Source organism: Pteronotus mesoamericanus, unplaced genomic scaffold, assembly GCF_021234165.1.
Source record: "Pteronotus mesoamericanus isolate MK-2021 breed Mesoamerican mustached bat unplaced genomic scaffold, CSHL_Meso_final contig_50, whole genome shotgun sequence".
NCBI classification, from domain to species: domain Eukaryota; kingdom Metazoa; phylum Chordata; class Mammalia; order Chiroptera; family Mormoopidae; genus Pteronotus; species Pteronotus mesoamericanus.
Genome location: NW_026555186.1, coordinates 27,327,575 through 27,567,631, shown reverse-complemented (window position 1 = coordinate 27,567,631; position 240,057 = coordinate 27,327,575). Strand labels below are relative to the sequence as shown.

Here is a 240,057-nt window from a genome sequence, read left to right as displayed (position 1 = left end):
GGATAGAGAGTTTCTGGGTTGGTAAACAAGAATGCTTCCGTGGGCTGGTGTAACTGGGCAGCATGGGATGTGGCCACTTGCTGCCTCTGTGTATGTACAGAATGTGAAGATTTATGTGGAAGGAAATGGGTTTTTATTAGCAGTGTTCCCAGTTTGGTGGGGGCTGGAAGCATTTCTCTTCTGAGCCGACCATTCCTACAAAACATAAAACACCAGCCACTCCCAGGAAGATTAAAGTCCAATTCCATGTCCAGAAGTTCCTCATTATTGCTTAGCTGAGGCCCAAGGCTGGCATGCAAATGAGCCTCCCTCTCTACAGCTCCAGTGCCTCTCTCTCTCTCTCTCTCTCTCTCTCTCTCCCTTTCTCGCGGGAGTCGCCATTGCCTCACAGCAGCAATCTCTCGCTCAGGGTCTGGGTCACACTGTCAGCTCACTCCAGATGGTCATGCAGGGGAAGCTCCATCCACAAGGAACTTCCCAGCTTGTGCCTCCATGTGCTGTGCTCAGTCTCCGTGTGCTGGTCTCAGGGCTAGAGAGTGGAAGCAGTCCAGGACCCGTGTGCTGTGTGCTGCACTGGGTCGTAGCGTCCCAAGGGCTGGAGCCTGGTGAGGCACGCATCCCCGAGTGGGACCCTGCCTCTGGGAGCTGGCTTCCAACTGTGTGGGGCCTAAGCCCCAAGCAGGCCCGCGGTCCGCTGCTCCCACCCATGTGAGGCAAAGCAAGAGCCCAAGAAATCAAAAGGCCAAGCATCCCAAAAGTCAAGAGATACAGCTTCTGCCCACGTTCCGTTTAATAGTCTCCTCCCTGAATCCCATGTGGAAGCCAGTGGAAGTGTCCAGCTTTTCGACCAATGAGGACCGGTGTTGGCCATGATTGCCTTTGCCCCTCTACCTGCCCCTTTGTTCTGTAAGGGGACAAAGTCTCTGGTCACGCATGCTCTGTACAAGTTCTCTTCTGCCAAGTCAAGAGCTGTCCAGCTGCCTCAGGCAATTTCCTTTCTCTGACGACCCCTCCCTACCCAGGGAGGGCAAGCTGCTTTTAACTTTCACCTCCTTCTGTCCTTCTCTCGGCGCTTTGGCCCAACCACTGGGTTATGCTGGGAGGGTGGCATGCCCCAAACGTCAAGGGGACAGAGCTCAGGACCCTTCTGGACCTTGCTTTATGTTTCTCTTCATCTGTTATTCATTTGTATGCTTCGGTATCCTTTGGAATAACTGGTAATCCATTAGGTAAACTGTTTTCCTAAATTCTGTGAGCTGCTATTGAAGTCAGTGATCCTGTGCAGAGGGTTACGGGAACCTCTGATATTTAGCCAGTTGGTCAGAAGCACAGGCAACAGCCTGGATTTGTGATTGGCCTCTGAAGGCGGGGGCAGTTTTGTGGGACTGAGCCCTTACTCAGTGGGATCTCATGTTAATTCCAGGGTGTTTAGAATAAACTCAAAGAGTCTGGAGGCTTTGCTAGCAGTAAGTGACAAAGATTTATCAAGGATCTAAAATTGTTCGCCAACTGGAAAATCAGCTAGGCAAAAACCCAGAAGTGCTCTTAAGAAAAAAGAAAAATGAAGGGTTCTAATAGTGAAAGTCATATTCTGGAGAAAAATCAGTCCTGAATTCTTAGCGCTTGGATCGGTCAAGGACAGGTGTCAGGCAGATGTTAGGGAGTCCAGACAGCGAGTGCCGGGCGGCTGGAGGGCAGGCCCCAGGAGGCCTGGTGTCCTGGGTCCTCTCACACAGAGCCCTTGGTCAAGGGCGATTTTGGTTTTGCTCCTTTAAAATTAATGGGATTATCTAGAACACATATTGGTGATACTTGCATCTTAGAAATGTAAACATTTATGATCCTGGAATAAAGTGTTAGTCTTTCAGAAGTTATTTTAATGAGGCTCCACTTTATATCCCCATGACCTTTGAGTCTGTGGAAAGGGACTGTGTGTGCTCGCATCAGAATCACTCACTCGGAGTGATCTGCAAGACGCATCGACATAAAAGCATAAATAGATAATAAATAAATAGATAACACCCCCTCTTCCCACCCCTTACACAAAACCTTTCAGAGAAGTGAGTTTTCTTAGATGGCATTGGACCCTGAAGGAAAACTGTATCCAGTGATGCAGAAAAGTCACTTTACAGTAACTCTTTATTGTTAACAAAGTTTAGTGAATAATATTTAAGTATCAAGGGTAATACGTGAGTCACCATAATCTTAATTCTTTATATTTATGGAAGCTCTGGTGGGAATTTTGTACCAGAGAACTACACAAAAGTACATCTCCCAAGGAGAGAATTTATAGCATGGTCTAGCAGAAAAGGCAGACACAGAGGGTACAGTCTGTGGAATTCTGTTAACCGAGTGTGCTAAACATGCTTCTTATTCTGGGCTGATTTGTTTGCAAAGAAATACAGGTCATCTTTGTTCTGAACAAATTCTGTAATTGCCGTCTCTGCCTTGGGAGCCATCATCGTCCTGGAACTGGGCTCCCTACCAGGCCACAAGAAGTGAACTTACAGGCAGGGCAAGAAGCTGCCAGAGCCTGGCTCTCTCTACTCCCAACTCAGCCATCGCCAGGATTTTAGTCCACTTATAAAGATGCTGATGCTGTAAAGACCTGCCCCCAATACTCCATGGGCACTAGGCACAGATGGCGGCTGAAGGGGCCCTGCTGGCTCAGGGCAGCTTTTCAAGAATAGAGTCCAAAGCTGGTGGTTCAAAGGCCCCCAATGGCCCTTATGATAAAAGCCAAGTCCTTAGTGCGGCCAGGCCTCCTCTAGCCACTGGTCAACTTTCCTCCCAGGATGCGCCACACCCCCTTCCTGTCACTGGGTCTCCCACGCTGTTCTTCCCACTGGTATACTTTCCCGTCTCCTCATTCTTTATATTACCTCTTTTGTTACCGACTCATGGAAGCCTTCTCTGACCTCCCCAACCTAGGCCATTTCCTCCTTACACATTGTCGCAATGTCTTGCTTCTCTGCCTTGTAGCTCATCACCCCTGCAATTGTACACATGTGTGTAACTATCCTTTCTGTGTTGGTATCCCCCACAAACTGTAGGCTCCCTAAGAGCAGTAATTGTTGGTTAAAGTCAGGGCCCTGTCAGGTTTCGATCACCTCTGTGTCCCCAGGGCCTGGTTAAGGGTGTGCACATTATGAGCGCTCCATTACAAATATTTGCGGAATGGATGAATGAAAGAGAATGGCAAGTGGGGTGAAGGTTGTGACCTTAGGGGACTGGGGAAGGGCATGGACATTATGAGTTCCAACCTCTTGTGATACTGTCTTTGCCCACTGAGGCTGCTGTAACAAAATACCATCGTCTGGGTGGCTTATGAGCAGCAGTATCGCTCACAGTTCTAGGGGCTGGACATCTGAGAACAGGGTGCCCAATGGTCAGCTTCTTGGTGAGAGCCCTCTTTGGGTTGCAGGCTGCCAATTTCTCATTGTATTCTCACGTAGGGGAAGGGGCTGGGCTGCTCTGAGATTATTTAATAAGGGCACCTTTGTCTTTACGACTTAATTATCTCCCAAATGCTCAGCCTCCTAGCACAGTCATCTTGGGAGTTAGGATTGCAACAGATACACTTTGGTGGGAGCATAAACATTCACACCAGAGCATATACTAACTACGCACTGGTGAAAAGAGAGGACTGCTGTGCACTGCAGGTTAGAAGCCCAACTCCCAGGTCAGATGCTCCCAGTTTCAAATGTAGTTTTGTCCTTTGCAAGCTATGCCATGTTGGATAAGTTACTTCAACTCTGTTTCCTCAGTCTTCTCATATCTAAAATGAGGTCGATGCTGGCACCTAACCACACATTCTATAAAAGATGAGATAATGCAAGAACATGTTTGACACAGTAAGTACTCAATAAATACTAGTTTGTGTCATTACTATAGTAAAGACCTCAAATCCTCAAAGTCCTCCTCCTCCTTGATCACTATAAATTGTGTAAATACACAGAACTTAACTCAGCAGCCAGATGATATTTAGAATGGTTTGAAAGCTTATCATCAATAATTCTATGGGAGTTGGTGAGGAGTACCAATTAAGAAAGAAAAGTACATTTAACAAGTAGAACTAAAGGACATTGGAACTTGGGCTAAAAGGCAAAGAAGACGTGTTCACAACATCTCCAAGATAAAAGTTGAGGAGAGAAAAATGGTGGCTCTAGAACCCAGAAGCCATTGCAAGATGACTGCTACACAATCCTTTCTACCGACCTTTTCTCTGAGGCTCTTAGCCTGTGAGAAAGATGGGAACCAGGCCGCCTTCCTGCATCTTATTTGTGACGTCTTGCTCCCCACTCAGGAGCCCTCCCAGAGGGACAGTCAGTGCAGATCACATCCAGTGCTGAGTTGTCTGAGCACTGCCTGATTCTGCTTAATCTCCATGTGAGCCTGTTTTTCAGCCCAAGGTTCCCTGCTGTGACGTCATAGCCCTTTAGGGGTTCTCATCCACTCGTGGTTGAAAAGCCATGTTTGACCCGAGTTCCCTGGACTGGGTTCCATCCTCAGATCTGAATGATTTGGTTGCTTGTTTTTATTTATTAATTTATTTTTTAATTTTTTAAAATATATATTTTATTGATTATGCTATTACAGTTGTCCCATTTTGCCCCTCCCCTTTATTCCCCTCCACCCGGCACCGCCCCCCCACCCCGCAGCATTCCCCCAACCCCCCTGAGTTCATGTCTATGGGTTGTACATATAAGTTATTTGGCTTCTCCATTTCCTATGCTATTCTTAACCTCCTCCTGCCTACCTTATACCTACTATTTATGCTGCTTATTCCCTGTACCTTTCCCCCTATTCTTCCTCCTACCCCCACCGATTTCCATTTTTATGATTCTGTTCCTGTTCTCATTGTTTGCTTAGTTGGTTTTTGTTTTTAGGTTCAGTTGTTTATAGTTGTGAGTTTCTTATCATTTTACTGTTCATAGTTTTTTATCTTCTTTTTCTTAGATAAGTCCCTTTAACATTTCATATAATGAGGGCTTGGTGATGATGAACTCCTTTAACTTTACCTTATCTGGGAGGCACTTTATCTGCCCTTCCATTCTAAATGATAGCTTTGCTGGATAGAGTCATCTTGGATGCAGGTCCTTGCCTTTCATGACCTTGAATACTTCTTTCCAGCCCCTTCTGGCCTGCAAGGTTCATTTGAGAAATCAGCTGACAGTCTTATGGGAACTCCTTTGTAGGTGACTGCTCCTTTTCTCTTGCTGCTTTTAAGATTTTCTCCTTATCTTTAATCTTGCATAATGTAATTATGATGTGCCTTGGTGTGTGCTTCCCTGGGTCCAACTTCTTTGGGACTCTCTGAGCTTTCTGGATCTCCCAAAAGTCTATTTCCCTTGCCAGATTGGGAGAAGTTCTCCTTCATTATTTTTTCAAATAAGTTTTCAATTTCTTGCTCTTCCTCTTCTCCTTCTGGTACCCTGTGATTCAGATGTTGGGACTTTTAAAGTTGTCCCAGAGGTTTCTAAACCTCTCCTCATTTTTTTGAATTCTTGTTTCTTCATTCTGTTCTGGTTGAATGTTTATCTCTTCCTTCTGCTCCAAGTCATTGATTTGAGTCCTGGTTTCCTTCCCTTCACTGTTGGTTCCCAGTATATTTTTCTTTATTTCACTTTTCATAGCCTTCACTTCTTCCTCCATTTTGCGACCATACTCAGCCAATTCAGTGAGCATCCAGGTTACCAGTATTTTGACCTGTGCACCAGATAAGTTGCCTATCAGTTCATCACTTAGTTCTTTTTTTGGAGCTTTGATCTTTTCTTTCATTTGGGCCATATTTCTTTGTCTCAGCTCACCTGTTATGTTGGAAGGGGCGGAGCCTTGGGTATTTGCCAGGGTGCGGCCACCCAGGTTGCTGCCTTATGACTCTGTGTGTGGGGGAGGGGTCCAAGAGGGAATAATGTTGCTTCCTCGGCTCTCTGCAGGCTTTCAGTCACTTCTCCCACTACCCACAAACAAATTAGGTCCTTCTGGTACTGATTCCTGGGTGAGTGGGTTTGTGTACATTGTAGGACTCTGTGGGCTTCTCCAAAAGACTCTCTTGCGAGGCTGGGAATTTCTCTTGCCACTGCAACCCCCACAGGTTTTTACCTCCAGAGGTTTTGAGGCTTCCTTTTCCTGCACTGGAACCCTGGTTTTCATGGTTTGTTTCACTCCCCAGCTGTTCCTCCGGTTTATCCTCGTGTAACTGTGGGACCACCTGGTCCTCCAATCACATTGTCTCACGTCCTCTCTTTCCCAGCTGCCCATCTCTGCCCTTCCTGCAAATCTGGATGAATATTTCTACTTTAGCTCCTTGGTTGTCGGACTTACATACAGTGCACCTCTCTGGCAGTCTGGTTATTTTTTGTTTTTAAATTTGCTGTTGTCCTTCTTTTGGCTGTGTGAGGAGGGAAAGTATATCTACCTATGCCTCCATCTTGGCCAGAAGTCTGGTTGCTGGTTTTTAAATTCTCAGTTAGTGAAAGGAGCTATATTGAATACAGCCAATGACAGAAGTCATTCATTCTGGTGAAGAGGCAGTAGTATTCCAACTATTTTATTTGTGCAAATATTAGCAGGATTAGGATTATATCAAAGACTCTACAAAGAAAAAAATAATACAAGGGGTCCAAAATGCTGACGTGCCCCCACATAGGTCTCCTGTTTAGTTTATGCAAAAATGCAAATGTTTCAACAAAGGAGAATATTTAATAATAACAACCTATATTTATCAAGCAGTTTCCATGTGTCGGGCACTGGCTAAGAGCTCTCCATGAAGGATCGCATATAATCTTTACAACAGACCCATGATTATCATGGTCTTACAGACAAAGAGGCACAAAGGGCTTGAATCTGTGTTCTAAAGGTCACACGTGGTCAGCAGAGGAGCCAGGGTGGGAAACCAGGCAGCTTCTATGGTATTTATTCATCCTCCAAAGCTTTATGCCAAGTGCTGTGGAGAAAATAAAACTTAATCAGATATAAGTTATGCCTTCAAACAGCCAACCATCAAGTATAGATGTTAAGACCTAAATGGAAATATTAATAACAAGCACTTACATGGGAATTTTTATGTCAAGCACTTTATGCATATTAACTCAATCCTCAGCACACACTTTGTGATGGATACCATTATCATCCCTACTTTATAAATAATGAAACTGATGTGCCTAAGCCCATGTGGCTTGGAGTGAAGTCCATATTTGAACCCAAGATCCAAAAGGGATAACGATGCCGAGCAGATGAAAGGAAGGACAAAGCGAGGGGTGTTCCAGTGCAGATGTGCTCACTTAGCACTTTGCAGTCTTTTGGGTGTGTTTGTCCAGCCAATGGCAAATTCACCCAGCACCTTTTTCATCCTCCCTACAATACTTCATTTTAAATTCATGCATTCAAGGAATGTTGACTGGCCATCTGCAATGTGTCAGAACCGAATGATAAGCCAAGGTATTCATGAGGACCTCTGAGAAGACAAAGGAGAGGCTTTGAAACCAGACCAGGGAGGTCAACATGGCTTGGCACGAGAGTCTCAAAGATGGGTGGGCAACTGCCAAGCAGACAAAAGGAAAGGGGGTAAAAGTGAAGGAGCAGAGCATCCAAAGAATAGCATGGGGCTGAGTTATGATCAGAGTGTTGAAGTTGTGACATGGAGAAGAAAAGCAAGTAGTAAGAAGGTGGGGAGGTGTGCACAAGTTAGATTATAAGGAGCTTACATGACAAAGAGTTTTGAGTTTCCCTAACAGGCCACAGAAAGGCACTGGAAAAGTCTAGCCAGGACAGTGAACCGGTCTGATTTGTACTTTAAGACACTAGTAGCCACAGAATGAAGAATGAATTGGAGGTGGGACCCTGGGTAAGGAGGCCATTGCAGGTTGATGTTGTGAGCAAGGAACACTCAAGAGAGTGAAAGGAGTCTAGGGTAGCCCTTATCTAATGTTTTGCTGAAATCAGTTAATTCTGTGTCTGGCATTTCTATGATGGCCTCAAACCAGAGAATTTGTTATTATTTTTGCAAAATATTCACCACGCCTGATTAAAATCATCATAACTTCCCAAGTTTTATAAGAACATACTTCCTTTTGATGATATAGGAGTCATCGAACTCAACTGGGGGCAGAGTGGGGGTGGGAGTGGGTGCTCTGCTACTGTAAGAGAGTAGAAGGCCCAGAACCCTGGGGTCAAGGGCCGTGGCTCCCTCCTGTCTGCAGACTTGACACGTAAACAGCAGGGCACCTTCTCTTGACTAATAGAGACCTTGTACTTCCTTATCCTCTGCCAAAGTGAATTCTTCCAATTATTTTCTCCTATTTAATTTTGTCTTTAAATGTTATACTTCTAAAACCCACACATCAATCTTAGCATCACTAAAACTGTCATAAGTAGACATTATGTGTGTCATAACTTGATGCAATCAGAAATCCATGGCACCACCCATGGTGATTCTGGTCTGAGTCACTCTGATCTAACCAGCAGTTTACAGGAAGGATGGGGACTACAGGTAACCAGAGGAAGCATTCAAACAAGTCTAGAGTGTGGGACATTTTACAGGACGGATTGTCAGCCTCTTCAATGAATTGCAGACGTGAAAGAGACAGGATAATTGTTGTGGAATAAAAGAATAATAACCCAATGCAATGTCTGAATCTTGATTCAAGGAAACTGTAAAAGACATCTTTCCTAGTTGGGGAAATCGGAATATGGACTGAGTATTAGATATTGAGAAATTATTAGTTTTGTTAGATGTGATAATGGTGTGGTGTTTCTGTTTTGTTTTTTTTTTAACATCTTATGGATTATATTGGGATATTTCTGGTAAAATAGCATGACCTCTCAGATAAATGGAATGAAAGTATTCAATCAAAATGAAAAAAGATCGGTGAAGCATTGATAACTGTTGATTAATGAGTACCTAGAGCAAATTATACTATTGCTGTATATGTTTGGTATTTTCCATAATAAAAAGGTTTTGTGTTTGTGTTTAGTGAGTTCTGCTTTAAAATTTCCACTATAAAATTAACATAAGCACTTGAAGGAAAACAAAAAAAATATGTAAAAGAATGAATTACATTCCCACCACTCTTTATTTTATCGTTTATTCTATTACAGTTATGCCAGGTTTTTCCCTCTAGACCCCCCTCCGCCCAGCTGACCCGTCCCGCCCGCAGCCCACCCCCGCCCCGTCCGCTGCCCATGTCCATGAGTCATCCATACGCGTCCTTTGACTAGTCCCACCACTCTTAACACTGTCAGTACTTAGTGTATTCCCTTGAATTTTTTTCCTTGCACTTTTTTCCTTGCACACACTTGATTTTTACATTGTTAGGAATCATTTATATTTCTAACTTTATTTTTACTTTTCACATAATACGTGTATCATATCATCTGTCATGTTGTTGCCTGGACTTCATAACAAGTGGTGTGCTGGCTCTTGAGAGCTGACTATCACACGTCCTCCTAACTCTGCGTTCCTGAAAACCATGGAAATCAGCAAACATTACAAATACCGGGTTTATCCCTGTAGATTGGATTGCTAAACATTTACCAGCATATCACTGTTTATAACCACCATTTTTAATGGTCATTTAATAGCCCTCTGTGTGGATACTTGATAGTAAACAGTTAGATGACACTTATGAGTATTACATGCCAGGGACTAAGTACTTCACCCATCTTAGCTCATTCAATCCTAGCAATGGCTCCTGTGAGGTAGGTGCTGTTATCATCCACAGTTTATGGATGAAAAAACTGAGGCAGAAAGCAGTGCGGTAGAGTGCCTAAGGTCCCACCGGTAGTAAGCGGTAGCAAACCTGCGAGCTGGGATCTGAACTCAGGTAGCCTCACTGCGGCAGCTTAGCCTCCACGGCACTCCGCTCCAGCCAACAACGGGGCAGCCGCCTTCAGAGGCCAGCGCTACTGCTCCGTGGATCAGTCAGCGAGTGGGCAAACCGTGAGGCCAGCAGCTGTCATCTCCTTCCCACAGTCTGATGCATGCCGCGGGGCACCCAGCCCCCACCCTCAGTTTAGAGGACTCTTGGAACACTGCTTTGCGCCCGGACTAAGCAAATGCTCCAGCCTGCTTGCTTGCTGTTTAGCAGGCACTGCCTTCCTGGGTCACTTTCAGAGTTGAGAGGATGATGGCAGACCCCACGTTGCAAGGACAATAATGACCTCAGGGACCACGTGAGCTCTTCTATTGTATAAGGGGCAAGGACTCCATGGGTGACCCCTTTTTCCTGCCCCGGGGGTTTGCGGTGTTATTACACCCCTGCAGGGCAGTCCGGAGCATTAGGCAGAATTCTATTTTTGGTGTAGCTGCTGAGTTGCTGGCAGGGCAAGCCATCTGACCTTGGCGATGATCCTTTTGCAGAAGAGAGGCATCATAGAACATGAGCATTTTTTGAGCACTCAGAAGCTCTTGCAGGCAACATGCTGTGTGTGCAATTTGACTGCCAGCACTGCTCTCTCAGGACCCAGCAAGCACCTTCATAGCCCGTCATTAGGGCTGCAAGCCCCAGGGTTCCTGGGTCTGTGTTCTCCTATCAGTGTGATAAGTGGGAGATGGAGCAATGAGGTGGTTCCTTACATGTCCAGGAAGCCTGTCAGCATGACTTGGGAGAAGAGGCTCACATGAAGCCAAGCATAGATCGTTTCATCAAGAAGTGGGAAAGAAGAAATATAGTCTTAGAAGGTATGGGGGTTTGATTATAATACAACTAAAATCATCGCTGAAACAGAAAAAAAATGTTCTCTACATGAAAAGTCTTGCAACACCGTAAGGTCTTGCAACTGATATTTATTAAATGAATATCTTTGTTACTCTAAGACCAAGAGAGGGTTCTTACAGTCACCTAGATTCTGTCTGGTTTAGGATTTTTCCCTGATCTTTCAAATGCTCTAACCCATTATGTACCAAGTAGGATCCAACCAGAATCAGAACACAGCAGCCTCTGGCCGTTTTCTGACAGTGCTTCTGAGGGAGAGTTTAGACCATGTAAATGAATGAGAGAGAGAAAGGGAGGAAGGGAACAAAAGACAATCTGTAAAGGATTTGAAAGAAGCGTTTACATTTAGGATTCCCTTACCTCTTTATACTCCGTGCCTTTGATGTAATCTGCAACTCCAGATTACTCCCAGACGTGAGGGCACAGCAGAGGGCTGAGACCTGTGTGCCTGCACAGGCAGGGGTGGAGGAGAAACAGAGCGTTTAGGGAGTGAGAGGCAGCCCTCTTAGCCTCCCTGTGACAAGCATCTGCCAACAGAAGGAAGATGTCTGTGGACGGGAGCCACACAAATAAGGTCTAGATTGCCATGCTTTGTTCTTCAGATGTTTGAAATCATGTGTGATCTCTCCAGTCAGATGCACCTTCTATTCTTTCCTATCCCCTGTAGGGCTAATAGCACATGGGAGCACTTAAAAATTTTTTTATGAAAATATAGTCGACATACAATATTAGTTTGAGATGTACAACATAATGATTGTACACTTACATATGCCGTACGATGCGATCACCATGATTTGTCTAGCCAGCATACGTGACCATACAAAGTTACTATGATTCCATTGACTATATTCTCCGTGCTGCGTATTACAGCACCATGACTTACTTATTCTGTAACTGGATGTTTTCACCTCTCGATCCCTTCAGCGGTTCACCGCCTCCGCAACCCTGTCCCCTCTGGCAACCGTCAGGTTTTTCTCTGTTTCTGTTCTGTTTGTTCATTTGTTTTGCCTTTTTAGATTCCTACACAGAAGCGAAATCATGCAGTATTTGTCTCTGCATGACTTATTTCACTCAGCATGATGCCCTCTAGGTCCATCCATGTTGTTGCAAATGGCAAGATTTCATTATTTTTTTATTGCTGAAATATGGTCTCATATTGTCTTGTTGAGGCTCATTCCCGCCCCCTCCCCCGTTCTCTTACATAAAGAAGAAAAATTACGAAGACAATAACTTTGTATTTCCCCCTTTTTAATGTGTAACTTAAAATAAAAACCCTACTGGAGCTCCCCTATAATGCAGTGATGAATTTCACAGTGTGCGTGTGAACTCTGCTGTTTGTTCGTCTCACCTGGACCCAGGCACCCAGTCCTCTCAACATGCCTGCCAAGTGCCGCTCAAGGCAGGACGGCTGACCCACGGCAGAGTCCTGGGTCATCAATTAGTAGCAATTAGCAGGGCTAACATTTGACTACAACTAAGAGCCCAAGGTCTCCAGGACTCAATGACTCATACTGTGGCCTCTGCCCTGTGTTTGTCTTTGATGACAGTACTTCTACCACTCATCCAGCCAGCACGTTGTGCTGTCCCCCTGTGCATTTTAATAGCACACTGGGTTGTGTTCCAAACCAGTGACAGTTTTTTCCCTCCCCAGCATTGTTGACCTTGCTGTGATTTCATTGAACTGAGGACCACTGGCTCCAGGCATGGCCCATTCAATCTCTTATATCTAAGGGAGTTTTTAGTGAAGGCTGCAAGGCGTAGGCACACCAGCCAGAGGAAGCATGATCTTTCAGCTGCTGCAGGAGCAGGGAGTGAAGCATCAGAAGCATCCAGGAGTGTGGCTCTTTTATGTGAGGAGCCTCTAAAGTATTAACGGTGCACCAGCAGGTCAACAGGTCAATCCATCTCCATTAGCTGGGCTCTATCATTATGACATTGGAGCATAACATTCTGATTGGGTCCAGTGATTTTCTCCTCTTACGCCCCTTTGCACTGGGGAGGATTATCATCTGAAGGCGGAATCCTTTCTCCACTTGCTCTTCGTTCTGTAAGATTTCAGTCTATTACTGTGACATTTAAACATTTTTTACCTCAGCTCAGAGTAGGAAGTGCACTAGTTATGGCAATTCAGTGTGTGCAGATGTGAATGCATACATGAGCCCGAAGTTTCAGAACTGTGTTGTGACACCTCCAGTTTCATCCTACTTCTCCTCCTCCTCCTTTTTCATACTGATCAAGACCACTTAATTACTTTTGTGGCTTGGAAGTGGATCACCACTCACATCTTGGAAAGCACTATTTGGGTGCACACTTGGACAATTCACCCCACTTGTTCTCTGTGAGGTTTTACTATTTCTTCTGCAAATTTTTTACCTTTGTCAATTACTTGAAAATAACCCAGTCAATTATTCATATATACCTTTAACAAATCCTTGGACAATTCTCAAAACTTCTCAGTATTTTATTTCATTGTTGCCACCTCATTTCTTTTCTCTGCCCAAAAGCCATGACGATATAAGAAATGCTCTGAAAAGATATACACCAAAATGCTAACAGGTAAATCCCTGGATGGTGACATTGCAAGTAATTCTTTTTTATTTTTTTATTTATTGTTGTTCAGCCTCAGTTGTCCTGCCTTTTGCCCCATCACTCACACCTACCCTGCCCCTCCCCCCGCTCACAGTCAATCCCCTCCCCCCGTTGTCCAAGGAACATATTCGTGTTCCTTTGCTTGCCTCTTCCCCTTCTTTCCCCTGTTACTCCCCTCCCCCATCCCCTCTGGTCACTGTCCGTTTGTTCTTTATTTCCAAGTCTCTGGTTCTATTGTGCTCATTTGTTTGTTTTGTTGATTAGGTTCCAGTCTGTATTTTCTAATACCTACATATTATTTGTATAAAATAATGCAAGTATTTAAGATGATCATTGCTATCTTTAAGAAATAAGCTGTTAGAGCTTTTAAAAATCCCAGTATATTCTCAGTCTTGTTAATTTTTTATTTATTTTTATTAATTCAAAAAGAAGTTTGCAAATAGAACCCAGTTAAAAGCCTTTGAATAATATCACTCTTTGTAGTATTTGTTTTCTTTCCCATCTTTTTCTTTTACTATTTTGTCCTTCAACTCTCTTAAAATATTTATGTAAATATATTTGTATCGGTTTGCTAGTGTCAGTGAAGAATGAATTCTTCAGCAGGCTGACAAATGGTCAGAAACTATTGCTCATATGTTTTATATTTAGGTAACATCATTTCTGTCTTCTGTGGGGATTCATAATTCAGTAAAGTTGTACAGCCTCAAAAGTAGCATATTGTGTTTGCATTTATTCTTTATCTGATCTAGACTACAGTAATTTGCTGATTATTAGTTATTAACAGTGATATTTTTAAATTGGGTGCAAGCTGTGTGGACTTTGTATTCCACTCCTTACTCTTTTCAATTTTAGATAACAGTTATTATATGTATATTTCTTTACGGCTTCATAAAGTGACATTCACTCAGGGCCTCAGTTAAAGCTGTGAACTACAACCTCTGGGGTATTTAGATCAAAGTAAATTGCCAGTCCACTAATATACCTGTTTTATGCCATTTCTGACCCTGCCTTGGAGACCTCCTCGGGAAGCCAAGAATATGGACCTAGGAAAGAAAAGAATAAGGCAATGCAAGTAATACCTTTCAGAGCTGGTGTGCCAGGTCTTTCCTCCCTTATTCCCTTTTCATGTTGACCCTCTGAATCCTCTGCAGCTCTCTATACTCAAGTCCTGGTTGCCAAGGCAGTCCATTGAGCCTACAGAGTCAGCCAGACAAAATCACCTTATACCCCATCTTTGCCAACATCGGAACTTATCCACTGAAATATTCATTAAACTAAATTTGGTTTATTAACCTAAATTTGGTAATGGGAATAAAATGTGAATGAAGATCTCCCCATGCAGAATTTTAAAATAGGTGGAATTCTCTACCTTTTTTATTGGAACCTCTCCCTCTTTAGCACAGCCTTTCTCTGTGGCTAGGCACACAGCACCACAACGCTGCTCCCGATGCCTCATCTTAGTGTATTTCTCTCTCCTCTAGTTCTCAAGCTTTTAGTTCTACCTCCCTCTTTCCAGTATGTTTATCTGTCCAATTTCCAGTATTCAGTTCATGTGAAGCAGATCTTCGGGGCTGCGTGGACCACACAGTCATCAGCTCTAAGGGTAACGTGGTAACAGTAGAAGTCCACCATGCTTGGGTCTTACATGGCTGCCCGCCCTGTGTACAAGTCCTAAATGCCCTATGATCCTGCTCACAATTAAACTGACTTTAGAGGAGGCCTGGAAATCCAAGCTGGCTTGTAATAGGCAAGCACACTTGCCCAAAAGGGTCAAGAGAAAGATTATAGTGATTTAGCAAATTCTGAAGGGTTACTTTCTGTCCATTTCCTGAATCTTCCAAATCATTCCATATTTTGAGTCTCTCCATGCACGTGCTAGATCCCTTCTCTCTTACTTTAGACATCAGACCAGAAATTCTCCCTTTTCTATTCTGTATCATCAATTTTTCCTTCTCTACTGAATACTTTTCATTAACAAACAGGCTGTCATATCTCTTATATTTTAAAACCCTCTCTTACTCTCACTTCTCCCTCCAAACATTGCCTTCATTTTCTCCTCCTGACGGTCTCTGATTTCTCTAAAACTCACTTCAATCAGGTTTCATATCCACCACCTCATGGAATCTACTTTTCTCAAAGTCACCAATGACCTGCACATTTCTAAATCCAACAGTTATTCCTCACTTTTCACTTTACATGTCCCATCGCTAGCATTTAACACAGGTCATCACTTGAAATACTTGCCTCTTTTAGCTGGTTTTCTTCCTGTGCTACTTCTCAAACTCCTTATTGATCTCTCCCTCTCCCTAGTCTCTGAATGTGGGAGGGCCCAGGGCTGCAGCCTTAGCCCTCTGTTGCCATCCTTGCTCACTCCCTACTTGATCTCAACTGGTCTCATTGCTTAAATACCAGAGGTCTGCAAAAGACTCCTGAATTTATGTCTCCTGCCCAGAGCTCTGCTCTGAACTGCAGATCTTTGCATCTGTTGCCTACATATCTCAAATATGACACAGCTGAATGAATCCCTGTTGTCCCTGCTGAACCAGCTGCTCCAGTGGAACTCTCTTTCTTGGCTAGTGGCAACGCCAATATTTCCAAGAGCTCAGGCCAACAACCTTGGAGTTAGTCTGATGTTTTCCTTCTCTCCCACCCCAAATTGGATCTACCAGCAAATCCCATCAATTCTACGTTCAAAATATATGTCCTTAATTTGATTCCCTCCACTGTCACAGCTTAAGGCACCATTTCTTGCCTAAATTATTGCAATCATTTTTTAAAATTTTGTTTGTTTCTGCTCTTGTTCCTGTACAGTCACTCGGTCACACAGCAGCTGGAGACCCTGTGAAAGCCTAGGTCATATGATGTCACTCCTCCACTCAGAACCTCCCAATGGCTCCCATCGCACTTGGAATAAGGGCCAAAGTGCTGACCGTGACCTATATGACCATACTTAGCATGACTTCCCATGACTGTTACCTCTCTGATCTCATGTCCTACTCTACTCCCCTCTCTTCTTCTCCACCTCCTCTCCATTCCAGCTATACTCACCACCTTCCTGTTCCTTGAACTCATAAGTTATTCTCTTACTTCAGGGCCTTTGCACATGCTGCTCCCTCTGCCTAGCCTTCTCCCACAAATAGTTACATGGCTCACTCCTCACTTCCTTAAGGGCTTTACTCAAAAGTCACCTTTTTGGTGAGCTCTCCCTGGCCTTCCTACCTAAAATGTTATATAATTCACCTCCGCTGACCCTGCTATATGACATTTGTTACCCCCCTTTACTTATTTTTTCTTTTTCCTCTTTGGCACGATTCATTCTAATTTACTTCTTTGTTATGCTCATTGCCTGTCTTTCACACTGGAATGTAATATCCATGAAGGCAGGAATTTCTGTTTATTTTAATCTCTGCTGTCACAAGTATCTTGGACACCACCTGAGGGCACTCAATAAATATCTCTTAAATGAATAAATGAATCTTGCACAAAAGGGAAATGCAAGTGTAAAAACATCATATAGAAAATGTTTTGAAAACTAAACTAAGACAATAATGATGAAGAAAAACATAATGCGTTCCCCCCTCAGGTTTTTGCAACATAATGGAGTGATCTTTAAAGAGAGTGGTGCAATTTAAAGTACAGTGGAAACTGTTTTAAAATAAATAATAGCATTGGAGCTTCTATATCTTCATTGCCTTCGTTACTAAAATACATATAACATGCTTAAATTAATATAATTGAGCACATTCATTTATTGTTTTTCAAACCCCTGTTCTGCGCCCAGTACTGATTAGCACCTGTTTTGTCTCCTCTATTAGAAGCCCAAGGCAGCAAATCTCCATCAGTCTGGTTAGAGAGGTGGTGGGACATTATGGGAAAACTGCTTACTAGATGTATGATCTTAGCCAAATTACTTAAGGCCTCTGTGCATTAGTTTTCTATGAAACAGGCATATGAAAGATGGCAGAATATGCCAACCGGAAGAGGCTTCTTTGGCATAAAGATTATTTTAACACCTGAAAAACAGCAGGTGCAAGAAGGGCATTCTAATCTCCCCTTTTCTTCCTGAAGACAGGAGATAAACCTCCGTGTGAAAATACCCTCCCTGTACCAGAAGGAAAGTAGCATTCTTATCGTCAAGGACAAGAAGTTGAGACCAAGAGAATTCTATACAAACAGGCCTTGTTAAAATAATTGTTCTCTTTTATTAGCCTCTCCACATAGTTACTCATTCACAGTTGTCCACTTGTGCATCCTAATATAAAAGCATGTAGGTTTCTCCGTTCCTTTGGGTCTTCATTTCCTTATGGGGTCTCCTGAGTCACTTGAAACTCTAGGAGGATAGAGGTCAAGTTTTGCTCTCTACTTGGAAGAGCAGTGCCTCCCTCAGAGGCTGCACCTTAGGGTGTATGCTGCTCAGAGCCTCCTTCTAGAAAGGGCTTGCCTCTTTATGAAGAGTGCAGAGAGATGACTTCGGGCTCCAGTGCCTTTGGGACCTGCCTCATCATTTGAGAAGGGGCCACGCTTTTCCTGTGTAGAGCCCAGACAGGGACCAAACACAGCAGAGCACTAGAGGCTGACCCTGCCTCTCCAACACAGAAGTCTCCCAAGCCCTCCCCACCCCCAGCCCTTACTGGGCTGGCCTAGAGTTTATCAGCTCTGCACTGTGGACTGAGCCTCTGTCCGTGCCAGCTCATTCTTTTTTTTTCCAAATAGTTCACAGACGTTACTCCCCAATAAAGCAGCACCTGCTTATCAGAAGACACAAACACAGTTATTCTGTAGATTAAAGAGCAGCTGGCAGAATGCCTACCCAGAGTTCAATTTTCATTAAAGGTTATTTTGCAATCTTTCTACTGATGAAATAATAGGAATGTAAATAATCCCAAACAGGAAACAATCTGGAAAACTACTGAGATTTAGGTCTAGGGTCTTGGTTGCACACACTAACATTGGGTTAGTTAGCTTTCTCAAAGTAAACCAGCATGTTGGAGAGGCTCAGAGGATATGTTGAAATGAACACAGATATTTCTAGTCCTGTCAGTAAAATGGAAATGCCGAAATCTAATATCTTCTTCTGCTAATTTGATTGATTACTTTGATGTTAAATTCTGAAATTCTGACAAGCATTGGCAAATCATTTTCAATGCTTGAAGCAGAACTTTGGGGCTTGGCAGTAATGTGGCCGCTGCATAAACACCAATTAGGAGAAATTAAATGCATCCTTTAATCAATGAATGGAAACACCCCCACTAGTGTTCATGGAGGAGATAGCCCTGAGCGCAGAGATGTAACCTGGCACCTGGCACCATAGCCACAGAGGATTTACTGGGACCTGGCCTCCCAAGTGTTTGCAAAGCACTGTCCTCAGGGAGGGGTCTTGGGTTTAACCAGCTAGAACTTGTTTGCTCTTTCAGAGTTCCACAAAGGATGGGAGGAGTGCGTAAAAATCAACTGCATTTGTTTTGTGGTGTAAATTTCTACCGGGATATGTCTGCTTTGGGTTCCCACCAGCTTCAGTAGGAAGGTTAATTAAATCATTATCCTGCATACTGGCATTTAGACAGTGGATGCCTTTAATCAACAGGGCAGCTTCAAAAGTGCTCAGTGAAAGTAGAGTTAAGACGCTCTTCGCCCCACTCTAACGGTGCCCCAGCCCAAGGTCATTCACCTTCTTCACCAACAGACTGGTACTGGATCAGCTTCAGAAGGACTTGCATTCACCACGCTGTTCCCTTTGGAGTCTGATCAGGGGATGTTGACCTTTTGTACCTTGGTTCCTGTAGAGTTGAAAGAGTTCCCTCAGCAATAGGGGACTCAGAATCTCTGGGCCAGTTTCCCAGCGGTGACAGGGCATGCCTTTATTTTCAGGAGCACAAGCAGGAAATGGACATGCGACATCTATTAGTTACATTTGCTTGTATTTATTATATTTCAGAATAAGTAGGAGGATATGCAGGGTCTCTGGTGGTTTCCCTGAGATGGTTTCGATCTATTAAGGTTTCTTGTCTTATCTGCCCCGATCAGTGTGGCTCAGCTGGTTGGGCGTTGTCCTGTGACGCGAAGGTTGCCGGGTCGCATTCCAGGTCAGGGTATGTTCCTGGGTTGCAGCCCCTTCCTTCGTTGGGACATGTGTGAGAGGCAAAGGATCACTGTTTCTCTCACACATTGGTTTCTCTCTTTTCTTTCTCCCTTTCTTCCTCTTTCTCTAAGAATAAATAAATACATTTTTAAAAAAGGATTTCTTGTCTTATCAATATGAAAGAGAATTGCTACAAAGTAGGCACAGGGATGTAAACTACAGCAGAGGGAATACAGTCAATAATATTGAAATTACTATGTGTGGTGTCAGGTGGGTGCTGAAATGCCAGGGGGATACTATGTAAAGTATATGATTTTCTAATCACTATGCTGTGTACCTGAAACTAATGCAAAGTAACACTGGAAGTAAACTATAATTAAAAATAAAAAATATGAAACAGGGTTGTGTTAAGCTCATTTTTCCAAGAGAATGTTATGAGAAGAGGCAATAATAAAGTGACACACTAGACGTAACATGATGCCTCTTCTTGTGTGAGAAAAGTGTAAATGGCTGGGTCACATTTATACTTTTTGTTGGCACAGAGTTTCTGAGCAGTGTGTTTTTTTTAAAAAAAATAGTTTATTGTTTATGCTATTACAGTTGTCCCAATTTTTCCCCCTTTTCCCCTTCACGCAGCCCGCCCACTCCCACAGGCATCGCCACACCGTTGTCCATGTCCATGGGTTCTGACCAGGACTTTTAATGGCCAACTGCATAAGGATTAAGCAGAGGAAGGTAGAGAGTATCAAATTGTGTTAGTTCCCTATTGCTACTATAACTAACTACCGAAAACTTAGTGCCTTGATGCAATACAAATACATTATCTTACAGTTTGGGAAGTCAAAAGTCTGAACTGAATCTCCCTGGGCTAAAATTAAGGTGTCAGCAGAGCTTCCTTGTTCCTGGGGGCTCTGAAGGAACATCTGTTTCCTTGTCATTTCTACCTTCTAAAGGCTTCTTACATTCCTTGGCTCATGGTCCCCAGCAAGCAATCCTATCTCTCCAGCCTCTGCTTCTGTTGTCAAATATTCTCTGACTCTCCTGCCTCCCTCTTTCCCTTGTAAGGACCCTCGTGATTGCATTGGGCCACCAGATAATCCAGGATAATCTCCTGCACAGCAATAGCCTTAATTTAATCACATCAGAAAAGTCCCTTTGCCGTGGGAAGTAACATATTCATAGGTCCCAGAAAGAACATGGACACCTTTGGGGAAACATTGTTCTGCCTACCATCCTATTAAGGGAATTGCTGCTTTTCCCTCTCAGTATTAGAGTTGTTTCAAATTCCTTTTGCCATGTAGATACGGTTCCTTAAAGACCCAGAATCCCATTTTCCATGATCAAATTCAATTTCGATTATGCAGGCAATGCCCATTTTTAAGAACCATAAAGACAATGGCACCTCCTGGTTGAACAGATGGCTTCTCAGCCCAACTCTGAGACAGGTACAATAACAGTTTCATAGCTCGGGGTGGTGGGGCGGTGGGGCGGTGAGGGGTGTTAGGTAAGCTTTCGGTAGAATTATCAGCCTGAGTGTCTCCTGAGTTTCTAGGTTATCTGTGAACCACCCTAGGGAGAAGCCTGTCAGCCTTAAAAAAAACCACACAAGAATCTTCTTTTCCTTAACTGCCCTCCCTACCCTGAAAAGCTGAAATGGGGCAGGTCCTCAAAGAAATGTAACTAAATAGAAGGCGCATGTTCTTTGGAGTCAGACAGATGGGGCTGCAGTCTCTGTTCTCTATGACTTGAAACACATTTCTTAATCTCTCTGAACCTTATTATTCTCATCTGTAAAATAAAAAGAGTATCTATGTCATTGGGTGGATGTAGAGATCAGAAACAATGTGTGTAAAGCTTATGGTACAATGGTTGGCTCATGGTAGGTTGCTTCAAAAATAGTAAGTGCTGTTACCACGACTATCAATACTTCTACAGGAAGTAAAGGTTGAGGTCAAGTCTGCCAGAACATTTTAATTGGTTGGTATTTCTCACATTGTTACAACCACTAGACATTTGACTAAACCAGGTGAGAAACCTTGAGTGCAAGAATAAAGAAAAATAACTCTTCCTCACTCCCTGTATACTCCCTACAGAGAAACCCTCTGGAAGAAATCCTAGGCTCTAAGGAAAGGAACACAGAAACTGGAGCACAGTAATGCCCTAAGCCTTGAAGGTGTTAAAATTTCACCAGCAGAGAAGCGATTTAGTGCCTTGGTGGCTGAATTATTCTAATTTACTCTCTTACAGCAAATTTGGAGGCTTGAAGAGGCCCTCTCTTCCCATCCATTGCTCAGAACTCGGTAATGTGGAAGTCATGTAGATGGAGCTCAAAATGTCACTGGAAATGCTGATGGGAGATCATGACTTTAGATCTACTGCCAAGTGGCCCTACCATCAATTCACTCCAATGAGATGGGTTTACCCACCCAGTCACTGGCCTAGCTGGACAAGTCAAGAACTCCCCAGAGGGCTGGCCCTTTGCTCTTGGCCAAAAACAGATTAGAATGCAGCATCTTGGGAACATTCTTGTTCCAAAATAAAATAACCCCAAAGAAACTGACTGACCCATGTTTAGTTCCTTCCCCAAAACTTACCAACTGGAAACTCCTTGTTCTCCCATGGGCAAGAATGAGTGGGAAATAGGCCAAAAGAATTGCTCTAGCAGGAATTCCTTTCTCTGCATCAACCCTCATTGGGGTGAGGAAGCAAGGACTCCCGCCAACAACCAGCACTAACTTGCCAGGATTATTATGTGTGAGCCGCTTTGGAAGGGGATCCCACCCCCAGTCTAGCCTTGAAATGCTGGAGCCTGTGTGTATGACAGGGTTTGTCAGTTCAATCAGATCACCACTTGAGCAGCCAATCAATGAAACAAATACATACCCCATTGAAAATGGAGGTAGAAGATACAGTTGATATTTTAGGCAGCAAAAATGAGGTGTCTACTAAAAAGAAAACTTGCTTCTTGACCCCAGAACTCAGACCTACAGTCAAGGATGCATTCTCAATTAGAAAACTATGATTTGTTCCCACTATATCCTAACAGCTAGAGTTTAGTTTTCTCCAGTCTTTAATTTTCTCTTTCCTATTCTTTTTTTGTGTCTGTGTACAAGAATATTGCATTTGTTTTCAATTTTTTTGTACTAGGTGGACAGTGATATATTTTGATCTGCATCAAATGGAGATGGGGTGAGAGAAAGCTGTTTTTGTTAAAATACCCCTTCTCTATTAATGGCATGTGAATTCAACTTCTACCTTTTTTCCCCCTTCATTCAAATTTCTGCCCAAATGTCTTCATCTCAGAGAGGCCTTTCCTGACCAGCCCACCTCAAACAGGAAAATCCCTGTGCACTATCTCCTTTGCTTGCTTTTTTCTTCCTTTTCACTCCTCCCCTACTCCCCAACTTCTTTGGAAGCAATAGGCTTATTTTCTGTACCTATGAGGGTGTTTCTGTTTTGTTTATTCATTTGTTTTGTTTTTATAGATTCCACATATAAGTGCAAACATACAGTATTTGTCTTTCTCTGATCTATTTCACTTAAATGCCCTCTAGGTCCATCCATTGTTGTAGTAAATGACAAGATTTTGTTCTCTTTTATGGCTTGGTAATATTTCTATATATATATTCATATATATATATGGTCTTCTTTATCCATTCATATATCAATGGGCACCTAGATTGCTTCTATATGTTAGTTGTTTTTGTTTTTGTTTGGTTTATTTTTCGATATATACCAGAAATGAAAATGGCAAGTTGTATGGCAGTTCAATTTTTATTTTTTGGGGGAATCTTCATACTGTTTTCCATAGTGGCTACACCAATTTATAATCCTACCAACAGTGCACAAGAGTTCCCTTTTCTCCACATCTTCGCCAACACTTGTTTGTTGATTTCTGGATGATAGACGTTCTCACAGATGTAAAGTGGTATCTCAATGTGGTTTTGATTTGCATTTCCCTAATTATTAGTGATATTGGGTATCTTTTTACACCTCTTGGCCATCTGAATGTCCTCTTTGAAGAAGTGTCTAGTCAAGTCCTCGGCCCATTTTTTAATTGGATTGCTTGTTTTTTGGTGTTGAGTTTTAAAATTGCCTTATATTTTCTTGGTAATAACCTCTTATAAGATATATCATTTGAGAATATCTTCTCTCAGTAGGTTGTCTTTTTATTTTGTCAATGGTTTCCTTTCCTGTGCAAAGACTTTTAATTTGATATAGCCTCATTTATTTAATTTTCTGTTTTTTCTCTTGTCCAAGGAGATATATCCAAAAAGATATTGCTAAAACCAATGTCAAAAAGCTTATTGCCTATGTTTTCTCCTAGGAATTTTATTGTTTGAGGTCCTACATTTAAGTCTTTAATCCATTTTGAGTTTACTCTTGTGTATGGTGTAAGAAGGTAGTCTAGTTTCTTTTTTTTTAAATTTTTTGCATTATCTATCCAATTTTCCCAATGTCACTTACTGAAGAGACTATCTTTACCGTATTGTATATTCTTGCCTCCTATGTCATATATTAATAGATCACATCAGCAAGGATTTATTTCTTATCTCTCTGTTCTAGTCCATTGATCTATTTATGTTTTTACATCAGTCCCATATTGTTTTGATTATTTTAGCTTTGTAGTCTAGTTTGAAATCAGGGAGCATGATACCTCCCACTTCGTTCTTTCTCAAGATTGCTTTGCTTTGGTTAGCCCTGACTGGGTAGCTTAATTAGAGAGTTGTTCTGATACCCCAAGGTTGCAGGTTTGATCTTTGGTCACGGCACATACAAGAAGCAACCAAATGAATGCATAAATAAGCGGAACAACAAATTGATGTCTCTCTCTCACTCTCTTCTCCACCGCCTCCCCACCCCCTATTTCTGTCTCTTTCTAAAATCAAGAAATTTAAAAAAAAGATTGCTTTGGCTCTTTGGGTCTTTTATGGTTCCATATAATTTTTTTTTTAATCTTCACCTGAGGGAAGGTATGCTCATTGATTTTAGAGAGAGGGGAAGGGAGGGAGAGAGAGAGGGAGATATGAGAGAACATCAATCATTTTCCTCTCATACACATTCTCACCAGGGACTGAACCGGCAACCTAGGCATGTGTCCTGACTGTAAATCTAACTTGCCACCTTTTGACTTATGGGATGACATTCCAACCAACTGAACCACACCAGCCAGGGCTGGTTCCATATAAACTTTAGAATTATTTCTAGTTTTGAGAAGAATGCCATTGGTATTTTAATAAGGATTCTATTAAATCTGTATATTGCTTGCATAGTAAGGATATTTTAACTATATTAATCCTTCCAATCCATTAGTGGTGCATTTCCTTTCATTTATTTGCATCTGCTTCAGTTTCTTTCTTCAGTGTCTTATAATTTTCAGAGTACATGTTTTCACCTCTTTGGTTAAATTTAAATTTATTTCTATGTATTTTACACTTTTGATGAAATTGTAAATGGGATTATTAGTTTCTCCTTCCTTTTTTTTTTTTTAATCAGTGTTATAGAATGCAACAGATGTCTGTATATTGATTTTGTATCCTGTAGCTTTACTAAATTTATTTATTAGTTCTAGTAGTTTTTGGTGCAGTTTTTAGGGTTTTCTACACATAACTTCATGTCACCTGCAAATAATGAGTTTTACTCTGGCTCTCTGATTTGGATGCCTGTTATTTCTTTTTCTTGTCAGATCGCTATGGCTAAGACTTCCAATACTATGTTGAATAGAAGTGGTGATAGTAGACATTCTTGTCTTGTTCCTGATTTTAGAAAAAAATCTTTCAGTTTTTCATCATTGAGTATGATATTAGTTGTCAGTTTGTCATATGTAGTGTTTATTATGTTGAGGTATGTGCCTCCTATACCCACTTTTTTTGGAGAGTTTTAATCATAAAATGGATGTTCGATCTGGTCAAATGCTTCTCTGAATCTATTGAAATTAGGATATAATTTTTGTCCTTCATTTTGTTGATGCGATGTATCATGTTCATTAATTTACAGATGTAATTACTAAAATAGCCCCTTTCTCCATTAATGACATGCTAATTCACCTTTATTTTTAAATTATTTACATTTTCACTAAATAAAGTGTGGGATTTAGGATCAGTTCTGACTCCTGAAGGACTACTGTGCTGTAAGTCCCAAAGACAAAAACTCGGAGAGTAAAAATAATAATAATAAGTATGCTATTTCTTCTGATTTGAGTTTATGCATGTCAGTTTCTTGGGTAATGAACCCATCATCCTCAAGACACTGAAAGCCAACATTCACATACTGTTCAATGTCTAGACCTGAAAGTAAACAAAAAAGCAAACAATAACAAAAAACTCAGCATGGAGAAAATACCTTCACTCTGGAGGCCTCCTAACATGGATATACAGAAAAGAAAGACAACAACAATAATAGAAGAAGATGGGTGAGGAAATAGCTCCTAACTATATGACATATGCCAGACAAATTTTCCTGGCATCATTTTTGGAAAAAAATCTGATTATGAAAACCAGCCAGAAAGCACCATTGTTATTTAGCAGGAATGTCGTTGGTTAGCTCAGACGGGAGGAAGGTGTACTAAATCTTTGATATCTAGAGACAGGGTTTATATATCACCAACAATGTTTTCAAGCAAAGAAAACATCAAATAATGGCTTAAAATGCACTTTCTCATCTTCCACAATTTTATTCCAAGGAAAGAAGACAATTACTATGGAACTGTGGGGAGAAATAAACTTTCCTCTATCATTCTTGGTTCTTCAGCTGGTCTAATAATCAGATCAACAGGAGAGAGTCAGAGCCCCCACATATATATATATATGAGATTCAGAGACAGAATTTAAAATGAGGTATATATGGCATTCTGAGCTAAGGATGAGGTAAGGTGTCTAGGGGCTTCAAAGAGGGGGGAAAGGTCACTTACAAATGATAAAAAGAATAGATGTTCAGTAATTAGATGTTTGCTCTGTCCTATAGATATATTATAAAAAGTTGTTCCTGAAAGACTTCCAGCCAAGCGTGGGTAGACATCCTTTGCCTCCTTGCACAGCACAAGAAGGTTCATAACTAACCCCCAAACAAAAAACAACCAGAACTTCCAGAAAATTGAACTGTATGAAAGTCCAACAGCCAAGGATTTAAAGGAGAAATATTCATCCAGATGAGTAGGAGGGGCAGCGATGGGGAGCTGGGGCAGAGAGGATGCAGTGTGGCAGCAGCGAGGTGGTGGCGGCGAGACAGCAGCAGCAGCAGCAGGTGAAATGGGCAGTCCCATATTCACGTGTGGTAGATAAAAGCTGGGAGTAACACCTGGTGAGCGAGTGATCCCAGCCCCAGGCCAGACTGCACAGCCCAGGGTTCCAGCACCAGGAAAATAAAGCCTCATAACTTCTGGTTGTAAGAAACAGTGGGGGTTGGGGCAGCAAAAGAAACAGTCAGTCTCTCAGGAGAGTCCATTTAAAGGACCTACATGATGCTAGAAAGTACACAAACCCACCCACTCTGGGACTCAGCACCTGGACAGAGCTAGAAGGGCGCCAGTCGCATATGGGAAGTGGAGGAAGAGGGGGAAGTGGCTGGAAATGGGCAAGAGCCCAGCAAGTGGCCTTATTCCCTCTCTGACCCCTCCTCCACATACAGTGCTGGAAAGCAGTGAAGAGGGTTGCCTGACCTTGGCAAACACCGAAGGCCCCACCTCTTACAACGTAACAGGTAGGCCAAGATAAGGAGTCAAAGCAGCTCTACTTAACACACAGAAGCAAACACAAGGACACTGCCAAGTTAAGGAGACAACGAAATATGGCCCAAATGAAAGAACAGATCAAAACTCCAGAAAAAGACCTAAGCAATACAAAGATACCCAGGCTATCGGATGCAGAGTTCAAAACACTGGTGGTAAGGATGTTCGGAGAACTCGCTGAGTACAGCAAACACATAAGAGAAGAAATGAAGGCTACATTAAGTGAAATAAAGAAAAATCTGCAGGGAACCAACAGTGACGGGAAGGAAGCTGGGGTTCAAATCAATGACTTGGAACAGAAGGAAGAATTAAACAGTTAACCAGACAAAATGAAGAAACAAGAATTGAAAAAAAACAAGGAGAAATTAAGACTGGGACATCTCCAAATGTGTCAACATATGAATCATAGGGATGTCAGAAGGAGACGAAGAAGAGTAAGAAATTGAAAACTTATTTAAAAAATAATGAAAGAAAACTTAAAATGGAGGGCAGATAAAGTGCTTTCCAGATAAGGTAAAGCTAAAGTTCATTATCACCAAGACATTACTAAATGAAATGTTAAAGGGACTTATTTAAGAAAAAAATTTCAAAACTATGAACAGTAAAATGACAACAAACTCACAGCTATCAACAACTGAATCTAAAAAAAACAAATACAAAAACAAACTAAGCAAACAACTAGAACAGGAACAGAATCATAGAAATGGAGATCACATGGGGATAATGAGTGGAGGGGGGAAGGGGGAGAATGGGGGAAAGATAACAGAGAATAAGAAGAATAATTCGTAGGTACAAAATAGACAGAGGGGAGTTAAGAACAGTATAGGAAATGAAGAAGCCAAATAACTTATATGCACCACCCATGGACATAAACTAAGGTGGGGGGAATGTTGGAGGTAATAGGGATACCAGGTGCGGGGGGCAAAGGAAACAAAAAATTGGGACAACTATAACAATATAATCAATGAAATATACTTTTAAAAAAGTTGTTTCTCGTAATAACTCTTATTAAGAGCAATCCCCCGAATTCAAATTTTTAAAGGGAGAGGAGAAAGTTTCTTACAAGCCAGTAGGGTCTTAATTGCCTTCAAGTCAAAATAATTCACACGCTAATGTGGCATATCTTGGGGAGGCCTGTTCCTATCCCCTTTAGAACTAATAACAATAATCAGTCTTGGATGTTGTAGTCTACTTTTATGAAACCCAGAAAAATTTTGTTTCTTTAAATGAAGCACAATCTAACAGCACCTATTGTAGATTTCATCTGGTTCCTTATGAATTTGTACACACAGTAGAGCAACTCAGTTATAAAGATTCAGGAAGATACGATTACATTTTGTTTATAGAGCCCTCAGGACTCACCGGTGGGAATGACAAGCAGAGCAGTCATTTCCGTGAGTTAGCGTTTCCCACGTGCAGATCCACATCAGTGAATGGGAATTCAAAGTGTGTGCCTTTTCTCGTAAAGTCTTAGAAGTGTAAACTGGATGATTTCTTATATTTCTTTTGCGTCAAGTCAGAACTCGTGCTTATCAATAATTTGGTGAATTTCTCCCTTCACAAAAGAGAAAAACAAAATCCTTGATGCTTTTCTTAGTGGTCCCTGGTTCACACAAAGAAGATATTTTTCATATTCAGTCCTGGAGTTTGCAAGCTGCCTAAAGCAGCTCTGATCGCAGGTGGGGCTTCGTTAAAACAAGATGCAACCATTCAACTCTCTTGGAGCTCAGCAGTCCAAGGAGACGACAGGCCTCCCTGAACTCCAGGACCCCTCTGTTAGCCATGAGAGTGGGCTCCTCTCAGTTGGGCCTCACTCAGTTGTTACTGTGTTAGCAGAGGAAGGAAGAGTGTTGAAGGTGGAGGGTGCCCTCTAAGATGGGAACCTCCTCCTGGCCCGACCTGGGTGGTGCACAAGCACACCCTTCCTGTCAAGTCCCCTTCAGAGAGGGGACTCCTATGTTCTTTTGGCCCCTTCAGGTAGTGCAGGATTCTGGCCTCCGAGGGGCCCTGCCTTTTACAGACTCCGTGCCACTTCTTCAAGGGGAGTAGAGGGAACTTTTCCTTCCTGTCAACAAAACCAATGCCCAAATTTGTAGAAAGCTTTATGAAAATTTATGAGAAAATCCTCCTGCGAGTGGCAGTCTTGCAGCTTATTTTATATACTTAGGATCAAAGGAGAAGGCTAAGGAATATTGCATGAACTCTATTGGTGGTAGATTAGGGAGACAGGAGAATGAGAAGTGGAGAAGTGTCTAGGATTGGATGAAACAGTAAATGGAGAAACGCATACTTCTTTTGTATTGGTGGGTATAGGGTAGTTAACATTTGGCATTTACAGCACGTAGAGATTGTATGTATGCTGTCAATGAGGGTTCTGTGGTCCTGGGCTCTGGAGGCCATGGCTGTGCCCTTTGAGGGGTAGGAAAAGTAAATTACCCTGACATTCAAAGGTATGTTATCCTAGATGTATAAGAACGCTAGATAGGGTTCACTTAAGGTAAAGATTGACCTTTGTTAAGGAACTTACAGGCCTGGGGTGTGACTACCTGCCATGACCAACCCAGTTAGGAATTTATGACCAGAACATCCTGTATGGTCACTTTCGGTCACTTGCTAGGCCTGCCTTGTTGCCCCAGGAGCTTGTCGGGTCTTCCTCTGTTGCCCTTTTTGTTCACACCCCGCCCCCCCAACCATTTCTTTGTCTCTGTCTCTCTCTACTTATCTCCCCCTCTAAACTCACACACAATGTGATGTTATAATAAGAAATATATATATATTTTGTTCTTCAATCTCTTCAAGCTCAGTTACAGAGCTTCTAAAAGCCTTGTAAGTTCCTGAGTGGCAAGAGTGAGAGGGGCATATTTTGTTGTTCATAATAAGCCCTCTTCACCATACCTGAGTTTATGCTAATGATGTGAGTCTTGGAGGACGGGAGCTGGTTGCCAGAGGAATCCAACCCTTTGATTAAAATGCTGGAACTTGTAGCCATATTCCATAGCCTCCAGGGAGGGAAGAGGGTCTGGGGATTGAATTAATCACCAATGGCCAATGATTTAATCAATCATGACTACTTGGTAGAACCTTCATAGAAAACTGGGTTTTCTTTTTTCTTTTTCTTTTCTATTTTATTTACTTATTTATTTTTTAAATCATGTTTATTCTATTATAGTTGTCTCAATTTTCTCCCCTTTGCCCTCCTCCACCCATCCCCTCCCCCACAGTCAATTCCCACACCGTGGTCCATGTCCATTCATACATGTTCTTTGTCTAGTCACTTCCCCTTCTTTCTACCATTGTCTTCCTTCCCCATCCCCTCCGGTCACTTTCAGTCTGCTCCATGTTTCCATGCCTGTGATTTATTTTGTCTGTTAGTTTATTTTGTTGAATAGATTCCACTTATAGGTGAGATCATATGGTGTTTGTCTTTCACCGACTGGCTTATTTCACTTAGCATAATATTCTCCAGTTCCATCTATGCTATTGCAAAAGGTAGGAGTTCCTGACTAGGTTCCAAGAGCATCTGCCTCGTACAAATGGGTAATGAAAAATATTCTCCTTGCATGCATTTATATGTCCTTCATTTCAAAGAACAATACTGTTTATATTATATGTTTATTAGGGTTTGGGTTTTTTTTTTTTTGCATTTCCTTTTCCCTACATTCCCTGGTGTTCCTCTTTAGATTATGTATTTTTATGTTGAAAGTCAAATTCTTATATTAAATATCAACTTAAAATTCTATGTCCCTAATTAAGATAGTCAAAATCAGAATAATTTTTCTCTATTACTCTTTTCCCCCAGCCATATATTATATCCCCAAGCAGAGAATTCTAAATTCTGAAAGGGGAAAATCTTTGACCATTTTGTTTAGTGACAAAGTCTGAGTACCTGCAACAGGGCTTGACACGTAGTTGACATCCAGTAACCATGCATTCTGTCAGCAAATGATGTACTGCAAAAGGAAGGAAGTTGTTTCCTTAAGTATATCATGTTAAGGAAGTTACATTCCATTACTCCAGTTGTTAATTCATTTTAATCTGGGGTTATAGGCCCACATATTTTCTTTCAACAGCTAAATCTATTTCAAGAATTGGTTTGGTGTTTGCATTCATTTGGAGGTCATTTTTGCAAAACTTTAACTTTGAAAACCAATTATAATACAGTTATTCACAGTCCCAGAGTTGTGGGAATGTAAGTGAGTGAGCAAGCTGCGGGAGCGCCTAGAGGACACCAGACCCCTCTACAGAAAGGGGGGCCGGCTCTGCAGCCCTCGCTCACGATTCGGGCTCAGAGTCTCCAGGTCTTCCGTTTTGTTGTTGCTGTTGTTGTTTTCAAGAGAAGATGAAAATCTGAGATTTTATGTGAGCTCAACTATTTTTCATTTGGGCCAAAACCAAATATGTGTATAGCCTGTAATGGACTCAAGCACCCAGTTTTGTGGGTTAAAAAAAATAATGGTGAATCACTACATTAAATCAGGCTTTTACTGTGAATAATAGGAATCAGCAAACTACAGCTCGAGGGACCCAGCCTGCCACCCTTCTGGGTGAGGTTTTGCAGGAACACAGTCATACCCATTTCTTCACATACTGTTTGTGCTGCAATGGAGCCAAAAATATTTATTATCTGACACTTTGTAAAAAAAAATAATAATAATCACCAAACCATGATAATATTTTGCTTTTAAAAAATCTAAATTTGTCATTAGATTATGTTCTTGGAGGGTTTTTACCAGATTTGAATGTCAAATTACTTTAAGCAATTTTTTTCTAGAATACATATTAGGTCACTTAATATAATTGTTTTGTATTAGAAGTTTAATTCAATTGAGTCTGATAGAAAATGATTATTGGGAATATTTAGTGAAATATCTCTTCCATATTTATTAGGGCTCCTATAGAACATAGGTAAATGTATTAAGAAATAAGCTCAGCAAACTGTAATAAGTAAGTTTACAAATATCTTAAATATAGTAAAGCAGAAAAGGTAAATCCAAAGGTATTACAAATCATCTCACAGAGCTAACCTTAAAAATGAGAAATTACTTTTAACTTGCACCATCTAGAGGTGGAAAAAATAATTCCCAATGTACTCTACAAATCTCTTTATCTCCTGAGGTTGCTAAAGGTCTGAGACATGTGTATAATCCTTTTAACGTGCTGCGAATTCTGCTTCCTAACATTTTGTTGAGAATTTTTGTATCAACGTTCCTAAGATTGGTCTGCTTGATTTAAGAGTCATTGAGAGGTATATTAAAATCCCCCATCATGATGTTTGTCAGTTAACCCTTGTAGTTTTCTTTGCTTGTAGTATCTTTTTCTGGCTTTGTATGCAGGTAAGGCTGGCCTCATAGATCGAGTGTTCCCTGTCTTTAATTTTTTTGGAAAAATTTGAGAAGAATTGATACTCTATAAATTTTTGGTAGAATTCACCAGTAAAGCCATCAGTCATGTGGCTGCCTCTGCTGAACCTGAGAGCACATGGGATAGGCCAAGCTGTGTACAAAGACCAGCTTCCGCCAGCTCTGGGGTCGGGTCAGGAGAGGTCAGCAAAAGGCCCAAGGCACCCTGAGATCGGACTATACCTGCCAGCTGCCTATGAGACTCAGTCACTGGAAGGGCCTCAGGTGGTGCATGAGTTGCATGAGACGATTTTCAGGTAGGGGCAAGTGGTGTTCGTCAGACTGATACAGATTGAAACTCGGTGCCAGTGCTGGGTCTGAGGCCACTCAGCCATTATTTCAGGGTACACCAAAGCCAGCCGCCACCCCTCTGGGATCTGCAGACCTTTGTGTAGGTCAGGGTCTCAGGGAGTGGTCAGGATGAGGCCAGAAGAGTTCATCAGGCCAAAAAGACCAATATTTGGCCGTGTGGTGTAGGGGTCCTCACAGGAACCCTCCAGCCCACAACCCAGTCTCCTCCTGTGTGATGCTGGCACTGTTCCAGCCTGCCCAGGCCTTCCTGAGAGCTCCTCAGTAAGCTCAGCACCATGGGCCTGGGCTGGAGGCTGATAAAGGCCCCTCCTACGCAGCCATCCTGGCAAAGCAAGTGCTCCACCAGCTGGCAGGGAGGGATCAGTGTTCTTCCCCAGGTTGATACCACCTCTTATTCTTTAATACACGCTTTTATCGCTGCAAATTTCACCCTTAGCACTGCTTACCCTGTGTCCTACAAGTTTGGGTATGTTGCGTGGTTTTTTGTTTTTTGTTTTTCTCTTTTTTCTAATTTCCCATGTGATTTCTTCTTTGATTTTTTTTATTTGTTTAACTTCCACAATTTTGTGAATTTTCTGTTTTCCTATTTTTATTAATTTCTAACCTCATCCTGTTGTGGTCAGAGAAGATACTTTGTATGATGTCTATCTTTTAAAATCTATTCAGGCTTAATTTGTGGCCTAATATATGGTCTATGTTGGAAACTGTCCCATGTGCAGTTGCGAAGAATCTGTTTGGGGGTAGAGGGCTCTGTGTATGTATGTTTACTTTTAAATTAAAAATAAATAAAGGTTGTTGTTGTTTAAGACATGTTTATTCATTTGAAACTTAATTTTATTGTAGGTTGAGACTTGCTTCATGGTCTAGAATAGGAGTTGGCAAACTGCAGTCCCTTGGTCCAAATATGTCTTGCTGCTTGTTTTTATAAATAGTTTTACCAGTTTATAGCCAGTCACTTATTTACATATTAACTATTCCCCAATTCATGGACATTGAGTTCATACTTATATGACCTTGCTTAATCATGTTCTTCAGATCTTCTATGCATTAATTAATTTTTTGGGTCTGCTTGATTTAAGAGTAATTGAGAGGTATATTAAAATCCTTCACTGTGATGTTTGTCAATTAATCCTTGTACTGCTGTCAATTTTAGCATTATATATATTTTAAATCATGTTACAACGTGTATACAAACCTAGAATCATTACATTGGGCTCCCCAGCACCCCGACCCACTGCCACAGCCTGGGCCCTCATCTGAGCCCTCTTGGACCATGGCCAGCAACTAGCAGTTCCATTTATGTCAAGCCTGGTGGCCTCTAGCAGAACCTAGTAGGAGAGATCTTCAAGGCTTTTGAGCAGAAGAGATTCTGCTTTGTGAATTTCCTTGAAGTATCTTAGAAATATTTAAAACAGCATTACACAGACCTCCTAAACTGCACACACTCAGAACCAGCCGTGACGGTTGTTGGGGAAGGGCTGAAGGTGGTACAGAAATGATGCAGACTTTTGTATTTAAGTTGGCAGGGACATTATTTATGACAGTGATTCTTTAAAAATGGTTATGAAACATTTTCATGGGGGACTTTTTTCCTCCGTAAGTATGAGTTTCCTAACTGTCCTTTTTGTGAGCCAGGTGTTGCTCTAGCTTGCCCTTTCACAAAGAACCCGGCTTCTGCTTCCCTGGTTTATACCCTCAGGGTACGAGGCTTTGTGTCCAGTCATCTACTCAAGAGACAGCAGCTGTTAAAACATGAGCTAAAGGACAAAGGTGGAGGGCTCATATTTCCTGATTCCAATACTTGCTACAATGTTACAGTAATCAAAACAGTATGGTACCGGCATGGAGACAGGCATGTAGAATCAGTGGACTAGAATTGAGAGTACAGCAATAAACCCTTACGGCAGTTGATTTTTGGCAGGGGTGCCAAGACCATTCAACAAGGAAAGGGCAGTCTTTTCAACAAATGGTGCTGGAAAACTGGATATTCACATGCAAAAGAATGAAGTTGGACCCTTATACCATATACAAAAATTAAAAGGAATCTAAGACATAAATGTAACACATTAAACTACAGAAATATTAGAATAAAATAGGAAAATCTTCAAGATATTGGATTTGGCAATGATTTCTTGGCTATGACACCAAAAGCATAGACAACAACAACGAAAATAGACAATTTGGACTTCATCAAAATGAAAAATTTTTGTGCATGAAAAGACACCATTCAGAGAGTAAAAAGGGATACCCTACAGAATGGGAGAGAATATATGCAAATATATTTTATAAGAGATTAATATTTAAAACTCCTATAACTCAGTAAAAAAAACAACAAAAAATTCAAAATGGGAAAAGGACTTGAATTTCTCTGAAGAAAATATACAAATGCTTAATAAGATACTTAACAACATTAATCATTGGGGAAATGCAAATCAAAAGCACAATGAGACATCTCTTCACACTCACTAGGATGGCTATTTTTCTTAAAGATTTTATTTATTTATTTTCAGAGAGAAGGGAAGAGAGGGAGAAAGAGAGGGAGAGAAATATCAATGTGTGGTTGCCCCTCACGTGCCCCCTCCTGGGGACCTGGCCCACAACCCAGGCATGTGTCCTGACTGAGCATCGAACCAGCCATCCTTTGGTTCTCAGGCTCATACTCAATCCACTGAGCCACACCAACCAGGATTATTTTTAATCTTGATCTTAGCCAAAAGGCTGAGAAGCAATGACTATTACTTTTTAAAAAGCAAAATCAAACATAACAACTGTTGACAAATGTGGAAAAATTGAAATCCCATGTACTGCTGGTTAGAATGCAAAATGGTATAGTAACTCAAAAGTTTGGCAGTTCCTCAAAACTTAAACATAGGATTTTCATATGACTCAGCAATTCTACTCTCAGGTTTGAAAACAGGGACTCAAACAGCTACTTGTATGTCAATGTTTATAGCAGCATGATTCACAATAACCAAATTATAGAAACAACTGAAGTGTGCATCAATCAACAAATGAATGGATAAACAAAATGTGCTACATGCATTCAATGGAATATAACTTACCCATAAAAAAAAATTGACGTTCTGATCCATGTCACAACATGGATGAAACTTGCTTCATCATGGATGAATACGTGGGTAAAATATGCTGTGAAGATAAACATTATAATACATGAAAAAAGCCAGACACAAAAGGACAAAGATTGTATGATCCAGTTATATGACGTATCTAGAAGGGACAAACTCATAGAGACAGGGGCTGTGGGGAGAGAGGAATGAAATTCTGTTGCTTAATGGTTATAATTTATATTTTGGGTTCTACAGTTTAGGAAAGAGTGGTGATACTTAGGCAACATTGTAAGTGTACTTAAAGCCATAAGTTGTACATTTAAAAATGTTAAAATGATAAATTTTGTGTTGTGTATGTTTTACCTCAATTAAAAAACAAAACAAAACTGGAGTTCTGTGGTACAGGGATGGGCAGATGACTTCTGGACAGCCACCATCTTCAGCACTCACTTATTTACCAGGATTCCTACCCTAGTTTCACTTCCCTCACTATTTATTGGTCAACCATGCATTAGCATTTGTTTTGCATTTTATATAGCATTCATATATGTTCTCTCATATTGCCAGAAGTGTCAACTTTTCCAACTTCTCAAAGTGTACTGAAGTCCCATTATGTTTTCAAAAATCATACATACACATATACATCCTGTATGGTTATATGTATTCAAATATATATATAAATACAGGGTGGGGCAAAAGTAGGTTTACATTTGTGAGTACTTGAAACAGTTTATTCTTTTATCGATTATTGTATTATTTTCACAGAAACCACTGTAAACCTACTTTTGCTCATACACACGCACACACATGCAGGGTCCAGCAGAAGAAACACCACTGTGTGTGGTTGGTAGGGTATGTGAATGTCTCGCATGAGGTGGGAAGCAATTTGAACATTTTACTTAAAATGTCATATGGTGTGCTTGAGTGCGATACTGTTATGTTACAGAATTACATGCTTATGATTTTGTAATAAAGGATTTGGTATAGACTACCAGCTCATAAAAAAGGGGGTGTTATTTGTGCTGGATCCTGCATAATGTCTACTAGATATACTGTTTGATTTGTAAGGGAAAATCACATGTTGCCAGAGAGCATGTGTATCGTATGCTTCCACTTGAGTTTTAGTAAAGAGGGACAGGCATATGTTTGTGTTCACTATTTTTATACAAGTAACATGCTTCTGGAATAATACATCAGTAACTGCTAACGATTTCCTCTGGAGAGAGAGAATACGGGCCTGGGGTTCTAAGGTAGGAAGACAATACTTTTGTGTTGCTTGAATATTTTAGTGTGTGTGTGGTTTTAAATTTTAAAACTCTACCTCCATTTTTTGAGGGACTGCTACTTCTAGTTTCCACTGAAAATGCAGTAAATAATATATATGTTGTTACAAGTTGCAAGCATACTGCTTTAGGTTTATACAACCTCCTCCTTTAAGGAACTTTAACTGCTGATCTCTAACTTTCAAGCTCCAAGAAGGTGAGCCTAAACAAGGTGCCAGAGAGTTTCTCAGAGTCACTGCAGGTATGGGCAGAGGTACCTTGCTCTCCAGGTCTTCATCTGCTCAGTCTTTCTAACAGCTCTTTCTAAGATATAATCTTAGATTCTTGTTAGAGAAGAAATGGCTGACTCATCGAACATCTCATATTCTCTTTGGTGGAACTAGATATTTCCTCTGCAAGGATATATCTGAACTGATAGCAACAAATACATTTTCAGCTTAAAATGATGACTTTTTTCCAAAATAAAAATGGATATTCATTTGAGTGAGTTTATATTGTAAGTACCAGCATAGAAATATCTCCAAAATATACGATGGAAGAGCTAGTTTTCCATATATATATATATGGCTTTGGGTTAAAAATGTAAAGCCCAAACTAACGTTTTATAATAAGTATATATCTATATTCTTTGTTTAATATTTTAAATTAATGTCCATTGTCTAAATTTTTAGTAAATACAGAAAAAGTTTAGGAAAGAAAAATGAAAATGAATTATAGTACTTCTCCACAGAAATAATTCCTGTTACTGTATTGGTAGATTTCCCTCCATCCTCTCTCTCTCTCTTGTTTTTTCTTTTCTTTCTTTTTTCTTTTTTCTTTCATCTGTCATACTGTTGTGTGTATATAAATAAGTACAAGTATACAGATATGTATTACATTGCTTTACTCTCAGCATTATATTATAAGCATTCTTCCATGCCAATAAATATTACTTGAAAACACAATGTTAAATGTTAAGTAATATATCTTTATATGGAAATAGCATCATTTACTTAGCTATCTTCCTGTTTTTGCACATTTCCTTTTTTCTGATCTATAACTTTATGAAAATCCTAATGTGAAAAATTTATATTTATCTCTAACTATTTCTGTTGGGTTTTTTAGAAGTAGAATTACTGAGTCAGAAAAATGTGGACATTTTAAAGCAATTGTAAGGTGTAATTTATCTCTGAAAAGTGGTTGTACTAATTGTTGTGTCAATTTGCACTATCACCAAGCTTGTAGGAATACCTATTGTTCTCATCCTGAAGTTGGGGATAAGCCTCTTTAAAATTCTGGACTGAACAGCCCTGACTGGTGTGGCAAACTGAGAGTTTGCTGGTTTGATTCCTGGTCAGGGCACATGCCTGGGTTGCAGGTCAGGTCCCCAGCTGTGGGTGTGTGAGAGACAACGGATCCATGTTTCTTTCACATATCAATGTTTCTCTTCCTCTCTTTCTCCCTCCCTTTCCCCCTCTCTAAAAATAAATAAAATCTTTTAAAAAATTATTTACTAAACATACACATCTTTTAAATGTCTTTATTGTCTTTTAATATGAAAACTGTCTCTAGCAATTAAAATTACTAAAAAAATTAAGATTAGATGTTTACTGGCCATCTGTATTTCTACATTTTTAATATTTAACATTTGCACTCATTCCCCAAATAACATGTATATGGGTGTTCTCTAGGTGCTGAGGAATCAAGTACACAGAGTTACCACAAGAGGTCCCTAGCACACAAGTGATATCAAAATCTGAAGCCTATTGGGTCAAAGTCCCAACAAATCCGATCTTCATTAATTCCGATTTAAGGGCTTCCAAACAATGGTGCTGGCCTCATAAGAACAGGCCTTCTGACACTGACAGAAAACAGTGAAAAAAGCAAGAGACAGTACTCAGTAATTCAGAAAACTAGGCATTGAATAGCTGACCTTCTCTGCAATTCACCCTCAAACTTCCTTCACTTTTCTGACAAAATCTCTCATAACTTGATTTGTCTTGTTAGATATATTCACTCTCAATTTCAAAAAAATGTATAATCACCTTATATCTGAGATGCCCTCTTGTCATTCATTAGATTGTTCAACACATATTTATTATTCTTTTAATATTTAACCAGAAGAACTATGGGCTTTAAAAAAAAACTCAACAAATTAATATTAGCTGCTATGTGCCACTGTCCTAGTTACTGGGAATATAATGATAAGCAAATCCAGACGCCATTCCTGGCCTTGCAGAGCTCACACCTGCGACATCCATCCTAGCACCTCTAAGCAGGCTTCCAGGAAATTCACACAACAGATGCTTTTGCCTTAATTAACAGGAGATGTCGCATACAGTCCACACAGGATGTATCTGCCGCTCTATGGTCCAGCACTTGTCTCCGTGACCCACGATTACACCCTGGTCTGTTCTGAGGATCAAGCCATCTAGCTAGATATGATGTGTGACATTTTAATTGCTTTAAAAAAAAATACTTCACAGTATAATACACATACAACATAAAGAGTTCATATTACACAGAAATACAAGTAACAAAAATGAAAAACATCCATAATCATAATCTTCACAGATAGCTAGTTTTAAACTCCTTTACAGATATATCATTATATACCTACATATTATACAAGTTCTTATTGACTACTCACTGTGTAGAAAGCACATTCCAAGGGCCGTGTCTTAGTTGGCGTAGGTGGCTGGGGGACTTATACGACAAAAAATTGTCTCCTCACGTTTGGAGACTGGAAGTCCAGTCAATTTGGCATCTGGTGAAGGCTCTCTTCCTGGCCTGCATGTGGCCATCCTCTCACTATGTCCTCACATGGACTTTTCTTGGTTAGGGTGTCTGTTCTTATAATGACACTAATCCTATCTGGTCAGGGACCCACCTGTTTGACTTTGTTTAACCTTAGTTGTATTCCTACTCCAAATACAGTCACATTAGGAATTTGGGTTACATGAACTTCAGGGAGTAAGGAAGGACACAAATCTAAATCAAGCACTCCTCTTAAGTTGGAATTACAAAGCTAACTTATTAGGTGCTCTCATATGCCAAATTTCTTAACATTACAAATACTTTAAACACCAAACATATACATGTTGTTCCTTGCAAGTAGCCAGGCCCTAAGGTGAGCCCCCATATTACTCCCATGTTTATGTTCTGATATAAAAGACATGAGAGAATCTCCATGTGGGCTTGATGAAATAAGCAGCCATGTTGGAGAAGCCCGCTGTGGACTGAATGTTTGTATCCCCCACCCCAAATTCTTAAGTTGAAATCCTAACCCTTTTATGAGGCATTAGGAGGTGGGGCATTTGGAGGTAATTAGGTCATAAGAGTGGAGACCTCATGAATGGAATCAGTGCCCATGCAAAAGGGACCCCCGAGAGCTTTCATGCTCTTTTTCTGGCAGGTGAGGCTACGACTGACCCCAAAGAAGCAGTTTGGATCCTGGAAGAGGACCCTCTCACCAAACCCCAACCACACCAGCCCCCTGAGATCGACTTCGAGCCTCCCAAACTAGGAGAAAGAAATTTCTTTGTTTATAAGCCACCCAGTCTGTGGTAGTTAGTCATAGCAACCCAAATGGACTAAGACAAAGCCCACATAGCAGGGAACTGTGGATGCCTCTAGAACATGAGGGGTCCTCCAACTAACAGCCAGCAAAAAGCAGGGTCCTCAGGCATAGAGCAGCAAGAAAATGACTTCTGGTAAAAACTCACCTGAGCCTGGAAGTAGATTTTTTCTTAGTCAAGCCTCCAGTTGAAAATGCAGCCGCTGGCACCATGATGAAAGCCTTTGAAAGCCAGAGCAGAAGAACCTCCTGGACTCCTGATCCTCAGGAACTACGAGATAATAAATGTGTGTTGTTTTAAGCCACTATGTTTGTGGTAATTTGTTATACAGCATTAGAGAACTAACATGTTATCATCTTAACACAAGATATTAATATTATGGATCAGATTTACTTTTTTAAAAAAGGACTTAATTTTAATTTTTCTAGGGTCTAAAGATATCCATAAAACACTAACCATTGTAGCAACTGGGGTTCTTGTTTCATCTCAGTCAATTAAAGGTATTTATCAACCATAAAGATTTTTTTTAACTGGAATTTAGGATTTGATTTATTTCATAAGTCACTATGAGATGTTATGAGCTCTTTTAATACATTTCTATACCTTAATGGAGATGATCTTGGGCTAACTTTCCCAATATTCTTCTGTTTGATTTGAATCTGTGGCCCCACTTTACCACATGCAAGTTACAGCCTGTGTATTTGTTCCTTGCTTAGATGTTGTGTTTCTCTGTCTTAAGACATTGTATGGGGGGGGGGGGGTGCAAAAAAACCCAGAATTTATTTATAAAAAGTAGTGTATTTATTTTTACGTGTGTAAACTTCAGTACCTTCAAAGTACTGTCCATTTGATGCAATACACTTATTGAGACATTTTTTCCACTGCTCAAAACAGTTTTTGAACTCGTCAATTTTGATGCCTTTAGTGCTTGAGCTGTTTTTTTTGTTTCCCCTCTCCCATATTAGCAAAATGTTTCCCTCTGAGAATGTTTTTCATCTGAGGAAAAAAAAAGTCACTTAGTGTGAGATTGGGTGAATAAGGAGGGTAGGACGGGGCGGGAGGGGGGTCATGCTGTTTTTGGTCAAAAACTGCTGAACACTCAGGTCAGTGTGGGCGGTTACGCTTATAAATCACCCATCACGAAATGGGCGAATACACTGAGTCTTAAACAAAATTCACTGAAGCTGAACGCAGCCTCTCACAACAACGCCATCTGGTACACTGATACAGGTGGGTTCCTAGAACACTCACCTAGTGGGGGAAATCTGTATTACAAGGGGCCCACCCTCCAGAAGATAATTCTTGTTTTGGGGGGGTCCCTCTCATATCTTTCTATACAGCTCAAAATTTGTTTTAATGACTTTGTATAGGATTCTTCCCATGCATATATCATTCTTCTTAACCCTCTTGGAACTTCATCATTTAGTATCTTTCCATTTTTTCTTGTTCTTCAGGTAGCCACTCATATAAAGATGTAAATGACATTTGGCTACATACTGCACAACAGAAACAACAAACATTTGATAAGAAGTCCCCATGATGAAAAGATAGACCAAAACAAACAGGAAAAAAAGGAACCTGATGGAAGCAAACAAGAACAGAAGAAAACAAAACCAATGAATCAGTAATAAACTCGGAAAAACAATAGACGATTTTGCCCTAACACAATGAGAGAGCACTATGAAAAAGTAAATGGAGACACACAAGAACACTTGGAAATTATAAAATATGAAAGCTGGAATTAAACATGTTAATGGAAGAGTTGGAAAGTCAAATCAAGGTTATCTTCCAGCAAGTGGAACAAAAAAGTCAAAAACATAGAAAACAGAAGAGAAGGGGGCTAGTTACACGGCCACAGAGCGGTGATTTTCAACCGGTGTGCCCCAAGAATTTTTAAAACATGCCACACCTGACTATTTAGTCTGGGGCACTGATCTCTTTTCCCTTAGATTGTTGGACAGAAAGAAATGACAACAGCCAATACAATAATAGCCATCTAATGTGAATAAATCAAAGTTATACTTATTTTTTTTGGTCATATTGACAAAAAATATATTTTTTTGCTGTGCCATAGAATTTTAGTAATTAGTTTATGTGTGCCATGAGATGAAAAAGGCTGAAAATTGCTGGCAGAGAGCATCAAAACAGAAGCTCTGGAATCATTTTTTACAAAGACAATGGAAGATAGAACTAATTCCCCAAGGAGAAATGCAAGAAATTTTCTCAGAACAGAAGGACACAGAACCTCCAGATTGAAAGAGCCCTCTAAGGGTCTAGCATCATGCATAGCAAAATATCCACTAGAAGCTATATCCCTGACATTTCAGAACATCAGGAATAAAAAGGTAATCTGAAAAGCTTCCAGGAAGTTAAAATATATAGTATAATATTTTATAGTAATATGAGTTATATATACTGCAATGAGAATCAGAGTGCCATAGGACTTGTCAACACCACCAGAGAGCAGGAGATAATGGAGTAATGCCTCAAAAATTACCCAGCCAAACCCTGAATCAAGTGGGGTGGGTGGGTAGGTTAAGACACTCTCCTTTCTCAGGGCTACTAGAAGCTGTGCTTCAGCAAATACAGAGAGCAAGCCAAGGGAAAGACTATCACACACACGATGCAATACATACATGATGAATTACAGAATTGTCCCCTTGAAACTTATATAATCTTATTAACCAATGTCACCCCAATAAATTTAATTTTAAAAATATACCATATGAACTCAAAAGCAATAACTGGATCCAGGAAAAGAAAATTCAACAGAAGAGAAATAGTTTGATAGTGAAGGGAATTCTCAGGATGACAGTTGTGCAACCTGCCCGGACAGCAGTAGGTGGCGCAGTCCTGTGGGAGGGAGGGCTCCAAGAAAAAAAAAAAGGAATCATTTAATATGCTAGAGCATTTTTGGGAAGAAAAAATACTGAGAGTATTTGACAGAGTGAATGAATCACTTGGGAAGACACTGAAGAGAGGTATATAAAAAACAAAATTTTAAAAATGATTAATTCCAGGAAAAATTTGTACATGATGAAATATATAATTAATAGAATCTTCACTAAACATTTACATATCAATAATAGCATAATGGCTCTTGAATTACCTGGGGTTTGGTTTTTCTTTTTATCCAGGAGAAGAAGGAAAGCAGGAGGTGGTAATAACAGACTAAATCATCATCTACCTAATAGGAAGTTAATAGTTTCAAACTGATAAATCAAGAAATAGTCATGTAAATAATGACTTCAAGATGTGAAGACAAATGAGAAGTTAAAAAAAAAAATCTGAGTTGGTTCAAAGTGGGTTCCTCCAGGGAATAGAGGACAGATGTTTTCATTAGGACCTTTCAATACTGTTTAAGCACCTACTATGTGCCAGGCATATACTTCCTTCTCCTCAAGACCCACTCGCCAGAGTCAGCCATTTCCCAAAGAGCCATATGGTGATCATTTCCATTGCCTCCCCAGGACCCCGCTCGTCCATTACTGTTTCTTTCATTTACATTGTCAGTCAATCTCTCCCTCTCCATTGGCTCCTTTCCCTTTGCTTGTAACCGTGTCCAAGAACTTCCAGCTTGGCAAACTGACTGGCCAACTTTGGCTTTGTTCCCTGGATTCTGATCTCATTTCTTGGCACAGGATATCATTGGAATGATATCCACTGCTAATGAGCCCTCATTGGGCCCAGCTCCAGGACCTCCCACATATGGGTACTTGTCAGGTACTCTGTTCCCTGCAGCTTGGAGCACATAAAGCCAGCCCTACCTGCAGCGATGGGCATTAGAGGTCAGAAGTACAATAATTGTAGAAATTACCAGAAACAAGAAAGAGAAAGAAGAGTCAGAGGTGACACCGAAAGATGTCAGGACCATTACTGACATTGGGAACTCAAGAGCAGAACATTTGGGAGGGATGGTGAAAAAAGATGATAAATCTGGCTTTAAACAAATGCAGTTTGAAGATTATAGAATTGGGAAGGAATCAGGGTAAAATGAATAGATTAATAATGATACAGAAAGAGTGAACTATAATGGGAGAAGTTTTGGAGTTAACATATACTAGGTTCATATTCTGGCTCTACCAGCTACTAACTGAATGGCCATTGGGAAGTAACTTAACTTCTCTGGGGTGCAGATGAGTTTTCTCATTTGCAAAATGGAGATGCACCTTGATTAGAAAAGAGGCATGACAAATTTGAACTGTTACCAGGCAAAGGTCACTTGAATCAGACAGAACAATCTGGCTATAGTGTGAAGACTAGATTAGTGATGTCAAGACTGCAGTTCAGTATCCCGGCTGCAATTCCGCAGAAGATCAAGGCTGATGGGCTCAAGGGGCACCTGAGGAAGTGGGCAACTAGGGGTAGAAAAATATGGGACAGTTTAGGGAATACTTGGGAGCTAGAACTAGTGGGATGCTGTGATTTATTAGTTTGGGGGACAGTGGATGGGCAGATGTCAATGCTCCACATGTGTGCTTCTGGGTCCCTTTATCATTTTCATGTTGTGTTTTCACTTCTGTCAGCCACCACCTGCAAGGAGAACCAGAAGTACCTGGGATTCACATCGCCTTGGGGAGAGGCCTAGCAAATGACTCTTGGTGCAGGAGTAGGACTACTCCAGCCTCCTTGTCCTGGTCCAGACTGCTCTGAGGTATGACTGTCTCCAGAAGCCTCATGGAGTGGAGCCTAAATTGCCCTGCATGCGACTTTTTTTGATATCAAATACTTGCTTTGCTTCTTTCTCTTCCCTCTCTCTTCCACCTCCCCTTACTGTTTTTTTCCTCGTAACACTTCCTAAATAATCAGTGTCACGTGAATCCTCATTTCAGAGTCTGCTTCTGGGGAGTCTGTCCTATGACCGTGTGGTAGTTATTAATGCCACTTATTACTTTTTCTACTCTCTGTCTTCTGAGCACATGATAAGGTTGTGCTTCCTGGCCTCCGGTTGTTGGTTGGTGGGGCCAAGTTATCAGCTCTAGCGAAGGTGATGTGCATCAAATCACCACGATGATACCCTTTGGAGCTCTTCACCCTCTGTTGTGGTGACCAAAAATGTTCCAGATAGTGGCTGCTCTAAAAGCCTGGGACTTTGAGTCAGTGTGAAAAAGTGGAGCAGAACCCCAGCTGTGACTCAGTGGTCAGAGCGAACAATAATCTTCTCTTACTTAAGCCACTGTGAGTTTGGGGGTTGTTAGCTATGTTGCAATATAACCTGGCATATCCTGACAGATATAGAGGGTGAGAAAAAGAGAACAGAGGACGACTAAGATTTCTGACTGGGGCTATTGGATGGATGGGGTTAACGTTCTTTGGGGTTGGGGATAGCAAGGAGGAAGAGCTGGGATTTGTCTGTTTTCTTAGGTGGGGAGTTCAGTGCAGTTTGAGACATTTTGAGTTTGAGATTCCTGTGGGAATTTAAATTGAGATATTGAGAAGACAGTTAATCCTGAGTCTCTGGAGAGTGATTGGGGCTGGAGACAGACATCAGAGACGTAAGGAGTAAATTAGGAAAATAGGAATCTATCAGGGCCATGGGAAAAATAGAATGCATATGCGCTAATGATGATCATTAACATGATTGAAACTTAAATCAGGCATTGAGCTTCCTGGCAGGGAAACAAGGGACATGTGTTCAATTATATGGCTCTCACTATTGGAAAGAAAGAAGTATATCATTTCTTTAAGAAACTAAAGTTCTGAATGTCCACCTTCCACTTCAACTAGAATAGTTTCTGAATAATATTGTCTCAGTAAACATCTCATGACAAAAAAAAATGGAGAACTATAGATGATCTTCCCTGAGTATTTCTTCTTTGGACTAGATTTCTGACACAAACTGAATGACAGAAAATGTCTTATATATTTTCTGAGGAACACCAAATGGAAGGGAGTCCTGGGGGTATCTAGGCAAAGCCAGCTTTTCTCCAGGAAGAAGCTTTGGAACTTTTCCAGCATTTAGTTTAGCTCTCTAAATTGCCCTGTGAAGTTCAGTTTTGTGGCAAGTAGCCCATCTTGATCTCCAGAGAGTGGACAGAGAGTCTCTGTATTGGCCAGAGTCTTCACTAAACTGTGACTGCTACTGCTTTTGTAGCCATGAAACTTTCCCAACAAGTACTAGACTGTCTTCACTAGAGCAGAAGGGAATAATTGATCCCAGAGGGGCCTGAAAATAATTTAAATCACTGTGAATGACATTGCAAGATGAATACAATAGTTTGCTAATGTAATGCGTAAGGTTTTATTTCACAGAACAGCAGAGCAGCTCAGTTTACTGAACAGACATTGGCTTTTGCAACACATTCACGTATTTGTTGGGACCTAGTACATTTCATGAAAGCAAAAGAATAATAATCCTGAATATATGTTAAAAAAAAACCCTACAGAATTTGAAAAATAAGTAACCATAGGAAAGAAAATGGGAAAAAAATTGATAAAAATTTAAAATTAAAATACCTATAGGAACCACCAATATATGGTCAATAAAATGCCATGATTAGAAGTCGTGTTTTATAGAGTAATTAAGTGAACTTACACACATTTTTGGTATCCATGATAATGTCCAGAAAAGCAACCACCATCTTTGAAAACACACAAGCAATGATTTAAGTGTTCTCCTTATTCTTCCAATTATACTGGGTTCCAGAGTGCTAATGGCAAACTTTTCAATTGTAAAGATGCTCACAGAATGAGCAAAGCACAGCACAAGTATAAAAAGCCAGTGTTGGGCACCAAAAGCTCATACCAGTAAGAAAGGATTTAAAAATTTAGACATTAAAACTAAAAATTTCTATTCATTTAAAGACACTATAAAAATAATTAAAACTTCTTTTCATCAAAGTAATAATAAATACTTAGATTGTGCTACCTATATGCCAACACAGTTGTAAATATTTTACATATATTAACTCATTTAATGATACTATCTTCATTTTCTAGATAAAGAAATTGAACACAGAGAGGTTTTATTTTTTGTGTGAAAATACAAGATATGAACCAGGAGAATATATCCAACACACACACACACACACACACACACACTTAAAAACAATAAATAGGATAAAAATAACTCAATAGAAAAATGGGCAAAGGATATGAACAGGAGACCCAAGTGTTCAATAAATGTAAAAAGATGTGCAGTCTCAATAGTAATCAGAGAAGTACGTAGAACAATAATGAGACAGCATGTCCATTGCATTCAACTGGGGAGCATTTAAAATTGACAACACCAAGTGTAGGTGAGAATGTAGAACTGGAACATTATCACACTGGTAGTGGCAGCGTATGTGGCCACAGCCCTCTGGAAAACAGTTTGACCTTGTGTAGTAAAACTGAAGGGGCTCAGCCATGTGATTCAATAATTCCATTCCTAAACATCTACCCTAGAAAATATAAACTGATGAACACAGGAGACATGGATGAGAGTGACCATTGAGCAGTGTTCACAATGGCCAGCTATTGGAAACCATCTGAATGTCTACCACTGGAAGATAAATTGTAATTGATTCATATGCTGGACTGATATTCATCAATGAAAATCAATGCTGTGTACCTGTCAGCATGTATCTCTGGACACCTCCCCTCCCCCCTCCCTACTGCTTCCTGGGTTTACCAGACCATTCTCTTTGCATGATATTATTGTGGACAGGGCAAATATAATTAGTTGTGTTTGTATTAAATTATCGTTATTTCCATATTCTCTCCCTGAAATTACCCAACACCACTTTCTCCCCCCCCCTTTTTTTTTTAATCGGAGAGTTTCCAAATTCTCCAGTCATCCATTTATACACAATTGCTTGTTTTTCTCCTTCACAAGGTTAATCACATCCATGGTGTCCATGGTTTGCTTGTTTTATACTGTGGCAGCCTATTCCAAATCACTGCATATAGGCAAACAACTTTTTATGTGCTGAGTTTTGAAAGATGATTAAAGTTTGCCTAGCTGACCATGGCAGTTAGGAGGATTCCAGCTTGGAGAATGAAAATATTGTATGTGAGAGCACAGAGCTGTGAAACAGCTGGGCTTGGCCGAGGCACTGTGAGCAGTTTATAAAGCCTTCAGTGTGACTGCAGCAGCGGGAAGGCCAAATTCTGACGTGGGGGTGTCAGTCTGGGACGAGAAGGGCTTTGTCTCTCGGGAGTGGGGTAGGAGGACGCACTGCTTCCCCTAAGGTCTTTTTGTTATTACCATACAAGCCGTGCCAATATATTAGTCTTGAAAATAATTGCTGAAAGGCCCCGGTTTTGAAGCATGTGTTCGGGAGTAGCACACTTCCTTTCCCTCGCCCACTGCAGATCCTTCTGAAAAGCGGCCCGAGTGACTGAAGAGACTGGGGATGGGGGTAGGCAGTGGCCTGACCCCATGGGACTTGGGACAACATGCCAAGCGTTTGTACTTAACCCAGGATGTGATGGGCAGTCAGCAAAAGAGCACTTAATTTTTGAATTAAAAAAATCCCCTCACATTTGAGAGTAAAACACATGCCCACATGCATGTAAACATATATGTACATGTGTAGATAAATAGAAACTATTTAAAGACATTAGATTCTCTATAAGCATATCAAATATATATGTAAATATATACAAACAATTGCTTGGTTTACTATACTCACATATATGGTGCATATAAACACACACATATGCATATACACACACGTACTATATACAAAGAGAAGGAAAGAGAGACAGAGATGGAGAAACTGAATGGATATCTACCCCAGCTATTAACAATGGGGGTCTGCATTGGAGGTGGGGGGGTCTTACTGTGGGGATCTGGGTTGGAGGTTGGGGGTCTTTCACTTCCTGTTTTATACTTTCCAGTACTGTTTGAATTTGATGCAAAAGTGTACATTGATTTTGCAATATAAAAATCTCCAAAGATCTCATAAAATTTTAGTGAATATTATGCAGATACAGGTTAATAAATATTAAAATCTTAATGAAATGCCTAATGTCCTATGAAAATAAGAGAGCTGTGGCAAAAGTGTGGGACAGGAGGTGGGCGGCCAGAGGCCTGGGCTGCAGGAGGGTGGGGGTGGGTACAGGCTGCAAATCAGACAGGGGGTCACTGGAGCCATCCAGGAGAAAATGAATTACATGCATGTTGGCTGCTAAGGCTTTGCTCATTCTCTTTCCAAACCTGAATCTGACCCCACGCAAATTTCTCCACCTACTGGAATTCTGCTCATCCTCCAAGGTTTAGCTCAAATCCTGGATTCTCTCTAAAAGCCTCCCTATTCCCAGTCTTGCCAGTAACCTTCTCAGTGTTCCCGTGGCATTTTGTTCCTCAAGCATGGCATTTCATTCTGCCTTGTGCTATGACTAGTTATTTATGTCTCCCAACTGGGCTGTAACATCTTTAAGGATAAGAGCCATTTCTCTAGCTATTAAAAATAATCGTGCTATTCTAGCACAAAGCTTTGCATGTCACAGATCCTCAAGAAATGCTCTTTGAGTGAAAATCATTCAAAAGAACCATATATTGAGATACAAATCATTTAAAGATATATTTTCCTTTTTTCTCTGTTGGTGTTACTTATCATACATCTACAACTTTTTTCTAACTTCATTACAGTTACATTAAAAGAAACTGATCATAATAGCTGCACACCAAAAAATAAAAGGTATTGTTATAAACAGTGTAACTTAATGTTCTCCATATCAGCATCTACTTTATGGGGTTTCATGCTTGTCTGCCAGTACAAATCTCCAGAGGAATTTTTTCCCCATGCAGCATATATTGAAAGTTGCTAAGAGAGTAGATCTTAAAAGTTTTCATCACAAGAAAAAAAAAATTGTAACTATGAATGGTGATGGATGTTAACTAGAGTTATTGTGGTAATCATTTCTCAATATATACAAATAATGAATCATTATGTTGTATACCTGAAACTAATCTACTGTTACAATTATATTTTCATTAAAAAAATACAGTTCCCAGAACTATTTCCAGATATTTTGGTTCAGTTGATCTGAGAAAGAGCCGAGGCCCTCATTTTAAAAGCTCCTCAGGTGATGCTGGCACACCCCAGGTCAGAGGATCAACGTTACTGATCTAGTCCATTGACTTGTGCCCCAAGGGCATTTCCTTTGAAACCCCTTATGAGAGAGAGATCAAAGGCTTTACAGGAGTTCACTAGAGATTAATCTCATTTGGCCTTGTGACTGACTCTCTGGGTTCTCCTCATTTCAACCAGAATTCTAGAAAAATTTAAACATCCCCAGCCCACCATTTCTCCACTCCCCCTCATGACACATACAGGTCAAGAGCTTTATGCTTATTTCACCGTTTTTCCACTTAAAATATTTCCCTCATGTTTGACAAATTATAATGAATTTTGTCATTTTGCTTTTATGGTTCACTTATAATTGTCTTTTAAATAATTCTTCCAACTTTATTGCTACATATTAAAAAATATACGTAGGCATATAAAAGCATATAGATATACATGTATTACATATATGTAAGCACAAACACGTGTTTATCCCTATATCCATTGTTTTACACCTTATTTTTAAAAAAATTTTGTTTTTTCAAACATATGGAAGAATATAAGAAATGAGCAGTCAATAAATAAAAGCATAAAACCAAATGGCCAATAAATATATGAAAATATTTTCTCCTTGTAATTAGGAAAATACACATTCAAACCACAGTAATAATCCATTTTATATTTATTAACCTGTCAAAAGTTTAAAAGTGTGACAAGGGAAAATATGGAGCAATGGAATGTTAAAATACTGCTGATTTGAGTATTAGTACAACTACTTTGGAGAACAAGTTGATAGTATCTAATGTATTAGTCAACCATTGCCGTAATAATGCTGTGTAAAAAACAGAACACTCCAAGTAAGCAAAGATTTCTTAAACAGGACACAAGAGAAAACTGAAAAGAAATGAAAGAAACCTTTGATAAATTGAATTTCATTTACTTTTCATAACATTATAAAAAGAATAAAAATAGAATCTACACAATGGGAAAAGACATTTGCCATAATATATCCTACAAAAAACTTATATCCAGAACATATAAATAACTACAAATCAATAAGAAAAATACAAAAAGTTAAAAATAGGTAAAGACTTAAAAAGATATTCAAGTGGCAAATAAGCATATTTTAAAAATGTTGTTCTTCAAAGACTTAAATGGGTTGAAAATAACAGGATGGAAAAAGATATACCATGCAAACAGCAAAAGAGAACTGTGGTGGCTATAGTAATATCAAAGCAGACTTTAATAAAAAGAAAGTTAATAGGGATAAACAGGGACATTTTATAATGATAAAAGGGTGAGGAAAATATAATAAATATATATATATTTACCTAAAACTGAGTCTCAAAGTACAATGAAGCAAAACATGACAGAAATGAGTGGCGAAATAGACAATTCAATGACAATAGTTGGACTTGAACACCCAACTTCCAATAATAGAGTAACTAGGGGAAAAAAAACAGTAAGGAAATAGATTTCAACAGATATATAGAACTGTCTGACTGACAATAGCAGAATATGTGTTCTCCTAATTTAACATGGAATATTCTCCAGGATAGACTACACTTTAGGCCACAGAACAAATCTTAGTAAGTTTTAAAAGCTTTAATTCATACAAGGCATGTTTTCTGATGACAATGGAATAAAGTAAGAAATTACTAACAAAGAATTTTTCTTTAATTCACAGATTAAACAATATGTTCTTAAATAATCAATTGGTCAAACAAGAAATCTCAACATAAATTTGAAAATACTTTGAAGTGAGTAAAAACAGAAATACAACATACCAAAATGTATGGGACATAACAAAAATAATGCTAGGAGGGAAATTTATACCTGTTAACATCCACATTAACAAAGAAGAAAGACCTAAACTTGTACTTCAAGAAGTTAGGGAAAAAAAAGAGCACACTAAACACAAAGTATAAAGAATAAAGTAAATAATAAAGATTAGAGTGAAAATAAATGGAATAGAGAAGAGAAAAATAATAGAGAATAATAACAAAGCCTAAAAATGGTTCTTTGAAAAGATCAACAAAATTGATGAGCCTTTAGATAGACTGACCATGACAAAAAGAGGGAACACTCAGATTACTAAAATCAGGACTAAAAGGAGGCCATTACTGTATAGAAATCAAAAAGATTATAAGGGAATACTATGAACAAATGTATGCCAACAAATTAGATAACCTAGATGAAATGGACAAATTCCTAAAAACACACAATCAAAACAAAACAAAAAAAAAAGTACAAATAGACTGCTACCAACTAAAGAGATTGAGTTAGTAAACAAAAACTACCCCCCTCCACAAAAGCCCAGGCACAAATAGCTTCACTGCTGAATTCTGCCAAACATTTAAAGAATTAACACTAATCATTTCAAACTCTGGCAAAAAAGAAAGTGAGAATACTTCCTAACTCATTCTGTGAGTTCAGTATTACTCTGATACCAAGCCAGACAAAGACATTGCAAGAAAAGAAAACTATAGATCAATATATCTTGTGAACTTAGGTGAAAAGTCCTCTACAGATACTGGAAAACCAAATCTAGCATCATATAAAAAGGATTATTCAAGTGGGATTTATCCCATGAATGCAAGGTTGGGTCAACATAAGAAGTCAATTAGTATAATACACCATATTCATAAGAATAAAGGAAAAACCACAGGATCATCTCAATAGACAAAGAAAAAAATTTTTTTGACAATATCCAACATTCTTTTACAATAAAAAACACTCAGCCAAATAGAATATTAGGGAACTTCCTCAGCCTGATGAAGAGCATTCATAAAAAACCCATAGCTATACTCATACTTAATAGTTAAAGACTGAAAACTTTTCCCCTAAGATCAGGAATAAGACAAAGATGTCAGATCTCATTACTTCTATTCAATATTGTACTGAAGGTTCTGGCCAGTGCAGTTATGCAAGGAAAAAGAAATAAAAAGAATCAAAATTGGGAAGGAGGAAGTGAAACTATTTTGATTTGCAGATGACATGATCTTGTATGTAGAACATACTAAAGAATCCATCAAAAATATTAGAACTGATAAATTAATCAAAGTAGTAGGATATAAGATCAATATATAAAAATCAGTTGTATTTTATACATAACAATGAACAATATGAAAATTAAGAAAACAATTTCATATATAATAGCATCACAGAGAATAAGACAAGAATAAGTTTCATTAAGGAAGTATAAAGACTTGTACACTGAAAACTGTAGCACATTGTTTTTAAAAAATGCAAAGATCTAAATAAATGAAAAGACATCCAGTATTTATGTTGGAAGACTTAATATTGTTAAGATGGATGGAAATACCTCCCAAACTGATCTACAGACTCAATGCAGTCATTGTCATGAATCCAACTAACTGCCTTTAGTGCAGAAATGGACAAGTCGATCGTAACATTCTTATGGAAATGCTGAAAAACCTTGAAATGATTGGTGTCCATCAATAGAAGGAGGGGCAAATAAATCATGGCATTTTTACACAATGGGATACTACACAAACATAAAATAAGCTACTTCTGTACTCAACAACATGATGAGTCTCACACACGTAATGTTAAGCAGAAGAGGCCAGGCACAAGAGTTCATATTGTATGGTTCCATTTACATGAAATTCAGAAACAGGCAAATCCGCGACGTCCGATGTCATCATAATGGTTACCCCTGGAGAGAGGCAGTGACAGGGAGGAGGAATGAGGGAAACTGCTGGCATTTTGGAAATGTTTCATATCTTTTTTTTAAAAGATGTTATTTATTTATTTTTAGTGAGAGGGGAAAGGAGGGAGAAAGAGAGGGAGAGAATCATTGATCAGTTGCCTCTCACATGCCCCCAGCCAGGAGCCTGGCCGGCAACCCAGGCATGTGTCCTGACTGGGAATCGACCAAGTCACTTTTCAGTTTGCAGGATGATGCCCAACCCACTGGGCCACACCAGTCAGGGTGAAATGTCCCATATTTTGATTTGGGTGATAGTTACCTAGTTGTCCAATCATTAAGAACTCATTGAACTGTATGACTAATATTAGAGTCCTTATAAACTTTCCTGCAAATGCTATACCTTAATAGAAAATTTAAAAATCAGAAGGTTAAATCCCTTCATTTTGCCGTAAGTGTATGACGCTCCTTGTCTCATCTCAATTTCCCTGTTGTATTCATTAACAATCTCACGGTTTATCAACAGTTTTGCTAAAGACAGCACCTTTGGTGCTCATTTATTTATTTTTAAAGATTTTATTTATTTATTTTTAGAGAGAGGGGAAGGGAGGGAGAAAGAGAGGGAGAGAAACATCCATGTGTTGTTGCCTCTGGCACGCCCCCTCCTGGGACCTGGCCCACAACCCAAGCACGTGCCCTGACTGGGAATCACACCTGGCGACCCTTTGCTTCTCAATTCTTCGCTCAAGCCACTGAGTCACACCAGCCAGGGCTTTGGTGCTGCTTTAAAATGCAGGTTCTTTGGTCCCATTCTAGATCTCCTGGACTGGAATCTTTAGAGGGAAGACAGTCAAGGCTTTGCTTTTTTGGAAAAACTCTGAAGCTGGAGCAGCACTGCAGTAGGGTGAGCACAGGGAGCATGAATGACACCGAAGGCCGAGTTCCAACCCATCCCCCACTCCCCTCTAATCAGTTCCACTGTAGCATTTTCAAGCCAAGGCCAGGCTGAAAAATTGAGAGACATTGTGCATTGTTTCAGCTTTGATGCAGGGGAAAGCAGAAGACTGTCCCTCTTCTAAGCTCTGGCAGGACATGGCTTTTCAAAGCTGGATGCGCTTTTGTTTGGATCTAAAGCTCATCTCTTTTTTTGCTGTTTTTCAAGTGTTTTGCCTAATTTTTGTTTTTGAAGGTGAAGTAAAGGAGTCTTTGCTTTATGTTCTCTTTTTTAAAAATTGAATTTATTTGGGTTACATTGATGAATAAAATTATATAGGTTTCAGGTGTACAAGTCTATAATGCATCACCTGTATATTGTATTGTGTGTTCAGCACCCCAAGTCATGTCTTTTTCCATGGCCATTTGATTTTGGGTGAGATAAAATATATTATTATATTTTTCTCTTTTTAACATTGCTTTTATTGCTGAGACTATTACAGATGTCCCCATCTCCACCCCCCCCCCCCCGGCCCACCTCCACCCAGCCCCTGCCCCCACAGACATCACCACTTTGTTGCCCGTGTCTGTGGGTTATGCATGTATGTTCTTTGGCTCCTCCCTTCGCCTTCTTTCATCCTGTCCCCTGTCTCCCCACCCCCTGCTTACAGCCTCAGTCTGTTCCATGCATCCATACCTATTTCTATTTTGTTCATCAGTTTATTTTGTCCATTAAATTCCACATATAAGTCAGATCATACAGTATGTCTTTCTCTGCTTTATTTCACTTAGCATAAGAATTTCCACATCCATCCATGCCATTTTACAAAAGGTAAGATTTCCTTCTTTTTTATGGCTGCATAGCATTCCATTGTGTAAAATGTACCACAGCTTTTTTATCTACTCATCTACTGATGGGCTTTATGTGTTCTTGATTACAACATCTGTTGCTTCCATGCGCATATTTTTATTTTGAAAACATTTTTAGTTTTAGCATTATCTGCAGGACAGAATTTAGCTGCTAATCAAATACCTTGTTCAGGTAACTAAGCTGACATGAAGAAAGCCAATGGGTAATGTTGCTGCCTTCTGCTTTGTGATATTTTTCTAAGCAGTAAATGAAGCTGGCACTGGGTATGGCGGTATTGGACTGGTGGGCAGGAGGGTGAATGGGGGTATGTATGTGTGATTATAATGCCTCTCTATCTTTAATAAACACAAGTGAAAGCACTATATACAATTTTCATTTAAAATGAGTTATGTCTTTTTATACGGCCTCATAAAGAGTGGATCTTAAATTATCTTAGATGTGCTTTTCCATGTCAAAGATCCCTCACCAACTGTAGTTAGGACGCCTTAATGTAGAAGAACACTTTGGTTAAAAAAGTGCTCCTTCAAACAGACAAAGTAGAAAAAAATGCCCTCCCCCTGGCTAACGAAGCCTGGGATCGTGGTGCCTGACTTGGCACACAAAGCCCAGACAAGCTCGCAGTCTTTTCTTATGCCCCGCCTTGTGGGTGGCCTTGTGCAATGCCCAGCTGTGTGTGGAGACCATGCGACAAGGACAACATGGCGCTGTGTTACCAAGACATCCCTTCATCCATGCTAGGGCAGTGGGCAAGGATTAAAGTACAGGGTCTCATTACTTATGAGACTGAAGAGGCAGAGGTCTTTTCCCAGTTGTGCAGAAAGAGGACCTGCTCAGCATCTCCTGGATCCATTTTCACTTTCTGAACGTGGACATGTTGGTCCTGAGAACTGCAGGAACTCTAGGCACGAATAACTCTATCCAAACCCCTTCCCTAAGAGACTTAACAAAGTTGTAGCTTGGCTCCCAGAAACATAAGGCCCTGGGGTGACCTAGCCTCTTGATGTTCCTATCTGGAAAGCGCAAGGCTGCCAAAATAATTGCCATTTATTCTAGCCAACTCCAGACCAAAGACTCTTGACCTCCCTTTCTTAAAGTCCTTATTAAAAACAAAACAAAACAAAACAAAAAAACCAAAAAACTTACAATTGTAAATCCTTTCTCTGTCCCCCAGTCTCTGTGGGACGGTAGAAACCTAACTTGGATAAATTCCCGTTAGCAGACATTAACCAACCCTCTTACCTGTTCTTTGTCACTTTCACTTTTCTAATTCTGCTCAAATCGCCTCCTCTTATTTCTCCTCCCCACTCCCTTCAATCTACCAGTAAAATACCCGGTCTCAGCTGCACAAATCAGAGTTGAGCTCAGCACTTTCCCCTACTGTGGTAGTTGTTTAATATCCTTTCACTAGCCTGTAGCTTTGTTTAGCTTTGATAGTTCTCCTACCAGTGCTTGACCTGATTTTTTCTAAAACGTATTATACCATTATAACAATGTTTTAGCACACATATTTCTCCATGTTGTTACCTAGTTCCTGTAAGTATAATATTTAATCATTGCATATTATGAGTTATATGTCATACATTTCTTAACCAAAAACCCATTAATTTTTTTTATTATGAAAAAACTATATGTTCATCATGGAAAATGAGAAAAATATCAGAAACAAAAAGCAAAGTTACTATCCAGTTGTCCTACTACCCAGTCTCTCCTCTTTCTAATCTATTTTCCAACTTTTTGTGTTAACATTTCCATATATATCCTTATGGTCTAGATAGTCTCTGAATGTATCTGCATTATTAAGCATAATTTTAAAAGCAAAAATGGGATCATACGTTTTGAACAGATGTCTTTCTACTTAACATTTCTCCATGACACTAAATATTATTCAGATATGTGATTTAAAGACTATATAACATTCTATTGTATGGATGTACCAATATTTATTTAACTATATTGTTGGGCTTCCCTGCCCTTTCTCCACCACCAATATTTTCCCATTACAAACAATATTGAAATAATCTTGCAGGCATTTTAAATCTTTGTGCCCACCCTTAACTCGTTCCTATGGATAGATTCTGAAGAGCGTGTTCATGCCACTGATGACAGCTCCTCTTTCTCTTGTCTTCTGTGACACCCCTCACCCCTCTGGCCATGTCTCTGTTTCCCAGACAGGATTTTCTTATGGTCCCTATTACATTTTGGCTGTACCTGTGCTTTTTTTCCTCATTCTCTGTAAACAAGCTCACTCATTCCATGTCTTCAATTTCTGTCCTTATGCTGATGACTCTATACCTTCAATCTAAATAGTTCCCTTGAACTCCAGTTTGTAAGGACCTCACTGTTTTAGATGTTCCCATTTGGATGTCTCACAGCACATAACATGCAACATACCCAAATGGCATTTATGATTGTAACGCCCCAACCCTCATTCTGTAGTGATTCCTATTTCAGTAAGCAGCACCACCATCGACCCAGTGGTTCAAGCCAGAAACCTGGTAGTCTTCCTTGTCTTCTCCATCACACAGCACATTTTGCCAAAACTGGTTGACTCTACTTCCCACCTTTGAGCTTTAGAATTCATTTACTTCTCTTTAGTCACACTGTGACCTCTAGACCAGATTGTCATCTCTCACCTAGATTAATTAACCAGTTCCATAATTGGCTTGCCGCCGCCAGTCTTATTTTTGTTAATTTATTTTCCACATGGCAGCCTGAGAAAATTTGCTAATATGCAAATGCGGTCACGTTACTCTGAAACTTAACCTTCGTAAATGGCTCTCCATTGCCTTTGCAACTGAGTCCACACTCCTAACTATGGCTGACCAGTACTTTTTAAAAAAATAACTTTTAGAAACAGGTCCTGCCTATTTCTCCTGGTTCTCTAGTCTCATTTCCTGACACTTCATGTGCTGCTGAGAAGCCCTACTTGTCTTCTTGGTTTTGCCAGGAAGCCATTGTTTTAGAGTCTACATCTACATTTCCTGTTGTCACTGCCTGTCCCATTCATCACATCATCACATCACAGGGTCTACTTAGCATAGCGACTGGCATAGCAGGCCTCTCAGAAGATGTATGCCAAGTTAATACATAAATATTGGGTGAGAGGGTGTTAATATAAATATTTTCTAGAAACTGGATATATACTGAGAAGGAATAAAGTCTGTAGTCTCGTTTCCAACGTCTAGAGTAATTAAAAAACAATGGTCCAATTCCTGCTCCATCACCTTGGGTCAATTTCTTTACCTCCTTACACTTCACTTTCCTCATCTTTGTGTTAGGTAGCAGCTAGGAATGAGCTGCCAGAGGGGTAATAAAGTCAGGGCCCTCACCATTAGAATCTAGCAAAGAACTTAATACAGAAGGCTAGGGGTAAAAGGAAGACATGGTTCACCAATTCACTCAGCTGTCCTGAGCCAGTTTGATAGGATTGTCGGGTGTCCTGAGCATTGCAAGCAAAATAGCACCGGAGGAGGGGAGAGTCCTTGAGATTGTGCTGAGGAAAGCGGCTTCTGTAACAATCTTACGATTGCTGGGTGCCCTCAACATCACAAGCAGGAACTGCACAGGAGGGAGAGGGGGGCCTATGCTGGGAAAGGGGGCCTCTGTAACAATTTCACTAACTAGAACAAAGAGTCTACACTAACTGAGAAAGAAGGCATTGGTAGCTGTACATTATTTCCAAGATTTAGAAGGGGAGAAGGAGTGGGAACCTAGAAGCCAGCTGAGGTGTATAACCCTTGGACCCCAATAGTCAGTGCTCTTAGATTAACTAAGTACCCACTTGTAGCCTCGGCTCAAGTGTACAGAACAAATTCACTAACTTACTAACAAACTTACTAATAATTTTCTTTCCTCTGTACATAGGGCATTTAGGCTAGCTGGGTGCCCCCTTGCAGCTTTGTGCTTGTATGTATTTCATAAATAACAAACTTGCTATTTCATTTCCACTATACATGTTTGTTGCTCACTTGAATTTGTGTCTTGTGAGCGAGACAAACACCAGCACAGGGGAGGGAGCCCTTTGGGTCTCTCTCCCCATCTCTAACATTTGGAATGAGGACATAGTATGTACCTCAAATAGATACTGTGAGGATTAAACAAAGCAAATGAAGTAAAATATTTATTACAATGTCTGGCATATAAGTGTTTAATAAGTCTAATCCAACAATGACAACACCGATCTTGATACACTGTCTCTAGATGGGCGTCCCATTTTGCATGCCAACCTATTATAGAGTGTGTAGCTATTTCAGTGAGACTTGCCAGTTGCGATTAGCAATTAAAATACCTCTGATTGCCTGCAATAAGATAGGCAAAAATTTTGTATTTCTTTGATGAATAATAATAGATCTATTTATTATTAGACATTCATGGAATTTTTATATTTTGAGGGAGAGAAAGAGAGAGAGAAAAATATTGATCAGTTGCCTCTTGTAGGCTCCCCGACTAGGGATTGAACCCACAACCCAGGTATGTGCTCTGACTGGGAATCATTGCAAGATAGTGCTCCAACCAACCGACCCACACCAGCCAGGCTTTCTTAAAACAATAATTCAGTGACATCTTCACACACATACCTTTTTTATTTTTCCTAAAAGTTTTCTCCAGAAAGATTTCAGGAGTAGTATTGTGGGTAACATATTCACATTTTTACTACTTTTGCTATGTCTTGGCAGGCTGCTTTTTATAAAGTACATATTGTTTATTCTAATTTTAGAATCCTGCTCTATGTCCTGATTCTTCTATTGGTTTTTCATTAAAAATGAAAAACAGAATTATATGCTAGGCATGGTGGTAACTTTGGCCAGTCACTTGTTCCTAGACTGCTACAGCTACTTACCATCCTTTTTCACAGCAATAGTAGAGACTTACTGAAGTAATATGTGAAATGTGTAAAATCAAATGCACAATATGAATAAATATAGGATATTCTTTTCATAGTCAGGAATTCGTGTGTTTTCTTCACCAAATACTAGGAGGCAAGTCACAGAGAACACTTACCTCTGCAAAGTGCAGTTACTTCAGACAGCAGCAAAACCAAAGGATATTATTTTTATAATATAGTATAGTGTATGTACAAGAAAACAAGTGTTCTTATTTTGTAGCTATCTCAAGGAGACAGTTTTTAGTCAGGATTGCATTTGTTAGCAAGTAACAGCTCCAGAGGACTGGACGTAGGCAGCCCCATAAAGTCATCATTGTCCCAGGTTCCCAATCTTGGCTCTGGTTTACTTAATACATGGATTTCATGCTCATTATCAGCTCGTGGTTACATGATGGCTAATCCCAAACTTAAGTCTTTTTTTCCAGGAAGAAAGAAGAAGTGAGTACAAATGGCAAAAGGCAAAGGGAGAGCCAAGTTTGTCCTTTTTTTCTTTTTTTTAATCAGAAAAACAAAAACTTTCTTGGAAGCCATACTGAATAATGTTTACTTACATCTATTGGCCAAAATGATCATATGGCTGTTTCATCTACAAGAGGAGACTGGAGGGAATAGTTTTAGTTGGGCACGTTGCCACCCTGAACAAAACTGGGTCTGTCAGATAAAAGGATAGAATGGATATTGACTAGGCAACTTGCAGTATCTGCTATGGATGTATTATAATATGTATGTAATTTTTCATTAGTAATATTAAAAAATACCACGTTATTTCTCTTAAACCCAAACTAAACTTACCAAGTACTATATCCTTAAACTTTTACCTCCTATGAAATCAAACCAAATCAGGAGAAACAAATGTAACCTGGCTCCTTAAACCTGTTATTACTCTTGTTCTTCAAGTACTTTTTTTTTAAGTGCATAGTTTCACTCAAGACTTTGAAATCTGCAGATAGTAGTATGTTTGAAAAAGAAACCCCACCAATATTACTTTTAACCCCAAAAGCATTCCTGTGACATATTTTATATATGAGAGGAAGAAATAAAGTATTCTAGGCTATGGAGTCCCTTTTCTTCTAGTGCACATAAAAAAGAATGCTTTCTCACTTCCCTGTTGCTGTAGGTGATGTTATTAGCTAATTAGTCAACTAATTGGCTAATAGTACAGATCTAGAAGTACCTGGGCTGCCACAATAATTAAAATTTTCTCATTGTGCTTTTATAAATTTAAAACATATACTGTATATATGGAATCTTAGTTCTACCCATTAAGTTTGATGGAGGGTTAAAAATAGTGATGAATCTTTTCTAAGGGAATGTATTTCTTCCATTCACTAAATAAATATTCATAAAATTGTGTTCCAGAACAAAAAAAAAAAACCCACAAAATACAAACAAGCAAACAATAACCACTGGGAGAGCAATGATCCCTAAAAGTGTAAAGTTTTCTTTTTGGTTTTCAAAAACTAATATATTATATAATTTTGCTAAATATATATCAGAGGAAGCCTTACAAGTTTTCTTTCTTAGGGTTTAATTCTTTAAGTGCAAGGAAATAATACTAGGTAGAAAAAATCATTTCAACATGAAATCACTGGGTATTTGGTATGTTTTAGGACTTCAAAAGCAAAATTCAATCATATGGCATTCAATTTTATGCCCATGAGAGCTGGGACAGAATACTGGTTAAGGGAGTGCGGTCTTGAGTCAGACTGCCAGAATTATTACTTGTGTGACTATGGGCAAATTAATTAGTTTCTCTGTGTGCCTTAATCTCCTCTTAGGTAAACTGGGGATAACACTGGTATATACCTCAAAGCACGGTTATAAGGATTAAATGAGTGAATTTCCCCAAAGAAGTTAGAAAAGTGCTTGGCAATTCGTTAGAAGTCAAAAACAGTCATTACCTAGCCATTAGTAATTTCTCTTTTCTACGGCAATTTAAGGGCTCTTCTCTGGGTCTTTTGTACCAGCAACCTTCAAAATCCAATGTTGTGGCATGTAATACTAAAAATGCAACAAGAAGTCTTAACATGTTTCTCTCTGCTTATAAGTTAACAAAATTATAATTAAAGCAAACACATGCAACAACAACAACCAAAGCAATACTGCTTTACTCTGTGAAAAACTGGTATAAATGGAGCCATTTTAAAATGGAGCGAAGGCAGCCATTCCAGAGGAACTGCATTGCACCTCTTACTCCTTGAACCTTTGGGATGTTTGAACTGGGCAAAATAACCTGTGGACTGAGCCTAAAGCAACACTGCATCTCAAACAACTTGTTTGCAGATAATAGGAAAGAAGACCTGACTATGAGGTCTGAGAGTTAAAGACATTTTTTAGAATCAGTAACTTATTAGCACCAACAGAAATTCCTTCTTTCTATTCATATAATTATTTCCCTTCCTTTTCTCATTAAAAAACTCTTTGCTCTCACTCCATAATTGAAACACTATTTGGATTTTTGCTTGAATCAGTGCTTCTGGAATAGCTATTCTTTCACTTCAAATAAAATCTGGTTGCCTCACTTGTGTTTTTTATTTTTAAGACAAAACTTTTCAGACAAAAGGCTCAAAGAATATTTCAAAATATTTTGGGAGTGATTTAAGGCATGTATTAATCTAATAAAAACATTTCTTTTAGTTCCTTGCTCACGAAGAGCTCATGGATCCCCAGACTATGGGTAAACACACAAGCAAGATTTAACGTATCTCAAAGAGGGAAGTAAATGGTTTTCTTTCCTTAAACATGTAAAGCTGCATCATGTTGCAAGTAGAGAAAAGAGAATGAAGCCAGAATGTTTTCATGGGACACTCCTCATACAGGTAGAAGATAGCACTTCTTCAGCAGGTCTCAGCAGGGAGGATCTTTGCCTCAGGAAGAGACGTGGGTTTGACTCCCTGGATTGGGGCCATTGGAACCTCTCTTAGCTGGGTGGGTGGAGTTCTGATTTCTAACACAGTGGCCAGACATACAGGAGACAGGCCTCCCAGGCACAGGTACCTAAGGAATAAAACAATAGCTAAAAGCCAATCATACTCATGCATTTCAGACATTATAAGCAAGTTGCATTGATTAGCTTTATACTAAGGCCTTAGGCTTCAACCCCTGTAGTATCTGGCAGCCAAAAACAAATAAACAAACAAGAAAACAAATGAAAAATACACACATATCTTCCCAAAGTAGAAATTATTTGGGATTACCCTAGGGACTCCTACTTACATATAGCTCTAGAAATATAACTAAGTTATATAATTAACCTACATTCCTTCCTTCCATTTGAAACCAGAGAAGTTGGTGTTCATGCTGCCTGTCACTACCAGAACCAGTCAGCAGAGACAAGGATTGAGTCTTTATGGGTGCTTTATTCAGATACTGGCAATCTGAGAAGACGGCAGGTTAAATACCTTCAAAAACCATCTTAACTTCTCACCTGAAGTCAATATTCTTATAGGGAGAAAGAAAGGGTAGGTAAGGGGTTTGGAAAAAAGGTTAGTTGGATAAGAGTTTCAGTCAGGCTGGAATTTTCCTAGAATGGTCATACCCCAGTACTTGTCTGTTTCCAGACTCGTCAAACCCTGCACTCCTCTCATTTTGACTGCATTTGCTTAGGACTCTTTGTACTTGCTAGGACTTGTCTGAGTCATGACTCTGCCCCTCAAAAGAAAAATGCTTCCTCATTCAATACTCCAGTTTTGTTATTCCGCATGAGTTTCAGAATGAATTAATGAGTATCAGGGACCACTGTACTTCCTATCCGTTGATCAGTAATTCTATATCTGAGTGGCAGATGTTCCCTCCCTGAAACACAATGGCTTAAATACCATCTCCATGGCTTACAGATGCTCTGGGGCACAAGGTTGAATCTCCTTGTGACTTCCTGGAGTCACTGGTCATGCATTCCAGCTCCAGGAATAACAGCTTTCCACATGCAATAATCACTTAAGCCTATCAACTATGACTGAAGCTAAAATCATTTAACTCTGAGTTCCCATTATCCCATCCCCCTCCCTTCAAGGTTTGCTTGGATAAAACCCAACTATATTAACAATTCCTGCTTAGTTAAGTCTTTAGTTCATTGTTAATGTCAATTGCAAATGTTTAATGTATAACATTTAAGGTTTCTGCTAATAAATATTACAAATTAAATAACAGGTGCTCTTACGAGCAACTAAAAATAGAAAAGCCTATTTGATTTTTTAAAAAATCTGAGTCTAATAAACCTCTATCAACCGGTATTCTTTAAAGTAAATTCGTGAAAGGTTATTGTGATAGCTAAATATTCACGAGAAATGAAAGCAGCAATTTCAATTTACTGGATGAGCTGAGTTTATTTTCTAGAGTTTATGCACTATAAAAGGAAGTCTTAACATTTCTTGTATACAATACTCTTCCTCAAAACATTTATTAAACATAATTTAAACCATGACATGCATTGCTTTTGAGAAATCTTCCATGCTTTAAATACTTCAGAACTTATCTCCTGTCCGTGGGAGTGTAATTAGCAAAGGGCCCTGGGTCCTAAGGCGGATGAAGAGAGTTGGGAGAGAAAGGGGAGGAAAGGAGGGTGGAGCCGGCGTCCTTCTGGGTCAGGGTTACTTCGCTTGTACTAGATTCTGGAAGAGAAAAGGCGACCACAGGAATTTGGTGGGTTCTTGTTATCTCAAGATGGAAGCCCAGGCTCTCGGGCTTGTCCAGATTTTGAATGGAGCACTGGACTTCCCTTTTCTTCCATCTTCCTAGGTGGCAGTAGGTTTAGGAAAGAGGTGGCAGGGCGGAGGCCCGCGGTGCTGGGCCGGGCCCTCCGCATCCCTGTCCCTAGGCCGGGATGGTCTCGCCCACCCTGGGTAAATTTCCGGAGGGACCGGGGGAGGCTGGGGTATGCAAACGCGATTCTGCGAATGTTGGCTTTAAAGGGAGCCGCAAATTCAGCGTTGTAGTCCCTGTAGCTTACCCGCACCTATTTTTGTATCTAAGCCAAGGTCACTCTTTAATACCGAGCCATTACTTTGGGCTGGGGCGTCGCGCTGTGCCTTGTGACGGCTGCCGGGGCGGAGAGGGGGGACGGCAGAGAAGTAGGCGGGGGCCGTGTGGCGGTCCCCGGTTGGCGGAGCCCGCACCTGCCCGGCGGCCGGACCCGGAGGGAGGCAGGGTGGTGTCCCGGGCGCCAAGGAGGGGCCGAACGGCGCGGCCGGGCGGGGGGATTCGCGGGGGGCGCGGCGCCGCGCCGCTGCAAAGGCTCGAGGCGCTGCAGCGCGAGTGCGTCACGCCGGCGGAGGGGCACGGTGGGCTGCGGCCGACCCGCCGACCAGGAGCCGGGCGCCCGGAGCGGAGGGGAGGCGGCCGCATCTGCCCTGCCAGCAGCGAGCGGCGCGGCCCGGACCGGCTGGAGGTCGCCAGTGAGCAGTCACCGGCTCCATTCATTCCCGCGGCTCCGCCTCCTCTCTTGGGCTCCGCGGGCGCGTCCGAGGTGAGTATGCTGCCCGTCCCCGGCGGGGGGCCGCAGGCTGAGGCCGAGGCCGTCTTGTCTGGCCCCAGGCCCCGTGGGCCCTAGCCCTAGCCTCGCGCCCCCCAGGGCGGCGACGCCAGCCGTCAGCTGCGGGCTCGGCCGCGGCGCAGGCCCGTGCCGGCTTGCCTGGGCCGGGGACGCGCGTCCAGCTGCCGGCGGCCAGCCGGGTCCCCTGAGGGGCGTGTGGCGCGCCCCCAGGTGCGCACGCCTCCGCGTAGGCGCCACCATTTTGTGTGAGGGAATGCCTCCTTCTCCTTCCTTCGTTCTCCTCGGATGCATTCCGTTTCTCGACTGGGCTTGCCGAGTCTTCTCCACTCCGCGGCTCCCCACCTGGAGCCTTTCCGCTGGCGTTGATTCCTTGGCTTGGTGAGGAGCCGACCCGGTCAGGTGTAGAACTTAAGCTTTTAAGCATGGGTTCACCCATAGAGGTGGCCTCCAAAGATGCTCTAACCACCTCCCAGACCTTTAACTACTTTTGGAGCAGATATCGTAGAGATTCACTTCCAGAATGCAGCTCACTGCAATTTTGTTGTAATTTCTAGCTGCCCATTCTACAATTTTTCGAGGCCTGTGCCCCAGGAGATGAACGGGTGAAGCATTGGATTGTTTATGGCTCGGGGATCTGCCATACATTTACTCCCATTATTGTCCTCTGGGAGAAGTGATGAAGCATCTTACTTGCTTTTCAGCCTCTGGAAATTGATATCGGTATCTTACAAGGAGTAGATTTTAGGATAACCACCTGATGCCCGCCTCTTCTCCCCTTTCAGAGATCCTTTTAAAACCTCAGTAGAAATGCTTACGTGTGAAGATTCTTGCGGGAGTTGGGGCCGCAGGGACAGGTTCCTAAAAGGCTACCGGAATGAAAAGTTGTAATTATGATTCCGAACTGTTACACAGTTTGTCGTTTTTCAAGGTTCCTGAGAATTTGGTGATTTTCGTTTTAATTTATCTCGTACATGTAGTTAAATACCTAGTGGATTATACTCATGCCATTTGTATTTTGTCACTGCATCACAGACAGGGATTAAAATCTGGAATGGTGGCTGTTGCATAATACACATATTTGGGCCCTGGAGGGAATTCACCAAAACGGGTCTGGGTTCGATGTGGAGTGTATAATCTGCTTGCAGTTACTTATTTATTGCACATAAGATGTACAGGTTATCATTACAAACTATATTTTGCATTCCTCCTACACGAGAAAAGATTTTTAGCGACTGATAGGGATCAGACTAAATTTTTGGATTTTTTGTTTTCCAATAGGGGTTAGGGGGAGAGAGTTCAGGGAAATGAGATGGTGAGAGGAAATCTGGGAAAAGTCGGTTTGTCAAGACTTCCAGTGCAAGTAAAGACAAAATGTCAGTCTTGAACAGAAAGCTTGTAGCTGTCGTAGTGTTCTTTTTGAATTTACCATGAGATTGGTTTAGGGAACTAAGAGATAGCTTATAGTAGTAGAAATATTATCCTTCTGTGTGAGTGATTATAATCTTAAATGAAATACCTGCGGATTCTAGGTTCTAAAAAGTTCCGAATTAGTCTGACATTTGAAGTAGGATTAAAATCATTACAAATGGTATCATTTCTCTAATAGAGGTACAATATACATCAAAGAAAGGCTGGAACTAATCTGGAGGAAAAAACAAAACATTTTATAATTAGAGGCTTTTGAGTGTAGAATTTCAGTGTCACTCTTATTAAATTATAAACTTTTTTCTGATCAGTTGAAGATTCTTCCAGTAATTCTCTCTATGAATAAGTGATTCTGTATCATGTCCCTTGTAGAAATTTTATGCCTCTCATTAAAGACATGTTCTGTGGAGAGAGTAATGGAGGTGAAAGGGACCTTGGACACTAAGAGTCTTGTTTTAGGGAATTTAAGTAAGCAAAGCTTGTCTGCTAGGGGTCGAAGTTGCCCTGATTGGACCTATCCTTGGTCCATGGAGAATGAGATTGTTTTTTCCAGAAAGTTTACTGCTGAGTCAAACACAATTCCTACATCTTTACACTGATTCTCTTAATACACATGCCAGAGAGGTTCATCGAGTGGGTACTGTTGTATTTAATTGAGTTTGGAAGTGATCTTGATATACTTTTTATCTTTAATGTAGCTTAAGATTTTGAATGTTATTTTTACCAGTGATTGAGGAATAGAAAAGAAAAAATTCGCTAATATATTTAGGTATTAGCTTCTACCTAACCCTTTTAAAGCCTTTATAGGTGTTATGTTCAGTCATCTGCCTAAAAAGGCAAAAAGATTTACTTTTTAAAAGTAATGAGGACATAAGAGGATTGAGTATCAGGCAGAAGTTTAAAAATATCAAGGATTCTGAAGACAGGACTGTTGGTTGGATAAGAAGGTAAACAAAATCTTCATGTTTCTTTCCATTTCTAAGATTGTATGATTCTAAACAGAAAAAAGGAGTTGCATGATTATTGTATTTAAGGTAATTTTCTTTTCACATGCCATCAGGTTTCTTATCCTTTGTATCTTTAACGCTGATATTAAAGTTCTAAATTTGGTATGCTTCATTGGGAAAAAAGGTATTTCCCAGTTTTTTCCAGCAACAACAATGAAATCACTCAGGTTGAATTTATTAAGGAAAAGATGTAATGATTTAAAAAGAATCAGGGAAGAGCTGATAATTAGCTAAAGACATCATACAATAATTATTAGACTCATTGAATTTTATTTTGTTAGTTGTTTGTTTTTAGAGAGGGGATGGGAGGGAGAAAGAGAGGGAGAAACATCGCTGTGAGAGAGAAACATTGATTGGTTGTCTCATGTACATGCCTGAGTGGGGACTGAACTTGAAACCCAGGCATGTGCCCTGACTGGGAATTGAACTGGTGACCTTTTGCTTCATGGAAGGACATCGAACCAACTGAGTCACATCAGTCAGTTGGCATATGAGACCTTATATCAGGTTTGTCTGCTCTGTAGGAGGGATCTGCTCATCTAGCCCGACCTATTCTTTGGTCCAGAAAGTTTGTGACTTACCACATAACATATTTTGCCATGTATAATGTGCTCCTTTGTATAATGCACACCTGTGGTTTTGTGAACATTAGACACTGGATTATTATATCCATTATTACATCCAATGTATAAGTGCATCCTTATTTTTCCCTCAAAAATTTGGGCAAAAAAATGCACATTATACTCAGCAAAATATGACACTTTGTTTTTGAAAAAAGAATACCAATATAGTTATACTACCTGCTCCAATGAGATGTTAATTTTAGGCTACACCAAAGGTAGCTTTTTTTGACTCATCAAACACTGAGTGTCTGTTGTATGTAATGGGTCACAAAAACAAATACATCCCACCCTCATGGAATTTGTAGTTTCGTGAAGTATTGGGGATTAAATGTTAAAGATTTCATAAAATAAAAATGTACAAAGATTTGTGTAATATGAATTGGGAACAGATTCATTTAGTAAATGGACTTTTTTTAAAAAGTCCAAGTTACATGTAGGGGGACCCCTACATTTATGCGTTGTGCAGCGCAAAGGGTTCAGCTGCTGAAAGAAACAGAGGAGGGAAAGAAACTAAGAAGTGGAATTGGGAGAGAGTGTCGTCCAAGGAAGGGGAGGAACTTTTAAGCTATAGAAGGTGGTCAGTTGAGTCTGGTCTGTCATAAGATCAAGAGGGGTGAGAATGAAAATAATCCATTGAAACTGGGAGTTGGGAGGTTATGGGAGGCCTGAAGAGGATTAATGTTAGTATAGTGATAAGAGAAGAGTTCCATTTAGGAATGAACAGGAGCAGAGTAAAAGGCAATAAATTTGACTTTTTGTTATACAATGATTGATAAAATAATGAATGCTACTAATAAGGAATTTTATAGTCCAAAGTCTTTCGCACATTTACGATATTTGCCAGTGCTTTCAACTTTGGATCAGCTCCTGATATTCCAAATGAACTTACTCTGATTCTTAAATTAACAGTAGTTATTCAGAGGCAGTGTAGTTCCATAATTCAAGCCAAATAGACGCAATGTAAGTTTGAGCCCTGGCTTTTCTGTTTCTAGCTGCCTCATTTTTAAGATAATGAATTTCTATGGGCCTCAGTTTCCTTCCTTGTTTGTAAAAGAGTACAGTTGGCCCTTGAACAATGCGGGGGTTAAGGGTGCCAGTCCCTGTGTGGTTGAAAGACTGAGTATAACTTTAGACTCCTCCAAAACTCAGTTGTCCCTTGGTGTCTGATGGGGATTGGTTCCAGCACTTCCTAGGATACCAACATCTGCAGATGCCTAAGTCCCCTATATATAATGGTGTATAACAATGTATATAGGCAGCCCTATGCATTCTTGATGCCCAGCTGCCAATTAAAAACAGTACAGGTATTTATCGAAAAAAGTGGATCCTTTTGCCCTGGTCCACGTGGCTCAGTTGGTGCGAGCATGGTCCTGTAGCCCCGAGGGCTGTGGCGTCGATTCCTGGTAGGGCGCAAATGATCCATGGCCTGGGGCACTGCAGGGGAGGACCAATCGATGTTTCTGTCTTGCATCAATGTTTGTCTCTCCCTTCTTTTCTCCCTTCCTCTCTCTCTAAAAGCAATTAAAAAATGTCCTCAGGTGAGGATAAAAAAATAAATTAAAAAACAAAGTGCATCCTCTGTGTTCAAACTCATGTTCAAGGGTCAACTGTATTCTTTATACAGCCTGTCTGAAAATGTTGGCAGAATTAAATGTGACCTTGTGTAGCTACTAATGTGATCAGCAATGAAATTAGGATAAGTTTTAGTATCTAGTTCAGTGTTCCTCATATTTTTCTTCATCATATTGTCTTCTCCCCACACTCACCCATGTCTAACACTTTCGTTGAGGTACATTTCAAAGCAGTAACTTGCTTTCCATTTTTAAGATGAGTTGTGATTTACCTTCCACTTGTCAATCATAGTTTTTGCTCTGCATGAAATAAAGCATAACCACAGTGAATTGAGTTGGTAGAATTCTATTTTAAAAGTTAAGGAAATCTTTGGGCTTTGTTAGTGTATTAATGTAGGGGAAATACATGTTTTGTTTTGTTTTTTAAATTAAATATATTTCAAGTAGTCTCTTTATAGCCTTTGGTTATCCCAGACTAAGAACCTATCTTAATTTTAGATCTTGTCCTTTATTCTATTAATAATTTATGCTCATAAGAGGAAAATATACCTAAATTTAGTAAAAAAGCAATCACATGTTAGAGGTCTTGATATTTGGCTTTGGAATAGAAAATATATCTAAAAGTATTTGGAATTTCAAGGCTGAGGAGATTTATTGATAAATATTTTTTAAACCATGAAGAAAGAAATTGAAATGATTCTGAATATATTTTGTTCAGAGAATACTAACTTTTTGTATCTGAGCAGCATTTCAGAGTGGCCAAAAAAAAAAAGCATAGTTTTATTTTATAAAATGATTCATATGATTTTACAGTTTCATATACAAATGACCACTCACTGAAGTCTGCATTGGCAGTCCTTTGATATTGGCTTGGGTGGAGACAAGGAAAGTTCTTTTGCCTGCTCTTAACAGTGTTGCAGAGATATGTTTTCCTTGTTCTGATTTGGGATGTACCAGCTGTAACTGACAGTACTCTGACCAGCTTGTTGGCTGGTCTGTTTTCATTCAGTGTAATTCATTTGTGGTTAGAATTATTGTTTGAAAGGCCCATTTCTTTCTTTTTTTAAAAAAAGATTTTATTTATTTTATTTTTAGATAGAGGGGAAGGGAGGGAGAAAGAGAGGGAGAGAAACATCAATGGGTGGTTGCCTCTTGCATGCTCCCTATGGGTATCTGACCTGTAACCCAGGCATGTGCCCTGACTGGGAATCTAACCCGCAACCCTTTGGTTTGCAGGCTGGTGCTCAGTCCACTGAGGCACTGAAAGCCCCATTTCTTTTAACCTTTAGTGATATGTAGAATAAGTCTTAAGTTTTTATCTGCATATTTACTCCACAGATATTTGAAGGGTAACTTACTAGCCTCCCTTCTTCAATAAGACTTTCCATCACTAGTTTCCCTCAATTCCTGTATCTTATCTCCTATACCATGGTTTTCAGATTCTTCGCCATCTGGTGGTTCTCTGTTGGAGGCATTGCAGTTTCTCAGGGTGAGTTTTCTTAAAATGGGACCATCTGAATGGAATAAAAAACTGTGGATGCTGTCTGACCCATGGATAGTACAGGGGTGCTTTTTATTTCTAGGTCTTGACAGTCAGAACCCGAATAACAAAGCCATATTTCGGGGTTATTTTGCCTTAAAAAAAACCCCAAAAACTTGCTCATGGTTCATATCGAGTCCAGTATCTAAATTTCAAGGCTTTTTTGGTGTCCTTTAGCAGTGGATAATTTAAAAACTATAAGTGCAACTTAGTGAATTTCATTTTTTTCTTCAGCTCTATTTTATAGTAATTTCTCAAATATTTGGTACACATTTTACTTTGTCAATTTTTATGTTTTTCTTTATTTTTTAACTTTAAAACAATTGGCTTTGTATTTATCGTGTTGTAACTATTTAACAGTTCTGAGGGAAATGAATCCTAGTGATTAGAACAGTCTGAAGAGAGGATATTGTAAGATTTAAAAAATCTTAACTCCTGAGGAGTGACTGAATGCTATGGCAATGGTATAATCAGATGCATCATGGATTACATTGGCTTTTGTTCTGACCTGGGAACCAGATCACCAGGTTAAATCTTTTGGAAACAGATTGGTTAGGGTTAGAACCTGACTGCTACTTACTAGCTGGGTGAACTTACTTAACCTCTCCACACCAAGGAAGGCTCTTCATTGTGAGAATGTGTTTAAGAAACCTGCCTCATAGGGTCATTCTGAGGAATGAGTGAGATAAGATTGTAGAGTGTTGAACATAATATCTGGTGCAGGTTAAGCCAGCAATAAATGGTAGGTCTGTTGCCATCATAAAACATTGAGTTTTCACTTGACTCCATTCCAAGAAGACCAATGATCCAATCAAAAAATGTGCAAAGGACCTGGGCAGCCGCTTTTCCAAGGAAGAGATACAGAGGGCCCAGAGACATTTGAAAGGATGCTCGGCATCACTAGCCATCAGAGAAATGCAGATCAAAACCATCATGAGGTACCACCTCACACCGGTCAGAATGGCCATCATATACAGATCCACAAACAACAGGTGCTAGCGAGGCTGTGGAGAAAAGGGAACCCTAGTACACTGTTGGTGGGAATGCAGACTGGTGCAGCCACTGTGGAAAGCAGTGTGGAATTTCCTCAAAAAGCTGAAAACAGAACTGCCTTTTGATCCAGTGATTGCCCTGCTGGGACTATACCCTAAGAATTCCAAAACGCCAATTCAAAAGAACCTATGCACCCCAGTGTTCATAGCAGCACAACTTACAATAGCCAAGTGTTGGAAGCAACCTAAATGCCCATCAGTAGATGATTGGATCAAAAATTATGGTACATTTACACAATGGAATACTATGCAGCAGAAAGATAAAGAACTACTATACTTCGCGACAGCATGGATGGAACTGGAGAACATTATGCTAAGCGAAATAAGCCAGGGGGCAAAAGACAAATACCATATGATCTCCCCTATAAGTGGAACCTAACCAATAACAGAAAGATGCAAGGAAAAGAAGACCAGCAACACTGAAAGGAAAAGAAACCAACAGAGACAAGAGTGAAGGAGGGAGGGGTGGGCGGGGGAAAAGGAAGGGAAGGGGAAAGTCAAGGAACATATAGCAAGGACTCATGGACAAAACCAAAGGGGAAGGATTGAGGGAGGGAGAGGGGGGAGGGGGTAAGGGAAAGTGGTGGGGGGAAGGCGGAGACAAATGTATTTGGAAAAAAATAAAAATTAAAAAAAACCATGAATAAATAAATAAGTAAATAAACATTCTGAGTTTTAAAAAATGATTATAAATGGCCCTGGCCGGTGTGACTCAGTTGGTTGGTTCAGTTCCTGGTCGGGGCATATAGCTAGGTTGTGGGTTCAGTCCCCTGTCAGGGTGTGTATGGGAGACAACCAATCAATGTATCTCTCCCCTTTCCTCTCTCAAATTAATAAACATTTAAAAAAATAAAAATTATAAGTAAATCTTTGATATTGCCCTTTGTAAATTAAGACCCTTTTTTTCCTATTTTCTTTCTCCAAGTAATCAAGTGTAGACACATACATTATTAGTTAGGAGGAACATCAGAGATCTTTTGACCCATCCCTACGTATTGTATGTTTGGAAAGAAATGGTTTATATTTCTCTGGAGTTCTGAGCCTGATAGGATAGAAATATGAAGAAAAATAAATCGTATTGTCATGTGATAAGTACAGTAAAAGACGTATGCACAAGTTACAAGAGTTTCAACTTGTTTCCTTTCAATTCTTCCTAGTAATGTATCCTACACACAGTTGGGTGAATTGTCTTAAAGCATAGCCTTGAAAGTCTCTGTCCTGCTCAAGATCCTTAAGTTGAATCCTAGTTGAGAATCAAATAAAGTCCCAACTCTTTAGTCTGTATTCTTGACTTTTTCTTTTAAATGAATTTATTAGTGTGACATTGGTTTGCAAAACCATACTGTTCTTGGCCTTTTATGTTCTGTCCTCTATTTTACTAGCATCCCTCCCACTAGTTCTCTTTATGTACTTCTCTTAATTTTCTTGGTAAGTCTAACTACTTGCCATTCTCGGCATGCTTTTTGGCTTCCATTAAGCATATTCTTTCTTTTCAGAGGGCCTTCTCCTCTATCTCTGCCTATTGAAAGACACTCTATTACTGCTTTTAATCTAGCAGCGAACTTTACATGTCTTTCATCTGTGGCAGCTCTTTCTCCCAACAACAGTGTGTGATTTTATTTTTACAGATGTTTGTTCAGGCATTCATTTATTTATTTGTTTAGTAAACATGTATTGAAGTCAGATAGGAAGGCAACTACTATATCTATCTTTTCTTCCCCTGGGCCTGCTGCCACTGAAAGGTAAGAAAATAATTTTACCTAATCTGAGTAAGCAAACCCACCTGAGTTTGCAAAAGGCTTGCAGGAGCAAGAGTATGGGCCATGGCTGGAAGCGCAGAGTTGAAGAGGCCCTGAAGGGAAAGAGAGGTTAAGAGGCTGCTGTTTTCCCAAATTGGTATGATACTGGCAGATATTGGCAACCTTGGTTACATTTCTTAGTTGTGTAGTGAAAATATTAGTGAATACTTCATAAACCATATGCTGCTACGAAGCAGCAAGTTTTGTTTTTGCTTTTGTTTTGAACTAGATGTATTTCCTTTAAAATGAAAACATCAGTTTTTCTTCATGGTTCTAAGAGACACACCTCTGTGACATTTTATCTTAAAGATATCTGTAACAATGTGCATATTAATTAGACTTCTGTTTTTAAAAGTTGCCTATATACTTGAGGTTTACTATGCCAAACCCATGTTAACTTTAATAAAGCACTGTAAAATCAGATCTGTTAGATGATAAAGAAACCAGTTAAAAAAATGAAAAATTTTATCACTGGCTGGTGTGGCTCTGTTGGAGCATTTTTCCAGTAGACCGAAATGGGTTTGAGTTCCTGTCAGGGAACATACCTAGGTTTTAGGTTTGGTCCTTGATTGGGGTGCCTACAAGAGACAACTGATGAATGTTTCTCTCTCTCACACTGATGTTTTTCTCTCCCCCTCTCTCTCCCTCCCTTCCCCCCTCAAAAGTCAATAAACATGTCTTTGGGTGAGGTTAAAAAAAAGAATTTTAGATTGTATAATGTTGAAATGAAGGATAGAATTTTATGGTTTGTTCATTTAAATAGTTTTTAGTTTGACTTTCCTAAGTGTGTAAACTGCTCCTGTGAGATTATAAACAGTGTTCAGTAATCTGGGTCACAAAGTACACATGCCAATGTTGGCTCAGTGATTGTTACTTAAAGAGATGATTTTGACTTCCACTTGGAATAAAAACAGGCAGCAGGTATGAACCCCATTTACCTTTCTGTGCTATTACCCATAAACTTCTAGGCAGTCCTTAACCAAATGTAATCAAATCTTTTTCATTTCCCAGAGGACTGAATAAGATTTTTGAGCCCACCTGAGATTTGTTAATTGCAACAGTCTATTCAGTGGTTTCATTTTTGTTGTACTCAAAAACTCAGCTGTAAGTGTGGAGAAGGATTAATTTAGTATTTAGGGCCATCTGTCGGATAGGAGGGATTGAAGATAAGAAGGCAAGATAAAGAGATCAGTTGAGCTGATGTAGTCCTGGGGCTAAGTTAGTTAGGGAGAAAAGGGAAGAATCGTAATAAGGTTCAGAAACAGGCTTTTTTTGTGTACAAGGTTGACAGCATTGATGATTATGTTGCCTGGATACCTAACCTGTTTTCACTGTTGGCGAAGCAATCAGGAGAGATAGGACTATGACTTGGATTGGTTGAGATAATTATTTTTTCTCTTAAGAACTTTTTGAGCTATAAAATTACCATATTTTTAGAAGTAGTTTTTATTATATTTTTTTCATTACCATTTTGTTCCCTTATACCCCCCTTTCCCCAGCAATCACCACACTGTTTCCCATGTCCATGGGTCCTTTTTCTTTTTTGCTAAATCCCTCCACCCCGTAACCTCCCCAGCCCCGCTCTCTAGCTGTCATCTGTTCTCCATCTATGAGTCTGTCTCTGTTTTGCTTGTTAGTTTAGTTTGTTCGTTAGATTCCACATGTGAGTGAAATCATATGATCTTTGTGTTTCCCAGACTGGCTTATTTCATTTAGCGTAATGTTCTCCAGGGCCATCCATACTGTTGCAAAGGGTAACATTTTCTTCTTTTTTATGGCCAAGTAGAATTCCATTGTGTAAATGTCCTGTAGTTGTTTTATCCACTTATTTATTAATGGACATATTTTTTAATCTTCCCTTTTCCCTAAAACCCCTAAATAATAGCAATAATGTATAAGAATCTTGAAATACTTTAGGAACCAAAGTTATAAAATATGTTTCCTCTTTTTAAGAGTGTGGTTGACATCTAGTAATTAACATTAAATAGAAAATAAATCATAACAGGAATTATTTTTCTAATTCTTACATTTTCTTATTAAGAGTAGTCATTCTTTCAGATACATAATTTTTCAAGGAAAGTGAAATTATTAGAAGATGAATGTCAAATAGCTGGTGTGCATCTTAGAGCTCTTACATAAGAAAGAGGTCTGAGTATTATGTTTTTGTACACATTAACCAGGAGTAATGAACATACCTTTTGTTTAACTTGTAAATTAATTTGGACACGTTTTACACTTCATTGTCCATTCTGTGTGCATTTTTTGATGAGTTCATTTACTTAAAGCAACATTAATCTTTCTCATTCATGTATGAATCTAGTTAGGCCTTTGGTTTATCTCATGGCCAGAGTATAAAGTACTTGACAAAATTTGACCTGACAGCTTTACTATTATGTAACATAGAACAGAAGCTTAAAAACAGCAAAAAAGAGGGAGAAGTGAGTGATTTATCAGAGCAACCTATATCTTTCTCCAGAATCTTACCACCCTTCTCTGGCCTCCCTAAACTGTGGCAGAACCACCGCAGGGCTAGTAATTTATGCACTCTTAGTTAACCAATATTTTTAAAAATAAACAATTGTAAATATTTAGGGGTGAAAAGGCCCTTAGGATTATCCTGTCCAGTTGCATCACATTACCAATGAGAATACAGAAGCTTAGGAAGGGTAAGTAACTTGCTCAGGGTCAGAGAGCTGCGTTCTCAGTGGCAGAGCTCACCCAGGAACCAGGGTCCTAGGGTTCCAATTTCAGTGCTCCTTTTGTTGTAATATGTGAATAGAATACTTAATAACAAGGTAATTCTCATAATATTTTGTGAAAGGAAATTTCTTGAAACCATGATAAATACTATGATATTTGATTTGGCAAATTAAGTAAGATAATTATATTGGAGGGTACATATGATTGTTTGGATTCGTATCCTTCTAGTCCCACTAGTGGTATGATGTTGGTCAAGTCTTTTCATCTGTAAAGCTCCACTTCACCTATAGGATTGGCTGATAGAAGTACTTCATTGTATATTACATGCAACAATTTCTTTAAAGTCTGGTATATGGTCACTTCTCAGTAAATGTTTTCTGCTCCTATTACTGATTTATAATAATTTCTAGTTCTTTCATCTTCCTTTAAATACCAATAGGTGATTATTTTGCCAATAAATTGAACATTGAGAGTCACTAGTAATAAAAGTAATGGATTTAAACAAAGATATGTAAAAAATATTTTAGAAGGGGCATTGTGTGTATGTCTGAGCCTTTGAAATTACGGAAATATTTTTAAATTTCATGTTAAACTGTGATGCCATAGTTGTCTTTACACTGTACTCAGAAGTCACAACTTCTAACATTTTTCCCTCTAGCAATGCTCCTTTACGCAAATTTCAGAGTATTTACATTATTGGACTTCAGAACACAGGATTTGGTTTCATTTTGTGTATATAAATATATATATGAATAATCTTTTACTACTAATAAAAATAAACCCAGAAGTGATTATTTTTTATTTGAAAAACCTCAATCTAAGAAGGTTTAAGAATGAAAGATAATTTTCTGTTTCACACTTAAATTTAGTCATCTTCTACTAACCTTTTAGCTGTAGTAGTATCGTCTTAATGGTAAGCAATCCTGTGTGGATAGGACAGTGTTTCCTAAAACTGTGCTGACATACTACTGGTGATTTAGAAGATTTTTTTCTTTAATCCTCACCTCGGATATGGTTATTGATTTTAGAGAGAGGGGAAGGGAGGGGGGGGAGAGAAGGAAAGAAGCATTGATGTGAGAGAGAAACATCGATCAGTTGCTTTTCTCACCGCGTGCCCTGACCCAGGACCTTACCCGCTACTTAGGCATGTGCCCTGACCAGGAATTGAACCTGCAGCCTTGTGGCTTACAGGATGATGCTCCAACCAATTGAGCCACACTTGCCAGGGCTAGGAGAGGTTCTTAATTGGTATTCAGGTGAACATTTAAATTATAATACTTAGAAATAATAATACTGATTAGGAAAATGTATAATATGTCAAATTTGTGGTTTCATAGAGTTTATAATTTAGATGAATGCAGCATTTCTAAAAAAGTGAGTTGAGATTCTGATACATGCTGTAACATGGATGAAGCTTGAAACCATTAAGTTCAGTGAAATAAGCCAGACACAAAAAGAAAATTATTGTGATTCCTCTTATGAGGTTCCTAGAATAGGCAAATGTATAGAGACAGAAAGTAAAATGGTGGTTATCAGAGACTGGAGGAGAGAGGAATGGGGAATTATTGTTTATTGGACTCTACAGAGTTCTGGAAAGGGAGAGTGGTGAAGGTTGTGCAATAGTGTGAATGTACATACCGCTACTGAAATGTAAACTTAGAAATGGTTAAAATGGTAAATTTTATGTGTATTATTATATCAGCTTAAAAAGGGGGGAAGGGAATGGGATGAGAGGTATGTGTTTAAAAAAGTAAGTTGAGAAAAATTTTAAATAGTGATGTAGACACGCAACACACTGGAAAAATGTTGATGGTGGCATGCAGATACTGAAGTTCAGCCAACAATAGAAGAAAGATGAATGGCATAACTTGCAGGGATATTCAGCCTTTTGGTATCTCTGGACCACACTGGAAGAAGAACAGCTGTGTTGGGCCACATATTAAATACATAGACACTAACGAAAACTGATAAGCAAAAAAAGGTTTTAAGTAAACGTATGATTTTGTGTCAGGCCGCATTCATAGCCATCTTGGGCTGCGGGTCGGGCGCCCCTGGTAGGGAGACCCGGCCTATGTTCCTGTCTCACTGCTGCAAACTAGCAGGATGGGCGAGACACCCACCTCTTATCAAAAGTGTACTAGGGAAGAAACTGACCTCCAAGACTACTCACTACCCTAAAATTCTTCTCTTCTGGGCTCTGCTATTGGGGTCTTTATTCAGTATGAATAAAACGAAAATTAAGTAATAAATGTGACTAAAAAAAGAAAATGTTATTTACATGTGACAGTATTTAAAATCTTTGAGGACCATGTCATAGTAACAGTAGGTAAAAAAGAAAGAAAATAACCCATCAATTAGCTATTCTGTCAGGCTCTTTTTCCTTATATGTCCATTTTGTATTCTTTGTCTACAATGCTATATTATTTTTTATGTGATTGTAATCAACTATGCTTTTGTAGACCAAGTTTTTGGCAGCAGTCTTCATACATTAATTTACATTTCTTCCTTTAGATCATGATTACTCTTAGCAAATGAAATTTTTAAATGTGTTTCATTCATATCTTGTTTGGTAGCTAATATTGAAGAGAGTTTTGAGTTGGTTTAAGAGGACTACTATGATATTAATCTTTCTTGAGCTTCATAGAGTCAATGGTATGGTATATTAAAGGCTCTTAATAATTTACTTAGATACAAAGCTGCAATCTTGTCTGTAAGAAAGGAAAGCAGTTAAAAAACGGTTAGCTAGTGCCCTAATTATGCTTTTTTTCATCTGCTACTATTTGTTTTGTGTTTTTGTTTCATCTGTAATTTTAATTTTCATTAGAATTGTTAGGTCTGACTTCAGAACATGTTTTATTCCTTAGTTTGCTTTTATTTCTTGACTTTGATAGAAATACAAAAATTTGTCCAAAATAACAAATAAGCTTTCTTCACACTAGAGCTAGCTACTGTTTTATTTTATAGTCTTTTTCTAAACTATAACATCTTATTTACATAAGCTTCTGGATGATTTCTCTTGAAATTCATAGTTTTATTTTTATAAGTTATCTGGAAATCCTGTGATAGTGCTTTCATAAATAGTTTCACAACTTTTTCTTGTTTTCTCCTTTTATTTAGACATTTATATTTACTAGCAGATGGGCTGTTTTTGTGTGTTCTATTTCTAGGTTTTGATTTTTTAAATTAAAAAAATAAATTTGATTAAAAATGTACATATTTGTATAAAATTAGGTTCCCAATCATAAACACCAACTTTTACTGTCCATAGGGCCAAGTTCAGATTATGGTAAAAAATAAGTTTTTCATTATCGTATCTTCAAAATTCAGAAAAATACATTTATAAATAAGTAGTATTATACAGGGTCCAGCAGAAGTGATGCTTGCTTGAGTGCGGTTGGTAGGGTAATAATATGGGTGTAATAATTTACAGTTGTAATTTGAACATTTCGCCTAAAATGTCATGGTGTGCTTGAGTGTGATATTATGTCACAGAATTACATGCTTATGATTTTGTAATAAAAGATTTTGTAATAAAAAGGGGCGTTATTTGTGCCAGACCCTGTATGTCTGTCCTGTGTTTTATGTGTTTATCTCATATTTCCATTAGATATTGTTTTTTTCTGCTGATATATTTGTTGTGATAAAATAGATTTGATATGATAAAATCCTCTGAAGAATTACTTCAGAAAGTAGTTTTTATTTTCTCAGTTTTTCTTCTGACTTTTCCCTTTATAATTTTTTTAAAATCAAATTTGAAGAGGTAATTGACAAATATAGCAATTGGGCCTGTAGTTTTTGTTTTGAGTAAATAGGGAATTTTTACAAGATAATCTATACTAGCTTTATTTATATCTCCTTTAAGAATTAGTAGCTCAGATTTTTATATAGACTATATGTTAATTTTTACATATTCTTAAATGTTTTTTATTGATTTTTTTTTTTAAGAGAGGAGAGTGGGAAGGAGGGAGTGAAGGTGGTGGGGGAGAGGGGTGAAGGAGAGCGGAAGAAGCATCAATTAGTTGTGTCCCGTATGCGCCCTGACAGGGCATCCAACTCACATCCAACTCATGTGCCCTGACCAGGAATCAAACCCGCAGCCTTTTGGTGTACTGGACAAGGCTCCACCCAACTGAGCCACCAGGCCAGGGTGATCGTGTGTTTATTTTTTATTTAACTTTTTATCATGGAAATTCTCAACAATACAGAAATCAGAAGCCTCTCCGTAATACATCTGGTTGCTCTGTCTCTTAAGTGTGTTTTTTTTGTTTGTTTGTTTTTTTGGGGGGGTCACCTAGGAATACTTGAGCAACGGCCAGTGAGAGCTCATGGAAAGTCACCAGAACCAGGACACTTTCCAAGGCAGGGCTCCTCTCTGTGCCCCTCTCTCAGGGAGAATCCGTTCCAGGGCTCTCTGCCCTTATTGCCAGGGCTCCTGCTGGCCTTTCTGGGACTGGCTGTGTTACTGCAGTGGATGGATGCTTCCCAGCACCCATTTCTGCCACCTCGGATTTGGGGATCTGAACAACTAGCGTCATCCCAATCAGTGGCCGTTTGGATTGGGGAAGCACATGTCCTTTATCTTTCAGAGCTAAAGAGTTCAGTCTTTCATTTAACTAGCAAAGGTTTTTTTTCAGACTCTCAAGTAAACAAAGTAAAAACTGAAATGAAAAGCAGCAGCCCATTTTTTTTCTTTTTCCTTGGGCTATCTAAAACCTTATCCACATCAAGGATTTTCTAAGAACAGCTCAAATAAAGTTAGGGCTTTGCTACTTACAGCAAGGAGGCCCATAATTCTGAGAGAAACCCAGGTTCACTCAGTGTGTAAGTGGGGAGCTGGTGGGGCACAGTGGGCCCTTACTTGTACCTGGCATCAGGCTCGCGTCTACAGGGTGGTCCGGGGTGGGCTTTTCAGAATCCTGCCATACTATGCCAAGGAAATGTCAATGTAAGAAACATCCACACTTGTGGAGAATTTTTTCTAAGAGTTTTCTTGAGCACTGAGGATAGTGGTAGGGAGCAAGATCTCACATGCTCCAAAGTGTCTTTTAATTTACATTAGTTTCCACTTTTTTCTTTAAACTCCATGCCATATATTTATTGAAGAAACTGGGTTATTCTAAATTTGTCGTATTTGTCTAATGGCTTAACTAGATTTGGGTCTGATTTTCTTGTTGCATCATACCAAGGTGCATATGTCTGCATCTCCTAGATAGGTGGGTTAGTGTGGGTATACAGACCTAACACGAATTAGTTTATGGACACATTCACCAAAATACTCAAGCAGGAATGCTCCTAACAGCGCAAATGCCCATTAGCTAGCTGTAGAATGGGTAAATTTTATTTGTATGTGATGGAATGAATACCACAGCAATAAAAAGAAACCAATTAATTGGTAGATGCAACAAAGCTTATGTTTCTCACAGCACTAATGTTGGGTGAAAAGAGCTGACACAATATATACTGCTTGATACCAGATACAAGAAGTTCAAAAGTGGGCAGTGTTCATGTCTCATTTAAACATTGTAATTCAGACCAGCGAAACAATACTACTTATTAAAAAGTTCTCCCACTAATTGAGATAGCTCCTTAATCATATATTCAGTTTCCATAGGCATTGGGGTATATTTCTATATTTTGTTGTTCCTTTGGTCTATTTATATGCCTGTATCACATTGCTTTAATTATAGAAGTTTAGTAGCATGTTTTAATATTTGACAGGGCTTGTACCTTTCTCCAGTCATTGCCCTATCTTTTCAGGATTTTTTCAGGTTTTTCTTGTTTGTTTATTCTTACAAGTTAATTTTATAATCAACTTGTCTTTCTCCAGGAAAAAAATAAAACCCTAAAGCTATTTTCATTAGGAGTGCATTAAATTAATAGATTATTTTAGGGAGTACTGTGACCTTTATGATGTTGAATTTTCCTTTCCAAGAACATGGTTTGTCTTTCCTGTTCACTTTGCTTCTTTCATGAATGTTGTATTCCTTATATAGGATTTGTATTGTTTATTGTTATTTAATTTAAGTCTTTTTTTTAATTTTTGCAGTTGTAAGTGGAGTCTTTTCTATTTTTACTTTACTTTTTTCCATTTATGATTTCTTTTTACTGGTTACTATTGTATATATGAGGGCTTGATTTCTGTGTGTAACTATATCCTGCTGTTTTACTTACATTTTCTTATTTAGAATACTTTTTCCATTGATTCTTTTGGGTTTTTCAATTAAATATATTCTTTGCAAATTGATCTAGAGGTAGATACCCCCCACATACACCCATACCCAATTTTTACTCCTCTAGTCTAAATACATTGGCAAGTACCTGTATAATGTTACTCAGTAGTGGAGTAATTTTTTCTGACTTTAGTAGGAAGGTGTTTAGCTTTTTCCCATTAAGGTGCTGGCCCCCCCCTTTTTTTTTAACAGATGTATGTATGAGATATAATTTACATACTATAACATTTACCATTGCAACTGTACAATTCAGTGGTTTTTTTTTTCCATAGGGATGGGTGGAGCAATCATCCCTATGATGCAGTTATAGAACATTTCTATTATTCCAAAAAATTGCCTTCTGTCCTTTTATAGTGACTTGTAATGTTGACAAGTATATGAGGATATATTTATGTGTGTGTGTTTATATGCAAATACTTAACATCCCATACTTGTATAAATGTATTTATATAATTTAAAGACTCACCATTAGTTCCTATTTTATTTTTCATTTTTAATTCAAATGAATAATGTTTAAAATTTTTCTTTCTGACATACATTGTTAAATCAGCAGGCCAAGTTGTAGTTTGACTTGTCAAAGTGAAAAAGGCCTCTCCTTAAAATAAAATGTGGAAAAAATACAGTAAGTTTTTTCTATGAGAAAGGGAAGATAGCATTTCACATTCTGAAACATTTTGTCCCATGTTGTTTGTTAAAGAGGATGGCATTCCCTGTGGATATGCTGGATAATTGCACTCACGAGGAATTGGAAAATTCTGCTGAAGATTATATGTCAGATCTAAGGTGTGGGGACCCTGAAAACCCTGAGTGTTTTTCTCTTCTCAATATTACGGTAAGAGGTTCTGCAGTGATTTTATCAATCTTTTCAGTTGAATGTATACATGAAATTAATATCCTTTTATTTTTTAAATCATTTTAATGTATTAACTAATCATTTTTGAAATGTGTATCAGCAGACATAAGTTAAATGGATAAATATTGATTGGTTAGTACAACAGCATGATCAGGTTTTAAAACAAAACTACAGGTTATTGCTTAATATTTGTGTTGTGCTTTTAAGATTAAGTGGTGTACCAATTTTGCTAAGACTGGTTATCATATTTGAGCTAACTCAAATTTTCTTTAGATTTAGAATTTGTGATATTAAAATATTTTTAAATAAAAAATCAGCAAAAGATTAAATCACACATTTCTGTGTCTCAACTCTTCCCTTTTCTAAAATATTAAAATCAGAATTTCAAATTAGTAAGCTGTGATATAGTATAATAGATCATTAGATTTGGAATCATTAGAATTCCCATGTGAGTCTGATGGTAAGTAAATTCTCTTAACCTCTCTAGGCCTAAAAGTCCAGAATATTTTTCTTCTGGAAAATTATATTTATATAAAGGATTCTTTAAAGTCTCTTCAAGTACCAATATTTTATACTTCTCTAAATTGTAATATTGTCTGTAGTTGGGGAATTAGTGTTGGATTAATGAAGGCAGAGAAATTTTAAAGTATGTATCTCAAAAATTAGGAAAATATTTACCTGTTTGGTGTCTTTTACTAGAAAATAGAACCCCCCTTCCCCCCATTGTCTAAATAACAGATGATAAACTACAGCTGTTTTTTAATGACTTTGTGGACCATACCTTTCTTTTGTTTTTACTTAGACTTATAGCTAAAGCACAGTATTATTTACTGAAGTAAACATTCATTCCCCCCCCAAGATAATAAAATTCCACAAAAGGATATTCTAATTTACTTTTATTTTGAGACTAGAAATATCTTCTTTGAAATGAAGTTATATAATTAGCATTAATGGACGGTAAGTTAATATTTTGGTAGAATCATGGTGTTTTTGTCCTATATTTTCTTAACAGACTGCTCACTAATCTTTAATCAATTGTCATTTCAGATTCCTATTAGCCTGTCAAATGTAGGCTTTGTACCTCTTTATGGTGGAGATCAGACCCAGAAAATTCTTGCTCTTTTTTCACCTGAGGACTCACTCACAGGTCTCTTTTTTGCTTAATCTTTAAAATTAAGGAGTTTTTTTCTCCAAACAATTAGAAATTTAATAAAAGATAGCTACATGAAGGGATTTTAAAAAAGAAAACTTGTGTCAAACTATAACTTTAAGAAAATACAATTCTTAATTGCTTATAATTAAATACTTAATTAGTAAAATAAAAATGGTGTATAAATGGTGCTACATTGTATATTATAAAGCATGGATTTACTTAAGAGTATAAAAAACCTTAACGAATAGTAATATTATATACTTTAAGACTTAAATGTTAATAATCATTTATTCTATTTTAGCTGTGGCATTTTACCTTGCTGATCAATGGTGGGCTATTGATGATATTGTGAAAACATCTGTTCCTTCTAGAGAGGGGCTTAAGCAGGTAATAAGATCTTGTAAATTTGAAAGTCTTTCTTAGGCCGTTTGACAAGTTTGTTTCCCATTACAGTGGTAGTTTTTGAAGTTATTGAGGTCTTTTCTTCCATTTTACTATGACAAGTTTATATTAAACCCCGAGTTTCATTGTTCTAAGTGTATATTAGAATTGGATGAGGAAGAATGAATACCTCTGGGTTATTTGAAATGTAGTTACCCATATCACCTTCAGTTTCTGATTTTCTTATTGGGTAGAGAAAAAGCTAGTTCTCTCTGTGTGTGGTTGCTTAGGTTCTCTGTCTCTAGGAGACACTGACCAGGAAACTTGTTTATCAGTAGGGCCATTTCAGGAGGTTCTCAGCAGAGAAACTTGGTGTTTTTTTCCTGTCCTGGTCACTGTTCTGTCAGTTACTTAGGGGAAGACATAAATGGCATGAATACCAATTCTGCATGCTGCATTGCTAAATGGGAGACCCAGTCTGTGAAAGGCAGAATTAAGAAACAAAAAGGAAGGATCTAACATAATGAAAATAAATGGGGATAAATGTAAAATAGTATCCATGGGTTCAAAAAATTAACTACATCATGTAAACCATGAAAACCAAACTAAAACAGCAAGACACATAAAAAAGAGTGGACATTAGTTAATTAGAAGTAAATTAATGTAAACAAAAGTGCTAATTTAAAAGCCCTAAGTTTATGCAGAAGAGCCCTGTTGTCTTAGCAATACCTTCACTGTTTATATCTGTAGTATCTGTATACCCATCATGAAAACAGATATTAGGGATCTGGAGCAATTTTCAAGGAAGAGAACTGCAATGGCAAAAGTAAAAGTACCCCAAGTTGCATTAGAGTAGTCTTTTCCTTCAGTTGTTTAGCATTGGTATGAAATTTGGGGGACTGTTATGTCTGACTTCAGATATTTGTAGGCTGTGTGGCTCCAGATATCAAAGCGTATCTTTGGAAATAGACTTTAGCTCAGTATGAGGGAGAATTTTATGCTGATCAGAGCTGTTAAAGGGAAAATGGGTTGCCTTGTAAGCTAAAGAGCTTTGTCATTTCATGTGTTGTTTGGTACTGGAGGTTTCCTACTAGGGACGATTCTGGGAGCAGTGTGTATATGGTTAATGGTTTCTCTTTCCACATACCTAATTAGAGGACACTCTTGTTTTTCTTTAAGGAGACTTTGGAGAAAAGAGACTTTATAGATAGAACCCTTGTTTTTAGCAGTGAAAAATGTCTGTTGGGAAAACCCCATTCTTTGATGTGAGAAAGTTGGTAAGGGGGGGCTCCTTGTGACCATGTAGCCCTGCATTGTAAAAAGTGGAACTCAGTTTCCGTTTTGGGATTGCCCCACGTATGTTTTCACTAGACTTCCCCAGTGTCACTAGCATCACTCATCTGGTCTGGCAGAGGGGTGTACATGTGTGTTTGTGGTGGTTGGAGGGCAGGAATGTGTTCTTTATAGTTAGACAACAGAAACACAACTGTTAAATGAACACTTTACCTGGAAAAGATGTGACAGATTCCTTTCCCAGGAGCGTTGTTATGGCTTTGCTCATCGAATGAGGTAATTGTTCTTTAAGTCTTCAAGGGATAGATAGCACGAAGCCTTTTTCTCTCTCTTTTTCCAATGTGAAAGCTGAAATGGGGTGGAAAAGGGTTGAAGGAGTAGAGGTGGTGGAGGCAGTATTTGGGGTGGTTGAGACCCCTCATTTGGGCAACTGGAAGTAGAAATAAAACACTGAATGCTAAAGAGGAGGTGCTGGGGATTGGTGCACTGGAAACTTGCTTTGCCTGTTTCAGACTTTTGCTGAGAGGTAGCGTTCATGCATAATGTGTGTGTATAGAAATGGGTTGTTATTAGCATGAATGATTAGCCTTATCTTTGTGATAATAAAATGTTTACAAATAATTATGAATGTATTCAAAGTTCTTTGAATGCCAGTATGAGGTATGAAACAGGGAGCAAGGTAAATAGCATCTCCGAATTGATGCATATTATAACTGTTGTGCCTGGTGTTTGACTCTCTTTGTAGGTGAGAACTCTTGGGGAGAGAGTGGTTCTGTATGTTCTGAATCGAATTATTTATAGAAAACAGGAAATGGAGAGAAATGAGATCCCATTCCTGTGTCATAGCAGTACTGATTATGCTAAGATTCTGTGGAAGAAAGGAGAGGCCATTGGGTTTTATTCAGTTAAGCCTACAGGTGAGTCTTTAAAAGTTATTTAAACTGTCTATAATGGAAACCTTTTCAGACCCCAACTGTATCAATATCCCTTTTAAATGAATCTTGAGTGCAAATTGAGGTAATTTTACTTAGTATTTTTTGGAATATTTTCATTCTGTCATTCAATAAAAGTGAGGATTATTAGGAAGGTCTTTTGAAAAACAAAATGAAAAGTATTTGACAGAACGGAAGATGTCTCCATATGTGTGGAGAGAGAGCCTCAAATTTGTCCATCTTCTCCTATGTCCTTCCCTTTATTTAAACCTGGCAGGGGTGTCCAGCCTGCGGCTTGGGCCGCATGCAGCCGAGGATGGCTGTGAATGTGGCCCAACACAAAATCATAAATTTACTTAAAACGTTATGAGTTTTTTTTTGTGTGTCCGATTATGTGTTGAAATGTATTTAATGTGTGGCCCAAGACAACTCTTCTTCTTCCAATGTGGCCCAGAGTTGCCAAAAGGTTGGGCACCCCTAAAAGGTTTTTTACTGTGATTCTGCCATCACTATTACTGGCTCCCTTCAAACTCTTGTTTACTTGTGGATCAAATGCATAGCCCTTTTCTGTTTAGTGCAGCTGATTTAGCCTGACATTAAAGGCAGCTTTACTAATTACCATGAAAAACAAAGTACTTTAAATTTAATGTATGTTTAGAGAATCCAACCAGCTTTGAAATTGTGAATCTTCTAAAGTTTGGATTTTCTACCCTAAGACCGTACTCTGAAGAGAGTGGTACAGTTTCACCTTGTTTTACCTGTTTTCCTATTCATTTGCTCTCTAGATATACTGGAGCCCGAAAGATCTAACTTGCCTACTCCATGTGTATAAATAACTAAATAACAAAGTTGGTCCTGTTCTGAACTTTGACCAAAAGGCCTTTCACATCAAACACCCACCTCATTTTTCTGTCTTTTTTTGCACTTTAAACCTTCCCAACTTAGCTCTTCTGGTCAGATCCCGTGTGAAGGTCATCTCAGATTCACTACTGGTTTGAAGAACAGTTGTGACCAATACCTTAATCACATAATTAGTACACATTTATAATGAGACTATACATATAGTCAGTAAAAGGAAGGTCACTTTTTCTCAAGAATAAAAAATTGTGATCTAGAATATAAAATGATTTTGATATTTAGTAGTTTGTTTCTCCTTTAATAGTCTGTTTATTCTTTTATAAATTTGAAATATAATCAATAACTCCAGAAAGATACTGTTATACAGGGGCAGAATAATATTGTTTGTTAAATGGAAGTTTACTTTTGCATTGTATAAAAGGCATCACTTTGTTGTTTTTAAAATGTTTTAGTAAGTTTAGGGCTGCGGTGTTGTTCAATTTCTTTATGCTTTATTTTATGCAAGATAATTCCTATGGGAATTGGAGGCTTTTTTGCTTTTCCTACTGGCTCCAGGGTCGTTTCCTATTGGAAACTAGCATAGATATTTTGAGAATACACTAGTTTTTACTTTTTTATTTAGATATTGCTTTAGATTAAAGGCACACAGTTAAAGGGCATAGCATTCCCCTTTTAGTATTTCTGATCAGTATTTGATTCCAGGAGTGTATTCCTCTTTGTTTCATGTTCATTTGGAGCTCTTCTTCTCCTTTGAGACCTGGCCTTTCCTTTTGCTTGTTCTGGTAGTTAACTCAGTTTTACATCCTGGAGCTTCCAAGTGCTACTTTTCTGCCATTTTTTGTACCTTAGATACTTCTTTGCCAATTTTTTTTCTTCCCCGCTGTATGCTCTGGCTTTTGTCTCTTAGATAACAGTGGACTTAGGTGAGCTTATACTAGCCTTTGAATCAGTAACCGTTAATTTAATTAGCCTGGAATTTTTTTTTTTTTAAACAAAGGAAACCCAGACATAAAATATTTTGGGAAAATAGTCCAAAACAAATACTAAAACACTTTGTGACAGAAGTATTCCTTACATATCAGGAAAAAAGCTGTACCAGCAAAAAGATAAAATCTTCGTAAAATAAAGTCCTAGTTGAATGAAAGCCTTACGCAATCAATTATTTATGCTTTTTTAATTAAATAGCAAATCAGTGTATGGGCATAACAGTTGAGATATAAAAATATCCTTGATACATAAAAGGATGCTTTGTTTTTGAGGTTAAATCTTATTGCAGTACAGTGAAATTCAAGAAACTCTATAAATTCTTATTTTGCCTCAAGTAAAAGATCACTGTGAAGGACTTACTGTTTGTTTTTTGGGTTACATAGATGTCCGATTATTAAAAACAGTTTTTTACACTAGGTTATTGTGTGATATCTGGTATAGAGAGTTCATAGATGGAGTAACATCACTCTATCAAAAGATTTTCTGGTCTTCAGTTATTAAGCAATTTTATCTATAAAAATAAAAGAAACAGGAACAGGATTAATGCTGAACCTTGTTTTATTCTGGTAGTAAATAATATTTGTGGACACATAACTAAAAAAGATAAGCCCCTTGTTTCATTAAGAGCTGTATTTTCAGTAAAATTTTATTTTTTGCTCAATAATTAGTTTTTCAAATGTGGAATATACATGTGTTTTGATCCATCATGTACTCCAATTAATTACAACAATAATTCAGGATTTCTTTTGGGTTGATCCTTAGAACCTATGGTCAAAAGAAATTTAAAAATTTTACACTTATATACAGATGTGTTTTTACAGAGAATACTGATTGGATAATCAATAAACTTCCAAGTATAAAGATATATTTTATGTAGAATAAATTTAATAGAAACCGAAATTCAAGGAGAAAATGGAACAATGTAAAAGTTTTAAGTGTTAAACAATGATTAATTCAGTAGTTAAGGAATAAGTGTTCAATGGATGATGACAGTTATGAAATTGATAATAGTTTTCAGGGTCCTTTTGATACATTTAAAAGATTGATTTAATAGGGTTTTTTTCCCTTAAGTTAGTTTTGTTTGTTAACTGCAAAGAGAAAAATAGTAAATTTACATAGAGAATCCTGGCAGATGTCATGCTAACTAAACTGATCATAGTTAACATCACCAGGAATAAGACATTAATATCATGGACCACAGGTCTATGACGTACTGAGAAGGGCATAACATGATTATCTGTGGTATTTTTGCCCAAAATACATAACCTCAATTTTATCATGAGAAAACATTAGAAAAAGCCAAGTTGAAGATTATTTTACAATATGACTAATCAGTAACCTTGAAAAGTATTGAGATCATGAAAGGCAGGAAAAGATGGAGGAATTATCAAAGGCCAGAAATTAGGGAGACATTAAAATAAATTGAGGAGTCTGGGATTGGATCCTGAAACAGAAAAAGGACATCAGTGGAGAACCTGGTAAAATTGGTATGAGGTCTATAGTTTAGTTAATGACATTTTATCAGTATTGATTTCCTGATTTTGGTAACAGTACTTTGGCTCTTTGAGATGTTAACATGAGGGGAAGCTGGGTGCAGGGTATATGGGGACTCTCTATATTTTTGCAATTTTTCTGAGTCTAAAATTATTTTAAAAATAAATTTTTTAACAAGTTACTATGCTAGAGATTATAACCTTTGTAATTATTGAAACTTAAAATGAAAATTTGAGATGTTATCATGTGTTTCAAAATTATTTAATGGCTATGTGAGCAAAAAAATTTCCTTTAAGATATTTAACTTGGCCAATAAAAAAATTCTAAAAATACCAGTGTAGGTGGTATCCCTGGGAAAGGTTTTAGCTATATCATCCCTCTGTGAATCTCGTTGTTAGCAATTACCACCATGTGCACAGAGCTTCTAATTGGCTTTTTAATCTCATTCCTAACTATAAACATCTTAGGGAAAGCTACTGATATGAAAGATGCAGATCAAAACAAAACAGAATAAAAACATTTTGGAAGAGGCAAACAACGCAAACACAAAATAAAACAACTCAGTTTTTGGAAGGTGAGAGTAGTACATTCATGAAATGATGTATTAGAAGTTGAGAAAATTGATCACAAAGGAGAGCAACAATAGCAACAATTAACCCATGGAAAATAGGAAAGGAAAGATAAAAATTAGAGGAATGGTCTGAATAACAGATGTTTCAGAAGGAGAAGACAGAGAAGCTGGAGGGGAAGAAATCATTAAAGAGAACTAAATAAAGAGAATTTCTCAGAACTGCACAACATGCATTTCTAGTTTAAAAGGGCCCATTGAGCATCCATCACGATAAATTGCAATAAACCAACATTGAGATGGAGTATTACGAACTTTCAGGTTACTATGAACTTTGTAAGCCTCAGCGAATGAACAATTTATACAAAGGATCAAGAATCAGAGTGATTCTATTACAGTAACACTGAACATGATTTCCAGGGTAATTCTGTGCTCAAATGATCAGTGAAGTTAGAGTAAAAGAAGGAAATTTTTAGATGGTTAATTTTTGAAAATGATCTCTCATGCATCATTTTTCAGGAAGTCAGTAAGTAGAGTTTATGCTCTCCTAAAATAAAGAAGTAGATCCAGAAAGGAAGATGACAGATCAAGAAACTAAGGAGGTAGATCCCAAAATTATAGTTAAGTAGTAGTTCCAGGGAACTTCTGTTCAGATTGGTAGTCGCTAGTTCTAATTGGCTATTTAAATGAAAATTTAAATTAAATAAAGTTAAAAATTAATTGAATTTTTAGCTGGTTTGTTAGTGTTCAGTAACCACTTACAATGTGGCTAATGGCTACCACATTGAACAGAGTATATATAGAACAATTGCATCATTAGAAAAAGTTCTCGACTACACTTTTTTGATATTGACCTTTCTGTATTGTAACAGGTCAGAAAGTTCTGGGGCATTGATTCAAGAATATTGAATACCTGATGTGTTTAAACTTAAAAGATTTGTAGTTATGGGAGACTTTCGGGATCAGAGGTCAATAATAAATAGTGACAAACCGTTATTAGGGCAAGTCAAAAAGTAGTGCAGGAAAAGATAAATAATTTTACTGCATGGCTTAGTTGTCAAAAGTATAGTCATAATGTAAACATGGAAAATTGATCTAATCAAAATTATGAATTACTATATCAGGGTAATGCTAGGGAGCATGTCTAAGAAATGTGCGTATGGTGGAGTTGGGATTAGGGTATGTGAGTGTATGTAAGAGCTAAATTCTCATTTTCCATACTGGAACGTCAGTTGATTATGGATAACGTGGAAAAATCAAGAAGTAGTAAGTTATTAAGAGATGTGGAGGTCAAAACCAAAAATTGTTAAAACGTTTTCAAAGTGGTGGTTTCTGGGGAATAGAGAGTGCATTTGTGTGTTTGGATCAGGGAGACAGTCACAGGACTACTTTTTTCCCAACAGGTCATATAGAGCTGTTGTATTGTAAACAATGTACACATAAAACTTTGGTTAAAAACAAGCACTGAGCATTTTAAAATATGGAACTGTTCCTAGAGTCTTCTTATTAATGTCTGTCACAAAACTAACTGAACTTTATAAATCCTTGTGGGAGCTGTATTGATCAGGTCAACCTGTCAAAAGAGCTGTTCTAACTACAAAACTGCTAATGAAAAAAAGCTTATACATTATGAAAAACAAAATAAAATGAGAAACCCACTTGTTAATTCAGTGGAAGTTTTGTAAATGTTTGTCTTATGTCAGGAAATACAAAAGATAAAAATTTGTATAAAACAGGTATCACATTTTCATGTAGATAAACTGAGAGAAAGAGACAACATTGAGGCCCTAGCCACTGTGGCTCAGTTGGTTGAGCGTCGTCCCGCAAACCAAAAGGTCAGCGGTTTGATTCCTGGTCAGGGCACAAGCCTGGGTTGCAGATTCAGTTCCTGGTTGGGGTATGTGCAGGAGGCAGCTAGTGTTTCTCTCCCACATCGATGATTGTTTCCCTCTCTTTCTCCCTGCCTTCCCAACTCTCTCTAGAATCAATACAAGGAAAAAAAAAAGAATTGAGGATACTGTTGTTAGTTGCTATTTTGGAAACGTCTGTTATTATTTGGCTTTAACTGGAACCACCTTGATCCAATTTGAAGACCCATATTTTGGGAAAGCACAGTCAACACCTACTATAAATCAGTTTGTTGACTAACTACCAAAGGGATTTATGATTGATACTAGGAGAAATTTTTTACCGATAATTTTATAATGTCCATTTGAAATGATTTATAATGGGAACATTTTTTTCCCTCCTCTTCATTTGCTAGTCAACTTTTCTTACGACTTTGAGATTATTATACTGAGTGGTTATCTATAATCTTCTATCCTTTTTTGGACACAGCACTTGCTTTCTGGTCACTAAAAATCAGATTTCTGGCCCTAAGATTATTTTAAGGAAAACATAGCTGATATAAAATGGTAAGTATTGCTAGTATAGCTAAAAGCAAAATATAGCAGAAGTTTCTATTGGAGAAGGATTGAGGTTATATTTTAGGGCCTTGAGTCTATCTAGGGGTAACCATTTTTGCAGGTAATGAGTGAAGGTGTGGGGGAGCCCCACACTACACTCTAGCTACCTGAAATGTGTCATTGGGAAATGAGGTGGCTACTTTGTTTTCTGGTGAAGTTCTAGCCATCTAAAAAAGCACATGCTTTCTAAGGATTACCTTCTCAATTTCTGCAAAAAAACCAACCTGGGATTTTGAATCTGTAGGTCAATTTGGGGAGTATTGATATCTTAACAATGTTAAGTATTCTGACCCGTGAATTGGGGAGATAGTGCTGACACCATACTCAGTGGAGACACAGAAATGGAGGTCATTTCTTCAGGCCTCAAAGCACCAAAAATCTTGAAGGTGATAGAGAAAACTCGTCAGTCAACAACTAATCGTAATTCAGTTTGATAAGTACTATATTTGAGGTTTCAACATAGTAGTCATTGAAGAATGAAGCCGTTAATTTTGCCTTGAAGAAGGTGTCACTGAGAAAGTGATATTTAAAAGTGCCTTTGAAGTATAAGTAGGATGTCAGGCAAAGAAGAGGGGAAGAGAAAGGAACGTTTGTACTAAATACATGAGTGAAATGTAAATATATGAAAGAAATCACAGAGTCATGAAAGTGTATTTCGAAAACCCCTGTGACTGAGTTGGCGGGAGTATAGGGATTGTGGAATGGGACAAGGGGAGGGTGGAGATTCACTTGTGAAGGGTCTTCAATGCCGTACTAAGCTTTGGTATTTTATTGGCAAGGAAACTTTATGTAGAGGTAACGTGATTAAATATATTAGGGAGATAATTTTTGTAGCTCTTGGTGATGGGTAGGGAAATTGTATTCTGAGGTCAATTGAAAGAGCTATTTTAGTACTCCAGGTAGCAGGGATAGAGAAGGAAACAGATTTGAGGGAGATTTTTGTGTGGTGACTCTACTGTCTGTGTGTTGGGAGGGAAAGGGAGTAACCAGTGATGAACGTTGAGGGTTTTGGCTTGGGTGCTTAGGTGGGAAGCTGTTAACTAAGGTTGGGAATGCAGAAGGAGTGGATTTGGTAGTACTTGAGTTCAGTTAGATGTGTGTAAAGGTCAGTATGCCTGTGGGACGTATAAGTAGGAATAGTACATAGTTAGAAATGTAAGTTGGACCACATGGGGGACGTGTGGATATTTATGTAGACCACAGAAAACATATTTTTAAATATGTGGGAAAAATCAGTCAAAACTATTGTATAAAGTGAGTATGTGTGTTTGTGAATATTGGTGTGAGACTCTAAGTTACCAAAAACCAGCATAAGGTAACCAGACATAACTGGAGGGAGTCTGCCAACAAAAGGCACTACTTGCTGAGATGTGATCATTTGATTTCCTGAAAGTTAAAAAGGAAGTGTGCCCACTTCCACAGCATATATACTAAGTTAAAAAGGAAGTGTTAATCTGTAGGGAGATAAAAGAAGGGGGAAAGTTATTGGAGGCTTGTAGCTGTTCACCAAATGTTTGTGCTTCCTCTTCTATATTCTAGCCTTTGGCCAGCAGCTGACCAATCAGACTATATTTTTCTAGTCACTTGCACAACTGGGTGAGGCTGTGTGATTAGTTCTCCCAAAAGTAGTGAAATAAATGATACATATGACATCAGGTCAAAGAAGTTAAGATACATTTTTTCCCCCTAATTTGCTGTATGGAAAGGATTCTGAGGACCTAAGGGATGGGGAAGCCACAAGACAGAAGGAACCTGAGTTCCTCTTGTAGTCCTTTGTATTTCCATATCAATTTTTGGATTACCTTCTCAATTTCCACAAAAAAACCCACCTGGGATTTTGAATCTGTAGGTCAGCTTGGGGAATATTGACATCTTAACAATGTTAAATATTCTGACCCGTGAACATGGGATGTTTTTTCATTTATTAAGGTAGTCCTTAATTTCTTTTAACAGTGTTTCAGTATACAAGTTTCGCATTTCTTTTGTTAAATTTACTCCTCTATGAATCTTACTACCTATTTATGCTATTGTAAATGGAATTATCTTAATTTCATTTTCAGATTGTCCATTGCAACTGTATAGAAATAGAGTTGATTTTTGTGTATTGATCCTGCAGCCTTGATAAACTCTTGTTACTAGCTTTAATAATTTTTTAGTGGATTCCTTGAGGTTTTCTATATATAAGATCATGTCATCTCTGAAAATAACTTTACTTCTTTCTTTCCAACCTGATGCCTTGTTTTTCTTTTTTTGGCTAATTACCCTGGGTCAGACCTCCAGTACCATTTTGAATAGAGGTGGTAAGAGTGAACATTTTGTCTTGTTCCTATTTGTGGAGGGAAACATCCAGTCTTTCACCATTAAGTGTGTTGTTAGCTACGGGTTTTTAATAGCTCTCTTTATCAGGTTAAGGACATTGAGTATTTTTTTATCATGAAAGGTGTTGGATTTTATCAAATGCATTTTCTCCATCTATTGAATTGATCCTGTGGTTTTTATTATGTTTATATGAGTTCTTCTGTTCTTGATCTTGGAGCAAGTCTCAAGCATCACAGAAATTAAAGATTAGTGGTCATCAGCATTTGGATAAATGGTAGATGGCTTGGGAGGAGGTAAAATTAATGTAGAGAGAGCATATAGAAAGAGAAGGTGGTCAAAGATGGAACTTTGAGAAATACAAATATTCAGAGATCGTGTCCAATGCTAAATTTAATATCATTTAATTAATTTAATATAATGAAAACTTCACCTAAGGTAGTAAGTAGTTGTGGTTTTGCTATACTAGGTAATTGTGCTATTGTCTATAGCTGTTTATATATCCAAAACTCTGGTAATGTGGCGGTTTTTCTGTCTTTTATTTGATTGCCTTTGAATAACCCTTACACAAAGTATAAATATTTAAGGTGTAGGCAAAGGAAGAGAATCAGCATAGTTTTTTTAAAATGAATATGTACAGGGTGGGGCAAAAGTAGGTTTACAGTTTTGAGTACACAAAATATAAAAGCTTATTCTTTAATTATTATATTATTTTCCATATGAACAACTGTAAACCGACTCTTGCCTCACCCTGTGTATTGTGAGTAAATAGTACCAAAACTTTTAACTTTATAAATATGCTATATATTGAATAGTGCCATAAATTGATGACTTTAACACTGTTAGATGCTGGTAATTACCTTTTCTCTACGAGGAGGAATGTTTGTGTGAAAACAGAAGAAAATAAATTTGTGGGAAATTTCCTTTATATAATTAGTATTCTTTTGTAAGGAGCCTGAAGCAGTCATCATGGTAAATAGCCATAGATCCTCAGACTTCGTATTGAGAGCTAGAACTAGGTGGTGCTTTCTCTTCATTTTTGCTTTGTCCCTACTACTTAAGTAATGTCTCTTTTAATTTCATAACCACTACTATCTGTAACTATTAGAAAACCCTGATTTCAAGGCATTTAAAGCTAATATGGTCACAGCTTATTGGTGAGACTATTAGGTTCGTACAGGAAATTTATTTCAGCTTTATTGAGTATAATTAACAATGAAAAGTTGTATATATTTAAGGTGTACAACTTTAGGATTTGATATACATTGAGAAGTAGTCGCCAAAATCAAGCTAATTTTTTTCCTCTTTTTCCTGTGGTGATAACATTTTAAGATTGACCTTTGTAGCAAATGTCAAGTATGCAACATAATATCATTGACTGTAGTCACTATATAAGATACTTTGACCCTTAGAAATATCGCAACTGAATGTCAGCAATTATATACAGCTGTGTTTACCTATTCTAAATTTAAATTAGCTGATAGTCATGGAGACCATTGCAAAAAGTTGTTGAAATTCTCCAACCTGATCACAAGTAATTCAAATTACTTGGTTGAACTAAAAAAAGTTTTGTTGTATCAACCAACTCATCAAATGATGTAAGCCAATTTGGCAGGTACCTGAAATTTTGTTTCTTCCTTAAATTAAAGCATTTTTGCCATGTATAATGTGCACCCATGTTTTTGGCCTAAACTTTCAGGAAAAAAATCTTTTAATTTTTTAATTCAACTTTTTATATTTAGGTACTTGTTTTTTGGTATAATAAAGGGATTTTAGCATTTATTCTTGAACATATGGTACAAGAAATTTTATGTATCAATGACAAAACAGAAGAACAGATGCAAGGTGTTTCAGGTACTACCCATGTATAATGTGCATCCTTATTTTTCCCTCAAAATTCTGGGCAAAAAGTGTGCATTATACCTGGCAAAATTTGGTACATTATTAGAATTGTTCAAAATCATGAATAATCTGACAGAAAAATAGATTATTTCAGGTACAAAAAGAATACCGTATTGACTGATAACTAATTATGAATTATTACTAAAATTAATTGAAAATGGGATGCCCCACCATATTGTCCTCAACTTCTAAACTATCATAAGACATATTAAAGGACCTAAGACATTTATTTGGAGGGTCAGGACCCCATTCAAGGTTCATAAAAGATAAATCAATACAGCTATGTAATAAAGAGTGGTATATTTAAATACTATCTCAAATTATTTTTTCCATTGAACCTTAAACATACAGGATATTTTGAAAATTAAATTGACAACAGAAAGATTGTTGGCTTAGCCATTTCTAAGACAAATGTTTCTAATTAGTCCTAATTCAGAGTCTTTAAAAATTAAGAGAACTAATTCACTTCTTTGTCATCATTAAGTAGATAAAAATGAGACTGTACTCACTAGGGAAAAAGTAAAGGGAAAAGGTGAATGTTCAGGTACTGAAGTTGGAATTACTTTGTGTATTGTTAACTAAGTACAATCATCAAATACTCTTTTAATTTGAAAATGTAATAGTTGATTAGTTTTAGAGTTGTACAAATCTATAGACAGTGATGCATAGTCAAATATATAGCTCGTAAAATGGTCATAGTTATTAGTCTTGTAATAGATGGTGTAGTTGGCAAACATTAAATACATAGCTCTACTCATTATCATATGTATACATTATGATGTGTAATAGCAGTTGGAAAGCATTTTATATTATAAAATGTATACATTTCTTAAACATTCTTCTTGATGTAGTAAATGTTGCTATCAGAAATGCCCCAACCTGTAGAGAATTATTTTTATAACAGTTTATTTGAGCCAAACTGACAACAGTACAGGGGAGCAAGATCTCAGCAGAAGATAATGCTTCCCTGGATGACAGTTTTCAGCTTCTTTTATGCATTTAGAACTCAGAAGGTGATGTAAGGAAGATTAAAAGAAGATGGGAGAAAGCCTGGTGGAAATTGGATTATAGGATAGTTCAGATTATGTTCACTTTTGTGGGTAGTTAGGCTCCCAAAGATTCTCAAAATGAGGCATTTTAAAAGTATGTGTATGTTATTGCCCTTGCGGGCGTGGCTCAGTTGCTTGGAGCTTCATCCTGTTCACCGAAAGGTTTGGGGTTCAATTCCCAGTCAGGGCAGGTTCGATCCCTGGCTGGGGTGATCCCTGGTCAGGGTGCATATGGGAGGCAATCAGCCATGTTTCTCTTTCTTATCAGTGTTTCTCTTTTTCCTTCCTTCCTCTCTCTCTAAAATCAATAAGCATATTTCTTTAAAAAAAGGTATGTTAATGAAGATGCACAGAAACAATGGATAGGGCTTGCTTAAAGCAAAGTTAGACCTTTTACTAAAGAAGTTATGTGCCTGGGATGTGACTGTGCACTACGAGCTTCCTAGTTGGAATATATGATCAGATTACCCTGTGAAGTTACTTTTTGGTTAGTTTTATTATAGCACCTTTTTTTTTTTTTTTGTCCATTGAAAAAACTAGCCATTTTTAGAAAGACTATTCACACATGCTTTCTAAAAGTATATACAAAAATGATCTTTTAATGTGAAAAATTATGTCTTTCTGTTTTTATGATTACAGGAAGCATGTGTACCTCATTTCGTACCCAAAGCTACCAACTGCCAGTTCTTGATACAATGTTTATAAGAAAGAAATATCGAGGCAAAGATTTTGGGCTTCATATGCTGGAGGACTTCGTTGATTCCTTTGCAGAAGATGCACTTGGTTTGCGGTATCCACTGTCCTCTGTAATGTACACAGGTAAATGGATAAAGTTAGAAATGTTATATTTGTCTCAGTGTCACTTCTGACTTGTATCTGCAGAATATTTTAAATGTGCATATATCAATATTAAATAAATTTTGATTCTTTGGCACCCTAGGACTTAGCTTTTGCAAGTATGTCCTTATCTCACGTATATGGCTTTTCTGGGAGGTATGGTAGCTTAAAAAAATTGAACTATAATTTACAGACCATAAAATTCACCCTCTTAAAGTGTACAACTCAGTGATGGTTAGTGTATTCATAACTGTGCAACCATAACCACTCTTTAGTTCCAGAACATTCTCATCGTCCCCAAAAGAAACTGTACCAACTAGCAGTCACTTTCCATTCCCCCATTTCACCATTTCCTAGCAACCACTAATCTATTTTCTTTCTCTTCAGATTTACTTGTTCTGGACATTTCATATAAATGGACTAGTGATTTGATTATATTATAAGCCCTTTGTGTATAGCTTCTTTCATTTTGCATAAATGTTTTCAAGATTCATCTGTGTGCTAGTATGAATCAGTGCTTCATTCCTTTTAATGGCTGAATAACATTCCATTGTATGGATATGCCACATTTTGTTTATCCATCATCAACTGATGGACTTCTAAGTTGTTTCTACATTTTAGCTATTACGAATAATGCTGCTATGAACATTCATGTGGTTTTTGTGTGGACATTTCTCTTGTATATACTTATATACCATTTGGATGAAATTGTTGGGTCATATGGTGACTCTGTGTTTAACATTTTGAGGAATTGCCAAACTCTTTTCCAAAGCAACTGCATCATTTTACAGTCCCATAAACAATGTATGAAGGTCATGATTTCTTCACATCCTCGCCAACACTTGTTAATTATCTGCCTTTTTTATAATAATTACTCTAGTGGGTGCAGAATGGCCTCTTATAGGTTTGATTTGCATTTGTGTCTATATCAGGAGTCAGTAAACTGTGGTCTACTGGCCTGTTAACTTTTTTAATAAATAAAGATTTATTGGAACACAGCCATGCTCATTCACTTACATATTGTTTATGGCTTCTTTTACACTAAAATGTCAGAGTTGGTTAGTTATGACAGTAGCCATATGACCTGCAATCTTGTATTTATTATCTGTCCCTTTTAAGAAGAACTTTGCTAATCCAATTTATTAATGTGTAATAAATTAAATTTTTGTGTATTTATATTTGTATATACTTTTCATCTTATTTCTATTAATTTTTTTCTTTTAAGTTCCAATTGCTCACTGTTTCATTTATTTTAGCTTTTGAAGATCTGGAAAGACTAGTCTTCTTTTCATTTAATATGTCTGACTTTGCTTATCTATTTTCTTATGTGGACTTCCTAACCCACTTTCGAGATTATTTATTTCTATCCAACAATATTATAACTGTATGTATAATATGTATAATTGTATGATTTTGTTCAAATTAGTTAGCATTCACATTTTCTCCAAACAATTCTTAAAGTTTACTTTACAGAAAAATGAGTATTTTTAAGAATTTTATTTTATTTTTTACCATTGTAAATGTGGTATATTCTTTCATTATTTCTTCTAACTGGTGGTTAATTATATACACGATGGGTATTGAGATATATATATATAGAAATTTTGTACCCAGCCACATTATTAAGCTTGTCACAACTCTGTAGTTAATTTTCTTGATTTCCCAGAATCTACCCCTTTGTTAGGGCCCAGACTGAAAGCCTTGCTTGACCTCTGCCCAGCAAAAGTTTATCTTTTCTTCTCCAAATGTTGTAGTGCTCTACTTGTAGTGTTCTTATGCTATTTAACTACTTTATACCTTACATTATGTTTCTTTAGGTTTTTATTTTAACACCGTTTTTCACTCTGGATTTTTGTGGATAAATTCTATAAATATTTTTTTTCTGTAACAGCCCTCAATCTGGCTCTTCTCTGAGCATGCTCAATAAATGGCTGTCAAAAGATTCTCTGAGGAAAAGAATGTTAAAATAGTTTGGAGACATTTAACATGGGTAAGGGTCTACCGAGAGGGTATTAGTAAAGCTTAAGATTTAAAAGACTTATATGGCAAGGGTGAATGTCTCAGTGCTGCATGTAAAGTGTCAGTAAATGAAAGAAATCTCCAATAGCCAATGCTGCTTAGTTGATGGGTGTTCTTTCTTGTGGGCACATAACCTGTATCACTTAGCTAAATAGTGTGAGTGTAAGAGTTCTCTTTTTCTGATTGTGACTCTGGCTAGACACATCTGAATTAGGACTTTGAATTTGAGTAACCTTTTTTTAAGTACTCCCTTTGAACCTCAGACTTGTTATTAGGTATTTTTTACTGTTTTAGTCATTTTGATTAAGGCAAAGGACTCAGTTTGGCCCGTTGTTTTGGTTTTTCTTTAACTTCTACCTTCCTAATAGGTATGATAACTAAAATCAGAAAACATGAGATGTAGTTTTAAACATATAGGGGGGAAAATGAGAGAATAACATCGTCCTAGTCCTGTCCGTGTATCCATTATACAGATGAACAAACACTGGGACTTTGCCATAGATAAAACATTGTAGATACAGTTGATACCCTCTTTGGGCCCCTCCTTAATCCCATTCCCCTTTCTTCTTACTTCCCCGGAGATAATTGCATTCCTGCAGTTGGTGTATCTCCTTCCTGCCAGTGGTTTTGTATTTATGTCTATGTTCATAAATGCTATGCAACATTATTTCATGTGTTTTTTTATAAAAAAATTTTAAAACATGTTTTGTTATTAAATATACCTAATGTAGTGTTTATCATTTTAATCATTTGTAGGCGCACAGTTTCAGTGGCATTAGTCATATTCACAATACTGTATACCCATCACCACTATCCATACAAAAATTTTTCATCACCTCCAACATAAACTCTGTACCCTTAAACAGTAGCTCCCTGTTCTCCCCTTCCCCCATTCTCTGGTAACTTCTTTGTGCTTTCTCTGTGACTTTGCCTATTCCAAGTACCTTATAAGGATTCCGCTTATATATTATTTGTCCTTCAGTGTCTGTCTAATTTCACTTAGCATAATGTTTAAAGTCCATTTATATTGTAGCATATATCAAAATTTCATTCACTTTTATGGCTGGGTAGGTTTTTATTGTGTACACATCACATTTCATTAGTCATTCATCTGTTGATGGATACTTGGGTTGTTTTACCTTTCGGCTATTACGAATAATCTTGCTGTGGACAGTGGTGTGCAGATAGCTATATGTTTCAGCACCTGCTTTCAGTTCTTCTGGATATATGCCTGACAGTGGAATTGCTGGTTACAGGGTAATTCTGTGTTCAACTGTTTTCTGTAGAGACTGCATCATTTTGTTTAATGGTTTTTTAAGCTTTATATAAATGACACAATTTTGTACATAAAATGACTTTTTTACTGATCTTTTTATTTTGTAGATTTATCAGTGTTGGTATATCAAGCTATAGTTTATTTGTTATAGCTGCTGTACAGTATTCTATTTTATACATATTATGATTTATTCATATATACCCTAATGGTAGGCACTTAAGTTGTACCCCTACCCTAGTTTATAAATAGTCCTATAACGAACATTATAAACATGTTCTTGTGTATATGTTTGAGTCATTAGGCTATATACCTAGAAGTAGAATTGGATCAGTAAAACATGTCTTTTCAGCTTTACTAATTGTTACAAAATTGTTCTGAGACCAGCAGAGTCCATTTCCCTTATTCTTCTCATGCTTGTTATTTGTTATGGGTGTGAAAATGGTATCTTGTTGTTTCATCTTGTATTTCTTTGGCAGCTATTGAGGTTTGAATCATATTTATCTTTGTGTAGTGACCATTCAAGTTGCATTATGTGTGAATTTCTTGTTCATAGCCCCTGCTAATTTGAGGGAGGGAGGGTTACTGTCTTTCTATTTCAATTTTAGGAATTTTTTGTATGATTGGAATACTAATCTTTTGTTTTATTCTGAGTGTCTCCTAATCTGTGTCTTTCTGGTATCTTTTTAATATAAAACTATGAAGTCCAGTGCAACAGCCACTAACATAAAGTAGATATCAGTTTAAGTTAATTAAAATTAAATGAAATTAAAAATTCAGTTCCTCAGTAGCCACATGTGGCTAGTGACTATTATATTGACAGTGCTGATATAGAACCTTTTCATCATTGTAGAAAGTTCTGCTGCATAGTCCTGAAGTTTTAAACTTTAGCAGTCAGGTTTATTATAATATTATATTATGAATTATGATTTTTATATCTTTTATAAGAAATTCTTTAGTACTGTAATGTTCCAGAAGTATTCTGTTTTCTTTTAAACATTTTGCTTTTCATAATAGGTCTTAGACTCCATCCAGAATTTACTTTTATGACTGATGTTGATGTGAGGTCAGGATCTATTTTTTTCCTATATGGATTTTTATTCTAGCATCATTATTTTAATAGCTTATTCATTCTCTGATGAGATATAAATATGTCTGATGTCATTTGCCAAGTTTTTAGTGTATGTGTAGGTCTTTCCTGGTATTTTAATTTTTCTTCTTCCTAATTCACTCCTGCCTCTTTCATCTCTTCCTCTTTTACTACCATATTCTTATAACAGTACCAGGTTGTTTTAATTATTGTGCCTTTATGATGATTTTAGATAGCTACTAGGGTAAGTCCTTATTTTTTTCCTTCAGTATTGGCCTTGATGTCCTTTTTTTTTTTTTTTTAAGAGTAAATGAGATTCAACTTTATTTGGAAAAACAAAAATATTTGTGTGTCAAAAGATAGCATAACACCATACCTGAGCCATACACTGTGTGAAATGCATTTTTAACATCATGGCTATTAATAGCTCATAGCTCTACTATAGCAAGAGTGCCTACAAATTGATAAGACAAATAGCCCAATTGAAAAATGGACAGTTTTTCTATTTCCCTTTCATCTCAATATTCTTTCTTAAGCCTTTGTTCTTTCAGTTTGAATTTGGGATCAAGTTTTGTAAGTTCTATTAAAAAAGAAATTCTGTTGGGATTTTGTTGAAAATTGCATCAAATTTACAAAACAATTTGGAGAGAATTAGTGTTTTTACACTACTGAGTCTAACATTCCTTTTATTCAGGTTTTTTATGTCATCAATAAATTTAGTAATTTTCTCTCTAAAGGTTAAACCCATCTTTTATTAAGATTTTTATTGTTTGGTAATGTTAAAGCTTTAATACGGATTTTTATTTAGATATTTTTATGTAAATGAGATGACCGTATAATTTTCTTTCCTTGAATTGCCTTGGTGTTTTGGTATCATAGTTATGCTAGCCCATTAAGTGAGTTGGCAGCTTTCCATCTTCTTTCTGTTTTCTAAAGCAGTTGATGTTTGGGATTTCTAGAAAATTCTAAATGTGTTTTTCAGCTTGCAAGCAATACTTTGAAAAGTATCCAGGAGACCATGAACTCCTGTGGGAAGTTGAGGGTGTTGGACACTGGTGCCAGCGAATTCCTGTCACCAGAGCATTACAGAGAGAAGCACTTAATGTTACAGGTAAGAATGGTTTTATGTTTGAACACATGTCCCACTGACAAATAGCAGTATCTGATGACAGTTGGTCTTACCGGCCAGAGTAGTGGTGCATGGTAATGTGACCCCTCTAGTAATAAGCCCTCTTTTCTAAAGTATGATTTTTTTAATATGTATTAACATTTGAGTCACTGAGAATAGCCCAGAAGATTGTAATAGTCCAGCAGGAATTGGTGCATAGGACAAAAACAAAGACTCTTGAAAGAGCATCAAATAGGCATCAGGGGATCAAAGGTAGTCCCCAGTCTCATGCATCTCTCCTCAAAGTCACAAAATACGGGTAACTACAATTCTTTTTAATTTGCAAGATTTCATGATAAGATATTGGTGAAGAGGATACCCCACCCCTAGATTTTCAACACCCTTCCCTCAGGCTGCTGTGTAGGGCTTTTGTGAAAATCAGAACAGTGTTACAGTTAAAACCAAATACTGATTGGGTTACAGTTTTTAAAATTCTTCTACACACAGCAGTTTCTCCAAATGAAGCTAAAAGACCTATGTCTGGAGAATATGGTCTTGCATCTGTTCCAGAATATGAAGCAAGAACTGAAGACAGTCAGTCTAGTGAGATGCAGCTAACTGTAGGTACACTGTTTGTTTGTTGTAGGAAATAATTCTCCTGTGTCTTTAAAATAGATTTAGCCAGTATTTAATTTTTCTAATGTTACTGTTCATTCAACAAACTTATGTAATTTCTGCTGTATTAGTTTTCTGGCATCTTTTAATTGGTTACTAAGTTTCACATTTGTAAAGGCCTAGCAGTGAACACATTTATGCATGTATTGTTATGCCTGTGTAATTATTCCCTTGCACAGATTAATTTCTAGAAATGGAATTAGTAATAGGCCAAAGGTTATGAAGTTTAAATAAGCATATGCTAGGCCTTTGTAGAATGAAAGACACTTTGCATATACTGGGTAACCTGAAATTAAAAGGGCAGGTCCCATTACTGGAGTTACCAGATACTTTCCTAGAACTTATTTGATATTACTGAAAATATGGATCCATTGATGGGATCCTAGAAGTCTATTTTTATACACTGTTTTGTTGTGGTGGTACTTGTTACAGTCATATTTGCCTTGTATATGGGTTCCTGAGTATATTCTTAGTGAGTATTGAGTATGTCTGTGTCAATACATGTACATTTCAGAGATAAGTGCTTTGGGGAATTATGTGTTCCTCTTATTTCCTGTTTTAATTAGCATGAGTGTTGACTTTGTGAGTGAAAAATTTTAGAATGTTTTCGAGGATAATATAAATAATAACTATATACCCTGTATAAGGAATTAGAGTTTTTAAATTTTTTTCTGCATTTGGAACTTCAGACTTTAAAATAAGCCCTAGTTCTATTATATTGCAGTACGCATTCCTCAATTATACTCAGATTCATGTTAGTTTTGGTTGGATATCATAAAACTAGGGAAAGTAGAAAAATTTGCTCTTCCCATACATGCAGTGAGACCAATGATTTATTTTAATATTCACCCAAATAACTTTCAATGTGTCATTTTAATGAGAATATATTAAAATTGCACCATGTCATAAGGTTGGCAGCATACATTCCATTTTGTTTCATTTTAGAAATTCATATTCATTATATTACTTGAATATTTTAATAGTTCAAGGAAAGTATTTCTCATGTTAAACTATTTGTTATATCTCTATCAGTAATGACATGAGGAAGTGGTTTTATTTGTTTATTTGTTATTTTTCACAACGTGATGTATTTTTTAGCTTCATTGAGGTATTATTGATAAATAATTGAATATCTTTAATGTGTACAACTTTGTTTTGATTTACATATACATTGTGAAATGATTATCACTACATGATGATTTATTCTTTAGGTGATGGTGTCTCTGTTTGCTTTTTCCTATTTTTGCACAAAGAACATTACATGTACTTCATTTTTCCTACCTTTAATTTATTCACATATGTGTCCTAATCTTGCCTAATTGAACTACAGGCTTCTTGTACTTAGGATTTTTATCTTACCCATCACAATTGCTCCCTTGTTTGTGTCCCGTAAACCCACCTTGATGTATAAATGCCTGCCATATTGTAGGGTTTCGATAAGTGTGTGACTGAATAGCAGTTTATATAATAAAGTAGGTACTGTGGTAAGCACTGGACATACAAATTATGGATCTGTTAAGTGTGGGAGAGGTTAGTTGGTCCATTATTGGAAACAGATAAATAAAAAAATATACTGTTGGACAATAATTGCCTTAATAGAGCACATAGCGAGTGATTGCAGGTACATAAAAGAGTGCGACTAACTCTACCCAAGGACTGGAATTGAAGTAGTAACTGGGCTGAGCTGACTTTTGAAAGGCGGGTGGAAGTTCTGTCCAAGTGTTGCCAGGACATTCCAAGGGATAGCATGTGTGAAAACACAGACATGTGGAAGAAGATAGCATGTTTGATATGGAAGAGTATTTGGTAATGGAGAGGTTGAGAGTTTGTATTTTGGGCAGTGATAAGCCATTATTTATTTATTTATTTTTTAAGTGAAGGAGTAGTGCAGTTTGCAGTTCAGAAACATCACTGTCATCAGGGTAGAGAGGATTACAGGGTATGTGGTTAGAGTGAGGGACACCAGCAAGGAGGCTGTTAGAACAGTTCATGTTAAAGATGATAAAGGCCTGAACTAAAGCATGGGCAGTCTGTACTGCCCGTGCTTTAGTCTTGGGGGCAGTTTTGAGAGATTCTTCAAAATCAAAATTGACAGGCTTTGTGGTTAGTTGATTGAATGAGGGATAGGAAGAACTTCTTATTGCCTCACAGGGCTCTGGTTAGAATAGCTGACTGAACTGTTATTGCCATTTAACCAAGATGGGGAATAATAATTGGGAAAAGATTATTAAAATAACATTGTTCAGCTTTCGACAGGTTGGATGTGAAATTGGATGGAGCATCCACTGGGGAGATATTTCATTGGAAATAGAGCTTTGGAAATCAGGAAAGAAGTTGGGGAGATTAAATGGTATGTTTGGATTCATCAGAAGATAAATGTTGAAGTGACAGTAGTAGATAAAATTAAAGGGAAAGCATGTCGACTGAAAAGAGGACAGAACCCTGGCAACTCCAACGTTTACCACTATAATGTGTGAGATGGCTTGATAAGTTCTTAGGCTCATACTGAACTGAGGCTGTAACAGCTTTTTTTATTTCTTAAGTAGGTTTTAATTGATGAGTAGTGAGTGCAAAGAGTGCTATTTGAAAAACATTTTAAAATATTTGGCATTGAATGAAGTAGATCCATAGGAAGAAAAAAAATGATCTAAAACTTGTGGTTTTAATCTATATCTCTATTTTAGATTGATTCTCTAAAAGATGCCTTTGCAAGCACTTCTGAAGGTAAGAAATTCAGCTGATCTATCAGAAAGTGTTTGAGACACTTAGAATTCAGGGTGTCTGCGTGAGTATTCCTTAGAGTAAGTAAAGACTTACCCAGCTCTAATGCCTAGATCTGAGTTCTGATGCCACTACTCCCACTGATTTTGCTGTGTGACCAGAGTGAGCCAGATCTGGTACCTCTCTTTTTCTCATTTTCTTACCTGTAAAATAGGGACAGTAACATCTACCTTGTTTACTTCCTAAGATTATTGGGAGAGAATATAAGTGAAAATGCAAGAATACTTGCAGAGCTCAAGGTAACATGGAAATGTGAGGAATGAATATTGACAAAGTTATTTCATAATTTAGAGAAAGATACTGACATTGTTTTTAAGTTTGATGTGAGAGGAAGGAAGTACGTAATTGTGGGGATCTGTGAACTAGCATAGTTCTTGCATTTCTGTGTATTTTAATAGGCAGTCCTTTGAATACATAAGCAATTAATTGTAGCTTTGCTGTTTTTCTCTCAGGTCATGATAAAACTCCGGTTTCCACTCGTACACGAAGTAGTCACCTGAAGCGGCCAAAGATTGGAAAGCGGTTTCAGGATTCTGAATTTAGTGGTTCTCAAGGCGAAGATGAAAAGACACCTCAGACTTCACCTACATCTTCAGTAAACAAGTATTGTTTATTTCACTCTTGTTATTTTGTTTATTCTTATTTTCATATTATTTGTATTTACTGTTTAAGGTGGAGGCTATTATTATATTGTTTGTATAACAAATGGCATTGGTACAGGAGTTTCTATTTGAATTATTTTACAAGATTATTAATTACACTTACCAATGGTGTCACTTTGACAATGTTATAGGGGGAAGTTGCTCATGATTTAATCTCTTAGGTGTGAAAAGCCAGGAGTACATTCAATTGATTATTCCAAATGTGTCGTTATCATGAACTTGAATTCAACAGTAGCTGTACTTTTTAGTAAATGCAGAGGTGTGGTTGACTTTAAAAACACTCAGTTTTACCTTATAACTGATTCATTTCACTGGGCTATTGCTTATAGTATAAATTAGTGATAACCATACATGGTGCAGTCAGCTCTTACTCAACAGAGCACTTGGGTCACAACTTTATCTTTTGAATCTTAAAGAAAGCAAAATTTTTAATTTTACAGTAAAATTACACTTTTGCCCTGCTAGTCTTACCAACTGTTCCTGAGTCAGCCATTCATAAGCTTTGCCATTTTAGCTATGAAATTATTTTACTTAGGTAGAGAATTTTGTAGCTATGCTAATTTTGTTCTGTAAATAATTTTGCATTTGTATAATTGAGTAAGTATATAAATGTTTTATTTTTGTGAAAATTAATATTGAAGGCAAATATAAATTTAGTAATTTATGAAAGAAATAATAAGAGTTTACATAATTATGGTTTTCTTATTGAGCAAAATTTTGATGTAATGCTCTTTTTGGAAGGAAATGTAACTATATTTTACTTATTTTTTATTTTTTTAAAGATTTTATTTATTTTTATAGACAGGAGAGAGGGAGAGAAACATTGATGTGAAAAATATTGATTGGTTGCCTCTTGCACACGCCTCAAACAGGGACTAGGCCCACAACCCAGGCGTGTGCCCTGACCAGGAATTGAACCAGTGAACCTTCACTTTTCAATCTGACATTCAACCAAGTGAGCCACGCTGGTCAGGGCTGCATTTTAAATTAAACATCTCAGAATGATGGGGACTTCTGTTTGCTTTTCATAGACAGAACAGACCAGTAAGGGTAAATGCTTGAATGCTTACTCAGATACTACAAAGAACATAATTTCAAAATCTTTGCCCTTGAAGAGTGTCTAGTGGTTTCTAATACATGTGTCTGTCTGTGGCACAGGTTAAGAGCACTGCAAGGTAGATTGTGATGGTACAATAATAGAACTGCAAAATGCTGTGAATGCAGGGGAGAGTGTGATTGATTCTAATCAAGGGCATGAAGATACTTGGTATTTGGACTAGGGCTTCAAAGATAAGTAGAAATTTAACAAGTCGATTTGGGAAGGAAGACTTCCTAGTCCAGGGGTCCACAAGCTAAGATCCAGAGATCAAATCTGGCTCACCACCAGTTATAAATAAAATTTTATTGTAACACATCCATGCTCATTAGTTTGCATGTTTATTTTGGTTGCTTTTCCATTAACACTGATAGAGTTGAGTAGTTGTTCAGAGATCATACGGCTCACAAAACATTATAAGTTTGCTGACCTGGATCTGTACCAGTGACATCCAACTTTCTGCAGTGAAGGAAATGTATGTCTGCCTTACTCATAGCAGCTGCTGCACAGTGTGCCCACGGAGCACTTGAAGTGTGGCTAGTGCAGCTGAGGAACTGAATTTTTAATTTCATTTAATTTTAATAACATAGATAGCGAATGTGTCTTGTGGCTACTGTGTTGCATCATGCAGATCTAGACTATAGGAATAACATGAGCAAAGGCACAAAGCCACGAGGAATGTTGATATGGTAACTGATATATAAGGTAAATGGTAGCATCCACTAGAGGATAAAAATATAAGGGTCTGGTCATGCTAGGCTTTGAAAGGAGGTAGACTTTATTTTCTAAGCCATCAGATGGTACAAAACGATCAGAATTTTCTGAGCAGGGCTGTCACAGGTACAGATATGTTTATTAGAAACATAGCTCTGAAACCCTTACTAAATAAAGAACAAGTATTAAGATGAATTTGGGAAGAAGGTACAGTGAGAATTCTCCAGCCTGAAATTGAAGCCTGAAAATGGGAATAGTAAGTTAGGGGATGTGTTTGAAAAGCATTTAGGAGATAGGACTAAACCATATCATTTATGACCCAAACTGATATTTTTGAGAAAGGAAGGGTCATTATAATATGTCAGCGCTGGGATAAAAGCTGTAAACTGTGCTTCCCCAGGTAAACTAGGATGCATGTTCATTTTAATAGAATAAGATGTGATCAGATATGGATAGAGTAAAACAAAGGACTAGTTTACATGATTAAAAAGATGGTGATATTATTCATTGAAACGGAGAATGAAGTAGGAAAGAGAACGGATTTGTAGGATGAAGAGATTGGTTTTGGGCCCATATATTTGAAATTGTTGACTCAACAACATTTAGTTGATTCTCTAAAATCACTTTAACAGATTTCTGAAATTCACATTCATCTTTTAAAAAGCAAGTAAGTAAAAATGGTTTTTTTGTTTTCTAGATTGGAGTCTACTGCACACACATCAGAGAGCTCAGAAGAATTCCTGGAAGAAGAACAAGAACAAGGTGTGATTGAATTTGAGGATGGAAGTAGTGATAAAGATGCTCGTTCAGCACCAGAAACCCAGCCACACATGGAGAAGCAAGATGGTGAAAAGGTGGGGGATCACATACTAAATAAAATGACTGGAAGTGAACTAAATTTTAACTTTCTTAACCACATGTTGTTAGATAAATATAAATTGTTAGATTTAGAGTCTTAGTAGAAATTGTGTTTAAATGTTAAGAAGCATATATCTATATTAAGCAAATTCAGGTACCAGAATAGGGGAGAGACTAAAGTTACAGGTATAATTTTATATTGCAAACAGTTTATAAAAGGTTGTCTCACAACAAAGATAAAAATAGACATTGTTTAAGTAGTAAGGTACCTTAGTACCTTTAAAACATAAATTAATTTTTGGAACTAAACATACTTAAGAAGTAATACAAAATGATATCTATCTTAAAGAACCAGTTAGAATGCCTTAAGTTCCAACAGGTATTTACTTTCAACCCTAGTTGATTAACAAATTCTTGGGGGAAAAAACTAAATTCATTTTTTTGAACACTGGAAAATCTAGCTTGATTTTTTTTTTCCAGCTCCTCAAGTATTTATCTTCTTTTATATTTTCTATTCATTTCCTGTCCTTTTAATATCTTTAATCTTTTCCTTTTTACAGTTTTCTTATTTTTTGCTTTCATATGTGCTTAAGTTTCTTTAAAAACTCTTTACCTGTTTGCCCAGTCCAGCCAGTAGCTAAACTAGAGAAACTGCATTACCAATTTTATTTTTTAAATTTATACCAGTTTATCTTCTGCTTCTTGAAACTGTATTTTTAAATGGCATTTTTTTTTACTTGTTGAAAACTGGGAAAATAAAGTACGTATTTAAAAAAGAGATTTATGGGTTGCTTCCATATCTTGGCTATTGTAAATAATGCTGCAGTGAACATAGGGGTGCATGTAGTCTTTCAAATTAGTGTTTTGGGGTTCTTTGGCTATATTCCCAGAATTACTGGGTTATAAAGCAGTTCTATTTTTAATTTTTTGAGGAAACTCCATACTGTTTTCCACAGTTGGCTGTACCAGTCTGCATTCCTACCTGCAGTGCAGTAGGGTTCTTTTTCTCCACATCCTCATGTAACACTTGTTGATTATTGATGATAGCCATTCTGACAGCGTAGTATCTAATTGTAGTTTTGATTTGCATTTCTCTGATGATTAGTGACAGTGAGCAACTTTTCATATGTCTATTGGCCACCTATATGTCATCCTTAGGGAAGTATCTCTTCAGGTCTTCTGCCCATTTTTAAATTGAGTTGTTTTTCTGGTGTTAAGTTGTGCAAGTTCTTTTAAATTTTGAATATTGACCCCTCATCAGATGTATTATTTGTGAATACATTTTACCGTGTGCTAGGTTAGTTTGATGTTACATTTGTTTATTTTTCCTCTTGTTTCCCTGCCTGAGGAGATACAGCAAAAAACATATTGCTAAGAGAAATGTGTGAGATTTTACTGCTTATGTTTTCTTTTAGGGGTTTTATGGTTTCTGGTCTTACATTTAAGTCTGTAATCCATTTTGAGTTTATTTTTGTATATGGTATAAGAAGGTGGTCTAGAAACCAAAGTGTCCATCAATAGATGAATGGACAAAAATAGCTGTGGTACATTTCTACAATGGAATACTACTTAGCTATAAAAAAGAAGGAAATCTTTCCTTTTGTGACAGCATGGATGGGCCAAGAGGGTAATGTGCCAAGTGAGATAATTCTGACAGAGAAAGACACATACCATATGATTGCTCTTCTATGTGGGATCTAATGAACAAAATAAACAAAATAGAGACTCATAGATACAGAAAACAGACTGACAGTTGTCAGAGGAGAGGGGGTTAGGAGGAGTGGGTGTAAATGGTGAAGGGATTAAGCATACACATAAGTAGTTTTGGAATAGTCACAGAGATGTAGGTTATAGCATAGGAGATATAGTCAATAATATTGTAAAAAATATGTACGAGGCCAGATGGGTGCTTGGAGCAGCAAGGGACCACTCTGTAAAGTACATGATTTTAAAAACTATTTTGCTGTACATCTGAAACTAATCCAGAATAATATTGAATGTAAACTATAACAGTTAAAAAATTAAAAAGGTTTATGTACACCTAGATGCTTATGGGCATATATATGTTTTTCTCCTCTTTTAAAAACGTAATAGTATACCGTACATACCTCATGTAACCGGTTTCGTTTGTCCGGCGGCACTTTGAGTGCATCCTGTCGTAGGTCACCAGTGACACTTTAACTCGGTTCCAGTGGATTTCCTCTCCTAGATTGACTACTCTCTTCTCAAGATTCTCTAGTCCCCTGGCTTTATAACACTACTGTATTTTGGTTTCTTGGTTTTTCTATTTCTGCAGTTTTGTTTAGGTTTTATTTATTTATTTTTTGACTATTTTGCTTTCTGCTTTTTTCCCCTTTATTTGTGGATGTTCTAAAAGTCTCAGTTCTTGACTTTCTGTTCTATGTTTACATACTCTCTCTTTTGAAAATGCATCCAATCTAATGGCTCAGTAAGGGGATGACCAGTAACTCTAGACTTTCAATATTTATGCATAGTAGTCTCATGCTACTCACCTTCTCAATATTTGTTTAGACAGATGTCTTTTATCATCTTAAATTCAACATAATCTCTATTCTTACCACTTCTATATTGAGCCTTTTTTCTTATCTTTCATTCTGTTCCCAAAACTAAAACTGGCTGGACTGAGTTTTTTTCTCTTCTGTTGCTTCTTTCTTTTAGTTACCAAAATTGTATTTTATTAAGATTTTGCTCTGTCCTTCTCATTTTCTTTCTTTTTTTTTAAACTTTCTCCTATCCTAGTTGGTCCTTATATGTGTTTTATAATATTACCTTTTGTGTGCAAGCTACTCTTTATACTATCTGGCCAGATTAATTTTTCTAAGTCCCTGATTTCAGTTTCTCTGTGGAAAAGATTATTTATATGATTACAGGGGTTCTATATAATCCAGCCAAATCTATTTCTGAACACTTGAGTGCATCAGTTTTCTTATTTTTAAAATGGTAATAAAATGCACTCTAATTATTAGATTGTCACTAAGATTAGAAATATCAGACATTAAATAGAAGTGTTATAAATTGATAAACATTGGAAGATTTCAAAAATTGGGGCTTGTGTTATCAGATTATTTTTCTATATTTTAATGTTATGTAAGGAGCAGGACTGATCAGAAATGACCCTGGGTTGACTGAGATTGGGGACTCTCTTTCTTCCTACAAGAAGCTGTAGGCATACTCAGCTCACACAAGATTGCTAGTGTTTCTTCCCTCTGGAAGGGTAAATTCTAACTTCCCACAGTCCCTATAGATACCAAGTGCTGGACAACTAGTATTCTGTAAAGAGGTGGCACTACATCTAGATTCTCTCTGGTGCCTTATTACTGAAAAGGTTCCTCCCACGATTGCCCTTTAAGAAGGAAGAGCAAGAAGGGGCAGGGTCTCATGAATGAATCTCAGACCCACTGTCCATAGCAGACAGTGGTACATTTCTATAAAATAGCTAAGTAGTCCAGTCCTCTCTCTCAGTGAGTCCAGTCCTCTCTCTCAGTGAGAACAGGGGGAATTTCAGGGTACTTAAGGATTCTTTTCTTTTACTGACCCTGCCTCATAAGTGTCCCCTTTCCCCCAGTAAGTCTGTTCTTTAACCCCTGCCCTATAATGTGGTAGAATTTACCTTGAGTCCTGGTGCGTGACAGATGGATAGTGAGAATGGATCCATCTTGCAAGACAAATAGGTTAGTTTGTAATTGAGTCCTGACCCTACTTTTTCCCCCTCAATGGTTTAGGAATCTGAATTAGAGCCTATGAATGGTGAGATAATGGATGATAGTCTTAAGACCTCTCTTATAACTGAAGAGGAAGACTCCACTAGCGAAGTTTTAGATGAAGAATTAAAATTGCAGCCTTTTAATTCCAGTGAAGACTCTACAAATCTTGTCCCACTGATGGTAGACTCTTCAAAACCCTCTGAGGCTATTGCACAGGATAAGGTAAGATGGAAGTAACCTAATCTTTTATTGTTAATATATTCCAGTGTTGGTGACATGGCAGGGCCAGTGTAGCAGGAGTATTTTCCTCCACCTTAGCATGCACAGTCCTTTAGGAAAATTAAATTTTATAATAGATTTGGTATTTTACAAAGTTGCAATCAGTAATATTCCATAAATTCAGATCTTTGTAACCTTTTTCATTCTTATCTGACTTATGGTAACAAAATGAGTTTTACTTTGTAGAGGGAAAAGCTTAGGAAAGTAGATAAGTACTTACCAACTATCTGAATACCTATTGCTTACACAGTCATTTTAATTTGTTTTAATTAGGGACACAGGTTAGATTAATGGGAAAAGCTTGATGGAGTATTTTAAAAGAAATTTAATTATTTTGAATATTTCACTTTAAGGCTGAAAACCTATTGTATAGCGTTATTTTAGTAGCATCTTATATAAATAAGTGAATAAAATTTCCATTGCCCTTACCTGTCATCTAACTAAACCATAGTCAAACTTAGCGGGGTGGCACAGTGTCAAGTCCCAATGGACTCCTGGTTCTGGTTCCAGTAAAACCAAGAAAGTAAAAACTTTTTGAGTTGAATCATGACTTTGAAGAATCTTGATATGAAGATTAAAATATCTTAAGTACTTTCTGAGGTAAAATTGTTCCTTTTTTTTAATCCTTAAAACAAGAACTTAATGTATCCAAATAATCAAAAAGACAATTTTGAAGAAATTGAGCTGTATTCAGATTAGGTTCACATGATTAACTAAAGTAATGAGTAATGATTAAAATGTAGTTCATTGTCATTACATATTAGTTTCTGAGAATAATTTATATAAGAACTATATTGTAAAAGTTTGTTCACCAGGTTTTTTATTTTTAGACCTCACACGTAACTGACTCAGAAATGTTGCTAGACGAAGGCCCATCTGATGAAAAGGGGCACACAGAGGAGAAACTGCCGGTAGTTTCAAGAAAGAAGGCACATTTTGGGGGTTCAGACAATGTTGCTACTATCCCAAATGAAGAACGATCTGACAGTGGTTTTCCAAACTCTGTAATAGCTGAGTTTTCTGAAGAGTCCATCTCTGAAAATTTATCACCCAACACTACTTCCTCATTGGAAGACCAGGGTGAAGAGGGGGTACCTGAACCCCAGGAAACATCTACAGCACTTCCTCAAAGTTCTTTGATAGAGGTTGAACTTGAAGATGTGCCATTTTCACAGAATACAGGACAGAAGAACCAGTCAGAGGAGCAGTCTGAAGCATCTTCAGAGCAACTGGATCAGTTTACACAATCAGCAGAAAAAACTGTGGATAGCAGCTCGGAGGAGATAGAAGTGGAAGTGCCTGTTGTAGACAGGCGGAATTTAAGAAGAAAGGCCAAAGGGCATAAAGGACCTGGTAAGAAGAAAGCCAAGCTCACCTGAATGAAGAAAAGCAGATGATAAATCCTCTTCTTTGTAACGTAATTGTTTTTAAAATATGGTAATAAATAGCACGGGGCACAGGACAAAAATTCCAAAATTTCAATTTCAGCTTATTTATGATTTAGTTTCTCTCTCCCCCTTAGGACCTAGGATTCACCATTGTTTTTAATTTTTCAGGCTATTTTGTGTAAATACAGTTTTTTATTTTTATCAATATTTCAATTTTGAGAAACCAGATCATACTATATTTTCTTTAGTAGTTGGGGACATCTGATCATTATTTCAGGAAATATAAATTAAAAAACTGAAAGTAGTAGGCTTTCCATTACTTGTGAGGATCACAGAAATCTTTTACCTTAAGGGTTTTAAATAGTAGACTTGGTGAGTGTTCTAGAAGTTTTAGCTTAAATATCAAAGCTAATCAACATTTTTTACAATGTAGGCATGCCTAAACAAAAATGTCAGTAAATTAGAATATAATTTCAGTTAAATGAGAGCACAAATACAGAAATTTATGGTCAAAGGTTTATGAGGGTGGTATTTTGGCCTCTTAGTTCATTGTTGTATAGGTGCAGTTTCTTCCTTTGACGTCAATGTCTGAATAGGTACAAGCTTTCCAACTCACTTTTTGCAACACCTAATATTAACAGTATTGCTAGGGATTTAAGTAACTCTGGCATGTAGGTACCAATATACTTAAAATTTTTTTTTGAAGCTGGGGACTATACTTTTGTCCTCACCTAGTTAACATGGATACTTCAGAAGTATGAGAACCCTTCATAAGACTTCCCTTTAATCCTGCCACTGCCTTTATTCTAGAATCTTATTTATATTCCCTTCAGCTTTCATCCACTTCCTAATGCACGGAGTGATTCCTGTCAAAAGATCTTCCTGCCTCCCTGCCAACTTATGCCCTTGGCATCCATTTCTGGGTAGGTACAAAACTGCGCCCCACAATCTTAAGAGCTAGGTGGCAGGACTGAAGCTGCCCAAGACTTGTTACCAGAGCTCAAATCAGGTTGGAGGCTTTGGTTGTCCCCTTGGTCTCGCCTACTCTTCATTTGTTCTGAGGATAGGTTACAAGCCAACCTCTTCATTGTGTTGCCATAGCAAAGACCTTTGCCTAGGAAAGTATTTTTTTTAAAAAGTCCCTCAATTGTTAATTTTTGTAATTCATTTAGAAATGAACAAAATGGTTGTTCTTAGAATCCAAAGAGAATCTCACAACAATACTAGTCTTTGAAGTATTATGTATACTCAGATGTGTACTTAAGTTGAAGAATGTTTTGAGACCCTTTAGATTGTTTTTAAAACAACCTTGGTCCTAAATGAAAAAAATGTGTTAGGACTTGTCATTATTTGAGGTGCTAAGGATAGATGTTAAAAGTTTTTTGGTCCATACCTGTCATTAAATTTTATTTTTGGATTTTGGTATTTTAGAAATTTCTACGTTAAAATCTTTAAGCAGGCAAAATAGTAAACCCTATTCATTGTAAAATTTTGAGTACTTGTATCCCCAAATTTTCCTTAATTACTCATTGAGGTCAGTCAGATTTCATGCTAAATGAACATTACAGCACTTTTGCTATTTGTTTTCTCAAAAAAAGAATGCTAAGAAAAATTGAGTAGTACTAGTTATCTACCAAAAGTTTATGCTGTCTTACACATTTTATAAAAAATTTGGTTAAAACCACAAGTAGGAAGATGAAAATTTAAGATTTAGTAAGTTCTTAACCTTTTCATTTTTAATTTATTATCATAGGTAAAAATCTTACAGATACTTTACTTGGATCAGTTTTCTTTAAAATACTTTCTTAAAAGAGGTGTAATTTAGGATTGAGCTCACTACAACTCTATGTGTAAATATAGTTGCTGAGTTTACAAAAAGAAATGTATAGTTATTCATATATGATCAGTAGGGACTAACAGTATAAACTTACACTTGTTAAACTTGTTTGGTTTATTCTTAAAAATGCATTTTAAGCAATTTCAAAACTTTTTTTCAGCGTTCAAGAAAACTTGTTAAATAATTCTGACAAAATGTTATTTTGGCATTTATAGATGGTTGAAAGTTGGGTCATATGGAAAAACCTTTCACATTCAGTAACATGTTCATTTTTAGTAAATGAGTTCTGTACTCAGTGAGTATAGAGTTTATATCAAAATATATCCTCAACAATGCAACTAAATAAAATTTAATCAGATAATAGTTTTTGCAAGGCATTAGAAAAACTAAGAATTAGAGGACAGAAATCTGGTTTCAACCAGCTAGTCTAGCTGTTGAGTGTCTATAGTCACATTCTATAGTCATTTGTGAGCTGTTTTCTGTTTACAAGTCTTATTTGTGGAGAAAGGAGTTCACTTCAGTTTTTGTAAATACGTATATATTTCCTTGTGTAATATAAAGCAGACAGTTATCAAAATTTTAGTTCTGCTTTTAAGTTTATTCAATTACTAGACATCACAGAAATAAGTATATTTAAGAATTTATTATAAAGCTCCTCTACAACTTTTAAAGGTGAGAGGGTCTATTACGGTTTTATATAAAATCAAATAGCATGACAGAATATCAGTCATCTGCTTAAATTGTGTCTATATTCGTGGTGTTTCCATTAAGCACAGAGAGTTTCACAGGAAGGATAACAACTACTAGTGATTAATGGTTCACTTTTTGATGACCACCAGAACACTACACTACCTGAAATGGTCTCAGTGACTTTAGAAAATATCTTGGAGGTTTATGATTGCAGTAAATTGAGCATTTACATAGTGTACCATATTTGCTCTTTTGTTCTGCTTCACCCTTAGGGGATTACCTTCTAAAATTTGGTCACACCAGCAAACTGAAACAGATTCTTAATGTGTAAATAAAGAATTTATACTAATACTACTCACCTGTGTAACAGTATTTTACAAGTACATTTCTGCCTTGTATGTCCACTAACATTAGTATTGTGTTTAAAGTGTTATCTAGTATTTTATGGGTGTGATTAATTATGCTTCTGTTTGAATATTTACTATCCAGTTTTTTTTTTGTACAAGTTAATTTGCTTATTTTTGGTTCTAAAATAAGCAGACCTCAGTTCTGTACTATCAAGTGCTTACCCTTAGTTGATGTTTTGCTTTCACCTTCCAAAACATAAGTCATTTATACACTCCCCATTTCTACTAGTGGCAAAATCATTTGTTAAAATCTAATTGTGAGAAAGGTTCAGCTTCTGTACCTTGAAGTAATTTTATTATTATACTGGATAGTCATTCGCAAGGAACTAGCCTAGCCTTTCTTTTCCAAGTGTCTGTGTTCTAAAACTTATACTGTTTATAGAACTTAGAAAAGATATTACATATGCAGACTAGCAAGTCCTACTGAAGTACTCGGGTTTTTTGTTTTGTTTTTTTTTAAGTTTAAAAGTAGTAATTAAACCTCTATTTTGTGATTGTTTCCTGGTCTGTGTTTTTAAATTCTTTCCCATAATTTCATTGGTGAAGATGTGTTTAGATACTGAATTTGTTTAGACATTAATGATTTTGTTAAAGGCACAATTAATAATACTGTGTACCTTCAAGAGAGACTTTAAAAAATAAGCCAAATTTAAAACAATTATAGATGAACATAACAGATACCCTAAAGCTCAAACCCCACAAACACATAATTCATATCACAAAAGTGCTTTGACCTAGTTATAATGAAAACATTTTTTTATATGTGACTATAAATATTTCCCTTTAAGGATGTCACTGTAAACCCTTTCTTTTTGAAATCATTTTTCCTGAAATTATTTAAACAGATTTTCACAGTTCTTAAAATGTACTACCCTAAGTTCAGAATATAGAAAATGATACAAGTATAAACATTTTGGTATGTTGTCTAATGTTTCAAGTAGAAAACAGTTCTGAGTAGCCATTACTATAAATGAGAGGAAAAAATGTTTAAAATACTAACTACTGATTTAATGTCTGAAGAAGAATTACAAGTGAGAAGATTTATCTAAATTCATTCTTATGAATTCGATTTAGTGTAGCATACCTTTTCTCTTATACCTTTAATGTTAATACTTTATAAACTTAAACATTGCCAAGTATCTTAATGCTACATTTCTTAGGATTAGTGATGAATAATAAGGTGAGTTTTTAGATAGGGCACAGTTTTACAGCTTAGGCCCCATATTAAGTGTGCATGAACTCTTAGGATAAAAGGTATTTTCAACTACTCTGGCTTTTCCAGAAATGACAGACACTGATGAAGCAGGATATTGCTTAAACTGTTTTTTTATCATTCGATTTTATGATAAAAACATCTAAATGATAAACAGACCCCAAAACAAATACCATTTTATAAAACTGGACCATTTTAATATTCTGTACAATAAAATAGTTCTCCTGATGGCTGCAGGCATGTAAGCTGTTATAATATTGTAGTATGCAGAAACATCACGGTCACATTTTCCTGACTGGTGCATAGTCTTCAATAATTACAAGCTACTTGTATAAAACTGCTGTCAAACCAGTAAGACTGCATTTATACATCCATCATTTTCAGGATTATTGGTAACCTGGGCATACTTTCCTAAGGAAACAAAATGGAGAAAAGGGGGTATTAAACTAATAAAAATTTTAAAGAATATAACCTTTGCCCTCAATATGTCTAATTTACCACTCTTAAAGAGTTTTAGAACATATTCTTCCCTTTCAAAGAATATTAAAGTTTTGACATCTGGGCACTAAAAAGAGAAAAATAAGAAAATAGGGGGGAAAATTTATAGTTTCTACAGGACACATTTCTGTTTTTAATTACTGCTGAAATAGTGTGGCTGTTTGATGTATGCCTCCCTCCCCCACTCATGGTTAATTTATTGTATATTCTTCCAATATTTTTTAGAAGCGTATCTGCATTTGCTTCCCTCATAATTAATGCCTCTATAAATCAACAGCATCAAAATCTAGCAATGCAGTACATTGCATAACTGAAACCAGTAAGCTAAATTAAAAAGTTATATTCAAAACTACTTTTTATACAATAAGTATTCTTTCTAAAGGTTTAATCTGATTTCCATCAAGTTTTAACTTAATCTGGCTCTTGTGCATTAAAATTTGCTGGGTACTTTATATCAACTTAAAAATTTCTATTTTCAGAATTAGAAGAGCAACATCTCCATCCTAAAAAATGTACTTACCCCAAATAACTTTGCCTCCTTGTGTCACAAGGCCCAACTCGCTTACATTCACTTCAATGACAGTACCTTTCGTAATAACACCCAAAGTTGTGTAAAGTGGGGATGAGGGATTTTTCTTGACACCAAGTATTGGCAGGCAAAAGGTGGCTTTCAGTTCAGGATGTGTTACATGGGCTTTCTTGAAACGTAAGCCCTAGTAAGTCAAACACAAGAATGTTAAGAATTCAGAATGTTAAATATGAATAATGATTATTTTTTGCTTATCTTTTTCCAGTAGCCTCAAAACACAAAAAGAAAATATGGATTGACTGTAAAATCTTAAGGAATCAATTAAAAATACTTACTAAAAATCTGAATTACAGAATAACTACTATCCTCCCTCCCCTTTTTTAAAACAACAAAACTAGGATTAGCAGGTTAAATGACTTGTTCCCAGGTTATATGGTGTGTAGATGGAATCAAACTTTAAACACAATGATTCCAAGTCTATATACCTCATCTACTTCCATGATAAGAAAGCAAGTGGTCAGCTTTCTTTACACTGATGGTAACACTGGTCAAAGACTGGAAGATTCCAGAGGTGTGTCTGTTACAAGAGACCACAGTCACCTAGTCACCCAGATATGGTCTTCAGAATGTAGCACGTTAAAAAAACACAACACTTTGCAGGCTCTTAAATGTAACTACCTCTATAGAGGCAGGGGACAAATGATACTAAATGAAGTTCTTAATAACACACTCATTAATTAAGCTGGTAAGAAAATTATACCATTCAGAATGCCATCTGATTAATTTACACTAAGATATATATCTACCAAGCTACTGAAAGCCCAGAACAGCCTGACTCGTATAGTCTCTCCATGTAGAACTGATAAGGTTACCAAACTGTAAATGATTATGAATATGCAATCAAAACACAGGTAGTTCATTTGCAGGCCATATAGTCTCTCAAAATGACTCAAACTGCAGGAAAACAACTGCCATGGACAGTATATAAATGAACAGGCATGGCTGTGTTCCATAGAACTTTATTTACAGAAATAAGCTGTTTGACATTTTAATCCATTAAAAATTTATTTAGGTTGAGAGCTTGAGTAACACTGCCAACTTTCCTCTCTGATTCTTTGTTTCTCTAAGCAGGCTGGATATCCAGTTGGGAGAATAGTTCAGTGTTTAAAGGATTTTGCAAAAATGTATCTTTAGTTATATTTATGGGGGGGGGGGATTGGTTTTGATGATTGCTGCTATCAACAGAAAATAAAGCCCCACTTTTACATTAAATTCCCTTTTTGCAATGATTGCACACTGAATGTTTTCAAAAGCATTACTACTTTCCTTCCTAAACCAGAGCTGACTTGAAGAGTGTCCTATTTTTTAAATTTTCTCAAGACAAGTGTCAAGCACTTACGTAGTACACTTACTGAGTAAAATGACTTCATTTGGAAAATGAAGATTCTAATACATTTTTAAAAGTCAAGATTTACTGACAATGTAATGAAAATTCTTTTTCATCTTAAATCACTTACGAAGGTAAAGACAAGATTTTTGACAGTAGGGAAAAGTCCGAAGCAATACCTATCACTAACTTAAAATACCAAAAATAGCCTTAAAACGTCTTCCATCCTGTTTTTTGTATCAATTTAGGAATTTCAGGAAATTGCAATGTACTTTATCCAGTTTAACAAAGGAACTAATATTTAAGCCACTGCACTCTGGCAAGGGACTTACCATTGGCCTAATGAATCTTTCATATTTAGGTGGTTTTCGAGTAAACCCATCTCCAACAAAGCAGACTTTAGTAACCATCCTCTTCCATGCTTTTTTCTTTCTCTTTCCTGTTCGAATAACTTTTAATACCTCTGTTTCTCCCTGGGCACGAACTTTGGGCAGAGGGACTTCCCATTTTCCCTAAAAATAGACCATAGTTAAAATTTATATTGTTAGTAAAAGTGAGGACTTCCGGTCAAGATGGAGGTGTAGGTAGACATACTGTGCCTCCCCAGGCAACCACAGAATTACAACTAGATCTCAAATAACACCCAGAACTGTCAGAAAATCCAACTGTACAGAAGTCCAACCACCAAGGATTTAAAGCCACATGCATCTAGACCGACAGGAGGGGTGGAGAGGCTCAGAGAGGCAGCAGCAGAATGGGCAGTCCCACACATTTGTGGCAGATAAAAATTGGGAGAAGTACCTTGGGAACAAGCTATCCGACCCCAGACCAGACCACACAGCCCAGACTTCCCGCACCAGCAAGATAAATCCCCATAATTTCTGGCTGTGAAAACCAGTAGAGGCTGGGGTAGTGGAATAATCTGATTTTCCAGATACTCCGCTTAAACGGCCCGCACAGACCTAGAACGTACACTGACCCAGCCCCTTTGCAATTAAGCATCAGGATGATGGCTGGAAGGGTACCAGTAGCTTGTGGGGAGTAAATGAAACGACTGGAAACGGGAAGTGCCAGGCAAGAAGCGAGGCAATAGAATTATTCCCTTTCCAAACCCTCCCCCCACACAGAACCACAAAGTGGTGGAAGAGATTGCTCACCCTGGCAATAACCTAAGGCTCTGCCTCACACAATTTACTGGTGCCTTTTCTACAATAAGCCACATTCCTAAGGGAGCCAAAGCAGCTCTACCTAATACATAGACACAAACACAGGGAGGCTGCCAAATTAAGGCAACAAAGAAATATGGCCCAAATGGAAGAACAGAACAAAACTCCAGAAAAAGAACCAAATGAAACAGAGATAGCCAACCAATCAGATGCAGAGTTCAAAACACTGGTGATCCGGACGCTCAAAGAAGTTGAGTACAGCAACAACATAAACCCCAAGAAGAAATGAAGGTTACACTGAATGAAATAAAGAAAAAATCTATAGGCAAATAACAATGGAGGAGATGAAGTTAGGATTCAAATCAATGAGCTGGAACATAAGGAAGAAAAAAGCATTCAACCAGAACAGCAAGAAGAATTAAAAAAAAAAAAGATAGTAGAAGGAGCCTCTGGGACATCTCCAAATGTACCAACATCCAAATCATAGGGATGCCAGAAGGGGAAGAGGAAGAACAAAAAATTGAAAACTTACTTGAAAAAAAATAATGAAAGAAAACTTCTTTAATTTGGTGAAGAAAATAGATATACAACCCCAAGAAGCACAGAGTCCCAAACAAGTTGGACCCAGAGAGGACCACACCAAGACACATCATAATGAAAATGCCAAAGGTTAAAGATAGAAAACCTTAAAAGCAGAGAGTTACCGTCAAAGGAGTTCCCATAAAACTGTCAACTGATTTCTCAAAAGAAACTGCAGGCAAGAAGGGGCTGGCAAGAAGTATTCAAAGTGATAAAAAGCAAAGACCTACAACCTAGATTACTCTATCCAGCAAAGCTATTATTTAGAATTAAAGGGCAGAAAAAGTGCTTCCCAGACAAGGTAAAGCTAAAAGGAGTTCATCATCACCAAACCATTATTACATGAAATGTTAAAGGGACTTATTTAAGAAAAAGATTAAAACTATAAACATCGAAAGGGCAACAAATTCACAACTATCAACAACTGAATCTAAAAAAAAAACACCACCAAACAAACTAAGCAGACAACCAGAACAGAAACAGAATTATAGATTATGAAGGTCATTTAGAAGGTTATCAGTGGGGAGGGGAAAGGAGGAGACTGGGGGGGGGGGGAAGGTGCAGGGATTAACAAGCATAACTGATAAGTACAAAAAAGACAGGAGAATGTTAAGAATAGTACAGGAAATGGAGAAGCCAAAGAACTTTTATGCACAACCCATGGACATGAACTAAGGAAAGGGGGAACACTGGAGGGAATGGAGATACCAGGTGGAAGGGGCCAAAGGGGAAAAATTGGGACAATTGTAATAGCATATATCAATAAAATATATTTTAAAGAAACAAAAAAGACAATAAAAAGTCAAATATGTTTTAGTTGTACAAAGTAGTAATTCACTTTTTTCCTTAACCAACAAGATTTTGGCTTCAATTCTTTTCTAGAGGTCTGCACTGTTTCCTCACAAACCCCCAAATAACTGGAACTAATTTATGTATCAGAGGTACATTAAATAAAATGGTTGGTTTAAGCTAAAAATCTCAAAGCCTTGTCATTGATAAAATACTACCTTTGAAAAGGTGGTGACTCTTGAGGCAGTAAATGCGCTTAGTGCTAATTGAAAGTGTAAAAACTAGAAGAGTGTCTCCACCTCTTTGCATATTAGATTATATTACTAGTAAGACAAAATCATCACCAAATATTTTCTACTTCCCTAGAATGCAGATTCTACAAAAACAGTGAAGCAATGCAAGCCAGAAGAAAGAATTCTGGATTTATTACTAACATAAGTTCTGGAGGCTCCTCCACAATTTCATACATACATGACTGTGCAGAATGATTTACAACCTCCTGGACTCCAGTTTATTCATCTAGAATGAAGAGGGGATAACTAGATAATCTCAAGTTTCTTTTGGTGCTGAAGTTCTACCATTTTAATTTTGGATAATTACACACCAAAAAAAAGCAGTAACATTTTAAAAATTAAATTTGGAGACTAAGTTCTTTAAATATAGTTACCACATATTTTGCTGCTACCTGGATTTCTGTCAATCTATCCAGAGGTATTTAAAAAATAGTTTTTTTAGCGCAATCCAGAAATATTTTTAAAAACTGCTGAATATTTAAGTTCAATCACTTCAGGATGTTTCCCACTATCCAACTTTTTTGACTAATTTTGACACACTGCAGGGCAGCATAAACAAGAAGCAGTTGTATCCTCCACAACAGCACAGCATTAGGAGTTGTCGAGTACAGGAAGCTATTGAAGTACTAAACTTGAAATTCACCGCTTACTCACTTCTTATTTTTAAGTATTTTTTAAAAAACCTGAAGAGAAGTGGGTTCTAATTTTCAAAAAAAGAAAAACCTGTTTAATAAAATGCTGGTTGATGAAACAGTTATTTTACTAAGACTTCAACATCTTAGTGGGAATACTGTAGTTGGACTTCATGTTTCTAATTAAATTGGAGAAACAAAGAACGCCAAATTTGAATTTAAGTAATTATCCTGAACAAAAAATAAAGACTTTATTATTTTATTGCTTACCGCTTTCTCTTTTCGTTTTTGTTTAATCATATTGGAAAGTACTTTAGCTCGGGACTGTCCCTCTCTGTCCAGTAGATATGCAGGTACTGCCCCTTGTGGAGTCTTTTCATCATTCTTTTGTTTGGTGTTTCTCTTTTCATGCATCTTGATGCTACAAAGAAGGAAAAAGATTATAATTTTTAGTAACTATTACTCAAAAGATGTTAACTTGCTACAACAGGTAAATGATCACTTACGTCTTTTTCATTTGTATTTTCTCAGCATGGCGCTGTTTGTGGTAGAGCTTAGCCTTCAGACCAATCATCTTTTTTGCCTTCTTTGAACGTTCATGAGCCTCTCGACCTTCCTTCTTTCTCTTTTTCTCGTGGTAATCCAAACGATATCCATAACGCTTACGGTGTAACTCAATATACTCGTTTTGTGGCTATAAAAAGGCAAGAAACGTTTACTTCCTTTTGAGCAACATGTGAAGTGTAGAATACCCTTTATCACCCAAATGTTCTCTCCCTTAAATAGCTCTCGCAGTATTAGGCCTATCCACATGATGTATGTTAAATAAATTTTGATCCTGGATGATATGAGGCATCAGGATCTACATCTAATAATCTAAGTAAAAACTAGTGAATGGAACTGTTCAAAATCCACTAAACGACAAAAGGGATAATCTAACCTAGGATCTCATACCGTTGTAGGTTTTAGACACTATACAACTGTCTAACCACCAAAATCAAGATAGAAAATATTTCCATCCCCCCAGGAAGTTGCCTTGTGTCACTCTGAAGTCAATCCTCTTTTGCCACCTCCAATCTGATTTCTATTGCTCTAGTTTTGACTTCTCCAGAAGGAAGTGTAAATGGAACCTACGGTATGTAGCTTTTTGCATCTAGCTTCTTTCACTTGGCATAAGGCTTTTGAGATTCCCCATGTTGTTGCATGTACTGGCACTTTATTCCTTTTTTTACTGTCAAGTAGTATTAAACTATAGGGATATACTACTATTTGTTTATCCATGGAGAAGTGGTGGATTTTTTTTCATCCAGTTTTTAACGAATAAAAGTGCACATGTGTCCCTTTGTTGGACATACGCCAGCTGTTTTCCGAAGTGGCTGTACTATTTTGCATTTCACCAGCAATATATGAAATCCCCTTTTGCTTTTAAAGTGCCTGTTTTATATGTCAATTTTGTTTTACTTTAAACAGGCAGCCCCAGTCCATTTGTATTTTAAGACTGCAAAAATAAAATAATGACATAAAGCCACCTCCATCACAGAGAATAACACTAACAACAAGGTACTACGTATAGCAGTTTTCAACTGCTATCACATAAACTTCGCAGCAACTATGTGAAAGGTATGTGGAATGCCATGTTGCAGACAAACAATTACAGATGTAGGAGAAAAGATCTGGCACTCAGATCTGAGCTGTGAGCCCGATTACGCAATTCATTAGCTGCCAAGGTGCATCAGGAAAAAATGAGGTGGCAGTGGGATTACTGCCTACGATATAGGGTTATCGTTAAGCTCCGGCACCAACGGCCAGGCAACACGTGGCGAAACCAGGAATTTAACAGCAAAACCTGTCTCTAAAACTTGCGCTCTGGTAAACACCCCATTCTGTGTCCCCAGCGTGAAGTTGTTTTTGTTTTTGTTTTTCATTCCAAGGAGCCTACCTTTCGAAGTCTACCCTCATTCCCTTCAGCAATACCTCACTTCGCCTATCTCGCCTCACCCCCAGCCCCAGCGCCTGGGGACTCTAGGCCCCACCAACACAGACGCCCTACTTAACGAACGCCTGAGGCAACCTCCTCACCATGGTTACGGCCGCCGAGCGGCCCGGTACAGTCCCGGGAGCGCGAAGAAGCTTCCAACTCTCGGGTCTCAAAGACCCACGAACGAACTCCACGCAACCTGCGACAGGAAAGGAACACTTCTAAAACGACCGACTCCAGCGAAAGCGCGACGTATCCGTTCCGAGTTTTTGTTCGCGTCTGGAGTGAAGGGCGGAAGTTGCTGGCAGGAGATGTTTGAGTGGTGTACCGCCGGAAGTGGTGCGCGGCGGTGTGGCGTGGCAGCCGCAGGGGGCAGAAGTGAGAGGGTATAGGTTCGGTTCTGGAGGTACCAGGACGTTCGCTGAGGTACGCGAACTTTGCAACTTGAGGCTCTGCAGACTTTGGCGCGGCCCGGACCTATCGCTCTCCACAGCTTGGAAAGAAAAAGCCAGCCTCCGGGATGCGATTGAGTGCCAGGTGGGTACCAAACCGCACTGTGCGACTCCTGCATGCCTAAGACCCTGCACTGCCTTGGGCACCGCTAACCTTCAAGGATGCAACAGACCTTCTTATACCACAAGGTGTTAAACAACTTTTAGTGAGGACTTAAGTATTCTCCAAGGCCTAAGGATACCTCAGCCTTATAGAATAGTTCAATTGATAGCAGCGGTAGGAAACCAATTTCCTTGAAGTTCGTTGACACAGAGAAGAAAATCACTGGAGGGCTGTAAATCACTATAGTTCCAAAAACAAAAAAAGTTTGAGGCATTGTGCTGGGCGCAACTGGTAGGAGATCCTTCCTTTTGCGGAGCTCACAGTAGTGGATATAACTTGTAAATATCATGTTCGTCATGAGTAAATATAAGTCCCAGTGTTATAAAAAACCAGAGAAGGTAGTATTAAAACTTTCCAGGAAATTAGGAAAGGCTTCCAAGCTGGGGCTTGGAAATTGAATAGAAATTTGGCAGGTAGGGTGATTTGGGGGTTTCTAGGATGCTTGCAGGCAGTGGCAGCATCAAAGGTGTAATGGTGTCAGAGCATAGTGTTTCTGGGAAACGTTGGCTAAAGCTCCCCAGGATAGAGTAAGGAATAGGAGAGTACAAAACCGTGAAGGTAGCTGGGGAGAGATTTGGCATGTTAAAAACCTTAAATAGGGAAGTGACAGGATGTTTATTTGAAGGATATGTAAAACCCATGTTAGAGCAGCATTTCCCATTTTAGTGATGTGAGTACTACCTTTTAAGACTGGTCATAGCTGAATGTCACTTGTGCTGTTATTTACTTACTGTTTTCCACTGAAAAATTAAAAAACTAAAAAATTAATTCAGTTTTATGTAAATTAATTTAATTTCATCTTATGTTTCACTGCCTATAAAATCACAGGTTTTGTTGGCTATTTTTCCTAATATTTATTTAGTAAGCAATGTTTTTGTCTATAACCTAAAATAATCATGGGCATTCTCTTTGGGAAACATGGTGTTGGAATAAGTTTTTCAAAATTGTTGGTCTATAGAAACCCTTCACACTCTTAAAAATGATTCAGATCTGCAGAGAGGTTTATGTGGGTTATAACTAATATTCAAGTATTAGAACTTAAAACTTAAAATATTTTAGTCATTCATTAAAAAGTAATAAACCCATTTAATGTTAATGTAAGCAATATAGCTTTATGGAAACTGCCTATTTTTCAAAACAAAAATAGTGTGAAGAGTGTTTTACATTGCGTTACAGTTTTGTACAATCAGTCTCCTTAATGTCTGGCTTAGTAGAAAACAACTGGCATCTCATACCTGCTTCTGTATTGAATATGTTGCTATATATCTTTCTTTAGTTTTTGGTTGAAGTGTGAGAAGAAAATTCAGCCTCATACATACATGGATATGTGGTTGGAAAAAGAAAGATTATTTAATAATCTTTTCGGAAAAATTTAGAACATCTTAGATGGTGTACCAGGCTTTGACAATGGTAGTTTCTTAAAGGTTAGTTGCAGTGTGGAATCAAACCACATTACTGAGCTTTTATTGTTCTCTTATGTTAGAATCCATTGTTCTCTTTTAGAATAGATCTAACACGCATGATTTTTGCAAACGTCCTGAACTTCGATGTTAGGAATGAAGAAGAGGGAATGGATTCAAGATATACAGGGTCCAGCAGAAATAGGGCCTGCCTGAGTGTGATTGGTAGAATAATAAAATGGGTGTAATAATTTAGTTTTAATTTGAACATTTCACTGAAAATGTCATATGATGTGCTTGTGTGTGATATTGTTATGTTACAGAATTACAAGCTTATGATTTTCTAATTAAAAAAAGGGGTGTTATTTGTGCTGGACCCTATATTTAGGAAATAAAATAAAAAGGATTTGGTGACTTCCTGAATGTGGATAGTCATTGTTTCTGTTTTAAGATACAGTGGGGAAAAAAGCAAATTTAAGGTGAATAATAATGAGTTTTGACATGGCTTCTTATAACATTGGGCACAATGATTTAACCATATTTGTTTACTTTTCTGCCCATCCAATTAGATGCTTCCATTTCTCATAGCCGTTCTCATAGGTTTGACAGTGTATTTGAAACATAGTAAAAATTTAGTAAATGTTTTAAAACTAAAGTTGCTTAGTTTCTATGATCATAGAAGAAGAAGACTTGCTAGAAGGGGTCTTGGTTTTGTGTGTGTGTGTGTATTTTATTTCAAATTATAAAGAATGTTTAATTAGAAAGTTACAAAAGTAGTAGAAGTGAGCCAGCTGGGCTGGTAGGCTAAGGAAACAAGTTACGAAGCAAAAAAAAAAAAAGGTCCTTGGAGCTTAGGGGAGAGAAGGGCAAAGGTAATGCTCCTGGCAGGAAGAAGAGGAGGACATGAAAGGCACAGGCACACTCCTGGGAGGGATAGCGCTAGCTTATCTGTATTTGGTATATATACAGATAAACCATAAGTTATATCACTGATGAGAAATTACCAACATATAGATGCTTGCTTACCTTCCTATACTTAATTCTATACATTTACATAAAAATTTTGTTTGGTGTGATATATTTTCATAATTTCAAAAATCTGTTTTCATAATGTCTTCATCTAGTTCTTGAAGAATTAAAGCATGTTGGAAAAAACAAGGGACGTTTTAAACTTGGAGTCGTGTTCCTCATGTTTAGTCAGAATTTCTGTTTTCTGAACAATACATTGTTTTTGATAGCTAAAAATAATTGTTTTTACTTTTTAAAAGTAATACATTTTTACCATATACATTACATATGCCTTACATGTGTTACTGACGTGTAATATGTAAACTTAGTTTTATAATTTTGTATTTTTCTTTTTCAGAGAATAACAGTTTAGAGGGCCAAGATGTTGTCTAACTTGAGGATATTTGCAGTGAATCATAAGAAAATATCCAGCTTGCACGTTAATGTAAGATTTTTTTGTAAAATTAAATGTACTTCACTCCAAGATATTATAAAAGGCAATTTGTGGCAACCCCATATCATTACATACACTAACTGTAAGAATTCCAAATATATTGTCAGCCATAAAATGTGTATCCAGTGCCATGGCTGGTGTGGCTCAGTGGCTTGAGTGCCAGTCTGCAAACTGAAAGGTTGCCAGTTTGATTCCCAGTCAGGGCATATGCCTGGGTTGTGGCACATGCGAGAGGCAACCGACTGATGTATCTCTTGCACATCGATGTTTTTCTCCCTCTCTTTCTCCTTCCCTTCCCTTTTCTCTAAAAATAAATAAATAAATAAATAAAATTTTTAAAAAGTGTATTTAGTAATACAGGGATAAATTTGGTTGGAGAATATTCATCCTCTGTGAAGGAACATTAGAAGATACCTGGGCAGCTTTTTAAAACGCCAGTCTCTCTACCTGCCCCACCCCCTCAAATATTTTTCGAGAGCCTTTGAGGTGTTTCTAATGTGTAGCCACTGTTATAAATCCTGAAAATAGCTGATGGTTTTAGAGTTCATGACCCCCTCCAGCTCTTAGCAGGAGAGAGAGAACCAAAGGGTTCTCTTAGAGGAGAACCAAGGAGTGTTCAGGGTGAGAGACTTTTTTAACCTTTTTGAGTCTCTGGAAACTACAGAATCTTGGTTCCCAAACTAGAGCTATCAGGGTCACCTGCAGAGCTTGTTAAACTACATTGTTCCGCCCTATCCCGAGTTTCTGATCCTCTTGTCTGGAGTGGGTCCTGAGAGCTTGTCTTTCTAACAAGTTCCCTGCGATGTTAACACTGCAGGTATAGGAGAACCAGCATTTAAAGTCAGCTCAAAATAGCAAACCAGTATTAATTTTATTCCTTCTCTTTCCTGTGGTATAATTTGGGTTGTCATTTTAAAAAATAATTTGAGTTAATAGATTGGAACTGCTTTAAGGACATTCAAAGTATTTTGTCCCCTGACAAAGCATAGTTACAATGTTAAAATTACTGTAATAATTAATTTTATGTCATCCTAACATAAAATTGATGTTTCTTTTTTTCCTCACTAGAATATGCATTGCTTTAGAATTAGAGCAAATTTAAAAAGAATAAAGCTACATGTGCCTCTTGGAAGAAATTACAGTTCCCTGCCAGGTAATGCTGCTAGATTCTCCTCATTTTACTTAAACTGCATTTGCTTTCTTCTCTCTGCTTCTCCCCGCCTCTCCCTCCCCTTCACCCCCCTTCTCTCCTCTTCCTCTCTGCCTTTCTTCCTCTTCCTTCTCCTTCTCTCTCTCCTCCATCCCAATCCCTCTCACTTATTAGGGGGCTCCAGCCATTTTGGAAATAGTGGCTCCTTTTACAAGTGGCTCTTGGTTATTTCCTTGAGATTATTAGGAATTGGGTGTATTCTGATAGACGCCAGGAGGGAATACCAATAGACTTATTATGCTTCTCACCTGCTGGCCATCCTAAGGCGCTGCATGAAGGGTTGAGTCAGCTTTAGTAGCTGGCTCAAAAGTTTAGCAGATGAGTCTACTTGTAAAGTGCTCTTGCTATAAATTGGTTTTCCAGTCCGTTTCTGGTTTTTATAGAAAAGTATTTTCTGTCAATAGAGGTTTACCAGAATAATTTATTTTGAAGGCTCTTGAGGGTAGTTTGGTTAAATATTTATCTGAGATAGTTTAGGTTAGATATTATGGCTCTTAAAAGCTGGAAGGAAGAGAAACTGCTAAATCTGAACGTTCTTGCTGTGTTTGAAGTGAGCAAGCATGTGGGAGACTTGATGAAACTAGTTTCATTCTTTTGCTATTCTCATTATCATCTTTGTCATGTGATAAAAATGATGTAAAAGTACTGATTGTCTTTGTGACTTGTAAGGGAATGTGAATTTAATGGCCTACCTGCGTTATTGGTGTGTATCTAGGTTTCTATAAAGTTTGCTCATGCAAGTTTATAGCAGTACAGATTATCTTTTCTTCTTCAAACCTCCATGAGGTTTCCAAAATATAACAGAACTTTGATTTATTATAGAAATTTGGGAGAACTGGTTTAAATAACAGGAAGGTACAGATTACATTTATAAATATAACTACATTGTTGCTTTAATATTTTTAATAAAATACATGTTAAGCATGGAGTAAGACATTATGGACTTTTTTTAATTCCAGAAATACTACTTGGCCTTTTAGAAGTATTAGATTATTGTAGCTTCTGTTTAGTAGTATCTTTCAGCCTGACTTTAAAGATACTGTGTCTTTGGGATTGCTGAAGGAAGGTAGGTTCCAAACTGTACAAAAATTCATTACCAGCTGATAGGAGGATCACTCTTAGTTCTTCAAGCCTTGACAATGCAGATTTATAGGATTGTGCATCTTATATTTTCCTTTGGTTCAAGATATACTGTCTTAAAATTATTTTTATGAACATTAATTCTAATTCTACAATTCTATTATGGAATTGTAGAAGGTGGTAGAGATTGGGGTAAATCTGTATTTTTCCAGGGATGTGATCTAGAAATTGATGGTGAAAAACTTAACCTTGTTTTATTGTCATCCGTAGCCTTTTTTTAGAGATTACAGGAAAATAAATTTTATGTAAATGAGACTTTTATTTAGCTTGGATTTCACTTTAATTACAGTATTTGCTTAAAATTATTTTTATTTCTTTCATCAGAAAGGGAAATTTCTTAAACAGTTTATTTTTAATCCTCTTTCCATTAGGTTTAATAGGAAATGATATCAAATCTCTTCATTCCATCGTCAATCCTCCTGTAGCTAAGTAAGTATTATCTTTTCATTGATATTGTTTTCTCCATTGGCTGCCATGAAAAGTTACAGGTTTCTCTCAAGGGCTTTATTCAGCAGTGTTAGTGAATACTCTAATTTCTGTAACTTTTTGCCCTGTCTTATTATAAATACATGTTGGTGTATATCTTAATTGAATGATAAAAATTTTAATGTAGCAATGCACACTTTCCATAGAAATAAATATGAGAAATTCACTAGATTGTAGTTAGCTCTTTTGTTATTTATTTTGTTGGAGTGATATATTTTTTTCATTTTTCCAGTTTTTACACCATTATATAAATTATTGAAATACCAACCAGCTTCAAAATCTGCACAGCATAAATTTTTGGGTTTTACAATTTTAGTCATGTCCACCTTATAATATATGTCTTTTTTCTCTATTTTAAACAGAATCCGTAATATTGGAATTATGGCTCATATTGATGCAGGCAAAACTACCACCACAGAAAGAATATTGTACTATTCTGGATATACAAGATCACTGGGAGGTTAGAATGGATTCCTCCTTTTCCTACCCCCCATTAGCAAAAACATCATGGGAAAATATTTTGAGTAAGAAGTCAACCTAGAGATCTTGAGTATGGCATGGAGGCACTGAAGTCTAAAACTACAACATAAAAATAAGGTAGTTGCAACACCCACCAAAGAGTCTTTCTAGTTTCAACTAAACATTCAGAAACTTAGGAGATTGTCTTAGGCCACACTGGACACTGGTCTACTTACGCGATAGGACAGTAACCATAACTTACCAACAGACCAGCAAAACGTGTTTCTTTGTATAGGAGTTCTTACAGCAACCCACATGGCTATCCAGCAACTATCTTCTTTGACTAGCCAGAAGTGATAGCTCAGTTGCAAGTTATCAAGATTCTCAGGAGCCACCCTGGCTTAGAGTACTCATGCCCCCTAGAAATGAGTATCTCTTGTTACAGCACCATGGACTATCTTCAGGTTTCCCACAAGGGATGTGCCATGCCCTCCTCAGGGAGACCTTATGCTGTGTATCTCCATCAGGTATTTATAGTTCTTCCCAATTCAGATATAGCTTAACAAATCTTTTTCCATAAGAAGTGTTGCCTGGTCCTGGCCAGTGTGGCTCAGTTGGTTGGAGCATCATCCCATATACCAAAAGGTTGGTGGTTTGATTCTCAGTCAGGGCACATACCTAGGTTGTGGATTTAGTCCCTGGTTGCGGTGCTTACAGGGGACAACCATCAATGTTTCTCTCCCACATCAGTGTTTCTCTTTCTCTCTCTCTGACCTCAATAAACATGAACTTTTTTAAAAAGAAATGCATTAAGAAAAAAAGATGTGTTGTCAGGCTGCATAATTGATATGCTTCAGTTTTCTGACTTCTAGAAGATAAGAACCAGAAGATTAACCAGAGGTGAAATATTCATGCAGAGAAAGAAAGCATTTTTAAATTTTTACCCCACAGTAGCAGTATGATTTATCTAAGTTTTAGATTTATTTTTTAATTATAGAATGTCAAAAATTGTTGTTACTGACCAGGCATTCACATTTGAAACCCCATGTAGCTTTTTTTGTTATTTTGTTTTTAAATAACTGTACCCTTGCTCCATTCTGGAAATTAAGAATCAACAAGTCTGTGGTATGGCTTGGATGGTTAGGAAGTCTGGCGTGCGATGCTTGGATGGTGTCATCTATTTTGAAACTCTGTATGTGATTCATACACATTAGTGATTATTATGTTTCTGTGATGAATCAACCCTTTATCATTATGAAGTGGCCTTTATCTCTGGTAAAAGTTTATTTTGAAATTTAAAATGGAGGTCATCAGGTCTCCAATACCAGAAGTGGAAATGTCTTTTTCCAAAGCTCCGCAGTGATCTTGAAATACACTCTATTGAGAACCATTCCTTGGGACAGTTAGAGTTAGTTCTCGATAGAGTGCATTTCAAGTGGAGAGTCTAATCCTGGATGTTCTTTTCCTCCCAGGATTATAATCTTCATGATGATACTTATCTAAATGTAAAGCTCAAGACTTTCTCATAGAATTACTGCTATGTAAATTGGAATATAACACAGCAAAACATGGAACATTGTTAGGAATCTACTATTGTGTCACGAATCTGATTATGAATCCTTCCCTCCCGTCCCCAGTTTGGATGCCTAAAGCTAGAGTCCAGAATGAGGAGGGCCCAGGCAACTTCCGAGTTACCTATTTTTAAAATTGTGGTAAAAAGCACATAATATAAAATTTATATCTTAACACTACTATCAATAGCGTTAAGTATGTTAACACAGTTTGTACCAGAACGTCTAACAAAACCCAGACTCCATCCCCATTAAACGACTTCCCATGTTCCCCTCCACCCAGCCCCTGGAAACCAACATTCTGTTTTCCTATAAATGTGACTTCTCTATCTAAGTGATGGCTTAGTTAACACTTAATGTTCTCAAGGTTCATCTTTGTTGTGGCATGTGTTAGAATTTACTTCTTTTTAAGACTGGATAATAAATCCATTGTATGTATATATACAAGATAGATTTTGAGGTTCAGGCCAGAGGCCTAGAAACCATCCAAATTGTGGTAGAACTTGTTCGAGCGTTGATTTTGTTAGTCGTATTAGTAATCATAAAGAGAGAATAGGAAAAAGGTTTTTGTTTTTTTTTTAAAGGAAAAAGGGTTTTTATTGTTAAAAAATCTTGTTATTATCATTGTAAGTGATTTAAAAAATTACTGTCTAATTTAAAACTTTTGGTTGGTTTTTGGCCTTTGTCTCCTTAATGTTTGTTTTCTTGGTTAGTGATGTTGTGAATAACTAGCATTGATAATACATTTCTTCAACATAGATATTTAGAGTTGCTGACATATAATTTTCTTTTTTATTTCCCTCTCTGTTGGTGCATGCATATGTGCATGTGCACACACCCTAACATGGTACAGGGAAACTAGCTGCATCTTAGAGGTTTAATGCTGCTGATATAAGTAGCAGTAGTATGAGGCCATGATGATTTGTGTGTTTGAATTTTCAATGATAAAAACCATCTTTTTTTATTAAAAAAATATTTTTCAATTATAATTTACATACAATATTAGTGTCAGGTGTATAATATAGTGATTAGACATTTCTATGAGTTGGGAAGTGATATTACAAATATTACAAAGAGTGATGTCAAAGAGTTTGCTGCCTGTGTTTTCTTCTTGTGTTATGGTTTTGGGTCTTATATTTAAGTCTGTAATCCATTTGGAGTGTATTTTCGTATATGGTCTAGTTCCCTTTTTTATTAAACTTATTGGGGTGACAGTTAATAAGATTATGAGTTCAAGTACACAATTCCATAATACATCATTTGTATATTGCATTGTGTGCTCATCACCAAAAGCCTAGTCTTTTTTCGTCACATTACATTTGACCTTCATTACCCCCTTTCACGTCTCTCCACCTCCTTCCCCTCTGATAACAACCATACTGTCCTCTGTGTCTTTAAGTTTTTTTGTTTGTTTGTTGCTTTCTGTTTCATGGTTCTTGTACTTTTCTGTCTTACTTTGCTTAGCATGGTACTCTCAAGATTTACTCATGGTGTCACAAAGTTCATCTTTTCTTATGGCTGAGTAGTATTCCCTTGTACATATGTACTACTTCTCTTCATCCAGTTGAAAGACACAAGGTTGTTTCCATATCTTGGCCACCATGAATAATGATGCAATGAACATAGGGTATATACACCTTTACAAATAAATGTTTTCAATTTTTTTTGTGTGTGTATATACTCAGAAGAGGGATTCCTGGGTCATATGGTAGCTCTATTTTTAGTTTTTTGAGGAACCTCCATACTGTTTTCCGTAGTGGCTGTACCACTTTACTTTCCCACCAGCCTTGTGTGCGGGTTCCTTTTTTAACACATCATCTCAACACTTACTATTTCTTTTCTTGTTCATATTAGCCATTCTAACAGGTGCTAGGTAGTATATCATTGTGGTTTTGATTTGCATTTCCCTTACAGCTAGTGAAGTTAAACATCTTTTCATGTATCTGTTGCCATTTGTATGCCTTCCTTGGAAAAGTGTCTGTTCAGGTCCTCTGACCATTTTTTAATTGGATTATTTGTTTTTGTTGTTCAGTTATTTGAGTTTGTTATATGTATTTTAGCTGTTATCTCCTTATCAGAGGTATTGTTTGCAAATATCTTTTCCCATTCCATTGGTTGCCTTTTTGTTTTGTTGGGTTTCTGTTTTGTTTTGTTTTGTTTTGTTTTGTTGGCTGTGCAGAAGCTTTATAGTTTGATATAGTCCCATTCATTTATTTTTGCTTTTCCCTTGCCTGAGGTCAAATTCATAATATCCTCTCTGAGACCAAGGTCCATTATTTTAGTACCTATGTTTTCTTTTATATATTTTATTATTTCAGGTCTTATATTTATGTCCTTGAACCATTTTGAGCTTATTTTTTAAAATATGGTGTGAAATAACAGTTTTATTCTTTTCTTGTGGCTTTTAATTTTTGCAGCACCATTTATTGAAGAGGGTTTTTTTTTTCTCCATTGTATGTTTATAGTCCCTTTGTCAAAAATTAGTTGCACATATACGTGTGGGTTTATTTTGGGATTCTAAATTCTGTGCCGTTGGTCTGTATGTCTGTTTTTCTGTCATTACATACTGTTTTGATAATTGTAGCTTTGTAGTATAACTTGATGTAAGGGAGTGTGATACGTCCAGGTTTAATTTTTTTTCCTCAGGATTGCTTTGGTTATTCTAGGTCTTTTATCATTCCATACAAATTTGATGATTTCTTTCCTTCTCTTTTTTTGAAAAATGTCATTGGGATTTTATTGGGGATTGCATTAAATCTGTATTGGTTTGGGTAATAACGGCCATTTTAACTATGTTGATTTTTCCAGTCCATGAATATGGGATAGCTTCATTTCCTTGTGTCTTCTTTAATTTCCTTTAATAATGTCTTACAGCAATAGTTTTCAGTGTACATGTCTTTCAAATACTTCAAGATTATTCCTAGGTTTTTAATTCTTTTTGTTGCAATTGCAAATGGATTTTTTTCTTTTTTTCATTTCTTTTTTTGCTTTTTAAATTTCATTGTTAGTATATAGAAACACAGTTCATTTTTGTACGTTGATTTTGTATCCTGCAACTTTGTTTAGCTTTCTGGTGGGGTCTTTAGGGTACTCATATAAAGAATCATGCCACCTGTAAAAAGTAACACTTTTACTTCTTTATTCCCAGTTTGGATGCCTTTTATTTCTTTCACTTGCCTGATGGCTCTTTCTAGGAATTCCAGTACTGTGTTGAGTAACAGTGGTAAGAATGGGCATCCTTGTCTTGTTCCTGATCTTAGGGAAAAATTTTTTACATTGTGTATGATATTACCTGAGGGTTTGCTATATATGTGGGCTTTATTATATTGAGGTATTTTCCTTCTATAGCCATTTTATTGGGTGTTTTAATCTTAAATGGATGTTGCGTCTTGTCAAATGCTTTTTATCTGCATCTATTGATATAATCATATAATATTTATCTTTTATTTAGTTAATGTGGTGCTTCACATTGATCAATTTGTGTATGTTGAATCATCCTTGCATCCCTGGAATGAACCTCTTTTGATTGTGATATATATCATCTTTCAGTGTATTTTTATGTTCAATTCCCTAGTGATTTGTTTAGGATTTTTGAGTATATTGAGTATATTCAGTAGAAATATTGGTCCGTAATTTTCTTTTTTTAAAATTTTATTTTATCCTTGCCAGGTGTTGGTATCACTGTTTACCTCATAAAATGAGTTAGAAACTATTGTCTCTTAAAATTTTTGGAAGATTTTGAGAAGGATAGATATTCTTTGAATGTGTAGTAGAATTCACTTGTGAAGTCATCTGATCCTGGATGTTTACTTTTGGGGAAGTCTTGGTGACTTTTTCAATTTTCTTACTGTTGGTCAGTCTTTATATTTAATAGTTCTTCATATTTCAGTCTAGGAAGCTTATACCAAACTTGTCAATTTCTTCTAGTTTATTGAATTTGGTGGTGTACAGCCTTTCACAGTATTCATATATATTCATTCCTTTGTATTTCTGTGGTGTCTTTTGTAACTTCTCTTTTATTTCTGATTTTCTTTGAGTATTTTCTTTTTCTTCCTCAGTAAGTCTAACCAGAGGTTTGTCAATGTTACTAATCTTTTCAAAGAACCAGCTCTTTTTTGCATAAATTTTTCTATTGCCATTTTGTTCTCTATTTTGAAAAAAATTCTGCTCTAATTTTCATTAGTTCCTTTCATCTCACTTTGGGCTTTTTTGCTTTTCTTTTTCTAGTTCTTTATGGTGAAATATTAGGTTGTTTATTTGAGATTATTCTTGTTTCTTGAGGTAGGACTGTAATGATACAAACTTTCCTCTTTTTTTTCCTTAAGATTTTATTTATGTACTTTTAGAGAGAGGGGAAGGGAGGAAGAAAGAAAGGGAGAGGAACATCAATGTGTGAGAGATACATCAGTTGCCTCTCACACGCCCCCAGCTGGGGACCCGGCCCGCAACCCAACCGTGTGCCCTGACTGGGAGTTGAATTGGTGACCTTTCAGTTGGCAGGCTGGCGCTCAATCCACTGAGCCACACCAGCCTGGGCCAAACTTTCCCTCTTACAACCATTGCTTTTGCTGTATCCCAGAAATTTTGATATGTTGTATTGTCATTCTTATTTGTCCCAATGTAACTTTTGATTTCATTTCTTCTTGATCCAGTCATTGTTTAGCAGCATATAATTTAATTTTCATATATCTGTGAGTTTCCCACTTTCTTTTTGTAGTTTTCCAATTTCAAATATACTTTGTATGATTTTAGTCTTGAATTTAAGTCTAGTTTTCTTTCAACATATGATCTATCCTTGAGACTGTTCCATGTGCACTACCAAAGAATGTATATTCTGGTATACTGGAATGAAAAGGTCTGTAAATATCAATTATGTCCATTTGCTCTGATTTGTCATTCAAGGCTGATATTTCCTTATTGATTTACTGTTTGGATGATTTATTCATACCTGTAAATGGGATATTTACGTCCCTTACTATCAGTGAGTTTTTGTCAGTTTCTCCTTTTAGTTTTGTTAGTAGTTGCTTTATATATTTTGCTGCTCCCAGGTTGGGTACATATACACATATATTAATGTGTTATGTCTTTTTGATATATTGTCCCCTTAATCATTATAAAATTGTCCACTTTTGTCTCTTGTTACTTTTTTTACCTTGAAATCTATTTTGTCAGATGTAAGTATGGCTACACCTTCTTTTCTGTGGATGCTGTTTGCTGTGAGTATCATTTTCTGCCCTTTTGCTTTGAGTCTGCTTGTCTTTGGAACTGAGATGGGTCTCCTGAAGGCAGCTTTATATAGTTGGGTTTTTGTTTTAGGTCTAACCCCCTACTCTGTGCCTTTTAATAGATGATGTCAACCCTTTTACATTTAGAATAATTATTAATATAGGGGATTTCCTATAGCCATTTTATCTTTTGTTTTCAGGTAGCTGTGTTACCATTGTTTCTTTTTTCTTGTGTTTCTGTTAATAGCTTGGTGGTATTCTATGATTTTTTTTTCTGTGTTTTCTCATTTTTTATGTTATGTGTCAGTTCTAGATTTTTTGTGTGTGGTTACCATTAGGTTAATGCAAAATAAAGTTTCATATATACAGTAATCCTTTTTCTTCTTTAAAATTTTTTTTTAGTGTCAGTCAAGGACTTTTTTTTTATTGCTTTTTGAGAGAGAGGGAGAGAGAAACACTGATTGGTTGCCTTTCATACACTCCTGGGCTGGGGCTCATATGTGCCCAGACAGGGGATTTAAACCCATAACCAAGGTATGTGCCCTGGCCGGGAATCATACCCACCTTTCAATTATGGGATTACACTCCAATCAATTAAGCCATACCAGCCAGAGCAGTTTTTTTCTTCTGATTGCATTTTATCTCCATTCCCCTGTGCAAGTTTAGTCCTTTATTCCCTCCTCTTTTATTTTTTTGTTGTCTTATACTTTTGAGTTCATTGCCATATTGCAATGGCTATTGTCTTCTTTTTTAAATGTGTTTACCTCCTTTAACCATTATGTTATATTTAAGTGTTTAATATTCTGTGCTGAACAAGGGTTGCAGTTTCCTGCTTCTGTCTCTCTGTTAGTCATGTTACTCATAGTTTTGTATCCTTTAGTCTTTTGGTTTCAGGTAGAATGACCTTTAGTATTTCCTGTAATGCAGGTCTTGTGGTAAATTCCCTTAACTTATGTATGTCTGGAAATACGTGTGTCTTTACTTCTCTTTCATCTCTAAAGGATAACTTTGCTGGATATATTATTCTTGGTTGGTGATTTCTCTCTCTCAATAATTTGAATGCTTGACTCCATTCTCTCATAAATGTGTAGGGTTTCTGCTGAAAAATCTGATGATTATCTATTGGGATTTCTTTGTAGGTTACTGTCTTCTTTCCCCTGGCTGCGTTAAAAATTGTTTTCTTTGTCATTAATTTTTTGACAGTTTTAGTATAGTGTACTTTTTCGGTTGAGATAATTAGGTGTCCTATTAGTTTCTTGGAGTCAAGGATCCAGTTCTTTCCACCGATTTGGAAAGCTATCGATTATTTGTTTGATTAGGTTGTTTCCTTCTGTGACTCTTCTTTCTGGTATATCCATTATATTTATATCCCTCTTTCTAATGGAGTCAGATGGTTCTTGTAGACTTAAGTTTTCTTTTTTCTTTTTTCTTTTTTCTCTTCTTTTCTTTCTTTTCTTTCTCGGTTCTCTTCTTCCACCTGAGTCATTTCTAGATTTCTGTCTTCTATGTGACTAATTTCTTCTATGTGGTCTGCTCTATTTCCTAAGCTGGTTCATTCTTCATCTCATTTCTTGAGTTCTTCAGCTCCAGGATTTTGTTTGTTTCTTTTTTATAATTTCAGTGTCTTTAGTGAAGTACTCCTTTTGTTTATTGATTTTATTTCTGAGTTTGTTCAATTATGTTTCTGAGTTCTAGTAATGTTGAGTTTTCTTAGAACTGCAATCTTGCATTCTCTATCATTTAAATCAGCCTTCCATGTCTTTAAGTTTACTTTATGGAGATTTTTCATTTCCTTTCTGAACTCCCTTGTAACCTTTGTTACTTATTGTGCTTGATAGATTATTTCTCTGCCTGGGCATTTGTGAGAATGAAATTTTTCTTTCTAGCTTGCTTTTATTTTAAGTATTTGACTCCACTCTTTAGCAGTTTATAGTAGAGGTCTTTCTTTTGTTTTCCAGTTGGTGGTGCTGAATCACAAGTTTTTTAAAATTTTCTCTTCTATGCACTTCTGGGCCTTCTGGGATCTCTGTGGGGATAGTGTTGCCTGGGCCATGGAAGATTCCCTATATTCCCTGAGCAAGTGGGGGTTCCCTTTACAGCTCAGTTGCTTCCATCTCAGGACACCATCCACATGTAGGGAAGCAGCAGGGGATGGGTGTCCTGGCCTTTGTGTACCCAGTGCAGCCTTTCTGCAGCCGAAGGGTACAGCCTCTGCCACCCAATGGGTGGGGCAGGGGAGGGCTGGGGGAGGCAAGTTCATGAATCTGTAGCTCTGGTCTTTCCAGTGGTTTTAGCAGCAATGAGTACAGGCCACTTATGCTGGAAAGTTTTTTCTGGCCTTTTGTGATCTGTCAAGTGTGGATTTTACAGCTCGGCAGGCCACGGGAGGTTGGGAGTAGGGGTTCCTTTGTCTGAGGATCCTAGTGATGGCAGAGTGTGGAATGTTGTCACCTTTTGCACAGCTCCCCTGCCTCTGACCCTGGGTTCATCCTCAATGTGTACCAGCCACCCAGGTCTGATATCACCTTCGTCCCTCTGGTCTGGTCTGCTCAGCTGGGGCTGCATCCACACCCTTCACTGCTATAGCATTCACTGGGGCTGCAACAAGCACCAGTCTGTGTGCAGTTTCAATCTCCGTCCTTTTTCCCCATCCCTCTTCCATGTTCACTCTGGTAACCAATGAGCCCATCCTCAGAGGTCTTAATGCATAGATCTCTCAGACATGTTTGTGTATTGAAAAGGGAATCCTTTGTTGAATTATAGCTGTCCAACTTATAACTTCAAGGGGAGATACCTAGAGTTCCTCTCTCATGCTGCCATGTTGCTGACATCACTGCCCTTATTCATAGTTTTGATTTTTTTCCTTTTTGCTTTTAGAAGTTCTGTTACCATTTCCTGTAATACTGGTTTATTGGTGATGAACTCCTTTAGCTTTTACTTGTCTGGGGAGCTCTTTATCTCTCTTTTTCAATCAAAGTGATAGTCTTGCTGTATAGAGTAGTCTTGCTTGTAGTTCCTTGCTTTTCATCACTTTGAGTATTTCATGCCAGTCCCTTTTGGCCTGCAAAGTTTCTGTTGAGAAATCAGCTGACAGTCCTTTGGGTGCTTCCTTGTAGGTAATTAACTGCTTTTCTCTTAAGTGCTTTTTTCTCTTAAGTAACTAAGTGCTTTTAAGATTCTCTCTTTGTCTTTAACCTTTGGCATTTTAATTATGATGTGCCTTGGTGTGAGCCTCTTTGTGTTCATCTTGTTTTGGAGTTATGTCTATTTCTTTCACCAGGTTAGAGAAGTTTTCTGTCCTTTCTTCAAATAGGTTCTTAATCCCTTGCTTACTCTCTTCTTCTGGTACTTCTATGATGCAAATGTTGGTACACTTGATGTTGTCCCAGAGGTCCCTTAAACTACCCTTATTTATTTAAACCCTTTTTCTTTTTGCTGTTTTAGTCAGGTATTTTCTGCTACCTTGTCTTCATCTAATCTGCTGTTGATTCCCTCTAATGTATTCTTTATTTCAGTTATCATATTCTTCATTTCTGATAGGTATTTTTGTTTGTTTTCTACCTCTTTGTTGAAGTTCTCCCTGAGTTCATCTATTCTTCCCCTAAGTTCAGTGAGAATCCTTATAACAAGTGTTTTGAACTCTGCATCTGATAGATTGCTTGTCTACATTTCATTTAGGTTTTTTTTTTTCTGGAGTTTTTTCCTGTTCTTTCATTTGGGACATGTTTGTCTCTTCATTTTTGCTGACTCTATGTGTTTGTTTCTATGTTGGGAGATCTGCTACCACTCCCAGTCTTGGTACAGTGGCTTATATAGTAGGTGTCCTGTATGCCCCATTGGTGCAATCTTTCTGGTCACCTGGGCCAGGTGCATTAAGGGTGTCCCATGTATAGGTTGTGTGTGCCTTCCTGTTGTAGTTGAATCTTGATTGCTGTTGGCACATCCATGGCTGGGATTGGCCCTCAGGCTGACTACCTGTGAGGGGTGGCCATGACTGACTACAGCAGAGGGGCTGCTATGCAGGTATTGACCCCATGGAGCAGGAGTCACTTTAGTGGGGCTGTGGTGACAGCCAACTTCACCTTTCTTGTGTGTCTTTTGTGGAGCAAGTTGGGTGGTGCTCCCGTGGTTTGAAGCTGGCAACCAGATGTGTTGGGTCTTGAAGCTCTTGGCAGGGACTCTGATGCCAGACAAGGTCAGCTGCAGCTTGTGCCCGACTTGGGTCATCTGGTAGAAGCTGCACAGTAGTCTGTGGTTGGCTGTCATTTGTGTGGGCTTAGAGGCATTTTGGAGAGGCTGTGCTGTGAACCTAGACTGTCTGCCACAAGTCTGGGCTTGGGACCCTTTGGTCGACCCCATGATGAGAACCAAGGCCAGCTGCTACTTGTGCTGGGCTTGTGGCCACTTAGTTGAAGCTGTGTTCTAAAGCAGGGCTGGTCACAGTTTATGCCAGGCTTGGGGTCACCTGATGGAAGTTGCAGTGCAGGTTGAGACCAGTCACCATTTGTGCGGGCTTGGAGCCACTTAATCAGAGGTTCAGAGCACAACAAGGCCAGCTGCTGCTTGTTCAGGGATTTTGGACTTTTGAAAGATTTTAGGAGAGTCTGCAGCTTGAGCTGAGGCAGGAAGGCAGGCCACTTGTTTTAAAAGCTGCTGGGAGAGATTTGGTTGGGTGTGCAAGTTGGGTAGGTGGAGTCTCAGGGAATCTCCAGGGCAGGGCAAGAGGTATTAGCCAGGTTAATGGAGAACAGGTTTGGTTCCTGCCTGTGCTGATTCTGCTGGGTGGGGGTGGGTTCATCAAAAGAACAGTGGTGCCAGCACTTCCATCTCCAGAGAGAGCTGTCCAATCCCTCCTCTTTCAGCCCTCAGCCCTTGCCCTAATGCTAGTCAATTTAGTTCCTCCCCGTGTGTCCCTGGTGCTTTTCAAGCTGCTGCCCCTGTGTTGGAGCCCAGAGCAAGGGAGTTTGTGAGCAAGCGAGTCCTCGAGTAGGCCCCTCAAGGGGATCCCTAGCTCTCCAGCCATCCTCCATCTTACTTGGACACAATCCCTGCTGGTTTCACAGCCATATATGATGGGGACTCCTATTACTGGCACTGGAGCCCTGGCCTAGGGAGCCTCGTGTGGGGCTGGGACTCCTGGCTTCTCAGGGGGCCTCCGTGGGTGTGGGACCTGCCCATTCTGTGTCTCCTCCCCCATCAACCCATCAGTGTCAACATGGCTTTTACTTTATATCCTTAGGTATAGGATTCTGTTCAGCTTGTCATCAGCTAGTCATCAGGTTGTTCTCAGTGATGGGTGTTCTATAATTTAGTTGTAATTTTGATGTCAAGGAAGGAGGCAAGCACAGCGTTTACCTACTGTGCCACCTTGACTGGGAGTCCTCTTTTTCATTTCTTTTACTGTATAAATTTAATCAGAATAAAATGTGTAAATTAAGAATTTTAGGGGAAGGTAGGTTAGGGGACTGGGTGAAAAAGGTAAAGGGATTAAAAACTACAAATTGGTAGTTATAAAATAGTCATGGGCATGTAAAGTATAGCGTAGGGAATATAGTCAATACTACTCTAATAACTATATATTGTGTCAGATGGTACTAGAAATATTGGGGGGAATGCTTTGTAAAGTATATGATTGTCTAACCACTATGCTGTACACCTGCAGTTAATACAGAAATAGTATTGAATATAACTAATTGAAAAAAATAAATTAATTTTTAAAAAGAGTTTTATTGCAGATTAATTTCAGTAACCATTTGGGTTATGAGGATAAACTTAATCCATGACTTTATGCTGTAGAAGTTCTACTAAGACTTTGATTCCACCCCCCTCCCCCCGCCTTTTTTAAAATTTAGTAATGAGAAGAGTTTGTAAAGGATAACTTGAGAGGAATTTTTTCTCCATTTTCCCATATAGCTACCATTTACTTAACATTTACTGAGCTAGGTACTTTATATATAGTCTTGTTTTATTCTTGTAACAACTCAGCAAGTTTGGCTTTATTAGCCTGCTTTTACAAACTAGCTTAAGTAACTTAGTTTGGGATCTAAATCTAGCTCTGATTGTGCTCTTTCATTGCACTGCTCTGCTTTTGATCAAGAAATCAGGTGTAAGGAATATCAGATAAAGAAGAGATAAGGAAAGTTATACTAGAAAAAAGTGAAAGAAGTGTATGGTTCAGTAAAATTAAAATATTTAAACAGATTTTAATCTTAGTTATAGAAAAAATATTTTTTATGGGAAAATTACTAATCTTGCAAAAAAGGGTTTTTCTAGAACAAGGATTTATTTAGAGAAGGATTACGGGCTCTAAATATTAAACCAAATATTTTACAGATAATGTGTTTAAAGTCAATTAAGTTGTCAGATAGATATCAGATAGCAAGAAAATACAATTGCAATTAAATCTAAGTATGTCATTTTTTTTCCTGGTTAGATGTTGATGATGGAGACACAGTGACAGATTTCATGACTCAAGAGCGAGAAAGAGGCATTACTATTCAATCAGCTGCTGTTACATTTGATTGGAAGGGGTATAGAGTCAATCTAATTGATACACCAGGTATGGCGATGTTACAGCAATGCAGGGATGTTGCATCATTTGAGGTTTTTGTTTGTTTGTGTGTTTTTGTCTAATTGTGGTAGAAAACATATATTCTAAAATTACCATCTTAACCATTTTTAAGTGTACAGTTTAGCAGTGTTAAGTATATTGACATTGTTGTGATACAGAACTCCAGAACTTTTTCATTTTGCAGAACTGAGACTCTATTCCCATTAAATAACTATTCTTTTTTGTTCCCCTCCTACCACTCCTGGTATGTTCTATATCTATGGAATTGACTAATTTAGATACCTAACATAAGTAGAATCATACAGTATTTGTTCTGTAGACTGCCTTATGTCACTTACATAAAGTCCTTCAAGGTTCATTCATGCTGTACGTGACAGTATGTCCTTCCTTTTTAAGACTGCGTAGTATTCTGTTGTACATATTTAACACGTTATATATATACTGTTCATCTATCAGTAGACATTAGGGTTGCTGCCATCTTTTGGCTATTGTGAATAGTGCTGCTATGAACATAGGTGTGCAAATATCTTTTTGATACTCTCCTTTCAATTCTTTTAGTTATATACTAAAAGTGGGATTGCTGAGTCATACTTTTTTTAAATTTTCTTTTAAGATTTTAAATGTTATATTTTTCATCTTTTCTTAGGTCATGTGGATTTTACTTTGGAGGTTGAGCGCTGCCTGAGAGTGTTAGATGGTGCGGTGGCTGTATTTGATGCCTCTGCTGGTGTAGAGGTAAACAAAAATTGCCAAAGTAAGATAAAGATAGAACAGCATGATTTTTTTTTTTTTAGGTATAATGTATCAGATTTAGTTTAACTATAACCCCCTTTTTTTTTTTTTTTGGTAAGCTGATATAAATCAAATTATGATTTATAGGATTTGGAATTTAATATTGAGATGGTTTCTATATGTGATCTCAGATATTTCATTGTAAAAGGAAAATACGTTTGCTTTTCTGTACAAAATATGAAAGGTAGTGTTGAACTATGAAGGGCCTGAGATTCTACCTTATTTTCTTGCTAACAAGTTAGCATACCATAGTTTTATGGATTCTAGCAGAAGAAACAAGCCTCCTGAGTCAGAGATAAAAGATGTTATTAGTCACAGAAATAGCGATAACCAGAGTATCAGCATTTTCTTGTGCTGGTTCCCCTACGTAGGTCCCTCAGGGTGACCTGAAGGGAGTCAGGTGACAGCTGCATACACTGAGGAACCTGTCCTTAGAAAATGTCTGCTCTTTGCTCGGAAGAAAGACACTGTTCATATTTTTCTATGATGCTCACTATACAAACATCCTTGAAAATATAGTCCAGAACAAAAGCATTCAGTGCCTCTTCTTACAAAACATGTAGAAATGTCAGAGGCCCATGAAGAATTGTTTCCCAACAGTTAATATGAAGCTTCTTGAATAAATCTTGAAAATGGATTTATAATAAATTATTGCTACTGGGGTTAGTTATGCTCTCATTAGCTGGTACCTCATTTGTCTTAGCTCAAGAATGGTTTTATATAGAACTCATGTTAGTTCTTCTAATCTTAAAATTACTAAAAGTAATATCTTAATGAAGTGGTCAAAACTAACATCCCCAAAATTGGACAAATTGATGCCTGATAAGATGCACTAAGGACAACATATCTTATTTTGTATTCCTGGCAAAAACGTTTGGTACAAATATAATCATGAGAAAAACAATTAAATCTAAACTGAAAGACATTCTGCAAAACAAATGACCAGGACTTTTCAGAAATTGAAATGTATTTTTAATGTAAGGAAAATGAGTAATTGTGGGTGAAGTTAAAAATTGGAAAATTGTTCATTAAAAAAAAAACAATTTTTATCTTCACCTGATGACATCTTTTCATTGCTTGGAGAGAGAGGGAGAGAGGGAGGAAAAGAGAGAGAAGCAGAGACAGAGAGAAAGAGACATCGATGTGTGAGAGAAACATCAATCAATTGCCTTTTTTATACATGCCACAATCGGGTATTGATTCCGCAGCCTGGGTAAGCTCCCTGACTAGGGAATCAAACCACAACCCAACCCTTTGGTCTATAAGACAACGCTCCAACCAACTGAGCCACACCAGTCAGGGCTAGGGGAGCTGTTTTAGATTAAAGGATTCTAGAGAGACAAGAAAACTAAATGTAATATATGATCTTTAGCATGATCCTGGATCCAAAAAGAAAGTTACAAAGGACATCATTGGGGAAAGCAGAGAAATTTGAATATAAACTATTGTGAATATATGTGTTGTGTCAACTTAAATTCTGAATGTGATCATTATAATTGGATATGTTAGAGAATGCCTGTATCTTAGGAAATACATACTAAAGTATTAGAAATGAAATGTCATGATATCTATACCTTACTCTCAGTTAAGCCCCCACTGTCTCTCTCTTACACACACATGGTATTAGTTTGGGTACTTTTGAACAGTAGATGACATGATGAATTTAAATGTGTAGGAGATTAAATAGGGAGAAACCCTGTAAAGAATAAGGGAGAAATGAGAAAAGTAGGAGAAAGCATTCAGATCACAGGGCACGTTTGACATTTATAAAGAGAACGGGAAGGAAGGAGGATTGTGTAGGTAGAGTGTCAGACTGCAGCACGATTCCAAAAAGGGTTTGGCTAAACTGGTGAGGAGCCCTGGAGCCAGAGCCACTGGTTAGAGGAGTCCCTTGTCTCTCAAGAACAGGCCTATATTTGTACTTCTGATGACTTCACTCATGATTTAGGAACAGCCCACAAGAAGCTGGGCCTTGAGAGAACATAATGGTAGATCTAAAAGGGCAGCAGTTGGGGCCATCAGTTAATTATGCTCTTCATAGCAGATCTAGGTGGCACTTTTCACAGCCACCATGCATGTATAATGTGTGCATATGCATGTGTTTGTAGAAAAAAAAGAAAAACCAAGTGTGCCAAAATGTTAATATTTGGTGAATCTAGATAAAGGGGACATGTGCATTTATTGTACTCTTCTTTCACTTGTTGCCTAGATTTGAAATTTTTCAACATGAAAAGTTGGGAGGGAGGTAAATAAGCAGTTGCTAAATGCCCTGCCTAAGGATCTCTGACAGTGACATTTGCTTGATATAAAGCCTGACATGAGATCCAAGGTTGATTAAACTCTGTTATTTCTATTTCTTTCTGAGTCACTTCATTTCCTAATGGTTTCATCCTGTCATTATAACTTCTTTATATACATTTGACACTTAATCATTCAGACAGATTGCATTATTTTTAGATTGAAATATGCTGGAATAGGAAGGTAAATTTTTGACATAGGAGGCTCTTTTTTGTGAAACAGTCTTAGGTAGCTGGTGGAATGATGGGAGTTTTGTTTTTTTAAATTTTTTTAAATTTGTTTTGGGGAAATTTATAATATATTCCCTCCTACCACCAAAATTTCACTATAATCAAAAATTAGTTAGGAGTGGATCACAGTGTTAAGCTAAATTTATATAGCTTCTAGAGGAAAAATGACTACATGAATGCTGAATTTCCTGAGTGCAGTAACACTATTGATTATGTGGGTGAAATCATTATCTTAGGAAGTATGTGCTGAAATTCTCAAAATGCATGTGTATGACCAAGGATTTGTAGAATATATGAAGAACTACAAATCAATAATAAAAACAAACAGTGCAAATTTAAAAATGTACAAACTACTTGAATGTATAACTTCACTGAATAAGCACATGAGATGATGCTCAGTCTCATTGGTCAAAGGGGAAATACAAATTAAAATGACAAAAAAAGACCATTTAACACCCACAAGAATGACTCAATAAGAATGAAGGCCAATGTTGGTTGAGGATGTGGAGCAACTAGAACTCATACATTGTTGGTGGGACTATAAAATATTATAGTCACTTTGGAAGACTATTTGGCAGTTTGTAATATAGTAAAATATACACCTGTTTTATAACCCAGTAATTTTATTCCTATGTCTTTACCCAAGGAAATGAAAATATGTCCATCAAAGACGTGTTAAGAATGCTTATGGCAGCTAAATTCATAATAACTTCAAACTAAAAACAGCCCATGTGCCTCTACAGATGGATTAAAAACACAAACTAGTACTTTTATACAAGGGAATTTATCAATAAAAATGAGTGAGCCAGTATACCCAACAATATGAATAATTGCCACAAGCATGTTGAGTGAAAGAAACCATGTTATTTATATGAGATTCAAGAATAGGTAGAATGAATCTATGGTGACAGATACTGTACATAGAGAACCCTAAAGATTCCACCAAGAAAATACTAGAACTGATAAATGCATTCAGCAAAATAGGATACAAAATTAATATCCAGAAATCAGTTGCATTTTTATATGCCAGTAATGAACTACCAGAAAGGGAATTTAAGAAAACAATTCCATTCACAACTGCTTCAAAAAAGAATGAAATACCTAGGGATAAAGCTAACCAAGGATATAAAAGACCTGTGCTTGGAAAAGGATAAGACACTGAAAAAGAAACTGAAGAGGATACTAGTAATTGGAAGCACATACTATGTTCATGGATAGAAGAATTAACATCATTAAAATGTCCATCCTACCCAAAGCAATCTGTATGTTCAGCCCAGTTCCTATCAAGATTCCAATGACATATTTCACAGACCTAGAACAAATATTGCAAAAATTTATATGGAATCACAAAAGGCCCCACATAGCAAGAGTGATCCTAAAAAAGAAGAACAAAGTTGGAGGAATCACACTATCTAATATCAAACTATGCTATAAGGTCATAGTAATCAAAACAGCCTGGTACTGGCATTAAAACAAGACATAGATCAATAGAACAGAATAGAGAGCCCAGAAGTAAACCCACACTTATAGTCAATTAATATTTGACAAAGGAAGCAAGCACATACAATGAGCTAAAGATAGTGTATTCAATAAATGGTGTTGGAAAAACTGAACAGATACATGCAGAAAAATAAAACTGGACCTCCTTCTGACACAATACACAAGAATAAATTCAAAATGGATTAAAGGCTCAAATATTAGAAATGAAACCATAAAAACCCTAGAAGAAAAGCAAAATCTTGGGCAATGCTGGTAGCAATATTTTATCTGATGTATCTCCTCAGGCAAGGGAAACAAAGAAAAATAAACAAATGGGACATCAAACTAACAAGGTTTTGCACAGCAAAGGAAACCATCAACAAAATAAAGACATCCTATGTAATATTCACCGCTACATTTGATGAGGGGTTAATATCCAAAATTTATGAAGAGCTCATAAAACTCAACACCAAAAAAAATAACCCAATTAAAAAATGAACAAAGGACCTGAATAGATACTTCTTCAAAGAGGACATACAGATGGCAATAGACATAAAAAGATGCTCAACCTCACTAATCATCAGAGAAATACAAATTAAAACCACATTGAGATATCACCTCATACCTGTCAGAATAACTGCTATCAATACATCAACAAACAACAAGTGCTGGCGAGGATGTGGAGAAAGGAGAACCCTTTTGTGCTGTTGGTGGAAATGCAGATTGGTGCAGCCACTGTGGAAAGCAGTATGGAGATAACCTCAAAAAATTAAAAATGGGATTGCCATATACCCAGCAATCCTACTTGTGAGAATATATCCAAATAAAACCCAAAGTATTAATTCAAAAGAACATAAGCACCCCTATGTTTATTGCAGTGTTTTTTACAATCACCAAGATATAGACGCAGCCCAGTGTCCATCAATAGATGAGTGGACAAAACAACTTTGGGACATTTACACAATGGAATACTGCTCAAATACAGAAGAGAAGAAAAATTTACCGTTTGCGACAGCATGGATGGACCTGGAGAACATTATGCTAAGTGAAATAAGCCAGTCAGAGAAAGACATACTATATAATTTCACTCATATGTGGAATCTAATCAACACACTGAACTAATAAGCAAAACAGAGACAGACTCAAAAATGGAGAGCAGATGACAGCTATGGGGTGGGGGTGGTTAGAGGGTAGATGGATTGGGCAAAAAGGAGAAAGGACTCGTGGACATGGACAACAGTGTGGTGATTGCAGTGGGGGAGGAGGGTATCGGGGGATAAATGGTGATGGAAAATACACAATTAAAAAAATAAATCAGAATAGGTTGCTTCTGGGGGAATGGGACATAAGAAACATTTCTTAGGTCCTGTATCTTCTATATCTTGATTGGGATAGTAATTATATGAGTGTATTCATTTATCAGAACTCACTTAAAAGCTGTATATTTTTATTGTATATTAGCTATGTACATGTATAAATTTTACCTAATAAAGCTATCAAATTATAGACGGGCTTTAATTTTAACTAACGAGAGCACATTAGGCTTTTTATGCTCTGCTTCAAGGCTCCACTAGACTCCAGTAGGCACAGATGTATAATAGACTATTTATATCTAATGTGTACAAAAAGTAGAATTAAAATAAGTCAAAGAGAAAAGTTTATGAGAATTGCAGTTTATAAATACAGGTATTGGCATATTTTCCCCCCTTACATCTTCTGTAATTTACATAAACATTTAAATTGTCACAGGAGAGATAGGTGATTTTTTTAATCTCAATAGCGTTTTTATGATATATCTCTATTCTTTTAAAATCACAACTGTCTGAGTTAAGATGAAAGTCTGTGTTTCACAGATCAGAACACACAAGTACAGTGTTGTGTGAGGTGAAGCCAAACAAAAAGTAAATCTGATTCTTGGTTAAGTCCTCTTTCCATGACTCTTGTTACCTCCCAGGTGTCAATTCTCTTTGTGTGGCAACCTAGTTCACCCAAAGTGTTATTCTGAGTTTGAAGCATACTTTCCATCACACTTAGTTACATTCTTAGCTGTGTTAACCTGAAAGCGAAAGAATGACTGTGGAAGTTTAAGTACAGTGTGGCTAATTCTGTGCTATAAAAAGGCCCAATTCCATGTTATAACAGAGCCTTAGATCTCTTTATTTCATGTGTAGTAACAGATATTTTTGTCCAATATGTGCTTTGCTTTAGGCACAAACTCTCACAGTATGGAGGCAAGCTGATAAACACCAGATACCTCGAATCTGTTTTTTAAACAAGATGGACAAAACTGGAGCAAGGTATTTATGTAAAATGTGTTTCTTTGGCTTGTCAAAGTAAGAATACAACTTGAGCTTTTAATGAATTGTAACTTAAATTTAGAAATAGCTATTCCCTATAGAGTATAAATAATCCATGAAATCTCTATTTAGTTCAGTTTTTTAAAAAAGCATCTTAATTCATTCATAGGTTAAGTAATAATGTGAGATTAATAAAGAGCTGATAAGGTTATGAGCCATTCTGATTCTAATACAGAGAGACTATATTCCATTTTCTAGGATTGTGGCAGTATAATGTCTTGCTGTTTTCCATTGGTTCTATTTAGAGCAGTATGGTGCAGTCCCTGTACATATTGCTAAAGGTATGGTGCTCCCTATCAGTGTAGAGGTTAGAGTATTATTTTCTGTAGGTGCCTCAGAGAACCATGATCTTCCTTGTCCCCTGGTTTTTCTTTAGCTACTGGGTAATATGCTCTCCATAGAAGGGAACTGGGAGAGGAGAAGATAGATAAATGTTTTAAGACCTGCATGTAGGGCAAGAGTTAATGCTGAAATGTTGTGGTAATGCTTAGAGACTTATAGAGTGGTAATTCAAAATGATATATTATTCTGAGAATATAATTCAGAATTTGGAATATCAAGAATATGTGAAGGGTTTGGAGAAAATATGAAAGAGGGAGAATCAAGAATATAAAGGATTCTAGGGAAATGTGATAGGGAGAGATCCTGGTCTGTCATGTGAGAGTGGCAGAAACAAACAATTTTGTCCTTAAAACCACACAGTATGCTTTGTGTTTATGTAACTCTTGACAGTGATTTTAAGGCTGTTGGTTTAAAGGACTTTTGATTAATAACAGCACAACCTTCAAAGTGTTTGGGCCTCAAGTTCTGATACTTTTCTGTTTGGAGTTCCTTGAGGTAGATGAAAATACTACTTTTCCTGACTTATAGCACCTATGATGATGGAAAGGGAAGTAACTAGATACTAGGCTGGTCAAAGACATTGGGACCAGAATAAGTGAACCTCTGTGCCAAAGATGACATGTGTGCAAAGGGCAGCCAACCCTGGTGTTAGCACAGAAATGAACAGTGTAGCAGATGATATTAAGAATGCCTACGATAGCCCTGGCTGGTGTGGCTCAGTGGATTGAGTGCTAGCCTGCAAACCAAAGTGTCACGGGTTCGATTCCCAGTCAGGGCACATACCTGTGTTATGGGCCAGGTCCCCAGTAGGGGGCGCTCAAGAGGCAACCACACACTGATATTTCTCTCCCTCTCTTTCTCCCTCCCCCCCTCTCTGAAAATAAATAAATAAAATCTTTTTTTTTTTTTAAAGAATGCCTAAGATAAAAGTATAGAAAAATTAGACTTACTCTTGGAAGAAAGCTGGTAGCCATGTGTAAAAGCAAGTGCAGTTATTAGAAGATTTCTTGGCTTGTAATCACAAATCTTGCATGTGAATCCTAATTGCAATTTATTACCTGTGAACTTGATCAATTCAGGTAACCTTAACCTCAAACTCAGTTAAGGTCAAGCTAACAATGATAATACCCTAAATAACCTGTGTGGTGGGATTCTGGTATATACTCAATTACTGTTATCTGAAATTGACAGTAAAATTTTATTCAAGATGTCCTATGGAAAACTGTGAAGTGAATACTAGAAACTGTGATAAGGGTTATAATTTTAGAGTGTGTTCTTAAACTTGTTTTTAAAATCTTAACATTTTTTAACTGCTATGTAATTATTTTGCTTTCTACAGTTTTAACTATGCAGTTGAAAGCATCAGAGAGAAGTTGAAGGCAAAGCCTTTACTTTTACAGGTTGGTTGATTCATATTTGGTTGATTAATAATAACAGCTCCTCAGTTTCCTCATCAGTTTATTTTATTGTGACATATACATTTCTGAAGCTTTCTCAAGTCCTATTTGGAAGAAATTGGGGTATAAATAAAAATAGGTAAGATTATGGTAATAATAATGGCCATATATGGGAAAGTAGGGAAGGATAAGATTTATTACCAATGCTGTTCTAATTGAGTGATCACTTGATAATGTTAATCTTACTTTGATTTGTAGTTACCAATTGGTGAAGCCAAAAATTTCAAAGGAGTGGTGGATGTAGTAAGCAAAGAAAAACTTCTTTGGAATCCCAATTCAGATGATGGAAAAGACTTTGAGAGAAAACCCCTCTCAGAAACGAGTGATCCTAAATTGCTGAAGGAGACAACTGAAGCAAGGAATGCCTTAATTGAACAAGTAAAATAAATTCTTTTGGTTTAAAAATGCATAAGTATTTAGAAATTTTTAAAAATGTTTTTGTGAAATTTAATATGAAATTATGTATTAGAACATGTAAAGTTAAGAATATTGACATGAACACCAATATATACATCAGCCAGCTTAAGAAATAGAACATTCACAATACTCTTGAATTTCCATGTGCCAGCTCCTGTTCCACTGATTATTTACCCCCAATCACTATATTGATTATAGAGTTTATCTTTCATTTGCTTTTCTTCACAGTTTACTACAAATGTATGTATCATTAAATAACTAAGTTTTTTATATGGTTTTGAACTTTATATAAGTGGAATGATAGTTTTTGTATTTTATTAAATTGTTCAACATTATGTTGGAGATTCATCCATGTTGTTATATGTAGTTATACTTCACTCATTATTAGTCTTATGTAATGTGTCAGTATATGATTGTACCACAACTTATTGTCTCTTTTCCTGTGGATGACCTGTGAGGTTGTTATCTCTTTTTTTGCTGTTACAAACACTATAGCTATGAGCATCTTTGTATGTATCTCCTTGTGCACAAAAGCAAAAATTTGTTTAAAGTTAAACCTAGCAGTGAAATTGTGGGTCAAAGGGTATGTCCATCTTTTACCTGACCAAATATCATATTATTTAGAAAATTTTAAAACTCTCAATTTTATGGTTCATATATAATTTTAGACCTCATCCCCCTTCAAAAAATTTTTTAAAGGTTTTATTCATTTATTTTTAGAGAGAGGGGAAGTGAGGGAGAAAGAGAAACATCAATGCTTGGTTGCCAATTGTGCGCCCCCTACTGGGGACCTGGCCAGCAACTCAGGCATGTGCCCTGACTGGGAATCGAACCAGTGACCCTCTGGTTCACAGGCCAGCATTCAGTCCACTGAGCCACACCAGGCAGGGCCACCTTAGAAATTTTAATAGAAAATAGTAATATTGTTAATATTGGGTTTGCCAAAAAGTTTGGATTTTTTTCTGTAAGATGGCTCTAGTAGTGCTTAGTTGTCTTTAACTTCATTTGAAACAATTTTGTTAGATTGTTTTATGACAGCTCTCATTATCGGTGTCCATTGGAAAAAAAACTTACCAAAATTGGTGAATTTTTATGTAGCCATTTTAACATTGAAGATGGAAGAAAATGCAACGTTTTCAGCATATTATGCTTTATTATTTCAGGAAAGGTAAAAATGCAACTGAAATGCAAAAAAAGATTTGTGCAGTATATGGAGAAAGTGCTGTGACTGACTGAATGTGTCAAAAGTGGCTTGTGAAGTTACATGCTGGAGATTTCTTACTGGATAACGCTCCATGGTTGGGTAGACCCATTGAAGTTGATAGTAACCTAATTGAGACATTAATGAAAACAACCAATGTTTTACCACACGAGAGATAGTCAACATACTAAAAATATCCAAATCAATAAAATTATTGGTAAAAATGAAAAATGTCTTTTATTTTACAGAAAAAACTAAATGGACTTTTGGCCAACCCAATATTATAAGATATCATTAGTATGTAGAACAATAAGTAAAGCATACCTTAAATAAACTCCCTGAATTTTATGTTAGAGTAGAACATTTGAGTCTGAACTATTTGATATTCTTTTTTTGTTTTTTAATTCACTTATTTTTTGTTTATTGATTTAAGAAAGAGAGAAACATTGATGTGAGAGAGAAACATCAATTGGTTGCCTCCTGCGCGTACTTCAACCAGGGACTGAATCCTCAACCTAGGCTTGTGTCCTGACCGGGAATCAAACCCCACGACCTTTCTTTGTATGGGTTGACACCTCAACCAACTGAGCCACACAGACCAGGGCTGAACTCTGATTTTTTTATTTCTAAAGTAAACTGATCAAAATAGATCTCATAATTAATTTTTTTCATTCACCTTTTATATGAAGTTATTTTTGAAGTAATTATTTTCCATTATAATATATAGTATCAACTTTATCATTAGCATAATGATCATTAATATTTTTATTATTGGAAAATAGTTATTGAAGACCTATGATCTAGTTTAAATGCTTTATATATATTATTTAATTCTCACAACAGCCTATATTAGCCCCATTTTACAGGTGAGGGAACAGAGGCTTACAATGCTTGAATAAGTTGTCATATAGCTAATGAATAGCGGAGCTGGAATCTGAACCCATATATGTCTCAATCTAGAGACACTTACTCACTTTGCCATACTGCTTCTCAAATTTATGGGGAGGGCACATAGAATAAAAGTGGAATTGACATTTATTAATCAGTAATTGGGTACCTAATTAGTTCTCCTTTGAAGTTTTGTTTTATTTTAACAAAGGGGCTATCAGAATAAACCTAAGAAGGATTTTATAATCTAGTTGAGGAGCCCACGTAAACTTGCATGTATGTCTCATTGTTCTAGAACATGAAAGGCTCAAATTTTATATTCATTATATACATTAGTAGGTAATAAAGTGCTAATTACAAACAATACATGTTTATGTATAGAAATAGTAACATCACATCACACCTGTTAGGATGGTTACTATCAAAAAAATAAAATAAGTATTGTAAGGATGTGGAGAAATTGTAACCCTTTTGCATTGTTGGTGGGAATGAGAATGGTGGAACCTCTGTGAAAAACAGTATGGTGGTTCCTTAGAAAATTGAAAATAGAATTAACATATGATATGGCAATTCCACTTCTGGGTATATATCCAAAAGAATTGAAAGCAGGGTCTCAAAGAAATATTTGCACAGCCTTGTTCATAGCATTATTTACAATAGGGAAAAGGTGGAAGATGTTTATCAATAGATGAATGAATAAATAAAATGTGGTACATACACACAATGAAATATTATTCAACATTGAAAAGGAAGGAAATTCTGATACATGCATTATTAATGAAACTTGAAAACACTAAATTGCTAATTAAAATAAGCCAATCACAAAAAGACAAACTATATGATTCCACTTATATGAGATGTCTATAGAAGTCCAATTTATTGAGATAGGAGGTAGAATGATAGCTGCCAGGCTCTGGGAAAGGGAAAATGACAAAGAGTCATTATATGAGTCTGTAGTTTTGGTTTTGTGAGATGAAAAGGTTCTGGAGATTAGTTTTACATCGCTGTTACTATACTAGTCTGTTCACTTAGAAATGATTAAGATGGTAAATTTTATGTTATGTTCACATTATGTTATACCACAAATACATATCTTTTTAAAAAATTAGAGATTAAGATTTGTGTGGATAGGAATCAATGTCTTGTGTCCTACAAGAGAACAGTGAAAATAATAAATAATATTTTTTCTATGCTACTGTATTTTGGGGCAAATTAGAATTGGCTATTTAATCTTCTCAATATCCCCATGAGGTAGGTACTAGTATTATCTCCTTGAGTACCCAAGGAAAAGAGAGGTGGTAACATAACTTGGCCAAATTTTTGAATAATTTATCAAGTAGTGGAATCATTTCCAGGCAGTTTGACTCCAGAAGCTGTGCTTAACCATTTCATAGGCTGCTTTTCAGGAGGATGGTTTGGTACATTTTTGCTATTGCTAGCTGTTAAAAGTGTGTTTTTCTCACCAAGTTTGCAAGTTTTGTTCCTATGTACTATTTTGAACTCTTGCAAATTTTATTGAATTGTCAGCTCAATTCTTATATTTCATAATGGCAAATGCTTATGGAAAGAATGCGAATTAGATAATTGCATTTTTATTATTGAAATTATGTGTATGACCCCCCCCGCCCCCGCCAATTTAGATGTATTTCTTCAGTGCAGCATTACTTAAAGTAAGATTAGTTCTTTTGGTTTGACTGTCTTAGGATATCTTGTGAACATTTGGAATATTAGAGGTACACCAGGTAAAACCTTTTTATGAACTAAGACCCCCATATTTATCTAAAAACAGCAATCCACTGTGTAAGTTATCATTGGCTGTGAATTGTGCATTTTCTTTTATTTCTTTTGAGCACTGAGTAGATAGCACTTTATTTTCTTTGAAAGAAAAACTCTCTTTTAGAAGATAGGAAGAGGTCCTTGGCCTGGATAACTTAGGTCATGTTGCTATCTTGAAATATTTGGAAAATATATTTTTATGGTATTTAGACTTAAGGTAATAGTTGGACAATAAATGCAAGTCATAGAACTAAATAAAAGCCTTTCTTTATAGGTTGCAGATTTGGATGATGAATTTGCTGACTTGGTTTTAGGAGAATTTAGTGAAAACTTTGATTTGGTACCAGCTGAAAAGGTAAATTTTATTATTCATTTACCGTGACCAAGCTTTACTAATTTGTAATGCTTGCTTTCTCTGTTTTTTTTTTTCTCCAACTTTGCATAGCATTGGAAACTATGTTGACTTAAACATTAGTAAAAAAATTAAGATAAAGTTACTATTAACACAAAATGTTGACTTACTTAAAAAGTAGGAGAACATAAAGGTAGAGCTACTGCTGATACACAGGAACTTAATAATGGCAGCAATTTACTACTTTTGGATATACTTTACAAAATTAGAAATTGAATCTTTTTTTACTTGTATTGAGTCAGAAGTTAATTGTTTATTCTCAGCCTTTTCTCTTCATTGTGATCATTTCTGTGGGTATTTTTAGGGAAATCACAGGTAGAAATTTGTATTTAAAAATTACTAGCTTTTCAAACTACTACAATGATCATTTTAATCAGAACATGTTTTTTCTGAATCTGTTTTAATTTTAGTGGAAACTTATTGCAGGTGTTTTTATTTGTTTGTTTGTTTGTTTTCTTTTGAAAAAATATTAAACCAGAGACTAGGCAAGCAAAATACTGATAATAATTGAATTATGACAGATTTCTTCAAGACATTCCTCTTTTTCTCTCTCTCTTCGTTTCTTTGTTTCTTTTTTCCCTTTCCAGGCACATTTCTCCATGAATTTGGCAAACTTACTCTTTGTTTTCCTTCCTTCATGAAACATAAGAGTTACCAAAGAAAGTGTTTTAAGTGGTAATGTGTATAATATTGGATTGGCCAAAAAGTCCATTTAGTTTTTTCCATAAAATAGAAGACACATTTTTTATTTTCACCAATAACTTTATTGATTTGGATATTTTGAGTATGTCAGCTACCTCCTAAGTGGTATAACATTGATTGTTCTCAATTAATATCTCAATTTGATCACTAAAGTTGATCGCTGTCAACTTTAACTGTCTACCTAACTGGAGCATCATCCAGTGAGAAATCTCCAGCATGAAACTTCATAAACCATTTTTGACAAATTCAATCAGTCACAGCACCTTCTTCATATACTGCACAAACTATTATCTATTTTTTTCTGCATTTCTGTTGTGTTTCTTCCTTTCTGGAAATAATAAAGCATAATATGCTGAAAATGTATGTTTTCTTCCACCTTCAATAATAAAATGGCTACACAAAAAATCACCAATTTTGATAAGCTTTTTTAAAATTCATGGTGGTATGAAAGCTGTCACAATATAATCTAACAAAATTGTTTTAAATAAAGTTAAAGACCACTAAGCGCTACTGGAGCCATCTTATGCAAAAAAAACAAACGAACATTTTGGCCAACCCAGTAGAGTCCAAGATGAGCCCAACAAGTTTACTTAGTTATATTCCCCAAAAAGAATTAAAGAAAAACACGAGATCTATAGATTAATTTTAAGCCATTTAAAGTGATTTGAAATGGGAAAAAAATATTTTTCTTTTGAATGAAATGCCATAATTTTAACATTCTTTATTGTTTAGCATTTGAATGCTTAAGTGTGATGGTTATTATACTGTACAGTCACGTAACATTATTTCTGTTTTCGAAGAGCTTACAGTTTAAAGTGGAATTGACCCACCATTTCTCTTATCCGTAGCTTAGAAGTACACTCAAGCTTTTCTTGGTTTTTGAGGTCTTTTGAAAAATTTGTTCTACTTTGATTTCTCATTTTCTTTTGGGTTTTATTTAATATGGATCCAATTCATTTGGAAAAATTGTAACTCGTATTTATAACTATAATTTCTTACCAGTTTCTCTAATAGATTAACAAGGTTAAATTGCAAGTATATTAACTCTTTTTCAAGAAATATTTTCAAATACCTACTTTATTTTAAGCACTTTTTTTGTTTCTGGGGATTTAGCAGTGTTCTCATCGGACCTTACTATGATCATATATAAATTTTATATTTTAGTGGAAGGGAGGCAGACAATAAACTAATAAATATATTTAATATACCAGGGAATGATTAATGTTATAAAGAAAAATGAAGAATAAGGCCATAAAGAATAATGGTAATGTGTGAGGAATGCTGTTTTACATGGTTGGTTAGGAAAGACATCTAATTCTGAGATATTTCGGTGAGACCAATACACTGTGTATGATACCACCTTATGGTCACAGAAAATACTTATTTATACCTCTGCTTTGTAGCTACAAACTGCAATACACAGAGTAACACTGGCTCGAACAGCAGTGCCTGTGCTTTGTGGAAGTGCCCTGAAAAACAAAGGAGTCCAGCCCTTATTAGATGCAATTACTATGTATTTGCCTTCACCTGAAGAACGCAACTATGAATTTCTGTAAGTATGCAAGTATGTAGATTAAAATCTTATAGCCTTGAAAAAGCAGGTAGGTAAATAGGTCTTTTTTTTTTCCGCTACAAAGAGTAGTTGAATCACTATTTTTGAATAACATTGGTGAGAAATATTATAAATAATATAATACAGTGCCATAGTAGTTTTTACTTGAAAGGGACATTTGTTGTCTCTTGTAACCTGCTACCTTTACAGATGGAGCTAAGAATGTGGGTTTATTGATGTGTAAAAGTATGTTGGCCCTGCCATCTTGTTTTTTTCTTTTTTTCTTTAAAAACTAGTATATTGGGGATGTTTGATAAATATTCTGTAGATATATTTATATCTAGTCTAGATTTTCAAGATTTTTCATAAGCTCAAAATATTTTGTCACTGTAAAGAAAGGTCACTGTTTGCCCTGGCTGGTGTGGGTCAGTGGATTGAGTGCCTGCCTGTGAACCAAAGGGTCTCCAGTTCAATTCCCAGGCAGGGCACATGCCTGGGTTGCGGGTCAGGTCCCTAGTAAGGGGAACACTAGAGGCAACCACACATTGGCATTTCTCTCCCTCTCTTTCTCCTTCCTTTCCCCTCTGTCTAAAAAATAAATAAATAAAATCTGCATTAAAAATAAGTTGAAAATAAAGGACATTGTTTTACCCCTGTTCTCACTAAAAACTTTGTACTTATTAATAAATCTTCTAAAATCTGAGTGAGTGTTGTCCAAAATGGCAGACAATACTGTACTTCAATCCTTTTAATGAGGACATTACTCACTTTTCCTGTCTCTCCACTGCAGAGGCATTACCATGAAGTGATTATAAGTACAGACTGTGTACCACCTGATTTAAATCCCAGCTCTTCCATGTTGTTTAACCTCTCCTCTGTGAAAAGCAGAGAATAGGACCTATCACAGGATTGTTATAAGAAGCAAATGAGTTAAAACTTATAAAGCACATGGAACAGTGCCTAGAATATTATAAGCTTATAAGTATTTATTAAATAAAGTTAAAAACTGGAGGAATAATATTACAGAAGTTCTGTAATAAAAATGTCTAACCTATTTTGAACTATGGACTCCTTTGAAACTAATGAAAATATGGAGTTTTTCCTAAGAAAAATATACTTGTGCCCAAAATTTGGCAATTTCAGAGGGTTTCAAAGTTTCTGTAACCTATTGATGAACATGAATTTAAGGACATCATTCTGTAAAAATGTTGGCATGTAAACAAATTCAGATTTGTAGTATAAATATATATAGTTATGTAAGTGGAGAGAAAGTGGGAGGCAAATGTAAAAGCAGTAATTGAAAAGTACATATTTATTTACCCTGTACAAGTTTTTTGAGAAAGTGGTGTGATGTTCCTAGGTATATTTTTTGAGGAGGGAACTTTTGATTCTGGAATAATTTGTGAATAGAGGTAATATTTTGAAGAGACACCACTGTTTTTAGTTTTGAGGAATTAATGGTCAGATCTCCATTAAATTTAATCTAGTGGAGGAAGACATGTACTAACCTTATTTAATCATTAATCAGTCTGGGTAGCTAGACTAGAAGATATGAAGGCTCTTTGGAGAACTTAAGGATTAAGTTTGTGCAGTGATTATGATTGGACCTGTATAAATATATAGGAAGTTTATTTTAGGGTTTTTCTGGAATGTCTCCTTAATTTTTATAGGCAGTGGTACAAGGGTGACTTGTGTGCACTGGCATTTAAAGTTCTCCATGACAAGCAGCGGGGACCACTGGTCTTTATGCGCATTTACTCAGGCATGATAAAACCCCAGTTGGCCATCCATAATATTAATGGAAACTGCACGTAAGTAGCAGCTTAGATTATTTTCTAAAACTGTATTCGTTTCTTTAAAAATACTTTTACTAATATATATCATAGTTTTACAGGGAGAGAATAAGTCGTCTACTTTTGCCATTTGCTGACCAACATGTAGAAATCCCTTCACTGACTGCTGGTAACATTGCTTTGACTGTTGGGCTTAAACATGTAAGTGACCAAATGGTTTCTCTCGGAAATGAAAGCTAATATATTTAATTAAAAGTAGGTATTTTATAATAGCAAAAACTCATAAATATTTTAAATGTCCATCAATAATGAAATAACGAATATTGTAGTGTAGTCATCAACATGATTGAATCTCATACACTTAATAGAAAGTAAAGTAAGGTATGGCTCAGTGAATTGATCGCCAGACTGCAAACCAAAAAGTTGCTGGTTCAATTCCTGGTCAGGGCACGTGCCTGGGTTGCGGGCCAGGTCCCTGGTTGGGGATGTGTGAGAGGCAACTGACCAATGTTTCTCTCACCCATCGATGCTTCTCTCCTCGTTTTCCCTCCCTTCCCCCTCTCTATAAATAAATAAATAAATAAATAAAATCTTTTAGAAAAGTATAGAAGACTATTAACAGTATGGATTGTATTTATATAAAGTTCATATTCAAGTAAAATAATGTACTATTAATGGATACATATGCATGTTTTAAGAGTATATAAAACATTGTTATTTCCATTGGATTTATTTTCCTATTTTGATCACTGCACACCATTTCATCTAACCTTATAACCAATCAGGTGTTAACTGAAGATATTTTGCCAATGAAGGGTCCATGAGGGCATGGATTTTTGTCTCTTTTGTTCTCTATTCTTTGTCCTTAGACTAGTACATTAGGCACTTAATGACTTTTATGGGATAAAAATACTTGAACTATCTGTATATTTTTGGTGGATTAAAACTAAGGACATTTCACTTATATATGGATTAAGTCAAATACCATTTCTCACTAAACTTTGGTGTGTTTGGCGTGTTAGTATAAACTTGTTACTTATAACCTTTTTTTTCCATCTTAATAGTTCATTAAAATATAAAAGGAAACTTTTACACTTTGCGACAGCATAGATGGATCTGGAGAACGTTAGGCTCAGTGAAATCAGCCAGCCAGAGAAAGACAAATACCATAAGATTTCACTCAGATGTGGGATCTAATGAACAAACTGAACTAACATGCACAACAGAGACAGACTCTTAGATGGAGAGCAGGTGGCAGCTCTGGTGGGGGTGGTTGTTGGGAGGTGGAAGGACTGGGCAAAAAAGAAGGACTCGTGGACATGGACCACAGAGTGGTGACTGCAGACAGTGGGGGTTGGAGGTGGAAGAGATTGTAAGGGCGGTAAATGGTAATGGGAAAATACAATAAAAAATAAGCTTTTAATATTTTAAACTCTTTATGAAATTGCAGTTTTTAAAATCCTTTACAGAAAATTCTCGGAACATATATAAAGGACCCATGGACAAAGAGAACGGGGTGGGGGGAGGATTGAATGTTGGAGGTGGGAGGTGGGTAGGGCAGGGGAGAGTGATGGGGGGAAATGGGGACAACTGTAATTGAATAACAGTAAAAAAAAAGAAAGAAAGAAAATTCTCATGGTCCTGAAAGTGGACTTCTAGCATTGTAGTGTCCTTTCTGCCTACCTGAGGGCAGGAACTGCTTGTATGTATTTGAAAGAGTTACTGAAATCTGTTTGGGCTAGTGCTTCAGTAGGAATATCTTTACAGAGATGGAAACTGGCACAGAACTTCATAATATGTAAGTTTAAAATTAAAATTATAGTTTAAAAAAAAACGAGTCTTCAAGGAAGCTATCAGTTTTGCATGGTCAAGGGGATTCTGTTTAATTGCATATTTTAGTTAATAGAGGATTTTTTGTAAAATAGTAATAAATTTTTACTGGTGGTAAAACACTATTGAACTTCTACCTAACTTGTCTTTACATGATTGAAAATTTAGGAAAGTTACATTTGTTTTGCCAAATGAATTTTGGATATGTACTGTGTGTGTTTTATTGTTAGACTTATTACAGTGGGATTTTGGATAGAATTCTTACATAAATCAGATTTACTTGTACAAAGTTATAATGAGTTTCATAAATGTTTCTCTTTTAAGTACTGATAAAAAGAAAGTGCTACTTTGAATTTTTTCTCATTTCCTGGTCCTTGGTAGAAGTTGGGTACTTGCAACAACCTGTTTTATTCCAAGGCATGTTCTTTGTTTGCAGACAGCCACTGGCGACACCATTGTCTCATCCAAGTCCAGCGCATTAGCTGCTGCTCGTCGAGCTGGAAGGGAGGGGGAAAAGAAGCAGAGACAGAACAGTGAAGCGGAGAGACTCTTACTGGCTGGGGTGGAGATTCCAGAACCTGTTTTCTTCTGTACCATAGAACCCCCTTCAGTGGCTAAGCAGCCAGGTATGAAATAGTCTTGGTGCATCAATTAATTAGTGCTCTGATAATTTAGAAAAAAGAGTTACATTATACCCTCAAAAGGTATTTTATATGATTGGGTTTAATTATATCAGAATTTATTAGTATTTCTTGTGATTAGTTTTTTAAGATGTTTTGATTTTTACAAACTCCTTTTATTTTTTTTCTTATATCTCAGCTCTTTTTCTCATATCATATTCTTCCTTAGTTTTATTCTTGTGGTGCTACCTATAGAAGTCTAAGCAATTTACCTCAAGACTACCCTTCCACTTTATTGAATTAGTCAGTACATTCATAACTTATTCAGTTTCTCATCACCATTTATAAAATTGCTACTTTTGTTGTTTTCTAGTTCAACCTTTGGAACTCAGTGAAGATATTTAAAACTATGTTAATGTTGACTGTTCTTTTTGAGTGTTTTAGATTTTGTTTTTTAGCATATTTGCTCAGAATTCCTCAGTGGCTTTTCATTACTGAAAGCACAAACCCAGACTCTTTATTATGGTATATACAGCTTGTTATTCCAGCTATGCCATTTCCAATTAAATTTGGTTAAATATAAGAGAAAATCCTCAAGAGGCCAATTGCTGTAAGGACAAAAATTTATTTCTCTCTGTTGTAAAATACACCTCAAGTTGGCAGCCCAGGGGATGGACGGTGGCTCCTCAGTCTCACCAGGCACCCAGGCTCCAGTCTTTTGTCTCGCCCGTCTGAGCGCATAGCTCCTATCCTTACTCATCTCAGGGTGGCTGCTGGGGCCTTGGGCATCACATTGGAGTTCCTGGCAGCAGGAGTAATGGAGAGAGAGAAGATGTGCCCCTTTTCCTTTTAGATTTCTTTTTTGCCCTTGGCCATCACTTAGATACATGGCCACCCAGTTGCAAAGGAGTCTGGTAAGTGTAGTCGTTTAGCTGGGCAGCAGCAAAATAGAGTGGGAGGCCACTTGGAGTCCTCGGCACCAGCTTTCTTTCCTGGCCTCACTTCTTGAAACTGCCTCCTTTGTTCTGAATCCTTTTCTTTCACCCAAATAAAAATAAAAACAGAATAACTGCTCACACCTCACACTGCTGTAATAAACTAGTTCTGATATCCTGAAGATGCCATGATCTTTTTGCATTGCTATTTCTTTTCCTTTGTTCTCTCTTGCATTACGTTGGCACCCCTGCATTTGTCTGCTTGGAAAATATTTACTCCTCTCTTTAGGTCTCAGCTGAAGCATCACCTGTTCTTGAAGCCCTCACTGAATTCCTCTATTAGACTGTTAAAGGACAAACTTTCTAGTTCTACGGGTGGCATTAGAAGCTATTTTTCCCCCCTTGAAAACAAATTGGACTCACAGATTATGGAAAAACAAAGGCAACCTTTATCGCTTCCCATGTCTTTTTGAGTACCTTGCGGTAAAGAAAGGACTCCTACCCAAAGAGTGATTCCAGTTCCTCACCTCTCCAGCTAAAGTTCCCATGAAAGAAATTCAAGTACAGGTATAAGCCCCCAAGTACTGAAGGAAACTGGGTCTCTTCTTGTCCAGTTGGTAAAGGAATGGCATTGAAATTCAACCAGGTGTAGCTACGTCCTTAAAATGTCCTGAGGCTGGCTAAAGTAGTCTTGATTCTGGGATAGGATAGGTGACATGAATGTGGCTTTCAGTTACATCACGGTTGACCAAGCTAGTTACATCAAGTGTGGCACACACTTAAGGATAGGGGCTCCCCAAACAAAATAACCTTATGAGGTCTTTTAAATATATTTGAAAGTCATTTCATATGTTAAATGTAGTGTGACCACCTGTATTCAAATTGCAGGACTGTAGTTAAGTTGCACCAGCCAATTTTAAAATATAAGACCTCGATCTCTAACTGCTTTTGGAGAAAACCTACTTTTGGTGTCCAAAGAAAGTCTTAATTAATGGGCATTAGCTTAGAGGTCCTGGGCTACAGAGAGCAGAGGACTTCCCAGAGCCTCCCTTACTCAGACTTCTTAAAACCAGATTTACGCATGCTTTCTCTGTGCTTCTGTTGTGTTTACTCTTTGGCCTGTTACAGGACTTGACATCCTGTGTTATGATGCGCTCAGTGGTTTCAAACTAATAAACTCCTGAATGACAGATTCCTTATAAATATTTTTTAATGAATTTGTTTAATAAAATTACCATCTTTCCATTCTAAAAGCCACAAAGTGTCATAAGCATTGTTACTTTATCTATGGGTACTTAAAAATAAATATTACCTAAAATAATGCCTCTTAACCTTGGATGTGCATATCTATCTCTTGGGGTTCTTGTTAAATACAGACTCTTACTCAACCTAGAACCTGAGATTCTGTATTTCTAACAGGCTTCAGGTGATGCCAATATTGCTGGTCCTTGGACCCAGCTTTGGGATTTTGGGCCTAGAACAGTATTGTTCAATAGAAACAGGACATGATCCACTTATATAACTTAAAATTTTCTTACAGCCATATTAAAAAATTGGCAAAATTAACTTTAGTAATATGTTTTACCTAACCCAATATATCAAAAATATTAGTTGAACATATACTCAATATAAAAAATTGAGATACTTTACTCTCTTTTTTTTCATAGTAAGTGTTTGAAACGTGGTATATATTTTACACTTACGGCACATGTCAATTTGGATGGGTAATACCTAGTGATGGCTAGTGGCTACCACTTGGGTAGTGGTCTATAAGGCCTGGTTTATATGTCTAAGAACAGCTTAAATGTGTAACTGATAAGGTTAGTTCATTAATCCATTGCTCAGTTCTTCAGCTACACTTTGTGGAACTAACATCTTTTATAAAGAGGTAAGGTATACATTATCAGTTAATTGATTGCATTAAATTATCACTTTTGATAGTGTATTTAATGAAAATAATATGTTCTTATTTCCTCTTTGGTTGTGATTATTTGTCATAGAGTGATAACATTACCACCTCTTTATTCATGATAAATTTAGCTTCTTTTTACCAGTTTCTCATTATTGCCTGTTTTTCTGAAGGCATTTTGCTTTTTGTCAGCTCTTAGATTGATCTTTGCAAAGCATAATCGGATGATGTTGCTGTGCCACATAAACCCTTCAGTGGCTTCCCATTGCAAATTCAAACTCTTCACCATGACCTACAGAACCACAAGACCTGTAACACATCTCTCTTCCCGTCTGATCTCCCCTTCTGCCCACCAATATCAAGCTACACTGGCGTTCTCATTGTTCTTCCAATAGCAAAGTATTCCTTGCATGCCCGTTTCCTCTGTCTGGAATTCTTTTTCTTCAGCACTTTGCTTCTAAGGTCATTTTTTAAATATTTTTACCCAAGTCATCGTCAAGAGGCCTTCCCTGATCACCCAGAATCAAGTAACCTTCCATCACTATCTTATCACCTTATTTTATTCTCTACAAAACATGTATGGCTGTTTGAAATACTCTTTTTCAAAATTTGTTTGCTTGTTCATCTGTTTTCCCCACTAGAACATATGGTATATTATTTAAGAAATGAAATGTACAGATATCTAGTTTTGTTTATCCCCCAGATTTGGATCATGCTTTGAAGTGCCTTCAGCGTGAAGATCCCAGTTTGAAAGTGAAGCTCGATCCTGACTCTGGACAGGTAGGCATTTTGTTACTTAATCCCAGAAATCTGTCAATAATTTAGCATGTGTGTGTGTCTGTGTGCATGTGTATAAGTGACTATATGTAAAGCATTGATTGGTTTATGGCCCTGAAAAAGAAACTTCCTTTTTTGGTTCTCGTAATATAAACTTCTAATTATTATGTTATGTTTACTGTCAAGCTAAACAGACAAGTTCCCCTTAAAGCTTTAAATTAATTATACCTCACTTATATAAACTACTCTGCAACATTTAGACCATGGCTCAACCCAAGACAAAGCCGTGAACCTCAATGCCATGGCTTATAGAAGCATCAACCTAAAGGGAGGGGGCACAGGTGCTTTTAATGATAAATGACACATGTAAGATGGGTGAGAAGTGATAGGTTACAACCTAGCAGTGTGGGGGGAAATAGAGTTCTACAGTAGGTACAGAATTGAGCTATATATTACAGCACAAAAGAACTGATATTTATTCTTTATCTTCATTTTAGGAAGTCAGGTCTAGAAAACCTTGTCTATATAACTAAGAACAGTTTAAATGTGTAACTGATTAGTTTATTAATCCATTGCTCAGCTCTTCAGCTACACTTTGTGAAACTTCTGACATCTTTTACAAACGGTAAGGTATCTGTATCAGTTAATTGATTGTATTAAAGTATCACTTTTGATTGTATATTTAATGGAAACAATAGGATAAAGTTTACATAAGATTTTAGAAAAAGTTCCTTAAAATGATTATAAATTTGTCTCAAAGAGGATGAGCTGATTGAGTTAATCTGAAAAATATGGGGCACCTTATTTCCCCAAATAAATGCCAGGTAAATGAGCAGTAATTTAATTGATCCTGAATGCCGCAATAGCAATTAAAACAAAAAGCTTTTTATTAAAAAAAAAATACCAATACATATTTTTTTAAAAAATAGCAAATAATACACAAGTGTACAGATTTAAAGATAGTATCCCTGTCTCTCAACCCTATTCTATACAGGTAACCACTCTAAAAACTGTATGATTATAGCTTTTCACACTTTTTTAAACATTTGTTCTTCTGCTGTGCTGTTATAAGACACAGTATATTTTTTCCAAATACATAAATATACATACATATACACACACACAGATATATAACAAGTCATTCTATTTGTATTATTCTCCAACATGCTTTTGTTCCAAATAATTCACTTCTTCAACTTTACACCATACACCAAAGTATTTTGTGTTGTTCCTTACAATTATATTTTTATCACAGTGAGGGATAGAAATTAGAACCAACCAAAGGAGAAGACTCACGGGGCAAAGTCTGGGACAGTTCTAAATGGGAAGCTTTCTTCATCCTCAGGGATGTATTACCCCCCTGGCAAAGAGTGTGGCCAACCAGAGAGCCCCGCCTGGGCCTTTGGTGTCTAGTTTTTACTAGGACTCAAGCACATACTGCCTGAGTGGTTGACCTGTAGCTTATAATACCTCCTGTAGGTTTGCACTGATACCTTTATTCTGCAGGTTGAAGATGATGTAGCCATTCCAAAGTCTCTATCATAAATCCCATTGTTTGACTAGCTGGTGGACAGAGTTCCCAGACAAGCGTAGTCACTTGGATCAGGCAGCATCTTGGCCTAGATATAATTTGTCAGTAGCTGAGAGTAACAGCCAGAGCTCTCTTTAGGTAAATTTCTTCACTACATAGATGGAATATGAATACAACAGAGCAAATGTGGATTTCTTCCACTATACTCTTATACTCTTTCTCATGCACAAAGACCTTATTTAGGAATAGCCATTGTTGGGTTTTTTTTTTGTTTTTGTTTCTTTTAAAGCATGTCTTGGTTGGTTTTGATACAAATTTGGCTTTTCGAACAAAGGCCCAAAATGACATTGGTCCTTAGAAATTAAAAGCCAATTTCTCTGTCACTAGTCTGGAAGTTTGGACTGCCCACAAAGCTGTAAGGTGCCTAGGATGGTTGGGAAATACCCATGTGGTTGGCAATGTTTGGGAGAAAGGTTATTTCTCCCATTCATAGGATGTTGTCCTTATCCACCTGTTTCAAGACAGTTGCCTACTTCCTCCTTCAGAAAAAGAATTTTTTTCCCTAAAGTCATAGCCCAGAGGTTGCAAACATCAGCTACACTCAAGTTCCATTGACCAAAACTTAGCTATGTGGTTGGGAAGTGTGGTCTGAGCTAGATGCCACATGCTCAGCTGATGTCAACTATTATGGAATAATAATATCATAGCAGAGAATGGCCTAGTAACTCACTTTTAATTGATTATTCCAATCAAAAAAGTTAAAACTGTTTTGATGTAGGAGCTGCAAAACATTGTAAAAGAAAGTCAGTTTGTAATTAATGAAAAATAACCTAGATTGATATACTTTTATGTAATATTTTATGATAAACATAGTTTTCCTTGATCTTTGTTTTATTTTCTTTCTTTTTTTTTTTAACCAGACTGTCCTATGTGGAATGGGGGAGTTACATATTGAAATTATCCATGACCGAATCAAGAGGGAATACGGACTGGAAACCTATCTAGGGCCTCTTCAGGTGGCGTACCGGGAGACCATCCTAAATACAGTTCGTGCCTCAGGTAAAAAATAAAACATTTACTGTTTTTGTTTATCTCTTTCTCTCCAGGATCTGTTTTTTGAATCTCTTAGTTTAGTTGCAACCAGGATTTGCAGTCACTAGTGTTTTCCATCAGTGGGGACAGGTTTTATATGTGTGTTTTCTAATTTTTTAGGATTTTTGAATTTTAAACACAGCCCTATTCCATTACCACTCACTACATTTACTGGATGAGCCATGTATCAAGCGGATGTGCTTTTCAGTGGTCATGGCATAGAGAAAAGCACTGAAGTAGATGGCTCCTCCCAGCCCTTACTACCAGAATGAGCATATGAATTTGAAGTTGAATCAGATGCACTTGAAAGGAAAAGGACTGCTGTATATATGAAACTTTCTTTTTCACAAACCTAAAAGTAACCACACACAAAAAACCCTAAACTGAGACACATAGATAGCTTTAAAATAAAAAAGGAAACAGAGAAATGAGGTTGATGTGTTATTTTTACTCTATAAAGTGACTGGAAAATAATTTCTACTATCTAATAAATATGGTAATCCTATGCTTATGAAAGTGCAGTTTTTATATTTCTGTCACAAAATGTAAGAATTCATGATTCATTATTTTAATTCGATTCCCTTAATCAAAAGAACATGACATTATTACTGTTCTTCCCAAGGAGAAAACACAGTTTTGTTTAAAAATATAGAGAAAAGATTTTTAGTATAACCAGATGCTCTTAAGCCTCTCAGTGATTTATAAAAAAGGAAGGTGGTTACTTTTCACTAAAACTTGAAAAACTAAACAAATAGAATAGAGGAGCAAATGACGTGAGGATTTCCGTTTCTGAACTTTATATCCAAAAAAACTAAGAATACTGGGAACATATAAATGACATCTTTAAAATTAATGTCTGAGCTGGTTGGAGCATAATGGAAATTTCCAGGGGTAAAAAAGGAAGTTGGAGCAGAACTCTTGTAAAATAAGTCAGCATCAGCGCCACTAGCTGTTCTGGGAGAATCTGTTGTCGTTTCTAATGTAGGAAATAATTAACTAGGAAAGTCTTCTTCATAAAAGGATACAAGAAAACTTGTCTAACTGGTTCTGGGAACAAGGGGCAAAATTCCTGAGAATTTGTAACCATAAATTTCTGATGGGATTTTCAGCCTAAATTTATAGAATCAGTATGACCTGAAAAACTCCCAACCAAGAAGAATTTTAGTATAAAATGTTCTCATGGATTGGTGATATTCCCAGGAAGCTGGTGAAAACAAAGGGACTCTCTGCATAAATGTTCTTCAGCCCAGACATCAAAGAAAATCCCACAGATAAAGAAATGGGAAATCACAACAACAAAAAAAAGTTTTAAAATCATAAAACCATGAGAAAAGGCACAATGAGCAAAAAGGCAATACAAACAAGAAACATTAGTCAGACCAGCAAAGGCCTCTGATATTGGAAGGATCCGATGCGGAATATAAAATAAGTATATTTATTGTTTTTGAAGAAATGAAAGGGAATAGAAGGTATTGGAAAGGAACAAAAGACTATCAAAAATAAGCAGGCAATGGAACATCATACTGTGTAAGAAAGAAAGGAAATGCTCGAAAAAGAAAATGATGAGGGCATGTCGTAAGGACATGGGAATTAACTTGAAGAGGCTCCACTAGCCAAATCTGGATTCACGTGAACACCAAAATAATTAAACCCAGTAATTATAAACAATTGAGAAAAAGTAGAAATTCATGAGTCTGTAGTGATAATGAACAAATACATGGGGAAGAAGAGAGAGTTCTTCCTTACACTGGAATGCCAAGTGTTGTTAGTTGTTGAGGAAGCAGGAAAATAGTGGTTTTGCGATTGTTGTGAATACTTAATATTGATTGAGTACATTGCACAGTTTTAAAGTATCTACCCACAGATTGCCTATTAATTACAAGGTAAAAAACATAGTACCTAGATGCTGAGGCAGTCATACCACATCTTGACTGGATGGTCAGATCACTAGTGATAATGAGGGGCAGATGGACACTGTGTACATCCAGAAAATTACAGAAATTTACAGACATTAAAAATGACCTGAGTTGGAAAATCATACTATTTGTAGACAAGAAGCCTAATTCCACCCAAAGAAGTGTACCAGGTGTTAATATTTATCATAAAGCCAGTCTTTATGATACTAATCAACCTATAAATAGACAAATAGGCCAGTACAACAAACCAGGAAGCCTAGAAACAGACTCTTACACAATGTGGGAATTCAGTTTATGTCAGAGTGATATTGCAGCTCAGCCGGAAAGGATGGACTGACTATTTAATAATGCCATGGGATAATTATCTATATAGAAAAAGATTTAATCATATTCCTACTTCATACCATACACAAAAGTTAATTCCAAATGAGTTTAAAAACCTAAATATGAAAGAAGAGTTGCAAACTCTCCCTTGGAACACAAAATAAAAGGAAAACAAGTACTAATCATGACCAGGTAGCTCACTTGGTTAGTACGTCATCCTGATATACCAAGGTTGTGGGTTTGATTCCCAGTCAGGGCACATATAAGAAGCAGAATAAAACTTTTGTAATTAAAAGAATTTCACAAAAGAGATATTTCAAAAAGTTTGAATGTAATCTGCATATCAAAATTTGTGTGATCATCTGCCTCAAAGCATCTTTTTTTAAAAAGATTTTATTTATTTTTAGAGAGAGGGGAAGGGAATGAGAAAGAGGGGGAGAGAAACATCGATCTGTTGCTTTTGGTACATACTTCAACCAGGGACTGAACCCACAACCCAGGCGTGTGCCCTGACCAGGAATCAAACCAGCAACCTTTTGCTTTGTGTGACGATGCCCAACCAACTGAGCCACACTGGTCAGGGCTGCCTCAAAGCAACTTAACTAAAGCAATATTAATAGGTGATTCGGAGCAGGTTTTTAACATTGATAAACATGGAATCAGATACTTTCTTGGTTGACATTTTTATACTGTATTTAGTGCCATTGTAAATATTTTCTCCCACTTTATATTTCGTGAGAGCTTGAACTTGTTAATTGTAGTTTTCCCAGTTGTGATACCTTGACACCTTTTCAGAACAAATCTCTGAGGTACCATATTCAATTTGTTTACAGATACCTTAGATAGAACCTTAGGAGACAAGCGGCATCTTGTGACTATAGAACTGGAAGTAAAACCATTTGAAACATCATCTGTTATGCCAGTTATTGAGTATGCTGAAAGTGTTAGTGAAGACATTTTGAAGGACTCCCGAGAGGCCATTGAAAATGGAATTCATAGTGCATGCCTCCAAGGTAAGGTATGCAGATAAGAGTAAGCATGAGTATCACACTCAACCATTCAGTCACTCCCAGTATTACAGTTTCATTCAGTCTTTTTCCTAACTTTGGTAGAGTTTTCTCCTTTTTTCTTCCTATTACGTGTATGTTGTACCTTTTGTAATTATTCCCTGGTCCTTGGATATTCTCTTCTGTTTTTTCAGTCTTCTATTCACTTTGCTTTTCAGTTTTGGCGGTTTCTACTAATATGTAACTGAGAGTCTTTCCTCAGCCCTATCTGGTCTACTTATAAGCCCATCAGAAGCATTCTTATTTCTTTTATGGTGTTTTTGTACTTCAGCATTTCTATTGGTTTTGTTTTTTTTTTTTTTAATTCTCACCCAAGGACATGTTCATTGATTTTTTTTTTTTTTTAAAGAAAGGGGAAGGGAGAAATAAAGAAAGACACTGATGTGAGAGAGAAACATTGATCAGATGCCTCTTGTACGAGGCCTGACTGGAGATTGAACCCGCAACCTAGGAATGTGCCCTGACTTGGAATTGAACCTGCAACCTTTTGGTGTACAGAACAACTCTCCAACCAACTGAGCCACCCAGCTAGGGCTCTGTTTGCTTCTTTTCAGGACTTCTATCTCTCTGCTTTCATCATCCATTCATTCTTGCATGGTGCCTATTTTACCTGTTAGAGCCCTTACCGTGTTAATCATAGCTGTTTTATGATCCCAGTCTGATCATTTGAACATCCCCTGCAATGTTTGGTTCTGATGCTTGTTCTGTCTATTCAAATTGTGCTTTTTGCCTTTTAGTATGCATTATAGTTTTTTTCTTGATAGCTGGACATGATGTACTGGGTAAAAGGAATTACTGTAAACAGGTATTTAGTAATGTGGTAGTGAAGTGTGGGAGATGGGAAATGTTCTGTAGTCCTGGGATCAGGTCTCAGTCTTTTAGTAAGCCTGTGTCTCTGGACTGTGAACTGCACGAGTGTTTCTTAGGGTTTGTTTGTTTTTTCCATCCTTCTTAGGTGGGACATGATGGTTAGAGTGAACTGGAATAGGGTGCTTCCCCCATCTGACTCTGACAGTGATACCCTTGCAGGTTAGGTTCTGGTTAACTAGGTTCCCCTGAGGGCAGGCCTTGTTAAGAATAGAGGGCTCTGCCCTGATCAGATAGCTCATTTGGTTAGCGTGTCATCCTGATACACAAAGTTTGTGGGTTTGCACACCAGACAGGGCACATACAATGGATGCATCAATAAGTGGAACAGCAAATCGATGTTCTTTTTTTCTCTCTCTAAAAATCAATAATAATAATAAAACCAGAGTGTTCTGAAGTACTATTTTTGATTTGAAGTTGGTTGAATCCATGGATATGAAATCAATGTATACAAAGGAGAAGGGTCAACTCTAAGTTTTGGGGATGTCAAGAATTACACGCAGATTTTCATCTGCTTGGTGGTCAGTTCTTTTAAATCCCCCATGTTGTTCAAGGGCCAACTGTATTTCAGAATGGTTTCTTTCCCCTTCCCCTGCTGGTAGCACAAGGAGACTTTTCTCTGATATTTACTGTGAGAATCTGCTTGAGCTCCTGGAAGTAAACCTCACAAAACTGTGTCCCCTGCCTCTGCCCACCTGTCCTACCAAGAGACCAGGTCCCTCTGGAGTTTTTAATTCTAAACTTGTCCACACTGAGCCTCCAGCAATTTATCAATTACAGTTCAGTTTTTCCTACCTCAGCACTGGTTCCTGGGATGTATTTTTCTAGGAAGTCTGCTCCAGGAAGCTTTGACTCCCTGTATTTGTCTTCTCTCCATTCTTGGGAGGTTGGGGGGCCAGGGGTTTGACCTGCGTTCTCCCCTCTCTTACAAATCCAAAGAGAGTTGTTGTTTTTTCAGTCTGTTTTCTTTTACTTGTTAGGACTAAGTGATGACTTCCAAGCTCCTTACATGCTGAACTGGAAGCAAAATCCTCTCCCTCTTTCTTCACATTTCTCAGCTACTCCTTGCTATGTATTGCGTCCTAACACAAATTTTCCTCCTTGCCTAGGACCATTGCTTGGATCCCCAATTCAAGATGTGGCAATTACTTTACATTCACTGATAATTCATCCTGGTACCTCCTCAACTATGATTTCTGCATGTGTCTCAAGATGTGTACAAAAGGTATGTAATTACCCTAATGCTTTTTGCTTCACAGTGACTCTCCTGCCAGCAGTGCACACTGAACCTTGGGCAGCTGTGCTTGTAGTGCCAACCTTGTGTCTTTGTTTCCTGAGCCTTGTAGTTAATGAGAGTTTTTACCACGGAGAATCTTTGATTTTTTAAAATCACCAGGGTTTTATTTGCAAGACGATCTAAGAACTGTTTAACACAGCTAGCTTGAAATATCTTCTGGTTTTGGCAAATAGACAAGTTTCCCTAGGTGGCAACTCTGCTTTCCCCATCCCAGACACGTAGTCATCACACTGTGAGATTTGTCTCAAGGTGCTTGCTTTGAAGGGGACTGGGGCATCATTGTCCTGTGTACAGTGTTTCTTGTATCTTGTATCTTCTTCAATAAATGTCTCTGTTTTTATAGTACATGGCCAGATACCTTCTGGACAAAACCCATATTTTGAAATTCATACTTTTAAAAAAGCTTCTGATTAAAAAAACTATACTTTCAAAAATAAAACGATTTGATATTGTTTACCTAAGCATATAGTTAGAAATATCACCTGTAGTCATGATTACAGTGTTAAAAAAACACTTACCTTCTTGTAATTTTTAAAGTTTCTCCTGAAATTGGTTTTAATGTTGAAGTAGCGGTAACCTGAAAGATGAGTAATCCCAAGCCCCAAGGTATTGGACAGTCCTTCAAAATCTAATATTTCTAAACCCTTCTAAAAATAAAATGCCAAGTATTTCAGAATTGGTCAGCCTTTTTATTAAGGCCATACTAGAAAACAATTAATTTTATAGGGCCTTTCAGTTAAAATTTAGTTTTAATTCATTATTTCAAATGAAATACTCCTAATGAAAGCACTCCAGCCGTTGTTAAGCTTTAGCTGGTGGGGGAGCTCTTTCCCTCTGCTTATGAGAAGTTAGTGATGCCTCACATATTTATTGAGCCATCATGTTGTGCTTACAGTGCACCGAAATGGACATATAGGATGCATATATTTTTCTTGACCATTAGGAGCTTTGGATTTAAAAGGGAATTAAATATAGCCAATAGCCAAAGTATTATGTAGAATGGGCTGAGAACCATAAAAGCTGAGAAGTGTGATTTGGGTAGGATTATTGGAAAGCAGTTAATATTTGAGCTGTGATGATTTGGAGCCTTTGGTCATGGTGGGGAGCAATCCAAACAGGGAGAAACTAAGGAGTCCCTTTAGCTGTAAGTATCAGATGAAGGCAGGAGAGTAGTGAAAAATAGTGTTGGAAAAGTAAAATAAAGTCAAACTGTAGAGAAACCTTTAAAAAGTATGTTTAGGCATTTGAGGTTTGTTTTGAGAACAGTGGTAAGTAGTTTTTGAAGAGGGCAGTATACTCATTAGCACCCAGGAGGAACTGGAGTAGGGAAGAGCTAGGTTAGGACAGGGAATGGACTGGGTCTGAACCAGGACCACAGGCATGGGAATGGGAGGGCAGCAGGAATGGAAGGCTCTCAGGTTACCTGGGGAAAGGGCAGTCAAAGATGCACGTCCAGCTGACGTGACGACGGGTGATGCCATCAGCCGGAATAGGGGAGAGCAGACAAGAGGGTTGGATAAGGAATTGATGGGCTTAGTTTGGGTTGTAGGGTATTGAGACACTGTCCCAAAGTAGGCCGGTGGAATACAAGGCGGGAACACTCAGAGACTGTGAGCTGGGTGAAGTTTAAAGTTTTTGAGGAAGCTGCGTGAAGACATCTTTGAAGCTCTGCAGTTAGGCAGTGTTGCCAAGGAAAAGATCATGAAGAGAAAAAGAGGACCAAGGACAAATCCATGGGCACAGTATGTCTTAAGTTACACAGAGCTCAATGCTTTCCTTAGTTGTAGCATTTTTCCTCTTAATTTTTACCTTTTTGCACTCCATTATTTTGTTCTAAAAGACATGTGAAATGGCACAAAGCTCTTGGTAAGAACTGACAAAATACAGGGGATATTTTTAGTAACATTTTCATTCAGAGACTATTAGATAACCTTTCCTATAGTTGTAATTTCAGTTGATAATGATTTTAAAGGCTTACTTAGCTGTGAAGAACTGAAGGATTGTTTTACTATGTGTGCTATTGTTTTATGTGTGAAATTTCTGTGACAAAGAGAATATACTCTTGGTTTTACTCATCTGTCCATTTTTCATGATTGTGGGGGTAAACAGGGAGGGGAGGTAGGAGGAGGAGTTGAGGTATCAGGGGCAGAAGGGTTAGAGACCCAGAAGCATTATTTGACAGCATGGGTGACACTAATGGCCCCATTGAAGGCCGTTAGTGATAATGAGGAGTGAGGGGTGGTGGGAGCAGAAGGAAAGATGATCAGCCAAACCCAGATAAAGGCGAAGGCACATTGCGGAGCCACGCTCTCGTGTTTATATGGTTCCCGTTGCTAATCCTAAATTTATTCCATCCGACCTGATAACTAAACAGGCTTAGTTTGTAGGGAATTGCTTTGTTCCTTTTGAAGCCTGGCAGGCTGGAGAAGTAGGATAGCTTTTTAAATCAAACTCACTGGTACTTGTGGTATCTGCAGACTCCATCTAAAGCCCCCTTACCAGGCTGTTTGATGTAATGATACCATTAAAGCTGATGTCTTACTGGTTTTTGTGCACTTCCTACTTGCCATATGCTGTTTTAGCTTTTTTCAATTTCCATATTCTTTTCTTTATGTGTTTGTTCTTCTTGGCCTTTGAAATCTAAAGATTTGAACAGATAATCTACAGGGGTGGGCAAAAGTAGGTTTATAGTTGTTCATACGGAAATTAACAAGCAATACAAGAATAAACTGTTTCACATAATCACAGCTATAAACTGACTTTAGCCAAACCCACGTTAAATGGAGGATGTGTTTCTACCACATTATTGTGTTAAATTTCTCTATTTTAAGGTCTCCTCTTTGTTTCCCTCTTTGATTGGATTGTAACTATAGGCATCAGGAACAAAATAGGACATTTAAATGTGAAGAAATGAGTCTTTGATTGAAGGCTTATTTTCTTTCCCTGTACCTCTGACCACATACACACAGGTGCTCTATATGATCTGGCTCTCCTAAGCACCCCCTTGCAGCATCCCATACAAGAGAGCTCATAGTGTTGTCACCCATGTACAAGTAAATATTGAAGGTTTTGACCACTTATAAAATGTTACCTTTTTAGAGAGAGTTAGAGTAGGCATATGTCTTTTTGCCAGAGTGCTAAGCTTAGGAATATGGGAAGTATTAATTTTTTATGAATTTAATAGAAATTTGATTTCCAATTTAGGGACGAAGGACTAACATTCTTTGATTTTTTGTAGGCTCTGAAGAAAGCTGATAAGCAAGTTTTAGAGCCCCTGATGAATCTCGAGGTTACAGTGACTAGAGACTATCTCAGCCCTGTCCTGGCAGATCTGGCACAAAGAAGAGGGAACATCCAGGAAATTCAGACTCGTCAGGACAACAGAGTTGTTATTGGATTTGTTCCCTTAGCAGAAATTATGGTAGGTAACTTGTGATTGAAAAGTGTGTATTCTTTTTTTTAATATGGGGGATATTTACACTAAGCAAAAACAAACCATCAGTAACATCTGAAAGAAACATCAGGGCTTTGAGTTGGAGGACGCATGTTAAACTCAGCCATTGGGAGCTGTGAGAACCCTGGATTTCAATGGTAGGGGAAACCCAGGGGACCGCAGCGGCCTGGAGGCCATTTCCCGGCCTCCACGAAGGGAGCGGTGGGCTGTGCCAGAGTGTGGACCAGCCTACCATTTTTCCCCTTCCAAGTTCTAACCCTATTTCTGTGATTGCCACTTCTCAGGCAATTGCCATTTTTCTCCCCAACAGCCTCTCTGCTCTAGAACAAGCACCTGAGTGCTGGCAGAGTCACCTTACCAGCCGCTGGGACCCGGGGACACATTTGAAGCATACCCACACTACTCTGCTTGGTGTCCTCCACAATATTTCTATATCACGCTTTTCCTGAGAAAAATGATTAAGTGACCCATTTGAAGAAATGATGTGGTTAAGTTACATAATCACCTTTCCTGGTAATGGCCAAAAGATAAACAGTAGGAAGAGAAACTTGAGGCTTAAATTGGATGAGATAACTGATCTAAATTATTTCGATTAGGGTTATTCAACTGTGCTTCGAACGCTAACATCGGGCTCAGCTACTTTTGCCTTAGAACTATCTAACTATCAAGCCATGAATCCTCAAGACCAGAGTACACTGCTCAACTGCAGAAGTGGCTTGACCTAAGTACTTTTGGGTCCTTGGAGAGAAATTCAGGAGCACCTGCCTATTTGTTATCAGTAAGAACAATTTTTATTGCTTTATTTACTGGACAAATAAATTACTGTTTGAGTACATTCAAGGGACTGAAAGATGTAACTTCAAACTGACAGTGGCACTGCAGCTGCCTATTCTACTTTACAGCATAAGAAACATGCTTTGACATTGAAAGGTAATGTGCCTGAACTATACGTGTATATATGAGGTCATTAATGCCAGTAAAGATGCAGCCCTTTGGAATATACGGAATGATATATTTTGTTGTTTATTTTTAAGATTTTCTCCCAGAAAGTTGCCAGTTTTCTATATGTAATGTGTAGGATAGAAATTCAATCAATACAAAGATATATTTATTCAAAAACAATATACCAAATCTTAATTTACATGATTTCAAAACCAAGTCGATGGCAGTATATTGCTGTGGGCTTTTCCCTTCTAGTTTCAGCTCACATTTCACAATAGCCAGTAAAAAGAGGCTCTGCAGCTATTCCACGTCTGTAGAAGATAAAGGATGAATAAAAGATTATTTTAGATTGCTATAACTCATCTCCATTTTAAAGAACGTAGGGGCTTAAATGAGAAGCACCAACCATAGCACTAATTACTGAAAAAAGACTGTTAAAGTGATGGAGGTCCAAGTCACACCCAAATTCAACATAGCTATAAAATGGTTTTAAGTCCAAATATATTTTCTCCTTATAGATATTCCTAATTTGTTCTAATTAAATCACTACTTCTTTGGTGACATACATTTCTATTTATAGCAAAAATACCCAAGAAGCTGGCTAACACTAAGGTTAAAAATCATCCTGGGCTTAGTAGTATCCTAGCTTGAAAAATAGTCTTACCTGACCATTCTGCAACGGTGAACTGTTAGTCTTTTGTAGGCATCATCTATATTTCTGATCTCTTTCTGACTCCAGAGTCTCTCACCAACAGCACTTGCCCGAGGCCTAAAATTTAAAGTACATGTTTCCCAAAGCAGTTTCCATTCATGTTTTCTTAAAGAAGTATCGAAATTATATGCTTGGGGAAATTCCCAATGCTTTCCGACTTGGATGGAAAAGGAAAACTAAGGCACCTTAATTCAAATGTCATGACATAAATTCCATACCATAATCTCGGAGTGAGGTTAGTGGCATCCACATATTCTCCCCATAGACAAGCTTCTCCACCAAGAACCAGTTGTTTCTGTTCCTGAGAACCTGCATTAAAATCATTGGATCGACATAAGTTAAGCAGTTGTGGTTTAAGTCTTATATACAGAGGCAGTACAGATTTCTCTTTCCATCTTTGTCCCAGGGCAACATTTTTTTTCCTGTAATCAGCAGGACTGTGGCAGATGTTCACAGTAGTGGCACTTTATTGTCAGCCGACCCTGTGTTTCACACAGGGCTTTTTAGTGTGTGCCAGTATTAAGATACTGATTTACAAACTTATTTGATCACCAGAAACATTTTTTCTCCTGTGAATAGTGTGCCAAAGAATAAAAGTTGGAATGCTAGTGACTACCAATATCTATCTCTTGGTAGTAAAAAAGAAACTAAGCACCTAATACTTTGTTTTATAGTAATTAAGACTTTGATTCTCAGGAAATACTTTCCAGAGAAAGTTATGTTAATTCCTAATAGACCTACAGTTTTGAATTTTTTTTAAAACAGCAAAAATCCTGTTTCTCAAAAGAAATTTTATATTAAAGTCTAGTTTACAAAACAGGACAGAGTAGAACTGTCCTTAGCAAAGGGGATCTGAGAGCTGGAAGCTCCCTCCATGCCTACGCCTGCGAACCTTAAGACTACGCAGCCTGGAATCCACTGAGCTAGACTGTATGTAGCCTTGCTTAGGTATCTTACATTGGAGAGGCTGTTCAGAAGAGGAGATACAAGGTTAATGCCATCAAACATCTTTAAAATGCAGAGAGTAACAAGACTCACCCATAAAAATTGAGATAAAATCTAAGGGGATCTACTTTTCAAGTTCTTTTATTTAGATAAGGATTTGGTTTCTTTCACAAAGTTTCAAATGATACCGAGGCCCTTCTTTTTAAGTAAACACAAATAAAATCAAGGATTATACATAAAAGGGAGACTAGTTAGTAGGTAACATCTAGGTGAGGATTTCCTGGTGGGAGGGTAGGGAAGAAAATCAGGGTAACTGATGGTCGCTTCACTTACCAGGAAAATCAAGAGGTTCTGCTTCATAGTATTTTATCCAATCCTGTCCATAACTTATCCAGTCTAAGTACCACGGAGCAGAGAGGATCACAGGGAAGCCAGATGCTGTGACTGCATTTAGTTCATTAGTATACCTTTCCTGTTTCCATACTTGGACGACAGTGCCTTGCTGAAGCTATTAAAGTGAAAAGTTGCAATATAATTAGGTCTACCAAATACAATAGATGAAATTTAAAGTCCAAGACATAACTAGAAGAATAACTTTAAGATCCTTGAGAAAACATGCATCATCTTCTTTCTCCTTTCCCCTCAGTGTTAGTGCCAAATGCTGTTCCTTATAGACTTAAAATTAGAAGCTGCATCAACATTAAGGTTGGATATTTAACTTTTGCCTATTTATGACATGATGCAGGTGTAATGAACCAAGGCTTTAGCCCCATTTCTACCACACTGCTGTTTTACATACTCTGAAACTGTGAGGATGTCACCAGCTCTTCTGGAAAGGGCATACTAATAGCTGGACTTGCAAATTCTCAGTTGCCCCAAAGAAAAATAAAGAATTCTGACTATGTTAGAGAGAGATGAGAGATGTCATTTAAAGTAAAAAGTGTACATTGATAATTTCACTTAACACTACCTTACTAGCAATAAAGACTCATTTGTTCTTATCTATTTGGTCCTTTCCTGAAAAAAGAACTTGCTTCAAAGTCAACTTGTGATTAATGAGATAGAAGGAGAGTGATGAGGAGGAGGCACTAAAGAGTGAGGTTAATGGAAGAAAAGACACAAATACCATTAACACTAGTCTCAGACCACAGCTATTGCCTAATAAAAGATTAAATGGAAAAGGAAGCTAATTCCCCTGAAGTGTTAGGGAATGATTTCTAAGGGTTGCATCCAAGGTGTTAGAATATTAAGCCTCTTAAGGTATCAGCATCAAATGCAGTCTTCATACTTCTCACCTTTGCTTGTTCATCAAAAACCTCTTGCCAGACTATGGATCCTTTCTTTAGAGTTGAAATAATATCCAAAAGCCTACCATTGAAAAAAAATTTTAAGTTATTTTGAATCACAAGGTTAACAGTCTGCAAATGTTCCACCAAGGACTTCCAACATTTATAAGTACCTTTCAGTATAGCACAGCTTTATAACCGAACCAGCTAAATGTGGGTGGTAAGCCATGTGGCTCCTTCTTTATAGGACATGGCTCAGAAGCTGACCCAGCAGAGGGGTTTAATAGTCATTTGCTGAATGAATGAGCCTTTAAGCATGCCCCCAAAACACGAAGACACAGAAAGTCATAGGGAAGTGTACAAACAGCAATCTCTAGTAATTTTATGGGTATCTTAGAATAAAAGAAACTATAATCTGGCTCATAATGTCACCTAAATAACATTCAACAGTTGCTGACAGTCAGTCACAAGTTATTTCCTGATGTTTGGACAATGCCAGGTACTCTGCAGGATAAAAAAAATTAGAATGTATCACGTGACAAGCTAAACAGGCAAATGCCGGAATCTGGGCTTGCCCAGTGCAGGGTTAGGCAAACCACAGCCTTACAGCCTGTTTTTTGTATGGCTCATGAGTCAAGAATGGTTTTTACACTTTGTAAAGTGTTGTTTAAAAAATAAAAATATGCAACCAGATGTGGCCCACAAAGCCTTAAACATTTACTATCTGGCCTTAACAGAAAAAAGTATACTGGTCCCTAGTATACAGCAGCACGGCCCAGTAGAACTTTATGAGTGATGGAAATGCTTTATACACGTACTTTCCAATTTGGGAGCTTCTCACTAATGTCATCCAGCTGCTGAACACTTGCAATGTGGCTAATGTGAGCAAGAAACTGAATCTTTAATTTCCTTTAATTTAAATGCAAACAGCCACAGGTGTCTATGGCTATCATACTGGTCAGTATAGGCACAAAGTTAAAAAAAAAAAAAATGCTCCTGGAGTTGACACAAGGGAATGAATTATAGGGGCTGGATGGTGATGAAGACTTCGTAGTGTAGCCAGGCTTTCAGCTGAGTTCTTAGAACATGTGACTGCTGTCCTATATTTCAACAATTACTTATTGCAAAAGGCTTAGAGTTACCCTGTTACTGTTTCAAAGAAAGCAGCGGATATTGCTTCCTTTTATATGATTTTTCATACAAAGTATACAAGATCTAAACTTTGGTGGGAGGGGGATGAAAAAATAAAATAGTACTAGTAATAGCTAAAACTGTTATGAAAACCATTGATGAAATAAAAACACAAGTAGCCTTTAATGTAACTTACTTTTGAATATAGAAAGATTGTAGTTTTCTAAAATCTTTGCCATAGCCTGCCTGCTTCATGAAATTCTGGATATCTGGATTGGACTCCCTTAAAAAAAAAGGTTAAAATTTCATTAAAAGTTTGATATGCGTAATCTATTTAAAACAGCTTACATCCTTAAAATCATTTGTGCTTAAAACTATTAAAGTTGCTGCGAGTAAAATTTAGTTATGAGTTATCTTTGTGTTCCATTGCAGACAGTTTTTTCCAGAAGCAGATTTCTTATAAAAATGGCTTTCCCTACCTCCTGCCTCTCTTCTTGACATAAGGCTATTTGCAAAGATTTTTTTTTTTTATTTGAGAAATCTCCCCCATTTACTCACTGCCCTCTTTCACTAAAGCTATTCTCATTCACTATTTTCAAGATTTTATTTATTTTTATAAAGAGGGGAAGGGAGGGAGACAGAGAGGGAGAGAAACATCAATGTGTGGTTGCCTCTCACGTGCCCCCATGCGCCCCGACTGGGAATAGAACTGGCCACGCTTTGGTTTGCAGGCTGGCACTCAATCCACTGAACCACGCCAGCCAGGGCTATTGTCTTTTTTCTTTTTTTTTTAATCTCCATTTTCTTCTGCATCTTGATTCTCCTTCCTAAAAGCTTTTACTTTCTTATACCACCTCAAATCCACCACCACAGGAGTTGCATTGCCAAGTTAAAACCGTGCAAGCAGAGGTATTACCCTAAATCTTCCCTTTTCATGTGAAGACCTTTAAACCTACTTCAAATGCAATGGTTAAAGAAAATAAGGGTTTTTAAATAACTGTCATACCAACAAGCAAATTCCACTTCATCTCCTCCCAAATGAATGAACCAATCTGGAAATACTGAACTAATTTCTTTGAAAAATTTAGACAGGAAGCTGTAAGTTGTATTCAAAATAGGGTTTATAGGTCCAAAAGCCGCAGGGTGATGTGGACTGTAACATGGAGTTAGGAGATCCTTCTGACCTGGAGGAAAACATGAAGATTGTTTTCTTAAAAAGTATTTTAATCACAGAGACATGGCTTAGCACCTGATTATACTATTTTATTTTGTTGAAGCTATAAGAGATTTTATACAGAAAAAGATAAGCATTTTTATTAAAAGTTACTATGGTTATTTCTTCCAATTAAGATGAGGGAAAATTGTTTCCTGAACCCTACCCCTGTGTACCTCTGTTTCCCTTTCCATCAGCTGCTGTGAGATTTTAGTCACTTCAAGTATTATCTTAAATATTAATGACTTCCAAATCTTCAGCTTGCCCCAACCCTTTTTTCTTGAACTTCAATCCACATTCCAGATTCCCTGCTGAACACAACTGCACATTTTATCTGCACTTCAAATACAATCTAACAAAACCGAAATGTTCTGTTCCCTAAGCTCCTTCTGTAGCCTCTCCTGGTTCTGTATTCTGGTAAGGGTACCACCGTCCTCTTTGTCTGTAGCTTTTTCCTCTTCTCCTGAAGTCCATCAGTTGCCAAGTTCTATGTATTATATTTCCAAGATGTCTCTCAGTTCTCTACATTATTTCCTACTTCTGCCGTCACCAGTCTGACCCAGGACTTCAATTTCTTTTTCCTTCCATTGTGTCATGTTCGGTTTTCCTGAAGTGTGGCTCCCTCATGTCACTCTTCTGCTCTGTAACGTTCACTGGTTTCTGTGTCCTGACGAAGCCCACATTCCTCCTTCAAGGCCCTCTGCACTGTACTTTCCAAGCTTATTCCCCACTACTCTCCGTGTTTACCATAAAAATACTTATTGAACAATTATAAATGTTAGCTGATATGCTGTGTGCTTTACTTTCATTATCTAATCCTCAAAAAAACAAACAAACAATTTGATAGCTACTGCTAACATAACCCATTTCAGAGATAGGGAAACTGAGGATGAGATGTTCTATAACTTGCCCAAGGTCACTCAGTTTATAAATGGCAGAAGCAGGATTCAAATCTAGGCAGCCTGGCTCTAGAGCCGGTTCTTAATCACCCTGTAGTACAAATCCCTCCTGCTCTGCCTCGCTGTCCTCCAGCTGATGCCTTCCCCCCCGTTATTCCCTCTACCAGAAACATAACTCATTTTTGGATCTCTGAAAAGCATTTTAAGTGTTAATCTCATAAAACCATTTCTTGAATTCACTTATTATGTTCTATCTGTTGTAGTCATTTTTTCTTTCCTTTCTCCCTTGTTTTTGTCTTTTAGGCAGTGCCTAGACACAGTGACTTGCTCACAACAGACACATAATAGTTATTGAATTATATCTGTCAATAGTGCTACCTTTGTGTAAATCACAACTAAGAATAAAATGAGCAAACACCAAATCATAAAATAGGAGGTGCAGAACCTCAAATGTTCACTCTTTGCAATTCACAAAACACTTACCTTTTCCCCAAGACTGCGTATGTCCAGGGGTATCAAATTCTGGTATGACTCGGATGCCCCATAATCGGGCATATTCAATCACCATACGGACTTCATTTGGTGTATAAACATGAGACCAAGAATAGCTTCCCTGTAAAAGCCACACTGATTAACATTAAAATGTACAAAATGGATTTGGTCCTGAAAACTGTTAACAGTTCTGTTTGCAGTTTGGTATTTCATAGCTGACTTTTCCAATATCACAATGTACTAAGTAGTTCCATGTGATGTTGGATAATTGATTTAAATTGCCATATCTTATCCGTAAGTTCCAAGCACACTTTAATTCCACATTTACTGATAGAACTGTCTATATAAACCAACCCCTCTCATTTCAGGAATGTTTATCATCATGCTGCTTCAGCCTCATATAACCATACAACGAAACAAATAAAATGTTTGACTCCAAAGTGAAACCTCTGAAAACTGAATATTAGAATCAAAATTCACAGATTACTACAAAGCACAGCTATTGTCTTTCAAAATCACTTTAATTACTATCAGCTTGAGAAATTCCCCCTAAGACATTCTGGTAAGTGACAAGATATTGTTTTAAGGTTACCCTCAGTCCCTTTATAAGTCACTTGAAAAATCAGAACTCAATATTGATTGTAACTAAAGATGAAAGTCCATTAAAGGTATTACGGTAGTACATTTCTCAAGGTATAAATATATATATGTATATATACATATATACATGCGTATACATGTATACATGTATGTATATATGTATAAATACTCATGGGTGGGCACCTAAAGTCAAAAGAGAGTTAGTAGACATAGGAACTGACCACAAGTATGGACCTTACTTGCACCCCAATGGAAAAAAAAATTCTTTTAAAGAAAAAGTCCTTGGGGAAATGTAAATAATGGTTGGCTATCTGAGTTTTTGTTAATTTTTTAGCTGCAATAATGTTTTGTTTTTTAAGTAGGCCTTTTCACAAATGAGATATGACATCTTGAATTTGCTTCAAAGTAATGGTGGGAGGAAGAATAGGTGATAGAAGATTGACCATGTACTGGCCATTGCAGCTGGGTGATGAGGACATGGAAATCCGTTAAATTAATCTACTTCTGTATATGTTTAAAATTTTCCATAATAAAAAGTAAAACAAAAGCAAACACAAACAGCAGCACTACTAGCATTTCAGCCTATGCTACGTTATAGCATTGGAGAAAGCTTTGGAATTACGGCCAGAGAATGAAAATTTGAGTCCTGGCCCCACCCTTTTCTAACTGCAACTATGGACAAAGTGTACAGCTTCTGAGTTACTGTCTCTGTATTGTAGGGGGATTAAAGTAGATGACATTGAGGCTCACTCCCAGCTCCACTGGCCTATCATACAATCAATTTGAACATTCCTGAGTCTACCATTATTTTCTAAGGAGCTCTCATTTCTAAAATTTCGTACTTCATGTAGTTTTTCAAATAGAAAAAGAAATAGTCATTTACAGAATTCAAAATAATTGTTTAATGCAAATATACAGTTGGACTACTTGAGAAATATAATTACTTAACCTTATTAGTAATCATGAAGGCATCAGGTCTCCTACATTCATTAAGGTTTTAAAATTTTATTTATATAGCCCCTAGAGATTGTTTGTATTTATGATAACATTTATAAAAACAGAACAGTTTTATGGATCTAAAATGCTAAGCTACAGCCTATTTAAAAAATAAACCATTTAAAACCACAAATATCTAACTTTTACACTTTACCATAAGAAGAAACATTAAAGCTACAAATTTCTAATGAAACTACCAATAATTTTAGTAGGCACACTACAACCTGGATTACTCACTTTATTGCTTAATTCTGGGAAAGTGATGCTCTGATAAGGGAAAGACTGGTCATCAACTATGTGCCAGTGGAGAACATTAAACTTATTAAAAGCCATGGCGTCCTGCAAAAAAACATGTTAAAAAGTTATATACCACTGGTAACACACAATCCAATTCACATATCTCCACTCAGGATTGTTTCCAATGTGTGTGATTCCTTTTACATATTTCAGAGAAGAATGTGGAAGAAGTTTTAGTCTATACCTTATGTACCTTACATGGCATGTCACTTTTCAAAAAACCTCTACAGAATTTGTATTCATATTAAACAGTAAGCTATAACTTTGCACTCTGGGAAGGGAACAAGCTTATAAAGTCCCAGTAAGTATACAGGGGTCCGCCAAGAATGGAAAATACCTCCTGGCTGCTACTACTATGTTTGGAAATGGAACAGAGGAAAAATGAGGACCTCATTTAAGTACCAGGGTTTATAATTCCCACAATTCTGAGATTTGATTGCCAACCCATCCTATCCTTAGAAATAAAAGAAATATGGTACAAACACAGTACAATTCCAATCAAAATTCTCAGAAGTTTTTGGGGAAATTGGCATGTTTACTCTGGAGGAATTAGCAATACAATGTTTACATAAAATAGAAGTGAATTATTCAAAAAAGAAAAAATAATAAGGGGGAAAATTTGCCCTACAAGCTAATCAAAACTTAAAAGCCTCCCTTCTCCTTCATCAGGGCTAAAGGGCTGATGCATGTGGGAAATGGCTTACACACAAGGGAACTGCTCAAAGAAATAAGGACATGGGGAGTAACGGCAGAATTTGCATTGTGGGAGAAGCGCGTTTCTCTTGGCTTTTTACCAGGAGATGGCAAAGGACTTAGATAATAAATATCTTTATTTTGGAGCCTTACAGTTTTCACAACTGATCCTGCAGTTGTAAAAGCAAGACAATATGTAAACAGATGGACATGGCTATATTCCAGTAAAACTTCATTTGCAAAAATGGGTGACAAGCTGGGTTTGGTCCTCGGACTGTAGTTTGTCAACCTCTGTACTGTAGTTACTAAGATAAGTGCAGTTGTTTTAGGAAATCCAAAAAGAAATACTAAGGGGTATTGGAGCATGTTATTTGCAATTTGCATATGGTTTAAGAAAAATATGTTTAAATAGAGAGGAAGAATGAGGCAAATAAGACAAAATTTTTAAATTGAGTTATTTGGGTAAACGGTATATGGGAATCCTTTGTACTTCCCTTAAAACTTTTCTGTAAGTTTGAATTACTGCAAAATAAAAAGAGAAAAGGTCTTCTAAAGTTACAGAAATTAAAACCATCTATAGTGGCCCAAGAAGATAAACTGTTCAATAGGCCAGAGTTCAGAAACTGATTTGTGTATTTATGGAATTTAGTATTTGCTAGTTATGATACTGAAAGCAGTGGGGAAATTATAGATTACTCAAAAATGATATTTTTGGACTACATGCTAAACACTGGGAAAAAATAAAATTACAATAATCACCTATAATACACTAAATTCTACCAGAATCAAGAATTTAATAATAAAAATACGTATTAAAAGAAAACTTGAGAGGCTATTTTTATATTTATACCCTTGTTTTAGAGGCTTTTCGTAACATACCTCCCAAGGTCAAAAACAATAAAGGACAAGATTGAAAGATAATCATACTTTCTAAAAAGTTAAAACTTTGCCCTGGCTGGTGTGGCTCAGTGGGCTGAGTGCCAGCCTGTGAACCAAAGGGTCAGTGGTTCAGTTCCCAGTCAGGCACATGCCTGGGTTGCAGGCCAGGTCCCCAGTAGAGGGTGCGTGAGACGCACCACACGTTGATGTTTCTGTCCTCTTTCTCCCTCCGTTCCCCTCTTTCTAAAAATAAATAAATAAAATCTTTTAAAAAAATTAAAATTTCTACAGGCAAAAGACACTCTATTATAAACATGGTTTAAAAACCAAATTTAGAAAACTTCACAACAATATGTGATGGATAAGAATATCATATAAATATAAGCAAATATAAAATTATCACTGACACATCTATAAACAAATATAACATTAAAGAGCTCTTAAATCAACAAGGATGAAAATGTTCTCAAAGACAAAATGGACATTGAAAATAAACTTGTAGTTTGCAATGCAAAAAATACAAATAGCTAATACGTAAAAGATTTTTTATTCACTAAAAATCAAAGCAGTGCAAATTAAAACAAGGAAATACTTTTATCACCAGATTAGCAATGAATGGCAAAAATGTGTACCACTGTTGGCTGAGCATGCGCGGTATGATGTCTTTAGAAGGCCATCTGACAGTCCGTATGAAAAGATAAAAAGTACACATCTGTCAGTCCAGACATTCTCTATTAAGAATTTATCCTCAGGAAATAATCCTGACCAGTATGCAAATATAAAAATATTTACAGTGCTGTGTGTGATAATAGTACATTAACCTCGATGTCCATCAGCAGGAGACTAGTTAAATACATATCACGGTAGATAAAAAAGAATATTCACCTGTTGAAAAAGATGGTATAGACTTCATCTGTTGTCATAAAGATGTTCATAACAGTCTATTTTAAAGGTAGCAAAGTGCAATCCCATTTAAATTTTTTAAAAAGTCATTATTTGTGAATATATTTTTTTAAGTCTAAATGAGATAAATGGAACATAAAAACTTGTATTTATCTTTGGTAAATTATGGGATCAGCACCTATTTTATTAATATCTACATTGTGTGAAGTTTTTACACTAAACATTTATTTTTCATAAAAGTGACAGTAAAGTCTTTTGGAGAAAAAAATAGGGTATTAATGTAAGTGTAAAAGTTTTTTTATAACATGGTGTGTCTGTAAAAGCCCAAGTGAAAGTGCAGAAAAACATGGGAGGAAAACCTCCCCACTGCCACAAATTGACAGTGATGATGGGGACGAACCAATAAAAAGTCAAAAGGAGAAAACAGTTATCGTCAGCCTGGCACCTAGCTCTTCCCACGTGAGGTGACATATATCTTTGGAACATTGCCTTGGTATAAAGCAGCTCCCAGACTCTGCCACTATAAAGAATGTAGGTGGACGTCACAAAATTAAAGGACATTAACTAGTGGTACAGTGACCACATATTCCTAACCAAAAACCTAGACTCATGACTTGACAAATAGAAGTATACAAAGAGGGCCAATAGGAAGTATTAAAACAGTCTTTCTCTTAATCCTGGCTAAACTTGTTGAGTCCCCCTACTCTTCCCACTACCCCCCATGAAAATAACTGGGTGATTACCTACAGGAGCCTCTACTTCTCAGCTGAGGAAATAAACTTCACAAGGGAGAGAGGAAAGAAAGCCCAGGGTTTATACTTGGTACATGAAAAATGAATCCCCTGTTTCAACCTGTATAATAGCATAAGTAACCAATGTAAAAAAACAATGTAATAGGACACATCTTTAGGATATACAATGAATTAAAATAAAATAATTACCTACCAGAGTTTTAAGAATAGCCTTAACTGGCAGATAGTGTCTGGCTGTATCAATTAAAATTCCTCTATGAGGAAACCTTGGAGAATCACTAATGGTGGATTCATTGATGATGAACTATAAAGACAAAATAAATTTTGATTTATTTTTAAAACTTTCTCTTGAGCTCAATGAAAACCATATCTATCTATGCAAGTATTAGAGTAAAAAAAGACTGAGAACATAAAAAAGTGTGAAATTTACATTTACCATCTAAGATAACTATTTGGGGAGAAGAAACCTTCAGAAAGCAATAGACAGCTACAAAACTTGCATTTTTCTTGTAGTAATATGTCTATCCAAAAATGTTAGGAACATATGATAATCATACTTACAGCCCCATAAGGGTCATGGTAAATTAGCTGGCTGAAGGTCTCTAAACCTAGGGAAAGTAAAACGTGTAATTTATTGCATATTTTATAAAATAAATTGAAACAATAAAAGCTATATTATCCAAACAGAACCATAACCAGGTAAGGCAAATAAAATTAAACTTAGTGTTATATCTTTACCCTCTAACATATTTTCTTAAACTAAAGCTCAGTTTTAAAAAAATCCCTGTTGCTACTAACAAAAATGCTTTACTTCATTGTTCCCATAGCCTATGTTTTGTTTGAATGATAAACATAAAAAAGAATAGTGATTTAGTAAAACACCAGTTCCTAATAAATTTATAGCATTATGAGTAAGACTTATGATAAAATATCATAGAAACTTTAGAAGGCACCTGAACTTAAAGAAGGCAAAAAGGCTCAAAAAACTGCCATGAAACTATAAAGAAAGGCCCCATTTACAATGTTTTACTTACAGCCACAAAGACTATCTCCTGAACATTTTTCTACTCAAGTGATTGTTCCCTTAAGACAATATATTACAGGACAATTCCTTTAACTGGCCTTGAGTTTACTAAAATTTATCATTCTAGCTAACAACTATATAGCCAGGGAAAAGTTTAACCTAAAAATAGTTCTAAGTTAGAAATAAGAGAGGGGAGATGCTAAAACTAATATCATAAGAGACTACTATGAACAATTATATGCCAACAAATTTGACAACTTAGATGAAATGGATAAATTCATAGAAACGTGCAACTTACCATGACCAGAATAATGAAGAAAAAGAAAATTTGAACAGACTGATTTTACTAGGAAGGGGAGAATGTATCAATAATCAAAACCTCTCAACAAACAAACGTCTAGGACGAGAAGCCTTCACTGGTGAATTCTACCGAACATTTAAAGAAAAATTAATGCTGCTCATTCTCAAATCTCCCACAAAATAGAAGAGGAGGAAACACTTCCAAACTCATTTTACAAGGCCAGCATTACCCTGATACCAAAATCAGACAAGGACACAAAGAAAGAATATTACACCCCAATGTCCCTGATGAACACAAATGCAAAAATCCTCAACCAAACTCTCAAATATTAGCAAACCAAATTCCATAATACATTAAAAGGGTTATAAGCATGATCAAGTGGAAGTTATTCCAGAAATGCACGGATGGTTCAACATCCATAAATCAATCGTGTGACACATCCCATAACAAAACGAAGGATAAACATCATGATTGTCTCAATAGAACCCAAAGAGCATTTGAAAAAAATTAAACATCCACTTATGACAAATTCAGTAAAATTAGGGGATACAAAATCTATGTACAAAAATATGTTTAATTTCTACACATGAATGACCAATTGTCAGAGAAATTAAGAAAACAGTCCCAGCAAGAAGAATAAAATACTGAAGAATAAGCTTAACCAAGGAGTTGAAAGACTTCTACACTGAAAATTTTAAGATATCGATGAAAGAAATTGAAAAAAAAACAAAAATGGAAAGATTCCATGCTCATCAATTGAAAGAATTAATATTATTAAAATGTTTAATCTTCCCAAAGCCATCTACATACTCAGTGCAATCCCTATCAAAATCCCCATAGCATTTTTCACAGAAATAGAACAAACAATCCTAAAACTTTTATGCAACCAAAAAACACCTCAAATAGCCAAAGCAATCTTGAGAAAGACAAACAAGGCATCACACTCTCTAACTTTATACTATTACAAAGCTATTTTCACCAAAACAGTATGGTATTAGCATAAAAACAGAGGCATAGATCAATGGAACAGAATAGAGAGCCCAGAAATAAATCCACACATATATAGGCAATTAATTTACAGCAAAGGAGCTAAGAATACACAATGGGAAAAGGACACCCTCTTCAGTAAGGGGTGCTGGGAAAAGAGGAAAGTAACATGCAAAAAAATGACACTGGACCACTATCTAATACCACACGCAAAGTTTATTCAAAGTGGATTTAAGGCCCGAACAAAAGACCTGCAACCATAAAACTCCTAGAAGAAAACAGGCAGGTACACTCCTTGACATGGGTCTTGGTGATGATTTTTTTGGATTTGAAACCAAAAGCAAAGACAACGAAAGCACAAACAACAAATGGAACTAAATCAAATTAAAAAGCTTCAGAACAGACCTCCCCAAAATGTGTCACTTCGGCATGTGAATTATTTTGAGCTGAAGACAATCAAAACCCCACAGGCCCATGAGAAACCTTTCTCTCTCCCTTAAAGAATTTAAATTAGGCACTTTTTTGTCTATAAGAGTTTTCACCAAAAAGAACTTTCTTTTTGACATATTCAGTGCAATCCATTGAATATGTCATATTCAATATGGCAGGGGAAATGCAATTACTGAACATTTATCCCTATTGCTCTGCAATGACCTTCCTCACCTCTGAAGCCCCAAGACACCTTAGCTCAGAAAGCCATATATACCTCATTTTCCCTATCTTTAAACCTCTCATGCATGTGGGATCTGACTCTCTCATATATTTTGGCTTCCAATGAATACATACGTAATTAAGTTTGGTTATTTTCTCTTGTTAATCTGTCTCATGTTGATTTAATTTTTATATCAGCTGAAAGAAACTAGAAGAATAAATTTTATTCCTTCCCACACAAAACCATCAACAGAATGAAAAGGCAACTTACCAAATGGGAGAAAATATTTGCAAATCATATATCTGCTAAGTGGTTAATATACAAAACATATAAAGAACACAGCTCAATGGCAAAAAAATAAAAGTCTGATTAAAAAATGGGCAGCTGATCTGAATAGACTTTAAAAAAAAAAAAGACATACAGATGGGCAACAAGTACATTAAAAGGTACTCAACATTAATCACTAGGGAGATATAAACCAAAACCACCATGAGATATCACCTTATAACAGTTAGAATGGCTGTTACCAAAAAGAAAAAAAAATGTTGGCAAGAATGTGGAATAAAGGGAATCCTTCTGCATTCTTGGTGGGCATATAAATTGGGGCAGCCACCATGAAAACAGGATGGATGTTCCTCAAATTAAAAATAGAATGACCATATGATCTGGCAATTCTACATCTGGGTATTTATCTGAAGAAAATGAAAACTCTAGCTCAAAAAGTTCTCTCTCCCACCCTGTTGTGTATAGCAGCATTACTTATAATAGCCAAGCTATAGAAACAACCTCTCCATCATTGGATAAATGGACAAAATGTCACACACACACAGGAATATTATTCAGCCATGAAGAAAAAAAAAGTCTTGCCATTTGTGACAATGGATAGACTTTTAGGGCATTATGCTAAGTGAAATAAGTCAGACAGAGATAAATAATTATATCTCACTTAGATGTGGAATCTTAAACAAAACTGAGCTCATAGGTAGAAAGGACAGGCTGGTAGCTGCCAGAGGCAGAGAGAGGGGGTGAAATGGGAAAAGGGGTCAAAAGGTACAATCTTCCAGTTGTAAAATAAATTAAGTTCCTGGGGATATAATGTATAATACTGTGTTGCATATTTGAAAGTTGCTAAGAGAGTAGATCTTAAAAGTTTTCATAATGAAAAAAAATTTTTTTGTAATTAAGGTGGTGGATGTTAACTAGACATTAATGTGATCATTTCACAAAATATACAAATATTGAATCATTATGTTTTACACCTAAAGTTAATATGATGTTATGTATCAATTATACCTCCAAAAAATAGGAAAGAAAACAAGAAATTCAGTCATTTTCTTTTCATTGCTATTCCTTCCCTCTCAAATACAGGATCATATAGGAAAGAAAAACTTTGGAATGTTCTGGTTAAGTGGCAATACACTCAATTACCATTGAAAGGATGTTACTTTGAACGTCTAATGGTAACAGCAAATTAGGACTTGGGCTAAAATCTAGTCACTGAATGTTCTCAAAAGTTCTTTACTTTGATGTGGATTAGTACAAAACATCAATAAAGCTCCATTTTCCCTAACGTACTCTGTGCAAAACAGGCAAGTCAGACTAATATATATATATACTTAAAACCACATGACATTACATATAAATGATTTAGAGGTTAATGATTGCAGTTACATTGATAGTTTCATGTTCTATTTTGAAATAAGATTATAATCATGCCATTTTTATTATGACTATAAAACATGATTACTGTATTTGAGAAAATGCTCAACCTGAGTCAAACCCAAAGCTGGCTTTTCTTTTTAACTACAGTACTATAGTTTTGGTTGGTCAGCTCACATTGAAGAAAATTATCCTTTTTTAAAACCCTACTATTTGGAAGTCAGTACCACAATATCTTATGTACTGAGAAGAGGTAAAAGAAGCTTTTGTACAGCAAAAGTGAGTGACCCAAAGCCCAAACTTTGAAGTCCAGGCTGTAAAATTCACAGGAAAAGCCACTGCTTACAGAGTGTTCCAGCCACTCTTTATCTTTTCATACTGTTCCTTTAAACTCAGTTATGTTTCTAAATCCATAGGAATTTAAAATAGGGGAAGGGGTCTCTTTCTCTGTCATCATGGTGGAACTGTTGACTCTTCCTTACTGTGTTTTCTCACCAAGAAGAAAGGCAGAATTGTCCCATTCCCCAGGGCATTCACATGAAAACTGGGAATAAGACCAGGTAGGACTTCCCAGGAAGAGGCACTGGAGAGTAACCAAGCGGAGTCTCCATGGAATCTCACATGCAGTGGCACATGGATTTATGCTGTGTCAAGCTTATTAGCATCTTACCGCGTCAAGCTGAAAACATCGCCACTATATGAACAGTTGGACATGGGTATTTTTGGGGAAATGGTTTTTCTCTTTGTTTGCTACTGCATGGGTAGGTTAGTTCAGTAATAAATTGGGAGAACTTTTTGTTTTAATAAACAACCAAAAATAAATAAATAAATAAAATGGCGGGGGAGGTGCTTGGCATTGAAGGCAGCAAGAAGCAACAGTGAAACAAAATTCCCTAATCAGAGCAGGTTAGGGCCATTTATAACTGGAATGTCAGTTCCAAGAGCATCAGTTAATTACAGCACTGAATGTAACAGCCCTCAAGCATTTCTAAAAGGTCAACTGGAAATCATTTTGGAAATGCCCAACAAACCATCCTGTAAAGCGTTTTAAGGAAGCAAAGATTTGCTGTGCTTGATTTCTCAAAGCAGCAACGGAAAATATTTCTTTACTAGAAAATAGCAATAAAACTACATATACCTTACCTCGTAATACTCCCCAGACTCTGTTGGCCTTGAGGAAAGCCACTGGTCCTTTCACAAGTAAAGTATCTGTATTGGAAAAAAAAAAGTTTACTAATCCCTCAATGGCACACAATACATGTCCTAAACATGTAATTGGTATTTCTGGACCATTCTTTTCTCCTGAGCTCCAGACCCGTTTTCTCTAACTGCGTCCTGCACATCTTCACTCCACGTGACCCGTAGATTCCTTCAACTCCACATGCCCAAAACTGAACTCTTCCCCCTTTCCTGCTCCATATACTTTTCCTGCCGATCCCCTCTGCTCTGTGTCTCCAAGTCACAGCACCACCCTTTAGTCACCTGAGTTGTTCAAGTCAGGAACTTGGGTGTTAGCTCCACAATTCCTCTCCCCTCCAGGAAAGTTATTGTCTCCAACCACCCCTCAGTAGAGTAGGGTCATAGTTAAGCTGAGGTGTCCTTTGTGAAGCTTCTGGGCTCCCTCACATCTTCCAATCTGCATGGCTGGGGAGTTATCTCTACTCTTTGCCTTCTCCTTCTGTGCTTCTCCACTTGTCCTACACCCACCCTTCCCAAATAACACCCTCCATCTGCCTTAAGACTCCCTAACTCACTTTAGCTTAATTCAAGTTTGTCCCACCCAATAAAAAGTTCACACTCACTAGGGGCCCCAGTTGGCTGCTACTAGGCAAAAGGGTGCTAAATTTTTCAGTCCTTGAAAGTATACACTGCCTAAGGGGGTCCCAATAGTCATTTTGGTCTTTGACAGTCTTGGGAGTCAACCACAGATCAAGTAAAGCACCATTCAGCACAGAGAGACTGAAAACTAAAGGGTGACAGATGCAGACTGTGCCACAGTAAAGACCCTCCAGGGCCGGTTAATGATTTAATACTGTGTCTGGGCCTCATCAGCACCTTCCACCTCCACCTCCACCTCCACCTCCACCACCCAGGCTGTGGCAAGGCGGTTGGCTGCAGGGAGGGAGTTCTACTAAGAGCCAATAATCATGTGACCCTCTCAGCTGACAGTTTTCTGACAAGGTAGCCTTTCCCAGCAAAAGATCAAGCGATGAGTTAGCTAAAGTCCAGGCTAAGAACAGTAGTGCTCTTATGAGTACAATCTAATCATGATTCCTCTCCATACTATATCAAATCATAGCTACCTGGAGCTCACAAGTCCATTAATCACTGTTTAAAAACATTTTTTTTTTTTGCCATGTTACAGTTTTGAGATATCCCAGAAATAGCACAGAGAGTCACCTAAAAACATTAACACACTGCATGTACTGGATGCCAATTATCTTCCAATAAACTGAGGACTGGCTGATATTACAAAGGAATTTGATTCAACTCAATGCAAAAACCACAAATATAAAGCAGGTGGAAGGAGATTCTGTTTTCTAAATAAATGAATACACAAGCTACAGAATTTCAATTTTTATTTCAAAACCAAATTATTAGTGTTGACAATGATTACCTCCCTGATTTGAGGTTAGGAGTGGCATCCTTGACTTTTCAGCTATCCCTTTCTGCACTTTTGCACCATACTTTTGTTTTAAAGGGTGTACATATAAGTGACATCAATATGTTCTCCTTTAAAAACTATGAAATATTATATAGCTCTCCTGCGGGATGCCCACCCAACTCCCTTTACCGTCCTCAGAGGAAACATTTATCAGGCCTTTCCTAAGCATTTCATGCACGTATGTATACCAGGAAAATAGTTATTGTTTTACATTGTGTTCCTGTTGATATGTAAATGCACACATTTCATTGAACACCCTTGATATGTGTGATTATTTCTCTACAGTAGAAACTAGCACTTTTGGTTCTGAGGGTATGCAATTTTTACAATCTTTATTAGTAGATAATTCTGTACACTTGTTGCTTCCTTTGACATTTCCTCACACTCTGAAACAACAGTTGGCATCTTGTTATTTCCTTTGTGTGTGTTACTTTTATCTTCATCATCATAAACTAGTTTAAAACTTAAAGCTAGTTTATCCTTCCATGAGAAAATTTCACAGTTTGGCTTATGAAGCTTCCTTTCAGAATAAAAAAGGTTAGCAAAGCTGAATCAAAGATAAGCTATAACTCTCTTTTTCCTGGAATGTATATGTGATTGTATTGCCAACAGTCAGCAAAGATTCCTTGATAATTTAATGACCATTTTTATTTTCCTTCAGACTGCAAAACCTAATTCATACAGCATCTGAGTGCTGACTGTCAAATGAAATCACACGGTTAATGTTGGCAAAGTATCCTGTTTCTCTTCTAACTATAGCACTGAAGGAAAATGAAGTTATTTTTTCTGAGATGTATTATTGAGAAATCTCATCTATACCAAGAGGGCAAAGAGATGTACCTAACTGTGGGGCTCTCTAAGAACAAAGGAGTCACTCTTTTCTCCTGTACAGCGTCCTCCCTATTGTCGTACCCAGCTCACCAGTCTGCTCTCTGCACGATTCATTATCACCCATGTCCTCATATTGCTCCTCTCTGATTCCTTGGTACAATTCATCCTTGTTCCCAGTCAGGACACCCCATGGAAAAGGCATGCCCAATTTTTATTCCTTCCAAAAAAATTAGGGAAAAGCCTTAGAAAATATTATGGGCAACAAAAAAATCATGTAGCTAAATGTTGATTATATTATTGAGCAAATGAAATAGCTGCCCCACCTCAAGTTCTGCATTATCTTTGTGTCAAATTAGATTATAAGTAGAAATCATACATATAAGCACAGGTCTGTCTTCAGAATAGAAGTTAAGAAATTACCTAGATGTCCAAAAATAAGAAATTAGCCAAATTAGTTATGGCACACCCAGACAAAAATATTTAGTGAGATACATGTTTATAATGTACAATGTTATTATATTAAAAAAGCAAAATACAAAACCATATGTATAGAATTAACACCATTTTCATGTCATTATCATGTTTATATTTATATATGTAAAATATTTAAACATTTCTTTTAAAAAATCTGAAATAATCAGCATTAACTGAGTGCTGTAATTATGACTGATTTATTTCTTCCTCTTCACTTACTGTACTTTTATCATCAGACTTTAATGGTAATTTTAAAAATAGGAATTAAAAACTCACGAGCCAAGAACTCACAATAGTTCATAGCATGGAGACTGCTTTCGGCACTTAAGTCTGTAAAGCTTTTGATCTGATACATTCACATTACATAGGTACTCACAGGACTCATCTGAAGAGATATTGGGGAACATTTCACACTCTGAGTCAAGGACAACCGAGACGAGAAGTTGCTGCAAGTCTGTTTTACCATGAGATTTAATGGGGTGATGACGCCACTTCCGGAAACCAAAAATATAGTCATAATATCTGTGTGAGAAATAAATTCAAACATTTTAAACCACTGCGGCCAAGTTTTAAATACATATGCAGTAGCAGACATTGTAGTTGACCCCTCAAATCCATGCTACCCCACATTAGTCCACCTAGAGGCTCCTACCCCACACTGCACATTAGAATCACCTGGGGAGCTTTTTCAGAAACTGCTGCTGTCCAGACCTTCCAAATCAGAATCTTGGAGAGTAGGATCCCGGCATGGGAATTTTGAAAGTTACCCGCACACTCCCAGAAGACTCCTCTGAAGTCCCCATGAAGAACCAGCAGTGGTGCTGATCCAATCACTCTGGAGTGTAGAAGCCAATTCTGACCAGTGTTGGGGTGGGGGTGGGAGAGTAGTAGGAAGTGTCCTCGCCTAAATGAGCCACAAGGCGAACACTTTCCCTGTCTGTGAGACCTGGAGCAGATGCACCCGCACTAAAGATGGCTGAGCAGAGATGAAGGAATACCTGATTTCCTAATGATCCTGTTGAGCTTAGTCAGCTTGCCCTGAAATCTTCCCTGCTTTTGGACTTCCTGTTTTGTGAGACAATAGATTTTCTTATTGTTGAGCCAGTCTGAGTCACGGTTCCTGCGATCCTCCAACAAAAGCATCCTAGCTAATACACACACCTCCAAGAAACATTGCCAGACCACAGATTTCTCACTAGGGCCTTGAAAGCAATTGTTTAAATATTTTATAGATGTTGATTAGCCAGAGGTTGTATATGTTACTTGTGTAAGAATGTCTCGTGTTCTTCCAGAGCAGTAGGGAGAGGTAGGCGTGTTCTGATGAGTTTGGAAGGGCAGGGCAGTTAACCAGTGGGAGTGGACTGGGGGAAGGGGAACGAGGGAGGCAGTGGGATGAGGGCCCTCTTTACAGAAAAACCTCCACAGATTCAAAAGGAAGCTAAACTAGATCACTGAACTAGATCTATCCTTAAAAAAATGATTAAGATGGTAATCTTATGTGTCTTTTACCATATTAGGTGCTGGCTTGTCCCAAGTAAGGAAAATCTTGGCCCTGGATATTAAAACTCTAAAACAGACCCAGTGGGTTCTGAGGCAGTACCGTCCAAGGAACAGGCATACCTTGTTTTATTGTACTTCACAGATGGTGTGTGTTTTTACAAATTGACAGCAAGACCTTCCACCAGCATAAAGATTACGACTCACTATTGCTAGGCTTGCTTTATTTCTGTGGTTGGAACTGAACCCACAGTTTCTCTAAGGTATGCCTGTACCAGGGTTAATTCAGCATTTCAGGAAGTGAGAGAATCTATTTGTTCGTTTTTTAAAAAAAATGACTAGCATGTGATAGACCTTGTTCTAGAAGCTGAGGAAGCAGACTTGTACCAACTACCTCTCTGCCTGCAGAATGTGCACTGTTACAGTTTGTGACAGAAGCCGGGCTCTTGAGACAGGAGCCACACACGGGATTCTGAATGATCTGGGTCCCAGGTTGTAAGCGGTGTGTGTTCCCGACTGCCTGAAGCTTGGGACCAGCTCCATCATCTCTAAATCTTTCCAACCTCCTCATGCTTTTTCTTTGAAATGGGTACTGCCCCTCCTGACTGCTAGAACGCTCACCTGAATGCTTTCAAGTCTTAGCCATAGGGCTGTTTTACAACCTGCTTCCTAACAATGAAGCCTATAATTAATGGTTGCTTCACACCCAAGGCACAAATTAGTTCAGCAAACTCCAGATTACCTGCACTGCCTTGGAATGCCAAGCCTTGTTTTTAAACTATCTCACAGCTGATTCAAGTCCTGGTTATCTAACCATTAACTTGTCATCCATGCTTTCTTGCAGTACTCATATCACTTCAGCATACTACCAAGTTCTTGTTTTACTAGTGGTATGGCAAAGAAGGAAAATGCGATTTTAAAAACTGAGTCCCAAAGCAAATATAAAGAAAGGATAAGTGTGTGTTTGTTTTTCTTTAATCCTCACTTGAGAATGTGTTTGTTTTTTGTTGTTGTTGTTGTTTTTGTTTTTTGCTGGAGCGGTGAGGTGGAAGATGGGAAACATTGATCTGTTGCCTCCTTTATGTGACCCGACTGGGGATCAAACCCACAACCTAGGCATGGGCTCTGACTGGGGATCCACCAGAAACCTTTTGGTATTTGGGATGATGTTCCATCCATGAAGCCACCCAGCCAGGGCAAGTGTGTTTGTTTTTAAAAGACTGTCCATCCATGATCTTCCTTTACATCAGGGGTCCCTGATGCCAGTCACCGGCCCCTGGCCACTTAGGAACTGTGCCGCACAGCAGGTGAGTGGCGGGCCGGCGGGCCAAGCTCCTTTAGAGCCGCTGCCTGTCGCTCGCATCACCACCGGAGCTGCGCCTCCCGACAGACCAGCATTGGACTCTCACAGGAGAATCTATGTACTTGAATCATCTCAAAACCACCTCACCCTGGGTATATGGAAAATTTGTCTTCCACAAAACCAGTCCCTCGTGTCAAAAAGGTTGGGGACCGCTGCTTTAGATGACCTTCAGGTATTTTTTTCTTTCTCAATATCCTAAGGCAACCAACCACCTTGTTTTTACTTCTTTATCTGGACGCTAGCCATTTTGACCTCTTAGTAGGTTCAAAACCAAAGGCTTATCAGGATGTGTGTCTGAAATGAAGGTAACAGCATCCATTTAGCTGTACAGAGCTGAAGGGGAGAATGAGCCATCTCTGCTGTCAGCATCTCGGTCGGGCCTCTTCAGCCAGGGCCTTGGCCTGACGCCTGTCTGGGGCCAGCAGCTGTTTATTAAGCTAGTGTTGCATTTTTCACCAACTGTTTGGTGTCCTGCAGGTAAAATTAAGCTATTGATACCCACTGGGAACAGGGACAAACAAAACTGGGGAAGGCAGGGGTAGACAGCACAAACAAGACCAGATTACAGTCCTTCAGGGCACTAACTCACCTTCAGGACTGTCCCACCCACACAAGCCACAGTGAGGGAACAGCGTGTGGCGTGTTGAACTCTCTCCCCCAGTGTGATCTGCGCTGTCTGTGGCTAGCACGGCCGGGCTGTGGGCTGCTTCCCCTTCACACAGTTCACCCTGCCTGTGAGCTGCTAAACCACTAAAGAGAAGCTGGGAGAGTGAACATGTGACTGGTGTGGGGAAACAAAAAATTCTGAGTTGCACTAACCATTCCCAAGTAATTAGATGAAAAGGTAGGATATTTCACATGGAACAGAGATTTTGGAAGGGAAGGGGAGTTTTAGGCAATGTGCTCTAACCTAAGGACTTTCTGCCACCTGAATTGTTACCAGATTTGGGGGTGGCTGGTGAGACGGCCCACAAATGACAAGCAACTTTGGGGAATCCTTGGTCCTCAAGCTTTAAACAGTCATTTCCTCCTAGAACTCCATGTAAGAAGCTGCATTTCCCCTCCCTCCCCTGCTTCCATCCACCCTATTCTCCCGAGGCGAACGTAGCCCAGGATTCTGAGCAACCTACTCCCACTGAGTACCCGCACGCAAACCAGGGTTCCTGGGCGCCCAGGATTGCTCCTGAGGATGCAGGAGGGGAAGGGGAAGAACTGCGGTGTCGTTCCGTGTTTCGACCCAGCGCTGCCATCTTCTAGAGTCTAAAGACCTCTGATTTTAGTCACGTCACTAACCAGCTCGGAGACTGGTTCCTCGTCTGTCAAATGGGGCTAACACGCTGGCGTGGCTGCGTGGCTGTGCAGGTGCTAAGAGGCGTCCAGGTATTCCTCCCCCTCGCAGCTGCGCCTGCACCGCGTCCCAGGGTGGCGCGCCCCGGGGTCCTGGGGTCCCCGGGCCCCCTTCCCGCTCGGCCGCCAGGCAGGACCACTCACCGCCTAAACGCTTCCTGAAGGAGGGCGCAGGAAGGGCCGGCCTTGGAAGAGGGGTCGTGGGTGATGTGGAAGTTCTCGGGGGAGAGGTACAGCAGGCTCGAGGTCATCTGCACCGAGAGCGGCATGGGCCACAGAGCCGGACCCTGCGCGGCGAAGGCGCTGGGGACCTGCTCGGACAGCACCGCCAGCGCCGCTAGAGCTGCCAGCAGCCCGCGCAGCTCCATGGCCCCTAAGGTGCTCTCAGCCTCGGCCCACCCGAGTCTGCCCCGGCTGCACTAGACTGCCTGCCTCCGCGCAGGAGGAAGCAGCTCGACATCTGAGTCATCGAGTCACCTGACCGTGCGCCCCGCCCCAACCCCGCCCCGAGGAGGGTGGGACCCAGGAGACTGCTGCTCCTGCCGCTGCCACCGCCGCCTTTCCACCCAGCGCAACTCTGGACCCCTGCGGCTTGGGTGCAAGTTCTCGCCCCGGTTCACAGAGCCTCAGGGGAACGGCAGAACTCAAGCCAAGAAACACCGCGTTTATCCCATCCCCCCAAACATCAGATCACTGAGGTGGTGATTTCGTTTATTTGTCCCTAAATCTAGGCTTTGCTATAATGGCAATGCATCTTTAATTAATAGAACTCCCAAGGTCAGAGTTTTGAACAGGTGGGAGGTTGTAAATTATGCAGAGGGTATTCCGTGAGAGAGTATCTTGGGGGCGAGGCAGGAGGCTGGGGGCGGGGGTGGGGTGCAGGTAGAGGACTGCTTAGAACTTCGAAAGGACACCAACGACCAAATTCATAGGCAAATGATACAAAAAAGGGAATATATTTGTAATGAGGGATTAACACTGTCAGTATAATTTTCCAAAAAAGTTAGAACATGACCCTATTACAAAATAGAATGAAAACCTGTCAACGATTTTATTCAATTCGTTAATTAGGCAATTATTATAATGATAAGTCTGGTTTAAAGGCAATTTAATAAAGCACTGTTAGAATAAGATGGCTAACGAGTTAAAAACTGTAGTTTGGCAGAGTGGACTCAGCTCTATGTATCTGTGTCTGGGCACTCACATCCCCACTCCAGAGAAAAGAAATTCTGTTTATAATGAAATCCCAAGAGCAACTTAAATATTAATTTGTGGCAGGCCTCTCTCTATATAACTTGGATATAAGTAGATTTATAATTTGGATATAAGTAGATTTGTAAGCAAGCAGAAACAATGTCATTGACTCAAATGTGGCAGGGATTCAAAAGTTCTCTTTCTTTCCCCCTCCCCCCTTCCCTTCCCTTTCCTCTCCGTATTATCTCCATCTTTCAACTCAGGATTTTGTTTGTTTGTTTGTTTTTTGTTTTGTATTGGCTTCATTCTCTCCCAGACAGGCTCTCTCTTCATTATGGTACCCGGGTATCAAGGACAACCCCTCAAGAAAGCTCTGTTCTCCAGTCGTCCCTGTCCGTCCCGGTACCGGTTCCCGATGGGCAAGCTGGATTCCACACCCGCCCCGAGGGCGGAGCCAGGGAAGTCTCAGGACCCTCCTGAACCGGAGAGCCCGGCCTCCCCGGAGGGAGAGGTGTTCTTCCCAAGAAAGGGTAACGGGTGTTGGGCCAAAACCGCAGATCTACTGCCGTTAGTATTCTGAAAATGGTGATGAAAAGCTGCAAGATAAAACTTCGGAGAAACTTTATGGGGCACGCTTCAAGTTCTAAAAAGCAAGCCTCCGTGTCATACTATTCTTCCTTCTTCATGTAATTAGCGTGCTATTTGCAGTATCCTCTGCTGCCACTTTTTATTAATTGAAGCCTAATGCAGCACAGTGTTTCCAAGAGTCAATCTTCAATTCATATTGTTGAAATTACCATGTTAAATGATGACTTCTTGTGTGTTAGTTACTGACTGCTATGGAAAAAATTACTCCAAAATGTAGGAGCTTAAAACAACAGCTAATAAATTATAAGATAATCAATATCACATTTCCTGTGGATCAGGGATTCAGGAGTTTTAGCTGGGTGATTCTGACTCAGTCTCTCAAGAGATTGGGTAATGGGGTGCAGAGTGGGAGTCCCTGAAAATAGCAGAGCATATTCCCCACAAACCTTAATTGGGGGGAAGGGAAGAGTGGACGATACAGCATTTAAGATACTTTCATAACAATGGCAAGTTAATAGCTGTGCTGCCACCCAGGGCAAAGGTGTATGTGACTTTAAGAATGTCTAGTGACCTCTGACATAGCCAGGGGAGGCCGATGCCTGTGTGTCACAGAAAACTCTTGCCCTGACTAAAGATGGCGGCCAAAAGAAGGTGAAAGAGAATGGGGAACTGGCAAAAGTAACACATCGTAGGAAGGGCTGGATATGAGGTTATGTAGGAATTTCCAGGCCGAGCATTTAAAATAAGGGCAGGCTGAAAGAGAAAGGGATTCCGCCATGACGTCTGAAAGAGATGGGAAAGAAGCCATGCAGGAGGAAAGGGTGTAAGGAGAGAGCTGATGGAGCTGTGTAGGGACCTGCCTAACCAAGCACGGATTCGTGAGATGCTTAGAGCCACACTGGGACTGGGAACGCTGAGTTGCAGACTTCTGCTTCTCTGAAGGTTGTTTGGAGTAGTGACTCTCCTGGGATGTGTGCGTCTCTGGACTCCGCCATGATCCAGTGTAACATGGCACATGTTTCCTTGAACCACTACATGGAGGCTGAGAACAACACATCCTGGATGCTGAGGGGGGAGAGCAACTGCGAGAGGATGGCGACTGTGAGACCCACAAGGGCACATTCCAGGGGGTTTGGAGGCCTGTTTGTGTGGCTAGCTTAAGGTCAGATAATGATATGGGGAACTTCTGGGCATGGTTTTGGTTCGTGGCCTTTTGAGGAGCAAGGGAAGTGCAGGGTCTCATGGGAGAGGAGGGCTCTGATGAGTGTTCCCAGCCCCCCTGAGATTGGAACCCTGTAAGTAAAAACCCGTTTCCTTCAACACTAATTGTTGGGTCATGTATCAAGGTGCCACGTGGCTGAGCCGCAGTTTGCTTGGTGATGGTTTCAGTCATTTTTTTTGAAAGCCTAGATGATGCCAGAGGGTCTGATCTAAGGTAACATATCTCTATTGGCAAGAGACCTGAGTTTTTTTGTGAAGCCCTCAGTTACTTGGCATATGTGCCTCTCCTCAGAACTTGTGGATACTCACAACAGGGCAGCTGGCTTTCCTGAGAGAGAGAGAGAATAGAGTCCACAAAAGAGGAAGAAACCTGGACGTCTTTATCACTCAATCTTGTTAGGGACACTTCTGCCTTAGCGACACTTCCTCTGCCTGCCTTTATCCATTAAAAACAGTTACCACATACAACCCACGTTCAAGGGGAGAAAAAATAGGCTTCATCTTTTGAAGGGAAGAGTCCACTCTCTGACCACAAATTATTTATATTCCTCCCACATGCAAAATACATTTCCTTCCTCTCAAAAACTCCAAAGTCTCATCTCTTTAGAACACTGGCTTGAAATCCAGAATGCTGGCATCTAGATTAGCTCTTGGTATCCTCCAGTAGGGTTCTCCTAATCTGAAGACCTGTGAATGAAGAGACAAGTTACTTGCCCCCACACTTGTAAAATATGGCATGAAACAGACATAGGATAACTACTACAGTCAGTTCCATTCAAAAGAGGTGTGGAAGGGTTTGTAGCAATTCCAGAACCTAGCCAGGCCAACGTTAGAAGTTCCTTGATTAGGTTACAAAGCCTGAAAATAATCTCTATGGCTCTCTGGGCTTTTGGTTCTTCCTCTGATTCATCTTTCCTTTTTCGTGAAAAGTAATATGTGTTTGGAGCAGAGTAGATTTCTCAGTCTGCTTTCTACCTGTAGAACTTTGGGGGTGCGAAGACATTTTTAAATTTGGTACTATATCTCTCTTGGTTCAAACTAGCAGTGTTGCTGTGAATATAATTCTGTTAAAAACTGTTGACTCTGTGTATCTCACTGAAGTTCATGCCACTAGACAAAAACCATACCCACCTGTCCCTTCAAGATATGCCCTTCTCTACCTCGGGCTTCGGCCGAGGGATAACACCATAGAAACCCTTTAGTTTAATTGCAAGGATCTGTCAGGCACACCCTTAAAATATTCAGTTGACCTGTCTCATTGGCAGATACTCCGAAGCAACACAATAGATCTTCCTGGGGTCTTAAGGGATTTTACAATCACAACCTTGGTTTCATGTTTAGACTATGTTTTCCTGAGAGTGCCTGGACTTGATCTTTGCCTGAAAGCCAAGTCTTCATTTTAGTGTCATTAGCTGCCTACAGTGTCTGGAAATTTTGTAAAAACAATCATGTCATGGCTCCTTTGTGGTGAACAGTCCTTCCTTTTGCTTATCTTGCTCTTTTCACATTTTAAAAGAGCGGAAAGATGAAGGTAGGAGGCACCTGGAACCCTCTAGCTGGAAATCCTAGGTAGACTGCCCACTTACTAGGTAGGCACAGCTCCTACTTTCCGTGTTGCTGTAGGCCATCGTGTGGCTAATATTTCTGCTGTGACATTACAGGGATCTTGTACCCTCCAGTTTCCAGTGAGACTTGCCTCACTGTTCTTTAAGGGAGCTTCCTCAAGTTAATGCTTCTGCAGTTTTCAAGGCGCTTTATACTCTCACTAACACTGTCTTTGGAGTCATTGCAGCTTTTATTGCCTAATGCCAAAGTCACAGCCACTTTTGAGGTGCTTGTTAGGGCAGCACCCCACTTCTGGATATCAAAATTGGTATTTATTATCTATTGGTGTGTAACAATTGACAAACATAAAGGATGTGTACAATTAAAATGTTGATAGGTAGTGCCAAATTTCCCTCCAAAATCAGTAAAAGTGTATGAATGTCCATTCCTCATAACCTCACCTCACAAATATTATTAGTCTTTTTAAATTTGGTAGGGTGTTTTAATTTGTACTTAACTATTTCTGAGGTTGAATAAAATGACCATTTTATATCTTCTAGTGAGAGCCTCTTTATATCTTTTTGGTTGTTTTCTTTCTCTAATGACTTGTATGGGTGATTTGAAAATTATAGATAATAATCTGTCCTGTATATTGCAAATATTTTCTCCTAGGCCATCGATTTTCTTTTATTTACATAATATTTTATCTTGCAGTGGTTTTAACTTCTTTTGAGATCTAATTTGTCAATCTTCCTTCTATGGCTTCAAGATTTATCTTGATTAGGATTCAATTATAATAAAAATTCTCCTTTTTATCTAACCTCTTTATAGTTTTACTTTTGAGTTGCATGCTTTACTCCAGCTGAGGTTTATTTTTGTGCATAGTTAAGGTAAGGCTGCGAGGAAAGAGTAGAGTTAGGAAACATATAAAATGGAGTCACTTTGGTCAACATGAAGGTTGGGGCATAGGCAAAGTCTCTGTTCTTGCTCTAACTAGCCTGGGAGCTTCAACTTTTTGACCTTTCCAGTCCTGAGTCACTGTCTGGATATACGTCTGGACAAACACTGATCTCCAGATAACCCTCTGATTAACCCCATGAAGGACTCAGGTACCCAGACCACCTGGCACCCGTTCCCCAGACCGCCGGCCGTGCCTGGGCCCACCGCACTCGCCCCCTGGACCGCCTGGCATCCGTCATTCAGGCTGCCTGACATCTGACTGATAACCGTCCTAGATCAATTCATTGTCACAAGTGTCAGAATAGTTTTTTCTTTAACACACTTAGACGATATTTGTGAGGGAGAAAGGAGCATTTAGGAAGTTTATCTTATTTATAGCTCAGGTTTGTAGATAGATAATTGATCAGTCATGCAAGACTTAGCTACAGGGAACAAAATCTACTCTAGCTGGTTTTGGCAGAAATGAATTAACTGCACGGTAAGGGCCAAAGAACTTTGATTCTTGGCTGCAGTTCCTTGAGCAAGTGCTCCTTCCATAACCAGGAAGCTGGAAGCTGAACAGAGAAGCCTCTACAACAGCTGCTAACTCTGGAGTCAGCCCAGTTCAGATCCCATCTGCACCAGTAAAAGGGACACCTCCTACCCTGTCTCTGTCAGTTCTTAACTCACTTCTGAATTCAAGCCATAAGTAACCACATCTACTTAAGAAAGCAAAAAACATGTAATCCCAGAAGCCAGGGATCCTGGAAAATATAGCTTTCAGCTTCTGTGAGACAGCGCTGTGATTCATTGAGACGGGTGGACGGCCCAGGGCCCTGGCAGACAGGTGGGCAAAGCAGCCTAACTCCTAAAGAAGCGTAAACAGCCGTGGCAGGGAGGCAGCTCCTAATACTGGATGTGGCGCCTCCCTCTGACCCGTTCTCTGCTCTCCCGGCTTGTCCAGAAACAATCCCGCAATATTTAAGAATTCTGTCACTGCCATCGTGAAAACTGAGAGTGAGCTCCCCTCAGCATAGGAGTGCTCAACTGGGCTTCTCTAGACGTTCAAGAGGGTTCGGAGTTACATAAATCTGCTCTGGCAACTTGGCAAGCATTTCTCCGTTGTTGTTGTTGTTGTTGTTGTTGTTGTTGTTGTTGTTTGCCAAGATTAGCCATAGAAACAACATACTCCCTTGTCTTTTAAACAGTGCCATCTGGTGGCAGATCTCTCCTCCTTCAATTTTCCACCTGCACCTTTTTCTACTGATGAATAACATTTATATGATTTCGCTATTTATTTAATCTGTTAATGCAGACCAAGTACCAAGATACTAAAAAACAATTCCAAATCCATCTGGAAATCTTTTGGTGACTAAAGGCTGCCATGATGTCCCAAAATGTAAAGATCCACAAGAAGCTAAACTTGGAAGACTCCAATCTCTAGGTTGGGAGCAAAGGTCATGCCGGTGACTGCCTTTCTCCTTCCCCTCCTAAAAATGTCCCTTCTTTATCCTCCACCCACCCTCCACAATTGGACACGGAATGTGAGATATAATTATGGAGGACCCTGAAATGGGAAGGGACTGGGAAATGTAATGGGAAAGGAACTTAATTTGATGTATGTAAGTGAACCAGGGAGTGTGGGAGGACACCTCTCAGGTGAAAAGAAACAGCACTAGCTTCTCAGGCCAGGGCTTACTACAAGGGGCACCGCTGCCGAGCCTGCATGTCAACCTGCCCTGCCCTCCCGCGTGAAGAGGTCTAGAGAGAGATGCGGACATTGTCTCCTTGTGGAGAGCAAAGTTCTTGGGGGTGAGAGATTGGCACTCGGTTCCCTTGCCTGCCAGAGACATTCAGTCTGGTCTGTTGCTTCAGAGGTTAGGAGGCCCCAGGAGAATCACCCACAAAATCTGGAGTTGACTCTGGGGCATGGAATGAGGTTCATGCCTCACTGCGCCTGCCAGGCAGTTGGCACTTGAAATGTTCTAGGCTGTGTTGGCACAAAGAGCTGAGTGTGGTGTCATGTGTGAAGGACCAGGAAGCTCAGCCAGAGCCTTCAGAAGGGCACTAACGAGAACTTCTTGCTTTTGCCGAAGATAGGCTGACTAGATGAGGGAGCTGCGGGCTGCTCTGGAGAGCTGCCCCAGCTGAACAAGGGGGCATGTAGCATAAATGGCCCGCGGGTGTACCACCGGCAGGGTGATGAGGGGAGGCATGGTGACCCTCTTCATAGCTCATGAGGTCATGAGGCCAGAGCAGGTTCGGGTAGGGGGATGGCCTGAGAACAAGCATCACATACATTGGGAAGAGATCAGACGGGGACCCCCATGGGAACAACCCACTGCCGACTTCATCATCCCCGAGTCCCCGTGTGACAAGAGAGGCAGGAGTGATCAATAGCAAAGCAGTGGCCACTTCTTGGTCTCACCAAGGTGCCAGACTCCACATGAACAAGAAACTACTTCCCTAAAATCCACCACGGAATCCTCCTGTTGCAAAGACAAAATCTGAGAACCAAGAAGCAGCTCACATATGACCAGGTCTAGGGGTCCTCAACCTCATTATGCATCAGGCTCACCTCGGGAGCCTAGGAAGAACACTGACGCCTGGGTGCCGCCCAGACCTGTTAAATAAGAATCATCAAGTGTAAGACAAAGGCGATTTTTTAAAATAAAACTTCATTGAGTATCACTGACATACAATAACCTACATATATTTAAAGTGCATAGTTTGGTTAAACTTTAGGTATGTAACGGCAGAACCATCACTGCAAGCAAGATAACGGGCATTTCCATTACCCTGCAATGTCCCTCCGGCTCCTTCCCCCTCCCTCTCCCACTTCACCTCCCATCCAGACAACAGCTGATATTCTTTCTGTTACCATAGGATAATTTGCATTTTCTAGAATTTTATGGTAAGGAAATCACATGTTTTCTTCTTTAGTCTTGTTTCTTAAAGGGTAAATTTTGAGATTCATTCATGTTGCAGCAGGTATCAATAGTTCATCCCTTTTATTGCTGACCGGTACTCCATTGTATGGAGATAAGCATAGCTTATTTATCCATTCACCATTCGATGGACATCTGAGTTAATGCCGGTCCTGCAGGGGTTCAGCAGAGGTCAAGTCCCATCTGGGCAGGATGAATGAAGGGCACATTATTTCTACTGGCCCCAGAGCGACTTGGTTGGTGATGCTCTCGTGGCACTGCCATCCCTTCTTACAGTTGGTGTTTTGCCATCTGTGTATTGCCCTAGCCCTCGAGGACAGCAATAATCGTCTCCACAGCTGGAGATCCCTTACTCGCTTCCCACAGGCTGCATACAGAGATAGTCACTTTTCATCTCCTTATGAGGCCTTGAACTCCCCCCTTGTCCTGTTTATATTCAGACCAACTTCCTGTCCTGAAAGTCCTTTCCTGTCTTCTCTGCCAGCCTCCATCCCCCGACTCTGCTTATCAACATTCTACAGTCAGCATGGTGTCGGTCCAGGAAGGGGCAAACAGGGGGGTGATGTAGAATTGATGGCCGTGGTACAGACCCGAGTAGATTAGGTATAAGACTTTATGCTGGAGGCGGTACCACAGATTAGGGCAGAAGAGAAAGCTAGTCAATAAGTGGCATAGGAACAAATAAAGAGCTCTTTGGAGGAAAGATCAGTATAGATAATTATCTCAGCCCTTCCAAAATGAATTCCAGATTTATTGATGAGGTAGGTAGGTTTTAAAAAACTTTGAAGAAATCAAGAGTGAATACATATTAAATATTAGCTTAGATTTTGGTAATACTCATAAAAAAATCAGTAGTTTTAAAAAATCTACCAAACTTTTGCATGTCAAAAAAGTAACCCAAATAAAATGTAGTCTTTGAACTTTAAGAAAATGTTGTGGCAAATACAGCTAATAGTGGCATAATATATTTATTATATAAAGTGCTCACACAGACCAATAAACATTTTATAGAAAAATTGCCAGAGGATTTGTCCAAATAAGGAAATGTAGTTGGTTAATGAACATGTGGACAAAAGTTCAACCTTATTTGCTGCACTCTAACGTGTACAATCAAAAAGGAATGAGATATGATCCTTTGTAGATTAAATTACTCTAGAGTAAAAACAATGGGAACACAATGAATTACACTATAGTTATCTGTGTTTGATCATGACTTGTGTGTATTTGTGTCTTTGTAGGTGCTCTGCTCACAGCAGGAGGCTTCTGTGGGCTAAGAGAGGCTATCAGTTTAAAAGCCTTGCTAATACCAGATGCTTTACACACAATATCTAAAACCATCGTGACAACCTTGCAAGGTACATAGGATTGGCCTTATTTTACAAGCGAGAAAAGGGAGGCTCAAAAGGGCACTGCTAGGAGCCTGAGAGCCGGGATTGAGCTCCCCTTGCCTAACTGCACTCTATTCTCCCCCGAGCAGGGCAGGCTGTCTCTCTGAAATTCCTTTCCTGGCAAAGCAGAAGGCAGCTCCTGCTGCAGGCCTGGATCTAGGAGAGCAGCTTCCCCCTTCCCCCTCCTCCCCAGACCGCAAGAAAGATGAGCAGGAAGTTATAAGAAAACAGAAGAAGGACTGAGAAGAAAAAAGCAGGATTCAAAAAGAAAGGACAAAGTGCAGAGAAAAACAAAACACAACCAGCTGTTGGAGGAGGCACGCTGCTGCCACTCCAGGAATCCAACGCCCCCTCCGCACACACACCAGCACCTCCAGGTAATTGTTCCCTGTGGCCGTAGGTAACCCAGCTTGCACCGGATCCAGCCTTCAATCATCAAGGCATTTTATAGGTGAATATCGAAAAGCCAGACTCCATCCGTTTGTGGAGCCACAGGGCTGGTTGTCTGTCCTCTGAGGGCCTTTGCCCTTCCCAGTCGTCCCTCCCCGCCCCCCCTCCCCGTGGATAGTGGATGTCATATGACCTGTGATCAGTAAACAGTGTGATGCATAGCAGGGCAGTTAGTATTTGAAGACTTCAATACACATTTCAGGGATGTGAGCCTCTGAAGCACGCTCATCAAGAAGATACACTCCAAAACCACAGATTTCAATACTATTTTTGAAGTCCAACCGCAGAGGGATGGTCAACTAGCATAAGGAATGACGGGAATGATTGCCCATTGGTGAAATGCACAGCTGAAATCTGGGGTGGGCTAGAAAGGCCTCACGGGCCCTGCTGCCCTCACCCCCGCGCACGTGAGAGCCCTGCAAGCCTGGCCCAAGGCGTTGGAGCAGCACTTCACCCTCAAGACGTTCACTTGGCCAGTATTCTTCCTCATCCCCATGGCCTTTGTGTCTGTCCGAACTAGAAAGGCAGCTAATGCTGCCATAGAAGTGTTGTTCCTCCTTAGAGTGAATGTCTCAAACCAAGAGCTCGCTGGAATGCCCAGAAAGAGCGGCAACATTTCCCCAACTCACAAGAATGAACTGTATGATCATTTTATATCTGCTTCTTAATAAACGCTGGCATGTTTAGAAGAATGGGTCTCGGGCTCCCTTTTATTGTACTAAACCACGTGGTAGCAAGGCTGTCAGGGTGAAGATGTGCAGACCTCACTGTCTGAGCTACCATCATTTACAAGAATAACAACAACAACAACAACACAATACTTATACAACACTGGCGTGTGGACACATGGCGTAGGTCCGTTTGCCAGGTGGCCCTTTTAACCTCAGAACACATCTCCATGACGCCTGAGAGCTTTTTCTTACTTAGGAGTGTGAAGCAAAGAGAGAGGCTGATCTCAGAGATGGGAAGCTGAAAGTGCCACTCCCCGCCCCTTCAAATCCCTACTTTGATTGAGAGGAGGAGAGACAGGACCACAGGGAGGGGCTTTCTAATTAGCTGCCGTGACTGCGCAGTCAGTGTCAGCTTCCCTAATGCCCCAGGGCCAGCAGGGCTCTGGGGGGGGGGGGTGAGTGAGTGTGTGTGTGTGTGTGTGTGTGTGTGTGTGTGTGTGTGTGTGTAGGAGCGACTTGCTGGGGAAGGGGTGGGGGAAGGGACACCTGCTCTTGCTGAATCTGATCATGTCTAGACTCCCAACTGGCCCAAGTGAGGACTGAGGACTTTGCCTCCTGAAGGCCATGAGAACCAGGCTTCCAATCACAGCCAGCCTGGGCCACTTTCAATGTCACCACCAACTTGACCTACTATTACGGAAATTGTTCCAATTACCAGCAAAACATTTGCATGTGAAAAGACAACGAAGTGCTTGCTTAAGAGGCAATTTTTGTAAATGAAGCTGGGTGTTACTAAAATTGGGTATTTTGTCCTTTGTTGGGATTGTTTGGGACCCCAGGAGAAGACAGCCCTCTTCAAGAATGGCCTCCTGGCCTGTCATAAATTACTTGTCCCTCAAATGCTTCCTATGGCTTGCAGACAAGCCCCTTGAAATAAATGGGCTTCAATCACCAGTTTCAACAATTCTCCTGTCTCCAAGTAATAAAACATCTGGGAAATTGGGCTAAATGGATAAAACAGTCCTCTGTAATAAGTATCTGGCATCCTTACAACTCTGTATAATGCACTTTTTTTTATGACCAGATGTGGTACTTCTCTGTTATGAAGAACAGAGGCATGTTCTGTCATACTTTTTATTGCATTTAAAATGCAAGGTATATTTTCATGGCTCCCTGGAGAATGCTATCCCATCGATTGGGAATTTTTGATGTGTTGGTTTACAAACTTGAAAAGTAAGTGAGCCGCTCAGAAAATTGCAGATATAATTTAAACGGTCATTAAACTGGACACTCACAGGGAACTGGCTTAGGAAAAGGAATTCAGTCTATAAATTTTCCCTCCTTTCCTAGTGGGTTTGTTCTACAGAGTCTCTGATCTCGTAGTCATTTATGTTCTTATCTGTCTTCCGTAATATTTATGGCTTATGAAGAAATGATTTCATTGAACTTGCTATTCACTTCTTCCCCATTTCTCATTAAGAAAGCTTAGCTGGTAACCCACCTGTGTAGTCTCCATTTTATAGTCCTTTGTGGGGTTCCCACATGATGTTTTTAACATGTGTGTGTGGTATGGGGCGGGAGGATGAAGATATCTAGAACGCGGTGCCCCGGGCTACTTACTATTCTACAGATCTCCCCACTACACCAAGCACACACATGCTATTTTTAAAATAAAGTTTGGAAAGTACAGAAAAGTATTAAAAAACCCTTAAAAAATCTTTAACTATATTCAGTTATCACCGCTGTTTATATATGTATTTTTCATTTTATAAAAATTACAGTCCTGCTCTATATACTGTTTTGTTACTTCAAATATCACAAACATTTCTCCTTTTATTGACTATTCCTTTAAAACATGTCATGATGGGCAGACTACTTTTACTGAACTAGTTTACTTGGGGACATTTAAACTTTCAGAAATGTTTATTCCTGTAAATATGATAAATATCTTACATAAAAAATCATTTTATAGGTCTCTGATTCTTTGCTATAAGTAGAATTACTGGATTGAAGCATATGAGCTTTTGTTTTTAGGACTTTAATACATTCTGTCCCAAGTGTTCTTCAAAATGCAGTGTGTCAAACGCGCCCACTGCGAGGACATAAGTGCCCCAGCCTCCATGCACTCTGGGTTCTCTCATTAGTGACAGCTCCACAGCAAAGCTATGACTCCTCCGCCTGCTGCCAACGTTGCCGCCATTTCCTGATTTTGTTTTTTATTTTCACTTGGGTGATGAGCTGGAAAATTTCCATTGTTTTGCCAAGTTTTCTCCCTGCCCCCCACCACCCCAACCCTTGTTTAGAAGTTTTAAACTCTCTTTCTCTCAATCTTTTTGTTTATGGGGTCTTCCTTGGCTTCTAAATTTTCCCAGCTTGAAATCAGATTCTAGATTTTGGCTTCTGTTATATTTGTGTTTTTCAAGTTCTTTAATGGTTTCATTTTTATATTTAACACAAATCCATCCAGAACTAATTCTGGCGTTTTGCTTGATGTGGGGAATTGCACTTACTCTTTACCAAATGATTAACAGATTATGTTGGCGCCACTCATTCAATATCCCATTTTAAAATAATCCAGCTTCAAAAAATTAAAAGCAAAAGCTGTGTTATTTCTGTGTCTAGGTCTTTCTCATAGATAATTCACTGATATTTGTTTTTTCTATAGTCAATCTCTCCTGCCTGATAGAAGATTTATCTCTTTTCACGGATTGCAAACCACAACTTTGCCTGACTCCAGAACTCTCCGCTACTAACAGTTCTGTTTTGAAATGTATTCTCACTTTTGCTTCTAGCTTGCCCATTATATTTCAACACAATATGTATTTCCGTGATGTAAGCATCGAAGCGTGAGCCTAAGAGAAGTCAGACAGCACACAATTAGAAACGGGCCGCTTTTCTAGATGGACAATCAATTCTAGGTCTGCAACAGATGCCCATGTGAATCTGTGAGCCTAATTTACTCAATTGTAAATTGGTGGAGGAGCTTATAAGCTTGAAGTGTGTGCTTTAAAAAGTACTACTTGGTGCCCTGACCAGTGTGGCTCAGTTGGCTGGGCGCCATTCTACAAAGTGAAAGGTTGCCTATTTTATTCCCACTCAGGGCACGTGCCTAGGCTGTAGGTTCAGTCCCCGGTCAGGGTGCATACAAGAGGTAAACCAATCAATGTTTCTCTCTCACATCAATGTTTCTCTCTGCCTCTTTCTCCCCTCCTTCCTATACCTCTAAAAATAAATAAATAAAATCTTTATCTTAAATAAAGTACTTATTTTATTAAATATTGCAGATAGGGCTGAGGAGTTAAAATAAATAGTGGTGGTAGGTAGGGGAAATTACTGTACTTAGGAAGGCCTCAAAAAGCCTGAGTTGGAGTCCTCGCTTGGGTGCTTTAACAACTGTTGCCTTGGGGAAATGGTTTAACTCCTGCTAGCTTTTTCCCCTTTGGCAGTAAAGTCAGGTTTCTTTCTGACATAGAACAAAATCTTTCACAAAAGATGAACTATCACTGATTAATAAATTTCTGGAAAGATGTACCAATCTCATTGGTAATCAAAGATATGTAAGTTAATATAATAGTGAGATACAATTTTTTACTGATAAATAAACAAATATTTTTAAAAACGCCCACTCAGTGCTGGTGAACACTTTGGGAGTGTAGATTGGTACACTCCTTTTGGGAAGCAGTTTTACAATTAAGCACCACAAAATATCCATTCCTTTTGGACAAATAGCTTCATCTCTACTAATTTAGCCTAAAATAATTTCACCTTTAATACAGAAAAAGATTTATACATAAAGATGTTCAACATAGAGTGATTCGCAAGAGGGAAATCTCAATACTAGGGAGAATGATTAGCTTGGTAGATTTTATAATGACATAATTCATTTAGATTTTTGCTTAAATGGTAGTGGCAGAGTAATGCAAAATAAAATGAGCGAAGTGTTTCATGATCAGAAATGACAAAGTAAATTTTAGTGTGCAATCACAAATAATAACCTCCTGCGAAAATATTCATGTTAAGTGAAAAAAGCAGAAAATAAAATTGTCTAATCAGTACTATCATACCTACGGAAAAATAGCATGCACAGCACAAAGACTAAAAAAAGTTTATGGGGATGTAATATACTGCACAGTGACTATAGCTGATACTGTGTTGCATATTTGAAAGTTGTTAGGAGAATAGATCTTAAAAGTTTTCAACACAAGAAAAAAATTGTAACTATGAATGGTGATGAATGCTAATTAGACTTATGGTGGCAATCATTTTGTAATATATATAAGTATTGAATCATTATATTGTACACCTGAAATTAAAATAATGCTATGTGTCAATTGTATTTCAATTTAAAAATTATTTTTAAAAAAAAGCTTAAAATCATGGTGTTTTTTGGAGGGTATGGAGGATGTTTTCCTTTTATTTCTACTTTTCTATAATTTCCAGTTTTCTGCAGTAAATACATATAAAAAAATACATATAAAAAAACAAAAAAAAAGATTTTCACACTATGCGCCTTTCTTTGACATACAGATCATGATATATATTTCACTGCTAAATGGAAGTAAATTCAAATGCAAATGATTAATTAAAACTTTTTCATCTAATGCACAGCTTATTTTTAAAGGATTATTTTCTTTAACACATTCAATTATAACCATATACTAATTTTAAAAAAAAGTAAAACTTTTTATAAAAAAATATTTCTTCTTTGAACAAAAATATGTGATTATTAAAGAAATATCTGTTCCTCTCATGATCATGGCATTGTCATGAGGATTAAGTAGAGGTGTCATGAGGGCAAATATGTGTGGACATATTTTGTAATGTATGAAGTGCTTCGCATGCATGCAAGGTGTCATGACTACACGTGGGCAGGCTGCTGAAGAATTCCGCAGAGTTCAAATCTTGGGGTAAAGGAACTAAGAAAGCTCATTTTATGAAAAACCCTGCAGCATGTAAAATGAACTCTTCATCCATAATGTGAATGATCTTTCAATTTGTTTTGTAGGTTTGGGTTTCTGTGTCTGTGCGTGTGCACGCGCGCGCGCAAAAATGATTTATTATTTATTTATTTTTATTGTTGTTCAATTACAGGTGACCCCGTTTTCCCCCTGTCACTCTCCCCTGCCCTACCCACCCCCAGCCTCCCACGTTCAGTCCTCCCCGCCTCCCTGTCCTTGTCCCTGGGTCCTTTATACATGTCCTTTGACTTGACTCTTCCCCTTCTTTCCCCTTTATCTCCCTCCCTCCTCACTTCTGGTCACTGTCAGTTTGTTTGTTATTTCCACGTCTCTGGCTCTATTTTGCTCATTTGTTTGTTTCATTGATTAGGTGAGTGAAATAAGTGATCTCACTTATAGGCATTTGTCTATCACATGGTATCGGTCTTTCACCACCTGGCTTATTTCACTGAGCATGATACCCTCCAGTTCCATCCGTGCTGTTGTGAAGGGCAGGAGCTCCTTCTTTCTTCCTGCTGCATGGCATTCCATTGTGTAAATGTACCACAGTTTTTTGATCCACTCATGGATCTCTATGTGCTGAATTTCCTTTAACTAGAAGTCAGTTTCAAAATTTGTCATACTGTTCAGAACTCAAATGGAAAAGACTTCTTAAGGTAGAGGAAGACCTGGGTCCTCAGATGGTTGTTTAGCTCCTGCTCCTTTTCAGGCTTTACTCTTCCATTCTCCGCATCCCTGTTGATTCCCCCCCTGCCCCCGCCCCGTTCTCATTCCCATTCAGAGGGTAACTCTTGGGGTTAAGGACTGGACTTCAGTTTCAGCTTCCAGAACACACGGGAATCTAGTGAGCACTTATTACAAGAGCAATTGGCCTCTGCGAAAGCTCTGGGCTTGTCACGCTGAGAGCCAGAGAGGGGACCGCCCACTCCTTTAACACCAATAAGCGCGGCTGTCAGTGGCTGCGTCTGCTGCTGCCTGGCCTGAAGCGTGGAGGCTGAGCAAAAGCAAATTTCTCGCCCCCATTTTCTCTCTGCTAGAGGGACGTTAGTTGCCCCCGCTGCCTTTCCGTTTCCCATGGCCTTGCTTTCTTGAGGTGACCCTTTTCTCCCTGTCAGTGTCTTAAGAGCCTTTCCTACCCCCACTGTAATTGCGCCTCTGGCCCTGTTTAGTTCCCAAACCGGAGTTTGTGCAGCCTGGAGGATCAAGACCCCTCTTTGATAGGATCCACGAGCTCTAAGACAATTAAAAAGGTTCTTCTGAGGGGTTTTTTCAGTGATAATCTAAAATATGATTTTACCAGGTATATAAGCAATAATCCAAGACCGAAAGACATTTTCTTGGAAAAAGACTTTTGTATTAAGGTTGCATTCAGTGGCTGCTAGGAGGAGCAGACACAACTTAGGTAGCTTAAGCAAACAAGTTCTAATTTTTCTCACCTCCCCAGAAGCCTGGAGGTGGCAGCTGCTAGCTCAGTTCAGTGGCCTAATAACATCAGAGCTGGTGTCTCTGTGACTCTCAGGTCTTGTCCCTCATAGCTGAAAGGTGGTTGCTGCAGCTCAGCATCGAGGTCTGTGTTGGAGGCAGGAAGGAGAGGGAAAGACGTGGCATCGGCCATATTAGTCTCTTTTAACATTTTAGGAAATGTTAAAACATTTCCCAAAAACCTCTTAGCAGACTTCCTTCTGCATTTCATTGGCACCAACTGAGTCGCACAGCAACCCTAGCTAAGAGGGGGCCTGGGAAATCCACTGCTTGATAAAAGGAACAGGGTTCTATGACTGCCTTAGACTGATCACAATTCATGCCTTGGGGCTGCGCACACTGTTGGGGTAAAGTCCGGGTCTTAATGGCTGTTGGGCATAATGTGTGGGCCCAGTGAGGAGGAGGCCTCTGTACCACAAGCGCCCTTTCCCCTTGCTTCCTTCCCGAGTGACCCTGCTTTCCTTGTTGAAGGCCAGAGTCTCTCCTCTCCCTTTGCTTCTGGCTCACTGCGCTTCCCCTCTCTGCCTTTGGGCTCCTCACCTTCTCCATTCCATCAGTTACGCACAGAAAATGACTGGTCATTCCTCCCGCCCCCGAGGGGGAAAAAAGAACATTTCTAGGATAAGAGCCTTCTTTGACTTCAGAGGTATGGTACTAAGTTCCAGAAATTTATGAGGCTTTTAGGTTTAGATTTCATTTATTCTCATTAAAATGCAATTTCCTGGGTTGAGGAAGAACGGTCATGCTCAGATGACAATAAGGCAATGTTGGTTTTTGGCTAAAGGCCTCTAGTGTCAAGTATTGGCTGACTGAACAGATCAGAGGGAAAGAATTTAGCACAGTCCTTGGTTTTCCCCAGAGCAGGAGGGAGCTGGCTTAGTCCACAGCTCTCGGGGCCCACGCCTCCACTCCAGAACCCCTGAGCCCACTTTCTCTCTGAGTTCATGGTTTCTAAGTGCCTCTGTGTCTTTCCTCATCCTTACCTTCCTCTTTGTGCTTTCTTAACTCCTGCTGGCCAAGACCTCATATCTCACCTTGTGATCCCTTTGAGTTCAGAATTGCCTGGGGCCCCCTTTACCATTCCTGCAATTTTCCTGGAGCAGACAAGTTCCCCTTGTCCCCCCCTGGCTCAGCCACTTCACCTGCTCCCTTCTGGGATCATGGCTTTCCAGTGTGTTTCAGGGTTGATGTGTTCCTGGCCCTGGCTATGGTTGGTTGGGTTGGCTGAGAAATCAGGCATTGCATGTTCTGTCCCAAGTTTTGTTATGAACTTTTTGAAGTCTTAGGCCAGTGACTGAGTTACCTTGAAAAAATCAATAGTGTGCTGGGAAATCTTTTAAAATTCAGTATTTTTAAAGTATCCTGGGATTTGCACAAGTATTATGTAAGTACCAAAGACATGTTTTCCTCCTGTTCTAAAAGTACCTTTCGTCTATGGAAGCTTTTAAATATGATATAATGAAATATTACCATACAATGTAACACTAAAAAAAATGATTAAAAAATAGGCAGAGGACATGAATAGACATTTCTCCAAAGAGGACATACACATGTCCAACAGATATATAAAAATAAGCTTAATGACACTAATTGTCACAGAAATGCAAATTAAAACCACAATGAGATATCACTTTACACCTGTCAGAATGGCCATCACCAGTAAATCAATGAAAAACAAGTGTTGGCAAAGATATGGAGAAAAGGGAACCCACATGCCCTGTTGGTGGGATTATAAATTGGTGCGGCCATGGAGGTTCCTCAAAAATTTACAAATAGAGCTACTCTATGATCCTCCAATCCCACGTCCGGTATTTATTTGAAGAAATCCAAAACATTAATTTGAAAAGATATGTGCACCCCTATGTTCATTGCAACACTATTTACAATAGCCAAGATATGTATGGAAGCAACCTAAGTGTCCATTAAGACAAATGGATAAAGAAGAAGTGGTACGTATATATAATGGAGTATTATTTGACCATAAAAAAGAAAGAGATCTTGGCGTTTGAAACAACATAGACCCAGAAGGTATTATGCTAAGTGAAATAAGTCAGACAGAGAAAGACAAATACCACATAATTTCTTACATGTGGAATCTTAAAGAACAAACAAAACAGAAACAAGATTCAGAAAACTAATGCTTGTGGGGGGAGGGATGCATAGAAAAAGGTGAAGGGATTAAGATTACAATTATAAAAACAGTAATATAAAGCATAGGGAATATAATCAATAATATTGTAGTAACTATGTGTGGTGTCAGATGGGTACAAGACTTACCAGGGTGACCACTTCATACGGTATATAAATGTCAAATCACTATGTTGTACACCTGAAATTAATAAATGTCGATTATAATTAAAAATTAAGTGAATAAGTATGTTGTTTTTTTTTAAAGTTAAAGTTAAATGGAAAAAGAAGGATGCACGTTACGCTGACTTGAAACACTTCAGAGCAGAAGCCCCGGCCTCCTTCTGGTTTGCGAATGCACCCAGAAGTAGCCAAGCTGCGAGGCTTGAAGGCGCTGTCCCCAAGACCGTCCCCATTTCTGACACCAACTGCAAGTGTGTGTGAGGGGGTTCCCAAAACCACCTTTAGTTTTGATAATCCACTAGAAGAAAGGACTGACAGAATGCATTGAAAGCTATAATACACTCACAGGTATGGTACATGAAGGACAAAGATACAGAGTAAAATCAGCCAAAGGAAGAGACACATAGAGCAGAGCCTGGGAGGGTTCCAAAAACAAAGCTGCTGTCTTCCTTGGGACGTGTTACTACCCCGATGCAGATGCGTGACAGGACCTGCCGAATGCAACCAGTGAAGCTCACCTGAGCCTCGGTGTCTGGGGTTTTATTGGGGCCCTATCAAGTAGGCACGATTGATGGATCGCTTTCCCACAAGTTGGTCTCAGCCTCCAGCCAAAGCCCTCAACCTAAGCGACTTTCTGGGACAGCAGGCTCCCACCCTGAAACTCTGGGTTGTGGCTAGTCTTACCCTAAGATCCATGGTGTCTGGGCTGTGCCCTAAACAAAGACACTTCTCCCCGGAATGATACAGATTACCTTTCAGAGGAGGGGCAAGGGCCGGGCCTCTCTTCAGGCGAGGCCAAATTCTCTGCCGCACAGGATGCTTTGCTTCTTGCTCCTTATTGGTATTGTTGGTGCTGCCTCCAGGAAAGAATGAAATGGGAGAGGCATAACGGATGCCCTGGAGGCAGCAGTTTGTGTGTGGGTGCTGGCATTTAAACACAGTGACTTTGGGGCCCATTTTCTTGTTCACCAAAAACACCCTCATGATACTGGGAGGAACATATACCAAAGCCCCCAGCGCTGCCATTGCCCACAGCTCACTGACGTCAGAGCTGCTGGCCAGACCAGGGCCTTGGAGCCTTCTGTGCTTCAGGACACCAGTGCCCTGGAGGCTCAGACAGTTGGCATTTCTGGACATAAATGACCTCCCAGAAAGTAAGTGGCCAGAATCTATAAATATCCAAATAGAGATTTGGGGGAGAAAAACTCTAGGGGGTTCAAAGAGACCAAGCAGCGGGAGTTGGGGATGGGACAGGGTAAGCTGGACTTTACATGCAATGGATGGAGACGTAGGCTGGGGGTGGAAGATACCACACGGCACATGAGGCGCGGAGTCAGTAACAAGAGCAGCCACAGGAGCTTATTGGCACAGAGATTCATTAGAAAACATGTGACTTCCCTGGCAGATGTGGCTCAGTGGGTTGGGTATCATCCTGCAAACCAAGAGTTTGCAGATTTGATTCCCAGTCAAGGCACATGCCTGGGTTGTGAGTTCAATCCCTGGTCTGGGGGTGTACAGAAGGCAGTCAATTGATGTTTCTCTCACATCAGTGTTGCTTTCCCTTTCTTTCTCCTTCCTTTCCTCTCTCTAAAAAAATAAATAAATAATTTTAAAAAGAAAACACGTAACTACACAAATAGTGTCAAGTTTCAAAAGGAAAATACATTCTTTATTACTTGAAAGATTTATTAACCTACCACTACGATTTTGACAAATAATTGTTACCCATCCATTTAACAAAGATTTATTGAACATTTACCATGTACCCTGCAACATTCTAGATGCTCAGGATTCAGCAGAGAGCAAAACTAAATTCCCTTCTCATGCAGCTTGCTTCCTACTAGGAGATGTACACACTAAACAATCAAAAACAGTGTGAGGTGGTGATAAGTGTGCTGAAGAAAAATAGAGCAGGTAAAGGGATGGGGAGAGAAGCTGTTATCTTAGATTAGGAGCTCAGGGATGGCAGCCTGACTAGCCCTGAGATCTGAATAAAAGGAGGGACCTGGCTGTGTGGGGATCTATGGGAAAGCGTTCTAGGCAGGAGTGCGAATAAGTGCTGAGGACCTCAGGCTGGAGGGTGGGTGGTGATGACCAAGGGGGCCGGCTGTGGAAAGGAGACGGAAGCCATTGGACGATGTGAACTGTTAAGTTTATGCGGCAAGAAGAACAAAAGTTCATGCAACCCCCCCCCCACCCGCCCCCGGCTCTCAGCTTGAGTTCTGTGTGGCCTTGTGGTCCCATTGTTGTGTTGACCAGGGGTAACTGTGGAAAAGTCTTGGAGGGAGCCCGGAAGCTAAACTGGCTCCTGTGAGGAAGGACGTGGAAAGATGTGAGCTCCGGAAGCACTAGAGGTGGGGCGGCCAGCAAAGGGGCACGTGGGGGTCGAGAGGAGCACTGAGGGACGTCTTCCAGGGAAGGGTGGCGTTAGCGGGGGCAGCTGCTGAGGAGAAGGAGCCTTGGGGAAAAAAGACTTCAGGATTTCCACTGTGTGTCATGCAATCTGGTTCCCCCTTTGCTGCTTCTCTCAGAGACTTCCTACATTAAATTGCAAGGCTTTTTTTTGGAGTTGGGTTCATGATTCTTTTGGATACAATCAATACTCTGTCCGGACCAGCCCCAAGGTGGCCCAGCTTTATTCAGGTTTCATTTCTATTTGCAGTGTCCATGAAGTGATTAATGAACCAGCTATTTACTAACTTTTTCTAGTCAACTCAACATTTTTTTTCTCTTTGAACAGTTACACAAAAAACCCTCTGTTTTACCACAGAATATTTATGCATTGTCATCATCTACCAGGTAACCTCAGCTGGAGTCTCAGATTTGCTATCAACAGCCACGCTGTCTCAGGTAGGTCACCTGATCTTTCTCAGTTCCAATAGTCTTATCTGTAAATGGAGGTAATTTTCAAACAATTCCTACACAGAGTTTTGAGAATTAAATGACACTGTGCATGTAGAAATAATGCAAATGGCAGTCATTATTTTACCTGATCGCTTTTCTTTTAATGACCAATTTTCATACTCATGTGTACTCAATATATGTGGAATAAATTTAAGGAATAGTTAAAACAAAAACTTCCGGGGGACGGTGTCCTCAGGCATTCATGAAGTTCCAGCGTCTGACGAGCCGTCAGAGGCTGTCCCGAAATACAGCCTCCAACGAAAGGAGGCTGCCCTGAGCTCCTGGTCACCGGGCCGTTCACCTTCCTGCCAAGAAGGCTGGGAAAGCACCAGAAGCTGCATGTGGAGTGTGCCCGGGCCGACTCCGTGGAGTCTGTGCTGTGAGACCCAAAGGTCTAAGGAGGTTGTCTAAACCGAAGGAACAGGCCCGCGGGCCGGCGGGGACCCCTGCTCGGTGCCTGCGTCCAAGGCGCTTTCCTCGTTGCGGAGCGGGAAGTCGCTCTCAAAGTAATGAAGGCACAAGCACAGAGCCAGAAAGCCAAATTTTAAAATATGAAGTTTTTTTGAGTAATACAAACAACTAAAAAGCTTGTTCTGTAAAAAAAAAAAATAAGAAAAAAGAAAGAAAACTTCCATAAAAGACCACCTTAGCTGTGCATAAATGTCAGTAGAAGTTTCATTTGACCAGAAGAGACAAAATGTACACATCAGAGTTCAGTGAATCTGATCAAATTGCTTGAATCTTTCTTATCCCACACAAGTCAAGAAGACAGAAAACATTGCTTTTCTTTCTTATTTCAGGGTATGTATGCAGTCCTGAAGATATATTTTCCTTATTAATAATCAAAACAAATTCTCCAGAAATATAACATGTATCTCTAGTAGTTATTGAAATTATAGCTTAAAACTAAACACCAGTAAAATATGTACATCCATGAAAAAAATTATGTTTAAGTTCTAGAAAATGACACATAAAGCAGCAGGAGTAATCATTTGCTTTGGAAAGTGGATTTGGCCCCTTTAAAAACAATAAACTGATTTTTCCCCTCACTTCAAGTTATTTGCATTTAATAATAGTGTAGTGCCTAAGTGTGTGAATTAGCATAAAGATTGATTGCTGACTAGTTTTAACTGGCTTTGCAACACAGTAATAAATGCAGATTACAGATTCTGAGAGATCAATGGTCTATAGCCTAGAACGCTATTCAAAGTTTATAAAATTACAACACTTTAAGCGTTATATCTCTATGCTTATCTGGGTGTTGGTTAGAACATTCTTAAAAACTTGATGTTCTTATCACAGCCCTTATTAGTGCTTGGCATACAGAACCGTGCAGTTTCATATCTTTAGATTAACAGGTATTTGGTGCTGCTGCTGATTGGAAAGGGCGCCCAGAGCCAAAGGCACAGTGTGGCTTTCCTGGTGCCACCACACCTCCACCCTCCCTGGGACCACTCGCCACTCCCCTCCCCCCCACGGTGACCCTCCTCCCCCCCTTGCACATGTGCAATCAAGTGCACCCTCCAGGTCCTCAGACTCCAGTTGCAGGTCACTGGCATCCATCTCTGGGACATTAACGCTGCCCGGCCTCAGTGCGTGCACCGCTAGCTCATTCCCGCCCCCCCCGCCCCCCCACAGCTGTCCCAGTCAAGGGCACCGGCACCACAGCCTGTGGGATCCTGCTTCTCTGCTCTCTGCTTGGCCCAGGACCTCACCATCTCTCCGTTGGACTCACAGATACCTCCCTGGTCCTGGTCTACCCGCTCACAAGCTGATTCCTTACTCAGCAGTCACAGTGCCCTCTCTAAAATATACGTTCGATTACATCTCTCCAGTTAACCTTTAAGCATGGGCCACGCTGCCTGTGCAGGGACTCACCTCTGGCCTCTTCGCCGCTCTACCCCCCGACGCTTCACACACCCAGCTCGGAAATCACTTGCTCCTGAAAGCCTTCCCTGATCTCTGTACAGAGTCCATCACTATCTTACATTCTATGCAATATATTTGTTACCTGTCAATCCTCTTCATAAGGAAGGAGAGCCCACCTTATCTCCAAGGAGCCATTGTCCAGGAGATTAAAGAGCTGTTCTTCTAACTCCTGGCACTGTTTTTGTGATTCTGTGGTTACCAGTGGCTTTGATAATACCATTATCTTATAAGGCCTCACTGCTCAGATGTGGCCTACAGCTCAGTTTGAATGGGCATCGCCTGGGCATGTGTTAGAAATTTGGAGGCTCTGTTCCAACCCTAGACCTTCTGAATCAGAATCTGTTCTTTAATAAAATCTCCAAGTAATTTGTATGCACATTAAGTTTAAGAGCAGTGGTTTAAGCATTATTGATATCAAGAGTGGAAATAGAAAGTATAGCCCCGGCTGGTACAGCTTAGTGGGTTAAACACCGGCCTGCAAACTCAGTCACCACGTTAAATCCCTGATCATGGCACATACCTGGGTTGCCGGTCAGGCCAGGTTCCCAGTTGGGGGCTAGCCAGGGGCGGGGCGGGGGCAATTGATATTTCTCTCACACATCAATATTTCTCTCTCTTTCTTCCTTCCCCTCTCTCTAAAAAATAAATAAATTAAAAAAAAAAAATAGAAGGTATAAAATACCCACTGGTTCCTGGGGACAGGTGTTTTAAATGGGGCAGTTTCCGTAGATGTGTTGGCTTCTCACACCCAGTTCTGAGCACCAGCGTGAGCTGGCTACACTTGGGCCCCCAAGCATGCCTCTGAGTGTGAGCCGGGGGGTGCTGGGAGGGCTCACCATCTACACCCTGGAGCCACCCAGGTGGATGTCCACAGGACATGTGGCATCTTTATCTTTTGTCACATAGGAATTGGAGGTTTTTGGCATGGGGTGATCTTAGAGCTGATTAAGAAACCTGGGACTAGAACACCCCTCACTAGCCTGAGCTCCCTGAAGGTGTGTCCTATTGACCCTCTGTAACCAGACACGTAGCAGGTGCTCGATTAACATTTATTGTTGGACTTTGGCTTAAGTGATGATGTACGTTGTGCTTTCCCTTACCTCTCAGGTCAACATTGTGTAATCCCACCACTTTTGACAGGGACAATTCAATCATGGCAGAATTCCAGGGACTTTATCTGGACTTAAAGTTATTACTTTAAGCCAAAATTATCTACAAGGTCAACATCAACATCACTACAACTCCTGGGAAGTTTCACTTAGTATATTATACATATATACGTATACCTGGACATTTAAGCAAGAGAAAGGATGTACTTAATGTTCAAAATGGAGATCCTGCAGGAATAGGTCCAGCTGGGAGGTTGGACCTTGGCCTCTTATGTTTGCTTCAGTTGCCTAATGACCCAAAGTCTTGAGGGCCCTTATTTCATACACTTTGTCTGGTTTTAGTTATTTCACATGGAAGGGTAAATCTGGTCCCTTCTACTCTACCGTGGCCAGGAGTGGAAATTTCCCACTTTATGAACACTCAGTATTTTTATGGTTTTTAATACTCACTGAATTATCCATCAGTGGGACTAGTATTAAAATTGAGGGACAGCCCTGGCTGGTATGGCTCCATGGATTGAGCACCAGCCTGTGGGCTGAAAGGTCGCCAGTTCAATTCCGTGCCAGGGCCCATGCCTCGGTGGCGGGCCAGGTCCCCAGCTGGGGGAGTGCGAGAGGCAACCAACTAAAGTTTCTCTTGCACATCAGTATTTCTCTCCCTCTCTTTCTCCCTCCCTTCCCTGTTCTCTAAAAATAGGATAGAATCTTTAAAAATAAAATAAAATAAAATTGAGGGACAACCCTTCTTTGTTTTGTTTGGGACTTTAGCAAGAATTGATCATCATGGTGCCCTGGCTGGGTAGCTCAGCTGGAGCTACCCCAACACCAAAAGGCTGAGGGCTTGGTCCCTGGTCAGGGTACATACCTACGCTTAGGTTTTGATCCCCAGTTGGGGCATTTATGTGAGGCAACTGATGTTTTTCTCTCACATCCACGTTTCTCTCACATTTCTCTCTCTCTCTTTCCCTCCCTCCCTTTCTCTCTCTCTCTAAAGTCAATAAATATATCCTTGGGTGATGATTAAAAAATAAAAAAGAATTGATTATTATGGTATAAAATGATGTTGCTTCTGTAATGTGAGTCATGATACTTGCGTGGTCAATATAGTACTTAATTTCAGTCTACATTTGGAGATGAATATTCACAATGATTTTTCATATGTGTGCAACCATCTGATTTCTTTATAATGTTTTTTAGTGTAGTCGTGCTAGGACATTTACATATTTAAGTGCATAGGGTTTTATTATAATTTTACATTTAATTTTCCTTTATATAACAGTGAGGAACTTTTATTGAGTTTTGTGAAGATATATTTGATAGATTATGTTAGCTATAAAATCCATTTAAGGAAAGCAAAGTGGGCAGTAGAAATGACCGACAGAAAAATGGCGCAGATGTGGGCAGTCCCTGAAGGAGGCTTCCCCGCCTCCACGCTCCTAACGGAATGGGCCTGGGGCCGGACTTCGGGGGGAAAGCTGCATGGCGTGTTCAGCCGGGGAGGGCCTCAGACAACCGAGCAGAGTCTCCAGCACGGACAGGACAGCAGAGAGTGACTGAGCGGCTGGGAAGTTGGGACAGCTCAGTAACCACCTAATGACAATCAGAGGGGTGATGGTTGTCTTGGTGGTGGAGCCATAGGTGGGCCAGATGAAGAAGAGGACCAGGTGAGCCTCCCTCCTTGACCTTTCAGCTCCTCAAATGCTCTTTGGAACTTGCACAAAACCTCAGGGAGAAGTGGGTCAGGGGATGAGGGAGGGAATCCTTTGAATGGTGCAAATTAACTTTCTGCCAACCAGAGGACTAGGGGCTTATAATACAAATTGAGTTCTATTCTAGAAAAATAAAATTGCCTTTCTTGTATTTCTAAGTTTGTGTCTGAAGATTCATAATTACTACCAAATGTAAGAACACCCTTCAATATAACACACTGTGCAACTCCTTCCCCAACTTGAGAGCTGCTATAATTTTAATATCCGTTGATGGAGAAAATACATGAAGGCAAAAAGCTCTTCTGTATCCAGGAACTGCTTGTTTAGTGCACAGTGGATTTCCTGCTCAGCAGGCCCGCAGATGCGGAAAGAACACAGGCTCTGAATAAGAAGCCTGGGGTCTGGGGTTTGCGATGTACCAACTGTGGTCACTTGGGCAAG

The 240,057-nt window shown here is 38.1% G+C and overlaps 4 protein-coding genes and 1 pseudogene across 6 annotated transcripts; 3 read left to right on the top strand and 2 right to left on the bottom strand.

The window, feature by feature from the left end:
* The first annotated feature begins 85,223 nt into the window (after positions 1-85,223).
* FAM169A (family with sequence similarity 169 member A) lies at positions 85,224-119,806 on the top strand. Of its 2 annotated transcripts, XM_054578253.1 has the most exons (12): positions 85,224-85,355; positions 86,424-86,523; positions 86,831-86,916; positions 88,949-89,120; positions 101,414-101,593; positions 106,976-107,104; positions 107,609-107,721; positions 110,461-110,500; positions 111,010-111,160; positions 113,727-113,883; positions 117,631-117,834; positions 118,722-119,806. In XM_054578253.1, the coding sequence occupies exons 1-12, from the start codon at positions 85,224-85,226 to the stop codon at positions 119,268-119,270; spliced, it is 2,013 nt and encodes a 670-aa protein (XP_054434228.1). In that variant the 3' UTR covers positions 119,271-119,806. The 2 variants fall into 2 exon arrangements, with proteins under 2 accessions (XP_054434228.1, XP_054434230.1); XM_054578255.1 differs by lacking the exons at positions 85,224-85,355; positions 88,949-89,120 and having other exon boundaries at positions 86,483-86,523.
* Positions 119,807-123,579: 3,773 nt separating this feature from the next.
* Positions 123,580-131,562, bottom strand: NSA2 (NSA2 ribosome biogenesis factor). The gene is made up of 6 exons (XM_054578252.1): positions 131,379-131,562; positions 129,806-129,993; positions 129,570-129,720; positions 126,173-126,352; positions 124,445-124,637; positions 123,580-123,837 (listed from the first exon to the last, which is right to left on the bottom strand). The coding sequence occupies exons 1-6, from the start codon at positions 131,379-131,381 to the stop codon at positions 123,770-123,772; spliced, it is 783 nt and encodes a 260-aa protein (XP_054434227.1). The 5' UTR covers positions 131,382-131,562; the 3' UTR covers positions 123,580-123,769.
* A 47-nt stretch (positions 131,563-131,609) lies between these two features.
* On the top strand, positions 131,610-208,568 carry GFM2 (GTP dependent ribosome recycling factor mitochondrial 2). 2 transcript variants are annotated; one of them, XR_008529546.1, is made up of 22 exons: positions 131,610-131,814; positions 134,659-134,745; positions 135,823-135,907; positions 137,476-137,533; positions 137,953-138,050; positions 151,279-151,404; positions 152,063-152,151; positions 158,424-158,512; positions 160,254-160,314; positions 160,570-160,749; positions 164,928-165,008; positions 167,171-167,319; positions 168,990-169,130; positions 169,214-169,313; positions 171,379-171,568; positions 175,110-175,186; positions 177,635-177,773; positions 180,880-181,059; positions 183,090-183,205; positions 186,516-186,698; positions 187,328-187,509; positions 208,433-208,568. XR_008529546.1 is itself a non-coding variant. In XM_054578493.1 (21 exons), exons 2-21 carry the CDS (start codon positions 134,683-134,685, stop codon positions 187,454-187,456), a joined length of 2,334 nt encoding a protein of 777 aa, XP_054434468.1. In that variant the 5' UTR covers positions 131,610-131,814; positions 134,659-134,682; the 3' UTR covers positions 187,457-187,765. The 2 variants fall into 2 exon arrangements, 1 of the variants encoding a protein (XP_054434468.1); XM_054578493.1 differs by lacking the exon at positions 208,433-208,568 and having other exon boundaries at positions 187,328-187,765.
* Positions 187,857-212,727, bottom strand: HEXB (hexosaminidase subunit beta). The gene is made up of 14 exons (XM_054578495.1): positions 212,416-212,727; positions 208,441-208,586; positions 205,238-205,303; positions 200,033-200,079; positions 199,665-199,775; positions 196,185-196,286; positions 194,343-194,472; positions 192,754-192,931; positions 191,944-192,030; positions 190,626-190,698; positions 189,664-189,838; positions 188,604-188,694; positions 188,338-188,442; positions 187,857-187,984 (listed from the first exon to the last, which is right to left on the bottom strand). The coding sequence occupies exons 1-14, from the start codon at positions 212,637-212,639 to the stop codon at positions 187,936-187,938; spliced, it is 1,584 nt and encodes a 527-aa protein (XP_054434470.1). The 5' UTR covers positions 212,640-212,727; the 3' UTR covers positions 187,857-187,935.
* A 22,344-nt stretch (positions 212,728-235,071) lies between these two features.
* Positions 235,072-235,417, top strand: LOC129074494 (60S ribosomal protein L34-like; annotated as a pseudogene).
* The last annotated feature ends 4,640 nt before the right edge of the window (positions 235,418-240,057 follow it).

Coding starts and splice junctions, on each gene's coding strand:
- FAM169A (XM_054578253.1), top strand. CDS start 85,224: ATGGCATTCCCTGTGGATATGCTGGATAATTGCACTCACGAGGAATTG. Junction 101,594..106,975: donor GTCCTCTGTAATGTACACAG/GTAAATGGATAA, acceptor TGTGTTTTTCAG/CTTGCAAGCAATACTTTGAA. Junction 113,884..117,630: donor AGAAGCAAGATGGTGAAAAG/GTGGGGGATCAC, acceptor TCAATGGTTTAG/GAATCTGAATTAGAGCCTAT.
- NSA2 (XM_054578252.1), bottom strand. Junction 124,638..126,172: donor AAAGATTCATTAGGCCAATG/GTAAGTCCCTTG, acceptor TTGACTTACTAG/GGCTTACGTTTCAAGAAAGC. Junction 123,838..124,444: donor AGGAGGCAAAGTTATTTGGG/GTAAGTACATTT, acceptor TTGTTTCCTTAG/GAAAGTATGCCCAGGTTACC.
- GFM2 (XM_054578493.1), top strand. CDS start 134,683: ATGTTGTCTAACTTGAGGATATTTGCAGTGAATCATAAGAAAATATCC. Junction 169,314..171,378: donor TGACTGTTGGGCTTAAACAT/GTAAGTGACCAA, acceptor CTTTGTTTGCAG/ACAGCCACTGGCGACACCAT. Junction 181,060..183,089: donor TCATAGTGCATGCCTCCAAG/GTAAGGTATGCA, acceptor CTCCTTGCCTAG/GACCATTGCTTGGATCCCCA.
- HEXB (XM_054578495.1), bottom strand. CDS start 212,639: ATGGAGCTGCGCGGGCTGCTGGCAGCTCTAGCGGCGCTGGCGGTGCTG. Junction 196,287..199,664: donor AGGCTATTCTTAAAACTCTG/GTAGGTAATTAT, acceptor GTTTTTTTGCAG/GACGCCATGGCTTTTAATAA. Junction 192,932..194,342: donor TACGCAGTCTTGGGGAAAAG/GTAAGTGTTTTG, acceptor GTTTTCCTCCAG/GTCAGAAGGATCTCCTAACT.